This window comes from Oryctolagus cuniculus, chromosome 5, assembly GCF_051225735.1.
Source record: "Oryctolagus cuniculus isolate XC-2025 breed Fujian yellow rabbit chromosome 5, ASM5122573v1, whole genome shotgun sequence".
Lineage (NCBI taxonomy): Eukaryota > Metazoa > Chordata > Mammalia > Lagomorpha > Leporidae > Oryctolagus > Oryctolagus cuniculus.
Genome location: NC_142871.1, coordinates 156,212,584 through 156,500,941, shown reverse-complemented (window position 1 = coordinate 156,500,941; position 288,358 = coordinate 156,212,584). Strand labels below are relative to the sequence as shown.

The 288,358-nt window shown below is 47.7% G+C and overlaps 1 long non-coding RNA gene across 8 annotated transcripts; it reads right to left on the bottom strand.

Moving 5' to 3' along the window:
- Positions 1-155,211: 155,211 nt before the first annotated feature.
- Positions 155,212-285,169, bottom strand: LOC108177400 (uncharacterized). Of its 8 annotated transcripts, none has more exons than XR_016234805.1 (4): positions 241,470-241,826; positions 216,674-216,767; positions 201,660-201,741; positions 181,755-182,627 (listed from the first exon to the last, which is right to left on the bottom strand). It is a non-coding gene; the product is annotated as an uncharacterized LOC108177400 (long non-coding RNA). The 8 variants fall into 8 exon arrangements; XR_016234806.1 differs by having other exon boundaries at positions 216,674-216,764; XR_016234802.1 differs by lacking the exons at positions 181,755-182,627; positions 216,674-216,767 and adding an exon at positions 155,212-156,533 and having other exon boundaries at positions 241,470-241,762.
- Positions 285,170-288,358: the final 3,189 nt, after the last annotated feature.

Genomic DNA, 288,358 nt, shown 5'->3' with positions numbered 1-288,358 from the left:
GCTGTATCACAATGCTGGCACCATTGAAGTTTAATTTCCAAATTAGGCCCCGCAAGAGATTCAGATCATTAACCAATAGAACAGTTATAACGGTACGCCCCGATGATGCGAGGTGATACAGCGCCGAAGGAAACAAATGGCGTGGGCCTTATGACCTAGAGTTAGGCTACTGCGTGAGACACGCGTGAGCACAAGCAGTGCGATACCATGAGAGCAGTTTACAGGCTGGATGGCTGCCAAGCCACTGCCTGGCGGACAGCACACACTGTGTGGATCCTCCGCACAGGGGATGGTCGCTTCCTGGGCAGGCCAGCGCAGGACCACAGGAGATGACAGCAACGGAAAGCTCTTGAGTTGTTTATTTCTGGTATTTTCCTTGAATACTCGTGGCCTGTGGTTGGCTTTGGGTAACTGAGACTTCAGAATGTGAAACCACAGGTGATGAGTGGCTGCTGTGCTGTCATGGCCAAGTTCCAGTGCGTGAGACAGTGGCTCCACCCCCACTTCTCCTCTGTCTCCCTCTCCCTGCTTTCTCTCCTCTTTATTCACCCCTGTGCCCCTCACCGCGTGGATTCCCTTCATTCCACTCTATTCGTGATCCCAGTGAGCCATTTCAGCTGAGGCAGGGGCCTTCCTGCCGCATGGGCACCTCCAGGGCTGGGGGGTGCTCACCAGGACGGCAGCAGCGGCCTCCACAGCACCATCTGCCCTGGCTTAGGCTTAATTAGAAAACGGGCATTAAAAAAGGAGACATCAAACGGGAGGCGGAGGAGGGAGGAGCGGCTGGGAGAAGAGCTCCTTGGACGAGCACAAGAGCTGTGGGAGCCTCCCGTTAGGCCCTCCGGCAAAGCCCCGTGCCAGGGCAAAGCGGGAGGGATGGGACAGCACAGAAGTTCTGAGGACAGACATCGGTGCAGGGGTGGCGTGAGCTGTTCCCAGGAAGGTTCTGGAAAGAACAAGTTCAGTGGAAGTAAAGTAAGCAGAGGGTTGTGATTTTCAGCTGACTTCCAGCTAACTCACCAGGACACACAGCTGGGAAAAAAATGGACAGATCATGTGAGCCCGCCTTATTGGCCCATGGCCCTCACCTTCACACGCAGAAAAGCAAGCAAACTAGGTTTGCCAGCAAATGCAGTTAAATTAGCCAGATGCATTTCACTTTGGCAAAACTGAAGACAAAACAAAATTCACTTTATATCCACAGATCTTCCAAGTGGAGAGAAAGTGTGATCTGGTTACAGAAGCCTGGTTTTCCCATTCTTGGCATTTCTCCCATAAATTGGGTGTTGTGGAGATGCTGGTATACTTCTAAGCCATTGTTCCTTTCCTTGTTTTAAAAGTAAAAAAAAAATTAAGTAGTGAATTGCATTTATTTGAGAGACAGATGGATAATACACACAAACACACATCCGCTGGTTCACTACCCCAAATGCCCGCAAATGACCTGGGCTACACAAGGACCGAAGCCAGGAGCCAGGAACTCCATTCAGGTCTCCACATGGACAGCAGGGACCCAACTACTAGATTCAGGATGCACATTAGCAGGAAGCTGGAGTTAGGAGCCATAGCCGGGAATCAAACCTCGGTATCCAATGCGGGATGCAGGTGTCTTAACTGACGGGCCAAATGCTAGGAGACCGCAAGATGCCTCTTTGGCATGACTCTTATTCTGAGCTGCAGCCAATGGAGAAGAAGCAGATATAAGAAAAGCTCTTTGCTTTCCCCAGTTAGTCTAAAAGTGCCACATAGATGTGTAAAGACACAGCTGTGCCTCCTGCCCGCTCTGCCGGGAAGGACAAAGGCTGACCACTCGAGACAGCTCTGGATCCTTGGAGACCACCACCGAGGTACTGACACGACACACTGCACCAACCAGCCCTTGTCTGCTATAGGTCTTCCTTCCCACAAGTTGTGCCATCCTTAGTGTCTCGGTGCCCTTTTCCCTCATCTCGTCACTTCTCTAAAAGGTTCACTGTGCTTTGTTGGAGATGCTGTGTAAGCCTGAATTCGCAGCCAGCTCTTGGACAATGCGTGCCTCATCTCTAGAATATGCATTTTCATCCACATCTATTTCTTGCTCTCTTGTCCTTTGCTGGAGGGCTACATTCAGCTAAACACCAAGGACAGAGAGAAATTAACATTTCCCTTTCCTATACTTACTTTTTTTTTAAGATCCATTTTATTTATTTGAAAGGCAGAGTTACAGAGAGAGGTAGAGACAGAGAGAGAGGTGGCTGCAACGAGCAGAGATGTGCTGATCCGAAGCCAAGAGCCAGGAGCTTCTTCGGTGTCTCCCATGTTGGTGTATGGGCCCAAGGACTTGAGCCATCATCTACTGCTTTCCCAGGCCATGGCAGAAAGCTGGATCGGAAGTGGAGCAGCTGGGACTTGAACCGATGCCCACATGGGATGCTGGCACTGCAGGTGGTGGCTTTACCCTCTGCGCCAAGCGCTGGCCCCTCCTATACTTTCTTTCTGCAGGATAGTTTGTCTGCTGATCAGAATCCTCAACTCGTGCTCCAGGAAAAAGGGGGCAGCAGGAGAGAGGGGAATGTGTGTTGTGTGTGTGTGTGCATGTTTTATATGTGTCTCTGTGTATATATATACACACGCACACAGTATTTATGTGTGGGAGGTGTGTCATACTCTTCAGTGCCTTAATGACTATATAAATATTCATGTTTACCCTACTGTAGGCACTCAATGATCAGTAACTAAAAAGAGAAATAGTTTCAGGAGAATCTGTGGTTTCTGACACAAAAGAAATTTAAGTTTATTTTGTTGGGAAAAATGTTTAAAAATCCATGGATTTTTTTTCATAATATACCTTTTAAATGAACTTTTTTTTTGACAGGCAGAGTGGACAGTGAGAGAGAGAGACAGAGAGAAAGGTCTTCCTTTGCCGTTGGTTCACCCTCCAGTGGCTGCCACGGCCGGCGCGCTGTGGCCGGCACACCGCGCTGATCCGATGGCAGGAGCCAGGTACTTATCCTGGTCTCCCATGGGGTGCAGGGCCCAAGCACTTGGGCCATCCTCCACTGCACTCCCTGGCCACAGCAGAGAGCTGGCTTGGAAGAGGAGCAACCGGAACAGAACCCGGCGCCCCGACTGGGACTCGAACCCGGTGTGCCAGCGCCGCAAGGAGGAGGATTAGCCTAGTGAGCCGCGGCGCCGGCCTTAAATGAACTTTTTGAAGACAATATAGACACAAAACCTCTCCACTGCTTTGAGTGGCTTTGTAGATTTTTTTAAAGAGTTATTTTTATTCATTTGAAAGGTGGAGTCACAGAGAGAATGAGAGGGAAAGACAGACAGAGAAGTCTTTCCTCCACTGGTTCATTCCCCAAATCGCTGCAATGGTCAGGGCTGGCAGACCAAGTCCAGGAGCCAGGAACTGCAGCTGGGTCTCCCACGTGGGTGCAGGGGCCCACGCACTTGGGCCATCCTCTGGTGGTTTCTCAGGCACATTAGCAGAGAGCTGGATTGGAAGTGGAGCAGCCAGGACTTGAACTGGCACCCACATGGGATGCCAGCACTGCAGGCGGCAGCTTAATCCCCTGCACCAGAGCGCCAGCCCTGCTTTGTGGATTTTTTGACACTATTATTCTGAGGGTTCTTTCTTCCTTAAGTACAGAATTGCAGCAACTTCCCTTATTCTTTACTATATAGCAAAATGTCCTTAACTGGGTCTAGCATTTTAGAACCAATATTAACTATGTCACAGTGATCTAGGTAGGGAGTTTGAATGAAGGGTTGTAATTTAGAAATATGTGCTTTGGGGGCTGGCCCTGTGGTGCAGCAAGTTAAAGCCCTGGCCTGCGGCACCGGCATCCCATATGGGCACCGTCTGGAGTCCTGGCTGCTCCACTTCCCATCCAGCTCTTGGCTAATGCACTTGGGAAAGCAGCAGAGGATGGTCCAAATCCCTGGGCCCCTGCACCCACTGGGAGACCCGGAGGAAGCTCCTGGCACCTGGCTTTGGATCAGCTCAGCTCCAGCTGTTGCGGCCATTTGAGAAGTGAACTAGCTGATGGAAGACCTTTCTCTCTCTCTGTAACTCTGCCTTTCAAATAAATAAAATAAATCTTAAAAAAGGACAGGAAATGCATACTTTCATAAGCGCCACACAAATGACACAGCATTTACATAAATGATAAACTCAGATGCATTTGGTCAATTTCCCATATTAGTTTCCCATTCATTTTTTTTTTTTTTTGACAGGCAGAGTGGACAGTGAGAGAGAGAGAGAGAGAGAGAAAGGTCTTCTTTTGCCGTTGGTTCACCCTCCAATGGCCACCGCGGCCGGCGCACCGCGCTGATCCGATGGCAGGAGCCAGGAGCCAGGTGCTTTTCCTGGTCTCCCATGGGGTGCAAGCCCAAGCACTTGGGCCATCCTCCACTGCACTCCCTGGCCACAGCAGAGAGCTGGCCTGGAAGAGGGGCAACCGGGACAGAATCCGGTGCCCCGACCGGGACTAGAACCCGGTGTGCCGGCGCCGCTAGGCGGAGGATTAGCCTAGTGAGCCGCGGCGCCGGCCATAGTTTCCCATTCATTTCTGAGTTGATGGCTTCTGTAGTATGTAATGGAATTATCAGTATTTCTTGTAACCCACCCTAGAGTCAGAATGCTTTTAAGAGATTCAGATGAGACCCACAGTCTCCTGTTTTTCGCAAGGATGAGGTCTTACTGGGTTTATTCTGGGCCCGGCTCCTCACAGCCTCCTTCAGCTGTGTGCTACATAACCAGCTGAGGTGAACACAGGAAGGCGTGGCTGCAGAGCCATTGAGTCTGAGGGACGTGGTTCCAGACGACCAGCACAGATGCGCCCTTCCTTCTGACTCCACGATGGCCCATGGAGCTGTCGCTCTTTCTCCCTCCACGACCAACTTGGGAGCCCTCTCCGGTGGCTGGCTAGTTCCTGCCTTTGTGAGACAGAACAACCCCAAAACCACAACAGAGGAGTTGCTACAGAATCCCCTATGCACGGAGAATCAGTCGCTGACACCAGGGTGGTAGGAGACAGCAGGAGTTTACTGCAATGTGCAGAGTAAGAAGTGGGCAGCTGTGACTTAATTCCCAGGTTCTCTGCCGAGGTACAAGGAAAGGTTCTTGGGGCTGACACTGTGGCACAGGGGCTAAGCTGCCATGGGTGATGCTGGCATCTCAAATGGGCTGATTCTGATCCTGGCTGCTGGTCTGATCCATCTCCCTGCTAATGCTCCTGGGAAAGCAGGCTCAACTTCCTGGGCCCTTGTCATCCGGTAGAAGATGTGTTCCAGGCTTCTGGCTTTGGCCTGGTCCAGTGCTGGCTGTTGCAGTCACTTGGGGAGTGAATCAGCAGATGGAAGACCTTTCTCTCTCTCTCTCTTTTTCGCCCTCTCTCTGTGTAACTCTGCCTTTGAAATAAATACATCTTTTTCTAAAAGAAGTATTTTTTAAAAGATGTTTATTTGTTTATTTGAAAGGCAGAGTTACAGATGCAGAATCAGTGAAAGAGACAGAGAGAGAGGTCTTCCATTCACTAGTTCACTCCCCAAATGGCTGCAACAGCCGGAGCTGTGCTGATCCGAAGCCAGGAGCCAGGAGCCTCTTCCAGGTCTCCCACTCAGGTGCAGGGGCCCAAAGATGTGGGCCATCTTCTACTGCTTTCCCAGGCCACAGTAGAGAGTTGGATCAAAAGTGGAGCAGCCGGGACTCGAGCTGGTGCCCATATGGGAAACCAGCACTGCAGGCAGTGGCTTTACCCACCATGCCACAGGGCCGGCCACAAAGTCAAGATTTTTATAGATTGTAGTCAGGGTGTGAGGGCTGCGTGTTCAGCCTGTGTCCCACTTCCTGGTTGGTCTGTGGCATTCCTGGCCTTCACTGATTGATCAAAGATGCTGTGTTCTTCACGATGGAAAAGTGGGCTGCAGTCAGTCTGGGGTCCCTGTGGGTGGTGACACCCTGCCCTGGGCCTGCACTTCCGCGAGAAGAAACCCCACCAGGATAGCCAGTGTTGGAGAAACAAGTGGCCTCATGACTCTGAGGATTTCTGAGTGAATTTTGATAACAGGTTGATTTGCAATTAAAAACAAAACAAAATGAAAAAACAGGTCAAGGACACCTTAAGCTGAGGGAGGCTGGTGACTGCCAGCATTTGCATTCAAGGCACTGCACAGGGGCTCGGTTTCATTTGTGCCTTCCTGGCCTGGTTATTACTTTTTCTATAGCAACCGAAGAAAGCTGAGATGATGCCCTTCCTTTCCCCACAACTCAGGAGCCTGGGTACATTTTTATGAGGCTTTGTCTAAGGAGGCTGGGCGAAGCCACGCTTCCACGTCCCTGGAGTCACCCCTCGTCCTGCTCACCTCCTCCAAGAACTTTCTGGAAGTCTTCCCCGGGGCCCATGCTCTCTGTCAGTGCACTCGGGAAAAGCAACAGGCAGCAGACAGGAACTTCTTGTGGCCTGCAAGGCCTGGCGCTGATGGCAAGTTTCTAGGCACTTCTCAGTCTATTTCACCCCTCCCAAAATGGATCAACAAAACTCATGGCAGAGTACCTGGAAGATTAGGGGTCATGCACATTAATTCCTGCGAGGCCAGAAAAGCCAGCCCCGGGGGATGGCAGTGAGTTTCATTATTAGAGCGCTTTTCCGGTGTCTGCCCTTCGGGGCTGTGGGCCCTTGTAGAGAACTTGCCTCTATTCTTGGACTTCGGGACAGAATCCGGCACTGAGTGGGTGCTACATGAATGTTTTTGGAACAAATAACTCAGCGAGCATCCCTGGATCCCTGCTTGAACGGAATGGCTCGCCCTGCACGCTCTTTAGCAGGCCTGTTTCTCAGGACCTATGTGAGGTTAGAGACCTGATAAATAATTGCTGGCACCTCCTTGGGATGAAGGGAAAAACCCAAAGCTTTGATAGATTTTACACTGCAGCCCTCTTGGGACAGTCTGAATGACCCGTAAATACAGCTGGTGGGATATTGCCTATGCGCATTTCCCACTTACCCTCACCTTTGAGGCTCTGTCTGGGCCCTAGGGAATCAATATGCGCAATAACAGAACTTCCGATGCTTCATCTTTTTGCTGATCTAAGCATTTTTCCTGCCACCGTGGGAATAGGGCTGGAGAGGAAGTGAGATCTAGACCACTATGAGAAACGGGGAGAAAATTTCATTTCCAGAGATCAGGAAATATACGAACTATTTCTTTTTCTAATTTCACTAAGGCACTTTGATGAAGATCCCTGGCTGGCCCAGAGCAGCGGACCTCAATTCATCATACGCCTCCTCCCCAGTCCTGGCTTTGTGAGCGCTTTACAACAAAGCCAGCTCCCAAGGTCAAGTCTGGGCTAGAAGTTCCACCCATAAAGCTGGAGCTGTGGCGCAGAGGGTTACGCCATGGTCTGCAGTGCCAGCGTCCCATATGGGTGCTGGCTCGATTCCCAGCTGCTCCACTTATGATTCAGTTCCTGCTAATGAGCCTAGGAAAGTAGCAGAGGATAACCCAAATCCTTGGGCCCCTGTGCCCACATGAGAGACCCAGAAGAAGCTTCTGGCTCTTGGCTTCGGATTAGCCCAGCTCCGGCCACTGAGGTCATTTGAGAAGTGATCCAGTAGATGGAAGATCTCTCTGTCTCTCTCCCTCTCTCTAACTCTGCCTTCCAAATAAATAAATAACTCTAAAAAGAAAGAAACAACTGTGCACTGGTAATAGAATTATTTTTGAAAACGATTGTATTTATTTATTTGAAAAGCAGAATGACACACGGTCAGAGACAAAGGGAAAGAGAGGTCTTCCGTGTGCTTGTTCAGTCCCCAAACGGCAAGGTGCACCAGCAAGGAGCTGCACCAGAAGCGGAGTCCCGGGTCTTGAGCCAGCACTCCTATGAGATGCTAGTGTTGCAGGCAGAGGGTTAACCAGCTACACCACAATGCTAACCCCATCAGGTTATTTCTTAATTGTTTGCGTTTTTTTTAAAGGGACATATATCATTTGTAATAATCAAAAATAGCAAATACTTTACCAAATAATGCATACAAAAACCATCCTGCAGTGATCTTCCATCTACTGGTTCACTCCCCAAATGGCTCCAGTGGCTGGAGGTGGGCCAGCCCGAAGCCCAGAACCAGAAGTTTCTTCTGGGTCTTTCACGAGGGTGCAAGGGCTCAAGCACGTGGGCCGTCTTCCACTGCTTCCCCCGGTGCATTAGCAGGGATCTGGATCAGAAGCGGAGCAGCTGGCAGCTCAAGCCAGTGCCCATATTGATGTTGATGCCGCGGGCAGTGGCTCTACCTTCCACACCACCATGCTGGCCCGGATGCTACATTCTTGAATTTCTAAATTCTTGAATTACTAAATTATTGAAATTCTTCTGCAAATTATTGGGGGCTTTTGTGTGTGCTTCTTTATCAGATGAAGAGGGTGAGGGGAGCAGAAACTCCTGTTCCGTTTTGCCTGCCTCTGACTTGAAACAGGAATCGAAAGAGCAGGAGGAAAAATAATCAGACGCTGTCCACGTGACCCAAAGTGGGAGATCGCATCTTCTGGTGCGGGATTGGGTCAACTCGCCATGCGTTCAGGAAATTCCTGCGCCAGGCAGAGGTGCATACAATGGGCAGAATGGATCAGATCCTGAGGAAGCCATTATTACAGAGTGTCAGAGAGTAAAGTTAACATGTATTTTTAATAAGTCTGTAATGACTTATTCTACAATAGACCATATGGTCTATTCACTTTTTGTGGACTCAAACACTTAAGCCCTCAAATGTCATTTAGTTTAAACAACACACACACACACACACACACACACACCTTCCCCTCAAAGCAAACAAAGGGACTGCATTTTGAGCTCCAAAACGTTTTCCTTTAGGAGTAAATATTCTAATTACTATCAAAGCCAGGAATTGCACACTTGCATCTGGAAAGCCACAGTGACACGTGCTCCACCCTACCTCGGGCCTTCTTTCCTGTTAATTTGTTGGCTCAACAATCTGAGCGGAGGGCAGCCAGGCTGGGTTGAGTCTTCAGCTGTGAAGTGCTGATTTCCTTGTTTCTGTGAATTTTTGCAGGAGACCTGGCATTGTTATTTAAATGAAATCATTAGGGGCTTTTTTTTGTATTAGAATTCCATTAAATTGGGAAACAAAGGACCCTTGGCTGCTTTCAAGGAGAAAAAGCCTCTATTTTCCCATTTCTAAGTGGAAGGAGAGCATTTTCATAAGGGCTTTTGATGATTTTCTCATGAACATCCTTTTAGAGACATGCATACATTTTACGACTTCATTTGGGCCTTTAAAAACTGCCAATTAAGCATTACCCCTAAAACTGCTTTTTTTTCCCCCTTTCTAAAAGGCGGCAGGAGATCCCATTTTGCTACAGTTGCCTTCCAGGGATTCCATATAAAGTTGCTTAAGGGTTTCATATAAAATTGCCGGATTTCCACACATTCCGAGGAATGCACTCAGAAATGCCAGCTTTCGGGGGACCCAGCAGTCCGTTTCAGATGACTGCGTGTTTTTAAAATGTATTAACTGAATCTTTTAAAGCCACTCTTGTCACCATGGAAAATTTCACCTTTTGAATATGTGAGAGATGTAGCATCGATAAACTCAAAACAGACTCTAAACATCAGAATCAAAACATCCTTTTCTCAACCCTCAACCTGGAACCTTCCAGGAAGTATTGATAAAGAGCCACCCCTAACTCTGGTTGAAAGAATTGCTTCAGGACTCTGAACACTGAAACCAGTTCTACTTACCTGACCCAGAAAAGCAATTGTGGGTGCTGGGGCGGTAGAAGAAGGTGTTTATTGCAAAGCATGGAGCAAGGAGCCGGGCAGTTATCACTTGATTTCTGGGATCCCTGAGGGGTTAGAGTGAAGGTTCTTAGGGACAGAAGTTGGGTTTGACAGGAGCGTCTGGAGTGTGTCCAGATCGCTGGTTGGTGGGTTGTGGTGCTGTGGCCTTCCTTTGATTAGCTGGTGATACTGTGTCTTCAAGTTTTGTTTTTAAAATTTAATCTATTTATTTGAGAGGTAGAGTTACAGACAGTGAGAGGGAGAGACAGAGAGAAAGGTCTTCCGTCCGTTGGTTCACTCCCCAAATAGCCACAATGGCCGGAGCTGAGCCGATCCAAAGCCAGGAGCCAGGAGCTTCTTCCCAGTCTCCCATGTGGGTGCAAGGGCCCAGCACTTGGGCCATCTTCGACAGCTTTCCCAGGCCACAGCAGAGAGCTGGATCAGAAGTGGAGCAGCTGGGACTAGAACAGGCACCCATGTGAGATGCTGGCGCTGCAGGCGGAGGATTAACCCACTGTGCCACAGCACTGGTCCCTTCTGGAAAGTTTTATGATGGCAAAGTGGGGTACACATAGTGATAATTACTTTCCACTCTTCACTTAGAGTTCCTGGAAAAGAAGCCCCTCGAGACAGGACTGAACATCGAGATGTTATCTATTGGGGAAAAAAATGACCTCATGGGTCCATTGATTAGAACTCCACCCCTGCAGTCCAGTGAGTTAATGTCAACAACTGGATGATTTGCAGTCATGAAAGCAAGGTGGGGGAACATGGAACTAAGGAGCGAGGCCGGGAGACCGGGACTTGATGCCGTCCAGCATTGTTAGCAAAAGCTCTGTCCATCCCTGGTGCCAAATAAAGACAATGAGGACAAGTTTCGAGAGTAAAGAGGCGAAGTCTAACAGGTGGACAGATGACTGGCTTAGGAGACCTTCGCGTCTCAAGAGCGACTGCCCTGCTGAATGGGGGTGTTGTGGGTCTTTAAGGAGGCTGCAGGGAGCGGGGAGCTGGTCTGGTGGAGGGTCAGTGCTGAGGCTCACGTTCCCTCTCTGTTTTCCTCCAATTGTCTGCAAAAGAACTTGTGGTAAGGATCAAGGCAGTGTGCACCTCAGCCCAGAGGTTTCTGTGGAGTGGGGAAGAGAGCAGGTAGCCAGCCCACTGACCACACAGGGCTCCCAGAACCAGCCCGTCCTGTGTGACATCTTTGGCTGTCAACAGCCCTGGAGAGCCACCGCTCAACCAATCCCACGCTTCGCCCTCAGGGAGCTGATGGTCTAAGGGAAGCCAAGTAGACAGAAAATGCGGACGGCTTTTCAGAGTGGTGAGTGCTTTGCCAAGGGCAGCCGAAGCACCTAGCCTCATCACCGAGGATTCCCACCGGAAGCTAAGCCTGAGAAGGTCTGGAATTTTGGTAAAAATTTTGGTAAAAATTTTGGAATTTTTGGTAAAAAGAGGAAGAAGCAGCTTAAGGTAGAGGGAGGAGGAGTGTTTCCAGCAGGGATGACAGCAAAGGAAAAAGCCTGCAGAGACGAACAGGAGCGGGGTTAGAGTGTGGAACTGAAGGTGAAGATGGGCAAGAAATTAAGATGGAGACAGGAAGAGCCTCCTCCAAGGAGCCTTAGTAGCCACTTGGAGTTGGGATTTCTAATCCTGGGCAACGTTGACTTTTAGCAAGGTAAAGATCAGATGTGTGCTTCTGGAAAATTCTCTCCAAAGCAGGATAAGAAGAAGAAAGTATGAGATCCTTTAATCCACAGGCTTTAGAATGCATGCTTTCAAGTTTTCTAACAGACTTCTGCATATTTACTCAATAGAATAGCAAGTGTATGTCCACGCAATTGATAGTCCTATAAATACATGTCCATGTAATTGTAGTCATATTTGGGAGTGTGGGGTGATTGCTTTGAAAGAATGTCCCCTGGCTGCAGAGTAGAACAGCGGGGAAGGTGGACTGGAGGACTGCAAGGTGGAGGCCAGGAGGCTAGGAGGCTGCTGCCCTGACAGCTGTAGAAGTGAGAGAGGCTTGAATCAGGCAACCACGTTGTATCAGCTTTGCTTCCTACAATGGGATTGCTGGGGAAACTTTTCTTTACAAAACTAGAATGCTTATTTATCTCACAGTTTGTGAGGTTCAAGTTCTAGACGGGTGGCTTCATTGGTCTGGTGTCTGGGGAGACCAGCAGGAGACAAGGCACAGTGCACACCAAGGAAGGATCATACGGTAAGGCTGGAAGCAGAAAGAGGTTGGACCTAAATGAAGGCTTATTGCAACTGCCTCTTGGTGGAGCTCCCTTCCAAGGGCACATCAATGACGCAAGGACCTCCCACTAGGCCCTGCCACCTCCCAACAGTGCCACCCTCAAGACTCACCTTTTAGCATGTAGGCCTTTGGGAAGCATTCAACATCAAACTAATATCCCAACCATTGTAGGCACCTAGGGTAGAATGAGGTAGCTAAGTACGAAGCAAGCATCAGTGTTCTTCCACGTGCTTGCATGTAAGACTATCCCACTGACATCTCCAGCACCCATCAGCCAATGGGATAATAAAGAGCACTGGGTTTGAAAAGGATCCATGGTAAATCCCAATTTTCTCACTTAAGATACAATTTTAGCAGATGTCTTACTATCTGAAGACTCACTTCCTCAACCATAAAAACAAGGTGGTGAGACATGCCCCACCTACCTCCTGGGATGACTGTACTGAGTGTTGGAATAACGGCCACCTCTGCCCTCGCTGTCCCTATCTGGAGAGTCTAAGTGAGGTTGAGATGGCGGATTCCCAAGCACCTTCCAGCTACAAAACACCACTAGCCGTTACAGGTGAACCATGGGATGAATTAGGAAGCATGCTTTGTGATTGTATTTGTCTGGTTGGAAGGGAAAGGAAGGGAATAGGTTGTGGGGGAATAAAAAGTTTACCACTAGAATTATCTGCACATTAACCACGCCATGGAAAATGGAAGAAGCTGTGAAGATTTTCTCAATATGCAGAGCCACCAGGCAATCACGGACAATAAAATTGTGAATTCAGCAATTCCATGCTGTGTTTTAATTTTCTGGCACTGGCGTGCCCATTATTTAAGTGTGCATTTGGATTGGTGCCAGCCTGCCCCTCCTCACCACAGCCAAGAAGGGGTGCTGAGAAGCCTCCTCCCGCTCACACTAGCAGATCCGGGGCCCTTGCAGGCTCTGATAGAAGCGAGGTGGGACGACAGACTTTATAAAGAGCAAAGGGAAGCTGGAGAGAATTGGAGAAAAAAGGAGGAAGAGAGTGGGAGAATGGAGGGCTGCTGGAAGAAATCATTGGCTAGAATTAAGGCAAAGAAGGAGGGAGGGTTATGACTGCAGTGTTTCGTGGACAACACGAAAGGGAGAAGTTGGGACGCGGCATAGGTAGAAGCTGGGCGCACACACGACTCTCTGGTCCAGCGTCCAGCTCCCTGTCCCTGGTCAGGGCACAGTCAGTGGAAGCACCTTCTAGATCTGTTAGCATTGAGCTGAGGTCATGCACTGCCCAGGCCATCCCAGGCAGTGGCTGAGCATGGGGGTTGGGGGATGGGGTGGGGGATGGTTTGGCTGATTTTTTCTTTAATCCAGTGTGAGAGTCTACTCCAGAGCTCCCTGTTGGAGTAGCTGAGACTTCCGCAGAGTCGCCCTTGAAGTAAAGACCCTTCCTGCTCTGTCTCCCTTCCCCTGTGATGACAGTTTTGATGCATTAACCTGTCTGGGCCACCCTACCCAGTTATGCACTCAGGCATGAATCTGGGTGCCCCTGGCATGTGGATGTCTATGAGCACCTGACTAAGTGAAGGAGATGACCTCGTATACTGTGTGTGGGCAAGGGGCTCTTCCAACCAGTTAAAAGCCGTAAGAGCAGAAACTCAAATTTCCCAAAGACGAGCATCTGCCTCAAGGCTGTAGCATCAACTCTTTCTAGATTTCAGACTCACCGGTCCCCATGATTGTGTGAGCTAATGCCTCAAACAAACCTCTTACAACCACCTCTCCCCTTGGCGCTGTTTCTCCCTAACAGGTCTCTCTTGAACTTTTTTTTGACAGGCAGAGTGGATAGTGAGAGAGAGAGAGACAGAGACAAAGTTCTTCCTTTGCCGTTGGTTCACCCTCCAATGGCTGCCACGGCTGGCGCGCTGTGGCCGGCACACCACACTGATCCGATGGCAGGAGCCAGGTGCTTCTCCTGGTCTCCCCTGGGGTGCAGGGCCCAAGCACTTGGGCCACCCTCCACTGCACTCCTGGGCCACAGCAGAGAGCTGGCCTGGAAGAGGGGCAACCAGGACAGAATCCGGCTCCCCGGCCGGGACTAGAACCCGGTGTGCCGGCACCGCTAGGTGGAGGATTAGCCTAGTGAGCCGCGGCGCTGGCCCTCTCTCGAACTTTCGCAGGCACTAACTCTGCACCAGAGTCTGCGGGCTCCCTGCCTGGCCTGCCCTTTCTCGCCTGCATCTCCCACACTGCAATCTCTTTCCCTTTAACTCCATCTTGCCCTCTGCCCTCCTGCTCCAGGGCCTTATTCACACTTTTCAGATTTTGTCCTCGTTTTGATTTTCAAAAAATCTGAGTGTGATTGATAATAGCCGTCAGGTCTCTAACCCTTGAGTGCAAGGAAAGGAAATAGGGTGTAGAAACAGGAATGGATGGGAGGTTGAAGCCCAAGACAAATGTAGGGTCGCCACTAGGAGAGGCACAAAGGAAATTGCCTTCCTATAAACGGGTACCAATGTCAGATTTAAATGTTTTTTGGAAAGAAAAATCACCTCCCAAGGGTTTTTTCCAAACAGTGGCACAGAAAGATAGCAGGCAGGGATGCATGGGAAGAGACAAGCACACGCTGGTGTTTTTTGTCTTATGCTTGTTTTTGTTTATAGGAGAACCCATTAGCAGTGCGTATTTCCCCTTTTCCCATTGCTGTCTCTTCAATTACTGTATTTAAGAACACACACAGAGGGTGAGCTTTTAGCCTGGTGGTGAAGATGCCAGTTAAAATTCCTCTGGCAGGGCCAGCACTGTGATGTACCAAGTTAAGGTGGTGCCAGTATCCCATATGAGTGCCGGTTCAAGTCTCCATTGCTCCACTTCCAATACAGCTCCCTGTGCATGCACTTGGGAAAGCAGCGGAAGATGGCCCAGGTGCTTGGACCTCCCACAACTCCCTAGTTGGAGTTTCCAGCTCCTGGCTTCCATCTGGCCTACACTGGGCTCCAGCCTTGGAAGATCTCTCTCTCCTTTTCTGTCACTCTATCTTTCAAATAAATAAAATAAATCATACATTGGAGTGCCCTGGGTGTGCTTCCTGGCTTCAGCTTCTGATTCCAGCTTCCTGCAATGGGGATATCTGGATTGAGTTCCTGCTCTGGCCTCATTTTGGCCATTGCAGACACGGGGCCAGGAATCAATTGATTGCAGCACACTCCCTCCACCTATCTGCTTCTCCTCCATCCCCCTCCCTCTCAAATAAATAAATAAAGATTCTCAAAAAAATAAAAATAAAAAAGAAAATGCATAAAACAGTATGACTTGCACTTGCCTCAATTTTCTGCTTAATTTTTTTATAGATTCCTCCACTTGCTTTTTAATGAAATGAAGCTCCACTGTACAAACGTGCCAATTTCACCGCCAATTTTTCCCTCAGTTTCTTGACTTCTGGTTACATAGAGAGTGACCAGGAATCATCCAAGGGGATGCATGTGACTCAATAATGGTGCAAAACTAGCACTGTCCATGGCCTGTGGCTCCGAACGAAATGATAACTCCTACTGCGGCCGCACCTGGTTCTGCAGCTCCGAGGTTGCATTTTCACTTCTGAGCTGGTGCTGACTCCCCTGCAGTCTGGAGGTTCCCCATTCATCTTCCTTTCACCCACTTCTGCAGCAACAGTTACCCCAGGGCCTGGCAGGTGCTGGGCCCTGTGCTAGAAGCAGGGAAATGTGGAGTGTTCAACACCAGCCTTTCCCTCTGCCGGCTTCTGGTTCTATTGGTCAGCAAATGCTTTCCAGAATGACTGAGTTTCTCCATCACAGAACGTCAGTCTTGAACGAAAGAGCAGCCGCTGTTGGAAGAATAGGGTGATGGGTCAAGCCCAAGTCTCTCTGGGTGAGCTAGTGACCATTAGCCTCATTCCCTAGGACACGGAGAATGGGTTCGTGGCAACCGAATTCCTTCTGGGGGATCTGGTCTTTAGGCAGATAAGGACATTCCCCAAATGCCTTCAGTTTCAATTCTTCCACATATCAAAGTGCCACACTTGGGAGCATCATTTTCTGAGCCCAGCACGGGCGTCTGTGATCTCGGCCAGGTGCGGTTGTGTTGTAGTCACGTGAAGACAGCACCTCAGAGGTGCATATTGCTCCACAGGGCTGGGGAACACACAGGCTTTGCTGGCACCAAGATCTTTATCGTTGAAAATCAGTTACCACCAGCCAGGCAGGTTTAGCTCTTACTTAGCTTCATGAATTCAGTGCGAGACCACCGGGCACACCTGGGCAACTGCTTTCCCTCCACCTGGAGGTCCCTTATGATACAGCAAGAAGTATTGCTGCCCAATACCACCTGCCGCTTGTGACAACTCAGTTCTCAACGTACTGGCCTTATGGCATCAGAATTTCTTATGCAAGTGACTTTGCGTTGATCTGGTGTATGGGTCAGGGTCTTCAGGGAAGGAAAACTAATGGGATGTGTGTGTGTGTGTGTGTGTGTGAGAGAGAGAGAGGGAGAGAGAGAGAGAGAGAGAGAGAGCTCAAGGAACTGACTTGTGTAATGGTGGAGACTGGCAAGTCTGACACCTGTAGGAAAGTGTTACTGCCTGGAAATCCCCGCAAGAGTTGATACGCCAGCCTTAGATCCTTAGGTTGTCTGGAGGCAGCAGTTCTTCCTCTTTGGGTAGACTATAGTTTGAATACAGTTAGGCTCCCTAACTTATAGACCTCAAAGTCATTAGTCAACAGTACTAACAGCACAGAAACTTATTCCAATTATAGCATTTAGGAGGTGCGCCTAGTGGGAGGTACTTAGGTCATTGGGTGCATGCCCTGGGAACATCATTCTCACAAGTGTTGGTTATAAAAGCCTGAGTCAGGCCCAGCCACCCTCTCTGCTGGCTCATTCTGTGATTTCTCCACTGAATGGGCTCCACCATTGCTCTTTACCACACCTACAAGAAGCCACACCCATGGGGTCACTCCCTCCAGGACTTGCTTCTGGCAGGGATGGGGGTGGGAGGAACAAATTGTGTGAAGGTGAGCAGAAAAAGTATGATAAACAAAGGTCCTTTATTCAGGTTTTTTATGTGGATTTAATTTGGTGCCTTCTCCACTGATAAGAGCTGGTTCCATTGCATGAAAATACTATGATTTATTTAACAAATCCTTAGGGCTGGACATTTGAAGAGTTTCCGATTTGTTCCCATTAGAAACAAGTCTACACTGAAGATTTATGATCACACATATTTATTTATTTGCCCAATTATTCCCTTCTGACAAGTTCCTAGGAAGGGGGTTACTAAGTCAGCAGATGTATACACTTTTAAAGGGCTTTTGATGGGGGTGGGCATTTGGGGCAGTGACTAATGACACTGCTTGGGATACCCCTTCCCATATTAGAGTGCCTGGTTCAAATCCTAGCTCCTCCTGTTGTGAACCAGCTCCTTGCTAGTGCACCTGACAGGCACCAAGTGATAGCTGCAGCACTTTGGGTCCCTGCACCCACGTGGGAGACCCAGATGGAGTTCCTAGCTCCTGGCTTCAGCCTGGCCTAGCCCTGGCTGTTGTGGGCATTTGTGGAGTGACCCAGTATATCTAAGATCTGCCTCTCTCTCTCTCTCTCTCTCTCTCCCTGTGTGTGTGTGTGTCTATGTTTCAAATAAAATGAAAACAAATAAGAATTTCAAAAAGAGGAAAAGTTGAAAAATAGACTTTTGATACCTGTTGACAAACTGCTCTTCAAAAAAACACTAATTCATACAAATGCTATTATTTTAGTAACACATTTTTATCAGCATAGATGAGTTCCATTATTAATAAGCATCTTGGAATTCTCTATTTCCAGAATTAAGTTTAAAGAAAATTGTTGTTACTAGAGAGCACTAAGAAGAAAGGCAGAAAAAAAATTCAATCTCATCATTTGACTTTGAAGAAAATTTTCTTTGCAGATTAAAAAAATTAAGTATATCTCTTTTCTTTGATGAACCACTCCACTACAAAATGGATACTGCCTGTCCTTTATCAAAAGGAATTCACTGAATTGATGGGATGATATGGCTGGCCCTATCAGTTTCTAACCATCAAGGAGTCATTTGCTTCTCCAATGGATAAAACCTTGTTGACCAGTGTAGTCTGGAGGGATTTGTTTAAGGGAATTCCAGGTCCAGATGGTGAAATTCCAGGCGGGGCAGAATGTAACTGCCGCTTCCCATAAACCAGCCCTCCCCTTCCTTGATCAACAAGCCTACCTGGCCACTACAAATCCCCCAAAGAGGATGGCATTCCTGGCCAAAGTGTGAGGAGTCAGACTGGTTAACAGGCGATCAGGTTGGTCTTTGTGGAAATAGAAGCTGCAAGAAGTTGCTTCCCCCCAAAGCTGCTTTTAGCAAAACAAAATTGCCTGCCCCACTCCTCGGGAGCTTCCAATCTCATCATGAGAATAGCAAGGGAGTGGTGATTCCACACTTTTGAGCTTACAGTTTACTGTAAAACAAGTTACCTATCCCACCCTTCTGATGGCTCTAGCTTTATCATGAGCAAGACAGGGCAAATAAGATTACAAATCAGGTCTTTTGAGGGGCTTTGTCCCCACCTTGTTACTGATTGTCAAAGTTTTTTTTTTTTTCCTTCTCCAAAATTGTGCTTTAAAACCCTGCTACCAAAAGCCCCTTTAAGAGACAAGGAGAGGCCAGCGCTGCAGCTCACTAGGCTAATCCTCCGCCTTGCAGTGCCTGCACACCGGGTTCTAGTCCTGGTCGGGGCGCCGGATTCTGTCCCAGTTGCCCCTCTTCCAGGCCAGCTCTCTGCTGTGGCCCGGGAGTGCAGTGGAGGATGGCCCAGGTGCTTGGGCCCTGCACCCCATGGGAGACCAGGAGAAGCCCCTGGCTCCTGGCTTCGGATCAGTGTGGTGCGCCAGCCGCAGTGGCCATTGGAGGGTGAGCCAACGGCAAAGGAAGACCTTTCTCTCTGTCTCTCTCTCTCACTGTCCACTCTGCCTGTCAAAAAAAAAAAAAAAAAAAAAAAAAGCCCCTTTGCATTTGGGAGCCCCCTTCCTGGCAGGTCTCTGACTTAAGTAAACCTTGCCTTTCTCTCTGCCTTGTCCACTTCGAAATTCTTCTTCCATGCGAGACAAAGAACCTAGGTCATCTTTTCCTCACTGCATTTCCCCCATAACAAAAGGAAGGTCAGGAGCTCCACTGGCCAACAAGGAACTGGGACACAAGCTGAACAGGTACCTGTTAGCCCCAATTTCAGTCTCTAAGAATCTTCACCCCAAACCCTTGGGGAGCCCAGGAAATAAGCAATAACTTCCCAGCTCCATGCTTTGCACTTTGCTGTAAACATCTAATTTCTTCCACCACTCTAATGTCAGTGATCGGCTTTCTGCTTGCTGGGCAAGTGGACACAGATTTGGGGGTTCTATCACACCACACCAAAGTAGTTTTGGGGTTGTTCTGTGTCGGTGATTTAAGGAAGGGAAGATTTTCCGTAGAAAGCATGTGTGCATACAAAAGCACCTGGCTCCTGGCTTCAGATTGGCTCAGCTCCGGCCATTGCGGCCATTTGGGGAGTGAGCCAATGGATGGAAGACCTTTCTCTCAGTCTCTCCCTCTCACTGTCTCTAACTCTACCTCTCAAATAAATAAATAAAATCTTTTTTAAAAAAAGAGTTAATGGCACTTAGCGTTTGAACATTGGGCAGGCTGGGTGAAGACCAGAGATAGAATAGCTACAGATTCCTCGGATCTGGAACTCATGAATTCAATTTTGTGGTAGGGAGTTACTCTCCCGGTCATCCATATTACAGCCTTCCATCAAGTCAGATCAGAAAAATTCCAGACCAGTCTGCATGAAAGTGAAGACAGCAGCCTGGTGCTCCCCAAGGTAGACATGAGCTACCAGACTAGTGTAGAGGAGGAAAACTTATCTTTTTTTAAATCTACCTTTTAGATTTCTTAGAGATAGACCCCTACAATAAAGGCATATTCACAAGAGAAAAGCAAACAGAAATCTAACAACATGCATACTTCCTGTAAACATGGGGGTACCCAGGGAAAGTGAGTCCTACACACTTGCTCATGATAAAGGGGTGTCCTTCACACCATCTTCAACTCAAACGGAGTGAGAAGGACGTTGGGAAGCCCAGCCATGGGAAAGTATCTGGGAAAACTGGGGTGAGTAGGAGGGAAGCTTGCCCTGGATTTTTAGGTGGGTGTTCTCCATTGATGAAGAGTCTCTAGTCTCTAGCAATTGAGGGCCGCCCTTCCCTTCCTAGTGCAGAGAGAAACGAGATTATAGAGATGAGATTTCCTTCTGGATATGTTTCCTTGACAAAAGGTGTTTTTTTTTTTTTTTTTTCAGAGCCCCTTGTATCTCCACAGTTTCTCAAAACAATCCTTATGCCAATGAGGCACCCAGTTGTTCCTTCCTATCTGAGGGGGGATTGGTTCCAGGAACGCATCAGATACCAAAGCCTGCTGATGCTCACGTTCCTTCTATAAATGGCACAGTGCGTGCATAGAACCCCACACAGCCTCCTGCCTACTTTACATCATCTCTAGATGACTTACAACACTCAGTACTACGTAAATTCTGTGTCAGTAATTGTCATACTGCATTGTTAAGGGTATGAAGACCAGGAAAAAAAGAGTCAACGTTTGATAAAGGCAATTTTGTTTCTGTTTTCATATTTTTGATCCTTAGTTGATTGAATCTATGAATTGATAGCCACAGATCCTGAGCTGACTATGCCTTTGGAGACATACTCTGGGCTCCTACACTAAAACACTCATCAGCACCAATTTCCTGGGCACCACTGGCAGACTTAAGCACACCCCTAGGAGTCTAACTGTGGGAATCACCTTGACTTTGTCATGGAAGTCACAAAAGCAATTTTGTTAATAACTCGGGAACTTCGATCAGTTGCAGTCAAGGGTTCAATAAATGCTTGTTGCATTGAATTGCTCCATGTTAATTGTCTGTCCTGTCCTCGGGTGTTCACGTGAGGGGCTCTTTGTAAGCATAAATGGGATTGACAAACTGATGTTTTTATTCCTGTGCACCTAACAAGACAGAAACTGAAGGAAGCAGAATGAGAAGTGCGGTCAGGAACCAAGTTTGTTAATGTTCATCAGGGGCCAGAGGGCGCAGGGAGAGGATGAGATCAATGCATCTGAGCTCCCGATCCGTGCACCATATTCGCTGCAACCCTGCCATCCGAGAGCAGCCACAGTCGCCTCTTCTCCTACAGCAACCACACACAGCACACTGCATCATTCCAGGGCAGGATTAACCTGGAGGTGAGGTCACTTCTGCCCCCATGATGCCTTACTTCTAAGCTGTCATTGCATAGCTCTTTAAGTACTGATGCCAACAAGCCAATTAAAAGCCTGCCTTGCAGCGGGACAATAGAATAGAATGTGGGTTTCATTCTTTTCCGCTGAACAAAAGCAGTGGCTTTGCTCCTGGAGATCCAGCGATTGAGAGGCGGTGGAGCCCTTTTGAAGGGTCCCTGCCACCACACACTTCTGACCGCCGACACGGGCTGTACAGGTGATAAAAGGAGAGCGAACGAAAATGAATCGGAATTTGCAGAGTGTAGACGCTCGGGGCGAGGGAAGGCCCCGTCGAATGACAGGCTGACCCATCCCATTTGTATCACTTGTTAACCAACATTGTCAGGGACTTCTGGGACAATTAGTGCCTCCCGACACCAAACCCTGCACAGCACAGTAACTCTTGAGCCTTCCCGTCTGCATTATTAATCATGTTCCCGGTGCCTTACTTAGCAGGTTGCGCTGTTCGCTCACTCTCGGGCGCTCTGCAGCGAACAAATTAAAGAGGCTCGCAGCATTCCATGAACATCCTGCCGCTCAGCCTGTACATCTCCCCTAAACACTTCTCCACTCCAAATTGGCATGCCAGCCATGTCGCACGGATTTTTTTTTAAAGCCAACGCATAGGTCAAGAATGTTAAATCCTCCTCCATGCCAATCATTTACTCTTGTGGACTGTGTACACACACAGAGACCATATACACACAGAGTGTGTGTGTGTGTGTGTGTCTGCGTGCACACAGGATGCTGACCCCTTTGGGTCTCTCAGCATTGTGGATTCTCTCTTCCTACTGTGTTTCAGCCTTTTACTGGCAGACTCTTTCCCCTGCAAAGAGAGATTACAAATACAATCCCAGAATTGCAAATAGAACGGTGGATGCCTTTTGTTCAGCTTCCTGTCCAAGTTGTTAAACCTTTGTCATGGAAATGAGCCATCAGGATTTCCTAGCCCGAATATTCTCTCCACTCTGCGAGTGCATTGTGTGCCTGAACGTGCTTGAGCTTACCGGCTGTCCCTCGATAAAGACCGCTGGGCAAGTTGACCGCTGAGTTCTCAGTGCGAGTGAGCAGTTGGCTGGGGTGTGTGTGCAGAGCAACCCATCAAACTATGAGAAGACCGTCCGGGATTTCAAGAGTAAACCACACATCTGCCAAGTTTTCCACTGTGTCTTGCAAAAAGCTGACGGGTTTTCTATCCCAGATGAATTTACCCTAGTCATGACAGAAAGGCTTTCGGCACTCATTCAAGGGAGGTTGTGTTAAGAACCCACTGTGTTGGGATCGGGGCTATGGCACAGTGGGTGGTTAACACCCTGGCCCGAAGAAGCGCTGGCATCCCACATGGGCGCCGGTTCGAAACCTGGCTGCTCCACTTCCTGTCCAGCTCTCTGCTATGGCCCGGGAAAGCAGCAGAAGATGGCCCAGGCCCTTGGGCCCCTGCACTCACGTGGGAGACTGGGAAGAAGCTCCTGGCTCCTGGCTTCGGATCGGCACAGTTGCAGCCATCTTGCAGCCATCTGGGGAGTGAACCATCGGATGGAAGAGCTGTCCCTCTCTCTCTCTCTCTCTTTCTCTCTCTGCTTTTCCTCTCTCTGTGTAACTCTTTCAAATATAAAATAAATCTTAAAAAAAAAGAACCCACTGTGTGCTTGGCATTGAGCACCCAGAGGGAGAGCAAGCGGGGCAGGCCAGGGGCACAGAACACAGCAAAAGACTAGAATAATTGCCGAACTAAACTGTTCTATATTCAAAGGAATTTTTAATAGTTACATAATATTTGTGAAGCTTTATGGTATGTAGTATGATATTTCCACATGTTCATTCAAAGAGTAATAATTAAATCAGAGTAATAAATATTTGCATGTTTTCAAACATACATCATTTCTATGTCTTAGGAACCACGATCTCTTCTGGTTATTTTGATATGTATCATAAATTGCTGTAGACCACAGATACCTGACTGTTTTGTCAAACATTAGAACCAATTTCTCCCATCTTATTGTATTTCTGTACTTAACCTTTAAAGTCACTCCCAGATCAAATTTCACCAGTGAGATCCCATTTACCATAGCCGCTATGCTGATTAACAAGTTGGTAATTCCACCAACGAATACTCATTTCTGACCTCAGCCAATGAGAACAGCAGCTGGAGTTAAGTTTCTAAAAGGTGAATTCCTCTCGGAGCAGCTCCTCCACTCATCCTGTGGCTTTAGCTAGCCCACACATACATAACATGACATTATCTGTGCTAAAGTACCTTAACGCAAATTACGGACATCATAACAGCTTACACGATGACTTGATCTATATTTGATTTCTGACATGCATAATTCATTTCACCAATAGTTCATCAAAATTGTGCCCTGTTAATTAGATGGAGGGTTTTTGTGACCAAGCATAAACTCTTGGGGTGGGTGGTCTGTGAGGCCCTACAATATAAAAGGGCTTTTTACTCTCCCAGCAGATGGGGCCCCCCAAGGATAAAAGCGACTGGAGAGCCACTTGAATGGGCCTCATGGCCATTGGCAATTGAAGCTAAGTGCAAGCTGTGATTAGATTTATGTAAAACACTTTGCATAGTGCCCGGCACAGAGCTGGAAATGCGTCAAGACTCTCCGGAGCGGAGCGTTGGGTGCCTACGGACGGAACCCTAGTGCCTTTTCCAAGTAGGGGTGGCTTTTAGTTAAGTGATTTATCCTGCGTTTGAATCAAGAAATCATCGGTGATGCTCTGAATAGAAGCCGGAATAGAATCCCTGTGTCTGATTCCTAGTCCGTGCCGCCTCTCTCTGGGATGCCGCCGCCTCTGCAGGCACCTTTGCCAAGAGAGAATGCAGGTCCCGGGGCAACTCAAGCACTCTGGGAGCCTTCAATGGCTGGTTCCGGTCTCATCTCGGAATGTGCTTGCTACCGTGTTTGCCCTTTCAAAGTAGCAGAACGCAAAGACTGGTCTCCCTCTCTCCTCCCTTCCTCCCTCCCTCCCTCCCTCTCTTTCTATATTTTCTTTTCATCTCATCACCCCCAACAAGCATCAGACCTGGGGGGAAGAAAAGGGAAACAACCTGCCATCTTTATTGCACTGTGCTTGTGAGTGTGTGTGAGTGTGTGACAGTGTATGTGTGAGTGTGTTGGGGTGTGTGAGTGTATGAGAGTGAGTGTGTATAAGTGTGTGTGTATGTGTGAGTGTGTGAATGTGTGTGAGTGAGTATATGCGTGAGTGTGAGTGAGTGCGAATGTAACTGTGTGTGTGAGGGTGTGTGTGAATGTGTATGGGTGTGTAAGTGTGAGACTGTGTGAGTGTGTGTGTGTGAGTGTATGTGTCAGTGTGTGAGAATGTGTGACTGTGAGAGTGTGTGTGTGAATGTGAGTGTGTGAATGTGTGTGAGTGTAACTGTGTGTGTGTGACTGAGTGTATGAGCGTGTTGAGTGTGTGTGTGTGTGAATGTATATGGGTGTAAGTGTGTATGTGAGTGTATGTGTGAATGTATATGGGTGTGTGAGTGTGGGTGTGTGAGTGTGAGTATGTGTGTTAGTGTGAGTGTGTGAGAGTGTATATGTGTGTGAGTGTGTGTGTGAATGTGTATGGGTGAGTGTGTATGGGTGTGTGTGTGAGTGAATGTGTATGGGTGTGTGTGTGAGTGAATGTGTATGGGTGTGTGTGAGACAGTGTGAATGTGTAAGTGTGTGAGTGTATGTGTGAGAATGTGTGCAAGTGTGAGAGTGTGCGTGAGTGTGTCTGAGTGTGTGACTGTGAGTGTATGATAGTGTGTGTGTAACTGTGTGAATATGTGCAAGTGTAACTGTGTGTGTGTAAGCATGTGTGTGAGTGTGTGTGTGTGTGTTGGGGACTCAGAGGTGGCAGTAAGGAGGCTCTAGCAGAAGGACCCAGACTCCTCAGACGCTAAACATAAGGAATTCTAACTTTAGAACAGTTTGAGGCCTGGCTGGCACGGCCTTGTTCCGGTCTGACTGAGAAGACACCTGTCCTGGCTAGATGATGAAAAAAATCCCAGGAGCCCGAGCTCTCTGTGACCGGAGCTCCTGAATCACCATGACAAGAGCCGTGGTGGGGAGAGCAGGCCCCTTGCATGTACTCTACAAGGTCAAGGCCGGTCAGCCCTCTGCAGCTGCCCTGCCCCACGCTGAATGTCTCCTCTCACTTTGCCATGGCCCCTAATCTAAGAATGACTCCTTCTCCTCCCCTCAACCCCTCCTGCTAAGTCCAGCTCTTGTCTCTGCAAAAAGAGGAAACTCTAGATATGTCCAGAAGTTTCTCAAAAGCTGCAGCGCAAATCACCCTAATTGTTTGCTAGATGAACAATGATTGCTGTAACCTCCTAATTAACATTGTTACAATCTGCTAACAAAGGACATTTAACAATATCTTAATTAGGAAGGATTTCCAATTTGTGATATGGAGCATGTTAGACAAACAGGGCACAATTCCGCCTTTGTTCCGGGCTTGGTAGCCAGAGAGATTACAAGATATGACACAACATGCTCTGAGTTTGCCATTTATCATCCATATCCTTTACACACTTGCGCTACATAATTAGTGTCTTGGCTAATGTTACCTGTGTTATTGTTTGCACTGTAATTTGGAGAGAATAGGGTGGGTGATGAGGGTGATTTAGATTGGGGCAGGCACCTGCTCCTCTGGTTCTCTGACTGACAGCAGCTCCCAAATGCCTGCTGGGAAAGATCCCAGCTAGCAAAGAGCAAACTTACCGTGGCTTCTGGTTGGGGATGATGGCGGATGAGATGAACAGTCTTTTGGGTCTTTCCAAAGAAACACAGAGATGACGAAGGGTCTTATTCCCTATTCCTTTTCCACGCTCTTACAGCTTATTTTAAAAGCTCCCATTATCTATCACTTAATTATTAAAAAGTGTCTACTCTGTTTTCATAAATTATCTATGTGGCATAGCAGAGGGAGAGAGTGGGAGCTATGGGGGAGAAGCAGGTTCCAGAGCCAATGATTCCAGCTGGGAAGATTTTAAAGATTTATTTATTTATTTGAAAGGCAGAGTTACAGAGACAGAGAGACAGAGAGAAGGAGAGATCTCCCATCTGCTGGTTCACTCTCCTGATGGCTACAAAGCCGGGGCTGAGCCAGGGCAAAGCCATGAGCCACGAGCTTCATCCAGGTCTCCCACATGGGTGGCAGGGACCCAAATACTTGGACCATCTTCCACTGCTTTTCCCATTAGCAGGGAGCTGAATCAGAAGTGGAACAGCCGGGATACAAACAGGTGCCCTTATGGGATGCTGGCATCACAGGTGACAGCTTTAACTACTATGACACAACATCTCCCAGCTGGGAAGGTTTTAGAATATACTGGAATCTTTGAATTATTCTATATAGATCTTGAAACGTGTGTGTGTGTGTGTGTGTGCATGTGTGTTTGGTTAGGGTAGGTGAGGATGCGAGGTGAGCAGGAAGGTTAGAATTTGTAATAATCTCTGATATTCATTATTCTCACTATTTTCCAAGACATCCGCGTTGGGTCCCTCTCCATGTGTCTTCACCTCTTCATTCTGAAGATAGACAACACGCTTGGAAGAAATCAGTAATATAACATATTATTTAGAATTGCCATTTAATAAATGACATCATCCAAATGGGATGAGAAAACATAAGAAAATGATTTAGTAGCGTGCCTGGCAAATAGTTAATATTCAACAAATGGTAGCTGCAAGAAACTGTGGTATAATGAAGTTGCATATAATATGCGATGACATCGTAGATGTCTCGCACAGTCAGTGTGGCTGAACGTGACACGGAGAGAGCGCTTCTGTAGGGGTTGGGGCGCTCTCCCTCTGTGCTGTGACGTTTGACAGCTAGGTCTAGGAAACAGACTGAAAAGAGGCAGATTTGCAGGAGAAAATGCATACGAGCTTATCATCCGAAAAGTCAGTAAGATTTGGGCACTTACCTAGTACCTGTGTGGGGAAACTGGGGGCAGGGTGCAAGGGGGCACAGGTGCGAATGAGAGATTTTCTGGCCAGACTCCTCCAGGCCTTTGGAAGACCAGATGGGGCTATGATGGTTGTGTTTTTCTCGGGTGTGTCTTAGCCTGCTTGGAGCCACTGTAACAAAATACCACAGACTTGGTAACTGATAAAGAACAGGACTCCACTTCTCACAATGCTGGAAGGTCAGGACACCAGCATCTGGTGTTGGGGAAGGGTCTTCTTGCTGCACCCTCACATGGCTAAGGAGGAAGGGCAAGAGAGCCCAACTCCTGTCAAGCCCTTTTATAAGGGCTCCGACTCCACCTCCGCCACGTGGGAGGAGCCCTCCTGGTAGAATCACCTCTCAAAGGCTCCAACCTCTGATGTCATCGCACCAGCAGCTCCTCAGTTTTGGAGGAGATAGCTTCAAACCCTTCAAGAACAATCTAGCTTCTTCTGTTGGGAGAAGCACTGAGCTTCCCTGGTGGATGGGGCAGTTCTTTCTGGAAGAGCTCTGTAGACAGATGGGGGGCGGGGCTCAGAGGATGCCCCTTGCTATACTTGCTGTTTTTCCAGAACCTTCTGCTCAGAACAGTGACACCGAAGTGGCATGTCCTGGATATAGGGTGTGCAGTCAAATTCAATGTTCAGAGGTTCTTCCAGACTCTGCTTAAGTCGCTAAATGTGTTCATTGCTGGAGACATCAGGGAGTAGGGCAGAGACACAACTGTCACCAAGAAATCCCCAGCAAGACCGACACCGAAGCAAACACAGTGAGAAACACTTTCCAGTTGAGTGACTGTGATCCGAGCCCGATTGCCCTTAAACTGGCCTCTACGCCTTCTCACGCCCTCCCCTGCGAGTCCCCAGAGCACGCCATGCCCACACTGAGCCACGGGGAGGAGGGGCTGCGTGCACAGGGCTGAGGTCCCTGGTGGAGTTGCGGGGCACGGAGAGTGGACCATTTTCTCCCACAGTGCTCTCTCTCTTCAAGCTCCTGTGAAAAGAATACTGCTAGAGACAGAAGGGAAGGCTTTATTCAAGAGGAACCATCCGGGGTAGGTGTACAGCACAGTGGTTAAGACACTGCTTTGGGAAACCCACACCCCATACCAGAGCGCCTGTCTTCATGTCCAGGCTCCACTCTCCATTCCAGCTTCCTCAAGTTGTTGGGTCCCTGCCACCCAGTGGGAGATCTGCATTGACTTTTCATCTGATTTCTACTGGGAAACAGGAGCCCTGGCTGTTGTGGGTATTTAGGGAATGAACCAGTAGATGGAAGAACTCTCTCTGTCAATTTCTCTCTTTCTCTCTTTTAAATATTAAGCAGTTAATAATAATAAGAAAGAGGCTATTGTAAAGAAGTATTTCAGTAGGGGAGAGAGACTGTGTTCAATTCCAAATACAAGGAGCATGGTAGATAGGGGTGGAGGGAGTGGATAAAAATATGGTAAGAAGAGACATTGGAGAAGGGGATTTTTGTTAGACCGTCCTAATAGTATTCTTGCTGAGAACAGCCAGGATGGACAAGACATCATCCAGAGAATGATGGGGGATGAAGGATTGCAGCAGACATTGAGAGTGCTAGGATATTGAGAATGACGGTTATTTGTAAATGGACTCAACATTCTTGTTAGAACTGGGTGATGCGGGCCCGGCAAGGACAGACAGTGAAAGTCGTGATTTAGCAGCCTTAGGGGGAGCCACACTGAAGTCTGGTGAAGGGAGGGTCTTGGTCACATCGTCTTAGTCTCTTTTCTACGCTGTAACTGAATACTCCAGATTCTTGAGTTCAAGGTGCCAGAAGTTGGGCCATGCAAGAGCAGGGTGCTGGCATGACCTTAGCATCTGGTGAGGGTCTTGCAGCGTCCCAGTGTGACCAAGGCACCCCCTGGTGACACAGGGGCCACTGCTAGCTCAGGCCTCTCTTCCTCTTCCTTAGTGCCATTGACGCCTTCCTGGGGGCCAGTCCTCAAGGGACCTTGACTCTCAAAGGCCCCTCCTTCAAATCCTGTTAACATCGGAATTTGGGGTTTAGGTTTTCAACACAGGAGCTTTGATGGAAACCTCGCACCATAGCACACATCATTCCCCCATCCCTGCTTCCATCACTTCTAAACACACACACACACACACACACACGAAATACACCACACACGTTTCTCTATTCTACTACTAGGGCCATGCGTGGATAAGCTTAATCTTTTAGAGTTGGAAGAAGCCTTAGAAATCACCCACTGCCTTATGTGGGAAAAGTGGGAGAAGGAGCAGCTTCTAGGAGCAAGGTAACTGCCCAAGCTCTCAGTGGCCGGAGGGGACAGAACTTGGGCTCTCTCCTCCCTAGGGCAATGGCTAAACACAGTTTTTATTTCAAGAGAGACTAGGAGACAAACAAAAGACACAAGAAGAAGGAGCTTTAAGACCTCTCACTCCTCCAACTCATCCCACTTGGTCAATTCCTGCTCCTTTCAAAGAATGGAAAGATGGAGATGCTAGCTGTTTTCCTGTTGAGAAGGAAGGGAGAAATGGAGGTGAAAGGAAAGAATGATTTAAATCGACACGATCTCTCATCATCACTTGCAAACACAATCACTTTTTGATGATACAGCAGCCTTCTCGGGAGAAGTAATTTATAGATACCATTTCAAAGGGGAGGGGAACTATCCTACAAACCTAACTTCACAGAACTGCAGAAGGAAATATCGCTTAGGAAAAACAACAACCACCACGACCACTAAACAATAAACTTGTGCGCTTTGTATGTCAGAAAGGTTTGACTGTAAATCCTGACTCTGACATTCTTCCCAGATCCATTCTGCAGGCAGCCCACAGCCTCGCCAGGGCAAGAGAAAGCACTCAATCATAATCACCTCGTAAAAGCCAAGACAGTTTCTCCGAATGCTGACGAACTGGTAGAGCTTCTCAAAATATCATAAATCTATTGTGTTCTCGCCTGTTTTACTTAACAGCCAATTAATGTTACTGCTTAAAAGAATTAAAGCCAGGGCTTCGATGGGGGTGAGAGTAGGGGAAAATAAGTCTTTAAACTTTGGCTGGTGCACGGATCCTGAGTGCAGAGAGAGTCCTCATTAGAGAACAGCTCATTAAAAGATTCAGCTGCAGCAAAATCCTGCCACAATCCACACCCATTGATATAATCTTGTTCTTATTAGCATGCGGAAAAGGAAAACATTTTCCAATACCATTTCAAGTCAGTTTTAATATCCTACAGGATGACATCGGGCGCAATGGCAGAAGATCTTGCTTCTCTCTGGGAAGCCCTCCTGTGGGAGTAGGATGCTGACTGTTGATATGGTCAATGTCATTCTGTGGGAGTAGGATGCTGACTGTTGATATGGTCAATGTCATTGTCATAAGCAATAGGGTGAATCGAAAGAAGACAGAGATACAGTCCTGTCCCCCTGACAGCAGTCCTGATGGCCCCAGTGACTCTGGACTCTGACACGGCCCTGTGACTGGCCACATATTTCCAAATGAAGTCAAGTACATCTCCATCTGTTCTCTTAGGGTTCACCTACAATTTGTCATGCTCGTGATGTGCGTTCCATCAGTTGTCACCCTAAACTCTTGGCAAAGCCTGAGCAGCTGGGCATGGGGACTCCTGGGGAGCGCATGAACGTGAGCCTGAAATGGCAGAGAGACAGGTGCATTCCCTGTCATTGGACCTGGACAAGGCCTGCTCTTAGGACGTCAGTTCTTAGCTCTTGAAAACGAAGATGTCAGTGACCACTCATGGCCCATGTGGCAAAACCATTCTACCACTAGAGCACTACTTTTGTTGTGTATGATAGCATTGAATGGCCACGGTGCTGTTCAAAATATCTCTCAGCCGGAAAGCTCTGGGCCCTGGAACAGATGTCTACCAATTGGAAAGGTGGTCAGGGCATGAGGATGAACAACGGCCCAAACCAAGTGGTATGGCCATTAAATGGTATGAGCTGGCCGAACAGCCACCTGGAGTCTGATGCTTGTCAAATGCACCTGAACAAAGGCTTCAAAAGAGAAAGGAAGAGTGAGATGATGCAGATAGCCAGGAGATGGCCAAGAGGCCAGAAGCTGTTGGCAACTGGGGCTTGAGCTGGGAGCTGGACTGGCGGCCTTCAGGAGAGAACAGAGAACATGCGATTTGGAGCCAGACTGAGGTGCCCCAGATCACACCTGATCCTCAAATGTATGCGTTTTGTATTCAGCTGAGCCTCAGTTTTTCCACCTGTAAAATGGAGATAACATAGAGTGTCACATAAGAGACAAAACTAGACACAGGCAGAAATGCAGCACATAGGGCCGGCGCCGCGGCTCACTAGGCTAATCCTCCACCTTGCGGCGTCGGCACACTGGGTTCTAGTCCCGGTCGGGGCGCCGGATTCTGTCCCAGTGGCCCCTCTTCCAGTCTAGCTCTCTGCTGTGGCCAGGGAGTGCAGTGGAGGATGGCCCAAGTGCTTGGGCCCTGCACCCCATGGGAGACCAGAAGTAACTGGCTCCTGCCACCGGATCAGCGCGGTGCGCCGGCCGCAGCGCGCTGGCCTCGGCGGCCATTGGAGGGTCACTGTCGACTCTGCCTGTCAAAAAAATAAAAAGAAAAAAATAAATAAATAAAAAAGAAATGCAGCAGATAGAACATTTATTGCTAATTCTTCAAAACATTGGTAGTTTCTCTCCCAAATCATCTCTCAGTGGCTCTAATAGTAACAGAGAGAAAATTCTTCATCTCAGTTTATGGCCCATTTTAGATGAAAACGATTACATTATAAACTTAATCTTCAGATTAAATGTGAGATGCTGACTCCACAAGAGGCACCTATGGACCAGAAATAGTTTGAAGGACCTTGAGTCTCAGGCATTCTCTGGAGTTCAAGTTCACTGAGCAAAATCACTTGTGCAGTTCTTTTTAAAAAAATACTTATTTATTTGAGAGATAAAGTTACAGGCAGTGAAAGGATGAGACAGAAAGAGAGGTCTTCCATCCACTGGTTCACTCCCCAAATGGCCCCAACAGCCAGAGCCGGGTGGAGCAGAAGCCAGGAGCCAGGAACCTCTTCTGGATCTGCCCCACGGGGGCAGGGGTCCAAGCATTTGGGCCATCGTCCACTGATTTCCCAGGCCATAGCAGAGAGCTGGATCTGAAGAGGAGCAGCTGGGACTAGAATTGGCGTCTATCATATGGGATGCTGGTGCTGCAGGCAGAGGATTAACCTGTTGCACCACAGTGCCGGCCCCATGTGCCAGTTCTTGTAAATTCGTTCTCTCTCCCAACCTCCATTCCTCTCTCTCCCTTTTTTCCTTTTTTTTTTTTAAGATTTATTTTATTTATTTGAAAGGCAGAGTCACATAGAGATGGAGAGGGAGAGAAAGAGATCTTCCACCTGCTGGTTCACTCCCCAAATAGCCATAACAACTGGGGCTGGGCCAGACTGAAGCCAAGAGCCAGGAACTTCTTTCAGGTCTCCCATGTACATGCAGAAGCCCAAACACTTGTGCCATCTTCTGCTGCCTTCCCAAGCACGTTAGCGGGGAGCTGGCTTGGAAGTGGAGCAGCGGGGACTTGAACTGGTGGTCATATGGGATATAGGTGTTGCAGGAAATGGCTTTACCCTCCACACAACACCACCAGTCCCTACTCTTTTTCCCTCAAGTATACATAGTTGAATTTGTGTGGGTTAAGTAAATCAAAGTCATGCGACCCTACTGTAATTGTATGTATCCTACGTGCATCTTGTAAGCAGTAGGAGTGTGAGTGCATGCCATGAGCACAGTGCAAGGCCTGGCAAGTGCTCAGCCAGCTCACTCGGAGGGCCCTATTTATGATCATTCTCAAGGAGTATTAGCCAGATCACACCCTACGGCAGCTCCATGTCCACCCAACATCTTTGAAGTTGACAAGAAGCCAAAAGAAAAAAAAAGAGGAGAGAGGGCAGACAGAAGAAAGCGGGGGAAGCACTGAAGAATATCCATGCCAGTGGGGGGAGGTCCAATAATGATGATATTAATGGTTGGTACAATTGGGGCGATGTTACAGCTTTCATCTGTGTGTACCACTAGCTAATAGTCATGAATTATTTATTGGTCAATTTCCATATTAGGGACGAGACACTGTGCTAGAGCTTTTTTTTTAAAGTTTATTTATTTGAAAGGCAGAGCAATGGAGAAAGATAGAGAAAGAGAGAGAGAGAGAGAGAGCAAGAGAGAGAGGGAGAGAGAGAGAGAGGGATTTTACTTCTACTGGCTGAGCCCATATGCATGCAACAGCTAGAAGACTTTGGGAGACTGAAGCCAGGAACCATGAACACTGTTTCCCACATAAATGACAGGGCCCAAGTAGTTGGACCATCATTCACTGCCTCCCAGGCCCAATATTGGGAATCAGGACTGGAAGCAAAGTAGCTGGGACTTGAACAGGCACTCTGATATGGGTCATGGGTGTCCCAAGTGTCAGCTTAAGCCACTGTCACACTTACGTGTGACAGAAAAAAAAAAGGAAATTGGTGATCATCCATTACCTCCTGCCTTTTCTACCTGCTTGGAAAGGCTCCGAGCTGCTCTTCCAGCCCTACAGCTTTTGCAGAGTCAGGGCGTAGAGCAGAACTGGGGAGTGATGTCTCTTGGGAGGGATGTTTCCAGGGGGTGGGACAGGGAAAGGAGTGGGGTTGGGAGGGAGTGGGGGCCTGGGCTGAGCAGTGAGCTGGAGAGGAGACACGTGAGATGTCTAGAAACAGAAATCCAGTACGGGGTGGGGTGGGGACAGTCCCAGGGTGAGCGTGAGAGAGAAAGACTCTGAAGGAACTTCCAGCACACAAAGAACAAAATCCCTGTGCAGATCGCATTTATTTAGTTTGTCTTTGAATGAATCAGAGTGACCGTCGTCCCTCCTTATTTGAAGCTTACTGAAACAACTGTTTTTGTTTTTTTTTTTTTTTCCAGCTGTAATTTTTTGGTGAAGACTCAGGACTCCTGCTCCACGTTTAACTTGAGCTCTCGTGAGTCCATCCCTTCCTTTTTCGTTTCACATTAATCACCAGCGTTGTTGCTGCTCGGCTCCGTGTCTGAGATATCAAGGTCAACACATCCAGAGGAAGTTTCTGTGATTAGCCAGGACCACCCATTTGAGTGGCACACCACGTGTCTCTTGAGCCCTACGCACAGGCAGAGTGGGATGAGACGCACAGGTGTGATGACTTCCCCAAGGAAATCAGGAGAAGCTGTGGCTTTCTAACCCTGAGTTATTTTAGGTAAAGCTGCTGTTGGCCCTGGACTGAGGCCGAAAACCCAAAGAGATGGGCTGATTCAACAGCTGACACGCAGGCTGGCACTGCCTGCCGCTTGTCTCATCATATATAAGTGTGAAGACCCGGGACTGTCCACTCCTCCTGGGAATCGGCTGCCGCTCCAGCCGGGAAGACACCTATGGGGCCGGAACCTCAGCAACAGGGCTTGACGACAAATCGAACAACCCATCACCAGAGACCTGAGTCACCGCCCAGTGTTTCAAATTCTCAGTGACCTCTCCCAGCTCAAGTGCGGAACTTGCAGGAGTGCTCCTGGCCGTCTGAAGCTGACTTTCCCAGCTAAAGGCTGCATGGACGGTGCCAACAGCAGGAGAGCTGGTCAGGGTTTGTTGCAGGGAGCTGGGCTCAGCGACACATTTCCTGCTTTCTGAAAGGGAGCATGACAGCTGACCCAGGTCATCCAAGTAGGTAGGGCATCTGGCAAGCTAGTTAGTTGGAGTTCTGCTGTGGAGGGGGCTTGTTTGGTTGTCTTCACTATCCACAGCTTGCAAAATACCTTTCGGAAACATGATCCAATGATACCATGATATGAAGTTCACAGGGGGGAAATATTGTGCCAATCAAAGTCACTCTTTTATCCTAGAAGATTCTGATACTTCTACTGGACCTGTTAGAAGGGAAGTGAACAACCACTGTTTTTTTGAATCTTTATTTTTATGATCACGAATATCTAGAACCACTGGAATCTAGAGCCACAGTGTTAGACATGGATATGGCACATCAGCATTACATGTGAACTTGGAGAAATGCAAGGCTGTTAGGTGGACAAGCGGACAGCTGGCAATGTCCTGTCCTGATGCAGACGCAGCCGAGGCACCCAGGGTTAGGCCAGGGATTCCTGCGTGCTGTCTCTCCATCACCCTGCACGCAGGTAGGTGCCTTGTCACCACCTCTCCAGAAAGATGTGCCTCCCTCTACTTCCAGGCTTCTTATAGGAAGGGGCTCTGAAAAAACTCATAGAAAAGTGGGATTGAAGGATAATGTGGATTTTCTATGAACTTAAAAAGTATTTTTGAGAGGCAGAGAAACAGAGCAACAGTGAGTAAGAGAGATACCTGATGATAGATTAGATATAGATAGATCTAGATAGCTATTTGGACAGATAGATAGGCAAACAGACAGATTATAGATGGCTGTAGAGAGCGCCCATAGGCAGGTTCACTTCCCAAATGCTAGCAATGGCCAGGACTAGATGGGGCTGAAGCTGGGAGCCGGGAACTCAATCCAGGTCTCTCAGCTGGGTGGCAGGGACCCACACACGGGAGCCATTGCTACTTCCTCCAGGGTCTGCATTAGCAGGAAGCTGGGGTCAGGAGCTGGAGCCCGGGACCCAAGACAAGCACTCTGATGCGGGATGCCGGCATCCTAACTGCCAGGCCAAATGCCTGCCCTTCCCTGACCTTGTGGATCCTCCTCGTGTGTCCCACTGCCACGAGCCACAGATTCCTCCTCTGCTAAGAAAAAGCTGACACGAGGGGCGGGATTTGTGATCATCATTGGTGTCCAGAATTCTGCATGTTTGAGATGCTTATTGCAACATATTAAGAAATTGGGAAATTAGATGCACTTATGAAGGTAATTTTAAAAGTTCATGAAGAAAATGGAATCACAAGATGAGTTTATTTTGGTGCAAAAAATTTTTTGAAATCTGTGAATAGTTTTTTTTTTTTTGTGGGATGCATTCTCTGTCATTTGAAAGAGCCTTCACATGCATGGTTTTTAAAATATTCTGCACTAAAATCAACTTACCTTTTAATTCTATTTTCCATGAAGTTTCCGAAGCACACTGATAAAGATTTTTTTTTAGAAGTGTCTTGCCTGCTCCCACCAGCCATCCCTGGACTTGCACCGTGGGACCAGCTGCCAGCCGGACAAGTCTAATCCGATAGCAGAAGGAGCAGTACGGATGCGCACCGGCGCTCACGCCTGGACAGCAGCCCTGCAGAGCGGGCGAGCGGCCCCAGGGCCCACTGAGCGCACTCCTCAAGTGCGATGCCCCCAGCCCCTCCTCCCGCCCTGCTGCGACTCCTTGGTGAGCTACATCTAGCTTCTGCCATATGGCAATGCCTGATATTTTTGGACAATACAATAGAGACTGCGAGTCACCTGCGTCTATGAGAGTGTTACTTGTCCCTCCCCGGACTCGGCACTCCACATGCACTCTCTCTCGTCCTGACACCCTGCAGGAGCTGCGGAACCGTATTAGGCAGGTTTCCATTACAGTAATGAGGTAACTGGAAGGAGCTAATGGAGAAAGGGAAAAGGTTCCTTTAGCTCCTGGTTTTGGAGCTCCAAGGTCCAGATGGGATGGCGCAGGCTTTGGCTCTGGTGAGGGGGACCTGGCAGAAGGCAAAGCACTGGTGAAGGCAGTCTCCTGCTGAGCCAGGAGGCGGAGAGACTGAGTGTGGCCTCTGTTGAGCACACCCTCAGTGACCTAAGGGCCTCCACCAGGTCCACCTCTCACCGATTCCAGCATCCGGGGCACCAAGCCTTCAGCACGTGGGCCTCTGGGGCCACTCAACATCCAAACCATAGCAAGAAGCTCCCTGGTAGACACTGTTCTCTCGATTTCACTGACTCCACCACTCAGAGTCTCTCATTGTGTTTTGCAGAGGGCCTTTCTTGTTCTGTCTTTACGGACGAGAAAAGTAGCTCATCTCAGTCAACAAGCTCCTTAGGCTCCTGAAAATGATTTGCCTCTTTGCTTTCTCTTCTCCGGACTGACTGATTCTAGTTTCTCTCTCTTCTTCTCTCTTTTTAGAGAGACAGATACAGCTCCCATTGCTGTCCACACCTCATGCCCATAATGGTCAGGGGTAGGCCAGGGCCAAGGCTGGGAGACAGGAATTCAGTCCGGGTCTCCCACATGGGTGGCAGGAACCCAATCACTTTTGCCATCAGCACTGCCTCCTCGGGGCTGCATTGACAGAATGCAGGGGTCAGGAGACAGAGCCAGGAATTAACCCAGGAGCCTCAGTGTGGGACATGAGCATCTTAGCCTTTAGGCTAAATACCCACTCTAGTTCTACCTTTTACCATTTACTCATGAACTGTTGGAGCTCTCTTGTCAACATTTTGATTTCCTTCTGTGCTTAGAAAGAGAGATGAGTGTTTTTCAAGTCCCTTTTTAAAACACAATGCTCTCATTTTGTTATACACTTTTGGCTAGTTCAGCATATCTACTAGACTTTAAATTCAACTTTAAAATTTATTTTAAGAGGTTTATTTATTTAAAAGATAGAGTTACAGAGAGAGAAGGTCTTCATTTCACTGATTCACTCCCCAGATGGCCACAGCAGCTCAGGCTAGGCCAGGCCAAAGCCAAGTGTCAGGAGCTTCTTCTGGGTCTCCCATGTGGGTGCAGGGGCCCAAGCACTTGGGTCATCCTCCACTGCTTTCCCAGACCATAGCAGAGAGCTGGATTGGAAGTGGAGCAGCCAGGACAAGTATCCCATATGGAATGCTGGCACTGCAGGTGGGGGCTTAACCCACTACTCCATCATGCTAGCCCCTAAAGTTGATTTTAAAGTTGTAATAACTGTGGTCATTTGATATGCAACTGTATTAACTTAATCCACATTTCTTCCCCCTAGCTAATATTTTTCTTCCTATAAAATCATAGCTAGAAAATGAAAAGCTCTAGTAAGCCAAGTCTCAAACTCCCAACCATTAAAACTGAGGACAGACAGAGTTCTATACAATATTCAGACTCCATTGTTTTAGTGTGTATTCTTTCTTTTTTGAAAAGTTATTTATTTATTTTATTTGAGAGAGAGAGACAGGCAGCTCCCATCTGTTGGTTCACTCCTAAAATGCTCACAATGACTGGAAATGGGCCAAGACAAAGCCAGAAGCCGGAAGTTTAACCTGGCTCTCTATGTAGGCGACAGGGACTGGACTACTTGAGCCATCACCTGCTGCTTCCCAGTGCACAGTAGCAGGAAGCTGGAGTTGGGAGTGGTGTCGGAACTCAAACCCAGGCTCTCTTATATGGGATGCGGGGAACCCGGGCAGCATCCTAACCATTACACCTTCCACCTGCCCCTGTGTATCCTTTCACACTCTGCATGGTGTAATAGCAAAACAAAACAAAACAAAACACTGGACTTAAGCCTTTAATTCATTGCTTTTGTCTTTATGACTTCAGGCAATCCACTTAACCTCTCTGTGTGCTTTGACAAGCTATGAATTCAGATCCAAGCACAGTGGCTGCACATGGCCAGTGTCATGAGCACTCATGGGACCGGTATCTTAAAATAAGCGGTCAAACATACACTTTTCAGTTTGGAAACTCACTTGGGCCTCAACTTTTTTTTAAGGTTTATTTATTTATTTGAAAAGCAGAGAGAGAGAGAGAGGAGAGATCTTCTATCCACTGGTTCACTCCCCAAATTGTCATAACAGCCAGGGCTGGACCAGGCCAAAGCCAGAAGCCAGGAGCTTCTTCCAGGTTTCCCACACATGGGTGTAGGGGCCCAAGCACTTGGGCCATCTTCCACTGCTTTCCCAGGTCACAGCAGAGAGCTGGATTGGAAATGGAGCAGCCGGCTCTCAGAATGGCACCCATATAGGATGGTGGCACTGCAGGCAGAGGCTTAACCGTCTACGCCACAGAGTCTGCCTGGGGCCTCAAGACTTTAAGAGTTTAATTTTTACTTGCTACACTCTCCCTCCATGGCCACCTCCTCTTGGGCCTCAAACTGGTGGGCAGAGGGCACTGGACCAGGGGACACATCTAAGTGACACAGACCACACTATTCTCAGAGCCGCCCCTGCCTTAGAATAATGCAGATATTTTTACTGAGTCAGAAATGATTGTATCTGCTTTGTATCTCCCTTAATGCTCTTCCCTCCCAGGCTGCCTCTCAACTTCCATAAAAATTAACTTCAGATCTCTGGGTGTGTCTCGGCATGCAGGACCCAAGCTGATCCAGTGTGGGCTCATTATGAGACCCTGAATGGCCCACCTGTGGCTGAGCCAATGCTGGTGCCAGGATCAGGAAGAGCAGCCCACTGGTTTTTTTGTTTTTGTTTTTTAAATTTTGTTTATTTGAAAGACAGTGAGCGAGAGCGAGAGCGAGAGCGAGAGAGAGAGAGAGAGAGAGAGAGAGAGAAAGTCTTCTATCCACTGGTTCACTCCCCAAATAACCGCAATGGCCAGAGCTGAGCTGATCCGAAGCCAGGAGCCAGGAGCTTCTTCCCTGTCTCCCATGCGGGTGCAGGGGCCCAAATCTTCCACTGCTTTCCCAGGCCACAGCAGAGAGCTGGATTGCAAATGGAGCAGCTGATACTTGAACCGGCGCCCATATGGGATGTGGAAACTACAGGCCAGGGCTTTAACCCGCTGCCCCACAGCGCCGGGCCCCTGCAGCCCACTGTTAATAGAAACTTCACCTAGAAAATCTGGATCGTGGTCTTCAACTTTCCATTTTAGGATGCATATGGAATTGCTTTAAGTGTGCTAGGTGGGTATCAACACTTAATTCTTGAACTGAATTCAAATTAGGATACTTGTGATCAAACTATGAGAGCCAGGGGCTTCAGATCTGGGTAGAAAAACATCCTAACTGTTCCGTGACTTTGTTTGGGCTTTTGGCAACTGGTTCCAGAAATAAAATAAATAACGCGTGTGATCAAGAAGTCTATTTAAATCAGCATTTCCCGAAGAGTGGTGTGTGCATGCCTCATGTGCCATGTATGTATGAGATTCTCTTAAACAAATATACAGTGATCCTTGCGACGTGTCTTAACCATGGGGGGAGGGAGTGTTTCAAGATCCTCCAGTGGTTGTCTAAAACCAGGGGTATTATCAGACCCTGTGATTTGTACCTTTTCCATGTTGGCTAAGCCCGTATCACACACCGTGGCATAACTTTCGCTGTGTGAGGCACCGCAGCAAAGCTAGTGTGAATTTCTTTTTCTTTCCTCACAGTTCCATGAACAAAAAAATTTCCTTATATATGTTAGCAACTTCAGCCTATGACTCTTTTTCTTGCCTTAGTAAGCAGAGAACTATCGCCTTTTCCCTTTACAACCTCTCTTTGGCTTATCTTGTGGCCCCAATCATTACGCTTGCACTTTGGGGTCTTTAGGAAGTAAAGTAAGAGCTACCTGGATACAAGCGCAGAGCTATCAGACCGTCAATACAGGACCAAGGCAGCTACTAAGTAACCAGTAGGCGGTGTGAGACACTGGACAAGTGCATGGTTTCCATTCAAGGTGGCACTGAATACTGTGGACACCAAACAGTTCAGGAACGTTCAGCCTTCCGGCAATACCAGTGCAAACACAGTCCGTGGCCACCACGCTGCTGTTGCAGCCCGAGAGCCACACCCAGCACACATCAACGGGAGAGCGTGGCTGTGCTCCGGTACCGCTGGGGTTATGGGCATGGAAACTTAAGTTTTGTGTTATTCTCTTGTGTCACAAAATTGTATTTTTTTTTTCAACCATTTGAAAATGTAAAAAACAGGAGTGGGTGCTGTGGTACAGTGACTCTCACATCCCATTTGGAGCTCTGGTTCGAGTCCCGGTTCTGATCCAGCTCCCTGCTGATGCACCTGGGAAGGCAGCAGAAGACGGCCCAGGTGCTTGGGCCCCTGCACCCACTGGGGAGACTCGATCGGAGTCCTCAGCTCCTGGCTCAGCCCAGCTCCACTTCGGCTATTACGATCATTCGGGGAGTGAACCAGCAGACAAAAGATCTCTCTCTCTCTCTCTCTCTCTCTTTCTCTCTCTCTCTTTCCCTATCTCTCTCCCTGTCACTTTGCCTTTCAAATAAATTGGTAAGATAAATCTTCTGAACAGATTGATTGATTCATGCATTCAGCAAATTCTTCCTGAGGATCTGATGTGTGCCCCACACACTGGCACACAGCAGAAATATACAAATGATCAGCAAAACCAAACACGGCTGCCGTGCACAGTACCTGAGTACGAAGTGAGTCTCCTTCTAAGAGTCCACAGCTTAATGGAAGAGCCAGAGAGGTGGCTGGCCAATGAGAAGAACTCCAGCGCGGCTCAGAATACCCCTGCACTGGCTCTGAGTCCCACAGAGCCTGGTGTCTTTGGCTCTCCGCTCAGGCGCTGACGCTGATGGTCGCCCTCACTGGTTACAGACTGTGGAGGGCAGACACTGCGCCCTTTCTCTCTCCCACCTCCACAGGGCCTCACAGAGTGACTGGTTGTCAGGAGCTTCTCATCGAGTGTCTGGTGGTTGATTTCTGAGCCACAGACAGGAAGGCACTCACGAGCTACCTAGTAGACACTGCAGCGCGTTCTCTGCACTTCCTTTGTTTGCTCATCATGGCGATTCCCTAAGGCTTTTGAGCTTTTGGTGACTAGTGGCGTCAGTGTGAGTGTGTGCACCAGCAGGATCCATAGCCTGGCCTGGAGAGTGCAAGACAAGCGGCAGGGCAGTGGCAGACAGGACAGTGCAGCTTCCTTGCCGCTCATCCTCTCTCCTGGGCTGCAGGCCAGTGTATTCGGTGGGCTCACTGAGGGTTAGGTGGACCCCAAGGCACCCACTCTCTAGGTATGCTCCAACCCCAGCGACATGAAGATGAAAGAGGGAAGTGGTGACCCGTAACGTTTCCTGTAGACATTTCCAAAACAACACAGTAGCTTGAGCAACACGTCTGAGCCAAGCGGTGAAGCCCAGCCCAGCCCCAGCTGTCACTCCCTCCCATCTAAGCTCAGCCTGGCCACGTCCTCAACACAGGTGCAGCTCAGTTTTACCTGGAGAGACGGCAAAATCTAGCGGTGAAGCTTTGCGATTAAGAATCTATTGGTGGGGCCAGCGCTGTGGCGTAGCGGGTTGATGCCCTGGCCTGAAGCTCTGGCACTCCGCATGGGTGCCAGTTCAAGACCTGGCTGCTCCACTTCCAATCCCGCTCTCTGCTATGGCCTGGGAAAGCAGTAGAAGATGGCCCCTGCTTGAGCCCCTGCACCCATGTGGGAGACCCGGAAGAAGCTCCTTGCTCCTGGCTTCGGATTGGTGCAACTCCAGCCATTGAAGCCAATTGGGGAGTGAACCATCGGATGAAAGGCCTCTCTCTCTCTCTCTCTCTCTCTCTCACTCTGCCTCTCCTCTCTCTGTGTAACTCTTTCAAATAAATAAACAAGTCTTTTTTAAAAAAAGAATCCATTGGTGTACTATCTTTCTGTAATTTGAAACACATGACTTTATGCCTCAGTGTCTTAGCTTTTGCATCAAAAAAATGGAGGAAATAATGCCTTTGAGGACGGCACAAGAGAAGGGTTGTAAAGGGCCAGGCATCGGCAGGTGTGGCACAAATGGTACCTGACATTTTTTTTTTTTGACAGGCAGAGTGGACAGTGAGAGAGAGAGAGAGAGAAAGGTCTTCCTTTTTGCCGTTGGTTCACCCTCCAATGGCCGCCGCGGCTGGCACGCTGTGGCTGGTGCATTGTGCTGATTCGAAGCCAGGAGCCAGGGGCTTCTCCTGGTCTCCCATGGGGTGCAGGGCCTAAGCACCTGGGCCATCCTCCACTGCACTCCTGGGCCACAGCAGAGAGCTGGCCTGGAAGAGGGGCAAGCAGGACAGAATCCGGCGCCCCGACTGGGACTAGAACTGGGTGTGCCGGTGCCGCAAGGCAGAGGATTAGCCTATTGAGCCACAGCGCCGGCCTGGTACCTGACATTCTTACCTTAGCAGTAATAGTACAAGCCCTGTCTTCTGTTCCATGTTTACTCCTGCCCACTGCAGAACTCAAGTCTCCCATGATCTTCCTTGTCCATGCAGGGCAATCAGCTTCACCTGCCGCTGGGCCCTCTCTGACTTCCCACTCATCTACGAAGGGGCTTGCCATTCCTCCGTGTTTCTCATCTTCCTACATTGTGGTTCCAGAACACAGATGTCTCTACCTTTAGAGAATAGGGGGTTTGTGTATGGTTTTTTGTTCTCTTGATCGTTTTTGACTCTTTATCTTAAAGATTTATTTGTTTATGTGAAAGGCGGAGCAATAGAGTGAGAGAGAGAAAGGAGAGAGAGAGAGAGAGAGTTCTATCTGCTGCATCACTTCCCAAATGGCCACAATCCCAAGCTTGCCTGGGCCAAAGCCAGGAACTCCATCCAGGTCTCCTACATGGGTGGCAGGGGCATGAGTACTTGGGCCATCACCTGCTACTTTCCCAGGCACAGCAGCAGGGAATTGGACCAGAAACAGGGTTCCTGGGACTTGAGACAGCGCTATGATATGGGATGCCAGCATTGCAGTTGCACTTGGTGGCTTAACCCACTGAGACTTCACCTGCTTAACACGGGTCCACGGAGTGATTCCTGCAAAAAGAAGAAAGGTGGGAGCATCTTTGCTTTGTCATCTAAAAACCTGGTTATCTTCTCAGGTACAGTGATAAGCACAGCACATAATAGGACATCTTAGAATTCAAGTGAGACCAGATCTCTCCCTTCAATATCATCCAGAACACAATCGCCCGCTCATGCAGGCCGCGAGGCCTGTGTGCTGGCCGTCAGCACATTCCTCCCAGCGCCTCCCACGGGCCCTGCTACAGATGAAGCCGTCAAGGCCAGGTTTTGATTGACTGGGAGGAATGTAGGATGGAATCGGAGGGAGGAGAGCACCACAGGAACCAGCTGCTCTTTGGAGGTTGATTTTCATTTTGGAAAATAGCAGAAGCAATTACCGTGGCTCATTAGAAGGCCTAACACTCTGGCTGCAGAACTATATTTGGAAAACCGTATTCACTTAATTCTGAAGTGGTGAGAGGGTGAGAATGGGCAGAAGGGAACACAGGAAGGGATGCGGGCTGCCTATGTTTAGACTGCATTTACCGGTAGGTGATTTGAACTGAATTCTGAATGGCACAAGGAACGAAGAGGAACCAGCGCCGCCAGATCAGGCTTGGACCTAATCTTGCTGCACTGCACACTGGCAGCCCCCAGCTCTTAGGAACAAGGGCCAGCCCAGGGAGAGGCCCACCTGCCGCATGGGAAGTGGGTGAAAATGCACTCTGTCCGATGTGTCCGGGTGAGAATGTCAGCTTCCTAGGGAGCTGTGGTGTGGTTCTGAGGTCCCCTCGCCCCCCGATATTTACCACTGGAGGTCAGGACCCACTTGGCTGTGGAGGGAATTTCCACCTTCATCTGTCGTTTGTCTTCAGACTGGGATGCACTGATGCCACAGCCTATTGGCTCTTCTTGTATGCGCTCAGAACCCAAGGGAGGGTCCTAGGAGGGCCAAGACATGCATAGGGCTATAGAGGGCTGGTTCAGGAGGTTTGTGGAGTGTAACTACCCCAGGGGGAACCTGAAAATTCACCTCTGTTCTTTTCCATTGCATGAGAACATTGGAGCCCTTCACCCCAGTACTACTTGTTAGAAGTTGTACCATGGGGGCCAGCATTGTGGTACAGTGGGTTAAGCCTTCACTTGGAACATTGGCTTCTCATATCAGATGCCTGTTTGAGACCTGGCTCATCTGCTCCTGATCCAGCTTCCTGCTAATGCGCCTGGGAAAGCAGTGGATGATGTCTCAATATTTGGGCCCCTGCTGCCCATGTGGGAGACCAGATGCTCCTGGCTTCAGCCTGGCCCAGCCCTAGCTATTGTGATCATATGGGGAGTGAACCAACAGACAGAACATCTCTCTCTTCTCTGTCTCTCAGGTTGCATTGCCTTTCAAATAAGTAAATAAGCCTTTAAAAAAAAAACAAGTTGTACGATGGAGCTATTTATTTTATACGGAAATATTCTTCGATATTATAAATTTATAATATTTACTTGAAAGGCAGAGTTACAAAGAGGCAGAGAGAAAGAGAGGTCTTCCATCCACTGGTTCACTCCCCACATGGCAGCAATGGCTGGAGCTGGGCCAATCTGAAGCCAGGAGCCAGGCGCTTCTTCCGGGTCTCCTACTTGGGTGCAGGGACCCAACGACAAGGGCCATCTTCTACTGCTTTCCCAGGCACATTAGCAGGGAGCTGGATTGGAAGTGGAGCAGTCAGGACTCGAACTGGAGCCCATATGGGATGTCTGATCCACAGGCAGCAGCTTTACCAGCTACACCACAGCACTGGCACCTTGTCTTAATTGTTATACTGAAAGGGAAAGGGAGGGATACTAGAACAAAATCTGGTGTATATAAATATCATACCTGAGAAGAGAAGTACTTGGGTAGATGGTGGGAGGATTGACAGACACTGGGAAGTTGGGCAGGGCTTTCATAAGGAGCTCTGGAGTTCCGAGTGTGTGCTATGCTCACCCTCTGGGCTTTGTCCTAAAGGCTTCATATCTGTGGACAGAGCTGAAGGGACCAAGGAGAAACACGTGGCCCAAAGGTGGCCATCCATGGCACTGGCTGTAGTCTAGAAGTGCTAACTAGGATCATCCGGGAGCTTATCCAAACACCAGATGCTCCATTCAAGGTCAGCTGGAGGTTCTAATCCACTACATATCAATGGGTCTCTAGGAAGTGTATTTTAAAAAGCCTACCCAGTTGCTTCTGATGGGTTCCTCTATTTGGGAACCCCTAAGCGCCGGTTTCTAGGGCCATTTTGCCCCAGAGAGGTCTCCTGAACTGGGTAGGGATTAGGTAAACCAAGCAAATCACTTCTGGAGGCATTTGCCCTCAGGACTCACAGAGGAGCCACAGCATGGTGGTCTCATTAAAGGAGCCCTGGAGTGCAGAGTAATGGGTGCCTGATGTGCAGGGACACTGACCACAGCAGATGCTGTGTCATGGTGGGGCGGGTGGGTACCAGGTTACAACGCTTTTACTGCTTCCTGGTAAGTGCTGAGTCATGTTTCAGGTCTTGATAGGGCCTGGGTGTGTCTCCCTCATACATACCATTTACTAGAGCTGAGTGTGTCTCTTTTATTTGTGGATATAGCCATTGAAGACTCTGCAAGCATGGATTATTTAGCTCCTCTTTACCAAGGAAAAAGTGCTGAGCTAGAAGACTGGGTCCCTATTTGCAAGGAACTTGCATTCTAGCAGGTTAACCCAACAGCAATAAAAAAAAAAAAAAAACCTCCAGGAAGTGGTTTCGGATGGCAGCAAGCGCTCTATGCGTTGGGAGAGGAGTCTGGATTTGGATAAGCTGATCAGGGCCAACCTCTCAGAGGACGCCACCTTAGGGCTATCTACCTCTGTATCTATGCACCTACAATGAGAGGGGATTTGTAGCCCTAAAAGGTCTCTTAAGGGTCATCTTTTGAATTGTTTCAATGCTTACAGGCCAGGAAACAGGCTGAGAGAGGGGTTGTGACTTGTACATGGTCACACAGGGAGTCTATAGCAGGAGATGGGCTTCCTGTCTCCTCTCCATTCCTCCTTCCACCCAGCGGCCCAACCTCATTCTCAGTGGAGGAATTTAGAGTGTTTAAACTGCTCTTGCCCAGAGTTGTAGCTTCTTTTTAAAAGAAGACGGCTTGAGAGAGGGGAGTTAGCAGAGGGCACAATGCTATGGCCTTCCCGTTGACTGACAGCTGTCATTCTCATCATGTCAGGTCTGCCCCTTTCTTCCCTGAAATGCCCATGGGTTGCAGGGCTACAGCACAGTGTGCAGGGCTGGGCAGATTTTGCAAATTACAGGGATTCCTTGATGCCCAAGCATCCCCTTCCCAGGGTCCGATCTGTGTTGTGAATACCTCTCCCCACAGAATGTCGGGGGCAGGAGTGAGAGAGAGGGAGGGAGCAGAGAGGAGGGAAAGACAATCCTCCCAAATCAATTAGGAACAGACGGGAGACTGCCTCCCGAATTAGAGTAATCTGATGTTAAAGGCGGATTTCCTCGGGGTCCCCCCGAGATGCTCACGGTCTCCCAGTGTTTAATTTCCCCGTCCCCTTCTCCCTTTCTGTCCGCCTGGGTTTCTCGCTTCCTCCAGCTGAGCATTCCCCCCTCTGCTGCCAGTGCCTTCTCCTTTTTTCTCTCTTCCGCGCTCACGCCATGTTACCGGTATTGTCAGAGAACGAGCTGCATGCATGCCAAATCAGGTCATTCACAAATATAGAACAAGCGTCTGTCACCACAGATTTACCACTGTGCCTACAGCTTGGCCTTCTGTCTGGAAGGAGTGTGCCCATTAGCTCCGTGGGAGCCCGGCCCCATAGCCTTTTCACCCTCCACCTTAGGTTAACCTGGGTGCACTTCCGTCCCTCGGATAAACATCCGTCCAAACCCTTTAAGGGTTTATTGTAGTGGCCCCATCTGCGTTCCTAAGCCAAGAGACAGCCAGACTTTCCTTTTACCTCCACTTGGCCCCCACCATGTGTACAGAGCCATTTTCGAGAGTTTAGGGCTTCCCTGTAAATATTTGTTCTGGGCTGGAACATGCTAGAGGATATTTGCCCCAAACAACACTCCATTATAGAAAATAAACATGAATTGAGGCGTCTCTAGAAAAAGAATAACTAACCATTAAACTCTATTTACACTGTTTAAAATTCTGTTTTGGACATTGTCAATTCATCATAAACTTTTACATGGTTGTAATCAGATCCATCTTTCTTTCCAACAGATACCAAAATGAACTTGATGATGATCCAAGCGAAAAAGAATTGAAAAAAAAATAAAGAGAAGAAAAGAGAATAAAATAAAATTTAGATGTCAAGTTATCTTTATCTTGGTACTGTTTTCCAATGGTTTCGTCCATTTTTTTAAAGATTTATTTTATTTATTTGAAAGACAGAGTTACAGAGAGAGGTAGAGACAGAGAGAGAGGTCTTCCCTCCGCTGGTTCACTCCCCAGATGGCTGCAATGGCTGGAGCTGCATCAATCCGAAGCCAGGAGCCAGGAACTTCTTCTGGGTCTCTCCTTGGGTGCAGGGGCCCAAAGACTTGGGCCATCTTCTACTGCTTTCCCAGACCATAGCAGAGAGCTGGGTCAGAAGAGGAGCAGCTGGGACTAGAACTGTCGCCCACATGGGATGCCGGCGCTGCAGACAGAGGATTAACCTACTGCACCCCAGCATCGGCCCCAGCTTCGTGCATTTTAAAGGTACAAGTCCACTATGAATTTTGCAGGTGACTAAAGTAAAGACAAGGCTGTATCTGGATGAATAGGGAAATTGGTAATGGGATGATAATTCAACACTGAACACACAGTTCCAAAACACTGGACTCTTTCTCTACTTCAACAATTAGTGCAGAAAAGTCTAAAGAAATTTTAAAGGGTTTCTAAAACAAGACGAAAAACAAAACTAAAAGCATAGCTTATTAATCAAGCAACTTACTTGCATTGCAATTGTAAGGCTTGGTCTTCTTGCATGGTTGAGAATTTTCAGATTTTCTAAATAAAGGCAGCAGAAACCACATACAGTAAAATGAGCAAAGCAGACCTGTTATAATTGCCCCCAAATAACCGTATTACCCAATGACCCCAACTGTGAATCCCTGTGCCAGCTAATTATTACCTTATCATTACTGCTATCACCATTGTTGTTATTTTTTTGATCATTAGTTTGCTGGCTCAGCTATCATATTTGGGTTGTCACAGCAATTCATTATCATGTGATGCCACTGGGCAGCCTATGGGAATGGCTCGATAGTCTTGCAAACGCTGAATCATGCAGTACGTTAACACTCGTGTTCATGCACGTTTGCTTGCATGCTGATGACCTAGAAACGCAGGCTGACACTCCATATTTTCCCTCCTTGCTCCTGATCTGTTTCTCCTCTGATAGGAAGAGAACAATATGGGCTTCCTCCAGGGGACAAAACAACACCTAACGCTGCGACATGCAAGGGCGAGAGGAGCAGATGGATGTGAATTGTACTCAGAGACAGACACACACAGAGTAAATGCAGCTACCTGGTGTCACACCTGGGCACTGCCAACCATCTTGGCAGGCAGGATGCCCAGGGAAAGCAGGGGCCAGGGGGAGATGAAGAGCCACCAAGGCCTCATAGAACGGTCCTCTGAGAGAGAATATTCTACTTGTTACTGTGGCCACAGCGTGCAAGAACCCACACACCTAAAGGGGACTGCACAGGAGTCCACCCTAGGACTCCTGCCTCCTGAGTCTTTTCTCCTTTAGCTGGCAATCAGACACAGTAATGTTCTCCTTAATCCCCTAAGCACCAAATCTTTGCTGAGTGAGGGTAGCAACAGTTATCTTTTTTTTTTTTTCTTATTTATTTAGTTGGGAGGTAGAGTTACAGACAGAGAATCATCCGCTGGTTCACTCCCCAAATGGCTGCAACAGTCAAAGCTGAGCCGATCCGAAGCCAGGAGCCAGGAGCCAGGAGCCAGGAGCCAGGAGCCAGGAGCCAGGAGCCAGGAGCCAGGAGCCAGGAGCCAGGAGCAAAGCACTTGGGCCATCTTCTACTGCTTTCCTAGGTCATAGCAGAGAGCTGGATCAGAAGAGAAGCAGCTGAGACTCAAACCAGCGCCCATGTGGGATGCCGGCAGTGCAGGTGGTGACTTTACCTGCTACACCACAGTGCCGGCTCCTCAACAGTTTTTTCTGATGGTGGGTGGGTGGCATTTGACAAACTTTCAGCCCTCTCTCAGCAGTGCTGTCCAATAGAACCTTCATTGATGATGGGCGTGTTCTGAATCTTCAGGAGCCACCATCGCGTGTCTATTGAGCACTTGAAACGCTGCTGGTTAGTTTAAGTGAGGAGCCAAAGTTTTAATTTTATATGGTTTTAATTGATTTAAATGAATTCAATTTCACTCTGTTGAGATTTAAATTTTTCATAGTAAAAGTGTTTTTTAAATGACTCCAACTATTCGGAGAAGTGTATCCTAAAAGAACATCGACCGGTTATTTTTTTCATTCTAGCTGAACCACATGTGGCTGGTGGCCATGGACGCGACAGCACAGATGTAAGGTGCAGCTCTCAGAACTGCTACATATCGTTTCCGCCACTTTTGTGTACGGTGCTCTTTCATCACACAGCGAAGTGCCTCAACCTACTGACGGAATACATCGGTGCCTTATTCTACTTACAAATCAGATTTCAGATCTGTGGTGCCACACCCAGGCAAACAATCACTATCTATAATCTGAGGACACACACATCCATCTTCCACCCTGGGATGACCTTTCTGGTCCACGTAACACTTTCACACAACCTCACCCGAGACACAGTGACTCAGACTCTGCCAAGGAGCAGCTTAGTTTAGAAGCTGACGATTTTCTTTAGCATCTCGGGTGATTCTTAAACAAGCAGTTCAATAGTGTTTCTTACCACCACTTGGCAGTGCCTTTCAAACTGGCTGTGGCACCACCAACGCAGGAGGAGGGATAAGCCAAAGATCAAATGCTTCATTTTCCTTCTCTCTACTTCCTCCCTTCCTCCCAAATCTGGGAGGCAATGCTGTCACTTTCCTGACCTGGCTTGCTCGAAAGGTGCCAATCCTGGAGCAGCTGGGACACTGGAAATATTCAGTCTCTACTTTGTGCCTCCTTGTGTCTCCTCTCTGCTTCATGTAAAGCAAGGCCCTTTCCCCACATCCTGTCTCCAGCATTCATTTCATTTTCTTTCCTCAACCTCATAGTTTCATCATCCTCATCCTATAATTCCCATTTTACAAAGGGTTAAATTTTGAAACATTTCCCCAGTGTTATTATATCATCAAATAAGAGTGCATCAGTACTAAATTTCCTGAGTATGATAATTCTACTGTGGTTACATGGGAAAGTGCCCTCATTCTTGGGGAGCTGTATTTGGAAGTAAGTCAGAATGAAGTTAGCTGCAACTAACTCACCCTGCAATGGCCCAGTCACTGCCAGGCAAGCAGACCGGTCCCACAGAGAGATCCAGAGGTGGCCAAGGTTGGCAACCAGGGAATTTTGATCAAGAGCAGGCAGGCGTTCCTTGCATTGTCTTTGCAACTTTTCTATAGGCTGGAAATTTTTAAAATAAAAAGCTCATTAAAAAAAGAAAAGTAGAATTCCTATGAGTACATATTATATATTTACTGTGTGGTGTATACTCTCCTAAGCACTTCATAACAAATAACTCATTTCATCTTCACAACGCCTTACAGGGGATGTTATAATTACCCTCATCTTACACATCAAAGGCTGTGATTTGGCCAAGATCAAGGCGAGCAAGGGGTCAAATTGGGATTCCAGCCAGGGCTCATGCCTTTGACCCCTCTGCCAGACTGCTCTACAGGACCACTGGTGCTCCATCAACGTTGGAGGGGTTGACCAAGTTGCTCATCATTCTGCATCAGCTCTGGCATTCTAAACTCATCCTGCACTCACTGAAATTTATCTCCCTCTAACGTTTGTCCATGTGCTGTCTTTCTACAGTGGACCTGTCAAGAACAATCACTCTATCCTCCTGGAGGGGAACAACCTCAAAAATTGGGAATCTCGCCGGCACCGTGGCTCACTTGGTTAATCCTCCGCCTGCGGCACCAGCGTCTCATATGGGCACCGGGTTCTAGTCCCGGTTGCTCCTCTTCTGGTCCAGCTCTCTGCTGTGGCCCGGGAAGGCAGTGGAGGATGGCCCTGTACCCGCATGGGAGACCAGGAGGAAGCACCTGGCTCCTGGTTTTGGATCGGCACAGCGCACCGGCTGTTGCGGCCATTTTGGGGGGTGAACCAACGGAAGGAAGACTTTTCTCTCTGTCTCTCTCTCTCACTGTCTAACTCTGCCTGTCAAAAAATAAAAAATAAATTGGGAATCTCTCACCCTTACCCACGTGTCTCTGTGCTAGGAAATGCCACATGGCAGGAGCTCAGTAAATAGTTCTCAAATGAAAGAATGCACATCAGGTTTTCAAATATGTGAAGTTGACTTCTAGAATTCTCTGCCCTCTATTGGAAACATTCCAAGTTTCTTAAGCTATCCCATGAATAGTCTACTCACTGTCCTCTAAAATAATTCCAGTTTTCCTAGTTTTCAAGGTTGTGTCCCAAATTGAAAACAGAACTTCAGAGGTCAGTAACCACCATGGAGATGGAATTCCAGCCAGAGCACGGGCTCCTGGCCTCTTTGCTCTGTTTTTCTGCTGGTGGCTCCTAGTACTCAACGACTCTGCTGGAGCTCGACCAAGTTGCAGAACCAGCACTGTCCTTGCTTGAGACGGCTTCCTTCCTTTAACGGAGCCCAAGAGATCACAGCAACGTATTAAATGGAATTGTCGAAACTGCCCAAGAGACTGCTGGCAAAGGTGGGGACTGCACACCATTTCCTCTTCCTCTACCCTAAGTCCCACTGAAATAACCACCAAGGTGTTTTTTTTTTAACTTGCATAAGCCCGTGTGAACCACAGTAGTGAAAGAGAAGGAATCGGTACTTACATTTTGGAAGCTGGAAAACTGCTCATGTGCTGGCTGACCAGAGAAAGATGGATCATAAGCCAGCAGGAGGATCAGCAGGTAAACAAACGCGATGACTTTGAAAAATCCCCCAAAGACTCAGAAATCGGTCGTATTGGTTATATCTAGCAGTAGGGTTTAAAGTGTGGAGTCAAAACAGGGGGATTGGTGGACTTTGTTTAATTCTGAGCAGGCCTCCACCTGGAGATCTATTCTCTAGAGACGGGATAAATGAGAGGCTTACACAGACACAGTTTAGGGCAGGGGTACTAGGTGGCATTGAAGGAGGACTAAATAAATATTTGCATACTGACAGCTGAAACCCGTGCCCCCTCCCTCACTCTGCTTCCGAATGCTGGCCGCTGGTCTGCATCCTGCAGGCGCGAGATGGTAGAGAATCCAGCTGGGCCAAGAGGAAAGACTACGAAATCGCAAAGGAGGAGTCCCCAAAGAAATGGCTGTGAGTTCAGAGCTTATTAGCTTCAAAATATTTTTTAAATTATATTTTCATTGTGGTAAAATAGACATAATAAAAATCTAGCATTTCAACCACTTTTACCTACTCATTAATATATTCATCTTGTTGTGCACTCATCATCATCATTCATTTTTTACCATCTGAAACAGAAACTGTACACTCATTAAACAATAATCGCCTCCTACTCCCTCCCCCAGCCCGATAACCTCTTTTCTACATTCCTTCTCTCTGAATACCAAATATAAATGGAGTCATATGATTACAACTTACATCATGCCTTCAAACGTCATCCACGCTATGGCACGTAGCAGAATTCCCTTCTTTTTATTTATTTGAAAGTCAAAGTTACACAGAGAGAGAAGGAGAGGCAGAGAGAGAGAGAGAGAGAGAGAGAAAGCCTTCCATCCACTGGTTCACTCCCCAATTGACTGCAATGGCCAGAGCTGTGCTGATCCAAAGCCAGGAGCCAGGAGCTTCTTCCTGGTCTCCCATGTGGGTGCATGGGCCCAAGGACTTGGGCCATCCTCCACTGCTTTCCTAGGCCATACCAGGGAGCTGGATCAGAAGTGGAGCAGCCGGGACTCAAACCGGCACCCATATGGGGTGCCGGCGCTGTAGGCGACAGCTTTACCCACTACGTCACGGTGCTGGCCCCCTGAATTCCTTTCTTTTAAAGGATGAAAAATATTTCTTTGATAGAGTAAAGACAAGAAACTATGCAGTTAAGAGAAAGCATTTTTGTTATTCTTAGTTTGGAGAGTCTTTTATTCATTCCTCAAATCTGGATGATTTATAAAACCTCCACACACAGTAGCACAGAGAAGCCACTGAGAGCACCATTTGCTCTAACAGTAGATGGCTTTGCAGGCCTTAAAACAGAGAGTAACGTCTCAAATTGCATCCTATACAGTGCATAGACCTGTAGAAGCACATCGAAACAGAAGTAGCTATCTATAGCTGCACAAATATGGCCAAATGCAGATCTCCAGCCAAAAGTCTGAATCGTGTTGACCGTAAGCAGCAAGACAGAATTCTTTGCAGCTGGAGTCCATGCCACTCTTAGGTGGACCACCACAGAACACGGACTGGCAACTGATCAAAGAAATGACCACAGTCAGGTTGATGCTGTGCATGGACCCAGCCCAAAGCAAAGATGCTCACCTTGGCCCCACGTTATTGACGCTTTCGCCTGATTCCTGCAGAGAGCCTTGCGAGGGTCACTAAGAAACTCATGGTGGTTGCATATTCATATGAATGGGTGTTTGTTTTTTTCAGGATTTATTTATTTATTTGAAAGACAGAGTTACAGAGAGAGGCAGGGGAGACAGAGAGAGATCGTCTATCTGCTGGTTCACTACCCAGATGGCCACAATATCCAGGGCTAGGTCAGGCCAAAGCCAGGAGCCAGGAGCTTCTTTTGGGTCTCCTGCATGGGCCGTCTTCCGCTGCTTTCCCAGGCCATAGCAGAGAACTGGATTGGAAGTGGAGCAGCTGGGACACAAACTGGTGCCCATACGGGATACCAGTGTCACAAATGGCACCTTTACCCTCTGCGCCACAGCACTGGCCCTGAGGGTGCTCTTTATGTATTTTTTTTAAATAATTTTTACACCTACAGGATTACTTATTTATTCAAAGACATATTGATCATATTGGAAAATGCCATACTAAGCCCTTGGGATGTCACGATAAAACATTAAGATTGTGTCTTAGTATACGAGGGGACTTCAAAAAGTTCATAGAGAAATGGAGCTAGAAGATGTTTCTTTTGGTGCCAAGTTTTTTGAAGTCCATTTTCCATGGACGTTCTGAACGCCCCTCATGTAAGAGAGATGATGCCTTTTGCATTCACTTTACCAAATGTTTGTCAAACATCTTGGTATTTCAAGAACTGTGCTAAAAGCTAAAAATGAGCCAAGCAAATGTTTGTGCTTTGGTGAATATTAGACATACTTAGACTGCTTAAGTTAACTGGTTAATGAATGGTGTGTGGTTTTATGTCACGTAGTGCATATTAAATCATTATCCTTTAAATATTTTTCTTGTTGTTCTATGATATTATAATTGTGTTTCTTTTCTGCTTAAAATTGTTCAATCTTCAAGCACGAAATCCTTCCTCTTAGAAGCGAGGCCCTTCATGCTGGTTTCCGCTCCTGTTTATCCCACTTCTTATTCTAGCGCATCTCTAAAATCCACCTCGTGGATTTTCCTGGGTGGTACTACACCTGTCTGCGTTTGCACTAATGTTCCATTTATCGGGACTCTCCTTCCGACTCAAGCTCTCATCCTTCCCTTCAAAGATGAACTCAGACTTGAGCCGCTCTTAGAAGGCCACTGCTCAGCTGCGTGAGACAAATCACCACGTACATTGGAACCCAACACACTCTCTGCCCAACTAGCAACAATTCTAAGTTCAGTCCCCATTGGGACCCCGCCCCCGTGCCTGACTATGCCACGGGCCCACAGCCCTGCACAGTGCTGGGACTGTGGGGAGGACGCGAGCCCCTCTGTTTGGGACTGCCTGTGCGGCCCCTTTCAGCACACTGACATCCTGCTGCCTGTGGGCCATGCCTGGGACGCAAATGTCTTTGCAAACCTGCTGTTGATTTCATCTGCTGCCTGCAAGGTCATGTGTGCAGCAGCCCCGTGTCTTGGCTCAGCCACTTTCCCTCCTCTTCCCACTCCCCCTCCCTGCAATAGGAGGAGCAGTCTAGTGCAGTAGGAAGCGGGTAAGGGAAAAAAGCATTCTCCCTATAGCTCAATCCTCGAACCCTCCCTCTGGTTCCAAGGATGTACTTAGTGCTATAACATTCTCCCCACTTGGGGCATAGGCTTTGGAAAATAAAAGCCAGGAAGTGTGTCAGCCTGTTTCTGCTTCTAATCCAGTGTGCCTTATCATCTGGAGAGGTGAACTGAAAGCCTGCTCAGGCGGGATGGGCTCCTGCCACACAGGGAGGAGTCCTGCTATGTGAGCACGAGGAGGCAGGGTCATGGCTTTGTTATTTTTAGAGTCTCTAAGTCTTTTCTAGCATCTGGTGTGTGAGACACTCAAAAATCAGTTTATTGAGTAAATAAGGGAATGGAATGAGTGACAGCTTAAGCTCTTTAATGACTGTCACCTATAGGAGAAGACAGCTACTTCTTGAGGTTCCTGGTGTCTAGATGGCTCCCTGGGCTCCTCATGAATGTCTTTATTTGCAATTTGGAGGCAGATACAACGTCATTCCAATCCAAATGCACACATAGTACAATATGCTCAATGAATGCTGAATCAAGGCAGTGTTCAAGCAGAATTTAGGTGATCCAGTTAATACTTAGTCAAGATTCTAGTGCCTGGGGCAGGCGTACCTGATTATGTATGGGTTTTAATAGAATGGTGACTGCCTAAGGCCTAGGTCTTTATAATCTGTTGAATAATATGTATATGGTTTGCCTTTTAGAAAGCATGGACATGAAAGTGTTTGTGAAATAAGAGGAAGGAAGTCTCAGTGAGAATAAAGTTTGGTGAATATCCATCAAAGTGCAAGTCATTCCAAGGCATATTCCTGATTCTCCCAATAGGGTACTTAGCAACACAACAAGCACTTCGTGGTTTTTTGAATTGGGTTATGTGAGTCTGTCAACTTTATTCTTTTTCTGCTCTTATTTTTCAAAAATTGTTTTAACTATTCTAGTTCCTTTGGCTTTTAATAGAAACTTTAGAATTTTTTTTTTTTTGACTTACAAACAAAACCAAACTTGATGGAGATTACGTTAAAATCCAGATTAATAGGGGACTGACATCTCAGCTATATGGAATCTCCCAATCCATGAATACGGTATGTCTGTGCATTTATTTGGGTTTTCTTTGATTTCTTTCACTGGTATTTTATGTATTTTAGCATGGACACCCTACATGGGGTTTTGTTAATTTTTTTGCCTAAATATTTATTTTGGAGGAATAACTGTAAATGATAGTGTCTTCATTTCAAGTTCCAACTGTTGATTTCTAGTTTAGAAATATATTTGATTACTGTGTGTGGGCATTATATACTGCAAGATTGTAAAATTCACTTGCCAGTTTTAGGCACCTTCTGGGAGATGCCATTGAGTTTTCTACATCAATGATTAGATTATTTTCAAATAGCACTTTGTCTCATATGAATGCTTTTTGTTGCTTTATCTTGCCTTTTTACTCTGCTTAGGACTTCTATTATGATGTCAAGCAGGAGTGATGAAAGAAGCTATTCTTATTTTATTTCCAAGACTAGGAAAGATCAAGGTTAAGAAATTTCCCAGAGTGAACACTGGGCAGTGTGGGGTGCCTATTCCCGTGCGGTGTACATGGGCTCAATTCCTGCCTCCACTTCTGATGCAGATTTCTGGCAGTGCACATCCTGGGAGGCAAAATGTGGTGGGACGAGTACATGGGTCTCTGCTCCCCACGTGGGAGACCTGGAGGGAGTTCCTGGCTCCTGGCCTCAGCGTGGCCTAGCTCCAGTTATTGCAGGCATTTGAGCAGTGAACCAGAGGACGGAAGATCTTTCTTTGTCTGTCTCTTTCTCTCCTTCTCTTTGTCACTACCTTTCAAATAAATGAAAATAAATGAATAAACAAGTTTTTAGAAGATGCTGCTTAGGATGCATGCATCTCACATTAGAATGCCTGGGTGTGAGTCCCAGTTCTGGCCCCTGACTCCAGCTTCCTACTAATATGCACCCTAGGAGACAGGAAATGATGGCACAAGGAGTTGGGTCTCTGTCACCCATAGGGGAGAACTGTACTGAATTGTACGCAAGCCTTTGGCTTTGCCTGGCTCAATGTTGGTTGTTATAGGTATTTAGGGAAGTGTATCAGCAGCTGGGAACCCTCTCTATTTGTCTATCTGCCTTTCAAATAATAAAAAGAAATTCTGGGGCCAGTGCTGTGGTGTAGCAGGTAAAGCCGCCGCCTGCAGTGCCCGCATCTCATCTGGGTGCTGGTTCGAGTCCCTGCTGCTCCACTTCTGATCCATCTCTCTGCTGTGGCCTGGGAAAGCAGTAGAGGATGGCCCAAGCCTTAGGCCCCTTGCACCCACCTGGGAGACTCGGCAGAAGCTCCTGGCTCCTGGCTTTGGACCAGCACAGCTCTGGCCATTGCTGCCAATTGGGGAGTGAACCAGAAGATTGGCGACCTCCCTGTCCCCTCTCTTTCTTTCTCTCTCTCTCTGCCTCTCCTTCTCTCTGGGTAACTCTGACTTTCAAATAAATAAATAAATAAATAAATATTTTAGAAAAAAATAATAAAAAGAAAAATTTTTAACTTTTATTTAGTAAATATAAATTTCCAAAGTACAGTTTATCGATTACAATGGCTTCCCCCCACCCCACATAATTTCCCTCGCACTCACACCCCTCCTATCTCCCACTCCCTCTCCCATTCCATTCACATCAGAAGATCGATTTAGTATATATTAAGTAAAGATTTCATCAGTTTGCACCCACACAGAAACACAAAGTGTAAAATACTGTTTCAGTACTAGTTATAGCATTACTTCACATTGGAATTGGACAACACATTAAGGACAGATCCCACATGAGAAGTAAGTACACAGTGACTCCTGTTGTTGACTTAACAATTTGACACTCTTGTTTATGGCATCAGTAATCTCCCTAGGCTCTAGTCATGAGTTGCCAAGGCTATGGAAGCCTTTTGAGTTCGCCAACTTCGATCTTATTCCGACAAAGTCATAGTCAAAGTGGAAGTTCTCTCCTCCCTTCAGAGAAAGGTACCTCCTCCTTTGATGGCCCTGTTCTTTCCACTGGGATCTCACTCGCAGAGATCTTTCAAGAAATTTTAAAAAAGAAATTTTTCTTCTTTTCCCAGTTTGTTGAGGATTTCTTTAATCAGACATGGATGCCAAATTGAACTGACGTTTGGTCAAATTATTTCTCTGCATCAGTTGGTATGAGAATGTGGCAGTTGTTTTCTAGTAATACAGTAAATTATATTGATTGGCTTTTAAATATTGAACCAGTCTTATATTTCTAGTATAAATTCCATTTAATTATGTGTTGTTACTCCCACATATTGTTAGATTTGACTTTTTACTATATTTTTTGAGAATTTTTAAATCCATGTTTACAGATGTATTTTTTAAAGATGTATGTTTTAAAGATGTATGTTTAAAGATGTATTTATTTATCTGAAAGGCAGAGTTACAGAGAGGCAGAGAGAGAGTGAGAGAGGTCTTCCATCCACTGGTTCCACTCCCTGAATGGCCACAACAGCCGGAGCTGAGCTGAGCTGATCTGAAGCCAGGAGCCAGGAGCTTCCTCTGGGTCTTCCCCTGAGGGTGCAGAGGCCCAAGGACTTTGCCATCTTCTACTGCTTCCTCGGCCACAGCAGAGAGCTGGATAGGAAGTGGAGCAGCCAGGACTCAAACTGGTGCCCTATGGGATGCCGGCTCTGCAGGCGATGGCTTTACCCGCTATGCCACAGCGCCGGCCCCGAGATATTCTTAATCAATTGTCCCTTCATATACTGTCTTTGTTTGACTTTTACATCAAGATATCACTGACCTAAAAGAAGGACTTGTGAAATAGTCTTTTAAGTTTTCATAAAGAGATATTATAGAATTGGTATTGGGCCGGCGCCGTGGCTCACTAGGCTAATCCTCCGCCTTGCGGTGCCGGCACACTGGGTTCTAGTCCCGGTCGGGGCGCCGGATTCTGTCCCGGTTGCTCCTCTTCCAGGCCAGCTCTCTGCTGTGGCCCGGGAGTGCAGTGGAGGATGGCCCAAGTGCTTCGGCCCTGCACCCGCACGGGAGACCAGGAGAAGCACCTGGCTGCTGCCATCGGATCAGCGTGGTGCGCCGGCCGCGGTGGCCATTGGAGGGTGAACCAACGGCAAAGGAAGACCTTTGTCTCTGTCTCTCTCACTGTCCACTCTGCCTGTCAAAAAAAAAAAAAAAAAAGGAAATGCTTGAGTATTTTTAAAAGTTGTGGAAAATGGAATTAAAGGATCAGTCTGTTTTGGTGTGAGGGTTCCTTTGAACCCATGCACAGTGTTTTTATGATACACACTTCCTCAGTATTGCCCAGAAGTTCTCTTGGCCATGCCTTTATATTTTGCATATTTTATTATCCCCTTTCCTCTTCTACTTCTTTGAAATCTTGTCTTCTTCCTTTTTCTCTTCCTTTCCTCTAACTATGGACATTCTCTAAAATTATAACTTAGATTTTATCTCTTCACCTTTTCTTCCATCATAAATTCAACCACTCCTTCTTGGAGTCTACTCTTAGTGCCATGTGAGACAAAACCAATGGACGCCAGCCCTTGCTGCACTACTATCTTCTCTGTGAAGGCGGTCTCAAAACTTTCTCATGAATAGGACCGCCTCCTCCTTTGATTTCCCATGGTTCTTTATTTGCTTCATTCATCTGGCTTTTATTTCATTCTATTTTTGTTGGGAACTCCCTGAAACAATATCCCAAATCTTGACTGAAAATAGGATCTGGATTGGGCAGGATGATCTTAGTTTCCGATTTTGGTTTTGTCACTCATATGTTTTTATTCTTCCGTATTCAATAATTAGACCATCCTTGGAACTGATCAGAAAATTGTGTCAATCTTCAAACCCATACCACCTTATCCTGATTTAAGATACTATTGGAGTTTTAACTTCTTTTATTAATATTGCTTATTGATTGGTGTAGCTTCTTGTATTAGTACCAGAAGATTGAACATGCTGCAAGATGACTGGGGGAATAAAACAGAATTCCACTTCTAAACCTATTGGCACAAGACACGTGTAATGGTGTTGATTGACTTTTATCTCATTCAGTTCAATTACCAAGCAGTAGCAAACCACAGTATGAAAATGCCTTCCTATTTTATCTGCACGCATTTTTTCCCTTCAGCCTATTGTACCTTTCCAAATTGTGTGTGTGTGTGTGTGTGTGTGTGTGTAGGGAGGGAGGATGGAATTATAGATGGGCAGTGCTGCTCTGTTCTCGCTTATGGCCGCAATCAATGAAGATAGTACTCATTGCTAAGGATATCTCGGTCTTAAAAGGGGAGAGGTGGGGGGAGGGGAGGATGTTTTCACAGAAAGTTGGAGTAAACATCAATGAAAACTTCTCTGAGCTCTCTGTCACGCCCTGAGACTTACTTTTCTATGATATAAAATGGTCAAATAGAAAGGCACAGAGTCGCAATGGAAATCCAAGCCTGACTTTATGTACTAAATCCTCCAAGGTTGATTGTTCTGGGCGCATAAACAGAGTGGGAATGTATTTGGGCAAGGCAAAGGGGAGGAAGCTTTAGTAAGTAAAGCAGTAGATCTTTGGAATCAAACAAACTTGACGTTAAACAAATGACCCGCCTTTCCTATGGAGGGAAGTATGGTTCTGCCGGGCAGCTAACCCCGTAGCTGTACCGCATGTAGATTGTCACAGGTACTCTGCCCAGGGTCCTGAGAACAGGGACCAGAGAACTGCTCTCTCTACCTTTTGTCCTTACCGAGAAGACACATCACTGTCACACTGAATTTGCACACATCCAAGTACTGCACGAACCATAGTTTCCAGGCAGCACAGCCCCTAGCTCCAAGTCAGAGAATTAAAAGAACAGAGATGTGTTCCAGTAACGCAAACCACTGGCAGTATTGGTCCACTGGAACATGGCGGAGGGCACACAAAGCATGTCTGTTGTTCTCTGTGTGTGATTTAAGGGAGCTTCCTTGGCAGAATAAGGCTGGTTCTTTTGTACTCATGGTGCTTCCATGGAATTAGGCCTGGGCCTCCCAGAGCCTTCCGTTCTGGACCACCAGAAAATGAAAGCTAGGTCTCTATGGCAATCCTCTTCCCCTCCATTTCTGTTCCTCTGCCCACAGTTCCTTCTCTCCTTTCCAATTCTCTTTTCATAGAACCTTCTCATTTCAGAGGTACAGTAAAGACTTCGTGGAACCAAGAGTTTGGTGCCGTGGATGTTGGGTGGGAGCTCTTACCCCAGACAGGCCATGGGAACCTCTCTGGGCTCCCGGCCCCCAGAGCAGTACCTTCTCCCAGGTGAGTGTCACCACAGCTTAGTGCTTTCCCAAACAGGGGAGACCTGGGTTATCCTCGCTGTGAGATCAAGTTTGGAATATTTACAAGGCAGGATACCGTGTGAAGACTGTCTTCTTGTCCAGCAGCAGCTCTCCTCCTAGCCTATGGTTTCAAGAGGAAGGAAAGCACATTTATTTTTGCGACTGAGAAGAATTATGGGGGAATCTGAGGAAAAATCCAGATACCCTGAATGCGAATGAGCTACAAGGAGAAAAGTGGAACTCAGAGCACCAGGGCAAGTTCCTGAAACGTCACTGGGGCAGTGTGATGGCTCCAGAGGAGTGAGGCCACCGGGAAAACCTTTGCTTAGAAACTACACTAAGAAAAAGGTTCCCATTGTTTGTCTTCCAGTGGCCAGAGTTCATGAGTGTCTTGGCTTTGACCCCAGGGGCCCTGCTTCTCCGCTCTAGGCCAGCTCTGAGCAAGAGGAAGCCATACATCTTCCAAGAATATTTCTGTCTTGGGCTTAACTCAGGAACATTATCAGAGGGAAATGAGGTTATGTGAACTTCCCATGGATATTTTGATGGGAGCGGCTCAGGACACAAAGGATTCCCTGTGAAGCACAGCCACATCATAAAGAATCCGGCTTATTCTGGGGACTCCCCAGGCTCCGCCGACTCAGGCAAGAAGAGGAAATGCTCAGGAAGACAGCGGCTCCATCACGATGCGCACGTGGCCAAAACACAAGGTAGGAAATGTGCCCAGATGAAATCAAACAGTAAAACTCTTCCATAGCAAATGGGTTAAGTATTGTGTGTGTGTGTGTGTGTGTGTGTTTCCTAAATAAAAGATCATTGCTTGGCAGTCATTGGGCTAGGTTTAAAACCTACAGTATCTCACTATCTTCAAAATCTTCTGCAACAGAAAACCGATAATCACAGGAAAGAAAACTCCTGGGCAAGATAGTCTGGATTAATTTCAAATTTAGTAAATGTGAAAATTATTGAATAGAAAAAAATGTTTTAATTTAAACCTAGAAGCAAACTTAATTCAGTTTTATATATACACACACAAGAATGTCACATGCATACACGTCCCCATAGATTTCTCCTTTTCAAGAATGTTAATCATGGTCCCATAGAAAATATTTAAGCTTCACATGGGAAAAAGCAATTATTTTCCCTAAACAAGGCTACTCTTCAGATTAGCTTAGGGCACGTATTCCCATTTTTGTTCTTAGGAAAGGAACAGTGTTGGTCTCAGCCCTGAAGTGTATGTTAAGCATGAGTCCCCAAGGGACACGCTAGAGGTGCAGTGGTAACAGAATCACACAGACGATTTGTAGACGCCCTCTGCCTTTGGAACCACTTGAGACACAGAATCCTTGACTATCCTCTATTCAGTCCTTATGCCATGAATTGCCATAGTGTTTACATTCATCCACCAGGGTGGTGAAGCCATGACTGTAGAATAGTAGCCATCCAGTAGGTGCTCCATGAGTGAATGGGTTTCTCTTCCTGGTATCTAGGTTTGCAGTGCTTGTCTGGCATCCTCTCTCTCTCTCTCTCTCTCTCTCTCTCTCCCTCAACAGATACCAGTGTACATTGGTTCAGTAGCACCACGACAGTCTCTGGCCACGCCCCCCTGGACACGCCTGATTCCCTGTCATCATAGAAGCTAAGCAGGGTGGGGCCCGGCAGGTGCTTGGGTAGGAGAAACATCGTGACAACAAAGACCACAGGGACAACTTGCCCTGGTCCATTAACAGCCTGGGAATTCTATGCTCTAGTGGGTTCCTGAAGCCTGAAGCTGCTTACATAAAAAAGATGTGAACTGGGATCAAATAGGGGTGAGACGAAGGAAGACTTTAATTTCTGGGCTGCCTCAGTGTCCCAGAAGCACCTGAAATGTCTCTGCTTCTGTCCCTCTTTCTTTGGTAATTGGTGACTAGTGAGCACGAAAATAACTTCAGCAAGAAAGGAGGGCAAATGCTCTCAAGAAGACAACGAGAAGCTTTAGACAGAACAGCAAGACCATGATGCACCGCCTCTGAGAGCGCTGGCCCCCTTCTGTCAGGAGAGGCCCCTGGCTTTTGTCTTCACCTAGCTTTCAGCACCAGGTCCTTTATTAACATAAATGACAAAGGAAGAATTTGTAACTCCTCTGGATCTGGTAAAATAAAAGCAGAACTGCTACCCTTGATGGAAGTGTTCCCACTAATAACAGTAAAAGGAGGCAGGTGTTTGGTGTAGTAGTCAAGATATCACTTGGCTACCGGCATCCCCTATAGGAGGTCCTAGGTTCAAGTACCCACTCCACTGTCCATCCAGCTTCCTGCTAATGCGCACCCTGATAATGGCTCAAGTACTTGGGTCCCTGACACCAGGTGGGAGACCCAGATGGACTTCCTGGCCTGGCCCAATCCTGGCTGTAGGGCCATTTGGAGAAGCACTGGATGGAAGAACTCTGTCTGGCTCTCTGTCTCTTCCTGTGTTGCTATGCCTTTCAATTTAAAAAAATGAAAATAAGTAAATAAAAGCATCTTTAAAGTAAAAGAAGAAAGAAAAGCATTTTCCATGATATTTGTGGCTTTGTAATTGCCACTTTCTTACCTTGAAAACAATCTATTGAGAATATTTCCAGAAAGTAGGCTCTGCTCAGCCTGTGGTAGAGTGCGCCTCTGCGTCTTTATTCTGCAATGCTGGAGTTGACAATATCAGTTAAATAGAAAATGTCTCAAGTTAAATCCCAGCACCGTGTATCAAAGCTTCCCATTGTACTACACATACTTACCACTACACCATCCAATACGTTATGTCAGAGTGTCAGCCATGCTTAGAGGGAACATTATGGCTTCAAATGCATGTATTAGGCAAGAAGAAAGGCCGAAAAAAAATCAATAAACTTTGAATCTTAGCTTGAGTTCCCCAGAAGCAGAGCTTGAGCCACAGATTTAAGGGCAAGTCATTTATTGAAAGCGAATGAATTATCTCAAGCTGTCATAACAAAGCACTACGGACCAGGGCGCTCCAACAGCAGAAACAGATTTTCTCACAGTTCTGGAAGCTGAAAATCCTAGACCAAGGTGTCAGCAGGTTGGTTTCTGTGGAGGCCTCTCTCCCCAATGGCTGCCTTCTCACTGTGTCCTCACACCGTCGTCCCTCTAAGTCTTAATCTCCTTTTCTCAGGAGGACACCAGTGCTGTGTGCTAAGGCCCACTCCCATGCTCCAGTTTTAATTTAATTACTTCTTTAAAAACCCTGTCCCCAAATGCAACCATGTTGTAAGGTCCTGGAAGTCAGGACTTCAACATACAAATTTTGTTGGGTTCATATGTTGGAATTTGGGAGACAGTTGAGTCTGGGGGAGGGGGAGGACCAGAAAAAACAGCTAGAAACAGGAAGGAAGTGAGACAGGGAAGGGAAGCTAGCCAATAAAGAATGTGTTATGTAGACAGCCAGCACAGTAGTGACTTTAGCTTGAGTGCCATTGATTACCATGAAAACTCTAGAAAAGGACCCAAAACATGCTTCAGAATTATCTTGGCCACAGGGCAAAAGTCAAGGCATTTAAATCTTAAGAGCTTTGGCCTTTAGTTAAGGGTTCCTTCGGGGGGATCTCTGTTCCTAGGCACTTGCAGCCACCATGCCCATCAGGCTGAGTGAGTTCCATCAGCCAGGGGGCAGCCTCTGACAAAGAGGCAGGTGCTGGCTCTTGGAGTCTGGTTGGCATGCAGGGGAATGGGAAGGGGAACCCAGGGCACATGGATGAAGTCTTGACATTGACAGTTCTACAGCCTTCAAAAAGAGTGGCAAAACACACCCACAGAGACGGTGACAGTGTTCTGAAGATGTGTCATTAGGTGATTTTGTTTCGTTCTTATGCAAACTGAGATGGCTTCAATGTCACTTGATGGGGCTACCATGCCATGGGTGGCCCATCCACCACTGACTGTAACTAAAGCAATTCGAATGTACAAATAGATAAGGTGCACCAAATAATAGGTTGGTTCCTGAACATGCTGCTAAAATTGAAAAGATTATGTTCAACCTTGGTCAGTTAAACTAGAGATGAGGCACACACACAAAACGTCAAGAATTTAAAAACAAGATGTCATTATGGATCCTGCAGAGGTGAGATTATTAAGAGAAGAAATAGAGAGCAAAGGAACAGCGAGGACCTGTTCCATTCCTGAGAACAGTACTCAACAGAATTGAAAACAGATACTCGAACAATATGTGTTCCCATGTGCACAGCAGCAGTATTAAACGTCAAAAGGTGAAAACAACCTGAACATCCATCCATGGATGAAAACTCAGATGTGGTATGTCTATGCAGCATAATCTTCCCCTTCCACAGAAAGACATAAAGTACTGACACCTGCTGGCACATGGACGAGACCCGAAAACATGGTGTCCATGAAAGAAGCCACATAAAATAGGTCATGCCTATTGGGCGATTCCATTTTTGGAGCCAGAAAGCGAACTATTATTTGTGAAGTGCTGGTGGGAGACGGGAAGGGCGAGTGATTGCTCAATGGGTATGGGACTTCCCTTTGGAGTGATGAAAATATTTTGGAACTGGATTAAAATGTGATTACATAACATTGTGAAAGTACTAAACGCTATGGACTTGTTCACTTTAAAATGATTCAGTTTATATCATGTGAATTTCACCTCAGTAAAAGATTCAGAGATGAAAAGGAGTAGAGAAGTACGCAGCAGTTATGAGTACTGAATGTTGTCAAGCCTACAAGTGACATTAAACACTGATGCTTTTTAATATTACGATGATCTCATTAAATATGCACCGTTGTCCCATAAGGCAGGAATTACTAATATTTATTTTGACAGAAAAGAAAGGATTTTCTGGCAAAGAACCTGATTGTTTCCCTGTTTCTGGGCCACACACTGTGTTTTTCAGACTTGATCCCAAGATCCCAAGTTTGTTTGTTTGTTTGTTTGTTTTGGACAAGCAGAACCCAAGGAAACATGGGTGAGGTTACTTTAAGACTCAGATGTCTGAGCGAAGCAAATGGGCTGGGAAGGGTTAGGTGTTCTTGCATTCCAAATATAGCCTGTGCTTGGCCACTGAGGAAGAGAGATCCGTTGCTAGCAACAAGTATTCAGAACGCGTGTGATTTGGCAGGTCTTGAGCTGTGAAGTAGATGCAAGGCAGGCAAAAAAACTGATGATGTTACGGAGAGGGGCTGTGTAGGGTGTTAATTGCCATCTGCACTGCCTGGAGGTGGGGTAGGAGAGGAGTGAAGACTCACTTCCTTTTTTTTTTTTTTTTGCTTTTTTAATGGGTTTTCAGGGTGGGCGAATCATATCGCAAGCCCCAAGCATAAGACAGAAAGTACACCTTACATTAAGCTGGCAAAACTGGATGCTCCCTGCAAACTCACTTTGCAGATCCCTAGATGGCAGATGAAGACGGAGGATGGCAATAGGCAGTGGCCCCCTGCTGCTTCTTACCACCTGCACTGAGCAGCAGAGAGAAGAGAATGCAATGACGTAGATTAGAAGAGCAGGTTCCAAGGCTGTGGGACTGCAGGTCGCTACCTAAAATTCCTTCTGTGAGTTCCGCATGAGGCAGGCTCAGGAAGATGTCGGTAAGATGGGAGCGGAGGGGAGACTGAAGCTGAACCACGCCACTCCCGGCACTTCCTGAAGCTAGTCCTCTGGCACAGTCTAAAAATTTACATTCAAAGGCAACGCTGGTGACATCATTCAGACACATACATGTTATTCCCTTCAAGAATATCTGGAGGAGGAGATTAATGTTGAATCTTTATCTTAATTTGACCAGGGAGAAAATGACAGAACAAATGTTGAAGGTACAAATTTGCATAGAGTCTTAGGGCCTAAAGTGGCTTTTGCCTAAGTCTTAGAAGAAACTTAACGAATGAAAGAAGATGGAGAAAAGGCAGAAATGCTAATATATAATTAACGTTAAAAACTCTTAGATGTGCATTTTACTTCTTACAGCTCTAAGACTCTTGATTTTTTTTTTTAAGATTTATTTATTTATTTGAAAGGCAGAAGCAGAGAGAGATCTTCTATCTACTGGTTCACACGCCAGATGGCTACAACAGCTGGAGTGGGACCAGGCTGAAGCCAGGAGCCAAGAACTTCCTCCAGGTCTCCCACATGGCTGTAGGGGCCCAAGGACTTGGTCCATCTTCCACTACTCTCCCAGGTCATAGCAGAGAGTTGAATAGGAAGTGGAGCAGCCGGAACTCGAACTGGCGCCCATATGGAATGCTGGCACTGCAGGTGGTGGCTTAACCTTCTACGCCACAGCGCCACAGTGCTGGCCCTAAGACTCAAATTTTTATCCATATTCAGCCATCAGGTCAACCAGCACTTTCTACTGATCTAAACTCTGAATCGAGGGCTTTTCTCCTACTTGCCTGCCTTCATTCAGATCTGGGTTACTTCTCTTCCCTTTTTTGTAACTGCACTTTTTAAATTACAGTAAAATACATATGACACACAAGTGACATTGCAACCATTTTAAGTGCGTGATTTCGCGGCATAAGTACGTTCCCCCACATTGTGCAGCCATCGCCGTAACCAGGCAGTTCTAGCAGAACAGAGTGTTAAGGATGAATTTTCTGGGTTGATTCTGGGGTTTCTAGAATTGGCTTTCTAAGCGGATTAGCCTTCAAGATGCTAATGACTGTTATGAGTAGCAAAGAGAACATGGATAGCCTGTGGCATGATCTAGCAACAAGGAAACGTGACATATCATCATCAAATACGCCTAATCAACCACTTACAGAAAGCAAGGGGCTGGGTGGCTGTGTCCGTGACACTGTTAAATATTTTTGCAGATCACAAAATGTAATGAGATCGGCTGAAATGTCACTGGACAAAGTGAAGGAAAGAAAAGAGTAGTCCATGGATTCGAATGTCCAGTTCAAGCAGCTCGCCAGTGACCAAAAACCCTCCATGGTTGCCTCAAGGAGGTCCTTAGCTCCTGTAGCCACAGGGTGGAAATTGCTGCAAATCACACCCAGAAGTTCATCCTAGCACTGGCTGACCCTCAACACCATCTGAACTCCCAGCCTCAGAGAATGGCCACCGTTACAGTGTGGGCGTTGGTTGGTTGGTTGGGAACGAACGGGCCCTTGAAAGCTGGAATAAACTCATGTGGGAGGATCCTGGCGAAGCTGGGGACTTGAGGCCCTGACTGATAAGCCTCCTGGGCCAGTGGAAGAGCCAGCCCCACCCCGAGTGCAAGCCTCCTCCCCGCTCTCAGCATAGCAGCCTCTATCCCCCAACCCGCACCTGACGGGATCACCCGTTAAGACCTCTTCCCAGGAGATGCCCTGACAATGATGGCTCTCTCAAGACCCCCTCCTACCACCCTTCGTTGCTTCTAGACCTATAACTAGACTCACGTTCCTGCAGATCCTTAAAGGTCAAGGCCACAGTGTGGTGTGTGAGGATGTGCACTGTGCGTCTGATTGGGACAGACAGAAATGTGGGGAACAGGTGTGGGAGCAGAGAGAAAGGATGTCAGACAGTGGTGGAAGGAACATGAAGCTGAGTCAGGTGGAATTCGTTGATAAGCGCATTCAGCCTGGCTGTGTCCCATGCTGGAGTGCCTGGATTCAGTTGTGGCTCCAGCTTCCTGCCAGTGCACACGCTGGGAGCAGCAGTGATGGCTCCAGTCCTTACAGGCCTGCTGCTCACCTGGGAGACCTGGACGTGATTCCAGCTCCCAGCTTTTGCTAGAGTTGCAGGCATTTGGGGAGTGAACCAGCGGATGGGGGTTTTTCCCTCCCTCTGTCTATTTCTGTCTCTCTAATAAATAAGTTAAAGGTTTTTTTTTTTTTTTTTTTTTTTTAAAGATAAAGAGGCCAGTGCTGTGGCTCACTAGGCTAATCCTCTGCCTGTGGCGCTGGCACCCTGGGTTCTAGTCCCTGCAGGGGCGCCAGATTCTGTCTTGGTTGCTCCTCTTCCAGGCCAGCTCTCTGCTGTGGCCCAGGAAGGCAGTGGAGGATGGCCCAAGTGCTTGGGCCCTGCACCCGCATGGGAGACCAGGATAAGCACCTGGCTTCTGGCTTCAGATCAGTGTGGTGTGCTGGCCACAGCACGCTGGCCGCAGTGGCCATTGAACCAACGGAAAAGAAATACCTTTCTCTCTGTCTCTCTCTTGTTGTCCACTCTGCCTGTCAAAAAAATAATAAAAAAAAGAAAAAGAAAAAAGTTTTAGTTGTTTATTTGGTCGAGTGAAACATGGACCCTAGGCGGCTCACCAAGAGTGAGAAATTCCAGCCTTGCCTAGGTTTAACAGAGAGGAAGATCCAAAGACTTAGGGAAAGTGGAACGCATAGAGGATCTACTCACCTACAGAAGCACCAACTCATAAGAAACAAACTTGTGAGATGACCCCTAGGAATCCTTCAAGAGCTATCCCTGGGGCGACCCTTCTCAGTAGGTCAGTTCTTACACAGGCAATGGTGGGTGCTGAATGAGGAAACCAACACGCCCTGGGAGTGATTGGACCCTGCGGTGGCAGGGGTCCGGTGGTCATTCTCAGACATCAGAGGCAAGGCACTGTGGCCGCCATGGAGGGCAGCAGGGTCTGTCTTGCACAGATCCACGGCATCAGCTCATTGACCATGGTGCTCCCCAAAGTGAAATAGTTAAAAGTCTACTGAATTCTTCCTTGGCTGTGCATGCAGAAAAGTCCTAGGAAACAAAAGTCTAACTTGAATCCTTCAAAAGAGAGTCATAGCCCCTTCATCAGTTCCCAGAGTCAAACCAGTTTATAAACCCAGAGGCCCTGGAAGGAAGAGGAGGCCTGGCTCCCCCGGGGAAAAATGCTGGGACATAGCCAAACATTTATACAGTTAATCTCTCTCCCAGCCTCCCCCAGATGGACCTACGAGTTTTACGGGAGTAAATGTGCTTTGAGGAAGGGGAAGCCATCAGACCATATGGCAGCTCCTGGACATTGGTGCTGAACTGATTCTGAACCCGGGAGGCCCAGAATATCCCAAGCCCACTAATGAGAGCAGGAGCCTGTGATGGCAGGGCTGAGATCTGGCTGACAGAGGCCCAGAGAGTCTCTGGACCTTTCCTGTGATGATTTCCCTAGCTTTGGATTGCGTAAGCGGAAAAAACGGAGTCAGCACTGGCAGAATATCCCCACGTTGGTTCCCTAAGCTGTGGAATGAGGGCTATTATTATAGGAAAGGTCAAATAGAAGCCACTAGGACTTCCCCAACCTAGGTAAATAGTCATCCAAAAGCAATTCTTCATCCCCGAAAGGATTGCAGTAATGTGTGGCGCCATCAGGGACCCCACAATGTAGGAGTGATGAGTTCTCCCACAACCCTGATAAACTTGTGTATTTGGCCTGTGCAGAACACAGCTGGATCTCAGAGAATGACAACGAACTATTGTAAGTTGAACTAGGTGGTGACTCCAATCACAGCTGCTGTACCAGATGTGATTTCACTGCCTGAGCCAAATAAAACATCCACTGGCACCTGCTATGCAACTATTTATCTGGCCAGTTCTAGTTTGTCAGTAGGGACCACTAGAATCAGCTTGCTTTCTGCTGGAAAGGACAATAATATACCTTGACTGTCCTACCTCAGGGGCGGATCAACTGTCCAGCGCTGTATCATAATTTCATTTACAGGGGTCTCCGTCACCACCCCCTTTCACAGGGTATCATGTTAGCCATTACACTGATGAATTATGCTGGTGGACCTAGTGAGCCAGAAGCAGTAACTACTTAAAATGTATTGGTAACACATTTGTGTGTCAGAGGATGGGAAATAAATCCAACAAAAATTCAGGGACCTTCTACGTCAGTGATGTTGCTAGGAATCTAGTGCTGTGGGGCTCCTAAAGACATTCCTTCTAAGGTGAGGGAGAAATTGATACATCAGCCTCCCTACAACCAGGAAAGAGGCACCATCGCCAATGGGGTTCTTTGGGTTTAGGAAGCAACAAATTCCCTATTGACTGAGTGACCCCAAAGCTGCTGTAGAACAGAAGGGTCTACAATGCGTTCAAGGTGCTGTGTTGCTTGGACTGCGACAGAGGCCTTTGTCTTCTAATTCAACTTGTTTCAACTGGCACGACTGAAGCTGCGGTAGAGGCCTGCCCAAGGTCAGCAGAAGAAAAAGGGAGGCGTCTGTCCTGGGAATGAGATGTGGCTGTTATCCTCTTGCCTATGAGTGCTTCAGCTGCTGTCCCTATCTGCTTATATGGAACCATTTCAGGTTCTGCTTGTCAGTACAGAGCAATGATGTTAACCTTGGCCAGACAGCTATGGCTCAGAATGTGTGTAAAAAAAAAAAAATCTTCAGTAACTACCTTCCCATGAGCAGTACTGTATCAACCTGTGGCCGCCATGTAACATTAGAATATCCAATCAAATGTATGCAGGTAGCCATATAAGGGAGACAAAGAGCCTAAAACCGTACATAAGGGAAAACCCTTCTTTGTTCAGGGCTCAGGGTTTTGGATAAGAAATTCCACCTGGGCCTTATGCCGGCATAATAAAAGCCTACTTCCTGTTGGGAGGCCTTGGTGTCCTGTCTCAGTACACAGAGCCTTGAGGGATGAAGGCTTAGATCATTCAAGGAGGTAAAGAACTACAACTGGGCAAGGTGTTTCTTAAAGACAAAGGGAATACAGAATGGGTAGCCAAAGAAGGTAGTTATACTACTGTGATGGCCATGAGTATTTCATTCTTATTTTGTAATGAATACGTATGTGTACGTGCAATGTGTGGAATTCTGTTTCTGTCGCAATGGCTGGAGCTGTGCTGATCTGAAGCCAGGAGTCAGGAGCTTCTTCTGGGTCTCCCACATGGGTGCAGGGGCCCAAGTACTTGGGCCATCTTGTACTTCTTTCCCAGGCCATAGCAGAGAGCTGGATTGGAAGTGGAGCTGCCAGGACTCGAACCGGAATCTGTATAGATGGCGGCACTTCAGGCAGCAGCTTTACCCACTATGCCACAGCGGCAGGCCCCAGCTGGTCACTTTGCTGGTCTGGATGATGCTGGTGAATGTGCCTGGGTTCAGACATGATTGTGGAGTAAACTTCTTCTTGCCCTAAACCATCGTGGCCTCAGCAAGCTCTTGTCTGACACTGTGTCTGTGGGATTGTTCACACTGAACACACAGATGCCAGGAGAGAGCTGTGAGGGCGAGGCCAGCTCCTGGGTCAAGGGATGCTTTCTCGCTCTTGCCTTTCAACAGAGATACTGCATGAGCCAGCTAATAAATATAACAAAACAGCACAGATGCAGGAGGGAGGGGCTTAGACCACAGAAATTTATTTTCTTACACTCCAAGACCAAGACATTGGCAGGGGTGGTTTCTTCTGGGGCCGCTTGCCTTGGTTTGCAACTGGCCACCTTCTCAGTGTCTCTTCCTGTGGTCTTCTGTGTGCATGGGGGAAGAGAGATTTCCAGGGTCTCTTCTTTTTATAAAGATGCCAATCACATAGGGTCAGGGCTCACCCTTAGGACTTTGCTTAACCTTCTTTACCTTCCTAACATCCCTATTTCCAACTGTCCTCACTTGAGGGCTGAAGGCTACAACGCATGACTGGGGAGAGAGGTGGACGAATCACAACTCAGCCTATAACATTGTGCCTCAGAGTCCAAGATTTCTGGAGCTCTTTCACAGATCAAAATAACGTACGCTGATGGTCGCATTCCCTTTAAAAGTAAAGTATAACTTAGAATCCGGCAAAGTAGAGGAGAAAGTGTAGGTGATGGAGAAACAGGCCCAGAGCTGGCTCCAGTGGTGTTAGGGTGGTGGGTTAATGGTTAACTGTTTTTAATGATTAACTCTTTCATGTTGCTATACTATCGTTTTTGCAGCGAATGCAACACACAAACTTATAGGAAAGCTTATGAGTTGATTAAAACTTTTCCACCCCTTGGAGTAAGTGAAAGCTAGCAGGTGCTCCATCAGCGTATTTCATTGTGCTTACAGGGAAGGCAGAAGCGAGGACCAGTGGGGCACCGGAGGTGGGGAGAGAACCCCGGAGAGCAGCAGCCAGGAGAGCACACCTGGAAGGTGTCCCATCACCTGTCCTGCTGGGTAGCCTAGGGCGGCCCAATTCATTTCCAGACTTCTGCTTTCAGACCTGAGCCAAGCTCCTGCTGCGATGCCCCCAAGGCGTGGGCGGTGGGGAGAATGGGAGGAGTAACCGGCCCCCTTCGGCCCCTTCCCTGCCCCCTGAGGGAGCGCTCCCTTCCTTAAGCAATGCTGAATGAAAGACTCTTTTCAGTCTGTTTTGTTACCGTGTGTAGGACTGAGTTGTTTACCTGAAAACACTGCCCCCAGCAGGAGGAATAAGTGAGGCAGATGCTTCCTTTAGGTTGCAGATCTAGAAAGAGGGCTCCAGAGGCCTAAGCACGCGGCCTGTGCTCCACTTTTGGACAGATCATTACGGAGGGGAACATACGGCAAGCTTCATGCTCAAAACTGCATCCAATGCTACGATCCGGGCCAGATCCATTTATAGGCTCAGGGCTCCCATCTCTCCTCCCCACCCCTGTCCCCTCGTCTTTGTAGTACCCCCGAGTGCCAGCGCAGTCTCATACCACTGCCCGCTACCCTACCCGAGGCCCACGGGGCCTTCCAGAGGTCAAAGGAATTCATTTTGAAATGAGACAGCAACTGGAAAAAGGTTTTATTTTCCTGTGGGAAAAGTCTGATGTCTTCCTTTTGCTGAGTGTTTAGCACGGCAGCCCGGAACACTTTCTGGAGCCAATTTGTAGCTGATCTGATAAAACACATCTCTCTTCTTGCTCGGATTCTTCCCCCTGCACACGCGTTCTGCTTAAACCTTTCAGCACATTTGCTAACTAGAGCCAAGTTGAAAAAAATGTTGCCACCCCTTAAACAGGGAGTCATCCCGTCTATGGGATGTACATCATTCCTCTAATGGGGATGACACGGTCCCCTCCCAGATGTCCTCTTTCAGCAGATACCACTGCGTTGTAAAACTTGGGATAATTATAGCCCTGTGAATCCAGAGATTTCCTTGGCTCCAGCCAGCTCCCCCTCCTTATGTAATAGTTTCATTGTTTAGTAATCTTCCCTAAGCCAAGGGAACCGTGGCAGGAGGGACACTGGCCCAAGTACCTCCTCTGTGCTGGGTAAACAGTAGCAGAAGCAGTTTACCAAGAAACCAAAACACTCTAGGGGACTTGGCCGCAAGACTGACCAGGGCTGAAATCCGTGTGCAATCTAGACTTAGTTCCTGGCTCCTAGGTTCAGTCTGACCCAGTCCTGGGTGTTGTGGGCGTTAGTGGCGTGAGCCTGAAAATAAGACATCTCTGACTCTTTGTCTCTTCTGTCTCTGTCACTTTCAAGTAAATAAAATAAATAAGTACAAATTTATTTGGAAGGATGGGTCTCCTTCCATGGGGTCTGCTCTGTTGGGTGTGCTGCACCTGCCTGGCCAGGCACTCAACAGTCTCTCGGCAGCTGGGGCCAAGTGGCCCTCTAGAGGCCAGAGTCCTGAGCTTCCTACTGACGACAGGATGGGAGGGGTTGTTCTCTACTCTCTGTGTGATTATCTTGAAGATTTTTGTTCAAGCGTTCAGACTTGTGTTCTAGTGATTTCTAAGGCTTTAATGGAATACTACTATGTGTATGATGTTGTTTTGCTTCCCTACCCTTTAAAATCTCCTCTCTCTCCTTGGAGCTTCTACCCATGTCCTGTGTGGCCTGGCTGGGCAGCCACCAGCTCCTGCAGGGACCTGGTCTGTCGTCCTCGGGGCTGTGTTCCTGGTACTTAAAACACTTTCCACATCCATGGTCCCTTACTCATAGTTCTAAAATCAAAAAGGCTATGAAGACAAGATTTCTAGAACCACCTTGGTGGCAAAATACCAAGTGAAATAAGGCTCCATTTACCCCACTTGGTGTGAGTATTCATACATTTAGCTGGTACAGAACTGTGGAAATATTGTGATGTTTGGCTCACAAGGTGTTACCCGTGATCACTCTAGGGATGTTGGTTAGGCTCTGAAATATGAAAAATATGAAAAACTGTTGTTGGTGTTGTGGTGCAGCAGATTAACCTGCTACCCTCAATACCAGCATCCCATATGGGCACAGGTTCAAGTTCAGGCTGCTCTACTTTCAATCCAGCTCCTTGCTAATGCACCTGCGAAAGTAGTGAAAGATGGCCCACGTAATTGGGTCCCTGCCACCCACATGGGAGACCTAAATGGTGCTCCAGACTCCTAGCTTCAGCCTGGCCCAGTCCCAGCCATTTAGGGCTATTTGGAGAGTGAACCAGTAGATGGAAGATCTCTCTCTCTGTAACTCTGCCTTTCACATAAATAAATAAATCTTTCTAAGAACATAGAAATGAAAAATTCTGAATTCGGATACACATCTGACCTCAAGGGCTTCAGGTAGTGTGATCCTAGGCACCGGACAGTAGGTCCTTGTTGATTCCGTGTCTGGCTTGTTCCTGCCTTCCCACACTCAGAGATTTGTTACAAGGTCAAGCTCTCAGAGTGTGGCTCTGTCCTCATTAGTAGGAACTGCCCCCTCTCCAGGCTTCAGGCAAACAGGTGGAGGGTTACCTGAACCAGGTTCATGGCTGAGTCTCCTGCAACACAAGACAGGTTGACAAGAGAAAAGCATGCATGTTCATTTAATGTGGGTTTAAATGACATGGTGGCCTGTGTCAGTGAAGACTCAAAGACACCTGAAAACCTGTGTATTCGCATGTTAGACTTGATGAAGATGGGTAGTCGTGGAGAAACACAGTGAGACAAAAGGGCAGGATCTGACGGTAGTAAAGTGGGCGGAATCAGCAATGCTGTGCATTCAGATTCTCCTTGGTATCTCCTTTCTTCCAGGAACAGGGAGGGCACCTCTCATGTGAGGGTCTCATGCCCTGCTTTAGGGCACAAGGAAGGTGAGAGTAACCTTCTCAGTCTAATTTTCATTGCCAAAACAAAATACCTGTAGCTGGGTACTTTAGTAGAGAGACGAGGTTTATTTAGCCCACAGCTCTGAGGTCCGAGAGCATGGGTGGCTATTTGCTGAGCTTCTGATGAGCGGCCCTGTGGCAGATGAACTCACATGGCAAGATTGCTTGGGAAGGCAGCCAGCAGGGCACGAGGGAGAGACCCCAACATGTGACATGGCCTCAGTCTGTGATAACCGGCCTCATGGGAGCTAATGCAGTCTCACAGACCTAAGCTACCTAGAGACAGGCATTAGTCCTTATCACCTTTCCACGACTTCTTTCCCTCCCACTGTGCCCCACCTTTTAAAGGTTCTACCATCTCAATAGTATAACATTGGGGCTCACCCTTCCAGCACATTCCAGAACTTTCGGCAACAAGCCGTATCCAACTCGTAGGACTGGCCTTCCTGCCTCTGCTTTCTTCTCCAGGTGCCATGTTTTGAGGAACTGTGTCCTGAACTCCATCAGGGCTTTGGCTAGCCAGCCCAGAGTCAGGATCACCACCAAGGACGACCCACATGTGAACTGAAGCTGGGACTTGACTACCCACGGGAATTTCACAAAAGCCCTCTCTGAGCATCACATTACAAAAAAAGCAGGACAGGCAGATGGAATATTTCAGATCCCAGCAGGCATTCCAGTCCACTCATCAGCAGGAAAAACAATTTTTTTTTAAAGAAATGCAATCTGATAGTAGCCACAGATACCCTGGATGCAGATTTCTTTATTCTTTGCTTATACCAAATCGGCATCGGATGCTCTTCCAGAATTGTGCACTATCATTTTCTTCTTCCTCTCTTTTGCCTCCTCACTCTCCTGCCCAGTGTCCTAACTCCCGCCTCCTTGCAGCCCTCCTGGGCATGGCTGCTTTATCCTGGAGCTAAAGACGCTCATGCCTCAGGGCTTGTCACTAACAGAGGCCCCTTCCAAGCCCTGGGCCTCCTTTTACAGTCACATTGATGAGTTTTTCAAAAAGATCTCCACCCAGATGGATGCAGCTCTGGACGCCACAAAGCATGGGCCCTCCCCTGGGAAGCGACAGGCCCTGTTGGCCCCACAGAGAGACAATGGGTTCTCTCTGTAGTCTGTAGTTCACGTTCTTCAGGGTGCAGAATGAGCAAGCAGGCCTTCTTCATGCTAATAATAATGGTCTCTCCCCACATAACTTAACACTTCATGCCAAAATACTCCCTTCCTTAGCAACGTCAGAGGCCCGAGGAAGTGAGAGACTTAGAAAATCTAAAGTGTGTATTCCTGAGACAAGCATTTTTACTCCCACTTGTACAGAGTACTTCAAAAATTCATGCACAAATGCACTTAAAAGATGCTTATTTTGTTGCAAAACTTTGGAAATCATTGCTTAGTCTTTGCACACTCTACGTTTCCCAGGAACTTCTCGAAGATCCCTTGTAGATGAACAAAGGAGGCTCAAAAAGCTGGGTTGTCATTTACCTAAGATCACGCAACTGGCTAGCGAGAGCCAGATGATGAATGAAAGTCCCGAACCCCTTAACCGGTGCTTCTTTCTACAAAGTTGATTTGAGATGGAAAGACCCCAAAAGCAAGAAACAGAGACAGAGACAGAGACAGACAGAATTCCCATTTACTGTTTCACTCCACAAATGCCTGCAATGCATAGGGCAATGCATAGATGAAAATCAGGAACTTAATCCAGGTCTCCCACGTGGGTGGCTGGGGCCCAGTCACTGGAACCATTGTCTGCGCCTCCCATGGTTTGTACCAGCAGGAAGCTGGAATCAGGTGTTGGAGCTGGAAACCAAACACAGTGCTTTTATTTATTTATTTATTTTTGAGATTTATTTTACTTATTTGAAAGACAGATTCACAGAGAGAGGTAGAGTCAGAGAGAGAGATCTTCCATCCGCTGGTTCACTCCCCAGATGGCCACATCAGCCGGAGCTATGCCCATCTGAAGGCAGGAGCCAGGAGCTTCTTCTGGGTCTCCCACATGGGTGCAGGGGCCCAAGCACTTGGGCCATCTTCTACTGCTTTCCCAGGCCACAGCAGAGAGCTGGATCGGAAGAGGAGCAGCCAGGACTAGAACTGGTTCCCATATGGGATGCCAGTGCTTCAGGCCAGAGCTTTAACCGGCTGCACCACAGCGCTGGCCCCACACCCAGTGCTTTTAAAATGTGGACCCAGAGTAATCACAGTGTGGCTGCGACATACATGTGCTAATATTTGTGCCAGTGGCAGGGTGTAGAATCCAGCTGGACAAAGACTTGGGACAGAGAGGCAGGGCCTCTTGGTCACCTTTATGTGACCAATGGGTAGGCTTCCAGATATTGATACAGTGGTGAGTGCGGTGCACAGGGACAAGGAAGGGACACTGCATTCATTGGCCAGGGCTGTTGTAACAAAGTCCTACCAGTGAAGACATTGTCTTACAGTTCTGGAGGCTAAAATTCCAAGTCAAGGTGTCTGACAGGCCCTATCTCACACTGTCTCAACGCTCTGTCTTCTGAGGCCCCTACACAATAGAAAGGAAAACTGCTCACTCAACATCTACTAAGTTTAAATGCTAATTACGCCTAAAAAAACACCCTCATAGCAATATCCAGATGAGAGTTTGACCAAACAACTGGGCCAAATAACCTGGGCAAGTTGACACTCAGAATTACGTATCACAGATACTTTCCGAAAAATTGCTGAAATTTGTCCAAGACAGGAGGAAAGTTGGGAGAAGCCCAGAGAAGAGAAGATGGGAAACTTTTTGTGCTGAGCTGTGGACCAGAGGGTCAGGATGCAGAGGGGCTCTCAGCTACGACTGCGGAGTGGTTTTAGTTGGTCACGTTGGTTTGGGTCAAAGGCATGGACAGAAACGACCTGGAGTTGCTAGTCACAGCGGAGCCGGGGAATTTGCCCTGGTGGAGAGGATGGGAAGAGCACGGGGAGACGGGAAACTCAATTACGGAGAGTCTGAGGCGAAGCCCCAGAAGTACCAGAATACGTCACTCCAAGATGCGCCTCTTTGACAGGATTATTTTGGGTTAAAGACCTCAGAAACCAGCAGGTGCAGGAAAAGCTGTAAGAGCAGGGCACAAGTTTTCCCTTTTAAAGGGAATTCGCATGCTTTGTGGAGGCAGTTTCCGTTTGTAGGATGTCTCTCCTACACCAGGAAAAGGAGGAATTCTGACAACTCTTAGCACAGAAGGCATCCATCGCATCTGCAGAGCAAACCCCACTAAGTCACTAGTGTTCCACATCATTTGCCTGGTTCCCTTCCTACAAGCTGCCCATCTCCCACCTCCCACTGCCCCTAGTCCCAAATTCGTTTTCCTTTGCTTAGCCTAAGGTGGTCTATAAGCCCACAGCCCAGCCTCTCCTTTGGGTTAAGTGTGACGCATGCGTTGCTAAGCTTCTCTTTGCTTTTCTCTTGTCTTTAGCCAGAAGGACCGCATCTGGAGGACCTAAGAGGAGGAGTATGTCCTCTGCAAGCCCTAAAAGACAGCGGCTGACCTGGGGCCACTTACTCTGGAGGGAAGCCACTCGTGGCCTCCAGGACCTGCCTCGTCAGAGCAAGTCGGTTATATTCTGTCCGTCTGTCTCTCTGCAAGACTCCATGCTCCAGCCGGCACCGCGGCTCACTAGGCTAATCCTCCGCCTTGCGGCGCCGGCACACCGGGTTCTAGTCTCGGTCAGGGCGCCGGATTCTGTCCTGGTTGCCCGTCTTCCAGGCCAGCTCTCTGCTGTGGCCTGGGAAGGCAGTGGAGGATGGCCCAAGTGCTTGGGTCCTGCACCCATATGGGAGACCAGGAGAAGCACCTGGCTCCTGGCTTCAGATCAGCATGGTGCGCCGGCCGCAGAGCACCAGCCGCAGTGGCCATTGGAGGGTGAACCAAAGGATAAGGAAGACTTTCTCTTTCTCTCTCTCTCTTTCTCTCTCACTCTGCCTGAAAAAAACAAACAAACAAACAAAAAAAAAAAAACACTCCAAGCTCCACATTCTGGTTGTTTGCAAGGACATCTCCCCAGCAGGCAGCGTGGGACCTGGTGCCTAGCAGGTGCTGGAGCGAGAGTCATTGAATGAAAACATCAGTGGACTGCACCCAACTCCCTAAAGCTCAGACATGATAACAGAACTCTGCAGCTGGGGAGGCAGAGGGGCCTCAAGTGAGTTTTTGGAGTGTAGTGAGCCTCTCTTCCTCCATGGTTGTGTGTTTGCTTGAGTTGGCTTGGGGAAGGCTGGCAGTCAAGAGGGGGAGGTTTTAAAGTATCCCAGTCACTCCCTGGCTGCTATCACAGCCTGGAAGTTATGTGAGGCTGTGTTAAGATCAAGTGAGGGTGAGCATTTAGCCTGGTGGTGAAGATGCCCACGTCCCACATCGAGTGCCTGGGTTCGATACCCAGCTCCAGCTGCTGACTCCAGTTTCCTGTTAATGCAGGGACAGCTCAAGTAGTTGGGTCCCTGGCACCCATGGGGAAGACCCCGTTGGAGTTCCTAGCTCCTAGCTTTGTCCCTGGCCCAGCCCTAGCTATTGAGGGTTTTTAGGGAGGGAACATTGGATAGAAGCATTGTCTGTTTTTTTCTCTTTCTCTGTCTCTACATCTCAACTAATAAATAAAAATATTTTAAAAACAATGAGTAAAAGACCAGTCTGCAGGTGCCCTCGCCTTCTCAGCCTGTACCGGGAGAACCCAACCTCACCACAAAGCTGAAGTTCACTTCTAGACTGCCTTTCTACTGGTAAAGGCAACAGCAAATTATAACATGCCCCCGCCACTTCACCCCCTCGGAATTCTCCTAGGAGCCTGCTGCACAGAAGGGAGGAGATAGAGTGGGCAGCTGGGATTTATGACGTTATTTCCATGTCAGCCTGTTCGGCACCCACGCACTGCGCAAAACATATGACATGTGATATTCTATCCCTCTGCCTCGCTAACTGGCAGTCTCCGTGGCTCAGGGGTCTCCATCTTTCGAAAGAGACCCAGAGGCCCATGTCCGTGTCTGTCTCCAGCTTCCCTGGGACCATGAGGCAGCTCCAAACAGGGCTCACTGATTTCCATTTCAAAACGGTGTTCAACGTGGTGGATTGAAATGACTTGACTGTGGCATGCGAGCTCCGCCAGTCGCTCTGGCTCTAAGGCATCAACACGCTCCCCGCAGGGACCGATGGAGCTTGCCACCCATTGTTTATCTAAAAACAGCATTTTATTATTGTCGCTCAATTAGTCCAGACAGCGGACACAAATGACTTTCAACAGCCACATCCTGATATCGTGCAGCACGGAAAATGCCAAAGACTGCTCTAATAGCTGCCAATAAAATAAAAATGCACCTCTGTTGTCGCCACGATTACTCTCGTCGTCACCCTTTCTTCCAAGATCTCTTTTTAATCTAATTACATACAATATTTTCACTTTAGTAAAAGAACATTAACCTCGGTAATCAACAGTTCTGTTCTCCATTTGTTTATGAGCAACCAACCAAGGTTTTGCTGAACATAAACTTGGGAGCGGAGTTTATTTTCTATACACAAACTGGCATATTTTTTTTCTCTCTCAAGGTCAAAATATTATTGCCTGTAGGGTTTTTCCCTTCAATTTTTTTTTTCACTAAAATTGCACAATCTGTCATTTCGCAGACTCCCACGGAAAGCCCTCCCAGTCACTTGTGGAAGATAAGTTTCTCCCTGTTTATACTAACTGCTGTGAAAATGCTATTATACGCAAACGTTTCCTCTGTGTTGCAAAGATGCTTTCAGGCAAGCAAAGTCTCACTGCACACGGGGTTGCCAGAGACAGGAAAGGCCCTTCGCAAAAAACAGAAAGGAAGTGCAGGGAGCCACTCAGCGTGGGTCGCTTTAAGTCTTGGAAGCCGGTGTGACTTTCACGTTCAGCAATCCCACTTACCATTGACCGCAGGAGTGCCACACTCTGAAAGGTGCCTCGTGTCCGACTCACGGCTCTACTTTGTACCTGAACACCCCGAGGGTCAGAGAAGTACAGAGATTCTGCTCGGATTTAGGGAATGGCAGGCGAGCGATGGGGACCCAGGTGTCCCAGCTCCTGGTGGGGTGAGGTGGGGTGGGGGTGGGATTGATACAGAGCATCCCAGAACTCGGCAGGGAGGATTCTCTCCGTTCATGGTGCTCGTTAGGGCTGTGTCCTGGTATAAGTTAGGGTTTCGATGTTTAACATAGCTGCCCTTCCCTGGCTGGTAGCTGTCTCCCTCCTCTTCCCCCTCACCTCCCAACACACACACACACACACACACGCTTGGGTAAGATGACATTTCTAAAGTTTTCGTTTGAGTGTTAGGTTGGAATTCATCCAGGCCAAACATAAAGAAAATCTCGGTGCTGGCAGTCCCCTGCTCGTGGCCCCTGCCAAGTTCCCTCTGGTTTCAGTGGCAGCGGGGAAGCAACGTTAGCTCACGTCTCAAAACTGCGTTGCAGAGCGGGCTTGGTCTCACCTGCTCGCTGCCCTCTCCCGGGGTGAGAAGAAGGGGGTGGTGTTTGGCACCGTGCAGGGAATTCTCTTCTTAGCCCCAAGAAGAGAAGTTACACTGCCAGGGGCCAAAGGTCAAAGTGAAGGAGACGCCAAGGGCAGACGTAGGAGGCAGTGAATGGACTTGGCAGTTGGGACGGCAGAGCTTTGTCCTCTAGAGCTTGCTTCTTGCTTGTTTCGTCAGTCTGAGCTTCTACCGGTTTATCAGGAGACCTTGGGGGCACGAGGCACAGACAAAACAGTGCCTATGACTCAAGCGACCTTAACTTTAGACACCAGCAAAACGCCTCTTCTGATCACCTAGCGCGAAGCCAATGTGACTTGGGATGCCTACTTCGGCTCCTCTCTGTCTCCATTTCTTCATCCTATCCTGGCTTCCTGGGAGTATGGACGGCGCTTTGAAATGCTCCAAATGTCCTCAGCATTCAAATCCCTTTTGGCCCTCGTGTCTTCTTCCATGGAATAATGATAACTGCACACGAGAGATAATAGGTGTGAGATCAGTGAGTCAGAAAGAGAGAGCTCTGGCGAGAACACAGTTGTTTTATTAACTATAAGCTGTTAGGAATCGCCTGCTGTGTGTATGCCATCAAAAGAAAGACTTTTTTATAACGTTATTACCTCGGATTCTTTCAGGCTGATGGCGTAGGCCTGTTGCTCTTCCTTCTCCGCCCGTGTTCACCTGGCAAAACTGTATCCCCATTGAAGGCTGCAGGGCTGCCCACTGGGCTGCCAACTACCTTGTCAACCCTAACGTGTGCTGCTCTGGCTTACAAAATCTTGCTCAGGAAGCCACATGGATGGGCCTCGAGATGCGCCTTGAATTTTCCTTGTACATTTTATTGATTTATGTTTTTGTTGGATAGAGAGAGCTAAAGGGAGAGGGGCAGATGGATGGTTGACCACCCCCTCCCCCCCAGTGCCCGCAATGGCCAGGGCTAAGTCAGGGCCCACGCTGGAAGCTGGGAATGCAAATCCAGGTCTCCCACTTGGGTACAGGAATCCAAGTAGTTGAGCCACTACGGCTGCCTCCCAGGGTTTGCATTAGCAGGGAGCTGGAGACAGCGCTGGAGCCGGGAACTGACCCCACTCACTCTGATGCGAGACATGGGCGTCTCACTTGGCACCTTAACTTCTCGCCTGCTCCCATTATGAATTTTGAAGTTGCCTTCTCTCTCTTCAGCTCTGGTCTCTCTTGCCTTCTACAGCTGCCAAGCAGTTAGAGATTCTAATCTCACCATAAAGTCACTGTGGTACCCGCAGTCAGATGTCACCTGGGGTCACATTTGCCTGTCTGCCATGGAAAGTTCCAGGCAGTTGCAGTTGCTTTTGTGTTCCGCCAGTTGACTTGGAGAGGGAGAGAGAGGGGAGAGAGAGAGAGAGAGAGAGCCCTGAAACCCAGCGGGAAGGTGAGTTTTCTCAGGCATGTTAAAAATAAACCTACATCTGTTTTTACATGACTGATTCTTTTTAGAGTGAGGAAGCAGCTTTGGCAAGGGCTCCTGGCGTGGTGGCGTGGCAGGCTGCTGGGGTCTGAACCTGCACAGGCCAGATTTGGGCTTTTCTGCTTCTGGGTTGAGGTCCCCTTCTTGCCTCCCTCTCCTCCCCTAAGCCTAGAGGTGGCGGTGAAGCCGCCCCAGACCTGCTTCTGGTCTGGTTTCTTGTCCCTGACTGCTCACCCCCAGGGCACCACGCTCGCTGGGGCTGAGCTTGTCTTCCGTGGACTGTCGGCATGAAGTAGCAAAGGCTGGGAGGCTTCAACAGCAGACATTCCTTTCTCACGGTTCTGGAGATTGGGCAGTCTAAGGTCATGGTACCAGCCCTCTGGGCCCTGGCGTCCTGGCCAAGGCTCTCTTCCTGGCTTGCAGAAGGTCACCTCTGGCTACGTCCTCACAGGGCCTTCCCTTGGCCCCTGCTCAGGACAACTGTGAGAATTAAAGGGACGATCCGGAGAGAGCACAGTGACGTCTCAGGGTTTCCCTCCCTGGGCTTTGGTGACGTCACATCTGTCCTGGCATCCTTCCTATTTGTGACCCACTTTCCAAACTTCCCGGGTATAGCTGTGAAATGAAATGCCTGGTGTCTGCTTCCGGGGAACGCAAACTATGATACGAGACAAGGCACAATTGGCAAGCTTCGCTGGAGACTCAGAACCAACCCAGCTTCCCCCCAGCTCTGGTGGATTCCCATTGCTTTAAAGTGCAGCCTCTGGGCCGGCGCCGTGGCTCACTTGGTTAATCCTCCGCCTGTGGTGCCGGCATCCCATATGGGCACAGGGTTCTAGTCCCGGTTGCTCCTCTTCCAGTCCAGCTCTCTGCTGTGGCCTGGGAAGGCAGTGGAGAATGGCCCAAGTGCTTGGGCACCTGCACCCATGTGGGAGACTGGGAAGAAGCACCTGGCTCCTGGCTTTGGATCGGCACAACACCGGCTATGGTGGCCATTTCGGGAGTGAACCAATGGAAGGAAGACCTTTCTCTCTGTCTCTCTCTCTCTCTCTCTTTTGCTATCCAAAACTCTACCTGTCAAATAAAAAGTAAAAAAAGAAAAAAAAATAAGGTGCAGCCTCCATTGGTCCTTTTGTGACAATTCTTAGAGTAAAAGGGTCTAGCATCCTGTTAACTAAGCATAATGAGCAACTATTTTTCCACTCTAGAGTCTTCTGAAAGATCCCAACCCAAGGTCAGTATAGTCATGTGGAACTTAGCACTAGGATAATTTTTAACATCGTGCAGACATCATGGAGTGTACTTACCCAAACTAAGATGGCTATAACATTGCTAGCTGATATATGCTTATGGGACTATTATTGTCTACATGATCCGCCATGGGTCTAAATGTCATTGTGTGTCACGTGAATGATTGTGCCAGGCCCTGGGGGAAATCTTGCCTCCTCAATCTTCATTCAGAACAACTGAGACTTTGTCCAAAGCTCCTGGCCAAGACACACACACAATCTCACCACGTTTCTCCTTTCTTTGAGTTCAGCAAATTTCAAAAGACTTGTCTTCCATAACCTTCATCAATTTTGTAAAATTTTTAAATATGAGTTTTAGCTACTTCTTGTTTTCCCCACAGTCTAATAATTCCTGGAAGGAGGATTATTTTTTTAAAGATTCATCCATTTATTTGAAAGTCAGAGTTACACACAGAGAGAAGGAGAGGTAGAGAGAGAGAGAGACAGAGAGAGAGAGGTCTTCCATCTGCTGGTTCACTCCCCAGTTGGCCTGCAACGGGCAGGAACCTGGAGCTTCTTCCAGGTCTTCCATATGTGTGCAGGGGCCCAAGGACTTGGGCCGTCTTCTACTACTTTCCCAGGCCACAGCAGAGAGCTGGATCGGAAGAGGAGCAGCTGGGACCCGAACTGGCGTCCTTATGGGATGCCGGCACTGCAGGTGGCAGCTTTACCCTCTATGCAGCAGCGCCGGCCCCTGGAAGGAGGACTTTAGATCCATTGATATTTGGGGACTCCATTGGAACATCCATCCTGTAGCTCCAGAAAGCTGCAGAGAGATCCTGCTTTCTCTTCCACGGGGAGCCATGAACTGGCTCCTCCCTCTTGGCCCTTTGAGCCCTCGGATTAACTCCTACTGCTCCACAGAGCAGGCAGCAATGGCCACAGTACACACAGGGAGGCAAGTAATGCAAACCAGGAGAGCTGCGATTAACGAAGCTTCTTCTTCCATCCCTTGCATCAACTCCAAGAGCATCTCGCCTAAGAGATACATCAGCATTGCTGTGACATGATGTGGACCCCAGGCAGTATCTCATGGTGCCCAGATCACTGGTCTTGGGCTTTGTCATTGTCTCTGGGAAAAAAAAAATCTAAAGATACAAGCTTAGTCCAGAAGCCCAGAGTAAAATCCCAGATCAAGGCTCACAGGAGGCAGCAGCAACAGGAAAGCTGGCCTCTGAAAAGCTCTCCAGTCCCGGTTCTCATCCTTAGCACCTCCTGTCTCCTCACAGCGGTGGTCTAGGGCCTGTGCGGTCATGGGAAGTTCTGTTCCTGGAGCGGATGCTTGCCAAGCTTTGCCAAGGAAGGGAAGAAAGGAATGGGGGAGAGGGAGAGGAAAGGGGCTTCCACTGGGCGTCACCAGCAAACTCCTTGCGTGGGTGGTGACTTAGTCAAGGTCTCCCAGCAACGTGCTTTAGGGCCTTGCCTTCGCCCTCACCCGACACACACACGCTGATGAGGCTGAGGTTTGTCCACCTTCAGCAAGTGAGTTTGGTTTGGAGAGGGGCATCTTGGATTCCAGTCTCAGCAAAACTCTTTTTATTTATTTATTTATTTTATTTTATTTTTGACAGGCAGAGTGGACAGTGAGAGAAAGAGACAGAGAGAAAGGTCTTCCTTTTTGCCGTTGGTTCACCCTCCAATGGCCGCCTTGGCTGGCGTGCTACGGCTGGCGCATCACGCTGATCTGATGGCAGGAGCCAGGTGCTTCTCCTGGTCTCCCATGGGGTGCAGGGCCCAAGGACCTGGGCCATCCTCCACTGCACTCCCTGGCCACAGCAGAGAGCTGGCCTGGAAGAGGGGCAACCGGGACAGAATCTGGCGCCCCGACCAGGACTAGAACCCGGTGTGCCGGCGCCGCAGGTGGAGGATTAGCCTAGTGAGCCGCGGCGCCGGCCATCAGCAAAACTCTTGAGGACTCTGGCAACCCAAGGGTGGCAAATGCGGGGAATGGGCTTTTCTTTCCTTTCTTGCCAATAAGAGTGAGGAGATTCTGTGCTTGCAATGGTGCTTTAATTAACTTTTGTTGTGAAAAAAAAAAAAAAAAAAGGAGGGAGAGGAGTTAAAATTAAAGCCTGCTGTATAAAGGCAAAGCAATTTCTGGAAGGTCATGAGCTGCCTTCGGCAAGTTACAAACAATGCACTGAGTGTTTTGGGAGTAAACCAGCAAAGCAAATCCAGGCTGGAGAAGGCATGCCTCTCAGGGTAACTCGGGGCTGGGTTTGGTCCTGGCATCATGGGAAGTTCTCTGAAAGCTGATGGAAGAGAGAGGGCTGTGTATCCCAGAGCTGATTCCTCGGTCTACCTGCCGGTGTTAACACGCGGACTCAGGAATCCCGGCGTGGGGAGGGGTGAATGGGGACGACTCTGACTGAGTCCCTTCGCTTGCTTCCGCATTGCATTGCGCAGTGATCTGCATGCCACAGACGCCTCATCTGTGCTCCTTGATGACAGAGCTCGAGAGACCTATCCCAGTCTCTAACTCTTCAGGGCGGAAGTGAAAGAAGGTAGTAGGGAAGCTGCTAAGAGAAGAAACAGGCCGGTGCCGTGGCTCACTAGGCTAATCCTCCCCCTGCGGTGCCGGCACACCGGGTTCTAGTCCCGGTCGGGGCGCCGGATTCTGTCCTGGTTGCCCCTCTTCCAGGCCAGCTCTCTGCTGTGGCCAGGGGGTACAGTGGAGGATGGCCCAAGTGCTTGGGCCCTGCACCCCATGGGAGACCAGGATAAGTACCTGGCTCCTGCCTTCGGATCAACGCGGTGCGCTGGCCGCAGCGTGCCAGCCAAGGCGGCCATTGGAGGGTGAACCAGCGGCAAAGGAAGACCTTTCTCTCTGTCTCTCTCTCTCACTATCCACTCTGCCTGTCAAAAAGAAAAAAAGAAACATACAGGGATCCTCTTTATTTTTCACTTCTAAGTTTTTTGTTTGTATACATTTATTTTCACTTACTGGAAAGGTAGAGAGGGAGAGAGAGAGAGAGAAATAGAGAGAGAGATCTTCCATCTGCTGGTTCACTCCCCAGATGACTGCAACAGCTGGAGCTGTGCCTATCCAAAGCCAGGAGCCAGGAGCTTCTTCCAGGTCTCCCACACAGTTGCAGGGGCCCAAACACATGAGCCATCCTCTACTGTTTTTCCAGGCCACAGCAGAGAGCTGGATTGGAAGTGGATCAGCCGGGACTCGAACCGGCACGCATATGGGATGCAGGCACTGGAGGTGGTGGCTTTACCTGCTATGCCAAAGCGCTGGCCCCTGAACTTTTCTTTACTATAGCAAAATGTCCGAGGCAGCCTTTCTTTACAAAGAAAAGCAATTTCGGTTGGGACCTGGTGCCGGAGGCTCACAATCTAGGATCAGCTGGGACCCCACTGGTTTGGCCTCTGGTGATGGCACTCTTCCAGGGACATGAGGACATGTGCCTATGTGGGCTCCCATCAAGCCACCAGGGTTCCCTGCAGTGGGCCCCACCCTAACCACCTAATCTAGTGCAATCCTTTCTCCAAGGCCCACCTCTCAACACCATAATTGGAGTTAGCTTTTACCCTGTTACTCAGGTTTTGGGGACCAAACTTCTGTGATTGAGCGAAGAGATTTTCAAATGATACGAGGCTGTTATGAGGAGGGCTGCCATGTCTCTTGGCACACGTTCTGTGGGAGTGTATATCTAGGAGTGAAATTGCTGAGTCAGAGAGCCTGCATAGATTCAGCTTTAGAAAAAAAAAAAACTTGCCTAAGAGTTTTCCAAATTGGCCGTGCCAATATACACTTCTACCAGTAGCATGTGTGCTCAAAATCCTTGCTGACGCGTGGTGTGGTTAGCCTTTTACGTTACGGTCATTCTGGTGTGTGGTAGTATCTCATTGTGGTTTTAAAGTTCATTCTCTTAATGACTCATAAGGGTGAGTACCTTCAAGATGTTAATCGACCACTTAGTTCCCCTCTCTGGTGAAGTGTCTGATTGTATCATGGGGTTGCATTCTTTTCTCAGCAATTTGTAGTTTTCTACATTCTGGATATGAGTCATTGTATTGCAAATAATTTTTCCCACTCTGTTGATTGCCTTTTCACTATTTTAGTGTCTTTTTTTTTTTTTTTAGGAACAGAAGGTCTCAAATTTGAAGAAGTTCAATGCCATTTTTTCTTTATGATTAGAAATTTTTGTGCCTACGTAAGAATCTTCTTAAACCAGGTCATAAAGATTATTTTCTAGGATGAAGTGTTATGGCTTGGATGTATCTTGTGCCCCTGAAGATCATTTCTTGGATGCCTGGTTCTCAGAGCAATGATGTGCAAGATGGTGGGACTTTTAAGAGGTTGGGTCTAATGGGCAGTATTGAGGTCATTGTGGTTACTGCTCTGGGAAGGGGTTGTGGGACCCCAGTCTTGCTCTCTGCTTCCTGTCTAGGGTTGTAATATCTTCCCACCACACATGGACACCATCCACCATGAGGTTATCACCAGAGACAAGCCAACACTGGCATCTTGCCCTTAAACTTCCAGAACCATGAGGTGAATGAACCTCTTTTCTTCAAAAAGTTACCCAGCTTTGGGTATTTCATTATAGTAAAAACAGACTTATACACAGGGGCTGGCAAATGAATGGACTTATGGTCTAAATTCATTAGACCAATTAATTTTTTTAAATTAATTTTTTTAAGATTCATTTCATTTATTTGAAAGACAGAGTTACAGAGAGAAGAAGAGACAGAGAGAGAGGTCTTCTATCTGCTGGATCACCCCCCAAATGGCTGCAACAGCTAGAGCTGAGTCTATCCAAAGACAGGAGCCAGGAACTTCCTCTGGATCTGCCACGTGGATTCAGGGGCCCAAGGACCTGGACCATCCTCTGTTGCTTTCCCAGGCACATTAGCAGGGAACTGGATCAGAAGTGGAGCAGCCGGGTCTCGAACTGATGTCCCATTCACAAGGGAGGAGCCCTCATGCCCTAATCACATCCTAGGCCTCACCTGTTCATAGTACATGCTACGTGTACATGTACATGCTACACCCACCCCTCCACAGCACCAGTCCCTTCAATGAAGTTTTATTTGGACACAGTGATGCTCATTTATTTAAATAACATCTGTGACTACTTTTGTGTTATAGCAGTAGATTGCGTGGTCCATAAAGTCCAAAATATTTACTATCTGGATCTTTACAGAAAAGGTTGTGAAATCCTTTTCCAGAAGACTTGTTACTGGGCTTTCACATTTGGAATTGCTATACGTGTGTAGTGTGTCGATGGAATCGAGATTAATTTTTTCTGTATGGGTATCTAATCAAATCATTGCCATTTATTAAGCAAACTGTCCTTTTCTTATGGTTCTATAGTGTTATAAACCAAATCAAGTATGCAGACATGCACAGATCTGTTTCTGGATTTCTAATTCTTTTTTTTTTTTTTTTTTTTTTTTTGACAGGCAGAGTGGACAGTGAGAGAGAGAGACAGAGAGAAAGGTCTTCCTTTGCTGCTGGTTCACCCTCCAATGGCCGCAGCAGCCGGCGCACCGCGCTGATCCGAAGGCAGGAGCCAGGTGCTTCTCCTGGTCTCCCATGGGGTGCAGGGACCAAGCACTTGGGCCATCCTCCACTGCACTCCCTGGCCACAGCAGAGAGCTGGCCTGGAAGAGGGGCAACCGGGACAGAATCCGGCGCCCCGACTGGGACTAGAACCTGGTGTGCTGGCGCTGCAAGGCGGAGGATTAGCTTAGTGAACCGCGGTGCCGGCCTCTGGATTTCTAGTTCTTTCCAATTATCCATTTTTCTAGCCCATGGCCATCACCATTGAAACTCTGTTTTTAATTGGGGTATTTTTAATAATAAGTCACGTTTTTGCCTCCCATTTCTTTTTCCATCAAGATTGTCTCCAATATATTTTAACAATATTTAGATTTGCTGACTTTGTTATCTTCTACATATTTTGATGAGTTTGTCTCTAGGTATTTTTTATGCTGTTATAATGTGTGTCCACATGAGCTCATGTGTTGAAAAAAATAGGGACTCAAAAAAATTAACAATTAGTGACCAAATACTGTGCCCTAATGACAACATTATGGGAACTTAAAATGTTAGTTCATTTTTTCCATGAAATAAAGAAATTTGAGTGGGAAAGGAAATGACAAGCCTGGCCAAAAAAATAAAATTGTTACATACAACGCATATACAAGCATGCTCATTTACTTTACCTCTTCACGGGTTTTGAATGCTGGCTTGCACTGACTCCTGTATTGCTAAGCTTTCTCTTACTAAAACAAAATACCTGAGGCAATCAGCTTATAAAAGGAAAAGGTTCATCTTAGCTCATGGTTTTAGAGGCCCCACTGGCAAGGCTGTCCGGCTGGTAGGGTCCCTACTAGTGCAGAGCACCAGATGGGCAGAGTGTATGTCTGTCTATACCCATATGGTCTCATAGAAAGCCACCAGGATTTAATCATGGGGGCTTTACCCTCATGACCCCACCCAATCCAGTCAGTTCCCATAGCCCCATCTCAAACACCATAACTGGCTTAAGCTTCCACCCCCTAGTACCGTGAACTTTGGGGACCTTTATTTATGCATGGGTCTTTGGGGTCAGCATCTTAACTCTGGAGGGAAAGAATGCAGAAGGCAGAGGGGGAAAAGGGCCGAGCTCCCTCCCATCCTCTTGTGAAGGTATCCAATCCCATTCACCAGGGAGGAGCCCTAATGCCCTAATCACATTCTATAGGCCTCACCTGTTCATAGGATCATATTGGCAACAAGCAAACTTCAGAAGTGACAAAGCCAATGCCCCCGCCCAGCCTTGATTCTTGAGTTATCTCACTGATGAAAGGTGTGTGTCTACCAGGAATACCTGCATTGTTCTGGGAATAAGAAGTCAATTTCTCTTAAGTGAGGTTGCTGCATTTTGGGGATTAATTTGTATAGCACTTGGTGTTACCCTCATTAATACAGTTGGTTTCTTAAACAATTTGCAGCATTGACAGGAAAGGAATCAAAACACAAGGTTCATACATCACTGTCATTTTGTCTGAGAAAAGATAGGAAAATTAGAAAGGAAGATAACTCTGAAGAAGTTTCCCCAAACTTTCTTATGTCTTTGCAGAATATTCACAATCTGGATTAAAAATAGGGCAATGAGAACGTCAATATGGAATACCTGTGCCTAATGGATTTGCACTGCCCCCAGCTTGCATTTTAACTTCATTTCTCTGAATTGGCTCATGACATATTCGTATGTGGGCTTCAACATTTAGCAACAAATCAGTCTTCCTTTTCTCTTGGCACTTCTTCCTCCTCTCTTTCCCACGCATCCATGTCCCTGCTGCCTGCTTCCCACAGAGCTCATTTTGGCACAATGGTTTTTATAAACCATACATTTTGATGAATTAAGCACAGCCCACCCCAGTCACACTCTCACTCTCCCACAGTACCCTGATTTCCACTCTCTTCCAGCTATGGGAATTCTCCCACACAGCTCCAGAATGGAGAAAAAAAAAAGGCATAGAAAATTCTGTCTAAAGTTATGCACAGTGGCTCTCCCACTTTTCTTTTTCCTCCTCCTTTTTTTTGAAAATGAAAGAAGGAAGATGATTTTCAAACATTGCATGCCCTCAGAGAAACTAAAATATTCCATGCTGGCTTTCTTTTGGCAGTTGCTAAATTGGTTGTGATCACAAATCCACATAGTTCCCTCTTTATCCTTTTTAGTGGGAGCTTCGTGGATTGGATTCCATCCCGTCAAAGAAGAGAGTCAGGGTGTGTGACAGCAAGGGAGTTTAGTAGAATTTCAGGGCAGAAAAGAACCTTGGAAGTTATCTCTTCCGACCATCTCATTCCATTGTTAAGAATACTGAGGTTCGGGCCGGACCCTTGGCTCACTTGGTTAGTTCTCTGCCTGCGGCGCCGGCATCCCATATGGGCGCCAGGTTCTAACCCCGGTTGCTCCTCTTCCAGTCCAGCTCTCTGCTGTGGCCCCGGAAAGCAGTGGAGGATGGCCCAGGTCCTTGGGCTCCTGCACCCGCATGGGAGACCAGGAGGAAGCACCTGGCTCCTGGCTTCGGATCTGCATAGCTCCAGCCGTGGCGGCCATTTCGGGGGTGAGCCAGTGGAGGGAAGATCTTTCTCTCTGTCTCTCTCTCTCACACTGTCTAATTCTATCTGTCAAATAAATAAATAAATAAGAATACTGAGGTTCATATAGGTGGTTTAGCTTGTCCAAAGCTGTACGATTAGCAGTAGCTTCTAGAAAATTAAGCTATATTCAATGTTTACTGCTCATGTCACAAAAGTTTCAAGTCCATGATCTTCCTAGATGTTCACTCAACCACTTGATGGCAGATCCACCTTGTACTAGAAAACCAATGGGACATACAAGTGCTCAGATCATGAGGCCTTACCAGCTAGTCCCTCACCTGAACCCATGTTCTCAAGATCACCCAGCATGTTTTTCATTTTTTGAGGGACACCAACTAAGCGTTAGACACTTGACCAGGGTCTGGGGTTACCTCAATAGAAGACATAACCCATGCTTTCGAGAGTGCACAGTTCACGGTTGACTGACAGTACACAGTCCACTGGGCAGATCAACAGACCATGATGAGAAACGGTCCCATCTTTGCTCCTGGCATGCGATCACTTCAGAAGCCAGGGTTGCATTTGCCAAGAAGAAAGCAGCAATGACGGGAGCAGAATCCACAGTAGCCAGTGGCTGAATCATCCGCTACGGAGGAACCAGCAGCTCTGACTCCCGACTAGGGAACATCTTATCCAATCTCCCTCCCACTCACCATCACCACCTGTAGTTCTGGAACCAAGAAAGGCTTTAGAAACTAAAGATGATGTGATAATAGGATGTTAGAGCAAAAACAACCTCACCACCTACCCGCAGAGGTAGTTGGTTTGAAGGTGCTATTCCCAAGCTCCGTACTCCCTTTCAGGACTCCAGCTCTTGGCACTTTGCTGGGTTTCAAGTGTTGTTAGCCAGGGAACTCAGAGATTGCTTTTGATTGCTTTTGGCAAAGCACTCAAAGCAGGCAGATCCAACCCTTCTTGCTGTCGCTCTCTTATTGCCAAAACATAAGACTCTTGATTTTATAGAAAACTCATGAGCCCTTACCTTCCAAGGAATAACCTGAGATGGCACTGAAAATTAAGTAGTAGCTGGGGCCAGTGTAGTGGCATAGTGGGTTAAGACATCACGTGCGATGCTGGCATCCCCTATGACCACCAGTTTGAATTCTGGCTGCTCTACTTCTGATCCATCTCCCTTCTAATGCTCCTGGTAAAACAGCAGAAAATTGCAAAAGTACTTGGGTCCCTGCACCCAGTAGGAGACCCAGATGGAGTTCCAAGCTCTTGGCTCCACCTGGCCCAGCCCTAGCCATTGCAATTATTTGGAGAGTAAACCAGTGGGTGGAAGATCTCTATCTCCCTCTATCTCTGTAACTCTTTCAAATACATAAATAAATATTTTTAAAAATTAAGTAGTAGAGGAAGACTGGAAATCAGAAAAACTGGAATCTAGTCCTGGGTTTACTGTTCATTAACACTAACCCTTGGGCAAGGTGCTCTCCTTGTCACAGGAAAAGGAGAACGTGTTTATCCCTGGAAACAGGGAGTTGACCCCAAGATGTATCTGGTCAAGCAAATCTGCTAAAATAACACTTACCTTCACTGGTTTCACCTATATTCTTAGTCACTTTCCCCCACAATTTGCTACTCAAGCCCAGAGCCCTTCTGCTTTGTCTTGTCTCAGTTCCATAGTTGACCACCCTTTGTTCAAACAATGAATAAGCTTCCTGGCCTGGCGCTTTACTGGGTCTTCATTGCTTCTCTGTGAAGGCTCCTGTGCCAGGTACAAAAATTAAGATCAAACACAATTGGCATGTCTTTCTCCTGTTAATCTCTCTTTCGTCATTTTAATTCTCAGGGCCAGCCACAAAACATAAGAGGGGGGAGGAGAAAGTATTACTCTGCTGTTTCTAGGGAGGCCGATCTACATGGACCACATCAACAAGACTTCTGTGCCCCGTGGCTTCTTGCTGGCTGGTGAGCAGCACTTTGAGAGCTTCAGTGGGGATGGGAAAAGGAGTGTGAAGGTATCCATTTCCCTTCCTGGGGAGAAGACTCAGTGGATTATCATTGCATATCCCCAATGGACCTACTCTCTCCTTTACCTTCTCCCTCCGGCCTAAGGATGTGACAGCTTGGCTGCTGCTGCGGTCCACAATATATACCTGTTCCTGCGATTCCACTTAGCTCACCCAAACCTTCACCATTTGTCCCTCGTAAATAAAGTATCCTCAAACTTAGACTGTTCAGAGGGCGCCTGCTTCCTGGTGGGACTCTGATCAATGCAGGTAGGAAACTCATTTTTGACATGTGTGCTCACTGGAGGTGAGGGGAGAAGTAGTTAGATGAAAGGAGGGACAGGAGAAGAGGGCGGGTGTCCCAGAAAAAACACAGCTAAGTTGAGACAGCTGTCTTTTTTCTTTGAGATTTGCTCATCTATTTGAAAGAGTTACACAGAGCGAGAGGGAGAGACAGAGAGGGAGTGAGATTTTCTGTCCACTGTTCACTCCCCAAATGGCCACAAAGGCCAGACTTGGGCCAGGCTGAAGACAAGAGCCAGGAACTTTATCTGGGTCTCCTACATGGGTGGCAGGGGCTCAAGCACTTGGGCCGTCTTCTGCTGATTTTTCCAGGCCATTAGCATGGAGCTGGATCAGAAATAGAGCAGCTGGGACATGAACCAGCGCCTAGATGGGATGCTGGCATCGGATCCTGCTTAGAGAAAGAGGACTTGAAGGTAGCCAGCTAAAGAAACAAAGAGAAGGGACGGGAAAATACTTTCACAGAGTGAAGTGTGGTTGCTCAGCAATGTAGCAGCATCCTGGGACAGATGTAAAGTTCAAGATGATTGACAGGAGGGACTGGGGAAGCGACAGGGGAGGCAAGAGGAGAGCAGGAAGTACTCTGTATTCTGTTAATGAGTTTGGGCTTTGTCCTGAAGGCAATGGGGAATAGCTGAGAGACTGTCTAGAAGAGGAACATGAGCAGGCTTGCATTTCCAACATTATGCTGGTGTGTAGTGTGGAAGAAAGCAGGGGTGGACGCACGGAGATGGGTTGGCAGATTCTTTCAATGGCCAAGGCAAGATTCAATCGAATTTGGCAGTGGTCGTGGAGTGGGAGAGGGCGTATATGAGAATCACCGAGGACTGGATATAACTTGGTGGGGAACTGGGCATGGTGATGAGCCTAGCTGATGCCCAGATATTGAGGTTTGGCAGGTTGAGGGATGATGGAGTCATTTGTTATCAGAGGAAATCCTAAGCGGAGACCTAAGTTCACTCATTCTTTGTTAGCATTTTTTTTGGCATCCTAATGGATCATCTGATCACTGGCTTTCTCCCAACATTCAGCTTGCAGAATGGTGCTCATCGGTGGCCTTCAGTGTCATCGTCCAGCCAGAGGGGATAGTATCAGTTTCTTCCTCATAGTTAAGAATGAATGAGTGGGTACTTACACAGTTCCCAGGCACAAACACGGACTAACAGCTATTGTCAAAACCAATGTGTAGACGCAATCCAACAGATAGTCTTAAAACGTACTTATTCATGCAGCAAATGCCTTTGGAGTGTCTGCTTTGTACCTGCCACTGTGGATTCCTCACGTGAACAGCGATCAGAAAGCGGTAAGAAAAGGCTTGCACGATTAAAATCATTTCTTCGCTTGGTTTCTCCTCTCTGCTTCTCTTCCCTTTCTCTTCTGTCTTCTCTTCTCCTTTCTTCTTTAAACTCCTTTTCCTTAAGTGCATACAGCTTCCATGACCAGGAGGAAAAGAGTGCAGAAAACTTAAAAAAAACTTGCCTGAATTATTGATTCATAGCTTTATAACGCACCCAGGATAGTGAGGGCATTTATAGATTTCATGAGCTGTTTAATATCTATTTGTGGAGCGCTGCCACGTGCAATCATCTTGGACTCATTATGTTTCTTCGGCTGCCCAATGAGTCATAATAAGCCTCTGAAAATGTAAAATAATGGGCTAGAACTAGAGGGAATGAAATAAGAGCCGAAGTCAGATATAAAATCATTATTACATGCAGTCTGTAGGAGCAATCAAGGCCTGCGAGGGATTAGAGGGCCTATTATTGCCTGCACATGTGTGCACACACATGCGCAGACACACACTTTAAAGAGCTTTCAGTGAAAGGGGGATGGTAGGTGGGGAGTCCTGTGAACAAGATCCTTGAAAGTGATGGCTTACAGATCTATTTTCTATTAAGATTCAAGCAAGTAGGGGGTGGGGAGTTCAAATTATGGGGAAGAAATAGCAAAGCCAGCAGCGATCTATCTGAGAAGATGGAGCCCTGTACTGAGAAGATAAAAGAGACTTTGTACTCCAGCGGTTAAAATGAAGAGGAAGAGATCATTTCTAAACAGGGCACCAGAAATTGCTTCATCTTCATATTAACCTCTGCTCCCCAAAGAAAGCCCGTTGAAAGAAACGAGACAAAAGAGTTCTATGCAAACATAGCGAAGAATACTTTCTATGATAGGAATCATATTTCGAGAAAGAATTAATGTGATTTTCTCTTCGGGTTTTGCAGGCATAGGTCTTTGCTCCTAATTGGTCGCAGGGTCATCTTCCCAGAGGTCTGTGTGTGTGCCGTGTGGTAGGCGAAGACAAAGAAAGAGTTGACCTTCAGCCTGTGATATGCAAAATAGGGTTTGAAGCAAGATAATAGCCTTGCCAGAAAACTACTTTTTTCTGAGACGCATCTGAATGTCTTTATCTGTTCCTTTGGCCTTCCTAGTGAATTGTTATAATTTGCTGTTGCCTGGGCATTCGTTTTGAATCAAAGTTGGGTGTTCTCACGGCAGACACAGGGCTCAAGCACCATAGGACAGCTTCCAGTTCTCCGCTTCCTCCTGGTTCCCCAAGGGGTAACCCAGATACCTACCTTATCTGTACAACTGCCTCCTGTTAGGTAAAACCCATTGGACTCACTCTACTGCCCACCCCCTGCAGGACACACCCCTCGTGGGACACGCATTCCCACACAGCTGCCTTCTTTGCATACATCAGTTAGAACTCCCCAAGGGAAATCTATGTGGGCAATGCTCCGGACCCTAACAAAGGCTTTAGAACCACAGGTCCCCTGGCTCTCACTGCCACGCCTCCCGCCGGCTGGTTCAGTGTGCCTCTCTTTGACCCTGTGAGGTGGGCTACCCTATTTATCTGTAATGCTTGGCTTCTGGTGCTTTGTGTGTTTCACTTTGTCTACTGGGTGTCTCCTCTGACCCACATCTGTGACCCTAACTCCTCTTGGTTAGGAGTCTCCTAGAGAGTGGCTTTCTCAGTAAGAAAAAACTGTACATGGGTAACACAAGAGCCAAGAGGGTGTGCACCAGTTCCTTTTCAAAGGGATCCTTGGGGCCGGTGCTGTGGTGCAGAAGGTTAAAGCTACAGCCTGCAGCACCAGCATCCCATATGGGCACTGGTTCTAGTCCTGGATGCTGCTCTTCCGATCCAGCTCTCTGCTATGGCCTGGGAAAGAGCAGAAGATGGCCCAACTCCTTGGCCCCTGCACCCATGTGAGAGACCTGGAAGAAGTTCCTGGGTCCTGGCTTTGGATCAGCTCAGCTCTGGCCATTGTGGTCATTTGGGGAGTGAACCAACAGAATGGAAGACCTCTCTCTCTCTCTCTCTGGCTCTACTGCTCTCTGTAACTCTGTCTTACAAATCAATAAAAAATAAGCCTTTAAAAAAAAAAAGAAAGAAAGGGATCCTTGACCATGGGCTTGATACTTGGACATTAGCCTGCCTGCCAGGATGCAGTATTGTGTGAAAGTCACACCCACTGCAAGGCTAGCATTTATAGCCCAGGTCTCATGAGAAATCTGAAAACCCAATTAGGAAAAAGCAAAATACGTATGCTATTAAGCAGCAACCAGAAGCACCAGATCTTTGAGTTCTGCCAGGTGGAAAAGTGGTTCCTCTGGAAAAACATGTAGGCTATGAGGTTTGCTGTTCTATGGTAGAGGAGATGCCAGAGAGGAAGGCAGGCAAACCATGCTCTTCCTGTCGCATGGAAAAATGAAGAGAGTGAAGGCAAGGGCATTGTTGCAGTAATATCCTAAAGGAACTGATGCAGACACCAGGTGCCAGAGACATTGAGCGGAAATAGAGGAGCCCCATTAAGGGGATGGCGAAGGGGCGGCGAGCCTCGTTTGCACCGTAGGCTCCATCAGCTTCCATCTGGTGGTGAGACATGGAGCATACAAATGGACAATGGCCAGGCCACACTTAAAAATAGAAATTTGACCTGCAGCTTGTAGCATCCACCCCAGGAAACCAGCCCTCTTATCTGTAAAAACAACCCAGGAAGCCTGCCTGCTCTAAGTCAGACTGACAGGAAGCCACGCTGTGGTCTTTAGTGACAATCAAGAAACTCAAAAATACTCCTGAAACAATTCCACAAAGTTGCCAGGGCTTGATGAATAACAGATAGCTTCCCTAATCTGTGTGCCTACTTTCAACTTGGGATCAATCCAAGTCAAGTGTGCCCCCTGCTATGGCTTGGATGTATTCCCCAAAGTCCACGTGTTGGGTACGTAATTCCCCAATGCATCAGCGTTGAGGGGTGGAGTCATCAAGGGGTCATCAAGGTTAATATTATGGTGGGAGTGGGTCCATTATGAGAGTGTGTTTGACGTAGAAGTGAGTTCAGCCCTCGTTTGCTCTCTCGCCCTCTCTCACCCTCCTGCTTTCTGCCATAGGATGATGATGCAACAAGAAAGCCTTGGCTGATGCAGCTCCCTTGATATTGGACTTGCCAGCCTCAAGAACCATGAAAAAATAAATGCTTTTTCCTTATCAATTATCCTGCGGGCAGTGTTGTGTGATAGCAACACAAAATGGACAAAAACCACACCTGTAAGCAATCACATAGCAGGCCCTGCCTCTAGTCACTTACCTCCAACTTCCTCACTCTGATAGCCTCCCGTCAGCGTACCTGAGCCTTCCCGTTGTTCCACTTGAAGCCTGCCCACTCCTTAGCCTGCATAGCTAAGCAGTAGTCGACGGCCTTGCCAGAGTAAGCTTAGAATGAGCAGCTTTTGCTTTTCTTGCTGGGTTGGTCTTCATTTATTTCCACAGTAGGGAAACTTAGAATGGAGGCAGTTGGTCTAACATAGCAACTCTTCTGGCAGGAAATAGACCATCTGGGCTGGGGAAGAGATGAGCAATCCGAGTGTGTTATGGATGGCTATTGCTGAGTGGAGATCAAGCCACCCCAGACAGAACTGCCAGGCCTACTACAGAAGAGGAACCGACAATTATTATCGTAGCTGGGAACTTTAATGGGATAGGTAGCAAGCGGGTGGTCCGGAGTCATTTTTCAGAAGATCTCAGAAACCAGGACCCTAAAATGTCACTTTTTCCTCTACCCAAAAGATACATAAGCATTCCTTCCCTTTGTGCACTCAGATACCATCTTGAAAGTAGCTGCAGAAAAGAGCAGAAGTGTGAAAAATTGTAGTGACCAGCCACTTGGACTCAGAGAGGAAGAGTATTTGTGGAAGGGACGGCCGAATGAGTGTGAGATTAGCATTGTTCAGACGACCAGATCATTATGGGAAAAACAGTAAAACCATACTTTCTCTGCATGCTTAAGCTGCGTTGTAGCAAATTTTGCACCCCTAGAAGAACTGAAACGAATGTATGTTCCTGTTTTTTGTGTTAAACAACTATGGGATTAGAGCATTGTTTCCTGGGTTTCAGCCTACAGTGCTGGGACCAGGCAAAAGTAACTTAGCAACTTGCTCCAGTCAGTGCTTACTCCAGGAAAATGACACTGCGGAACTCCTCCAACCGCTGACTCAGCGCTCATCAGCTCACTCGTAGGCCCCATCTTGCTACGCTTTCCAATGCAAAGCTAGGACACAAATTCTGCTCAAACCCACCAGTCCCCTGTCTTGTAAGAGCCACCTAAAAATTACCCTTGCAGGCCCTAAAACCCCTATTAATACCCCCCTGCCTCTCTTCTTCTGAGATACTATTAGACTGTGTTAAGTTGATGCTCTCCTTTCTTGCAATAGGTCTTTGAAAAAAAAAAAAACAACAACTAGATTTGCTTAACCAACAATTTTTTTCTGGTGGTGTTTTGGGATACTCCTTAGCCAATACCCATTGCACTTGGAATTGCATGGTCCAGCTATGAAATGCCAGGGGGAAACAGACACACGTTAAGAACATGGCAAGAGCAAGTGAATAAGATCTTTCTGAGCAAAGGCAGCTACAACTCAGGAAACCAAAGGTTAGAAGAACACATACAGGAGAAGTTGCTGCCACACAGCCTAGTCACAAACACGCATATTTTCTGTAGATGGAGGAGACCATTCGTGCTATTTATATTTTGAATCATTCCCTGTACACATAAAGAGCAAAAAATGACATTTAAGAAGAAATAGTACAAAAACGACCGTACAGAATATTGACAGAGGCCGGTGCCGCAGCTCACTAGGCTAATCCTCTGTCTGTGGCACCAGCACCCCGGGTTCTAGTCCCGGTTGGGGCACTGGTTCTGTCCCGGTTGCTCCTCTTCCAGTCCAGCTCTCTGCTGTGGCCCGGGAAGGCAGTGGAGGATGGCCCAAGTGCTTGGGTCCTGCACCCGCATGGGGACCAGGAAGAAGCACCTGGCTCCTGGCTTCGGATTGGCACAGCGCCAGCCGTAGCGGCCATTTGGGGATTTGGGGGGTGAGCCAACGGAAGGAAGACCTTTCTCTCTGTCTCTCTCTCTCACTAACTCTTCCTGTCAAAAAAAAAAAAAGAATATTGACAAAAACATGCATGTGAATATAACAGGCAATTGGCAGCTCTTTCTTTATACCATGGACGAGAATTAAGTTGACTCCGTATTTAGAGAAGGAGGAGGAGGAAAGGGAAAAGAAAAAGCAGAGGAGAAAAGAAGGTGGAAGAAGAGGAGGAAGAAAAGGCGGAAGAAGGAGTGGAGGCCCTGATTTGCCTGGCTTCCCAAGGGCCGGATAGTTTCCTGCTGCACCTCCAGGTCCCCAGGCTCCGCGTGCTCTCTCTGCGTTCCTACGTGGCTCCTTCCTGAACTGCTCTCGCACTTCCACACTGAGCGTGAAGTCCTTCAGCGTCTCAGTCTGTGCGTCTCATCCCTGTGATTCCTAATGCCCGTGATTTGTTCTCTGTGTATCACGCAGCTCTTGGTCACTCTAACTAAACACCAGGAACAAGCTGCTTATGACGGAGAGAGGCTTCTTCCGGCTCAGTGCTGGGCTTTCACAAAGCCAGTGGAACAGGCCCCATGGGTTGGGCCTCTGCTGGGGCTGGAGGTTGATAATTGCAGAGTGTGTGCAGGGGAAGGATCACATGGCAAACCAGGAAGCAGAGAGCACAGCTGGGCTGGACACAGGCTTCCATGACCCACCGTCTTGGGTTATGTAACCAACCAAAGCCAAGGTCTAAGGGCTTCGCACTAGGCTCTCCTTCTGAACATAACTGGGCCACTGGCTGCCTAAATGAACACCCAACCCCAGCAGCTCCCTGCGCTGCACAGTGAGAACTTGGAGTGCACTTGCTTCCCTCGTTAGCTACCCAGCGAGCGCCTGCCTGCCGAGTCTTGGAAGTACTGGAAACCTTTCTCAGCTCCACCTCTGTTGACTGTCATCCCCCAGCTGTCAGCTGTGATTGGGCCTCCTGGTTTCTTCGGCTGCCAGTGCCTCACGTCAGGTCCCTGGAAGGAGTCGGCCTGTGCAGCAGCTGCTGTCCCCTGCTCGCTCTGCACCAGAGGCCACCTGTCTGGGAGGCCCAGAGCAGCCCAACCCTCCGGCACGACCCAGTGGAAAAGAACTGGATCACTGTTGTGCTAGACATCTTCATTTTTCTGTTTTTCTTCTTCTATTGCTGCTGACTAGACTGGAAAGTCACTTTCTGTCCCTGAGCATCTGTTCTCCAAACATCACTTTGTTTAATTCAGTCCTCCAACCCCGTGCATCTCCATGTATCGTTACAGAGCTACAAAGGCAGACAGAAGACTGTATAACTGGGAGGGGAAAATGGTTATAGGATGACAGATATTTAACTTCAAATGTAAAAAGTAAGAAAATATCTTTAAAGTAAAATCAGACAAACTGAAATAGGGACAGGTATTTTGACCTATTGGTTAAGATGGCATATGGGATTGATCACATCCCATATCACAGTGCTTGGGTCCGAGTTCTTTTTTTTTTTTTTTTTTTTGACAGGCAGAGTGGATGGTGAGAGAGAGAGACAGAGAGAAAGGTCTTCCTTTTGCCGTTGGTTCACCCTCCAGTGGCCGCCACGGCTGGCGCACTGCGGCCGGCGCACCACGCCTATCTGAAGGCAGGAGCCAGGTGCTTCTCCTGGTCTCCCATGGGGTGCAGGGCCCAAGCACTTGGGCCATCCTCCACTGCCTTCCCGGGCCACAGCAGAGAGCTGGCCTGGAAGAGGGGCAACTGGAAAAGAATCCGGCGCCTGGTGTGCCCACACCGTAGGTGGAGGATTAGCCTATTGAGCCATAGCGCCGGCCTGGGTTCGAATTCTGGCTCCTCTCCTGATGCCAGCCTCCTGCCAATGCCTACCTTGGGAGGCCACAGGTGATGGCTCAAATAGTTGGGCCTTTGCCGCTCATGTGGGAGACCCAGTCTGAGTTCCTAGATTCTGGCTTCACTTAGCTATTGTGGACATTTGGGGAGTGAACCCATAGATGAGAGATCTGTCTCTGTCACCATGTTTCTCTCTTTCTCTCTCTCCCATACACTCCCCCTCTCTACATCTCAATTAGATAAAATAAACATATTTTTAAAGCTAAAAATAAAGGGGCAGTATTGTGGTGAGTGGATTAAGCCACCACTTGAGACATATCAGAGTGACAGGTCAAGTTCTGACTGCTCTGCTTCCTAACCAGCACCGCTAACGTGCAAGGGAAAGAAGTGGATGATGGCTCAAGTGCTTGGGCCCTTGCCACTCTTGTGAGGAAGCTGGATGAAGTTCCTGGCTCCTGGCTCTGGCCTGGCCCTGCCCTGGCCATTACAGCCATTTGAGGAATAAACAAGTAGATAAAAGGTCTTCTCCACCCCCCCCCAACCCTGGCCTCTGTCATACTGTCATTCAAATAAATAAATGCATTTTAAGTAATAAATAAAGTATTACATATTTTTTCTGTAATTTCATAGAGCTGAAACAGTTGGTAGAAATTGTAGGAAGGGAGCTCCTAGTAATAATAAGAATTAAAATTTTCAAACTAAATCGGAACATTTCTAGACTTGGATGCAGATGATCTAGGTATGTTCTCTTTGTGAAAGTTTACTGAACTTACGACTTTATGCACTTTCTTGTATGTCTGTTATTTTCCACGAAAAAGTTCAAAAGGAACATTCCATCCCTTCCTGTTTGGTGCTGTTGAAGTCGAGGCCGAATGCCTTCTCATTTGGGAAATCACCGACACATACCTAGGACAGAGAGCAAGGTGGCACCTGGCCTCCTGTCACTCCGATTCTATCTTCTGGTTCTTCTTCAGATAAGGAATTAGCATGTGTGCAGGTTCCTGCTGTCAACATCAGCCCTGGAGAAACCACAGAAGCAGAAGCGAGAGCTAGAGCCTGGGAGCAGACAGCATTCATCATCCCAGCAATCTGGAGAAGTCACCGGGCGGCAGGTGTCTTTATTCAGAGTACAAGAGGGACATGGGTGACTGCAGTCTGGGCGGTGGAGAGATGGTCGGAAAGGATGCAGGGACAAGAGGCTGGGAGAAGCTCTGAAAATCCTGCTCTGGTTGCCCCGCACTCACAGCGCCTCTGAGCTGCCAGAGGACAGCCCTTGTCGGCCCCAAAGCGCAGGAATGGGCTGTGAGGGCTCAGTGCTGGTGCCCCACGGTCTCATCTGGGCAGAGGAAACCCTGATGGGAGGCGGAATTTGGATGGAAATAGATGTCTGAGCCGCTGCCCTCAGGCTCTGGCTCACACCCTCCTCGAATCCCCAAGCTGGTGGGCAATGCCTTGGAGGTTGCCACTCCCGATACAGATTCTCTTCAGGGCCTAAATTTAAACTTAGCCAGAGAGGTTGGTGGTGAGCGGATGGAGAGCGTCCAAAGTGACTGGGTTCCCTCCCTGGAGCTCATGTCCTCCCTGTTTCTTCAGCTCTCAAGGGGCAGGCGCGTGACCCCTCCAATGCACAGCACAGGAACGAACAACCTAAGCCGCGACTCCCAGGGGATGGTGAGCTCATCAGGACCCAACCAGACCCCTGACGGGCACCCTACTGGGAAGTGTGCAGCATGTTCCACCCAAGGAAGACGCAGAGTCACATGTCGCTTGACCAGGCGCCTAAGCTATGACAAGGTGTCCTTGAGTGACTGTCACCATGTGAACGTCACAAGGTATCCTTACCCAATCCTAGATGGCATGGGACAAGCACTTTCTGTGGCCTCTTGATGAAATCAAGAGACACAGGAACAAGAGATGAGACTGCTGCCAGCATCACTTAGCAGTTTTCCAGTCAACTTGTTTTTTGGTAAGTAGGAGTCCACTCTAAAATAACAATTGCAATATTACAAGCACAGTAAGTAATACCTGACCATTAACACAGTCATTCACTCTCATTGTCAAGTATTAGTATTTTCTGTAATAGCATGTGCTATGCCTTTACACAATTGCAGTGTAGTAGGTGTGCTGGCACCAGCATCACACACACACACAAGTAAAGCACTGTGCTGTGATACCATGACAGCTACCATGTCACTAGATGAGAGGAAACTGGCAGGCTCCGCTTATGGGACCACCATTATATATGTGGTCCCTGTGGACCAAAACATCATATGCGACACATGACAGTGTTAGAAGAGTTAGTATTTAAACAGATCCTTGTAAATGTAAGGGAAGGAATAAGGACAAGGTTTATTGACATCAAATGCCATAAAGAAAAATGGAGAAGCTGAAGCACTGTATTTGGAATCAGTATGGATTTCAGAAATGCCTCTGTCCTACGTGCACTACTCACATTGCACATTTATTTACTCATACAGGAGAGATAGGAGCTATTATTAAGACCATTTGAGATGATAGATGAGAAAATTGAGGCACAGAAAGGTCAACAATTTGGCTACAGTTGTAGACGGATCATGGATTTGAACCCAAGAAGTCTATTTCCAAATCCAACCCTTAAGTACTACACCAGCTCTCATGCTTGACTAAAAGTCTCAAAGAAAAGTGGAAGGTGCTAGAATGGGTGTAGCTAAAGAATGAATGTATGGGTTAGAATTTAACACTGAGCAGTCCTTCCTGAAAGCATGAGGAAAATAGAAAGGAAAAGTGAAAAAAGTGGAGGATCAGGCAAAGGATCAACATTCAGTTTATAAGAGTCATGGAAAGAGAGAAATGTAGAAAGGAGATTCCATGGTTCTAAATAAAGTTGCCTACGGAATGTTCTTTTTTTTTTTTTTTGACAGGCAGAGTTAGTGAGAGAGAGAGACAGAGAGAAAGGTCTTCCTTCCGTTGGTTCACACCCCAAATGGCTGCTACAGACGGCGCGCTGTGGCCGGTGCACTGCGCTGATCCGAAGCCAGGAGCCAGGTGCTTCTCCTGGTCTCCCATGGGGTGCAGGGCCCAAGCACTTGGGCCATCCTCCACTGCCTTCCCGGGCCACAGCAGAGAGCTGGACTGGAAGAGGAGCAACTGGGACAGAATCCGGTGCCCCGACCGGGACTAGAACCCGGGGTGCCGGCGCTGCAGGCAGAGGATTAGCCTAGTGAGCCGCGGCGCCAACCAGAATGTTCTTAGACTGCTCTCGAATTGACACAGGGGCTGGATTTCCACACCCACCACATCTCCTTTTCCTATTTCTGCCGGTGATAAGGAATTTGTCAATAAGCCACCAAATCCAAGTCACCCTCCCTGCTCGCCTTTACCTTCGGGGGGCGCTGTGTCCTGGTAATGCCAAAGCTGAAGCTGTCTATTGTTGGAACACAGACATGCCCTTTAGTTTCCCTGTTGTCTGTGGTTCCTTTAGCCCTACCAGGGCAGACATGAGTACAAATTCTTGACCCCTGACCTAGATTAACGCTCCTCAGTCAGTGCTCATCAGGGAATTTTAACCCTTGCTTGTGCCACCATTCCCCCCACACCCAGCATGACTCTCTGTCCTGTCACCTGTCTGCTGCCATCCACCACTGGGCCCAATAACTGGAGTTCATCATCCTGTATTTGCATCTGCGTAACTAGGAAGACTGTCTCATGTTTGTTGCTCTGTGTCTGCCTCTCTGTCAATCAGGCAGGGTTTAGCTGCAGTAAAAGCAGTCGTTACAAAGAGGAGTGGCAAGCCCTATGCCAGAGAGTAGATCTCTCAACCTCAAGCGGCACCCGTGGCTGACATAACCTGCCCAAAGAACAGACAGAGGACTCGAGCTGGGGTTGGGAGGGAAGGGAGGGGCCCTTCTTCTGCAGAGTTGCGTGTCTGTACCACTGCTGAGTCTGCCCTCCGCCTGAGACTACACTGTGCCATGAGGATTGCAGGCGTGGCTCTCCCCTGCAGAGGTTGGCGGCAGAGCTGGGGTGTTCTGGTTTGCTGCCACTCTTCTTCTCTTCTCAGGTTGGCTGTGCACACCAGTCACTCCGTGCTTGTTTGCCAAGCCTGTGTGTGTGAGATAAAAGGAGAGACAGTCTGGCCAAGGGCAGAGGAAGGAGGTGATGAGGAGAGAATGTGGGGACCGGAATGCCTGGCCCGACTCAGCCTCCCTCAAATTAGGTCCCTGTTTATATAAAAAGTTAAAATTAAACCAAAGCCTCTTTTCCAGGCTTTGTGACACTGGCCATGGCTCTGTGCGCCATCGCTGGAATGCAGTGCAATAAACATCACAGAGTACGTGACGTCACCTTCAGGGAAAAGCCAGTGAATATCACCGGCAATGGATTCCAGGCTTCCCACAATTACGGCGCAGACACATTGACACATTGCATACTTGTTCTCTTGGACTCTGTCCTCTTAAGTTTTCTTGCAGGCTTTTTTTGTTCTTTCTCATTCCCACATTTCTACCCACGAGGCAACCGGATCTCCTGAGAGCACCACGCACTGGGTGCAACGTCTCCATTTGGCCACCAGCAAGAAGCTCAAAGCTCATCACCTACACAGCTTTACCCTCCTCCTCCCTCCAGCAAACTGCTGCCACCTCACATTCCCACAGGGACCCCTCTGCAGAACACAACGCCGTAGCAGTGCTGTCACCAACCTGCGCACGGGAGAAGGAGGCTCAGAGAGATCCCCGGGCTTGCCTCAGGTCACAGAGCAGGGGAGCAGCCCAGGGTGCTCGAAGCTGAGTCCTGTGAGCTTCCGGTCAGACCCCAGCTCCCCTTCCGGAGTGCCCTGTCCCCGCACACTGTCAAGTTTAACTGGCAGTCAGAGAGGACGTTGTGCGAAGGAAAACACGGCATCACACTGCTCCGTGTGCCCTGGTACCCAGCACAATGCCTGCTACACGATGTGCATGTGGTAACTCATGTTTGCTGAAAGCCCTAATACAGGGAGATTTCACAAGCTTTGTGGAAAAAAACAAACAAACAACTGAATTAAAAGATAGGTGTATTTTGATAGAAAAAAGCTTTAAAACTCCATTCAGAATTTTTTCATAATAGACATTTTCCACAAACTTTTTGAAGAGCCTGTGTATCTGCCAATTAACTGTCTATTTGACTTTTTCCCTCGTAGCCTGCAAGGTCTTTGAAGGGCAGCATTGTGGTTTTCTTTAACAGGGGGGACCAATCCGATCGCCTCCACCTCTGCCTCCAAGGGATTTAAATGGAAATAAAATATCGAGTATGCACGGAACCCATCCGGTCTACCCAGCATCATTCTTTCGATGGCTTCCCTTCTGTCAAAATACAGCCTTTCAAGCTTGGGCGTTGTTGACTGCATTGTTGACATCCTGTCGCACTCAGCAGCTCCATCTGGGCGTCAGATTCCTCTTCCCTGTTTGAATCCTCTATCTATGTTTTTAAATAAGCCAGAAAATACTCACCCTGCCAGCTCCGAATTAGTTCTTCCTTTCATGCCTTGCCTGTCTGCTGGCTCCGTGCCAGCAGCTCCCCCATTAGGATTAGGGAACAGGGCTCAGAGTCGTATGTCTTCACCTAGTTAGCACCTCTCTTCTGGGGACGCTGTCTTTCCGGGAGGCTCCCACACACACCAGGCTTTTCTCCTAGCATTTCCTAGGATGCTGGTGTTGGGGGCAAAGAGGGGAACATGTGCGCATGCGTAGGTTGGGGCAGCTGGGGGAAGGGGGAAGGCAGGGAGGGGCAGGGAGGGTCCTAGGACGCACTCTGTCATGCTGATGGAAGGAAACTGTTTCTTGTCCATGTGTCCAGGATGCGCTTTACGGAAGCCGCGAAGGATTGCTCAGATCTTGGGAAGAGCCGCGTTTGAAGTATTGACGTCAGTAAGAGAAGCAGCTTGTCTCTGTGGGTTGCTTACGGCTCCAGGTGTCTTGTGTGCTGGTGTCGTTTTTAACACCCTGTGTATCCTAAAGATACCTGGAATTAAGTCACCCCAAGGCAAGGCTCCACAGAAGTCAGGAGTCAGTGACACCTTCCCCTCGGGGATCATCTGTTCTGGAAGGTTCTTTCAGCTCTGCCTTTCCTCCCCTGCACCCCACTCCAGTCACCAGTACTTTGCAGCACTTCTTGTACTGCACTTGGGTCGTTGGTTCCCTTGCCTCCATCCCTCCTCCTCTTCTCTGTTTACACACAGCCTGGTCATAACACAAAATCAACAAAAGATTTTTGAGGGAATAAATGAGTAAATAATAAAAATTTCTTGACGACTAGCTTTTCCTTTCCTCTCTCACATTTCAACAAAGATTTTCATACGAGTACCTGAGAACAGAAATGACCTGAGAGAAATCTTGTGTGTGATTACTGAGTTATTTTCTGGATATACCTCCTGTTCTTTGTAGCAGTCTCCTCCCCTTGTTTCTGAGTCTGTGGTTGATAGAGGTCATCTGGTGGTTCTCCACCATCAAGAGCAGTGGCTGAGGTCCCTGCATCAATCTGGGGGCTCAGCTGGGGCTGGAATATCTTGGATGAACTCTTTTCCTCTGCTCTGAAGTCTTTCTCAGTGTGACTGCTTGCCACTCACTGATCTAGCCGAAGCTTCTTCACAACGTGGCAGCTGGCATCTAAGAGGTAATAATTCAAGACGAGTCCATAGAGCAAGGGCTCATCGAGGCTCTTGTTCTATCACATTTGCTGCTCTCCAGCCCCTCACATTGGTCAAAGCAAGTCACATGCTGTAGTCCAGAGTCAACGTGAAAGGGATCACACAAGGGCATGTTACAGTCTACCACACTTCTCTCTCTTCCTAAGTACTTCATTGCCTCATATTCTGATGGTTCTCGTGTACTTTGTAGGCTGGTGTTCTTATCTCGAGTTGGTCAACAACATGTATTGAACCCTGACCAGATGCCAAGCGTCCTGTAGCGACAAGAACTAGGATCCTTGACTCAAGGACTATATATTTTATTTGGAGAACCGCATGCATATCTTTGGGTAGATTTTAAACCATCCATTGATGATGACCATGACTTTCTTATAATTGTGCATAATAGTTGCTAGGTTCATCAAAGTAAGCACAATGAAAAATTTAATTCTTAGAGTTGATAAATGGTCCAGATGGACACTTGTATTTTTTTACTTGCTATCTATGGATGCCAATTCTAAGATAACTCCAATAATTTTCTAGAAGTGTCCCATGATTGAAGCAGGTAAGTTCTTCATATCATAGGCTCTGTATTATGATTGACTGTTGATATAATCCATACAGATATTTTACTTGTCCTTTAGCTTCTTCACTTTTTTTTTTTTAGATTTTATTTATTTATTTGAGAGGTAGAATTACAGACAGAGGGAGGGAGAGACAGAGAGAAAGGTCTTCTATCCACTGGTTCACTCCCTAAATGGTCTCAACAGCTGGAGCTGGACCAATCAGAAACCAGGAGCCAGGAGCTTCTTCTGGCTCTCCCACATGGGTACAGGGGTGCAAGTACTTGGGCCATCTTCCTCTGCTTTCTCAGGCTATTACCAGGGAGCTGGATAGGAAGTGGAGCAGCTGGAATTCGAATTGGCACTCGTGTGTGATGCTGGCGCTGCAGGCGGTGGTTTAACCCACTGAGCCACAGCAATGGCCCCTAGGCATACTTCATATAGTGCGGCCCTTTAATCACAGTTTGTAAGTTAGAAATGCAGGCTCCCAGGCCCTATCCATACCTCATGAATTAGAAACTTGAGTCAGCCCACATATCTGTATTTTAACAGCTCCCAGTGAGGCAGATACATAGTTAAGATTGAGAATAACTCATTCAAAGGTCACAAAGTTATGCCATGGTTTTTACTGAGGTGTCTTAGCTACAGCAGGTGCAAACTGAGTATCTCTTATTTGAAATGCTGGGGCCAGGAGTATTTCAAAATTTTTTTTTTAGATTTTGGAATATTTGCATATACATAATGAGATATCTTGGGAATAGAACCCAAGCCTAAAAACAGAAATTCATTTATGTTGAATTTACACCTTATACATATAGTTAAAGGTAATTTTATACAATATTTTTCGTGCACCTGTAACCCATCATATGAGGTCAGGTGTGGAATTTTCCAACTGTGACAGTAACACAAGGTTTCAGATTTTGAAACATTTTGAATTTCAAATTTTCAGATTAGGGATACTCAGCCTATAATTCTAATTATCTAGGATGGCTGCACACATACCTGCCTTCTGATTAATGCTGGAATTCGTACCCTCACAAATAGTAAGGGAGAAAATGGAATGCTTTTGGTAAAACCGTGCGGTTTTTCAGAGGAAAGGAAATTCTCCTGAGAATGTGCATGGTGTGATTTGGCATGTGGTGTGCTCTACTTTAGACATGCCAATCAAAAGTTCTTTTTATTCCTGTTCTACAGAAATTGCATGCAGACTCTGGAACCTCAAGTTCAAGTAGCCACTAGAGGAGCTCTTCGTTGGAGTGTCCGCTCTTACTCTGTTTCTCTTTCCATTTTCCGACCAGATCCCAGGCAAGAATAGCAGATGAGAAACATGGAAATTGGGCCAGAAAGAAAATAATCATACTGCTTTGAAAAAAGTTTATCCCCACACCCAAGATGAATATTATGAAGAATTTCATCTTTCCAGAATTGTCAAGCCATCTGGCAAAAGAGCTGACAGATACAATTTCTATTCCATTGACCAATGCTCAGACCGATTTCTCTTGCTCACAAGCATAAAAATTTTCCAGTTAAATCGTTGGGGTTGGCAGTGGTGGAGTGGGTGGTTCTTTGCTGAAGGGTTCTTGATTTTTTTTTTCTTTTTAAAACTAAGTAGAAGCAATTTTAGATCTATGAATTCAAAGCTTCATATCTGCATCCCTTTGATTCAACAATAGCATATCTAGGAATTTATATCCATGAAATAATTAAGAATCATAATTTATAATAGGAAAAAAGTGGAAACAATCGAAGAATTCAACAATAGAGGGTGCTTTAAAGAGAATGTGTGTGCACACCTGCGACTGAATAATACACATCCTTTAAAGTAGTAATTCACGTAGACTGCAGAAAAGTATTCACTGACACGGAAAATATTTGGATATATCATTAACCGAAAAAAGCAGGTCTCAAATTGACTTGCACATCTCTTCAAATTCACTAGGATGTCTATTAAAAAGTGGAAAATAGGGGTCGGCATTGTGGTTTAGGGTATACATCTGCCTGTGGCACCGGCATCCCATATGGGTGATGGTTCAAGTCCGAGCTGCTCCACTTCTGATCCAGCTCTCTGCTATGACCTGGGATAACAGTGGAAGATGGCCCAAGTCCTTGGGCCCCTGCACCCATGTGGGAGATTCGGAAGAAGCTCTTGGCTTCTAGCTTTGGATCAGCCAACCTCTGGCCGTTGTGGCCATTTAGGGAGTGAACCGGCAGACGGAAGACCATTCTGTCTCTCCTTCTCTCTGTCTGTAACGCTGCTTCTCAGGTAAATAAATAAATCTTTAAAAAATTATGGAAACTAGTAAGTATTGATGAAATTGTAAAATGGTATAGCCACTGTGGGAAATAAACTTGGCAGTTCTTCCAACATTCAATGGAATGTTGACCCAGAATATGATCCGGAAATTCTACTCGCAGGTTATACCCAAAAGGAATGGAAGCAGGGACTCAGGTAGATGCTGTATAGCAGTGTTCTTAGCCACATTCTTCACAACAGCCAGGAGGGGAAAGCAACTCAGGTGCCCATCACAGTAGCAGTCACTAGAATATGATTAGAACATTATTCAGCTGTAGAGGGAGTGGGATTCTGATAATGCTACCACAGGGGTGAACTTTGAAAACATTATGCTAAGTGAAACAGCTAGACACACACCAACAAATATTGTGATTCTATTTGTATGAGGCACCTAGAATAGGCAAATGCATAAAGACAGGAAAGCAGAAAAGAAGCTACTAGGGTTGGGCTGCAGGGAGAGGAGAATGGGGAGATACTGTTTAACAGAGTTTCTGTCTGGGATAATGACAAAGCTCTAGAATAGATTGCGATCTTACAACATTGTGAATGTTCCTAAATTGTACTTTGAAAAATGGTTCCGATGGAAAACTTCACCTTTACTAGCATGTGTATGACCATTTGTGCAAACTTCATCACAATGAAAAAGAAACAAATAGTATGTACAACATAGTACTACTGTTCATGATAACCATATATTTCTTTAGTTTTAAGATGCCATTGTTGGTAGTCAACATCATTAGCTTAATAACAGTCTTTTCAGACAAAAAAAGAAGTGCTACTACATTATTTGTACCCATAGATTCTGTCTCAATCAGAAATATCAAACTCTGAATAATTCACGCCTTAGAAATTATACATGCATTCGAAAAAAGTCCGAAGAGCGCTCACCACTAGAATTCCAAATGATAGAATCACAGGTATTCTCTATTATACTATTTTCCTGTATGTATTTAATTTTTTCCTGAGTTGAGTGCTATTTTTGTAATAGCAATATTTTTATTGAATTAAAAAGAATATGCTGCTTCTAGAGTGGTTTTCTGGAATCCAAGGATATGCCAGTGAGCCCCCCACGTGTGTGCTGACCCTGAAAATAATGCAGGGAGTCCAAGTCGCTGTGAAAGGTCCTTTCTGCCTCCGCCCGGGGTGGGGACTGCCCAGCACCAAGCACCTTTTTGCTTCATCCAACTTGCCCGAGTCCGGCGGTCACATCAGTATTTACACACGCCATCGTTCCCCGGGTTATTTATTTTCCTTGGTCCATTTTGCACAGTGACTAAGTTTTGCAGCCTGGAAGTTGACAGAATTTGTCATTGATATCAATCTTTATTAAGTTTCCTGCTGAGAGCTCAGAAAATGATGGCTCTGGAGCATGCAAAAGGGTGGTGGCCGGAAGAAAAGCTGGGTTTTCCTTTTTTTTAAAAATATATATATATATGTTATTGATATTCAAAATCTTCATTTATGAATATTTACATTTCTCTGTCATCTTGTTTATTTTGTATAGAAACAAGCAAAATCTGTGAGTCTAGTAAGCAGTAACGATCCCCACGAAGAGGACTGAGAGAAGAAAGGGGCCGTGATGGCAGAGTCTGCGTGCTGCATCCCAGTGCGCACCCTGCAGCTCCCAGCAACCTCTGTGGAGAGAGGACTCCAGACAGGGAGGGCACCGCTGAGTCCTCCGCCCTGGAGGAACACACTGTGTTCTGATGCACACAATGCGCCGTTTGTGTGTTGTGTGGTGTGTGTGTGAAAGGTCCGGACCAGCTCCCTACCTGGCTGTGTGGTCTTTGAAAGCTTCCCGACTGCCCCCTGTCTCCATGGCCCCACCTATAACACGGGGCCAGTAATACCTGATACCTCACACAGTTGTGCAGTCATCAATCAGTTAATGCCAGTAAAGTACTTGGATTTGTGCCAGGAGCATTGGCCATACCCTACACAAATTTGATTTATTGTGATGCGATGGCACAGAGTCCCAGTGAAAGCCAGAAGCCTTGCTTGGTGACACCCTTTCTCTTTTAACAGAAAGATCTGCATTGAGGACGATAGTTCTGTCTGACCACAGGTCTGTCCAAGGAAGAAGCAGCATGTCTATGGTGGTCTTCCTGCTGCTCAGCCTGCGATCTGTGGGGTTTGTTCCAGGACCTCCCACAGATACCACAATCCACAGATGCTCAAGTATGTTACATAAAAGGGGGCAATATTTGTGTAGAACCTACACCCTTCCCCCTGTACACTTAAAGTATCATTGGATGACTCGTGATACCTATGACAAGGTCAGCAGTTGTTCTACTTTATCATTTAGGGAATCATGACTAGAAAAAAGTCTGGACATGTTCAGTACAGTTGCAATTACCGCAGTCTTAACCACATGGTATACGATCTCGCTCTCGGCTGAACCTGCAGACCCGGAACCCATTGGTACAGGTGTTGATGGACAGCCTCAAGCAGTGAAACTAGGTGAAAGAATTCCAGAGACCACAACTAAGGCAAGAACTTTGCGGCTGGAGGAGATGGGACAGGGCAGGTTAAAGGGAGCCACCAACAGCACTAGCTATTGTCTTAGATTAACATCATTTTACATGTAGAAGAACATGTAGTAAATAGTTGGGTCATGATAAACCTTTTTAGCCATTCTGCTGAGCATAAAAATTAATTCGATAAGCAAAATGCCCTAATTAACTTTTGAACTTGTTTTTGTTGAGTGAACACAAAAATTTCTTCAAAGTGAATGCATTCACAGACCCACCACCCAGATAATGATTCAGAGCATTAGCAGTCTGCCAGAGTATTCTAATCATTTCTGCACTGCCATGTCAGCTTTGCTGTAAATCAGATTATTTGAGTGTGCAAGTCTAGCTTTGGCCCTCTGTATTCTGTTCCAGTGGTCTATTTGCCACCAACAGCCCACTGTTTTAATTATTGTAACTTTTCTTTTTTTTATTTAATAAATGTGAATTTACAAAGTGCAACTTTTGTATTGTTGTGGCTCCCCCCCCCAACCTCCCTCCCTCCCGCGGCCCTCCCCTCTCCCACTCCCTCTCCCATCCCGCCCTTCGTCAAGTTTCATTTTCAATCACCTTCATACACAGAAGATCAACTTAGTATACACTAAGCAAGGATTTCAACAGGCTGCACTCACACAACCGCACAAGGTATAGGGTTTTGTTCGACTAGTAGTGTTGTCTTTAACTCTCATAGTAAAACACATTAAGGACAGAGATCCTACGTGGGGAGCATGTACCCAGTGACTCCCGTTGTTGATTTAACAATTGGCACTCTTATTTATGACATCAGCAATCACCAGAGACTCTTGCCATGAGCTGTCTAGGCTATGGAAGCCCCTTGAGTTCACCGACTCTGAACTTGTTTAGTCAAGGCCATATCACAGTGGAGGTTCCTTCCTCCCTTCAGAGAAAGGCGCCTCCCTCCTTGATGGCCTGTTCCTTCTGCTGGGGTCTTGTTCACCAGGATCTTTCATTTAGATTGTTTTTGCCACTGTGTCATGGCTTTCCATGCCTGTGAGACTCTCATGGGCCTTTTAGCCAGATCCAAATGTCCCAAGGGTTGACTCTGAGGCCGGAGTGCTGTTTGGGGCGTTTGCCATTCTATGAGTCTGCTGTGTGTCCTGCTTCCCTGACAGGATCATTCTCTCCCTTTTAATTCTGTCCTTCATTATTTGCTTATACTGGTCTTATTTGTGAAATCTCTTCAACACTTACCCAATCTTTTTTATCGGTTATGTACTTATAATTATTGTAGCTTTTCAATGCTTCCTGACATCTGGGACTTTTGGTAATCTTAGAGGTCAATACTGTCCTATTTTTTGTCCTTCATAGTTCCATATAATTTTATAATCATATTGAAAACTTCAACACACATTAAAAAACTGCTAGAATTTTGATTGGAATCATGACTCTACAGGCAAATTTAGGGGAGAAAATGGCATTTGCAACAACACTAAATCTTCCTATAAATGAACATAATATATTTTTTAAGTTTTTAAAAATTTCTTTTTGTGGCCGGCGCCGCGGCTCACTAGGCTAATCCTCCGCCTTGCGGTGCCGGCACACCAGTTTCTAGTTCCAGTCAGGGCACCGGATTCTGTCCCAGTTGCCCCTCTTCCAGGCCAGCTCTCTGCTGTGGCCAGGGAGTGCAGTGGAGGATGGCCCAAGTGCTTGGGCCCTGCACCCCATGGGAGACCAGGATAAGTACCTGGCTCCTGCCATCGGATCAGTGCAGTGCGCCGGCTGCAGTGCGCTGGCTGCGGCGGCCATTGGAGGGTGAACCATCAGCAAAAGGAAGACCTTTCTCTCTGTCTCTCTCTCACTGTTCACTCTGCCTGTCAAAAAAAAAATTTTTCTTTTTGTTTTTAAAGATTGTATTTATTTATTTGAGTGAGTGGTAGAGTTATAGACAGAGAGAGAGAAAGAAACAGAGAGAAAGGTCTTCCATCTGCTGGTTCACTCCCCAAATTGGCACAATGGCCAGAGCTGAGCCAATCCGAATCCAGGAGCCAGGAGCTTCCTCCGGGTCTCCCACGCAGGTGCAGGGGCCCAAGGATTTGGGCCATCTTCCACTGCTTTCCCAGGCCATAGCAGAGAGCTGGGTGAGAAAAGGAGCAGCCAGGACACAAACCGGTGCCCATATGGGATGCCAGTGCTGCAGAGAGAGGCTTAACCTACTACCTGTAGTAAACTCAATTGTTAAATATCATACTTTATCTGTAGGTTCTTCCTGAATTTCTATATACATAAACACATTTGTTATACACAATAATAATTTTTTGGATTTTTTAAAAGATTTATTTATTTATTTGAAAGTCAGAGCTACACAGAAAGAGGAGAGGCAGAGAGAGTCTTCCATCCACTGGTTCACTCCCCAAGTGGCCACACCAGCCAGAGCTGTGCACATCCAAAGCCAGGAGCCAGGAGCCATGAGCCATGAGCTTCTTCTGGGTCTCCCACATGGGTGCAGGGGCCCAAGGACTTGGGCCATCTTCCACTGCTTTCCCAGGCCATAGCAGAGAGCTGGATCAGAAATGGAGCAGCCAGGACTCGAATCGGCACCCATATGGGATGCCAGCACTGCAGGCAGCAGCTTTATCCATTACATGACAGTGCCAGCCTCTCACAATAATAATTTTAAAAATTATTATCCAATCCTTTTATTTCTAGTGGTTTTTTCATTGTTTTTGCAGTGTCCCTTCTGTACAATGTTGACTAGAAATGGTTATAGCTGAAATTCTTACCTTATTCCCCAAATCCGAGAAACTATTTCAACACTCTTCCACTAAGTATTATGTTTGCCATGGGACTTTTGTGTATACCCCTTGTTAGTTTCAAACATTTCTTTTGATTCCAAATTTACTGAGCTGTTTTTCTTTTTTATCATGAATGACTAGGAAATTTTGTCAAACCACCTTCATGCATCTGGGAGAAGAGACTACGACTTGAGAAGAAAAGGAAAGAGAGAAGAAGATTTGGAAAACCCGTGGTCTGATCAGGGAAGGAGCGAGGGAAAAGCATGGAACGGTGAGGCTGGTGAGGGCTTCCTCAAGGGACTAGTGTGGATCAGAAAGGGCCAGCTGCTTTGCATGGGGACAGTTAGAAGGAAGCCTGGATGGCAACCCCAGGAATCTCGAGGCCATCTCCACCATTGCAGGCCGGAGGCCTCCTAGGCTAACCCTCCATTGGCTCACTGCTCAGGGCCACCTTGGGACTCATCCTTGTTTTCTGCGGAAGTGCCCACCCATGGTGCAGGCAGGCCCAGGCAGCACACCCACCAGAGCCAGACCTCGGCCTCCATCGCAGTGCTGATCTTGCAGACCTGCAGAACCTGCGAGCTGTGGGATGACATTAGCTCCTGCTGAGCCTTCAGCTGAAAGCCGGGAAGCCAAGGAGAAGAGTGCTGCGGGACTGGAGCCCCTGGAGAGCGAGCCACAGTGGGGCAGTGCCTACTGGAGCCCCGGAGTGGAGCTGAGGCAGGCATCCTGGCAGGTAGAGCTGCCAGCAACCTGCAGCATCCATGGGAGACAGCTGCAGGTGGCATGCGGAGCCAGAGGGAAAGAGGAACCATATGGCTTGAGACCAGCAAAGCCAAACGGTGGGGCTGCCTGAGGCCTTGGGTGCCATGTAGTGTACCCAGGAAGCTGGACGAGGAACTTTAAGACCAAATGTCTGCCCTACTATGATTCAGATTTGCTTTGGGCCAGTTACTCCTGACTGCCTGCCTAGTCGTTCCTTTTGGAAATAGGAGTGTGTACGTTGCTCCTGTCCCACCACTGTTATGTTGGAAATAAAGAACTTGCTTTGATTTGGTAGAATCCCAGCTGGGAAGAGTTTGCCTTGAATCTCAGATGAAATTAATTCCAAATTGACTGACCTTCCAAATTAACGGTCAATACGGGGCTGTTCAGATGAAATAATTGTGTGTTTTATGTGAGAAGGACATGAGTTTGAGGGCTCCAGGGTAAAATGGCATGGTCTGAATATATTTTGTCCCATCCCAAACTCATGTTGGAGTTTAATCCCCATTGTAAGGTATGGAAAGGGTGGGATCTGACTCCGTGTTGTGTAGAGACGGGGACTGGGGGAGTTTATGCGGGTTAGGTAAGGTTATCAGTCCACAAATGAATACTGGTGGCTTTTCAGAAGGTGAGAGACTACAGGAGACTACAGGAGACACACATGCCCACTCCCACCTCTCCCCTGCAATGGCCGGGACTCCAGCAAAAACAAGGCCACCACCAGACATGGCCCCTCTATATCATTACTGTAGAAGAGCAGGTGTAATTTCTTTGTTAGAAGAATGACTTAAGGGCCGGTGCTATGGTGTAGTGGTGAAATGCCGGCATCCCATATGGGCGCTGGTTCAAGTCCCAGCTGCTCCACTTCCCATCCAGCTCCCTGCTATGGCCTGGGAAAGCAGCAGAAGATGGCTCAAGTCCTTGGGCCCCTGCACCTGCGTGGGAGACCCAAAGAAGCTCCTGGCTCCTGGCTTCGGATCAGCACAGCTTCGGCCGTTGCAGTCAACTGGGGAGTGAATCAGCGGATGGAAGACCTCTCTCTCTCTCTCTCTGCCTCTCCTTCTCTCTCTCTGTAACTCTGACTTTCAAAAAAATAAATAAATCTTTAAAAAAAAACAGATGACTTCATTCATGTTCAAGTTATCTAGATTTGGAATTATCTTTGAAGTGAGGTTTGTCACTTTGAATTTATTTCTTTGACATAGAATTATTTTTCTACTTTTCCCTATGAACACTTTGTGAGTTACATTTTTCAAGGAACTTTTTTTCTGCCTTAAATTTTCACATGTACTGGCATAATTTCTTCACAATCTTTCGTAAATATCTGTTGAAGCTGTGGTGACTTCCCATTTTTCATTCATTCTTCATATTAAGGATTTGTGTCTTTTTTTTTTCTTGATCTGGTTTATTCATGGTTGAATCTTTGTCAAACTTTAAAAGAACCAATTTTTGTTTTATTGATTTTCACCACTATTTTATCTGTTTTATATTTCATTCTTTCCTGTTTATACTTTCACCATTACATTTCTTCAATTTCCTTTGAATTGAATTTTTTCTAGCTCTTAAAATATATGCTTAAATGATTAATTTCAGCTTTTCTTTCTCAATACATTTAAAACTGTAAGTTTCCATCTTAGCACTCTTCCAGCCACATACAAGTTTGTATATGTAGTGTTTTCATTTCTGTTTAGTTCAAAATATTTCATAATTTCCAAGATGACTTCTTTTTCGAACCTTTGGCTAAGTAGAAGTCCACTGGTTGATTCTCAGATATTTCAGGTTTCTCTCGTTGATTTTGTTACTGGTTTCTGGCTTGATTCTGTGGTCGGAGAATATACTCTGGCTGATTTCCATCCTTGGAATGTGTTGAGATTTGCTTTCTGGCCCAGTATTGATTCAAGTTTGATAAAAATATCCCTTAGGTAGTGTCGCTCCCCCTCTTCGTGGAGGAACGACACAGGACCCTGCGCTGTTCTTTCGTCTGCTCGGCCTTCCCCGGGTTTGCTGCTGGTTCTTCCCGGGTTGGCTACTATCCCTTCCACCTCCGTGGAAGGGCAGTTCCCCCTGGCCGCATTCCCCACTTCCGCAGGGGAGTGGCACACCGCCGGCCGGCTTTCTCGGGGGCTGCACGGGTTCCCTTAGATGTTCCCCATAGATGTTCCTGGTGCATGCCGTTTCTCTCCTCCTTTATAGTCCTCCTCCGCCAATCCCAACTCGGCTGCCCACACGCCGAGTACGCTGCTCTCCTCCAATCAGGAGCAAGTCCTACAGTTTATTAGCTGAACTGGAGGCAGCTGTGCGGAAGCTGTTTACTTCTCTCCCAGCGCCATATTGTGGGAGAGCAGATGCATAGAATAAGTCTTAATTCGAGTAACTTAGTCTAGTCCGGATTGCTCCCCACAGATCCCCCTTTCTTTTTATTTTTGGCGTTGATACGCGCCTGTCTTCGATGTCCCGCGGCACACACTCTGCTCTACTTGCTAGAGTTGCCACAGGCTCTTACAAGTCCTATCAATCAGGAAAACCGAATCCGGGTCCTCTCTTCGCCATTGTGAGGAGGTTTTTAGGCGCTGATGCGTGCCTGTGTTCGGTGCCCTGCAGCGCATGCTCTGCTCTGCCCGCAGGGGCTTACAAAACCTATCAGGCAAACCGAATCCAAGCCTTCTCATTGCCTTTTTGTGGGGAGGCCTTACTGATGTTAATTCGTGCCTGTCTTCGGTGACCTGCGGCGCATAAGCTGCTAGCCGCCGCAGGTGCTCATCGTGCTCATCGCCTCACTTAATCAGGCAGACCGAATCCAAGCTCTCACATTGCAGTGTTGTAGGGAGGTCTTTCTATTTCTCTATTTCTCTATCTCCGGGCATTCCTATTTCTCCCATTTTACTTCTATCTTCCAGCATTCCTATTTCTCTCACTTTGCTTCTAAACTTCTATTTCTCTTATCCCCGCAGCTTCCCGCTGCCTGCCCTGAGGCTACTTCTCGGCGGCTTCCCGGCTCTGAGCCGCTTCAGCCCGCGCCTCTCTCATCTGCGAGGCTTCGCGGCTCTGCGCGGCTCGGCTTTGCGCGCACACTCCGCGGTCTCCACGCCCTTCGCGTCTGCACCACGGCCTCGCGCCAGCCCCGTTCCCTATCTATTCACGCCCCGTGCTCTCTCTGCACGCGGCGGCTTCCGCGAGTAACACAGCGTAGCTTACGTGTCCACCACTAGCATTCAATCTAAGTTCCCCGGGCTAGCCTGGCGAATTCAACCCAGCATACGTCTCCGCCCCACGATCTGGCTTCCTGTCCTTTGCTCCCCGGGCTAATCAGACGGATCCCAATCTGGCTCACGTTTCAGCTTCTGGTTTCAACTTTTCGCCCCCTATTCCCGGGCTAACTTGAGAATCCCAAAGTGGCTTTCGTGTCCGCCTTGGCCTGCCCCCCGCGGCTTCAATTTCCCTAACATTTTTCTCTACCCGGTATGTTTCCCCAAGCTTTCCTCCAACAATACTCCTCCCTCATTTCTCCTGGCCTCTCCCCACAGTCCGCATCCGAGTCTGTTTGTTCTAGCTTTCACTTTCTCTTTTGACCTTAAAGATTTCTCCCAGCTTCCCCCCGTAGTCTGTAGTCCGTATCTGAGTCTATGCCTAGGCTTTCAATAGCTTCTTCCGGCACCCTTTTCGTCCGGCTTTTCCCTAGGCTGTTTGCTAGTCTCTCTCTCCGGTAATTTCCCAGTTCTTCCCGTTTCTTCCCTCCTAAGTTTCCTATCCGTCCTAAGTTTCCTATCCGAGTCACGGCACCATTATGTCGCTCCCCCTCTTCGTGGAGGAACGACACAGGACCCTGCGCTGTTCTTTCGTCTGCTCGGCCTTCCCCGGGTTTGCTGCTGGTTCTTCCCGGGTTGGCTACTATCCCTTCCACCTCCGTGGAAGGGCAGTTCCCCCTGGCCGCATTCCCCACTTCCGCAGGGGAGCGTCACACCGCCGGCCGGCTTTCTCGGGGGCTGCACGGGTTCCCTTAGATGTTCCCCATAGATGTTCCTGGTGCATGCCGTTTCTCTCCTCCTTTATAGTCCTCCTCCGCCAATCCCAACTCGGCTGCCCACACGCCGAGTACGCTGCTCTCCTCCAATCAGGAGCAAGTCCTACAGTTTATTAGCTGAACTGGAGGCAGCTGTGCGGAAGCTGTTTACTTCTCTCCCAGCGCCATATTGTGGGAGAGCAGATGCATAGAATAAGTCTTAATTCGAGTAACTTAGTCTAGTCCGGATTGCTCCCCACAGGTAGTTAAAAGGACTGTCTATTGTATACTTGGAGGGTGCGCTTTTTCATACATGTCAATTAGATGAAGTGTGCTAAAAGTATTACTCAAATGTTCTATATATCTAATTGCTTTTTCAACTACTGTGAGAAAATGAATCAAGTCTTCCAGTATGTTTGTAAACATGTCTAATTCCCCTTTTAGCTCTGTCAACTTTTGATGTGGATATTTTAAAAGTGTATGTTAGATGCAAGCCAATTTAAGATCATCATATCGTCCTGTTGAATTAATCCTATTTTCATTGATTTGTTTGGGCCATCAACTAAAATTTCCTGTTTTACCTCCAACATCATTTCTTGCCATGAAGTCTACTTTTTTTCTACTAATAGTAGAGCTTTTTTGGGCTTTTAGTTGGTTAGTGGTTGCACAATACAGCACTTATTCAAACTTGTAGTTGTCTTACATTTATGCTGTGTCTGCCGAAGTAGCACATAGCAGTTTCTTTCCCGCACTTGTGCCTTCTGACAACTTTTTGTTGTAATTGGAATATGTGGTCTATGTATATTTACGATAATTATTGATACATGAAGGTTTACCTCTACCATGTAGCTGTGTTTTGTTTGCTCCAGGCCTTTTTTGCTCCCCTTTGCTGCTTTCTGATCTTCTGTAGGATTTATTGGGTATCTTTTGTCCTTCCATTGTCTATTAGTTTTTAACTTTCATCTTTTTGTAGCACTGCTTTAGTATTTGCCCTAGAGATTCTAACATGCACACTTGGCTTATTAGACTCACTCTCAGTTGGTAACTTTACCATTCTCTGGATTTAAAATACTCACTATTTTTTCTCCCCTTTTGTACTATCACTTTCATGTTTTTAAATTCCACTTATATTTCAAGCTCAAGGCATTATTGATTGTGTTTTAATCCAGCAGTTGATACACATTTACTCACACAATCATCTTTCTCAGCACTGCTCATCCCTTCCTTCTAGAATTATTCTCCTTCAATCTGAAGATGTCTCTTTCATGTTTTATTTGTATAGTCCTGCCAAGGACTGAGTTTTATTGGAGTTTTTGTATATCTGAAAATTCTTTTTATTATCTCTTCATTTTCTTGGGGTGTAGAATCCTGGGTGGGCAGTTATGTACTTATTTTATGTTTAACACTTTAGTGATGTCATTCTTCCGACTTCTATTTCTATCATCAGTGTTATTATTGGTCTCATAAATCCAATATTTCTTTCTTTTCTTCCACCTGCTTTTAAGGTTTTGTCTTTGTCTTTGATATCAGCAGTTTTACCATAACATAATTTTTGCTTTGTATATTTCCTGTTTTGAAAAATCATTTTGAAAAGTGATGTTAGAGTGCCTTTAAATATTTTCTGACTGCACACATATTAGATTACATGAGGTTGTTCCACAGTTCACTGATGCTTTTATCATTTGTTTGAAATTTTTTTTTCTGTGCTTCATTTTGGATATTTTCTATTCCTATGCCTTTGAGTTCACTGATCTTTTTCTGCCATGACTAATCTGCCACCAATCCCATTTACCATATAATTTCATCTCAGATATCAATCTCCAGAAATTTGATTTGGGTTTTTTCAGATATATTCCATGTTTCTATCTCACCATCTGAACACTGCTGTTTTAATGTCCTTCTCAACTACTTCTGACTTCTGTGTCAGTTCTGCATTTGTCTCAACTGGTTGAAACTATGATTTGCTCTTCTTTGAATGTCTGGTAATCTTTGTCTGGATAGCAGACATTGTGAATTTTACCTTGCTGGACACTGGATATTTTTATATTTATGTAAATATTCCTGAACTTTGTTTTGGGATGCAGTTATTTGGAACGAATTTGATCCTTTCAGAAATGACGTTATGACGTGTTAATCAGGTCCACAACCATGTTCTATCTAGAGCTAACGACTTCCCCCTGCTGAACCGTGATGTGCCTGAGCATCCTGCACCAAAGTCCCATGAACTGAGACTTCCAGGCTGGCTGCTGGGAATAGTCACTATTTCCAGCAGTGTGAGTGGCAGGCACGGCCCCCTTGTTTGTTCAGTTCATATTGTTCCCTACTCTTGGGCAGTTTCCTCACCGAGTGTGGTGATCTGCATTCTGTTACATCCCCATGGGTTCTTTGTTGGTCTCCAGGGCTTTCTCTCTGTTTGCCTTCCATGAACCTTGGCCACCCTCAGCTCCGGCTCCTGCACTCTGCCTGGGCTCCTCCTCCCTGCACTGTGGTGTGCAAGCTCTCTGCAGGTGCTCATCTGGGGCCCTCAGAGGACTCCCTTTCATGTCTTGTCTCTCAGCAATCATTGCTTTTGCTGCCTGCTGAGCCTTCTCGAAACAGTTGTTTTGTACACAGTCAGCTCTCCATATTCCACAGGTTCTGCATCTGCAGATTGCATCAACCACGGGTCACAAACATTTTTAAAGAAATCACGTCTGTATTGAACATGTGCAGACTCCTTCCCTTGCCTTTGTTCCCTAAACAACAGAGTATAACAGCTTTTTACACCACATTTATGTAGTATTAGGTGTTTTAAGAAATGTAGAGATGATTTCAGGCTTACAGGAGGACCCTATGTTCTGTGTACAAATATCACACCATTTTGGGGGCGGCAGGTAAAACCGCCGACTGCAGTGCTGGCATCCCATATGGGCGCCAGTTCAAGTCCAGGCTGCTCCACTTCTGATCCAGCTCTCTGCCATGGCCTGGGAAAGCAGTGGAGGATGTGCCGCTTGTGCTTGGGGCCCTGCACTTACTTGGGAGACCTGGACAAAGCTCTTGGCTCCTGGTTTCAGATCAGCGCAGCTCCGGCCATTGTGGCCATTTGGGGAGTGAACCAGTGGATGGAAGACCTCTCTGTCTCTTCTCTCTCTCTCTCTCTCCCTCTGCCTCTGCCTCTACCTCTCTGTAACTCTGCCTTTCAAATAAATAAATAAATCTTTAAAAAAGAAGAAAACCTACACCGTTTTATATAAGACACTTGACATCTGCAGATTTTGAAATCCGTGGGGGTCCTGAACCAACTCCCCACGGGTGATGAAGGACAGCTGCATTTTGTGTGCTTCGCTGTTGCTGTTTCAGGAGGAGGCTCACCCCAGGCCCCTTCACTCCACTGTGGGCAGAGGCAGAGGTTGACATGCTGTGCTTAAAACACCTACCCGAATGTGTCCTCCATTGTGTCCTCCGTTGTGCCCATTTTGGGAAATTCTAGGTTAAAACATTGAATCCACAGGAACTGACAGACACTAGAAATCTAATGTTTTTTTTTTTTAAATTAAGAAATGGAATTTATCTATTAAAATTCAAATCCCTTTGAGAGGCAAACCCTTAAATCATTAACATCTATTAGCACTGATTAGTGTATCTGAAGATTGCTTTGCCATTTATTTTTCTCTAGCACAGATCAAAAAAGGATAGAAGAAGAACTTCCCGAGTCTGAACGTCAGCTGTGAGCAGAGGATAAAGAAAAGGGTCAAAGCCAGCTAGTACCCCAGGAACTTGCTCTTCATCTGTCTGCCAGCAGCATCCTCCTTCTACGGGTGAGATGAATCTGGCAGAGGTTGCCTGACTTACCTGAGGTCATGGAGCGTGGGCTGAAGTGCTGGGATGACAGCCTGATTCTGGGTTAGGCCACACCTTTGATGTGTGCCTGTGTCATGCAGTTGATGGTTACTACACTTCTAAGTCTCATACTGCACGAGGAAGAGGGGTCCAGGGCTACTTCCAGAGGGCTCCCCAGGTAAATGGGATGACTACTGAGACGCTGGTAAAAGCCTTCCAGACTCGAAGGACCAAGGAAAAGGAAAGGCATGAGCCCCTGGACTAGGGACAATGATCCATGAACAGAGACGGGATGGGGACAGCTCACATATTTAAAAACTCCTGTTGGACCGGCGCCCTGGCTCACTAGGTTAATCCTCTGCCTGTGGTGCTGGCATCCCATATGGGCTCTGGGTTCTAGTCCTGGTTGCTCCTCTTCCAGTCTAGCTCCCTGCTGTTGCCCGGGAAGGCAGTGGAGGATGGCCCAAGTTCTTGGGTCCCTGCACCTGCATGGGAGACCAGGAGAAGCACCTGGCTCCCGGCTTCGGATCAGCGCAGCACCAGCCGTAGTGGCCATTTGGGGAGTGAACCAACGGAAGGAAGACCTTTCTCTCTGTCTCTCTCTCTCTCACTGTCTATAACTCTACCTGTCAAAAAAAAAAAAAAGTGGAGTATTGAAGTCCCCCAATACCATTGTATTGGAGTCTAAGTCTCCCTTTAACTAAAATAAAATAAAATAAAAATAAAAAGCCCCTGCTAACAAATGGAAATGCCCTCGGGTGTCCCTCCTTCCCTCCTTCCTCTTGGACATTCTCATGCATGGGCTGCTCAACACCCATGAATCCACTGGTTTCCTGTCTTGTTTCAGCTGCTTTGGATCCCATAGACTAGCTTTGACCCAGACATTCAGCTCTCACCATCCACTCCTTAAAGGACTCTGCTTCGGGCATCTGTCCAAAATACCCAGTGCCTCAACCTTGGCAAAAAGTTCCTTTCCTGCAGCTGGGCCCCTACAGCCCTGGAGCAGTGAAGAAAGCACGAGACCCACACTGTCTGAAACCTGCCGTCAGGGCAGCCTGAAGCCTGTGCAAGAGGCTGACTGTGTCCTGGTCTGTTGGAGGCTCAGCTCAGCGGAGCAGAGGCTGAGCGTCCCTTGCCTGCTCTCGCCCTCCTATCACATGACACCTTTAAGAGGACGGGCAGGGAAGGGAGTTTCCCATTCTGCAAGTGGGGCATGCTTTGGCTCCAGGTAAAATTCATAGACTTTTGTGGTCCTAAACAACAGAACCGCTTTGCCTAGGAGGCCATGGATCCCAAGAGAGAATGACAGAAAGAGTGTGAAGGCAGGGGGAGAGAGGAGAAGAGGGAAGACAAGAACAGAGACAGAGTGGAGAGAAAGGGAGTCCAAGACAGTGGGCAGTGGGATGAATAGAAAAGACATTGTTTTTGTACTGGGGCTGGAATGGCCTGTGATGTCTGAAGGCTACGTTCTTTTCCTTTTGTAAAGATTTATTTATTTATTTGAAAGGCAGAGCAACAGAGTGACAGAGAGAGGTCTTCCATCTGCTGGTTCATTCTCCAAATGGCCTCAACAACTAGGTCTGGGCCAGGCCTAAGCCAGGAGCCAAGAACTCCATCCAGGTCTCCCTAATGGGTGGCAGGGCCCAAGTACTCGGGCCACCGTCTGCTGCCTTCCCAGGTATGTTAGCAGGGAGCTGGATCAGAAGCAGAGCAACCAGGACTCAGACTGGTGCTCTGATACAGGACGCATCACAAGCAGCGGCTTAACCTGTCGTGCCACCACGCCAGCCCCTGAAGCTTGTCTTCTTGGACACAGGTGCGGGTAAGGGTCCACCCCGTCTGATTCCAAGGTAGATGACTACTCTGTAACACACAGGTGGACAACAGAGGGCAGAGGGCAGACACTGGATCAGGCATCAAATAACACCTAAGTCCTGGCCGTAGTTGTAGACTAAGGATCATGCCACGGCCACATTTTGCTGGTAGCACATGAGCCTCTCCCCATTCCTAATCGTCATCATCAAAGCTACCATCAGAGGGGTGCTTTCTTAACAACCAGTGTGAGACAGGCCTTGTTCTTAGCACCTGCGCCTGTGGCTTCATCTGCTCTCCCACAACACCCTTGCACCACAGACAGGAGCGGTCCTGTAACCCCATGTTCCTAATGAGGAAACTGAGGCACAGCGTGGGTACATAACTTGCAAAGGTCATGTGATCAGGATCGGTGGAGCCAGGCTCCTGCCCCACTTGACACCATAGCCCAGCAGGTTGATACTGGCCAAGACTGGGCCTGCCTCCAAGCAGGAGGCAGGTGTTCAGGGCCATATGCACTTCGACTCTTAAAAAAAAAAATACAAAACTGCTTTTTTCCCACTCCTGAACACCGAAGTGCAATTTGGACTTGCTCTGTGATTCCTGATCAGAGAGTGTAGGTTTTGTTTGTGAAATTGGAGTGACTTTGGTCCTGGCTACTATGAAAATAGGCCTGTCTTTCTTTCTCTCTTTCTTTCTCTTTCTTTCTTTCTTTCTTTCTTTCTTTCTTTCTTTCTTTCTTTCTTTCTTTCTTTCTTTCTTTCTTCTCTTTCTCTTTCTCTTTCTCTTTCTCTTTCTCTTTCTCTTTCTTTCTTTTTCTCTCTTTCTTTTTCTCTTTTTCTCTCTCTTTCTCTCTTTCTGTAAGATTTATTTATTTATTTGAAATGTAGAGTTACAAAGAGAGAGGGAGAGACACATAGAGAGAGACCTATCTCCTATCCACTGGTTCACTCCCCAAATGGCCACAGTGGCTGAAGCTGAGCTGATCAGAAGCCAGGAGCCAGGAGGTTCTTCTGGGTCCCCCACGCGAATGAAGGGGCCCAAGGACTTGGGTCATTCTACTGCTTTCCCAGGCCATTGGCAGGGAGCTGGATAGGAAGTAGAGCAGCTGGGACTTGATCCAGCACCCACATGGGAAGCTGGCACTGTAGGCAGAGGCTTTACCTGCTACACCACAGTGCTGGCCCTGACAATAGACATTTCTTAGAAAAAAAAAAAAAGTTTATTTATTTGAAAGGCAGAGTGGCAGAGAGAGGGAGAAGAGAGAGAAAGAGAGAGAGACAGATCCTTCATCCGCTGGCTCACTCCCCAAGTGGCCGCATGGCTGATGTTGGTCCAGGCTGAAGCCAAGCGCCTAGCACAGCACCCAGGGGGTCCCAGCACGGCGAGCAGAGGCCTGGCTCACTGTGTCACAATGCTGGTCCTGACAAAAGGCACTTGCAAGAGACAGACTCCAGCAAACAACAGCATAAACTAAATGCAACGGGAAATTACAAAATAAATGGAAAACTCGGGCTCTTCACTTCAAGAAGCTTAATCTAAGCAAAGATAGCAGAAAAGCACACATCAAAGAGCTTAATAAAATACCCTCAAACCAATATTTGCTGTGCAAAATAGGTACACTAACATGAGTGATAGTTATCGCTTTCATAATTTGTTGAGTATCTACTAGTTGCAGGCATGTAAGTACTGTCTAGGAAGGCACTTTAAAAATTAGTTGGTAGAAAATGGAATCAAAAGATAAGTTTATTTTGGTGCAAAAAATGCTGAAACCTGGGCCTGGTGTCGTGGCGTAGCAGGTAAAGCTACTGCCTGTGACAGCTGCATCCCACATGGGCACTGGTTTGAATCCGGGCTGCTCCACTTCTGATCCAGCTCCCGGCTCATGGCCTGGAAAAAGAAGCTGAAAGGCAGCCCACGTGTCTAAGCCCCTGCCACCCACGTCGGGGACCTGGAGAAACCTCCTGGCTCCTGGCTTCAGACCAGCTCTGCCTTGGCCATTGCAGCCGCTTGGGAGTGAACCAGCAGATGGAAGACCCCTCTCTCTGTAACTCTGATTTCACAATAAATAAGTAAATCTTTTTTTTAAATGCTGAAGTCCATGTGTACAAGGGGTTTTTAAAAAGTTCAAGGAAGATGTATATTGTGGAAAAAAAACTATTCACGGAATTTCAACACGTTTGCATCCAGATAAGGTGATCTTTTAATTCTGTTTTTTTTTTTTTCCCACAAACTTTTTAAAGTGCCCATCTACATGTCATGGCATTTAATTCTTACTTTCAGATGAGAAAATTAAGCTCAGAGAAGTTAAGTGACGTACTCATAGTCACACAGCGAAAGAGAGAACCAGGTCTTAAGGCCATGTAGATCGGACTCATCACCCTTGCTCTTACCACCATTCTGAAGAGACAGAGCTTGGATTCTCAGACAAGCAGAAGCGGTTGAGAAGCAAACCTGCAACAGAGATAAAGTAGGAATCGCCTCAGCTGGGAGGACCCAGCATGGCACATGGCACATGGCACATGGCATCAAATACTGGCGAGAGGCAGGAGAGTCCAAGAAAATAAAAAAGCATCAGATTTTTAAAAATAATAATAATGATGATAAAGAGAAACAAAGTAGGGAAGGGTGAGGGCGTGCTGACCCCTGCTTCAACTTCTCTGGTTCCTTCCCCACAAAATCATTTGGGGGATACAGAGACAACAACAGCGGAGCAGGGGCACTTAACCGGAGATTTTACAAACCACCGAATCAAAAGCGCCGGTGCGGGTCCCGCCCGGGGACCCTAACGGGGAGATTAGTGGATTAGTCTACTGTACAGGAATCCGGGGAATGCAGGCAGCATGTGCTTTTGTTGTGGGTCGCTCAGCAGCAACAGCGTGGTTGTAAGGCTCGCAGAAACATATGGGCGTGTGCCCTTGGACAAACCAGCCAGAAAGAGCAGCGCGCGGCGGCTGGGGCCCCGGCGCCACGCAGGCTCGCTTCAGGAGGTGGCAGGGAGTGACATTTTACGGAGAGCTTGCACAGGAAACAGGCTGGAGTCGGAAAGGCAACCTGGTTAATTCCACCCGTCATTTCCACGCTCGGAGTCCGGTTCAAGATCGCGGGGCAAGGAGAGTAGGGGAGAGCTGCGGTCAGTCGTGGTAAAGAATCGGATAGGAGCCGGTCTTCTCCCCGACCTCAGGGCGCGCACTGCCCGGGATGGCGGGGGAGAGTTGGGGCTGCGCTCCGATGCCTCGGGTGTTCCCAGCGCATCAGCAGCAGGTGGAATTAAAACACCCACACCGCGGAGACTGCTGGTTTCCAGAAACCCAGCAGATCAATGTGCGAACTACGACCTGCCAGAGTTAACAGTTTACATCGCTGGTCTCTAATAAATAATTAATATAGCCCTAGGAGATAGGCAGCCAGTGGCCCGCTCTCTCCCCCTCGGCTCTAAATGGGATGCCGGATAACCCACTTTGAACGGTAATGTGTTCACAGTATGTGGGAATTAACTGCTCAATATAATAAGTACTATTGAATTTCTCATCTCCACACAGAGGAAGGGCAACTCCACCAAAAACACAGTAATAACAGTTACTGAGTGATGAAGAGGAAAGAAAGAAAAAAAACCACCGCCCCATTTTTTATTGCAACCTTAAAATGCGATAGGTTAAAGTAATCTTACAGGGCTTGAAAAACAGCAATTAAATCTTTCCATTTGTGTTTTCCAAGACTGCAGCTGAGAAAACGCGGGCCTAAAAGCCATACGGCGCTAGCCTTGCTAATAACGCTCTGTGAAAAATCTCATTAATTCAGTCTGGCTCTTCAGATCAGCCGCTAAATCCTTGTATTGTCACTCATCCTCTGGCCTTTCCAGGATTTCCATAGCCTAACTAGCAGCATCTCCATGGAAACCAAGCAGTCCTGCTTTGCACATCCCGGAACTTTTTGTTCCTGACAAAGCTCGACAAATCACATGCAGCATTGGAGGGTTTAACACAACGAACTAAATCCTGACCCACACTTGGAAAGGATAAACCCAAGCACACCAGCTTTATTATAAATGATTTCCTTACAAGATACTTAAGCAAGCTAGCGAAATGCTGAACCAGACAAGTTTGCAGAACGAGGGCCCGGAGGGAGACACAGAGGAGGAGACTAAAAAACAAACAAACAAACAAACAGATAGATACATAAATAAATAGACGAAGAAGAACCCCGGGCATGGCCGGCAGCGGCGTTGTCTAATTGTCTTCAATTCTGAGCGACCAATTGGTCAAAAAGAGCAAGAGGGCTGCTTTTTCTGAAAAGGTCTCCAAGTCAGAGAGCGAAATCCTGGATCCAGCCCCTGGCTTCCCCACCACCTGCAGAGCGTGGGAAGCCACAGGTCTCCCTCCCTGCATTGTGAGCCGTGTCTTGACCGCAGCTGTGGAGGCACCGGTAGGCAGAGGCTGGCCGGTAGGAGGTCCCCTCCTCCCTCCTCACCTCCCTCCCAAGAGGACGTGGCGCCAGGTGGCAACCCCTCCCCAGGAGGAGGTCGGGGCTAAAGCAGGTGAGGAGCTCACAGGTGCAGAGGCTCCTGCCTTACGGCTTTACCTCTTCACAGAGCTGGAGTCGCGGGCAGATAAACCTGCCCCACAGCTGGAACCAGGCCCCTGGGAAAGACCAGGGCCCTTCCTGGCCTCCTCTGTCCTAAGGGCCGCTGCACCTGCTTTTGAATAGGCTTCCTGGTGATAGATGGAAGCCAAGGGCACCGAGCCGCTCTGAGTGAGGGGGACGCAGGGGGTCGAGGGCACCACCACCGGGAGCCCCCCGCCTCCTGTCTCCCCTTGCCATGTCTGCCTGCCCAGTGATGGTGAGGTGCTGTATTATTAATTTTTCCAACTCTGTATCTTCCTGATGTTCCAGCACCCCCGCAAATAGGCTGCAGGCTGTCCAGGAATCAGGTGTACCAGGGTGATGAGGCCGGGCCCTGCCACAGGTTACCCTTCTCACCCCCCCCGATGGGGACCTAGTGGCACGCTTTTTGCTTGTATGGTCCCCCTGGCCCCTTGCTCATGGTCCATGCATGTGCACGCTCTCTCTCAGCTCCCTTCCTACTTGGATTCCCCCAGTGTGTCCCCCAGGATGTGGGGTGCGAGTACATCAACCCTTTAATGTCATCTGCCTCTTCCAGGGCATGTAGCCGTTGACTTTGAGTCCCCACAAGGGGGCCTTGCTCCCCTATTTACATCAGGGCGTGGCGGGGGGAGCTGAGCAACATCTCAGTCTTCACTTGATTCTGTCCCCTTGGCCTGGGCCTTGGCTCCACTTGCAATGACACTGGGAACTTTTTTTTTTTTTTTTTGAAGATTTATTTTATTTGAAAAGGAGAGAGAGGAGAGAGACTCACCAAATGGCCACTACAGCCAGAGGTGGGCTAGGCCAGGTCTCCCACATGCATGGAAGGGGCCCAGGTACATGGACCATCCTCCGCTGCTTTCCCAGGCTCATTGGCAGGGAGCTGGATTGGAAGCAGAGCAACCAGAACAATCAGGACCACAACCAAGATCTCAACTTGTGCTCCGATAAGGGTGCCGACCTCACAGGTGGTCGCTTACCCCACTGTGCCACAATGCCAACGCCAGACACCAGCGATGATTTTAAAGGTTGGAGACGAGGTCTTCCTTCTTGGTTCTTGGTCTGGAGACTGGCAGTGTTTTGAGGACACCACAATACTTGCAGCATGGGTCACGCTTTGCGTGGCACAGCCGGGGCTGGACAGATGCAGGCAGCCACGTCGGAGGCCTCGTTCAGAACACAGCAGCGCATCACTACGGGAGTTCACAACAAGGACCAGTTCTGGACGCACTGTGCAGAGCCAACAGGTACTAGCTGATGAACTGAGTTGGCGTCTGGAAGACCTCACAGTTTCCTCGGATCCTTGAAAGCCAGAGCAAAGGAAGCGTAGTCTCATTTCAGCCCTCAGAGAATGCTGCCACATTTTCTGCCTTTGAGAATCCACACGGTAATAATAATAATAATAATAATAGCAATAACAGCAGTGAGCTCTTATCCACGGTCACACCAGGCATTCTTCTCAAGGTTTATTACAGATATATACTAACTCCTTTAATCCTTACGACTATCAACTTGGAGAAGATACTGTTATTATACCTACTTTCTTACTCATTTTTTTTTTGACAGGCAGAGTGGACAGTGAGAGAGAGAGACAGAGAGAAAGGTCTTCCTTTTTCCATTGGTTCACCCCCAAAGTGGCCACTACAGCCGGTGCACTGTGCCAATCCGAAGCCAGGAGCCAGGTGCTTCTCCTGGTCTCCCATGCAGATGTAGGGCCCAAGGACTTGGGCCATCCTCCATTGCCCTCCTGGGCCACAGCAGAGAGCTGGACTGGAAGAAGAGCAACCAGGACAGAACCGGTGCCCCGATCGGGACTAGAACCCGGGGTACCGGCGCTGCAGGTGGAGGATTAGCCTAGCGAGCCGCGGCTCCGGCCTTATTACTCATTTTCTCAGGGAAAATTCTGAGACACGGAGACCTTCATGAACGTGGTCAAGTTTTCTTTCTTTTCTTTTCTTTTCTTTTCTTTTCTTTTCTTTTCTTTTCTTTTCTTTTCTTTTCTTTTCTTTTCTTTTCTTTATTTTTTGACAGGCAGAGTGGACAGTGAGAGAGAGAGACAGAGAGAAAGGTCTTCCTTTTGCCGTTGGTTCACCCTCCAATGGCCGCCGCGGCTGGCGCGCTGCGGCCGGCGCACCGCGCTGATCCGATGGCAGGAGCCAGGAGCCAGGTGCTTTTCCTGGTTCCCATGCGGGTGCAGGGCCCAAGCACCTGGGCCATCCTCCACTGCACTCCCTGGCCACAGCAGAGAGCTGGCTTGGAAGAGGGGCAACCGGGACAGAATCCGGCGCCCCAACTGGGACTAGAACCCGGTGTGCCGGTGCCGCTAGACGGATCTTTCTTTTCTTTTTTTTTTGGACAGGCAGACAGTGCAAGAGAGAGAGAGAGAGAGAAAGGTCTTCCTTCTGTTGGTTCACCCCCCACATGGCCGCTACGATCAGCGCGGTGCGCACCGCGCTGATCTGAAGCCAGGAGCCAGGTGCTTCTCCTGGTCTCCCATGTGGGTACAGGGCCAAAGCACCTGGGCCATCCTCCACTGCACTCCTGGGCCACAGCAGAGAGCTGGACTGGAAGAGGAGCAACCAGGACAGAACCGGTGCCCCAACCGGGACTAGAACCCGGTGTGCTGGCGCTGCAGGTAGAGGATTAGCCTAGTGAGCTGCGGCGCCGGCCTTATTATTCATTTTCTCAGGGAAAATTCTGAGACACGGAGACCTTCATGAACTTGGTCAAGTTCTCTCTCTCTCTTCTTTCTTTTTGAGAGGCAGAGTTAGTGCAAGAGAGAGAGACAGAGAGAAAGATCTTCCTTCCGTTGGTTCACCCCCCCACATGGCCGCTTCGGCCGGCGCTGCTCTGATCCGAAGCCAGGAGCCAGGTGCTTCTCCTGGTCTCCCATGGGGTGCAGGGCCCAAGCACTTGGGCCATCCTCCACTGCACTCCTGGGCCACAGCAGAGAGCTGGCCTGGAAGAGGAGCAACCAGGACAGAACCAGCGCCCCAGCCGGGACTAGAACCCGGGGTGCCGGCACCGCAGGCAGAGGATTAGCCTAGTGAGCTGCGGCGCCAGTCAGTCAAGTCCTTGAGCCAGGTTTTACACCAAGGCCAACTGTGGAGCTTTCACAGGCACCCACCGGTCGCTGTCTCTGGTTATGCAGGTGCCTCCAACCAGAAAAGCCAGCTGACTGTATGCATTGGCAATGCCTCCGTGTTTGCTCTCCGCCAGGCACTGTTCTCGCTTTACATGGCTCACCTTATTCAGCCCTTGCTGAGGTATCACTAGGATTATCTTAACAGGTACAGAGTCATGTAACTAGTAAGTGAACGAACCAGATTCAGACCTCAGCAACTTGCTTCTAGAAGCTTCTATCAATCAGTGCCCGGCTTTTCTGATCACTCTAAGCAAGATGGAGACTAGCAGTCCACAGCACCATGATTGCAGGCAGACATTTTCCCTTGACTACCCCCACACAATGCACATGACCAGCCTCCTGGTATCTTTTGCCTTACACAATTCCTTTTTAAACTTCTTTTCGGGGTGCCCCAAGTAGTTGAGGTTCAGAACGAGCTTGTGCCCTGGTCCTAGGAGGTTACACCCATGCAGGGCACAGCCTCCTGTCCCCTCCTGGGGGACCCAGGCTCAAAATGGTGCCTCCTGCTGCTTACACCCAGAGCTGTCAGTGGGTTCAGCTGAGTCCCGCTCTGGGCGCAGACACCAGAGAATCAGACAGAGCTTATTGTATACAGGGGCAGTGCCAAAGCTTAGGGACCTAAAATTAGGCCTGCCAGCTGTGTTTTGGTTTTGCAAACACGTGCATGTCTGCTCCATTCTTGAGCAAGCACACTGGGTATTGAAATAGACATGGAACCTGCTCTGTGAAGTACAAGGAAACTATGGAAGTCTTGCACCTTTCTGCCATTCATTGCTTCTCTTCCAAGGCCCTAACTTCCACACTCATCCTTAAGAAACCCAGGCAAGGTCCTTGGAGATGGAGCTCTGAACATGTGAGTCTTCCCCCTCTGTCTAGGCGCTCTGCTTCCTGGGTTGCAGGTTCTTCTGGAATATTTAGCTTGCTAGACTTAGCAAATGGGGTTCAAGGCTGAGTCCAAAGTGGCCCAAGAACTGGCTCTTGGCCTGAGTCTCAAAATGTGCCTTGTAGCCCTTTCTCGGCCAAAGCTATACGTGAGCATGTACCAGTTGCAATAAACCATGAGCTGGGACCGGCATTGTGGCATACTGGGTAAAGCCAGTGCTTGCAACACCAGCATCCATATGGGCACCAATTTATGTCCCAGCTGCTCTGTTTCCATCCAGCTCCCTGGGAAAGCAGTGGAAGATGGCCTAAGTGCTAAGTTCCCTGCATTCATGTGGGAGTCCTAGAAGTTCCTGGATGGGCCCAATACAGACTGTTGTGGCTATCTGGGAAGTGAACCAGTGGACAAAAGACCTCTCCCTCTTTGTCTCTCCCTCTCTCTCTCTGTAACTCTGTCAAGTAAATAAATGTATTTTTAAAACATTTAGGCTGGTGCCGTGGCTCAATAGGCTAATCCTCCACCTTGCGGCACTGGCACACCGGGTTCTAGTCCCGGTCCGGGCGCTGGATTCTGTCCCGATTGCCCCTCTTCCAGGCCAGCTCTCTGCTATGGCCCGGGAGTGCAGTAGAGGATGGCCCAAGTGCTTGGGCCCTGCACCCGCATGGGAGACCAGGAGAAGCACCTGGCTCCTGGCTTCGGATCAGCGCGATGCGCTGGCTGTGGCGGCCATTGGAGGGTGAACCAACGGCAAAAGGAAGACCTTTCTCTCTGTCTCTCTCTCTCACTGTCCACTCTGCCTGTCAAAACAAAAATGTTTATTAAAAAAACATTTACAACTTTTTCCCTTAAACAGTCTTTTTAACTAAAATGATCAATATTAAGAGTACAATAAATCAGTGAGCTGTTGTTGGCATTTAGAAGTCCCTAAAAGAGATTCTGGCTCGGCAACTATTTTCATTTGTCATTCCTCATTCCCTCCAGCCCTTCAGGATTTTTGTGTTCCTTGATTTCAGTGATACTAAGACCATGAAGAGATTGGCTTGTTCTGTGTCTGTCGTTGTATCTTGAGGCTGTGAAAGTGGGCCAGCTGGTTCCTGCCCTGGGGAGCTCACCCTCACCACAAAGATGAAATCACCTTTCTGATCAATGTCGAAAACTCTTTGGGAAGACTGTAATTAAGAAAAATGCATGATGCTACAGGGGGTTTCCAAATCCTTCCTTGGGACATAGAGCTACGCGACTTTAATTCTGCCCTTGATAACCCAAGCACTTGGTCACAGTGGATGATGGCAGAACCCTCCAGCGATCTCTGCCAGCCATTCGACCCACGGGGGAATCCCGCAGTCCAGTAGACCTCAGCGTCTCACAGTAGCCCCACATCACGGCCCTCACCTTCCTCTGACTCTGCCAAGGTCAATGCTATGATACACTGAAGTCCCAGCTCCAGTACCTCAGAATGAGACTATTTGGAGACAAGATCTTTAAAGAGGGAATGAAGGTAAAATAAGGTCAATACAGGGGGGTCCTAGTCCAATGTGTGTGGTGTCCCTATAAGAAGGGGAGCTTAGGACACAAACAGGAAAAGAGGAAAGACCATGTGGAGACATGGGGAGGAGGCAAGCGTCTCCGGAGAAGCAGCTCTCGTGACACCTTGACCAGTCTTGCACTGTCCAGCCTGCAGCATGGGAGAAAATGTCTATGTCGTCTAGGCCCAGTCTGTGTCCTTTCTTGTGGCAGCTGGAGCACTGGTGACAGCCGGGATCTTCAGCCTGGCCCAGCCTGCCTATTGCTGCCATTTGGGTAGTGAATTAGCAGATAGGAGATCTCTCTCTCCTCTCTCTCTCTATCACACACACTCTGGCTTTCAAATAGATAATTTTTTAAAGAAAGAGACATTCTATTATCTTTTCATGAAATATCAGACTCTGCTGAGTACCCATACACACACACACACACACACAGAAAATTCTCCATTTCTTTACACTCTTTAAGATTGTACTTCTGGGATCTTGCTGTCTCTGAAATGCCCTTCCATCTCTTGGCTCCAGGCAAACCCTACAGCAGCTCTCCCGACGCGAGCCTCATCTCTCCATGAATTCTTTCAGGGTCCTCTCGAGTGTAAGTGTCCACCCACTCCCTCTGCACGGACTTTTCTGTAGTCCTCATCCCGCGTGGTGGGCTAAGTTCAGCAGCCGGTCAGGGGAAACCCCTGGAGCGTGCTGGTGCTGTGTGAACGTGCTCAAACACACAGAAGTCAAAAGGCGCATGCCCGGGTGAAACAAAACAAAATACATCTCAGGACTGGTTTCCTCCTAGGGGTAGGGATTTGCAGCCCTGGTCTGGAAGGGGACATGGGAGCAAGTTTGGAGAAACCTCAGCATGATTGAAAAGTGGACACTAAAAACTCAGAAAGATACTTCCAAACTGCTAGCTTTTTTTTTTCCCTGTGGTGCTAGATTAGTGATTCCCAAAGTATGCCAAGAAAAAACAGAACACCAGAAATATGCACTTGTATCACTTTTAAAAAAAAAAAAAAAACAGAAAGAAACAGCACTGGTGTTGTGGTGTAGCCCATTAAGCTGCCACCTGCGACACAGGCATCCCATCTGAGTGCTGGCTTGAGTCCCAGCTGCCCTGTTTCCTATCCAGCTCCCCATTAATATGCCCGGGAAAGCAGCAGAAGATGGCCCAAGTGTTTGGGCCCCTGCCATCCACGTGAGAGACCGGATGACGTTCCTGGGCCCTGGTCCAGGCCTAGAGGTGGTGGCCATTTGGGGAGTGAACCAGTGAATGGAAGATCTTTCTCTCTCATTCTCTCTCTCTTGTACCTTTCAAACAAATAAATAATTTTTAAGGGCATGAGTGGTCAAATATCTTGGAACACACTAGGCAAAGCAAAACAGCGGCCGTAGCCTTCCTGAAGGTGGCTCTTTGCAGGCAGCTGCCATGATGGCACAGGTAGTCAGGACGCTCCACCCATCCCCAATACCAGTCTGACTCTGAGTCCAAGGTTCAGACCTGAACGAGACAGGAAAGCCCTGGCATACTTTAGGTGATCCTGCTGGTCTGGATTTAGTTATTTTGTAAAATTTATTAAAGAAAAGATCTCCGTATAGTTTCAGTTTGGAGTTGTTGCCCTAGCTGCCTCTGTGTGTGTGTGTTGTGTGTTGTGTGGGTTGTTATTAAGCCAGGGCATGGCTTTCACCTTGCAGTTCAATCAAAATTAATGGATAACGAGGGTCCTAATTTGAACATATTAAACCCATATATTTTCATCTGCAACAGCCTGGTTCCTCACCTCATTGCCATTCCCATATCAGGAGCACAGTGTGGCATACTGACACCAGGTTCCTGCTGCCTGTGACGTCAGGTCAGGAGGTTTGCTGCCCTAGGGAGGAGGGTGGATGTGGTAGAAAAGGAATTCCAGAGAGGAGAAAGGGGACTGTGGATGGATCCTCCTTTGTCGAATGTAGGAAGAAGAGAGGCAAGAGGGACTGAGGCCCAGGCTCTGGGCTGTGTACCCCGAACTCCAGGAACCCAGAGCTGGTGGGGAAGACCAAAGCGGAGGGCACACGTTCCCCCTCACTCTGGATCTCCGGAAGGTCGCGGTCCCATGGGATGAGTCTGTGGCCTGTGGGTCAATGGAGCAGAGTTACGAGTGACGATGTGGTGTTGTGAAGTTTGAGATGGAAAGTCTGAATTGCCTTGGCGTTCATGCATCACGGAAGGTTCCAGAGGTTTCCTCCACCTGGCAGAGGGAACAAGAAATGTAGGAGACTGACACAGTGCCAGTACGGTTACGGCAGCCCTGGCAAAGCGACCGCATGTCTTAAATGCTTCAGGGCAGAACTGCCAGGCCAGGGATGGGCAGGAGCTACTGACCTTGCCCACGCCAAGAAAATAGGCCACAGAAATCACTTTCCAGGGCCTCATCAGCAGAAACAGATCCAACAAGGACCCACCCTTACCTGGACCACGGAAGAGACGGGAGAACACAGAGATACAGGACCCCACTGCTCATCACTGACGTCACAGCAGCTCCCAGCCCTGACCCGTCATGGGAGGAAGAGGGGTGAGACAGAGACCCCCAGAAGGCGTGACAGCTGCCGACTGCTGTGTAGATAGAGAGCGCCCAAAACCGAGTGGCTTGATCCGAATCTAGGTACTAACGACTTCACAGGGTCTCTGCCAGTCAGGAACTGAGAGAGGCGTAAGCCAGTGGCGTGGGCCTGGCGTCTGTCATGTGGCTGCAGCCGGATGTTGGCTGAGGCAGCAGCTCTATGGGGCCATGGCTGCCCTTGGAGCACCCACCTTGACTTGCTTTCCAAGGCAGTGCTGGTGGTTGACAGGGAGTCCTGATTCCTTCGGGACGTGGCAGCTGGCTTCCCCCCAGAGAGCAAGGCGGAGTGGCCATGGTGTAAGTGGCTTTGTCCCAGAAGGCCCATACCATGACACCCACCATGCAGAGAAAACCCTGGTGTGGCAGGGGCCGCGTGGGGCGTGAAGACTGGGAGGCAGGAGGCAGAGTCTCTGGGGGCCGTGTTAAAGAGAGGACTGCATTTTTGAAGTGACTGAGAAGTCTCTAGAAAAGTGATTGATTTGATGGGAAGAGCCTGGGACAGTCTTGCACGGGTGTGACGCTCATGCAATGAGCCTGTATCGGGAAAACATTCCGTTTTCCTGATCTAGTCTTAATGAAGGAGCTTGAGAAGCAAAGTCTATAACAGCTATTTGGGAAAAGAAAAATTTTAAATTAAAAGCCTATGTTTCCCGAGTGCTGAGTTATGACTGTTTCAATAACCTATTATAGGCGTCTCCCTGGGTTGAATTCCGTAGCTGACCAGTGAGTGTCATTCTTTGTAATGGGTTCCTTCTTTGAGTTCCTATTTTTCAGGCTTCCTTCTTGACTGTTCTTCTTAAGAGTGGATAAAGTGCCTCATCTTTCCCGTCTGGAATTTATACTATGGCGTAGAAGAGGGAACAGGAAAGAGGGACAGCGTGGCTTTGCGAAGATGCTTCTTCAGGAGCAACTCACATCTCGGGCAGAGGTGAGTGGCATCAGATGACAGCTGGACGAAGCTGACCCTGGATGGTCACCGCTTCCAGCACCACACGGGGAACATCACGTTTCTCTTTCTTCCCACTCCCACTGGCAGGGAGGCCCCCATCCTGCTAGCATCCTCCTCCTCCCGAGGGAAAGCCAAGGGGGAAGACAGCAAACCGCTTCCCGCAAAGCATCTTGGACACCAGCCCCCGCGCCAGTGGCTTCCAGAGAGTGGGGAAATCAACTCAGGACTTAGGGCTTGGGAATGCGTTTTCCTGAAACAGGACCCCAGTAACACACCAGAGCTCAGGTTTCCAGGGTGACTGGAGGCTTCGGGGCTAACTGGAGAAGGAGATGAGGTGGGCGAGCTGGGGAATGATGCTGAAACTCCTTCCTGCCCCTGCTGGACAGTGCCTGCTGTGGCTTTGTGGAAACAAATACCCTCCAGTGTTTCATTGCTTTGGGTGTGAAGAGGGGAGAGGGCGGGTGGGGAGAGGGAAGGCGGGGGGTGTTCTCTACATTTGCCTTTCAGGTTGGCAAGGAACAGATGGCTCAGCTTGGTGCTCTGGGACAGGAATTCCTAAATACTGATTATTTCAAAACTTGCAGCTTTGTGCCCAGGCACCCAGGGGCCCCAGCCGCAGGCATATGCTATGAATTCGTCAGTCAGCAGACATCATGATTTTCCAAGGCAACTGGCACATCCACGCAGACACTCAATAAATAGTGTTCAGCCACGATGAAAGATAATTATGCAGCTTTTAAAAAAATAGCATTATCATTGTTACGCCATAGGGAGAAGTCTGGGAGGCAGAAGTGAGAACTAAAAATAAAATGTTTTATTTAGTATTCATTTGCCTTGTACTTGTATCTGTTTAAAAGCATGGTGTCTCCAGGCTTTGGTGAAGTTAATCCTCTCTCCCTTCTTACTCTCCTAACTTACTTCCACATAACCCCCCCCCCACGGCCCTGTGGCTTCACCTGGGAGACACCAGGATTGCTAATTCAGAGAAGCTTCCAGAAAAACACCCAGGGGGAGTGTACAGGCTCCAGGGTGCCTTAGCATAAAGCTGACTCCCCGGAGGGATCATGGTATGACCTTGGTCTTTGAACCTGGAATTCAGGTGCCCTTCATCACAAGGCGTTCGCCAAGCTGACCAAGCTTGTCCTACGACTCCCAAACAGCACAGCCGCCTCAGCTTCCTTTAAAGTAAATACAATCTGACACATCCTGTAGAACTGTAACAATCTAATGAAAAGGCATCTAAAGGGACCAACACGGTGCAGTTTATAAAAATCATTAACTCCTCCCCCCACTTTAATCCGTAATGTGAAGAAACTATTTGCCTGAAGAGCTATGAGGATTCGACGAAGACATACAAAAGCACCAAATATCGCACCAGGTATATAGAGCACATTTGATACACACACTAGGATGAGTTGGGAAGTCATGAGTCTCTCCCTCCATCATTTCAGAAAGCAGTATACATGTTCCCACTCTTATCTCTGCACTCGCCCCTCCCACACCCTGCCTTCACTCACACACCTTTGTGAATCTGGGATCTTGACATCTGCACCTGCTAGCATCCGCAGGAATGTCTGCGGTGTTTCATGGGTTCCGGTGGCTGCATCTGGCCAACTGATCCCCACACTTTTGCTTGCCACGTCGGGGCTCTGCTAGGAGGGCTCATCTCTGTGGTGAATGGGCAGTGGGGACTGACCCTAACGAGGAGAGAGAAGCAGAAGGGAAGAGACTGGCGCCAGGCTCCAAGGCAACACCTGGGAGGTGGCAAGACTCTGCACAGCTCCATCTGGGGGCTCACCCAGGACAGTAAGCCTTTATGCTTCACACCCCAGGGTGCTCCCTGAAGGTCTCTGTGGCCTTCTGACATTGCCCATGATTGGAGACACGACAGCACGCAACAGACACCGTGATCCCTGTAGACAAAGAACCAAACCCTTCTGTTCCTTGCCTTCCCTTCCTTCCAGCTGCTTATCTGAAACCTTAAGACTATAAGAACAAATCACCCAGCAGTCTAAAAGCTCCAGTAGTCAAATAGGCCTACAATGGTAACAGAGCTTTGATATTTGCAGTGGGTGAAGGGTGCAGGGGTGGGTGCCATGATCTGTTACACTACTGAGATCTCATCAGAGACACATCCAGCTCCCCAGTGGTTCCTACTGCTGGTTCTGGACCCTGGGTATCTCAGGTAGATGAGAGAAACAGCATGGTTCCTAGGGTCTGACTTCACACTTTCCTCCCCAGTTCTCGAAAGCCAACTCCCTTTGCTATCAAACCTTTTGTTCCCATGGGCACCATGTACTTTTTTTTTTAAAAAAGATGTATTTATTTTTTTGAAAGTCAAAGTTACACAGAGAGAGAAGGAGAGGCAGAGAGAGAGAGAGAGAGAGAGAGAGAGAGGTCTTCCATTCGCTGGTTTACTCCCCATATGATCGCAACGGTCAGAGCTGTGTGGATCCAAAGCCAGGAGCCAGGAGCTTCCTCTGGGTCTTCCCATGTGGGTGCAGGGGCCCAAGGACTTGGGCCATCTTCTACTGCTTTCCCAGGCCACAGCAGAGAGCCAGATTTTGGAAGTACAGCAGCCGGGACTCAAACTGGTTCCCATATGGGATGCTGGTACTGCAAGCAGTGGCTTTACAAACTATGCCACAGCACTGGCCCCGGGCACCATGCATTTTTGATGATGGTAGGAAGCCTTTCAGCATGTGGCCTGAACTGTAGATCAACCGCTGGACACTACCGCTCTGATTCAGAATCCACAGGTGTGTGGGTTTTGGGTGTCAAGTGCTAAGCAAGAGCTAAACGAGAGCAAGAGGGGGAAGAAACTGGTTCGTGAGGCCTTGAACGATGCTGAACAGCGGATGAAGCGCCCATGTGGTCACGCTTTGTCCAGAATGCTTGCGGTCCTGGTTTGTTTTGGCCCTTGTAGAATGCTTCTCGTTCTATCTGTTATGTTCTCAGCAAAATCAAAGGGGAGATCCATTGTCAAGAATACAAAGAGGGCCACAGAGCCGGGCAGGCCATAAGTGAGCAAAATGAAGCTTCCATCGCGACACACAAAACAAAACGCTTGGAGCAGAAAGAGGTGCTGGCTTCCACGGGAAGGTGCACCTGCCTTTGAGCTCTCGGCGCTGGGCAGTGCTTGGAACTTCCTTTGAAGCCTCTGTGGCTGTGTTACTAGGTCTGTCTGGAGCTTGTTGAAAAGTATTTATTAGAGGCCTTCTTGATCCTTCTTCTGTCTGCTGTGTCGTAACTTTTATGACACAGAAATAACCAAAACGAAGAAGCAGAGTCAACTCCGAGATTATTTGCTGGTTCGCCAAAGACTGCTGGCCATTTACACGGGAAGCGGGCTGGATAATTTATGAAAACAGAAATAGTCTCTGGGAGTGAAATAAAGCCCTGTGCAGTGCGGCAGTCATAATGAACAAAATAAATTCCATCGTTATGCAGATGTTCCACGAGAGCTGTCAGCGTGTCGAGGAAAATTTACTCCCTGTCTCTGATGCTGGAGACAAACAATTGCACGAGATAAAAAATAAAAAATAAAAATAAATAAAAAAAAAACACGCGGGGAGATTGGGAGAACCTGGCTTGCTGTCTCCTGCACGAAGTTTTACTTTTTAAGAACCAGAGTGGCCTGTGGGCCACCGCTTTCCTGCAACAACAGACAGGGAAATGCACCCTGGAGACGCGTACTGAGCTCTGGCAAACAGGGAAAGTATACATTTAGGTCATTTCGAGTGGTAGGGTCCATGCAGCTCACAAGAGATATTACAATAAAATGTTGGATGTTTTGTAGAACCCGGATTGCTCCATTCTTCCAGCCTATGTGACTTTAAAGAAATCCAGCGATGATTCTCTGCAGTGTGTACAGCCAAACAGGGCCGTCAGCCCCCTTGCCAGCTCCCCACATGTTGCCAAGGCTCGGATTCCTGACATTCCCCCCAGGAGCAATCTCCCCTCACCTCTGTGTCTGGCTTTGCTAACATTTAAAAACTGTTGCGGTTCCTCGGATGGTGCCAAGGAGTTCCATGTTCAGGTCCCCAAGCTACCTACAATTATTTGTCTTGGCTACGATCTGTACTGTGCTCAATCCCAGTGGTGACTTTGCCATAAATCATCTCTCTCTCATTTTATTTTTTACTTTGTTTTGTGTTACTTTACTGGAGCGAGGGAGGTGTGATTTCCTCACCAGGAATTACTTTCCCATTACAGGGCTTCGAACGAGTGCCAAGTTGCTTTGCCATAGGAACCTTTTACAGCTCTGACGTGGTTGAACTACGGCCATTCAGCCCTGCGGATTCCCCCTTGCAAATCCATTAGCCAGGTCCTCCCAGCGTCTGAATGCACCTGATTCGTCCCCAAAGTAGTGTATGTTGGCACCTTTCCTGGCCTCTTTTTTTTTTTTAAATAAATAATCTCCATTGAAAAAGCAGAAGTGCATATTTGTCTCATTACGGAACATTCTGGAAGACCTGAAGGAGAGGGTAGCTTGCTTTTCCAATTCTGAATTTTCAGGAACTCATACCAAGAGGTAAGTAGATAGAGCTATTAGCAGTGCCCAGAAGTATGTAATTTCTATTGCAACTGGCACTAACAAACCACCCAGCTTAGAGTGGTAAGAAGGTAAGTAGAATATCTCCCTTCATTCTCCAGCCACACCAAGTAATGAGTATGCAGTGGACCCGGACTGCTGGACTGGTTACTTTTTTTTTTCCTTAGGAAGCCAAGAAACTCCAACCCCGCAGCTTCATTTAGGCAGCGAAGGCATAAATTTACCATAAAATCATACAGCAAAACACAAAAGGAGAATGGCAACAGTAGAGTAGCTATGCCAAAACTCAACGATTCTCCATTCCGTCTAGGGCGCACTTCACTCTCTAACTGCTAATTGCAATTGAAATGAAAACGTGTTTCTCGTTAAATCCATCAACTCCGTTTCTAAGTGCTACGGAGGAGAACCGTGATCAGGTTGAATGCGCACCTCAGGGTTTTGACATCCACCGGGCTCGGGCAGCTACGGGGACACCCGCGGAAAAGGTCTCCTCTCAGGTGTGTGGCTCCGACCCCACGGCTGGGCAGGAGCCAGAGGAGGCTGGGTCTCCAACCAGAGGCACTGTGGGCGTCTGAGGCGAAGCAACAGACAGGGTCTCTTTCTTCTCTCCCTCTCTCTCTGCCTCTTAATTAATTAAAAGAAGGAAATTGAAATAGTATACAGTTTTATTTCATCTATTTATTTCATCCATCATATACAGCTTTATTTTATCTATTTGTATTCCTATCAAGTATATTGTTTAGACCAGTTAGTCTACATTTTTGAGTTAGTTAACATAAACCCATTGGTAGGGTATGAACATGATTCTCTTTTAATGTTAAAGGATATTAAATGTCAACAGATATAACATATTCCACAAAAGATCTTTGGAATTCTCAACAATTTTTTAAAAAAAGATTTTATTTATTTGAGAAGCAGAGTCACAGAGAGAGGGAGACAGAGAGTAGTTGTGCATCCGCTGGTTCACTCCCCAAATGGCCACAACAGCCGGAGGTGAGCCAATCCTAAGCCAGAGACCAGGAGCTTCTTCCGGGTCTCCCACACTGGCACAGAGGTCCAAGCACTTGAGCCAGCTTCCTCTGCTTTCCCAGGCCATCAGCAGAGGGATGGATGGGAAGAGGAGCAGCTGAGACACAAACTGTCGCCCATATGGGATGCTGCCGCAGGCAGAGGCTTAGCCCACTATGCCACAGCGCTGGACCCCTCGATTTTTAGCAGTGGGTAAAGGGTTCTGAGATCAAAATGGTAGGCAGCTGCTCCAGAATGGAATCAAGTTCAAACTCCTCAGCCCTGCATAAAAGGCCCCTCAGCGCTAGGAACAAGCGAGTTTCCAGATGCCGCTTCTGTTATTCTTGCTCTTTTATTACAATTTGTTTGGGAGGCAGAGAGAAAGAGAAGAGCGAGAACGCTCATCTGTTGGTTCACTCCCCAGTGCCTGCAAAAGCTAGGGCTGTGGCTGAAGCCAGGAATTGGGAAGTCAATCCAGGTCTCCCATATGAGTAGCAGAGAGAGAGGGAGAGAGAGAGGGAAATCGATCTTCTGTCTGTTGGCTCATTCTCCAGATGACCACAACGCCAGGGTCGGGTCACACTGAAGACAGGAGCCAGGAGCTTCTTCCAGGTCTCCCACATGCGTGGCAGAGGCCCAAACACTTGGGCCATCTTCTGCTGCTTTTCCCAGGCACATTAGCAGGGTGTTAGATGGGAAGTGGAGCAGCTGGGGCCCGAACTGGCGCCCATATGGGATGTGGCGTCAAAGGCAGTGGCTTTACCTGATACGCCACACTGTGGACCACCACAATGTAGAGAGATAGCCACTGAGTTGGCAATGATAAATGTAGGAATGGGTAAATAATGGAAGGAAGCTCGCTGAAAAACAGATCCAGTCCACAGCCTCTCCCAAATGTCATTGAGGAGGTTTAGGGAAGACAATGCTGCTGGAAGCAAAACACTGCCTTTGGAAGAGAAAAGGGAAACCCACCCCTTAGCCGTTCCAGTGTAAGCATGGCTGCTGGCAAAATGGTTTTTTTGGCATCAGGTGGAAAGTAAAACGAACACAAAGAACTCCAACTTCATTAACTCAAGTCAATGGTGAATTTTTTTTTTCAAAAACGGCATTGGGCCAAACTGACTATGAACACAGCCCTGTTTCTTCTGGAGCAGGTGGAATTTCAGAGGGTGTGTTAGTTTCCAAGCGATGCTGTCATCAGGTTACCACAAACTGAGTGGCATAACAGAAATGTATTGTCTCACAGTTTGGGAGGCTGCAAGTCCAAAATCAAGGAGTGGGCAGGGCTGCTTCCTGCTGAGGGCTCTGGGGGGAGGACCTGCTCCAGGACCCCCTCCTTGGTGTGCAGATGGCTAGCTCCTCCCAGTGTTAATTCACACCATCTTCCCTCTGTGAGTTTTGCCACGTCTCTGGCCAACTGTTCCCTTTTTACAATAACACTAGTCACATCAGATTAGAACCTTCCCCACTGACCTCAGTTTTAGTTGATTACCTCTGTAAAGACAGTCTCTGGGGGCCAGGGTTGGGGTGCAGCATTAAGGGTTAAGCACCACGTGTGACGCCATCATCACAAATGGGAGCTCTGGTTCAAGTCCCTGCTGCTCCACTTCCAATCCAGCTCCCTGCTAATGTGCCTGGGAAAACAGCAGATGATGGACCAAGTGCCTGGGCCCCTGCCACCCACGTGGGAGATGAGAATGGAGTTCAAGGCTTCTGAATTCAGCCTGGACCAGCCTTGGCCATGGCAGTCATTGGGAGAGTGAACCAGTATATGGAAGATCTCTCTTTTCTGATCTCTCTCTCTCTCTCTATGTCACTCTGCCTTTCAAATAAAATAAGTCTTTTTTAAAAAAGGTTATTTATGAACAAAGCCATATTCTGAGGTACTGGGGGTAATGATTTTTTTTGACAGGCAGAGAGGACAGTGAGAGAGAGACAGAGAGAAAGGTCTTCCTTTTCCGTTGGTTCACCCCGCAATGGCCACTGAGGCCAGCGCACCGCGCTGATCTGAAGCCACAAGCCAGGTGCTTCTCCTGGTCTCCCATGCAGGTGCAGGGCCCAAGCACTTGGGCCATCCTCCACTGCACTCCCGGGCCACAGCAGAGAGCTGGCCTAGAAGAGGAGCAACCGGGACAGAATCTGGCACCCCGACCGGGACTAGAACCCGGTGTGCCAGCGCCGGAGGCAGAGGATTAGCCACGTGAGCTATGGCGGCACCGGCTAGGGGTAATGATTCTAATACATCTTGCGTGGGATACAGTTCAAGACCAGAGGAACAATTCTACACACATACATTTGAGAATTTGTATGAAACAGACCGCTTCCTCAAAAACTACAAACGACCACAATTCATCCAATGTGAAACATGAATAGTCCTAAATCCATTAGGGCAATAGTTTGTGATTTTAAAAAAAAATCTCACCAAAATAAGTCACATTAGCATGAAGCTGGAATCGAGTCCAGATCCAGGACATGTAAATGGCATCTCAATTACTGTGCCAAACACCCACCCTAATCACCTAACATTTTTTTTTTTTTTTGGACAGGCAGAGTGGATAGTGAGAGAGAGAGAGAGAGAGAGAGAGAGAGAGAGAGAGAGAGAAAGGTCTTCCTTTTGCAGTTGGTTCACCCTCCAATGGCCGCCGCGGCCAGTGCGCTGCGGCCGGTGCACCACGCTGATCCGAAGGCAGAAACCAGGTGCTTCCTCCTGGTCTCCCATGGGGTGCAGGGCCCAAGGACTTGGGCCATCCTCCACTGCACTCCCTGGCCACAGCAGAGAGCTGGCCCGGAAGAGGGGCAACTGGGACAGAATCCGGCGCCCCGACCAGGACTAGAACCCGGTGTGCTGGCGCCGCTAGGTGGAGGATTAGCCTAGTGAGCCGCGGCGCCGGCCTCACCTAACCCTTTTAATCTATTCTACCCCTGGCATCTTTGCTGCCTGTTTAGAAACTGAAGTTACTCTCTTTCCTCCGTGGTGATGTTCAGAACATTTAACAGCTTGCACTTGATGGGTGTTGAATCAGAATGGACAGGGCGATGATGGGGATGATTGTGGAGGTCACCTGTAGGGCAAAACATCCACACTTCAGTTGCTGATTGCTGAAATTTCAGAGAGATCTGAAGATTTGAGGAGGAGCCAAGGACACAGGTAAGGGATTGGGGGCTCTCAGGAGACTTGAGGTTCTTAAGAAGGAAGTATTAAGAAGGAAGTAGTTCAACAATTTATCAACCAGTATGACCACAATTGTTCAGACCAACATAAACTGAATCGATGCCATTTTCCTGTAGGTCTATGATCTCTCTTCCTGTTTGTATTAGAAATTCCTTGAGGTCTAAGATTGCATCTGAAGCTTCTTACTGTCCAGCAGGACCCAGCCCAGGGCATCCTCAGAATGAGCGTTGTGCCTTGTGCTGTGTGCATCAGCAGGCGTGAGGTTGGGAACTTGGTGCTCAGAGACAGACAGGACCCGGCCTTACAAACAGAACCGTAAGTTATGCCTTTCCATACTCAACCCTGGTAACAATCGCTTATTGTTCCCATTGGGATCTGAGTGCTTGTGGGACCAGCTACCTGACTGGCTCCTCATTTCAGAACACCTGGAGTATGGCAAACTTGGGCGGGATGATTCTTTAATGCAGATGAGCACTGGTGGGAAACTTTGTTCCTTTTGTTTCAGAATCAGGTGGAGAGGTCAATGACTTATGCCTAGAAGTAACTACCACATTCTACTTTCTTTCCCTAGTTTTGGGGAATAGAGGTGTGCAGGGAGGGGTAAGAGTAAAGATGCCCGTTTGCTTAGTACTTGACTGTTCTGCATTGTTTGAGATGTTTGTAAGGGGCTTATGAAAACTTACAATCCTAAAAGGAACTTTCCAGAAGAAAAGTAACTGAGACTGTTAAATCCTACCAAGCTCATAAAGGTCACACCCACTCCCTTTATTTAATAAAACCAACACCCCAACCCGGATCAAAAACATCAGTGCCCAATTTCTCCTCCTAGATTTTTTCCATTTACCTCATTCCCTTTAAACTTTTAAGAATTAGTTGTTTCTTTTAAGTCATTTATCAAGGCTGTTATCTTAATTGTAGTTCTGCATACTCAACAATCACTGTGGCTTCTAATGTATTTATCTAATGTATTTTATAGAATAAGCACACCCTATATGTGACAAATTAGGTGTTATGAAAAAACAGCCTTACATAATTTATTTCTCCAAGCAGAAAAATACTCACATATTTTTAATTGAGGTTTCCCTGTGGCAGATCCAACAATGCATGCATTTTGGTGATTAGTGCCAAGTGCTGACAGAGAGCAAGGGAGGGAGGGAGGGAGGAAGAAAACAGCAGCAGCTTGGGGGGACTCCAGGGACTGAGTTTTGTCCTGCACGCTGCAGGGAGACCCACGCCATTGTCAAACATTACATCCCAGCAAAGGTGAGTGGCATGGATCCCCGAGAGGAAAGGGAAATCATTCCTATAAACCCAAGGATGTTTAAGGGCAAACACATATGACCCTTTCTGGGGATATAAGAGAAAGGTGGACAAGATTCAATTTCAAGGCTGTGGGACCTATCTTCAGGGCAGGCTTCCAGGTGGAGAAGTTGGATGTAGACTTTGAAGGAATGGGACAGCTGAGGCATCTCATGATAGATGCTCTTTGTCTCCACTAAGAATAACAGAGAAACCTCGGGCAGGGTCCCAGATCAAAGTCCTTCTACCTCATCGTCATTTACCTAATGTCACTGATTCCAAGAGCTCCCTGAACCTGAGCAGCAACAAGCAAACACACAAAACCCAGCACAGCCGACCTACTTTGAGAATGTGAAGACTTACTAAATGATTCTTTTCCTAAGACATTGACCAACAGTTCTTTTTTTTTTTTTTTCCCAAGCTAAAATAGACCCCTTTTTTTTGCCTGGGGGGAAAAATGACTCAATATTTTAAATGAATGCAATTTCACATAATCACTTAGGATTTGACTAAGTGTCCAATATTTATTTGCTACCTTTGATCTGTCTCTAAAATAGCAACTCTATTTTCAAATATGAACCAGCTGGAAGAACTCAAACACGCGTCAAAGTTTGGGTAGCCCAGAGCCAGTTCCCATTTCTCATTGGGTTGGTGTCTGCTCTCTGCCCTGTATACGGTTTGGTATCAATGCAGTTGAAATGTAACCACACAAATGTGTATGTTTTTTAGAGTTAGGAACTTGCCAAAGACAGGGCCAGTCCAGTCCACAGTCTTCAGTGTGCAGAAGGGACATATCCTGTGTCTACAGAGGCTCTCGTTTTTTCTCCTCTCTCTCTCTCTCTCTCTTTTTTTTTTCTTACATCGTATGGAAAAGCCATGGAGACCCTTCCTGCAAAGGAGCACGTTCCCTGCGTCTTTGCCGGCTGTTTATTTGGAGATACGGAATCTTTGCTAACGGGTGCGCTTTGCCCTGATAAGTGCTCTTTGTAGTCACAGGAGAAGGGACGGCTGGGCTGATGTCACCAGCTCACAGGGCCAGGCAGCAGCCCAAACCTCCTGATCGATGGAGATGCAGACAGCTGCCGGGCAGGTGCCTGGTGGCTGCTCTGTGCTGCCACTGTGGTCATTTGGACCCAAGTGTAGGACACAACTAGGTTTCAGACGCATGGAGCTTTCATATCGAAGGGGTGACCATGATGTGAGCTTCTTTTTTTTTTTTTTAAAGATTTATTATTTATTTGAAAGAGTTACACAGAGAGAGGTGAGGCAGAGAGAGAGGGAGAGAGGTCTTTCATCCAAAGGTTCATTCCCCAAATGGCCGCAACAGTCAGAGCTGAGCTGATCTGAAGCCAGGAGCCAGGAACTTCTTCTGGGTCTCCCACGTGAGTACAGGGTCCCAACGACTTGGGCCATCTTCTACTGCTTTCCCAGGCCACAGCAGAGAGCTGAATTGGAAGTGGAGCTGCTGGGTCTCAAACCAGCGGCCATATGAGATGCCGGCGCTTCAGGCCAGGGCGTTAACCTGCTGTGCCACAGTGCTGGCCCCTGATGTGAACATCTAATGAAGAAACGGAGAACCTGGGCTCCCAGAGCCCAGTCCAGGGAGCATTTTCATTGGTCCACACCCTGCCCAGAGCCCAGTCCAGGGAGCATTTTCATTGGTCCACGCACCCGCAGGGCGGCTCTGTCATCTGCCCTCGCTACAGGACCCTCACTTGGTGTCATGCTGGGCTCCAGCCTTTTTGAAAGCCTCCCTCACTTTTTCATAAGGAGTCCTGCGTTGCCATCCTCCTGAGAAGTGGGTTGGTACATTGTGCAGCCAGTCCCGCCTGCCATCTTGAACTCTTCATCCCGGTGGGGAAGATGTATGTTTGGAGGGTTTTTATGTCCCATCAGAATTTGCCTACAGCACAGACGGAGGAAAGAAAAGGTCCTGCTTCTCCCAGCAATGACACATCTCTGTGTCAAAAAGCAAAATCTCTACACAATTTCTACTAGTGTAAAGAATTTAACAGGAGCCCCAGAGGGCAGACTTCAAGGCCTGTAGATACCTTGAGATCCGGCTTGCGGAGCCAGGGCCCTTGGCCTTCCTGGGTAGGTGTTAAGGCCCTGGATCGAGAAGACCCTTCCTCTGGGCTTGAAAGCACATCAACATGTTGAACTGGCTGGACATTTTATTACCAACTCGATGGTCTCTACCAGTCTGGGTGATGGGGACCATCTAATTGGATTTGCTGGAAAAGCTTCCATGTTTAGAAACCAAGATTAAAAGTAAACAAGCCCCAAATATCTCATCTTCTTCTACACGAAAATATCCTTAACTCTGCACAACTCACTCAGACAGATGAGAAACAGGAGGTTGAGAGAACTGTAAATTGTTCTCATTCATTGTTTCAAGGCAGCTCTCTTGGAAGCTTAATTAAAACCCTTTATCCACTTCTTCACAGGTTGAAGAAATGTCAGTCCACGTGTCTTTGTAGTTCTCAGCACCTCGAAATACTGGTTAGCAAAGCTGGCTGGAAGGCAGGGCTGAGATGAGAAAAACAAAGAATACTCAGAACTTATCTAAACAGATTTTATCTGACTTTCAATTTTTATCAAGATATTCTTTGATAGGAGTATAATTTACAATATTAAGTAGTACTAAAAGGCGTATTAAAAACATCCATTTCACCTGCCTGCCATAGCGATGCAGTCCATACTCCCAATACTACCAATTTTAGTTCTTTTAGTGTTATTTCTTGTATTTACCTCTACTTCTCTAAGTAACAAGCTTATTATTATTTCTTTGTTTTTCCAGCTTAGATGTCATCTATTCACTTCTTGAATAAATGATACATGAGAAATCCTCCATGGAAAACCTGATACCCATAGACATGCACGCCTGTACATGTTTCCTCCCCACACCCTCCCAACATGGTTCTGTGCAAATACATGGTCAAATTATGAGATGTTAACATTATTATAAACACAGACACTTTGTTCACAGTGGAGATACACAGCACATTGTGACTGCATTTTCTTTCTTATCCAATTTCTTGTCTTTTTCCTGGAGTTAATAATTATCGGACTTTTATTTTTGCTTCATTTCCTGTGCTCCTGTAACTGATACTCATCTTAGATTTCCTCCAAAAAGAGATCATTTGATTTTCCTGGGGACATCTTCCTTTTATTTCCCCTCCCATTCTCTGGATTTGTTAAACAGCTGTCATCCTGGTCTCATCATTTTTTTTTTTTTTTTAGATTTTAGTTGGCTTTATTAAAAGTACCATATTTTCTTCTTCTTTTTTAGTTTTATTTATTCTTTGTTTTAAGTTTTTATTTAATGAATGCATTTTTCATAGATACAACTTTAGAAATGCAGTGGTTCTTTCCCCCATACACTCCCCTCCCCCAACCAACTCCCATCCCACCTCCCTCTCCCTCTCCCATCTCCTTCTTCATTATGGTTCATTTTTGGTCTGACTTTATATACAGAGGACCAACTCCATGCTAAGCATAGACTTCAACAGTTTGCACCCATGCACACGCACAACATATAGAGTACAGTTTGGGAACACAATTTGCAGTCGATTCTCGTAGTACAACTTATTAGGGATGGAGGTCATATATGGGGAGTAAGTGCACAGTGAATTCTGTTGTTCCTTTAACAATTAACACTCTTATTTATGACATCAGTGATCACCCGAGGCTCTTGCCATGGGCTGCCAAGGCTATGGAAGCCTTCTGTGACCACAGACTCCATCAGTATTTGGACACGGTCATAAGCAAAGTGGAAGTTCTCTCCTCCCTTCAGAGAAGAGTACATCCTTCTAGGGAATCTACTTGTCCCCTTTTCCTTTCTTAGTTCATTCCGTTGCCTTGGTGCTATTCATCAAGGCAATGGGAACAAAGAGAGTTTCAGGCCTTAAATATGTGCAATGTTCTTGTTCAGCTCACACTGGATTGGTCATTCAGCTGCAACTGCACTTTGAGTCGGAAAGATTTCTCTTAGTTTTTTGCAGGTGTTGCTGCAGTCCTACAGCTTCCAGCGTTGCAGCCTGGCTTAGGCTTGCCCATTGTGGGCACTTGGGGGAATGACCCAGCAGATGGAAAACCTTACTTGTCTGTCTCTTTTTCCTTTGCCTTTCAAATAAATAGATAAAACAAATGGGTGAACATTTTAAAAGGGGTTTTGTGTAAGGTGCACCACTATAATCAGGTACTCAGAGAGGCACTTTGAGCCATCTGGAGAGTTGAGTGGGACACAAATAGTGAGGGAAGAGCAAGGTCTTTGAAAAACCAGCTCATGAAACACAGTTAGGGTAGTGTAAGTACCCTAACTATTGAACACTTACAGTACCAAAATAACAGAACTGAAGGTTATCACTCCACATCCATGCCATCTCTAGAAAAGAGGGGACAAAATATCTTTGAAAACAAAGCAAAATGGGCCCAGCATTTGGCGCAGTGGTGAGTCACCACGTGGGATGCCCACATCTTGGAGTGCCAGGTCGGAGTCCCATCTCTTCCACTTCCAATCCAGCTTCCTGCTATTGCACACCCTGTGAGGCAGCAGGTGACGGCACAAGCACTTGGGTCCCTGCCACCCACATGGGAGACACAGCTTTGGCCTGGTGCAGCTCAGGCTGCTGTGGGCATTCACAGTGTGAACTAACAGATGAAGATGTCTCTCTGCACTCAAACAAAATGAAAATAAATAAATTTTACGTGTTTTAATAAGATAAAATGAGAAAGCACAATGGGGTATAGAGGTAGGAGAAACAAAATTTATTTCTAGAAAATGATTTTATGAAGACTAGTGAGGTGATGTGCTTCAGAAGAATGAAATGAGCCCCAGAGAGAAAACACACGCAACTCCAGCAGCCATCAGCTGCCTGCCACCTCTTTACCTCCTGGTTCCCCTGCATCCCCCAGCCCCTCCCCTTCACTGGGCTCCCTCCAGACCTTAGTTGTCAGGGTGAGCGTGGAGGGAGAGGTATCAGAAAGCCAGGCTTGGTTTGTCTTGTTGTCCTGTTGGCTACAGCAGTCCTTTCTCCTTACTGAGCACTGGCTGTTGGCTCAGAGGGTAAGAAGTTCAGTATCCACCTCTGGAAAATGTAGGCCCAACCAGGAAGAATGCTCCTGGGGCAGGCGCTATGGGGCAGCAGGTTAAGCACCCACGTCCCATATCTGAGTGCCTGTTGCGTCCCAGCTACTCCATCCTTCTGACCCAGCTTCCGGCTAATGTACCTGGGAAGCCATAAAAGATGCTCAAGTGCTTGGATCCCTGTCACCCACGTGGGAGACCCAGATGAAGGTCTGGTTTCCCAGCCACAGCTGTTGTGGGCGTTTGAGAAGTGAACATGCAGATGGAAATTTCTCCCTCCCTCTCTCTTCCTCTTCATTTTCCTCTCTCACTCTTGCTCTCGCTTTGCTTTCAAACAAAGAAAAACAATTTTTTTGAATAAAAGGGACAAGCTTAATTGGACTTGTCCCAAACGGTAGAGTTAGAAACGTGCCAGGGGATTCCAATTCAATCCCATCAAGGTGGCATGTACCAATGCCATCTTGCTAGTCAAAGTGATCAGTTTCAGTTCACGGTTGATCATAATGATAGGATTAAGAGTCAAAGGGATCACATAAACAAGACTAGTGTCTGCTAATACTAACTGATAGAATAAAAAAGGGAGAGAATGATCCAACATGGGAAGTGGGATACACAGCAGACTCATAGAATGGCAGATGTCCTAAACAGCACTCTGGCCTCAGAATCAGCCCTTAAGGCATTTGGATCTGGCTGAAGAGCCCATGAGAGTATTTTAGGCATGGAAAGCCAAGGCACTCTGCAATAAAAAAGACCTAAATGAAGATCTCTGTGAGTGAGATACCAGTGGAAAGAAGGGGCCATCAAAGAAGGAGGTACCTTTCTCTGAAGGGAGGATAGAATTCCACTTTGACTATGACCTTGTCTAAATAAGATCGGAGTTGGTGAATTCAAAAGGCTTCCATAGCCTTGGCAACTCATGACAAGAGCCTAGGGTGATTACTGACGCCATAAACAATATTGTCAATTGTTACATCAACAACAAGAGTCACTGTGCACTTACTCCCCATGTAGGATCTCTGTCTTTAATGTGTTGTGCAATGTGAATTAATGCTATAACTAGTACTCAAACAGTACTTTACACTTTGTACTTCTGTGTGGGTGCAAACTGTTGAAATCTTTACTTAATATACACTAAATTGATCTTTTGTATATAAAGATAATTGAAAATGAATCTTGATATGAATGGAATGGGAGAGGAAGTGGGAGATGGGAGGGTTCTGGGTGGGAGGGAAGAGGGAAGATATGGGGGTGAAAGCCACTGTAATCCATAAGCTGTACTTTGGAAATTTACATTTATTAAATAAAAGTTAAATAAATACATAAATAAAAGGAAGAATGCTTTTAAAAAATGAAAGTAAGAAGCAGAAAGTTAGACAAAACAACCAGCCAATGAACAAAACCAGTTGAAGGATAATAGAACAAAGTTCTGAGCTGAAGACATAATACCAGTGTAAGTGACTCCCCCAAGCCTGTTCAGCTAACATACAGGGAGAACTGAGTCAGTCACATTGTCTTCTGCACTGCAGCTGCCTCTTGGGACAGGTAGAAAGGCAGGGTCATGGCCGACAACCTCTTATTCACTCTCAGATAATCTAGGAACTCCTCCAAACCTCAAAGCACACCTCAGCACAGGTGCCTGGCTTGGCACCCCTGCTAAGAACTCCGACGGGACCCCACAGATGCCATCCCATCCCCTGGCAGCACATGGCAGACCCATGGTACCCCAGAAACCCTCAGAAGCCTGCCTGTCCTCATCTTTTTCCTAATGAGAGGTGCCATTTAAGTGTCTGTTATGGCACCTGCAGGGTTAGGCACTTCACAGCCCTCATTTCAGTGAATTCTCACACTGACCCTTGAAAGAAAAATGTCACCCTTGTTTTACCCAGGAGAAATGAAGTTTCCCAGAAGGCACTGAGCTGCCGTTCAGAAGCCCAGGGCTGATGCCAGTGACTACCTTTCCCCTGGGCAGCGCTGCCTCAGAGTCCCCTCACCCCCACCAAAAGCTTAAGAGTTCAGACCCCATCAGCATTTTTTTCAGAGTCCATGCTACCTTTGGCTTGCTGCATACCTTGCCTCCTCCACTTGAAAAACACAAGCAAAACCCTTGCAATGCATGGATTCATTCATAAGGAGTTGTGCACCTTAATGAGAGACCCAGTGCAGGTGGGACAGCCAGCTGGCTGCATGCGGGTGTGGGCTGGTACTCACACACTTACACAGTCACAGGGAGGGGAAGGCAGCCAGGTGAACTTGCTTCTCCCATGGAGAACCCAGAGGTCACTGACCAAGGACCATGCAATGCCAGGAGACTAATGGCTGGGGATGAATAAGCTGGCTTGTTTGTCACTGCATACCAACCCCTGTGCCAAGAACTTCTCATGTATTATGGCATAATATTTCTCTTGAAAGAGTTATATTTATTTATTTGAAAAGCAAAGTGTGAAAGAGAAATGGAGAGACAGAGAAAGACAGAGAGAGATCGGCTGGTTTACCCCATAAATAGCTGAAAGGGCCAGGGTTGGTCCAAGTTGCAGCCAGGAGCTTAGAACTCTATCTGGCTCTCCCATGTAGGTGGCAGGGGGTCCAATTACTTGGGCAATCTTCCGCTGCTTTCCCAGGCACACTAGCAGGGATCCTGATTGGAAGTGGAACAGCTGGGACTCAAACCAGTGCCCATATGGGATGCTGGGATATTTCAAAGCAAGATCTCTCAGTCTTGGCATGATGAGCCATTTGTGCCAGGTCATTCTTTCTTGCTAGGTGCTTTCTTGTGCAATGTAAGATCTCCGGCTTCGATGCACGGGAAACTAGTAGCATCCTACTCCTTCCTAGGACGATCAGACACGTCTCCAGACATTGGTAAACGTCTCCTGGGTGACAACACTGTCTCCTTTTGAGGACCGTGGTTTTAGGCTATCAGTGGACGTGTCTCTTATTTGCTGTGTGAGCACCACCTGCCCCTAGTCCAGGCTGGCACAGCCTCTGAGCTCACCCCCGTCAGTCTGACTCAGTTCACTCCAGGTGCTGTTGCACCATCTGCCTGGAGTCTGGGGAAGCAGGGCCATCCCCATAACTCACCCCTCCACACAGCCAACACATAACAATGAATTAATTACCCAGGGGCCCCTGCGCCTGGGGTTTCCTGGGTTGACTTGCTTACACACAGCTGCTGGTGGACATCAAACCCTAGGAGAATGCTTTCAAGTCCTGCCCGGCCACTAATTGGGTGAGCGAATCTCGCACAGTGACTGGAGCCGTCTAAGGCTCAGCTCTGTGGCCCTGCAGAACCAGGATAATAGCACGTCCATAATATGGGGACTCGGGAGAATTACGCAGGGCGGTGAGTTTGAGGCCGCGCCTCCTCCAGACCCCTAGCAGGCTTCAGAAATCCACAGCGCCATTGGTCTCTCCCTCCCAAAACAAAGACGAGATTTTTTTTTTTTTCTGGAACAAGAGCAGTGAGAGAAGGACAGTGAAAGCCATCAAACAGAGGCGTGGAATGAATGGGTGGTGTGTTTCCTTCCAAGCGTGAAGTTTCGGCTTGGCATGATCCGAACCCTTTGTGAGTCTCGGAGGAATCTCTCTATGACTGTGTAAGCAGACCTGTCTGTGTGCAGGAGGAAAAGGTGCGGGGGGGGGGGGGGGCCCTCTGCAGGTGTCTGCTCCCCGCTGAGCTTGTCAGCAGAGGCCTTCCTGAGTCCCTGCTCATCTGTCAGCTGCACAGGTGTGCCCGGGCTCAGCTTACAGCCCCGAGCCAAGGCCAGGGTTGCTAGGTGGGAGGAGTTCTCCCCCAGGGCTGGGAGCTGTTATCAACCTGAGTAACAACTTCTACTGCAGCCTGGAGCCCACAGGGGGCAATGAATGGACTTCTCTTTGTTCTGCACCTGGAACCCCAGAGCCAGAGCTCCTGCAAGCAGGATCTTAGTGCCCTGTTCCCTGGGGAATCAGATAGGTGACAGGGTGAAAAGAACCGGGGAGGTAGATGGCCACTGCCCTTGTTCTGTACTTGTATAACTAATCAGTCGATGTCCCGGTGACTCCAGCACTGGGAAGCCAGTTTTAGGTTGCTTCTGCTTTTCTAGTCCCTCCTGTTTTTCTGTTTCTTTCTTTAAGATTTATTAATTTATTTAAAAATCAGTTGCAGAGAGAGAGAGAGAGAGATGGATCTGCCATCTGTTGGTCACTCCCCTTCCTAAGTGGCCAGAATGGCCAGGGCTGAGCCGGGCTGAAGCCAAGAGGCAGGAGCTTCATCACATGGGTGGCAGGGGCACAAGCCCTTGGGCCATTTTCCATTGCTTTTTCCAGATGCATTAGCAGGGAGCTGGATCAGAAGTGGAGCAGCCGGGACATGAACCGGCACCCATATGGGATGCCTGCCTCAAAGCTGGTAGCTTTACCTGCTACGCCACAGCACCTGCCCCTTTCTTCCCCCTCAAGATGATACTCGAATCTGAAAATCTTTCTAATGGTTGCAATAGGAAAAATCATTTTGATGGAACAGAGAGCTTTTGGGCAAAATGGAGTTTGGGAGCAATTCAGATTTCATTTATTTCCTTCCTTGTTCTGTCTTCAAGTCAGCAGGGCCCTCCGACAGGAACTGGAAATGTTCTGCATACAGAAGCTTGCTTCTGCCCTGCTTGGGAGGCAAGGCTGGAGGGGGGGCCTCTCCCTGCTGTCTCCTGATTAAGCCATTTGTGCCATCTCCCCAGCGGCCACCGAGGGAGGGCCCCAGCCCCAGCCTGCCATGATGCCACTGGGCTGGGAGACCTTACTGGGTGAAGTTCGTGAAAATTGCATGATTTAGACAGACTGAGCTGGGCTAACGAGGACAGACCTCGCACAGCTGTGCTCCAGAGTAACGCCTTTGGGGGATGGTGGATGGTGAAACACAAATTTTAAATTCAAAAATAAAAACATGTGTGCTCCCCCAGGAAAGGAACCTAACCTCGCAGGCAGGCCTGGTTTTGATCCTAGCAAGCCTAGCGAGCATATGAGAACCAGGACAGGTTCCCCACCTATACTGTGCCTCAGTCTCCACACCTGTAAAAGAGGCGCCGTGTGTTCATGTCCTAGGGCTGCCAGACCTGTTATTGCAGAACGGGCGGCGGATACAGGAGACACACGGTCTCACAGTTCTGGAAGCGAGGAGTGCAAAGTCGAGGTGTCGGCTTTCTTCCCCATCTCTTCCTGGCTCCCAGAGGTGGCTGTCAACCCACCGGACTCCCTGGCTTCCAGCTGCACCCATCTGGTCTCTGCCTCCATCATCGCTTGCCTCTCCCTCTGTCTGTGCCGTCTTCTCTTAGAAGGAAACCGGTCATATTGGATTTAGGGCCTGCCCTAATCCAGTTCGATCTCATCTGAACTGTATCTTTTCTCCAAATAAGATCACCTGAGAGTAGAAGGTCAACATCTTTTTGAGAGATGCAATTCAATCTAACCCACAGAGTTATCTTGAGAATTAAACGAGATATTATGAAAGGAGCTTAGATCAGTACCTGATACATACAGGCATGGACTATTATTATTTCCAAACTTCACAAGTGTATAACCGTGAATATATTTCTTAGAGGTTAGAAATTAGGCCGGCGCCGCGGCTCACTAGGCTAATTCTCCGCCTAGCGGCGCCGGCACACCGGGTTCTAGTCCCGGTCGGGGCGCCGGATTCTGTCCCGGTTGCCCCTCTTCCAGGCCAGCCCTCTGCTGTGGCCAGGGAGTGCAGTGGAGGATGGCCCAGGTACTTGGGCCCTGCACCCCATGGGAGACCAGGAGAAGCACCTGGCTCCTGGCTCCTGCCATCGGATCAGCGTGGTGCGCCGGCCGCAGCGCGCCGGCCGCGGTGGCCATTGGAGGGTGAACCAATGGCAAAGGAAGACCTTTCTCTCTGTCTCTCTCTCTCACTGTCCACTCTGCCTGTCCAAAAAAAAAAAAAAAAAGAAAAGAAAAAAGAAAAGAAATTAGCCTCGGGTCACCCAGCTAGTGGCAGAATTAGAGTTTATACTGTGTATAAACTGACTCCAGAACCCATGTTCACTACTGCACACTTGATCGGCAATGACTTGGTTTTTTTCTATCACAACCTAGTTCCTTTACCGTTTCCTTATAAGGCTCATGTTCTGACCCACTGGTTCCCCCACTTGACTTCCCCAAGACATTCATGTTCTAGTTCAATACCTTAGAACTCCAAATTAAAAAACACCCAGCTAGTTTGGTGTAAATTCTCCCATTCATTGCACATCTTAAATTCTTACTCGTGCCAAGTATTATGCTGGGTTTAATCAGGACACCAAAGTAGACTGCAACATTCCCTCACTTGCAAAGGTGGGCATTTGGCATGACAGCTAAATGCCATTTGGGACACTTGCATCCCATATCAGAGTGCCTGGGTTTCAGCCTTGGCTCTCTCCCAATTCTAGCTTCCTGCCCACATGCACCCTAGGAGACAGCAGCTGATAACTCAAGTACTTGGACCCCTGCCACATACATGAAGACCTGGGTTGAGTTCTGGACTCCTGGTGTAGCCTGCTCTAGCTCCAGCTGTTGCAGGTTTTTGAGGAGTAAACCAGCAGCCTGTCTCTGAATCTGCCTTTGAAATAAATCAAAAGAAATAGAAATGTTAAGACCACTTTTGTTGGTCCAGAATCATCCATTCATAAGCAAATTTATAATGTGCCCGCTACTATTTCAAGTGCTTCCACAAATACTTGTCTGAGCACATTTAATCTCCCTCTCTGTGAAAGTGGCTCAAGTTTATTCCCATTTTACAGGTTACATTATGTGCCCAGAGCTGGAATGTGCCAGAGCAGGGATTTCCCTGGGTAGTCTGCCTTTTGTGGTGCTGTGTTCCATGTGGGCTGAATTTATTTAAAACTTCCTTGGACACTCAGGTCTTTTTTTTTTTTTTTTTAACATTTCGACATTGAAGACCATGCTACAGTAAACATCTAGGCTAAATCTTTGTGCACATCCTGAATGATTTTCCCAGCAGGAAAACTGCTGCGTCAGAGGACAGGGTATTATGAAGGTTGCAGTGCTTAATGTCAAGTTGCAAGAACGAGGGACAGCATCCTCAGGAAGTGACAATGCGATGGGCACCGGCCTGCAATGGAGGCCTATCTGGGAAATGGCCAACTCGCCCATCCGAATGGGAGGTAGAGTGCCCAAAGACCGGGGAGGTTGGAGAACTGCCTCGGGCACCATCTGGGTGGGGCTGTGGGGCCTGGAATGTCAGGCTGTGCACGTAGACTCTGTCCAGCGGCAGTCACGTGCCAGAACACATTTCTGAGCTGGGGAAGTCAAGGCAGCTGAGTCTGTGTTTTTCCTGAAGAAAGACTTCCACGTCTCCCATGAGAACCAGACAATGGCATAAGTACCAATGGATTGGGGAGCATGTTATATTTTAATTACTTCTTTAATACAGTGTGTTCTTGAACTTCTCTACTTAAACAGAAGAATATGAGCTATGATATAAATATTAATATAATATATAATCATACATTATATTTTACTTTTTTAAAGATTTATTTGAAAGGCAGAGAGAGAGAGAGAGATCTTCCATCTACTGATTCACTCCCCAAATGGCTGCAATGGCCAGAGCTGGGCTGATCCAAAACCAGGAGCCAGGAGCTTCTTCCGGGTCTCCCATGTGGGTGCAGGGCCAAAGGACCTGGGCCATCCTTTATTACTTCCCTAGGCCATTGCAGAGAGCTGGATCGGAAGTGGAGCAGCTAGGACTTGAACCTGTGCCCATAAGGGATGCTGGCACTGTAGACAGTGACTTAACCCGCTGTGCCACAGAAGGCACTTCTTTTATACTTCCGCTGCATGTGTAAGTATAGATGAGCAATATATAATAGTGTGTTGCCTATTGTGAAATTTAGTGTAATTAGCATTATAATAAATACATCATATGTATTTCCTGTAATTTGATTTTTCATTCACTGTGGGTATTCTGTATTTAGTCTTATTGATGCATGGAGGACCTGTTTATTTTTTCACAACTCCTTAGCACTCTTCGGGGGTAATACACCACAGCTCACTCATTTTCTCTTCCTGATGGACATTTAGATCGTTTTGAAGTTTTTGCTACGACAAACGATTCTCCATGTCTCCTTGTGTGCATGCCAAGCACGAAGCATTTCGTAAGCACGGTTCCTCCTCGGAACCACAGAACGCAGATGGCTGAAGTGACTATTTTCCAAGCTGCCCATGGAGGCTATGTACTGAGTATCATTCTAGATGCATAAACGAGAAGCTAATTCATTTCACACAATGGATACCTCAGGACACCAGGGCTTCCTTCTTTGAATAAATAGTTAAGAAAGGCTGCTAGGATGGCCGGCACCGCGGCTCAATAGGCTAATCCTCCTCCTTGGGGCGCCGGCACACCGGGTTCTAGTCCCGGTCGGGGCGCTGGATTCTGTCCCGGTTGCCCCTCTTCCAGGCCAGCTCTCTGCTGTGGCCAGGGAGTGCAGTGGAGGATGGCCCAAGTGCTTGGGCGCTGCACCCCATGGGAGACCAGGATAGGTACCTGGCTCCTGCTATCGGATCAGCCGCGGCGGCCATTGGAGGGTGAACCAACGGCAAAAGGAAGACCTTTCTCTCTGTCTCTCTCTCTCACTGTCCACTCTGCCTGTCAAAAACAAACAAACAAACAAAAAAGAGAAAGGCTGCTAGGATGTGTCTTAGGAGTGGAATTCATGCTGGATGTGCAGAATTTCACTTTCACCTAATAGCACCAAAGGGTTGCAGCCATGTGCACTCACTGGTCAGAGAATTCGCTGCTCTACAGCCTTGCTGACGAATGGTGCAGTTAGGCTGTTAAAATGCCTGCTACTCTGAAGGGGTAGCGCAGGATTTCAGTGTTTTGAACTTGTATTTCCACACCTTCTGGTAAGGACATCTTCCTTTTTCCTTGTCGATCCATGGGCCATCCATGTCTCTGTTGGAGAACTAGTTTTTCCCTAGTGACTTGTAGGCGTTCCTTATGTATTGCACAAACAATTCTGTGTTGGGATATGCACTGAGGCAAGTATTAATTAAAGTAATCTTTCATGGCAAATTTTCAGAAATACTGAATCCTTCTTCAAGGCTAAAGTAGAGAAAGAGGAGAGAGGGAGAGGGAGGGAGGGATGAAGGGAGAGAGAGACAGAGAGGGAGAGATTTCCCAAAGGGACGGCCAATATGTGTGTTACAATTTGTTCACTCAGTAGAGGAATGAACAATAGATGCGGAAGAGACTGTGTGTGGGAGCTGGGGGAGGGCTGGGGATGGAGAAACGAAAACCACAGGCTTTTTCCCCTCCGCAGATCTTCGGTCCCAGCGAGGAAACCCACATTTCAATCCAGTCACAACCTCCAGAGCCCTCACAGTCAGCAACGCAGCATCCAGTCTCGGCCGCAGTGACGCCACTTTAGGGTGAGAAGGAGACAACATTACTGCAGCTCATGGTCACAGGATGAGTGAATGCAGACCAGCAACGCAGACAGCTTCTCTCCCGAGCTTGGGGCCCACTGGGCACAGCAGGATCAGGTCAGGTACGCGGCTGTACCTGCAGCCCTCCCGTGCTGACACACCTGGAGGAACCAAAGGCCTTATTAAAATACCACTTCCAGGCTCCGCGAGCTCTCTGTTCTCTCGCACCTCTGTAAACAAGGCTTTGTGCTCCTGTCCCTCTCAAGCTGCTCTCCGTGGCGGTGTGGAAAGACTGTCACACGGCCCTTTCCAGGGACCGCGGCGTAGCCAGCCGTGACAGCTGGTGGCACAAGGGGCCCATGCATCTGCTTTTCTTGCTCTGCCAGGCCTCCCTGAATAATGTGAGGTCTTGTGTACACAAGAATGATGCTATTGATCCTCCAAGAGTGAGCCCCCAGCCCTGCGTCGGTTTGTAAGCAGCTGGGGTTGCGTGTACACTGGCCGGCTCGCACGCTGCCGCCTCTTTCTCTCTGGGATCCAGGCAGCACAGTTGCACTTGGCTTTCCAGGCAGAGCCTTGGAGTCCTTATCAAGAGGACTGGGCGTTTGGTGGCAGCCCTACCACATGCTAGCTGGGTGGTTTGGGGGCAGGCATCAGGATTTTCTGAATCGCTTTCTTTATACATAAACGGCGTACAAAATTTTGAAAGTGACTTGAGAACCCTCTAGGGTGAAGCAAACAAAAGGGATTACAATGATTTGCAAAGACAGGGTCACATCACAATTGATTTGGGAGGCACAACTCTAAGAAGTCCATGGATTGCAGCTTGTGTTCCCTGAGCCCATGCAACTGAGGTCCAACATAAACGGGCGCAGGTCTCCGTCCTGGGACAACCAGAATGCTAACCAAGGGTGCTCTTCAAATTCATAGAACCATGAACTGTTAGGCCAAAAGGGGCCTCCTTGCTATCTGTGGAATGACCAGGGTCCTGCAATTTTCTGTCCAGCTGCTTCTAGCAGAATGCATGTGCAAGGGCACCGTGCCCGTATGTGCATATTTATTCTCTTACCAACAAGAGACATGTGCTGCTATGCTGCTGTGTGATGCACACTGTGCAAACGTGGACAGCATGAGACATTCCAAAAGCACAGAGAAGGTTCTAAGGTTTGCTTCCAGTACCACACAGGGCATCATCTCGCCCACTCCTGGGCATGAATGTCCATCATTCAGAGTCCACTGGACCAGTAAAGACATTGAGGCCCAGAGGGGAGAAGTAACTCCAAGCCACACAGTGAGCTGGTGACCGGGCTGACACAGGTCTGACAATGCTGCTGCCTGACCATGACTGTGATCCTTGAGTTTGGTCTCAGTGGAATTTTCATACTTGGTTCTAGTTTATTCCTGATGCATAGAAAGACTTTTCCCCCTTCTTAAGCCTTTTTTTTTCTTTTAATTTCTGAGAGCAGACCTGGGAGAATGGATATAGATTTCCTTCCCATAACAACATGAGAAATAATAGAGCGAGATTGTATGTCACAGATGAAAACGCTGTATTTATGCCTCATTGTAATCCATTCATTGCTTTATGGATCCAAAGTCCCCTTGGGAATGTCACAAATCCACATAATGTTCTTGAGTGCAGGATTTGGCATTTGGATCTCTGATTCAGCTGTCAGATATGTAAAATCACATGTAGCCAGACAACTCCCTCGGGACGCCACAGCTGCGCCTGCTGAACAGTGCAAGCGATTCCAGCAAGGTCGGCATCCATCTACACCCGGATACCATTCCCCTTGAGCTACCCTTATCCTGCCCTCTAATGCTAAGTGTGGCTCAGAGGGCCGTGGTGAAGTGACATAGTGACACTGCTAGCGTTGTCTTCTCAGGGACGTGGCCGAGCCCGTGAGAGCGACTTTCCAAGGGCTCAGCTGCCCCTAAGGGCGATGATGGTAATCCCGAGACCACTGGTCTTCTGACCGCTGCATAGCTCTGGGCACAGCTCCATGCTACTCTTCCTTCCCTGCAGCCTCTCGGACTCCTCCACCCTCGGCCTTGCTCTAAGGATCCCGCGTGTGGCTTACAAATGACTGATGGATGGTTCTCCCTCTTGTCCTTTTAACTGTGATCTCAGCAACCTCTCTCATGTCCAGATTACTTCTGGTCAGTGGTTGATGACAGATGTAAATGAACACGAAATGCATTTTAGAAGAAAACTGGTGGGCCAGCGTTGTGGCACAATGGTTAAGTCACCTCCTGCAATGCCAGCATCCTATATCAAAGCGCCGGTTCAAGTCCCAGCTACTCCACTTCTGATCCAGCTCCACACTAATGCATCTGGAGAAGCAACAGGAGACCAACAGCTTTGCTCCAAGCCACACTGCTAGTTGGTGACTACAATGACATTCCCATGGGAGACCCCGATGGAGGTCCAGGCTCCTGGCTTCGGATTGGCCCAGCCCTGGCCATTGTGGCCTTTTGTGGAGTAAAACAGAAGATGGAAGACTCTCTGACTCACTTCCTTTCTCTCTCTCTCTCTCTCTCTCTCTCACTCCCTCTCTGTCTTGCTTTGCCTTTCAAGTACATAAATGAATCCTTTTTTTTAGTGGAAAACTCTACAGCTGTGATTTACACAAGGCCTCTCAACTCGTCACCATTTCCAAGCCTGACAAGTTGGAAACCATGGCTGTCACGGGAGGTCTCCTCCTGAGGCTGCTGAGCTGACGCTGATGGACCTCAGGACACATGAAAGGCCCCTGCTGCAAACCCTGCTTGTCCACTGCTCTGAATCCCTTTGACCTCCCCTCTTCACTCCAGGCACTGCCTCCTACAGACACCTCATCACAGCTCCCGGTAGGCATGCACCTCAGGCAGCTCACATCATACCTGGCTTTTTTAGTTCTTGAACACCTGCAGAGCCTGCACGCACAGCTCAGAGGACAGAGTTGACAACACAAGGGGAAAACCTTGGCCAGGGGAGGATGGAAGCCATCCCATCAGACACCCTGTGACAGAGTTGCTCTGGGGAGCAAGCTTCCGGTTGGTCCAGTGCTGGCCGACTGAACGATGCCTCTGTCTGCCGAATCCCCCTCCTTCCCAGCCTAGTGCCTGGGATCCAATGCTGATGAATCACTCACCTGACTCACCTGTCTCAAGCTTCACTTTGTGGGGAGCTCAGACTGACAACACCACCCGGTTATCTCATTGCATTCTCTAGAAAGGTCAACAAACCGGCCCACAGCCCAAATCCTGCTGCCTGCTGCCTAAAGACAGTGTTATTGGAACACAGTCGGACTCATGGCTTTACGTCTTCTCTCTGGACCTTTGGAGCTGCAGAGGCAGTTCTGAGTCATTGTGACAAAGCCTCAAATATTGAGTCTCTGGCCTTTCCCAGAATGAGTTTGCCAAGTTGGAGTTTGCTACGTCAAAATGCAGATTTGCCTCTCCAGCTACATCCAAGCCAGGCCACAGAGGGAGCATCAGAAAGTGCAACAGAATCTTAGTCCTTGATGGGACACAAACTCAGAGGTCCAGTGAGTAAACAGGATGAGTCTGTTACTTTAGCCCAGACAAAATTTCATAATATTAAAAATGAGGGGGACCAGCGCTGTGGCATACAGTGCCAGCATCCCATATGGGTGCTGGATTAAGTCCGGGCTCCTCCACTTCTGATCCAGCTCTCTGCTATGGCCTAAGAAAGCTGTAGAAGATGCCCCAAGTCCTTGGGCCCCTGCACGTGCATGCATGGGAGACCTGGAAGAAGCTCCTAGCCCCTGGCTTAGGATTGGTGCAGCTCTGGCCGTTGTGGCCATTTGAGGAGCGAACCAACGAATGGACAACCTCTCTCTCTTTCTCTCCCTTTCTCCCTCCCTCTCTCTCTCTCTCTCTCTCTCTCTCTCTCTGCCTGGCTGTAATCCTTCCTTTCAAATAAATAAATAAATCTTAAAAAAAAAAGAGAGAGAGACCAGCACTGTAGCGTAGAAGGTAAAGCTGCCGCCTGCAGTGCTGGCATCCCATATGGGCACCAGTTCGAGCCCCAGCTGCTCCACTTCCTATCCAGCTCTCTGATATGGTCTGGGAAAGCATTTGAAGATGTTGGAAGATGTCCCAAGTCCTTGGGCCCCTGCACCCATGTGGGAGACCCAGAAGAAGCTCCTGGCTCCTAGTTTCAGATCAGCACAGCTCCAGCTGTTGCAGCCACCTGGGGAGTGAACCAGCAGATGGAAGACCTCTCTGTCTCTCCCTGCCTCTGCCCCTCTGTAACTCTGTCTTTCAAATAAATAAACAACTCTTTAAAAAGAGCTCTCGGTTCTATAAAGAAACATGCTCTCGCCCACATTTCCTGAACAGTCTGCTCTTGTCTCTTGCTTTCTACTTTGGCATGCATATAAGCACAAGGTTCAGACACAGACACAAGGAAATTGTTTGCTACAATGAGACAAGGGTACAGGCTGAATGGTCGCCCACACTTGACCTTGTGCTATACACAGGGTCCTGCGAGGTCTGTTTCACACTGGGTGGGGGCTACCCTGTATAAAGGAGCAGCCCGTGCTCACTGCCAGGCAGCTGTCCCACACAGAAATCCCGGGCCTTGGGGTGCCAGAACTCGTGATTTGCTTTTAAGAAGGAAACAGACTTTGGAATTCTGTCAGTCTATGATTCTTTTGTTTTTCTTTGCTTTATTTATTTGAGAGGAAGGGAGAGACACACAGAGAGAGACAGAGAGGGAGAGAGAGAGAGAGAGAGGGAGAGACAGAGAACACTTCCATCTGCTGATTCGCTCCCCCAAATGCCTGCAATGGCCAGGTGCTGAGCTGGGGCAAATGCCAGAATCCAAGAACTCAACCCAGGTCTCCCACGTGGGCAACAGGGACCCAACTACTAGAGCTGTCACTGCTACCTCCCAGGGTGTACATTAGCAGGAAGCTGGTGTTAGGAGCCAGAGCCAGGCATCAAACTCAGAGACTCTGATGTAGGACGTAGGCATTTTAATCACTCATTTCCTATATTTCTGTTTAATTACTCTATAGGTTAAAAAAGACTTCAGGCCACATTCCATCCAAGACACATTGATATATTTGGAGGATTTTTTGTATTTGTTTTTACTTCTGGCTAAACTCAAAATAGCAATAGCCAGAGCTATTGACAGGTGGGCTCCAGATACTGTTGTTAAATGTGGAAGTACATGCTATTGTAACATTTGGTAAAAAGACACTGCCCTGGGTGTGGGCACTGTGGCACAGCGGGTTAAGCAGCTGCCTGTGATGCCTGCCTGCATCCCACGTGGGGGTCAGTTCCAGTCTCGGCTGCTGCACTTCTGATCCAGCTCCCTGCTAATGCACCTGGGAAAGCAGTGGAAGATGGCCCCAGTGGTTGGGCTTCTGCCACCTACATATGGAGACCTAGATGAAGCTCCGGGCATAGGCCTGGCCCAGTCCTGGGCATTACAGCCATTTGCGGAGTGAACCAACAGATGGAAAATCTCTTTCTCTTTCTCTCTCTTTCGTAAATAAATAAGGAAATCTCTTAAAAAAAAAAAAAAAAGACACTGCCCCTTGCCTCCCAGCCCCAGTACTTCTAACCTTCCCAATCCCATAGGACCCCTTTGATTCAGAGACTGAAGGTTAGTGACTGGGGAGCACCTGCCATCACTTCTGATTGGAGGGTCCTTGTGCCACTCCAGTGGGTAACACATTTACTCCCTCCCCCTAATCATCACAGCAGTGTTCTACGCATGGCAAGAGCTTTAGGTTTTCCATTTACCCTCTGGCCGACGGTTGGATCAGGTGCTGCACCATCTGTAGTTCCCTTTGACTTGATCAGAATACCATCCTGCATCCTCCTCTGGTTCCTTCTTTGGGAACTCTGTCCTCTCCTGCCCTCGGCCTTCCAAGTCTTCTTGCTCCAAAAGAAAGATGGCCCCTAGGCCTCCATTTCTCTAAGGAGTAACTGAATCACCATTTGCTACAAGGTGGCTGGGCTCAAAGGTTAGCTGGGTTACTCATAAGACACGTGGACAGGCAGGCCACTTCTTCGAGAACTCGGGTTTGAAGAGACTCTAGCAGATGAGGTCTGTGAAGCCCCGGCAGAGTAAATTTTCCACAAATCACAGCCCTGCCCCCTCAGTTCTGAGCATCACCCAAGCCAGACCTTGGTGAGCTCACCTAGAATCAGTTCCTTGAGCTAAAGGGAGCAAGCACAGAGGGTGAGTCCTTCCTGGCCCCGTGTGGGAAGCCCAACACCCCTGCCTCGACGACTCCTGGCACTACAGCCTCCACTGTGCATTTGGTGCAGTTTTAAGACACATGTTTATGGCTGCAGACTTCTTTTTTCCTTAAAGATTTTATTTATTTATTTGAGAGATAGAGTGACAGACAGAAAAAGGGAGAGACAGAGAGAGAGGTCTTCCATCTGCTGGTTCACCCCCCAATTGGTCGCAATGGCTGGAGCTGCACCGATCTGAAGCCAGGAGCCAGGATCTTCTTTCGGGTCTCCCATGCGGTTGCAGGGGCCCAAGCACTTGGGCCACCTTCCGCAGCTTTCTCAGGCCATTAGCAGAGAGCTGGGACACAAACTGGTGCCCATATGGGATGCTGGTACTTCAGGCAGAGGCTTAGCCTACTACACCACAGAGCTGGCCCCTGGCTACAGTATTTTAATATCTGTTCACCTCTGGCCTGGGTAAGAAGGCACTTCAAAAAGGTCATGGACAAATGGAATTAAAGGTAAGTTTATTTTGGTGTAAAACTTTAGAAATCAATAGTTTTTCATATAATGTGTATTTCTCATGAACTTTTTCCATGAAGAACTTTGTATGAATTTCACAGTTTTTATACCCAAATTGATTTATCTTTTAATCATTTTTTCCATGAACTTTTTCAAGTATTTGCATATTTTGCATAAGGGCTGGGATTCAGGCCTGTTTTCTATTATACCAGGCCAGTTGATATCTGATGCCATGAACAAATGAATGAAGAGGGAAATGCCTTAAGCGTCTGTGGCAAGTGCCTCTCAGTGGAGTCCAGGGCACCTGCTGGCTACCCCAGGACATCTAGAACAGTTTATTTAGTTATAAATGTTTTATGGGAATATTTTTTTCTAAAGGGCAGGAGAATGAAAAGGTTATCCTGATAAATGATTTACCAGTGTTATAAAAGTGAAAAGCGATTGCTTGTATCTGCCAGCCTGGGTTTACAGAGGCCTGGGAGCCACGCGCGACATCCATTGCTCCCTGCAACTCAGCACATTTTTGATAGAATCGGAGTCACACCAGCTCCCGAGTCTCAACACAGAAACCAGCTTCCCGCAGACCTCATGGCTTGGGGACATCACGTTCACTCTGCTCTCATGCTCTGCTCTGGCCCAAGATTTTTGCTTTCCCTAAGGGAAAATGAGGCAGGTGAGCAGATCAACCTCAAGGCACGCAGGAAAAGGTTTTCATGTTGCCTCTCATGTGGGTTCATGTTGTAAAATAATCAAAACTATGCAGGAAAGCATAAAGAAAACAATCAAAATTTTCTACATCTCACCATCTTAAAATAGCTCTATTAACTGTGTATCCTTGAAGCTATTTTTACAAATAGTAATTCTTTTATAAAAATGTAAGTGCACTATTATGTGACCTAGTAACCTTTTAAAAACTACATGTTCTGTATCTCTCCAGATCAGTGTAGCTAGAACTACATCTCATTTTTTACAAAAAGATTTGTTTTTATTTGAAAGGTAGAGTTGCAGAGAGAGAAGAGAGACAGAGACATCTTCCATCTGCTGGTTCACTCCCCAAAGGGCTGGGCCAGGCAGAAGCCAGGAGCCAAGAACTTCTTCCAGGTCTCCCATGTGGGTGCCGGGGCCTAGGGAGCTGGGTCATTTGCTGCTTTCTCAGGTGCATTAGCAGGGAGCTGGATTGAAAGTGGAGTAGTGGGGCCGGCGCTGTGGTGCAGTGGGTTAGGGCCCTGGCCTGAAGCGCCGGCATCCCATATGGGCGCCAGTTCTAGTCCTGGCTGCCCTCTTCCAGCTCTCTGCAGTGGCCTGGGAGTGCAGTGGAGGGTGGCCCAAGTCCTTGGGCCCCTGCACTCATGTAGGAGACCCGGAGGAAGCTCCCGGCCCCTGGCTTCAGATTGGTGCAGCTCCGGCTGTTGTGGCCATCTGGGGAGTGAACCAGTGGATAGAAGACCTCTCTCTGTCTCTACCTCTCTACGTAACTCTGTCTTTCAAATAAATAAAATAAAAATCTAAAAAAAAAAAAAAAAAAAGAAAAAGAAAAAGAAAAAGAAAGCAGAGTAGCCCCATAGGAGATGCTGACTCAGAAGTTGGCAGCTTAACCTACTATGCCACAGAACCAGCCCCTACATATGATTTTGATTACTATGTAGCTTTCTACTTGAAGCATTTAGATTGTCCCCTTTTTTTGACAGGCAGAGTTAGATAATGAGAGAGAGAAACAGAGAGAAAGGTCTTCCTTCCAATGGTTCACCCCCCAAATGGCCGCTGCAGCCAGTGCACTGTGCCGATCCGAAGCCAGGAGCCAGGTACTTCCTCCTGGTCTCCCATGGGGGTGCAGGGCCAAGCACTTGGGCCATCCTCCACTGCCTTCCTGGGCACAGCAGAGCTGGACTGGAAGAGGAGCAATCGGGACAGAACCGGTGCCCCAACCGGGACTAGATCCTGGGGTACCGGCACCACAGGCAGAGGATTAGCCAAGTGAGCTGCGATGCTGGCCGATTGTTTCCATTTTAACTGTTAAAAATAAGACACTGGGGCAAGTTTTTAGCCTAGTGGTTAAGATGCCAATTAGGGGGCCGGCGCCGCGGCTCACTAGGCTAATCCTCTGCCTTACGGCGCCGGCACACCGGGTTCTAGTCCCGGTCGGGGCTCCGGATTCTGTCCCCATTGCCCCTATTCCAGGCCAGCTCTCTGCTGTGGCCAGGGAGTGCAGCACACTGGCCGCGGCGGCCATTGAAGGGTGAATCAATGGCAAAGGAAGACCTTTCTTTCTGTCTCTCTCTCACTGTCCACTCTGCCTGTCAAAAAAAAAAAAAAAAAGATGCCAATTAGGATGCCCACATTCTACATCAGAACGCCTAGATTAGATACCTAGCTCCTACTCCTGACTCCAGCTTCCTCCTAACACAGACCCTGGGAAACAGCAGATATTGGCTCAAGGAAGTGGGCTCCTGCCACCCATATGGGAGATATGACTTGGGTTCCCAGCTTCTAGCTTCAACCTAACCCAGTGGTCATTTGGAAAGTGAACTAGTAAATAGGAGTCTTACTCCATCTCAAAAAAAAAATTTTTTTTAAGAATTTAAAGGTATCAATAAATATAATTTGATATTTATCTGTATACTTGTCTACTTACTTCTTTAGGATTCATTTTTAGAAGAGGAATTGGTGGGGCCAAAAGATACGTGTAATTTTGGTACAAAATGCCAAACAGATCTCTAGCAATTATGCATCATTCTCCTATACTGACGGCTGAGTCTGAGGGTGACTATTCACACACAGACACATGCACACACGGCTTCACTCCGGGTGTTGCTACATGCTATGGTTTGCAAGTATCCTCACAAAAGCATGTGTCAGCAAGATAACCCTAGTGGGAAGTTGAGGTCTCATGATAAGTGTTTAGGTCACGAGGGCTCCACTCCTCAGGAATGAATTATGCCAGGTATAAAAAGGGTTTGAGGTAAGTTCAGTCGTTGGCTCACTCTTGCCTTCTCTTGTCCTTCCACCTTCCACCATGGGATCATACAGCACAAAGGATCTTGTCAGAGGCTACTGCCATGTTGTTGCACCTGCTGGCCTCCAGATCCCTGAGCCAAAACCAATTTCTGTTTAATTTACCCAGTCTGCAACACTGTGTATTCGCAGCATAAAATGGATTAAGACACCACTCTTCTTATCTTTGCCAATCAAATGTCTTGAGAAAGAAGAATCTTTGTTTTAGTAATTGAATCTTACACATCAAATGTCATCTATCGCCCAGCACAATGCCTAGCAAGCTCTTGATGTGCAGTAAGTGTTCATTGATTTTTATGGGCCTTGTTAATTACCAATCTGAGCATCCACTGGAAAGCTTAGAAACACACATGTGATACATTTACTAACAAAAGGGTAAGGTATTCTTCTGTGTCTGTTTTCCTAGCCTCTTACTTGTTTGGATTTTTCAAAAGAGATTTTATTGTATTTATTTGAAAAGCAGAGTGACACAGATAGAGGGAAAGACAGACAGAGAGAAAGGGATCTTCCATATTGCTGGTTCAATCCCCAAAAGGCTGCAACGGCCAGGTCTGGGTCAGGCTGAAGCCAGGAGCCCAGAATTCCAGCCAGGTCTCCCACAGGAGTGGAAGCGGCCCAGGTACTTGGACCATTATCTGCTTCTTTCCTAGGTGCATTGGCAGGGTGCTGGCACAGAGGCAGAGCAGTGTGGACTTGATGCCAGTGTCACAAGTGGCAGCTTAACCCACTGTGCCACACACAGTCTCACTTGTTGGGATTTTAGCCACATTTTTTTTTCTATTTCCATTTTTCCCCTTTGTATCTGCCGTTAACATTTTTTTAAATATTTATTTTATTTTATTTATTTATTTTGACAGGCAGAGTTAGACAATGAGAGAGAGACAGAGAGAAAGGTCTTCCTTTCCGTTGGTTCACCTCCCAAATGGACGCTGCGGCCGGCGCGCTGCACTGATCCAAAGCCAGGAGCCAGGTGCTTCCTCCTGGTCTCCCATGTGGGTGCAGGGCCCAAGCACTTGGGCCATCCTCCACTGCCTTCCCGGGCCACAGTAGAGAGCCGGACAGGAAGAGGAGCAACCAGGACAGAATCCGGCGTCCCAAATGGGACTAGAACCCGGTGTACCAGCACCGCAGGCGGAGGATTAGCCTAGTGAGCCATGGTGCTGGTGACATTTTTGTTTTTTAATAATCACTTTAATGTTTTCTTTTCTTCTTGTGTGTACCATGTATTGGTACATTATAAATTCTGACACAAAGAATGAATGAGTGGATAAATTCATTAGTATCACAAGTCTATTAAGGATGAGAAGTTTCTGCACTACAAATAAACACAGCAAAGTGAAGAGGCAGCTGACAGAATGGGAGAAATTATTTGCAAACTATATAAGTGATAAAGGATTAATAACCAGAATATATAGAGATCAAGACACTCAATGACAACAAAATAAACTACCCAGTTATTAAATAGGCAAAGGACTTAGACATTTTTCATAAGAGGAAATCCAAATGGCCAACAGACACATGAAAAAATGCTCCGGATCACTAGCCATCAGGAAAATGCAAATCAAAACCACAATGAGGTTTCCCCCACCCAGTGAGAATGGCTTTCATACAGAAATTAACAAACAACAAATGCTAGTGAGGATGTGGGGGAAAAGGTACCCTAATCCACTGTTGTTGGGAATGTAAACTGGTACAGCCACTATGGAAGACAGTATGGAGATACGTCAGGAATCTGAGTACAGACCTACCATCTGACCCAGCCATCCCACTTCTGGGAATCTACCCAAGGAAAATGAAATCAGCATCTGAAAGAGTTATCTGTACCCCCACGTTTACTGCAGCTCAATTAGCAATAGTTAAGACATGGAATCAACCCAAATGCCCATCAGCTGGAGACTGGATAAAGAAATGATGGGATATGTACACCATGGGATACTACTCAGTGGTTAAAAACAAAAAACAAAAATGAAATCTGGTCCTTTGCAACAAAATGGAGGAAACTGGAAAACATCATACTTAGCGAAATAAGCCAGTCCCAAAGGGACAAATACCACATGTTCTCCTGACCTGTGATAACTAACAGAGCACCTAGAAGGAAATCTGTAGAAGTAAAATTGACACTTTGAGAAGCAATGACTTTGAATGGCCTTGTCTTGACTGTTGAAGAACAGTTTTCATACTATTTGTTGAACTCTTTACTTAACATAGAGTTAATCATATGTGATTAAAGTTAACTGAAAACAGATCTAAGTAAAAAATAGAAGTAGGGATAAAAGAAGGAGGAAGAGGGGTGGGGGTGGGGTGGGAGGGCGGGTATGGTGGGAAGAATCACCATGTTTCTAAAGTTGTATTTATGAAATATATAAAGTTTGTAACTGTGAAGTGGTATAGTTCTGCATATATTCCTATGGACTTACTTCTAACGGTACAGTCTAAAAACTTGCCATGGGACCCAAAATCCCCTTAAGCTGGGTGGTAAAAATAGCATTTGAAGTGTTGAAATGGTCATATAAATAGGATTAAGTATTTGGTAATAATAACAGAATTAAAAAGGAAAAAATGCTCCAACATGGGAATCAGTCCACACAGCAGATTCATAGAATGACAAACACTTTAAGTAGCACTCTGACCTCACAATCAACCCTTAAGGCATTCTGGTCTGACTGAAAGCCCGTGAGAGTATTTCAGACATGGAAAGCCAAGACACTGTGGCAAAAAGTGTCCTACATGAAGGACCTTGGTGGGTGAGACCCCAGCAGAAAGAAATGGTCATCTATGAAGGATGTACTTTTCTCTAAAGGGAGGAGAGAGTTTCTAATTTGCTTATGGCTTCATCTAAATATTGAAGGAGTTTGTGGATTCAAAAGGCTTCCATAGCCTAGGAAGCTCATGGCAAAAGCCTCAAGTGATCACTGACATCATACATAAAAGTGTTAATTGTTAAACCAACAACAGGAGTCACTGTGCACTAACTTCCCCGCAGGACCTCTGTCCTCATAGAGTTGTATTATGAGAGTTAATAGTAAAACTTGTTCTCAAAGATTTACTTTATTTTAGTGTATTAAATGGAGGATATTCTTATGTTTCATAAGTTATAGTTATGTCTAAGTGCTCGCAAAAAAAAATGTATCATTCATGGTTTCTTCTTTAAAGCTAATTGTCTCAAAAAAAAAAAAGAACACTTAGAAAAAAGAAGTGAAATAAACTTCAAGATGCAATGACTTTGAAGAGCCCTTGTTGCTCTCGACTATTGAGTGAGGAATAGTTTTTTTTTTTTTCATAAAATTTGTTGAACTCTACTTAGTATAGAGTTAATCTTCTGTGTATAAAGTTAGTTGAAAATAGATCTTAGTAAAAAAATAAGACTGGGAATAGGAGAGGGAAGAAGAAGAGAGGTGAGAGTATGGGTGGGAGGGTGGGTATGGTAGAAATAATCACTATGTTCCTAAAGCTGTATTTATGAAATACATGAATTTTGTATTCCTTAAATAAAAGTTTTATTTGGGAAAATGAATAAATAAATAAATGCAAAAAATAGTCGATTAATAGTGTAATGACAGCCCCTTCCACATCACAAGATAGTTGCTCCTTGGGCCTCCCTTTCTCATAAGCATATTCCAAGAACAGAGTGGGCTTTTGGAGTGCATCCAATGAGCTCTTTTCCAGATAGGTGCCATAGAAGGGAGGGTTTCTTGCAGGCTTCCATGGAGTGGAGTCCTGAGGATGCTGGGGGATGCAGTGCAAGGGGCCTAGGGTTCCTGCAGAAGAGGCTAGGGAACAGGCTCGAGGCACTAGGAGGAGTTCTGTAGAGAAAAACTGTGGACGTGAAGGAAGTATCCCAGGTGGGCATGCAACATCTGGACTCTGTCCTGGGACACGAAGCTAAAGGCGTGTGTCACTAGTGTCACCAAACTCCAGGACCCCTGACCCAGACATAGCACTCACAAACAGCCTCAGTGAAGTAGAGCTCTCCCCATCGCTGGAAAGAGGCAAACATCCTGTAGACTCAGCAGAGAGAGAACCCCGGGATTCCACAGAGGAGCTTCCTGCACGATGCTGCTCGGTGCCAGTGGCAGTTTTCATTACCTTCCCGTCTGTCAGCATTTGATCAGTCAATTCAGCTCCTCAATTAAGTCGGAAGGAAGAGAGTCAAACTGATTGTTTTACTTTTTTGTACGAACTGATTGTTCAACTCAGACAAAAATGTTGATCCCATTTTGCATGCGGAGATAGTCGATTTAGAAGAATTGTTCTTGCTGGCCTAAGCCGGGGGAGACACAAATTGAATCTGACACTGCAGCAGAAGCTGGCATGTGAGAGAAGGTGAAAGCATCAGTGAAATCCTTAGAGGTTTCTCTCTGCTTCCTCGGGGTCTTGCAGTCTGGTGGCTAAGGCAGAAGGCTGCTAATTATTGACAATTTAATAAACATTAGGTAAACATTTATAATTGGTGCTAAATCAATAGCACAGAATCACTGGTGCTCTCTGGCCAGCAGAGTTGTGAGAGATACTGGATGACAGGTGAGAGTGTGAAAAGCAGCCTTGAGAGCAAAGTCAACCAAAGTCTGGAACTGTCTGCCTCATTATCTGGCCAAGGAGGTCAGGAAGAGGACTCCTGGAGGAGCAGTATTCTTCCCTTTGGGCTCTCGAGCCTAAGCAGGAGGAACAGATGCCAACAGGAATTAGCTCCTTGATCCACACTGTGTGTGCGGTGCGTGCAAGTGGAAATGTTGACCACAGATGCAAGCTACTGTTCCTAACTAAGGACTAGCTGGAACAATCTCTTTGTATGCTGAATGTTAGGGGTATTCTTGGAGCAAATGCAAATGGCAACATAAAAAGAAAGCCAGGAAGTTCAAAATACAGGAAAAATTTACAACTGGAGTCAAGATAAAAGGACTAGGGAAATGAAGTAATTCTAAACGCGTGGCAAGTGATATGAGACATGTCCAGTAAAGTGAGGCTCAAACTTCTAGGGAAAAAGTGGAATGGCCGGTCCTTGGTGAATGCAAGCCTAAGAAGAAAGAAGTGTGCAATGCTGTTGGGGCTCTAGAGAGAGATGGAGGGAAGTCCTGTAGAACAACCATTATGAAACTCTTGGATCAAGCGCATAGGATATGATAGAAAGCCCCCAAGTTTGTTTGTTTATTTATGTATCTTTTTTTTTTTTTTGACAGGCAAAGTTAGACAGTGAGAGAGAGGGAGACAGAGAGAAAGGTCTTCCTTCCGTTGGTTCACTCCCCAAATGGCCGCAATGGCCGGAGCTGCGCCAATCCGAAGCCAGGAGCCAGGTGCTTCTCCTGGTCTCCCATGTGGGTGCAGGGCTCAAGCACTTGGGCCATCCTCCACTGCCTTCCCAGGCCACAGCAGAGAGCTGGACTGGAAGAGGAGCAACTGGGACAGAACCAGTGCCCCAACCGGACTAGAACCCGGGGTACCGGTGCTGCAGGCGGAGGATTAGCCTAGTGAGCCACGGTGCCGGCAGCCCCCGAGGTTTATTAAACTCACCAATCACATTTATCTATTCTATACTATTCTAAGGGGGGAGGGGGTACAAATAGCATCATTTGAAGTGATGTTGAAGCAAGAAACAGAAAGCCAAGTGCTTCAGTGTCAACAGTTGGAATTTAGGAAGAGAGGGGAGTCACAGAGTTGAGCAGGTGGCTCTGCGGATGATTTTGTGGGCAGGAGCTAAACCACTGCTTTATTTATTTATTTATTTGTATTATAAATATTTATTTGAAAGACAGAGTTACAGAGAGAGAGACCAATGGCCAGGGCTAGGCCAGGTTGAAGCCAGAAGCTAGGAGCTTCATCCAGGTGTCCCACATATGTGCAGGGGCCCAAGCACTTGGGCGATCTTCCACTGCTTTCCCAGGCGCACGAGCAGTGATCTGTATTGCAAGTGGAACAGCGGGCACTCAAATCAGCACCCATATGGGATACTGGCTTCACAGGTGGTGGCTTTACCCACTACACAATGCCAGGCCCACTGGATGGTTTAAGACACCAGAGTGGTAAGCTTTTAGCTGAGGATAGCGTGCATTTCATGAAGACAAGAAGCCAAATATATGCCCAACAGCTCACTGATCTGATCAAGAATGCTCTCATAATTCAAGTCTGGCTAAAGGTGGATAACCAGATAGTTTTTTTAAAAGGGAAACCTCAGAGAAGGCTGATCTGTCTCTAAGGATTGTGCCTGGCTGCAAAGAGAGTGGAGGGAGACAGCCCCAAGGTGTTCATTCTTTGAGATCCACCTTTGTTTTTGAGCTAAGGCCATGTTCATCTCAGAGTGGTCCCAGCCAATGACTGAGCAAGACTGTGTTAGTCATCTGAACCCAGTGTAGGACTCCTGTACCAGGCAATCTTGGCTCCAGGCCTCGTGAGGGCCTGGTAGAGACTCTGACCAGTGTTAATGAAGTCGGATGGCTCCCTGCCCAGCCCTTCTCCCCTCATTTCCTGTCATAGGTGTTTCACACTGCTCAGCACTGTCATGGAGGTGGTACTAGGAGTAGCCCAAGAAAACTGGCACCAAGTCTCCATCATGGGGTGAAGGAATAGAGACAATGTGGAATATACATACTGTGGAGTGTTGGCCTTAGGCATGAATGAAATTCTGACACCTGCTACAACATGGACAAAGCTTGAGATTATTGTAATGAGAAGAGCCAGACATAGAGAGCTCTCACTTATATGTGGAATATAGAAAAGTCTAACATAGAAACAGAAAGCAGATTGGCAGTTACCAGGGTATTAGAAGGAAAGGGTAATAGAAAATTATTATTTAATAGGTATAGAATTTCAAGTTTGCAAGACTGAAAGAGTTCCAGAAATTGGCAACAATGTGACTGTTCTTTTCTTTAAAAAAGCATTCATTTATTTGAAAGGCAGAGAAAGAGAGAGAGAGAGAGAAAGAGAGAGAGAGATCTATCCACTGGTTCCTTCTCCAAGTGGCTACAAGGGCCAGGCTGAAGCCAGGAGCCAGGAATGCTTCTATTCAAGTCTCCCACAAGGGTGGCAGGGGCCCAAGTACTTGGACCAAAATCTGCTGCTTTCCCAGGTGCATTGACAAGGAACTGGATCAGAAGTAGAGCAGCCAGGATTCAAACTAGTGCTAGGATTTGGGATGCTGGCATTGCAAGTGATGTCTTAAGCAGCTTTGCCACAATGCCAGCCCCTGTGAATGTTTTTAATGCTACCGAACTATACATTTAAAACTAGTAAAGTGATTGCTTTTATGTTGTGGATGTTTTATCACAACTAACAATGATGAATTATTTTTAAAAAAGTTAAGGTTTGGGGACTGGTTCACTCACTACTGAGTGGTAATGGGGATTCCATCTCATGTGGTACGTGAGTGGTTGATAGTCTTTGACAAAAGGTAGTAGCCCAATTTCCAAAACTTTCCCAATATTAACCTGGGAGAATATTGAAGTGGATAAGAATGCTTGTCCACTGCTCTCATACAGATCCTTGAAGTGTGTGGGAGGGTGGGGCTGGGGCTGATGCCATCATTCAAGTTCATTGTGGGCTGGCTGTGATTAAGCTACATTGTCACCCCATAGAGGGATACCTAAAAGCCAAGGGCATTTAACAAACAGTGGAAACCCAAGTGTGAAGGCCAGAGGACCTCCTTGGCATCTTACAAGGGCCTTTACTGCTGCAGCAGGAGAGCAGGTGCTGATAAATGAAGACCCAACTCCAAAGACATTGCATGTTAAACCTCTGAAAGTCTCACAGGCCAAAGTCAAGGTCCTGGTTGGGAAAACCTGGGGCCCTGATGCAGGGCATAGGGATGCCTGGCAATACCTTGGCTCCCCTGACTCTTGGCTCACTCTTCCATATAACAGCTAGTGCTCCATCCCGTGAGAAGATACTGTGGATGACTCCCCTACTTAGGGAAGCAGCACTCCCTCTGCTTCCCTCATCTCCCAGGATTTTCCTTGCATCCACCCTTAGCTTCCAGGCCAATTCCTGGGGTTAAGTCTGAGCATATCTCAGCTGGGAACACACTAAGTCTGATATGGTAGAAAAAGATGCAAGGTCTCCAAAGAACAAAAAAACCCACAAGCATCAGCTGATATGTAGCAGCAGGAATACCTGATACTGGGTTCTTTTTTAAAAAATATTGGTTAATCTATTTATTTGCAAAGTAAAGTGACAGAGAAAGAGACAGACACACACACACACAGAGAAGAGAGAGAGAGAGAGAGAGAGAGAGAGAGAGAGAGAGAGAGAGAGAGAAATCTTCTATCTATTGGTTCACTAATCAAATGCCCATAACAGCCAGGGCTGGGTCAGGCCAAAGCCAGGAGCCCAGAACTCTATCCTGGTCCTCCATGTGATGGAGAGACCCAACTACTTGAGTCAACACCTGCTGTCTCCCAGGGTACGCATTAGCAGGAAGCTGGATCTGAAGCAGATTAGCCAGGATTAGAACCAGGCACCCCAATATGGGATGTGGACATCCCAAGTGGTGGCTGGATTCTAAGGGTGTTCAGTCAAGGGCCTGTAACATAAGACTGGAATATGGTGGAATACTTTGTGTTAGAGCACTCTCTCAGGGATATGGTATTTCATGCCCTGGTGAGGACCCAGGAGGTGGTACAAACCAGCTGTTAGGATAGCTCCTAGCAGACTAGAGAAATCTATGTCCCATGCTGAGCGAGGCTGCAATGTCTGAATTTTAGTAGATGGTGTAAGAAGAGAATGGCAGGCTTCCAATAGGTGGATATATCCAATGAGATGAGAAGACACACAGAGCTTCATGTCCACCAACATGGACCAGAGGCTGCACAGTTCAGGAAAACTATCAAGAAGGCATTGGCAAGAGGCAGTGGCATCATTAGGAGGTATAGCAGGTTTAGAACAGTAAAGAGGGATTATCATAGAACTTGACTCATTGATAGCAACAGGGACAATGATACCCTGAGGGAATAGATGCCACTCTTTAAGGTCAGAAGCCATTGGTTGCGGTGATTGAAATAACCAGCAATATAGGAGCAGTGGCCAAGAAGCCAGTGTTGTGAAGGTAATGAATTGAACATGGCTTCCGTAGAGGAAAAACAGATGGGTAGCTGACGAGGGTCCTGCAAAACATAAGCAAGGTGTACTCAGAGAAAGGGAGAAGTGATGAGCAGGAGCCCAAGGGAGTACACGCCAATCAGAGTCACTGCGTAACCCTTAGCCAGTTTTCAGACCCAGAATTTGTTGACTGTAGAGGCAGATGGGTTCCTCTGCTACACCGTGGCAAGCGTATAATGCAGTCAGCCCCCTGGCCCTTCCCCAAAGGGATGTATGACTATTTGCTTGAGTGACTGTACACTAAGGCAATGAAAACACCTGACATTTTTTAGGGTGATTAGACACAAAATTGATTTGATATGTCTATATACAGACCTGGCCCTGGATTAGTGTGAGATGATGTGGGGTTGAGTAATAAAAAGAGACCTGCCCAACATCTAACTTGCAGTGGAAGCCCAAAGACACGACACACCCCACAGCTATTTGCCCAGTTCTTTGATGTGTAGTTGAAATTGGAATACTCAGCAGTGGGGGTCATCCCCATGTTATGTTGTTGTGATGGACAAAGCTCTACTGGCCTAGTGGAGAATTGTGGAAGCCTCTGTACCTGCTTACCACCCTAGCCAAGACAGTGAGATGAAACTTATCATCACAATCAGATTTGGAAATGGAGGGTGCCCGGTAAGAACCTTCTTAAAGAGCTAAACATGCAGGGACTGGGGAGGTGGGGTGGTCTCTAACCCTGCCCACCTGTCTGGCTCCTGCAGAACTTGTTGGGGATGGCCCACTCAGAAGCAGCTGAGTGCCACAGGCAAGGATGGAATGCTGTCCTCCAGGATATAGTACACACACTGAGTCTGACACCTCCATGCAAGGCTGTCTGATGCTGTCTCCTTCAGTAGGATGAAGATGTGGATTTGGGAATCCAGAGATGTAGCTAGGAATGGTGCACTTGCCGTCATTCCCAGTGACCCACAGGGAGTCCTTCTGCCTATCCATGAATTCTGGTTTTTGCAAGGGTAGTCCCCCAAGTGCACAAATGAACCACAGAATAGGGCTGCAGCCTGGCACTTTGAACCCCTGTGTTGAGAGATAAGCAGACAAGAAAAGGAGTCACCCTCTTGGTTCTGGTATCACCCCTGATCAGAAGGGGGCAGAGCTGCCAGTACCCAGTGGCAGTGAGAGAGCACATGAAGAAGACAGCAATGCTCTTGGAAGTCTCTTGGTCTTTCCTTGATCAACTGCAGTGGTGAATGGAGAAGTGCAGCAACCCTGGCCCAAGAACAAGATGTTTGCCAGGGTGAAGAAGGGTGTTCATCTCCGTCTCTATTTGTTGACTCCTTCAGCTACACCAGCTTTGGACCTGAGGTCACAGCCTTCTCCAGGTGGTCTTAGACAGTGACTAAGACCCTGGTAAAAGCACCCAGCTGTTTATGCCAACACAATACTCTTTGGAAGACCGGCTTGGCCTAGACCTCTTTATTGGATGGGCAGAATCTTTGTCAACTCCTCCCACTCATCCCTTCTCCTTTCTACTTCCTTCAGTGGGCGTCACCCACAATAAGCTTTTTGCTAGTCTGAATACAGTTTAATATCTGCTTCCTGAAGGAACCCATCAACACACTGCTGAAGCCAGGTTCTGAACACAAAAGTTCATCATCGCAGTCTCTTTACTTTGGAGTGTTTTTAAGCATGTTTGCAATAGAAAGTTCTTTTTTAAGGAAAGAGAATTCAAAAGGGACAAGAGAATATCTTAAACATTGAGTATAGATGAGGAGAAATACAAATTCCTAGCTAAATCTATAAAACTAATTATTGTGAAAATCAGAAGATACAACTTGGAAAAAATAAATAAGAATGAATAAAGTTCCTGGCGACATTTGTCACCAGAAAGCAATTGAGCACTGGGACAGAAAAAAATGGTTATAATCTTAGATGTCTTATTTTATGCCAGTAAGCAAAGCATGAGTAACAATGAATTAGAGATAATTTGAAAGAAATTCTTACGAGATAGGGCAATAAATATGACCTTGTTTCACCAAGCTTGGGAAAGAAGAAACACAAAATTGAAATATGTTGAAGGAAGCATATACTGTATTGAAGACAAATAGGGCTGTTGTTAGGGGGAGAGACAGAACAGGAAGCTACATGAAAAAGACACACATCTCTGAAAATCCATGGACCTGCAAGGGGATGTATACCGGAGACAGGACAGATAAGGGGACAGGCACAGAAGAAGTTTGTGGTAGTACAGGAGGGTGTTTCACAAATCAAGTTCATTGTCAAAAATTGCTTAGGAGATCTTTAAAAGGCAGTTTCTTGAGCCCCTATTTTATCATAAGTTCTAGGGGTTGTGTCCTCATATTTATGGTTTTATAACTCCCCAAGTGAATTCCCAATATGAAGACGGAACCACTGGAGAGCTGAATACAGAGTGGAAGGTCCCTCACGCATTCTTCTTTCCTTTTAAAGATTTATTGATCATTTATTTGAATGGCTGCAACACCCACATGTAGACCAGGCCAAAGCCAAGAGCCAAGAACGAACTCCATCCTGGTCTCACAGGTGGGTGGCAAGGGCCATCTTCTGCTGTCTTCCCAGGCACATCAGTTGGAAGCTGGATGGGAAATACAGCAACTGGGACTCAAATCAACATTTCAATATTGGACACTGGTGTTGCAAGTGGCAGCTTAATCCACTGTGCCACAATGCCCACCCCACAAATTTTTCTCTCCCCTTCCCAACATTCTTCTTAAGGGCCAGATAGGCACAATTTGGTGATGGTTGGCAGGTCAACTCTCTAAACATATACTAGAAGCTTCCTTTGGCCAAAAAGCAGAGCAGCATACAACTTTCTGAGTTTCTAATAAGATTGAGGAGGCCAATGAAGAAACGACTGTCTAAGATTTAATTATGGCCAATTAAGTGAGGGTAATGTTTAACAAGCAAGATGAGAGGAGTCTCAGTGAAAATGTGACTGAGTCCATGTATTTTGGACCAACGCATGACTTAGATAAACTCCCAAGGTGAAGACATTTCAAGCAATGAAGCACAGGGGTTCAAGGTATTTCAGAAATTTCCCAAACACTTAAATCCTACCAGGAAGACATAGATGAGATCAATGATGAGGAGAAAGAAAATCTAAAACAAATAAGAAACCAGCAAACACAACTGATGTGAGCCTTCATGATAGTTTCAAGCTTGGCTGTCCATTGAGGGCCTTGGAAAAAAAAAATACGATGACTTCCATCTTCAGTGTGGATGGCTACTTGGAGGTCCTTGTCTTCCCACAAGAAAGAATCCAGCACGGGACAGAGCAGTGGTAAGTAAGGGAGCAAGGCTTAACGGGGTAGGGCATCCTTAGAATGGGTGACACCTCTCCAGACACATCTGAGTGAGATGCCCAGTCTACATTTAGACTGGGGTTTATGAGGGTGTGGGGTCCACTTCTTCCCGCTGTTTCTCTTTGCTTCCCACCTTCTTTTCCTGCACAAAGTATTTGCTGGGCATGACATAAATGAAATTTCTCCCAAGATTTTGTACCCAATGTCATCAGACTGAGTAGCCCTCTTGGCATGATGCAGAACGGATTCTCCCAGGGTGCCTTCTTTGGGGGATAAGGCTGGGACCACCAACAAAGTCCCTGGTGTATGGACAGGACTGTAGTGTAAAAACAGGGCTGCTTCCAAGGCCTGCTTCCAGGCTGCTACATTCCCTTCCACAGGTGTTTCTCTTCCCTAGGCCCCTTGCACACATGCAGCCTAACTTTTATCTTCCTACCAAAACCATCTCTCCCTGGGACTCTTATTCAAGTTTTATTATTGTCTTTCCCTCTCCCTCTGTAATGCTACCTTTCAAATACATAAAATAGATCTTTTTAAAAAAAGAACTATTTAAATGCTCCACACGCTGGACAGGCATTTGGTAGTGTAGATAAACCATCATTGGGGACACTTGCTTCCCATGTTATAGTGTCTGGGTTCGAGTTCTGGCTCTGCTCCCAATTCCAGGTTCCTGCTAAGGCACACCCTTGAAGATAGCAGTGATGAGTCAAGTAGTTGGGTTCCTGACACTCTTGTGGGTGAGCTGGTTTGAGTTCCTGGCTCCTGAACATTTGGGGAGTGAACCAGCAGTTAGGAGATCTCTCTCAGTGTGTATATCTAGCTATCTGTCTCTCAAATTAAAATAATAATAATAATAAATACCATAAATAAATAAATAAATAAAATCTCCCTAGGTGATTCCAATAGTCAACTATGCTTGCAAAGTACTGCTCTGGAAACTCAAATTTTAAAGGACAGGATGGGAGGAAGGATGCAAAGTAAAAAGTCTGTAAGTGACACCGACATCATTTTGTCAGAATGAACTAAGGTTAGCAAATGAACAAAAAGGCAAACCAAAGCACCTGTATACTGTGCTGGAGGCCAGCTGGCCATCAGATGCAGGAGAGGCCTGCTGTTTGGGAGGAAATCAAGAGAACATCGGAGGCTGGAAGTGCGTCACTAGCTTCCTGATTTTCTAAAATGGGTAGAAATGGATTCTGTAAACTACGGATGATTGAGTTTGAAATGGATCCAGGACAAGATTCTCGCATGTATCACTATAGCACTGTTATAACGGGCACCTGAATGAGAACCAAGTTATTACAGCCCCAGCATGGGTTCACAGGAACAGGTCCCATTAGTGTGGCCTGTTCCCAGACCTCAGTGGGGGTTGGCAGGCATCTGGACTTCAGCAAAACCATTGGCAGTGTCTCTAGTGACAAGCTTGTGGTTAACACGTAGAGCACTTTGGCGAGCCTTGTCATATCCAAACAATACCCAGTAATGGACTGATATCAAACCTGGTGAGGGACTCTTGGGGTCTTGGAGTTCTGCCAGAAAAACAGCACCCAATCCTGCGCATGCCTCAGTATTTTCACCAGTGACTTGCAGTGGAGCGTAGTTCAGGAAGTTCATGAAAAAATGGAATGAGGGGCATGTGAGCTAAGCTGCCTCTAGCAATGCCAGTGTTCCATATGAGAGTGCCAGTAGAAGTCCCAGCTGCTCCGCTTCCAATCCAGCTCCCTGCTAATGCACCTGGGAAAGCAGCAGCAGGTCACCCAAGTATGTGGGGTCTTGACACCCATGTGGGAGACACTGATGGAATTCCTGGATCCTGACTTCGGCCTGGGCCAGTCCGGCTATTGCAGCCAATCTGTACCATCTCTCTGCCCCTGTCTCTCAGACTTTGCCTTTCAAATAAATAATCTTAAAAAAAAAAAAAAAAGGAAGCATGTAACCAAAAGATACGCTTGTTTTGTTGTAAAGCAAGTGTTAAAATCCATTAATAGTTTTTTTTCATAATACCCATTTTCCATGAACTTTCTGTAAGCCCCAAGTATTCACGGATTTCAAAATTTTTCATCAAAATAAGCTTATCTTTTAGTTCTATTTTTCTGCAAACTTTTTGAAGTTCCCCTGTATAACGAGCAAGTTCATCACTTCTACTGGAGGAATAGCTGGGTTGGATAAGGAAATATCATATGGAACAGTCACAGTCTTAAAAGACTTTTCACTGTTCTAGAATTTGCCATTGTTTCTGGGTATAAAGAGTGAGGAATCCAGTGTGGACTCTGTCTCCGGGAGAACCACCAGCAGAGTGAAGCTAAATGAAAAGCAAATGAGAGGTGGGGTTGTAGCCCGAGAGTGAGACTCGAGCTAAGACGCCTGTATCTCCTATCAAGTGCCTAGGTCCCATCCTCAGCTCCACTCCTGACTCAGCTTCCTGCGGATGCAAGCCTTGGGAGGCTTTAGTGACAGCTCAAGTGATTGGGTCCCTGCACCCACATAAAAGTCCTGGATTCAGCTCCTGGATCCCAGCTTCCACCATGGCCCCAGCCATCTCAGACATCTGAGGAATGAACCAGTGGCTAGGCTCACTCTCTGTCTCTCTCCCTCCCTCCCTTCCTCTCAAACTAAAAAAGAAAGCAAGTGAAGGAACCATTTCTTTTTGTTAAGACAAAGGAAGACAAGATGCCTATCTTCAATAACTGAAAGTCTCTTTTCCAAAAAAAGAATTAAATTTAACTTGTGTGTTCTAAGGTGTTTAAACAAGTACCTGGGAGCTTCGGGGAGCCCAAGAGACTTTCTATATAGAACCAAATATTAACAATGAGTTGTCTGTAAACAAGACAGCTCCCTTGGGCAGTTGAGTTCTCCATCCTCGGGTGCATCTGGACAGAAGCTGGATGGTCTGTAAAAGGGCTGTTGTGTGGGAAAATCAAGCGTCAAATAAAAGGAGATGAGGGTGAGGGACATGTAGATCCTAACAAGCTATAAACAGACTAGACTTGCTTAACATGCTGGGCGTGTTTCTGACCATGGGGAGCGAGGGGTTTCTAGCTATAAGGAGGGCGGGAGGACAATGGATCTCCCATTGGCTGGAGCTCCTGTCTGTGCAGCAGTTCTAATTGGGCCAGCCCATGGCCCAGCTGGTCACTTTGGAGTAGAGGCTGCCCCATTCTCAATTCTACCTTGCCAGTGGGGCCCAGACTAAATACATCCTGAATTCTAACAGACCTGTAAGTGGGTTTTTTACTAAACGTTTGGAATTCATATCCCTGAGATGGGAGTTGCTCAGGAGGTGGGAACTGTTCTTTGGTTTAGCTACTGTCCCCCCGGACCTCACAGGGAAGCCTCGGCCTTCCCAGGGAGCCTGGGGGGACACAGCCTCTTCCCCAGTACATCGTTCTGTTTGATGAACACAGTCCAGGCTCTTCATGTGGGTTGAAGGCTCTGCCACCCCAGGCTCCAGCTGCACGCCAGCCCAATCTTCCATGGAGAGATCAGGTGTCTGCCGGCTCAGTGGCGGGAAGAGGGCAGGAAGGAAGTGGAAGCAGCGGGCGAATGGGTGGTTGACCTGCATTTTGACTTCTCTCCACCAACTGAGCCCTGGCCATTTCCCTGGAAAGTCTCAGAAGAAAGCATGTGTGGCTCTGTAGGAACCCAGTTATCTCCTGGGGAGCACGGATTCCAACCTAGGGGTGCATTCTCCTCCTACGAATATGGCTGACACAGTCCTTGAAAAATAATAGCCTGGCCTTATTTGTCTACTTTCCTATGTTCTTGTTCCTGGAACGGTCCTTAAGAATTGACATCTTCTGCTGTGTTCACTGTGTCTTTTGTTTTCTGTATTCTGATACTTTGACTTCTGGGGCCCTGCAGCCCTGAAAGGACTGCCCCTCCCAGCGCTGACCAACTCCCGGAGACAGTCAGGGACTCACCTGCCAGTGTGCGACCACCTCCACTGCCCACTTGCCCTAATCACCCCAGGACCAGGTACCAGTCAACCAGAGAAGGTCTCTGTGCCCCACGGTCCACTGAAGCTATTCCTACTGGACCACCCTCAGCCTGCTTCCCCCAGTTCTCCCATTTCCTCCTCTGAAAACTACAATAAAAGCCTACATTTTCCTCCCACTCTCTGTCCCCAGCGCTTTCTTATGTAGCTCTGTGTACTACAACCTCCATTTGCTAAGGAATTGTGAGTACAGCTTCTTCCTTCTTGACAGGCATTTCTGTGTCTGCATGGCTACCACACCTGATTAGAACAATGCCAGGGTACCCTTGAAACAACCAATGGACTTGCCTCTCTGATCCCACCTTACCCTCCGCTTGTCTTACTCCCTACAGAGCAGGCAGAGGAGATTCCCTAAAGCATGTGTCAGGGATCATCACTCTCCAAACCTTTCAGTCCTACTTAGAAGAAAATCCAAACTGACTCCCATACCCACGAATCCTACATGGTCTGGACCCTGCCCACCACTCCAGTGCCTCCAGCTAGACCCCGGTGGTCTCTGCCGGCTTACTCTACTCCACTCACACTGGTCCTCTTGCTATTCCCACAGTGCACCATGTTCCTCCATGCCTCAGGGCCTTTGTGCTAGTCCCTCCCACTCAAATCACCACATGACCTCTCTCACTCGCTACAAGTCTCTGTCCTGGATTCAGATCACCCCTGTTTCCACCACCACTACCATGTTGTCTAACTGGTCTCCCACAGACTTTTGCTCTGCTTGCCTTTTCTTCATTGATCCACCACCTTTCTGAAGTCACAGTGTGCATTCACCCAATGCTTGCTCATGGTCTCACCCCTAGAATATAACCCCTATGAGGGCAATCATGTCTTATTCATCTCTGTATCTCCAGTGCCTAAACCAGGCCTGACACATGCCCACGAAATGGTTTGGTGATCAAACAAGCCAAAGTTGGAGCCATCACTGCAGGGCCTTGGAGGTAGGGCATGGAGGTAAGTGCCTACCCATGCTCCTGCCCTACCCCATGCCCATCACCTTTTGAAAATGTAAGAAGTCCATCAGCTCTGTTTGGCTCCATCTAAGCCAGGAAGATGACACTTCCTTTCTCTGATACTCCTAGGACCTCCAGGTGTCTTGGACAGACCACCTTGCCTGGTTTGATAAAGATCCACTTATGTTTCCTTTAAACGAGTATTCTCCAGGGATCTTGGTAAGGCAATAGGGTTTTCTTCAAAGTCAAGTTAACCCTCAGTTGCCCACTTTAATTTGTCCTCATGTTACCATCTGCTTATTACAGCAATCTCCAAACACACGGTAGCAGGGTGAAGGGAGGACCCTACCAAAACAGCCATTAAACCATCTGTCTGCAGCTCTAGGTTAGAACACAACATGAAGTCTAGAAGGAGAATGACTGTGAAGTCACTGGCCAAATAAAGTCTGGGAATCACTGAAAGACTTAATTTGCCCAGATTATCCCCTAGACCCTGACTACCACAAGAAAGGGACGTAGTTGCACATCTATTAAATGATGCTCAACTTCGAGCTCTTGGTGAAAATGTTGATCATTTGTTCATTTGCTTGAATGTTTGAATCAAATGGTTACAACATTCAGACTGTGAGGCCTGACTGTGGGCTCCCAGCTAGGGAGCAGTTATCCTAGGGAATATTCAAATTGGGGAATGATGTACACCCAGGATATTGTTTAAGGCATGAAAATAAATTCCAACTTGTTCATACTAATTGCAGCTTCCATTTACATAGAAAGGAAATGAAAGGAAGGATGATAGATGGTGGTGCTGCTGCTGACTCTCATTTGATACCAACTATGCACCTGGCACTGTTCTACGTTCTTTACATAGAAGAATTTAATCCTCACAACAGCTTTGTGACGTATATACTGTAACTACCCCAATCTTACAGATAAAGACATCAGGGCAGAGTGTGGGTAAGTAACTTGTCTGGAGTCTCATAACTAGTAAGTGGTAGAGCACAGACTGAAACCCGGATGGTCTCCCTCCAGGACTGTTCTCTTGACCACTGCAGCATGTCAGCATCCCAGACACTGTAGGAAAGCAGAGGCCTTGGCACAACTACACCCGAAGGGAGAAGCTGAGCTCATTGTCCACTTCACTTCCCAAATCCATGGGGGGAGCATCCACCTCCTGAAGTGAGCAAATGCTACAAACCCAGGTGCGAGTGTGTGCATCCACATGGATGTGTGCATGTGTGTGTGCGTGTGTGCGTGTGCATGCCTGTGTGTGTGCAGGTGATCTCCTGGACAGCTGATTTAGCAGTCACTGCACATGCCACGGCTGCCTCCCCGGGAGACAGAATGACAAGCAGCAATGCATTCTGCTTTCTCCGGGAACTGCCTTTAGGATGATGTACAGTGCACACTTGTCCTCCCTCGCCGTTCCCTCCAGAGCCGTTATCCTCTGTCAAGCAGAACTTTCATTATGAGCGCTCTCCCTTCAAGGAGGCACGAAGCCACCAAAGTTGATTGACTCTGGACTTCCCCCCTCACTAGCACAGGCCCAGCGTTTCTCCCCATCTGCTGCCCCCTCCCCCAAAATCACCAGCTGGCACTTGGAGCTCTTTGATCCCTCTCAGCCTGGGTCCATCCTCGGCTCCTGGCAGCAGTCATGGTTGTAGTTAGAGGTGGGTTTGCATGCTGGCCTTACCTTTGTAGAATTCACTTTAAGCCTCAGTTTCACCATCAGCAAAGTGGGGATTATGGCAGTACCTACACTCATCGAATTTGTTTGAGGATTGAACTGTGTTTAAAAGATTTTATTGGGGCCACCACTGTGGCACAGCAGGTTAACGCCCTGGCCTGAGTGCCAGCATCCCACATGGGCACCGGTTCGAGTCCCAGCTGCTCCTCTTCCAATCCAGCTCTCTGCTATGGCCTGGGGTAGCAATAGAAGATGGCCCAAGTGCTTGGGGCCCTGCGTCCATGTGGGAGACCCAGAAGAAGCTCCTGGCTTCGGATAGGTGGTGCTCTGGCTATTGTGGCCATCTAGGGAGTGAACCAGCGGATGGAAGACCTCTCTCTCTATCTCTACCTCTCTCTGAAACTGTCTTTCAAATTTGAAAGGCAGAGTCACAGAGAGAGAGAGAAAGGGAGGGAGAGTCAGAGAGAGAAAGAGATAGTCCAACCCTGGTTCACTCCCCAAATATTCACAACAACCTGGACTAGGCCAGGCTGAAGCCAGGAACCAGAAGCTCCTTCCTGTTTCCCATGTGGGTGCAGGGGTCCAAGCACTTGAGCCCTCCTCCGCTGCTTTCCCAGGTGCATTAGCAGGGAGCTGGATCAGAAGTTAGAGCAGTTAAACTTGAACTGGCGCCCAACATGAACATAAAAACAACATAAGGCAAGAAATACCAACACTTTCCTTTGAATAGAATTTGTGATCACTGGAGTTGCCCCCCTCTCTCTCCCTTGCCCAGTTTCTTTTGAAGACCTCAGTCCTGGTAACTCAGAATGTCACATTATTTGGAAATAGATTCTTTACGAGAGCAATCGAGTTCAGATGAGGTCGTCACGGTAGCTCTAATCCAATAGGACTGACATCCTCGTAGCAGTCCTACTAGGTTAGAGGGGACTCGGACACGGACATGCGCACTAGGAGAACTCCTCCGCGTGAAGATGAAGGCAGAGAGCAGGGTGTGTCTCTGCAAGCCAAGAACACCAGCGGTTTATCAGAGGCCAGGAGACACACCTAGAACAGAGCCTCCCTCCAGCCCTCTGAAGGAACCAGCCCTGGCCACACCTCAATTTCAGACCTACAGCACTATGAAACAAGCAAGTCCTGCTGTTTAGGAAAACCAATCTGTGGTACTTACGTCTTCTGTGACAAACTGAAACAGCCATTGCCTCAAAGCCTACACGGCGGGAGAAATGTCTTTGCATTAGGAGAGCTAGCTGAGCTGGGGTTAAGTATAGGTGGTTCTGACTGCAGATTCATTCACCACTGGGAGTAACCTGGCCCGCGGGAGGGGTGGGGCCGGAGGAATTCCGTGACCCTGGGTTCATCTCTACCGCTGCCGTATTCTCAGAATGGGCTCGTGTGCTCCTTTATAGCTGCTGCGGTTCCACAGGGATCCTGGCACACAACCAACTGTTCGCCTGCGAAATGCTGCCTACCTGAACAAGCGCGATGTTCTCATTGCCATTGTGCTTGAACAGTGTTCCCTGGTTCCTTAGACCCGGAAACTGGTTAATGAATAAGGTTCTAGACACACAGAGATGCGGTCTGTTTTGGCAAGGTCACACAGCAGTGACTGAGACTGGAATAGAATATTGGGAGCAGGGTCAAGGGCCCACGAGACCTCCGACAACTGAGTGTGTCAGATTATGGTTAGTGGGGAGCCCTTGCAGTACCAGGAAGCTCTTATCTCCTCTTTCAGCCCCACAAAGCTTGGTTCCATCACTCACCAGTTGAGGAAATGGACTACCCAAAAATCCAGGCAGCAGAGGCCTGAAGGCAAGCAGCATGATAGAGCTGCTAGAACCTCAGGTCTTCCAGCAGAGCATACGGAACGAGGCCAGCACCAGAGTCCAGTCCTCTACAGAAGTTAAGATGGGCGTTCCTCTGTCGCCAGGGATGCACACCCTCCTAGTCTTACCACACCCCATTCTTCCTTCCCATCCACGCTATGATATCAGAAGCAAAAAGGAAGCGGGTGCTTCAGAGAAGTCTTAACCACGAAGTTTTAGATGGGGCAGACGGGTAGAATCAACCCATGCACGGCCGGAGCTGCGGCTCACTAGGCTAATCCTTCACTGCGGCACCGGCACACCGGGTTCTAGTCCTGGTCGGGGCACCAGATTCTGTCCCGGTTGCTCCTCTTCCAGGCCAGCTCTCTGCTGTGGCCCAGGAGTGCAGTGGAGGATGGCCCAAGTGCTTGGACCCTGCACCCGCATGGAAGACCAGGAGAAGCACCTGGCTCCTGCCTTCGGATCAGCGCAGTGCGCCAGCCGCAGCGCGCTGGCTGCGGTGGCCATTGGGGAGTAAACCAATGGCAAAGGAAGACCTTTCTCTCTGTCTCTCTCTCTCACTGTCCACTCTGCCTGTCAAAAAATAAAAAATAAAAATAAATTAAAAAAAAGAATCAACCCATGCACGTCACCGGGAATGAGTGTCGGTACTGTGTGTTGGAGCCCTGCTCTGGATTCCACTTTTTTTTTTTTTTTTTTTTTGACAGGCAGAGTTAGACAGAGAGACAGAGAGAAAGGTCTTCCTTTTCTGTTGGTTCACCCCACAATGGCTGACCACGCTGATCCAAAGCCAGGAGCCAGGTGCTTCCTCCTGGTCTCCCATGCCGGTACAGGGCCCAAGCACTTGGGCCATCCTCCACTGCACTCCCGGGCCACACCAGAGAGCTGGACTGGAAGAGGAGCAACCGGGACAGAATTCGGCGCCCCAACCGGGACTAGAACCCAGGGTGCCGGCGCCACAGTCGGAGAATTAGCCTATTGAGCTGCGGTGCCAGCCTGGATTCCACTTCTGACATCACTTCGTCAACTAAGCTTTCTCCAGGGGCCCTACTGGACCTTCTCAGCACAGAGTGCCTGCAGAAGGCCAGGGGCTCTGGTCTCAGCACCTTTTGGCCCTAGTCCTGCTTTCCCATCCACAATGCTGCTGCCAGAGCTCTCTTAGACTGTGGTTGCCACAGCCTACAAACCAGTACTGTCCAAGAGGGAGTCAATGGCAGCTGCAAAGGCAGACCACAGATAGAACTAAAACTTGAAACATATTAGCAGGCCCTTAAACATGAAAAGAAACCGATAAACAGGTAAAGACAGTTATAATTTTGAGTTTTGTATAACATTATCTAGTAAAAATATCATTTCAGGAGTGATCATTTGGGCTAGCCATTACGACACCCATGGCCCATACTGGATTGTCTGGTTTTAATTCCCAGTCCCAGCTCCTGATTCTAGCTTTCTGTCAATGCAGACCCTGGGAGGAAGAAGTGGGAGTTCAAATGGTTGGGTCTCTGCCACCCACATGGAAGACCTGGATTGAGGTTCTAGCTCCTAGCTCCAGCTCCAGACCAGACCTGGCCATTGTAGGCACTTGGGAAATGAAACAGGAGATGAGAGCTGTGTGTGTGTGTGTGTGTGTGTCTTTCTCTGTCTCTCTCTCAAATAAAATTTTAAAATTAAATCATTTCAACAAGTAATCAATATAAAAATTGCTAATTGGGGTTGTCATTTTGGCACAGCATGTTAAGCCACCAACTGCAGTGCCGGCTTTCCATATGGTCACTGGTTCAAGTCCCAGCTGCTCCACTCCCAATCCAGCTCTCTGCTAATGAAGCTAGGAAGGCAGAAGAAGATGGCCCAAGTATTTGGACTCCTGTCATCCACATATGAGACCCAGAGGAAGTTCCTGGCTTCTGGTTTCAGCCTGGCCCAGTCCCAGCTGTTGTGGCCATTTAGGGAGTGAACCAGTAGATGGAAGATCTCTTTCTTTCTCTCTCTGTAATACTGCCTTTCAAATAAATATTTAATAACAAACAAAAGTTGCTAATGATACAGTTTTGTTTTTTCAAGTCTTCACAGTTGAATATTTTATACTTGTGGCACCTTCCACTTGGACTAGCCACATTTCAAGAACGGGATTCCTACATGTGTCTGGTGGCTACCACATTGGGCTGCACTGGTTTAAAGCACTCTTGTACGACTTCACGTCTTGGGACAGTATAAGATTTTAGAGGACAGGCATTTTGTCTTACACATCTTTTTTATTTCCAGTGGGTTCCATGAAACAAGGTTCTAATACATTCTTTTTCCCCTCATTAAATTCTTGTTGAATTCAGTTCTCCGCCCTTACACACATACTTTTCTGTCTGAAAAGATTCCTCCTCCCTTTCCTTTATTTACCTCAAGGGCATATATATTTTTTTCCCTCCAGCTTAAAAGGCAGTTCTTAAGGGAACCAAAGATGAGCTGGCTGGAAGCCTCCTGAAACTGCACGGGAGATTTGCCTGGTCCACTGCTGCCATATCTAAGATAGGGAAGTGCATTTGCCTGGGAGCATTGCTGTCCCCGCCACAGAACTGAGTCGTTTTATAATGAGGGGCCGTGTCTTACCTTTGTACACCCAGTATGTAGCACAGGGCTTGGCACAAGATTTTTTACCACATAGCAGTTTGGTTCTCCTGGGCCAAATTGCCTTAAAAAAAAAAAAAAAAAGAATGAGAGAGGTCAGCCAGGACAAAAGTCACAGTGTCCATTATAATCTCTTCTTGGGAGTGACACGCCATCATTTTGCCATATTCTGTTGATCGTACAGACCTCCCTGGTCCAGAGTGGGAAGAGACTACACACCATGTGAATGAATGCCAGAAGGTGGGGCTCACCGGGGTCCTCTTGGAGCTGGCTACCGTGGTTAATATGGAGTAAGAGATGCAACACATAACTCACAGACAGCATAAATCCCACGTTCAGTCCTCCATGGCTCATGAGCCACGAACCTTAGGGTATTACACAAATAGCAAAATCAAGCCCGTCCCATCTCTGTGCACTCCTGGCAAAGATGCTGCAGCTGTTTCTGCATTCAGTGCTTTCTTGCCTGCTCCTGTGTGGCCTCACATGAGCCCCTCTGGACAAGCCAACGTCTGGTAACTCAACAATCTCCACAACAATGCGCAATGCACTCTTCTAAGGATACATGCAGTTTAGGTTGCTGAGATCAACGGCTTCATTCCTAAAAACCTGCAAACATGGAGGCTTTCTGCAGCTAGCAGCAATTAAACACATGGCCATTAGAGAAACCTAAAAGGGACATTTGGTTCACGAGTGGGAAAAATGCTGAAAATTTATCTAACATAGCCATCAAAGATCTAGGTAATAAAATACTAATACTGTAGGTTCAATGCTATTTATTTTTAAATTTAATGTCATTACATGGATCCAAAAGCCTTGGTAGGCAAACACTGCATGAATGTTCTTGTAATTGAAAGCAAGGATTTTGTCACCCTAATGGTTAAGCAGGAAGGGTACGCAGGCATGATATCCACAGAGAAACTATGGCGAGACCCTCCACATCGGGCTGTTAACTACACAAATATAATGGGTGTTTAGGGGCTCTGGGCCTCCCAGATCCTCTTATGAGCACTGTTTGTTTGTCTACAGTTAAGATTGTATTCCATTAGGAAAACGTATTTGACCATGGATTGTAACACTTAAATACGTATGTAAAACATACATGCAAACATTTCTGTACAGCGTGAGATCTAAAAATACATAGAAATTCTAGTTTTCTCTTCCATTCTTCTCCTGTTGCACCACTATGCCTGCCCCCCATCTTGAATCCTTTCAACATTGGGGAGGGAAAAAAAAGAGAGAGAACTCCAAGTCTTCCTGCAAGCAAACCAAATCATGAACAAAGGATAATACATCAGATTACAATATGGTTTGAGTATGTTTCATACCCCTCCCCCAATTTAACAGTACTGAAATGGTGGAAAATTAATCCCATTATAGTGCTTAGGAGGTGGGTCTAGTGTGCAGTCCCTGGGTCCTTAGGGGTGTGCCCTCAGAAAGTAGTACTAAAGAGAAGGCCAGGTATAAAAGTCTGAGTTGGGCCCAGCCCCCACTCCCAACCCTTCTGCTTCCTGGCTCACCAGGAAACCATTCCTCTGCACTTGCTCCACCATTGCCATTCCCCACCCTTACCACATGCCCAATCAATGGGGCTGCCTGACCTTGAACTTGACTCTTCAAGACTGAGTTAAATAAACTCCTACTATTTTGTCATAGCAACGAGAGGCTGACTAGTACAGATGGCCAGGGGTCCTGATGACTACTGTCATCAAAAGTCATGCTGAAAGCTGGAAGTAGTAGAACGATACCTTTAAAATGACAAGGAACAAATGATTTGCCCCTAAAACTCTATACCCAAACTAATAACTAAAGACGGGGGCAAAATACATACTTCCACATATGCAGTGCACTAGAATTTTACTTCTTATATCAATGTGGGCAGGAAAGAGGGGACGCATCTAAGTGGAAGAATTTAGCTGTTTACCCACCAGAAATGTGCAGGACAGTTTTCTGGGTGGCCTTGGACTGACCCGGGCAGTTCTTACTCTCTCCTTGTTGTAATTCTCAGGAACAATTATCCAATGTGCTAGGAACACACTATCCTGAGATCGGGAGGGACTGATCACAATGGCCTGGCATCAGTCCCAGTTCTCCCCTAGGAAAAGGCTGTCCTTCCGTACTGTAGCCTAGCAGCTCACGCGCCACTGATGTGTGAAACCCAGGGTGGGCCGCTTTTCTGGGGTCCTCCTGCTGCAGTGCAAGTGAGGGACACCTGGATGAGACTCCATCCACTCTGGATAGCTTTTCTGAGCCATATGGGCACCGGCCAGCAATGGTCTAAGGCATCAGTTGTCCTTTGCTGCCTATGCGTAAGAATGAACTTGCTCCATGGAACTTGTGTGTGAGTGTTCTCTCATCAGACTCAGACAAGTTGGTAACCAGTGCACAAGCAACCTGCCTCACACAACGGCGAAGTCCTTGAGGCTGGCAGGAGGCAGGCACAGGGAGCTGTTCAAGGCAGAAGGAGGAGGGGCCCTTCTTGAGCCTGGAGAGACAGCTGCAGCTTTAGGAAATAGTGCCTGGCAAAAGCTGTGGCCACCACCGACTCACAGCTCAACAAGAAGTGAGGTAGGGAACAAATACTCCTACTTCATGTTCCTCTACTCTCTCCTATCCATGTCCATTCTCCTCACTGACCAAAGTCAACTCCAAGTCAGAGGGCAAGGGAGCTCCTGACGCAGTCTCCATAAATGCCAGTCTCCCAGCAACTCTCTCCATAATCTTGCTAAGGAGGCCACTGATGTGTAAACCAAAGAGGACAAAGACAGGGGATTCCGCAGAGACTAAAACAGGAGAGAGAAAAAACAAAATCCCAGAATCTGGAGAGGTTACAATAATATATCCATGTTGTACCTCAAAAGAGCAAAATCCAAATCAGAGGGGAAAAAAAGAGTTCAAGAAAAGGAAGATATGCCAAAAGGATAATTGGTATGTTTAGGTATTAAGATTGTCACCATTATGGACAGTTCAGGGGTAGATACTTGCAAAAAAGTAATCAACTGGGAGAAGTAGTTAAGATAGTGCATCCTACATCAGAGCGCCTGGCTTCCACCTCCAGTTCTGGCTCCTGACTCCAGCTTCCTGCTCACGTACACCCTGGGATGCAGCAGTGACAGCCCAAGTAGTCAGGTCCCTGCCACCCTCATGGGAGATCCAGACTGAGTTCCCAGCGTACAGATTTGGCCCCACTGCATCCTGCATTTGAGGAGTGAACTAGTGGATGGAAATTTTCTCTTCTGCCTCTCTGTCGATTTCCCTGTTTTCTCAAATCGATCAATCAATAAGCGATTGAGAATAGAAAGTCAACAGGAGGCATAGGAAACCAGAAACTAAGACCATACATGCATTACTTGAGATACAGAAGGAAAAGTATCTGAAAGCATGGAAAGAATTCACCTTGAGGGACCAGGAACTAGGAGTGCAGGGTGAGGTTGGATGTTATTCATAACACCAAGAGCTGTTTGGAAGAATTTTAACTCCATATTTGTCATACTTTTATAAAATAATTTTTTAAGATTTATCTGTTTATTTATTTGAAAGGCAGAGTCACAGAAAGAGACAGAAGGAGAGATACACAGACAGAGTTCTTCCAGCACTGGTTCACTCCCAAAATGGCTTCAACAACTGGGTCTGTGCCAGTCCGAAGCCAGGAGCCAGGAGCTTCATTCAGGTCTCCCACATAGGTACAGGGGACCAGGGGCTTGGGCCATCCTCTGCTGCTTTCCCAGGCACATTAGCAGGGAGCTGGGTTGGAAGTGGAGCAGCCACGACTTGAACCAGCCCCTATGTGGGATGCTGATGCTGCAGGGTGTGGCTTTAACTCCCTGTGCCACAACGCCAGCTTCTAAAATAAATTCTTAAAAAACACAACACCCTACAGGGTTCAATATCAGAGACCATCTTCTGCAGAGACAAGCAAGCTCTGAGCTCACTGGTTAGCAAGAAGAGGGTGATGATGGCATGTTCTGAGACTAAGGACCAGGGATCCTGGTGGACACACTCTGGAAAGAGAGGCTGATAGACAGTCAGAGCTGGATAATCATGGAAAACAGGCATGAGGTCTGTGAGATGCACAGCAACAGGAAGGCTATCTAGAGCCCAGACTCCAGGGAAGATGCTGATACAAATCAGGCAGGACTGGGCTGTTTGAAGATGAACACCAGTGGAGATAATGGCTGTTCTTCCCCATGCTCATTGGACATCAAATGTAACTGATAACAGCTCTACAAAGTGGCTCCTTAGCATCGTATTGGTAGGTATCATCTGTACAACTTATGATGTCATGTACTTCCTAAAGACCCTGTGCCGGATTACTCCAAAAAAATTCACATTCAAATGACAATAGTCAATGTTGTTCTTGTTGTTATTATTCCATTCATTGTCGTCTTGATACACTGTGTACAGTGAGCGTGTATTTTAAGTGTTGAAATTACAGATGCAGGGTTGGCTGGATGTCTGGAGTCTCTGTCTGCTGAACTGATGCCAGATTCCCACAAAACAGATCTCCAGCACCGTAAGATTTTAGTGTCTCATGTGCGCAATCCTCCGTGGTCACCAAAATAATGAGGATCATCCTCATCTGCTCTGAATCTTGCCTCTTTCCACAAGTGCGTCTCCCAGGAGAAGCTCAGGGTGGTCTGATGGGAATATTTGCTACAACGCTCTGCCCCAGATCATAAAGGAATTGCTTAAGCTGGAAAAAGAGTGTAACAATACCGAGATTTTGTGGACTTATCACTTCTGTTGGGTGGCCTCATCATTCACGACTGCCTGAGGAGATGCAGACAAGAAAACAGGAAAAGGCCACCCATACTGAGGGGAGGGAAGGCTGGGGGCCCATCAGCCTACTGGCTTCACACAGCTGTTGGCTTTTGCTCGACATGCCTTCAGTCTTCCATCACACGCTAATCATCTGCCCCCTCCCTTGCCTCATTAAACGCTGCCTTTCCCAACCCCAGTGGTCCCGAGCCTTCTCTCAGGTCTGGTGCCTTCCCCAAGTCCTCTGACCCTACATTCTTCTTTCCTGCCTCTTCCTACCTAAGTCTGTCTCATTTTCCAGCACCAAATCATCAAAGCGCATACATCAAACTATGTAGTTACAGTAAGAACTAAGCAATGCCCTCTTCTTACACCTCCACATCTGTCTCCAGGTTTCTGCTTGGATTTCAGGTCTTCTTTATGTCATTGTCAAGGCAGAACATTCTAGCAAGACCTTTCCAACCAGACATTTACCCCAAGTAGACTGGCTCAATCCACTCACCTATTCCTTTATTTGCTATCATTTATTAGATGGTTCTAAATGAAAATTAGATCCTTCTAAAGGTGCTTGGATAAATGTGTAAATTTACCATCAAAAACTAACTAACTGGGTGAAGCCCCCAGACAAGACATCAACTATTTCTACACTGCTTGGGTAGACAATAACATAGGCTTTGGGGGAAAAAAATCGACAAGTTGGGGGACGGACAGCAGAGGAGAACAATGATTCTTGTTCTTGGAGACAGTGTGAGTACAGGAAAAACCCCAGGGACAACCATCAGTGGAGTCAGGGTAACTCACTCTAGAGGTCCTTGGAGAAGCCAGATGCCTGCTGGACACCAAGAAACTGGATGCACATTCAGCCTGGAAACTGGAGCCGTGTGCAGGAAACAGTCACCATGACCTCACCCCAGAGGACAGTGGGGAGAGTCGGTGAGCTCCAACTGGACAAAGATCCTTGTGGCTCCCATTCATGGTCTCAGAGGGAATTTAAAAATACATACAAGAGATTAAGATGCCAGGGATTGGTTGTTGACCAGTTCTTCATGTGGCTTATTTTTTCTGATACTCTGTTTTCCCTTTGTGATCCGCAGCAAAAGCCTTAAAGACAAAAGGGCTTTGTTTGTCTTTAGGGGGTATGAAGGAAACAAAAGGATGATAACTGCTTGTGGGGGAGAGGAAGGGGTGGGCTCCAGGAGGCTGCTGCACAGAAAATGCGAGCCCAGGGAGAGCAGCAGCATTTGAGGAGAAGCACAGAGCTGTGCAGAAGCTGCAGCTTGGAGCTCCTCCATGGCGGTGGCAGGACACACGGTTCTGCACCACGTCCTACAGCACTGCACAAAGAGCACTACTCTCCCTCTGCTTCTTGCTGCTCTGGGCTGGCAGCTCATCTGAAGCCCACAATCACCCACCTCTCCCAGTCTGTGCCTGTAGTACTCTGGGAATACTATAAAACCACCACACAGCTCCTTAAAGCCAAGGATGGCTGGACATCTGCCCAAGGCCAAAGAAAACCCTCCGTCTTCTTCATGACAAATTCACTGAGTGCCCAGGAGCACAATAGGCTCTAAGGTTAGAAGAGGACCAGGTCCGCTCCTTATCGGCTCTGTGACGTTGCATTAGTTACTTGCTGTCTCTGTGATTCAGTCTCCTCATCCATTCAATGGGGCTAGGACTTGGACCTGTCTCGTGGGGTTGATTTTCTTCTTCTTCTTCTTTTTTTTTTTTTTTTTTTTTGACAGGCAGAGTAGACAGTGAGAGAGAGACAGAGAGAAACAGAGAGAAAGGTCTTCCTTTGCCGTTGGTTCACCCTCCAATGGCCACCGCAGCCAGTGCGCTGCGGCCGGCGCACCGTGCTGATCCAAAGCCAGGAGCCAGGTGCTTCTCCTGGTCTCCCATGTGGGTGCAGGGCCCAAGGACCTGGGCCATCCTCCACTTCACTCCCTGGCCACAGCAGAGAGCTGGACTGAAAAAGGAACAACTGGGACAGAATCCAGCGCCCTGACCGGGACTAGAACCCGGTGTGCCGGTGCCGCAGGTGGAGGATTAGCCTAGTGAGCGCCAGCCGGGGTTGATTTTCCACAAAGAGGTACACGGCTATCTGAGCTTGAAGGAAGGGAAGAACATAGATCAGTGAAGAGAGAGGCAGGGTGCACTCCAGGCAAAGATTCAGCCCCAGGCACCATCATGGGTGAGGAAGGAGATGGGCAGACTCCCTCTGAGATCTTAAAGCTTTTCTGATCCTCAAGGCTGACCCTAGGAAGCACTGGCGGTAGAAACTGTGCCTGTAAAGCCAGGCTTGAAGATTTCTTCCCTGCAGGTCTCGGTGTGGCTCACGAACAAAAGGGAGAACCCTTCTGCAGAAGAATGATGTATGTCTTCGTCCTTCGGGTCCCTTCCTGCACCAAGTGCTCATACATAGAGTATCCCTGGTAGATGGGCAAAGGGCAAGACAGTTAAAAGGGGCAGTCCTGGAGCTGGCGCTGTGGCAGCCGCCTGCGGTGCTTGCATCCCATATGGGCACCAGTTCTAGTCCCAGCTGCTCTTCTTCCGATCCAGCTCTCTTCTATGGCCTAGGAAAGTAGAAGATGGCCCAAGTCCTTGGGACCCTGCACTCACATGGGAGACTCAGATCAGCACAGTCCTGGCCATTGCGGCCATCTGGGGAATGAACCAGAGGATGGAAGACTTTCTCTCTCTCTCTCTCCCTCTCTCTCCCTCTCTCTGCCTCTTCCTCTCTATAACTGTATTTTTCAAATAAGTAAATAATTAATAAATAAATAAATATACTGTTTACTTAAAAACAAACACACAAACAAAAAAGAGACAGTCCTGGTTCAATTCCTGCTGAGTCACAGACTGAACCTCACAATGGCCAGAATCAGCTTCCTTAGAGATCTACATGCTTCTGCAACGGCACTACACTACCTGACGCACAAATGTATCCAGCATCTGCAGCTCTTCTGACAGATGACCCTCTGCTGCCACTTTGCCTGAGTAACTTCTAGAGTGGAGCTGGGATTTGATTCTGTGTCTACGCGATGGCACAGTCTGGCTGTCACTCACCATGTTCCAGTGCCAGGCACGTCACAGACCATCAATGCTTACAGATGGACTCATCACAGATACTTCTAAAAAAATACTTCTCTAAATCCATGTCTTGCACACATCCAGAACTCAAATCTGCACCAGCACATTGCTGGCCAGTTTTCCAAGGAACCAGAAACCACTCCCAACACCTCAGGAAGAGGCTGGTATTTGGGTGCAGAAGCTCCTGCTACACATACAATGACTCGTTTTTCACATGCAAATATCCATCTGTGCATGGGGTTCTTCGGTAAATGCCAACTTCGTAGGTGCAATCCAGGTGCCCGAATTTGAGAGCTTGGCATAGAGAGGGGCACTTGTGCTCTGAGCCAGTCATGGACCAGGATCGTTATTATAATTAGTCTCCATGGATGTGCCCATCATTCAGTAACAATGGTAGATGATTTGGTCTCGCTCCCCCATCTCCCTACCCCCCTTCCCCACTCACCCCTTTTATAAGAAAAGTCAGCCACATCTTGTTGTAACCATCTCCCCACTCCCAGCCCCACTCTTAAGATGAAAAGCCCAGATGTGGGTGACCCATCTGTAGTGTGTGTCACATTTTTAACATCTTCTCTATTTCGAGCTGGGAGAAAGAGACTCATTAGAGAGAAGAAGTCCACATTGAAATTAGGAAACATTTGATCAGACCATTGTCCCAACACAATGCATGCAATGAGGGGAGTGCAGGAGTGGGCTGCAGATCCGACATGCGTGTTGCTGCCCCAGGGGCCTGCTCGTCGCTGACTTCCCCACGGCCGGCCACACAAGGGAGCCTGGCAGCTCCCTGGGTAGAGGCTGAGCCTCTGGAAGTTGGGGGCATCAATGAGGCAAGCAATTCCTCTTTCCCTTCAGCCTGTGCTCCCTGCCGCAGCCCCTCCTCGTTGCCTTGGTAGAAGCCACTGCAAGGACGTGAAGAACCTTAAAAATCAAACCAAGATGGAGTGACCTAAGCCAATACCATTAAAAACAAGAAGTTACATTTGCCCCAAATAAAGTTAAAGTTTAAAAATTATAGCCCTAAACTTTTTCCCCCAAAGCTAAAATTAGGTGCAGCTATAAAAATAAGGGACCCTATGCTTAGCTAGCTGCAACACTTGTGCCTGGCTGTGCTAAGACCTAACCCAGTTTGTATGCCTCCTAATACTCAAATAACGGTGTGGGAAGCGGGACGCCGCTCTCCCACCAGGGGAACAGAGGGAGCGAGACGTCGTCCCCCTCAGGGTGAACAAGATGGCGCTGGCAGGGAAAGGAACTACTAAAGAAGTAAACAACAAAATGGTGACTAGGTGCATGCCTCCCATGTGATCCCGTAGCTGATTGGATAGAAGACGCATGCCCTTCACATGATCAGCTCACGGATTGCACTGCTGTGTGCATGGACACTATAGTGCTTTTGATTGGTCGCTGCAGGTATATAAACCATGTGGCTTTGTGCTGGGGGCGCTCTCTGGACTCCCGAGTTCAGGAGGCCCGTCTGCACAGACGCCGAATAAATCCTCTTGCTTTTGCATCAGCTGGTCTGGACTCTGAGTCTTTGGGGTGTGCCTCTTGACGTGTTAGCATCCTCACTCCGAGGGTCTAACAGACGCAGGGTTGGCAAATAACACCACCCAAATACCTAGCCTCGGGCAGCAGACCCTTCCCTCAGCTCCTGGACACTTGAAGGCAGAGGTTTGCTGCCAGGGACCTATGCCAAGGGCTTAATGCACAAAAACCATTCTTGGACCTGGTTCTGTTTCTGGCATCTCAACTCTTTTATTCAGTAGAACAGAAGGTCAGAAACATCTAGGCTCCAATTTCCAGTCATCTCTAAATACTTCATCAGCATCCAGGCCAGCCCAATGCCACATAAGTAGAAATTAAGTACATCGTAGTGGAGTGTAGAGTTCAGATTTCAGAGACAAAAAACAAAACAAACAAACAGAAAACATCAAAAACTGGATTTCACAGAATTCTAGCCCTAAACTTGGTTACTGGCTCTGGGCCATGCGGATGCTAAACCTCACTTGTAATAGAATTCACAGTGGTTGTCTTACCCCTCAGAAGGTTGCTGTGAAAATACAACATGAAGATAGTTATTAAAGCAATCTGGAAAATTAAAGCATCATATAAATGTAAAGTGTTAGTTTTATTACTCTTGGGCCCCAGAGCAAATTCTCTGCCATTTGTGGGCTAGAATTGATTCCCCATCTGGTGCTAAATCCATAGTTTCTTCATCTGTGTAAGTAACATCAGAGATTTGCCCTTCTTAAGAGACATGGAAAATCCATTTCTTGGTCCAAGTTACAGCACACAACATTTAGGACTGAGCACAAGAACTTAAATAGAAGCAGTTGACTAAATAATTCAGTCCATGCCAGCAACGCCGGATGCAAGTTCAGCCTCTGTCAGGTAGTAGGCACTCAAAAGACAGTAGCTGAATGCATCCGGGAATGAAAAATGCATAAAGAAAAAGCCAATTCACTTCAAATTTGTTCAACAAACAGAATCAATGAATACCTAGTGTGTACATGCTTCTGGCTTTTCACCTAACATATACATTAAATGGGAACTCCTTTATCCATACATCAGTTATCCAGCAACTTTCTCTGTGTAGCATGTTGTTGAGCCAGCAACAATAAAAGTTATGATCTTCACAATTAACTCATAATTTGAAAAAGTTAATGTCCCAACCAATTATCAATAAAATAAGAGAGGATATAATACAAAGAAGCACAAAGACATGAGTGAAAGTGACAAGGGACAATATGGCAACCAAATGAGGTGGCAGAAAAATTGGAAACACATTTGTAAGAATAACACCGTAGGTCTCCACAGACCTTGGGGGCGCTCTTGTATGTGCTTCCTGCGCAAATGTTGTGGTACACAAACCCACATTTCTTTCATTATTGCATTAGTCATGATACGATTGAAAATAACGTGACCTTTCCTTAATAACTTAGCATACTTTGTTTAAAAGGCAGAAAGCGTCTGTGATATATTTCAGTGGAACCATGTGTTAAACACAGAGGATGGGCCAAAGATAATTATAACTGCTTCGTTATTTTTATTTTCTATTATCCCTTTAAACCTGCTCTGTGAGTGTAGGCTTTTCATGGCTCCTGTGTGAAACTTCAAGAACTCTCCCTGACTTTTCTGGTTCTCTTAGACACAGTCTTAGTGTCCTGAGCCAGGTACCAGTTCCTTGTGCATTCTGTCTGCAAGGGACACCAATCAGCCCTGAGTGGACCTGCTGAAGCTCCTCCCTCCTTGGAGACATTGCTTTTATATCACGGAAACGCATTACTCCAAAGTCCTCCTGAGGTAGTCCCCTGCCTTAGCCTCAGCTGGGTGAGGGGACCCCAAACATTGCCCAAAAGGCTTCCATACATTTCCCTTCTGAACTTGCAGATTGGTGCCCTACCGTGCACCTCACCTTGCTCTCTGACATCTATTATGTTTATTTGCTTCAGTGCAAACATTCAGTTAAACATTACATTATGTTAGAGAACTTCCACACGGAGTAATACAAACTGGCGCGAGAAGTCGGGTTTTAATGGGATAGCTATTCAGCACGCACAAATGCTCATGCAGAAAGGGGTTTGAGATAGCTTTTCTTAAACAAAACAAAAACTCCTGTATTTGGAAACATCTGGATTTTTTATGAGATGGTTCCAATTTAAGCCCAGATGTTTGAGATCCTTTATGTAGCCAAAAGTTGGAAAAATAAATTATCATATGGTAAAAGAGTCCTGCTTTGGCTATCACTGTACAGCTGTAATCAGACTGCACATGGAATTATATATCAGAATTCTGGATTGAAGTCTAGATTTAGACACAACCTTTCTGTAGCTGGATGAAGCCACTTATACCTCTGAACTCATTTTCTCCATAAACAAAAAGAGATTTATGTATTACAGTCTGAGAATTCAATAATTTTAAAGTTGCTACTCCTATAGTGGAAAAAACTCATATTTTGTTTGGATTACAAACTATAGAAAAATGCAATTTAAGCCAGAGAACTTGTGTTCATTTTACATGTCCAAAAATTCTTTAATACTCCTCTTTTCCAAAACTCGAGATTAATTCTCCTTATGCAAAGTGTATGCTGTATTTATTTAATAACTCTCTTCCAGCAAGTAGAATGCAGAGAGAGTGATGGTGTGCGGCCTCCAAGATTAGGGCAGGAAGGCCTTCGAGGCGTGTTCCTTGCTGTCTCAGGTCGCTGCCTTTGGGAGAAGCCAGCTGCCACACTGTGAGAACACTCGAGCAGTCCCAGGGGGAGATCTACTCTTGCCCATAGCCAGGAAAGAGCAGGGCTTCCCGCTGACCACCACAGGGGAGAAAGCCATCTTGGGGGCAGAACTTCGGCGCTAGGCAGGCCTTCAGCTGACTGGCACCTGCACTGACACGTAATTGCAGCCTCAGAAGAGACTCGGAGCCAGAACCACAGGCCTAACCTGGTCCCTTGCACCTGTCCCACAGGCACTGTAAGTGAACCAAGTCCCAGAGCAATTGGTTATGCAACGATAGACAACCGACACAGAGTGGATATGACTATTTATTCTTTTATGAGAACAGTCACCACTCAGGGAATCAGTGATTTTTAAAGCATACACAGAGATCTCACTCTCAATTGAAAGGATAGCAGGGGCCGGCGCTGTGGCGCAGCGGGTTAAAGCCCTGCCCTGAAGCGCCAGCATCCCACATGGGTGCTGGTTCTAGTCCCGGCTTCTCCTCTTCTGATTCGGCTCTCTGCTGTGGCCTGGGAAAGCAGTAGAAGATGGCCCAAGTCCTTGGGCCCCTGCACCCACATGGGAGGCCCGGAAGAAGCTCCTGGCTTCAGATTGGCGCAGCTCTAGCCGTTGTGGCCATCTGAGGAGTCAACCAGCAGATGGAAGACCTCTCTCTGTCTCTACCTCTCTCTGTAACTCTGTCTTTCAAATAAATAAAATAAATCTTTAAAAAGGAAAGACATAAAGGATAGCATTCCCAAATTTTCTCCTTGAAGTTCTACTTGGGGGCTGGCACTGTGGCATAGCGGGTAAAGCCACTGCCTGCAGTGCCTGCATCCCATATGGGCACCAGTTTGAGTCCCAGCTGCTCCACTTCTGATCCATCTCTCTGCTGTGGCCTGGAAAAGCAGTAGAAGATGGCCCAATTTTCTGGGCCCCTACACCCATGTGGGAGACCTGGAGAAAGCAGCTCTGGCCATTACAGCCAGTTGGGGAGTAAACCAGCGAATAGAAGGCCTCTCTCTCTCTCTCTCTCTCTGCCTCTGCCTCTCTGTAACTCTGCCTTTCAAATAAATAAATAAAAATTAAAAAAAAAAAACAATGCTTGAATTGAGCCCTTTTCAACCAGTAGCCTGTTGAAGACACTATGTATACACAACAAATTCATGCCTTAACTAAGCTTATTTTAAGTGAGTGGTATTAGCATAGATTTTCACTACTCTGCACTGTGCTGTGTATGACTGTCACTAATACACTTTATCCATGATTCTAAGGTTGCTTCTATATGCTTCTTCTTTTTTTTTTTTTTTTGACAGGCAGAGTGGACAGTGAGAGAGAGAGACAGAGAGAAAGGTCTTCCTTTGCCGTTGGTTCACCCTCTAATGGCCGCTGTGGCCGGCATGCTGCGGCCAGCGCACCGCGCTGATTCGATGGCAGAAGCCAGGTACTTATCCTGGTCTCCCACGGGGTGCAGGGCCCAAGCACTTGGGCCATCCTCCACTGCACTCCCTGGCCACAGCAGAGAGCTGGCCTGGAAGAGGGGCAACCGGGACAGAATCCCGTGCCCTGACCGGGACTAGAACCCGGTGTGCCGGCGCCACAAGGCGGAGGATTAGCCTAGTGAGCCGCGGCGCCACTTCTTCCTTTTTTATAAGGGCATCAATTTGCTTTTCATTTAGGAACTTATGTATAAAGACAGATACATATTTATTATGGAGATAAAACATCAAGGTAAGAAAATTGCACTTTGGACACTAAATATTGCTTGTGTAGTATGGATGACGATGCCACCCCACCTCTGATTACACATGCGTATCTCATTTAATCCTGCCCACAGGCCTGTACCACAGACATAATTTTTCCCATTTTGAACACGTGATGGTGCAAAGACAGTGAATGTGGTTATTGTCCAGGGCTTACCTCGTGTTTCAGAGCACCAAGAGCCTTCTAGGGACAAGCCCAAACTCACCTTCCCTCCCCTTCCTAGGGATGGGGAACCCTTCCTGGAGAGGGGCCTAGGCTGAAGCACTGAGGGGAGGTGAGTTGGGGTGACAGTCTCCCCAGCCCCAGTTGGAGAAACTGAAAGACAGAGGGACGGGGAGCAGCTGTGCGGTGTGAGGTATGGGATCTTAATGTGCTGTATGGGCGATGTGCTTGCATCTCCTTTCACTTGCAAGATGTGAGAGATGAACAGAGTCGGCCTGTTGGACTGTGCTTTTGTGCCCTGCTGCTTTACAGCCCTGGGGGTTGGAGATGGAACATTTGAGTACGTTCACCTGTCCATGAATCTGGATCTTCCAATTGAATCAAGCATTTCCTCACTTTAGTACTTGCCTCTCCCTTCATTCATTGGTGCAACAAATAGCAGCTAATCACACAATGGGCTCCAGGCACCTTGGGCCTCCAGGAATAACTTGACTGAAAGGTGCAAACACTCCCCCACCCCCACCCCCGCCCCTCCACAGCCCATCCCCCAACTCAGCAAAATGAGTTAGAGACCTGAATTCAGACACCTTCAGTTCAGATGGTTTCCATATTTGGAATAAACAAGCTGGGAGGATTCTTTAATTACTCAAATGCAAAGCAAATACCCAGCCTCTATTCAGGGCCAGAGCTGCGCAAGGACTGTTGGGATGAGAACAAAAGCCTCCCCAATTGTAAATTTTTACCTCTGTCTGAGCCAAAGCTTTTGTTGACTTTTTCCCTTTTGTGCTGTTCTTTCTGTTTTGTTAGAGACCCGCGGCAGGAATCAGCCTTTCCTCTCTCTGTGGCTCTAGGGTAGTCTGTGCCAGACAATGTTTGCTTCTCTGTAGCTCAGGCAGGATCCCAGCATCAGAGAGAAGAGGAAACACTCTGCAGAGCGTGCTTTGCAGTTTGGGCTGTCCTAAGACGTGGGTGTCCTGCACACTGTGGGGTCTAAGACCAAATAAGACGTACCTTGGGAAATCCATGAATGCCAGAACCCTGCGTTCAGGCTCTTCCCACAGTCTTAGAAGATGAAACCAGAGCTCGGGCCGCACCCCCAGGCCTGCTGAAGAAGAGACGGATGAGTACTCCCCGTATCTGAGCTGCCATGAAGGACAGCCCGGTCCCTCTGGGAAGTCTCTCCTCTCTGAGTTGCTCTTGGCTTGCCTCCTCCATCACTAAATGCTCTCGTTCAAATTTCTCTTCTGACTCTCATTTCCCACCCGGGGGTGGTCGTGGAGCTTCCTGTCTTCTACAGCTACACTCACTGCTCGGCAGTCCCACCTGGTGCTGGGGCTTTCCCTGCCAGCTGGGTGGATGACTCTGGATTCTGTCTCCAGCCCTCACCCTTTCCTTGAACCCAACACTCGCGTATCCAATTGTTTCTTGACAGAGCACGCGGCTACCAAGTTAAGTATCTCAAAATAAATGTCTAAAAGGAGCCATTGACTCGGGTCTTAAATATATTCCTCCTTTCCAGTATTCCCCTATTAAGGAAATGGTGACTTTATGCACTTGTTTGCTCAACTCAAAAAGGGGAGACAAACCGAACTCCTCCCTTTGTAGTCCCATTCATAAGAGATGGGAAAGTTGAACTGGCGGTAACTCCAAATACACATCCACTATTTCCTTCTGTACTTCTAAAACCAGGGGACAAGCCAGCTTTGTGAATGCTTCTCCGATTCCAATGGGGTTATCATAAGTGTGAAATCCATTGAACGCACCTGACCTCCCGCATACCTGTGGTTCAGCAGGACAGCACTGCACAGCTGGCTGCCTAGGGACTGCACTCACTGCCACTGCCCAGCATTGCCAGAGAGAATGGGACCACACAGTGCTAACCCGGACAAAGCCCGAGTTCAACATCCCAGTTATGGATTCTACTGGATGCACATTGCCTTCACAAAACAGTAAAGTTGAAAAATCCTAAGTCCAAACATTGTAAGTTGGGAGTTGTCTGTCTTATCTGGACCATTGCTCTAACCTTCTACTGATGTCTCCACTTATATTGCTGGATAACTCCACTATTTTTTCAACAGTCATGGTAATCTTTTAAGTACATTTTACCAAATCATGACCCTCTTTGAGTTAATATCTCCTGCTGCATTTGGAATAAAAACTAGATTCCTTGGGGCCAGCATTCTGGCCTAGTGGGTTAAACTGTCACCTGCAACACCAGTATTCCATGTGAGTACCAACTTGAGTCCCGGCTACACCAGCTCCCTAATAATGTGCCTGGGAAAGCAGAGGAAAATGGTCCAAAGTACTTGGGCCCCTGCCATCCCTGTGGGAGACCTGGATGGGAGTGAAACAGCAGATTGAAGATCTCTCTCTCTCTCTCTCTCTCTCTTTCTCCTTCTCTCTCTGTAACTCTTTCAAATAAGTAAATAAATACATCTTTAAAAATGAAAAGAAACTCCTTCCCATGTCCAAAGTCTCTTCCTAATCTAGCTCCCACCTGACCTCCAACCTCATTTCCATTTCATGCCATTCTATCTTTACTTCTGCCGTCTTTTTTTGGGGAAGGAAAGCCAGACCAACTCACCCTGCATGCTGCAATAGTAGTAGCAGCACTGCTCCAGGTGGAGTGGGTGGTCCTGTACCTGTATCTGTGGAGACAACAGCAGGGACCCCAGTGCAGCTAGGACAAAGGGGAGGGGGAGCCGCAGCACAGGTGTAACCTCCCCTGAGTGCCATGCACGTGAGATGTCATAAGATGCTCTGAGGGCCAGCGCCGCGGCTCACTAGGCTAATCCTCCGCCTTGCGGCGCCGGCACACCGGGTTCTAGTCCCGGTTGGGGCACCGGATTCTGTCCCGGTTGCCCCTCTTCCAGGCCAGCTCTCTGCTGTGGCCAGGGAGTGCAGTGGAGGATGGCCCAAGTCCTTGGGCCCCGCACCCCATGGGAGACCAGGAGAAGCACCTGGCTCCTGCCATCGGATCAGCGCGGTGCGCCTGCCACAGCGCGCCGGCCGTGGCAGCCATTGGAGGGTGAACCAACGGCAAAGGAAGACCTTTCTCTCTGTCTCTCTCTCTCACTGTCCACTCTGCCTGTAAAAAAAAAAAAATTCCCACTGAAAAGATTTGCAATTTTTATAGAAGAAACAGGACCCATGCTGGTTGAGGTATGTTTTCTTTGTGTACAATTTTAATGCCATGCTGATATTATTTTGGGGGAGGGATATGTTTTTTATATTACAATCCAAGAAAAATAGGGAGCTCTGGAGATGACTTAAAAAATAACAAAAAACTAAAGATTTGTTTGTTTGAAGCGCAGAGTTAGAGAGAGAGAAACGGAGAGACAAAGACAGCACGTGAGCTTCCATCCATTGGTTCATTCCCCACATGCCTGCAATGGCCAGAGCTGGGCCAGGCTGGAACTCCATCTGGGTCTCCCCTGTGAGTGGCAGGGGCCCAAGCACACTGGCCATCTTCTACTACTTTCCCAGGCACATTAGCAGGGAGCATCAGTAGTGGAGCAGCCGGGACGTCAGCCATTGCGCACATGGGATGCCAGTGTCGCAGGTGGCAGCTTCACCCGCTGTGTGACATGCCAGCTCCTGCAGACAGTGGCGTGGATGTCCCCGTTTGAGGGTGGCAGGAAGGGAAGCACAGAGCAGCAGAGAGTGTTCCCAGAAGGCAAGCGATGCAGGCAGCCTTTGCTCCCCTGCTTTCTCTCTGCCGTCCAGATGACGCATCTGATTCCTATAGCTGTTCTCCCCTTCTGGAAAAGTTATAAAGGAAACTTCTGCTAAATGGGGATCAAAACAGCCTCAAAGGGATCAAACATGATGCTTTTCCTAATACCATTGGAAGGCAATTTCTTGACTTGCCCCCCTACCCCCTCTACCTTACTCCAAATCCTCTTAATGGGGTAGCCTTTCCAGTCTACAGGCGGATGCACTGCTCCAGTGCAGCAGCCCCTTGCTAATGATAAGGAACACAATTAGATTAGTTTTCTGGAGGCAGGAATCAATATGCTATGCATGTGGAGCCGATTAGACATTGCTAATTAGAGCTCTCAGACAGTAATCACATACCACGTATGGGGCTAATCAGCCAATGTGGGAAGCAAAAAAAAAAAAAAAAAATCTATAGTGTCCCAAGTCTCCCCTTGAATTGCCCACCTGGTTCACCTTGAAACCTGACCGGAGGACCGCATCCCCGTTGCAGGTCTGCATTAGCCCGGCTTCCAGTCCTTCTCGGGGGTAAGGCCAGTGTGATGTCATCAGCTTCTTCTTAAGCCGGCACAGGCTCTGTCCTGCAGCCCTGGAGCCGTGACACACTGTGTCTGACTCTGTGCCAGCCGTGTGGGCAGACCAGAGCTCCCAGGTCTGAACGATAAATAAAACTAAATGCTCGCCAACTAATATATTATTCATGAAATAGCCCAATTGTACATCATGCTATGTACTTAGGCTGATACAATTACTCCTGTGTGTCTGAACAATGAATGTTAGGTTTGTGTTTACTAACACAGATCACGGATTAATCCGTATTCAAATCCAACAGTGCTTTCTAGGAGCTCTTGGAAACCCTATGCTAGCTCAACCTGCCTCCCTCAACTGAGCCTGTATAACGCTAATTGGAAACACATGATTGAGTCCTTGAATTTGACAAAATGTACTGGATAAACTGGGCTTGAATAAAAGATTTTGCTGATAATGCTAGGCAAATCTAGACAGGATTTAAGATTGATGAAATACATTTAAAATACTCCAAGGCACCTATGTCCTTAATTTCTGACTTTTCAATGTTTCTGAATATTACTTCAGAAAAAGCTACTTAATGCCCAACAAACTCTTTCAATCCCACTGTAATCCCATTTGAAAAGGTATTTTTGCTAAAAAGATACAACATGTATGCAGGCTATCATTATACATTTTTTTCTTCAGAAATAAAAAGTCAGTTTTAAATGAACTCAAATCCCAAAGGTTCGCATGAGACATGAGATTCACAGCCCCTGGGGACTGGCCGGTTTTTTGGCCTTAAGAAAACTCTTGCAAGCACTCTCACCATCATCAGCTGTAGACTCAAGCATTGAGAGAGAAATGGGATTCCTAGGATTTGATTATAGGGCTCCCTGAGCAGCACTGGAGAGAGGAGTAATACAAATAAGAAAAGTAGCATGGAACCCAGTCTTGATTTGCATCTGAATTCACAGCATATCACTTGTGTGGTCTGGACTAGAGTGAACGTTCTCTGAGCGTCTGAGGTGAGGACAGTCAAGTCCAAGGTCGTCGCGTAGTGTAGGTGATGCGAGGTTACACGTGTGAGTGCTTGGGATAACGTCTCTGAGCAGTTCCCTGGCCTCTCCTCCTACTTCTATGAATCGTAAGTATTCTAGAAATAAAAGTTTCCCCTTATGCATCTTTGTATCATTGGCACCTGGCATGGCACACAGTTGACTCAATAAATCATTATTGAGTTAAAATTAATTGACAGGAAAGCCACCAAAAAGACATTTTTGGACCACATCAATGTTTCTTTACTCTCCTTCCCAAAAGTCAACATTGGGTGGAATTGCCATGGCTGGATTTTCCAGAAATCAGAGGAAATCACCCAGAAGAGCCAAAGTAAATTCTTGCTGTAATTTCCAGCATTGCAAAGTGTAGTTGAAAAATTCTCTTTTCCACTTCTCTAGCTTCTTCCTCTTCCAATTTTGGGATAGTCATACTTGGAAAACGTAAGACAGGGCACAGAACACAAAATGACAAGTTCTCAAAATACTTCTTTTGTGAACTATCAAGTAAAATATGGAATATAGGATACTGAAGAAAATGAATACCTTAAAAATCTTCTAAACAAGGGACATTGCTGATATTTAATAGTAATCTCAGGGCCAGCATTGTGGAGTAGTAAGTTAAGCTGCCACCTGTGACACTGGCATCCCATATGGTGCCAAGTTCAAGTCCCAGCTGTTCCACTTCAAATCCAGGATGCCCACATTCAATATCCAAGTGTCCAGGATGGAGTCCCACTTCTGCTTCTGATCCACCTTCCTGCTAATGCACCTGGGAAACAGGAAACCATGCCCCATGTACTTGACTTCCTGTCACTCATTGGGAAGACCTGGATAGAGTTCTTGGCTCCTGTTACCAACTTGGCTCAGCCCTAGCTGTTGCAGTCATTTAAGGAGTGAGCCAGTTGATGACTGGTCCCCCTCTTCATCTTTCCCTCTGTCATTCTGCCTTTCAAATAAATAAATAAAACTTAAAAATCTGAGCCTCTGAATCCATGGTTTCATGTGACATGCTTTCTCCAGGGCCATCCCTGTCATAACTGTTCATTAGGCTCCATCATCCCAGGTCAATTCATAAATGCAACCCAAACTTCCCTTAATGAGGCGCGGCTGAGACACAAAGACTATTCAGCTATGTTAAGATTGAAATTATTAAGTTGGCATACCTTTAAATATTAAATAATCTTCCCAGCCCCTGGTTATTGTCACTCACTACAGAGACATATGTCATATTACCTGCCCAACATCATTTCTCCTATTTGCTTTGCAAATTACCCTGTTGACATCCCTGTGGTGCTGGGGTACCTGGGTAGTCAACAGCCTCCCAAAAATGGCCACCAGAGGTCTTCTCTTGAGAAGGAGACAGAAGCATTTCCGGTTTTCTGAATTCTGGCACTTTCTACAGACTTGCCCATCCACTACCCAGTCTTTGCCATTTGAAGATGAACCAAAAAGCCAAGAATGAGACCTGATGACATCGTCTTAATCCCTGGGACTGGTCATGCCTGAAGCCAGTTCAATCTCCGGACTTCTAAATGGCACTGGTCAATAATCCTGGGCCTTTAGTAATTTGAAGAGTCCTTTCTAAGGTGTGCACATGTTTTAGATTAGAGTCCATCTTTAGGCTCCTTTGATTTGTTACTCCACTCCCATAGCCTGTATTGCAAATTCTCTTTCTGCACACCTAAATCTATACAGAACAGAGGTTTTGTCATCCCTTAGTTCCAGATTCACCCAATTTTGTTTCCTGATAAAAGTAAGGGGCCAGCGCTGTGGCATAGTGGGTAAAGCAGCTGCCTGCACTGTTGGCATCCCATATGGGCACCAGTTCAAGTCCCGGCTGCTCCACTTCCAATCCATCTCTCTGCTATGGCCTGGGAAAGCAGTAGAAGATGGCCCAAGTCGCTGGGCTCCTGTATCCATCTGGGAGACCTGGAAGAGGCTCTTGGCTTCTAGTTTTAGATCAGCACAGTTCTAGCTGTTGCAGTCATCTGGGGAGTGAACCAGCAGATGGACAGACCTCTCTGCCTCTGCCTCTGCCTCTCTGTAACTCTGCCTTTCAAATAAATAAATTTAAAAAAAGACCATGACTTTAAAAAACAAACAATAAAACCAATTGAGCTTCTGTCCTACAGTATCTATCCCTTTACAAAGTTCTAGTGGAACTCTATCTTTATGGCACTGGGTCCTTGTTTTACTTGCCTGATCTAATGATCGCTAATTGTATCGTCTGCATTTTCCCTTCCATTCCTCATTCTGCTGTTCTTTTCTTTCTTCTTTGCTGTCTTAGAAAAGTGCTCCTAGAGGGGCCAGTGCTGTGGCACAGCGGGTTAACACCCTGGCCTGAAACACCGGCATCCCACATGAGCACCGGTTCTAGTCCTGGCTGCTCCTCTTCTGATCCATCTCTCTGCTATGGCCTGGGATAGCAGTAGAAGATGGCCCAAATCCTAGGGCTCCTGCACCTATGTGGGAGACCTGGAAGAGGCTCCTGGCTCCTGGCTTCAGATTGGTGCAGCTCCGGCTGTTGCGGCCATCTGGGGAGTGAACCAGCAGATGGAAGACCTCTCTCTCTGTCTCTACCCCCCTCTCTGTAACTCTTTCAAATAAATAAAATAAATCTTAAAAAAAAAGACGTGTTCCTAGAGCAGGTGTTATGGTGAGGTCCACAGACAACCCATTAATGGGCTTCAGGGATGTCTCAATGTCTCTTGAAATTATATGAATATGGGCCGGCGCCACAGCTCACTAGGCTAATCCTCCGCCTGCAGCGCCAGCACCCCGGGTTCTAGTCCCAGTTACTCCTCTTCCAGTCCAGCTCTCTACTGTGGCCCAGGAAGGCAGTGGAGGATGGCCCAAATGCTTGGGCCCTGCACCCGCATGGGAGACCAGGAGGAAGCACCTGGTTCCTGGCTTCAGATCAGCGCAGCACTCCGGCTGTAGCGGCCATTTGGGGGGTGAACCAACAGAAGGAAGACCTTTCTCTCTGTCTCTCTCTCTCATTGCTAACTCTGCCTGTCAAAAAAAAAAAAGAAATTATATGAATATGCATATGTGAGTTATCAATTGCTGTATAACAAATCACTCCCTAACTTAGCGGCTGAAAACGACATTCATTATTTCTGAATTTCTGTGGTCAGAACTCCAGACACAGCTCAGCAGGATGCCTCTTCTCACCATGCATCAATCCAGGTGTTCATTCAGCATTGTTGTCACATCTACAGGTTCTGGTAAAGGAAAATACACTTTAAACTCCTCCCAGGCCCCAGTTGCTGGCAGGATTCAGTTTCTTATAGGTTGTTCAGTGCAGGTACCAGTTCTAGGCCTCATGGGCCTATCTCAGGTCAGTGAGAGTAATGGAGGGCAAGCAAGACAGATGCTGCAGTCTGTTATTAACCTAAACATGGTAAGGACACCCATCTCTCTCCCTGCACTGTTAATTAGCAGCCAGTTACTGGACCCAGCCCAAGGTCAGGAGCAGGCACTTACAGAGAGGTATGAGTACCAGGATGTAGGCATCACTGGAGGCCACCTGGGAAAGGAAGTGGATCCACATCGTGGGTTTGGTTCATTTTCTAAATCAACATTTGCATTCTATCTTTAATTCTAAGAACCATCAGTTTCACCCCGTCCTCTGTATTTTCACAAAACAAGTCACTAGACATCTTCCCTCTGTGCCGATCTACAGTTAACCTCCCCTCAAGTCATTCTATCTCCTCTGTCAGGTTTTTTGCTGCAAAGACCCTATGTTGTCACCCACCCTCATCTCTCTCTCTCTCTCTCTCTCTCTCTCTCTCTCACACACACACACACACACACACACATACACGCACAGTCACAAATCTTAGTCCATGGTCATTTGATGGGGTGTGGAATGTTTTGATCACTCATAAGAATCTGTCTTACAGAACACTGGTTTTCATTCTTTCTGGTCTCAAGATCCCTTTATATTATTAAAAATTATTGAAGACATTAAAGAACTTTTGTTTATGTAGATTAGGTACTGGGTTACAAACAAAAGCTGAGAAATTTTAAAAATATGTATTATTTTAAAAATAAGTTAGTCATATGCTGACAAATATTTTTATGAAAAATAAAATTTTTTTTTCACAAAAATTAAGGAAAGTGGTGGTTTTTTTAGATTTTTAGAAATCTCTGAAATGTCTGGCTAGAAGATAACTGGATCCTGTGCACACAAATTTTGCAATGCATTGTTCTTTTTTTTTTATTTTTTGACAGGCAGAGTGGACAGTGAGAGAGAGAGAGAGACAGAGAGAAAGGTCTTCCTTTTGCCGTTGGTTCACCCTCCAATGGCTGCTGCGGCTGGCATGCTGCGGCCAGCACACCGCGTTGATCCGATGGCAGGAGCCAGGTACTTATCCTGGTCTCCCATGGGGTGCAGGGCCCAAGCACTTGGGCCATCCTCCACTGCACTCCCGGGCCACAGCAGAGAGCTGGCCTGGAAGAGGGGCAGCCAGGACAGAATCCGGCGCACCGACCGGGACTAGAACCCGGTGTGCCGGCGCCGCAAGGCGGAGGATTAGCTTAGTGAGCCGCAGCACCAGCTTCAATGCATTGTTCTGATTGAAGTATATCAAGGAAACCTGCTCTCTGGGCCGGCACTGTGATATAGTAGGTTAAGCCTCCACTTAGAGTGTTGGCAACCCATATGGGTACTGGTTCCTGTCCCGGCTGCTCCACTTCCAATCCAGTCCTTGATAATGGCCTGGGAGAACAGTGGAAAATGGCCTAAGTGCTTGGGCCCCTGTGCCCACATGGGAGACCTGAAATAACCTCGCAGCTCCTGGATTTGGATTGGCCCAGCTTCATTTGGGGAGTGAACCAGCAGATGGAAGACCTCTCTGACTTTCCCTTTCTCTGTCTATAACACTGCCTCTCAAATAAATAACAAATCTTAAAATTTTTTTAAAAAATCTGCTCTTACAAGTCATATAGATATCATTGTAAAAAGAAGGGTATTATTGATAGTCTTTTCATGAAATTGCACCATAATTTTTTTTTTATTCTACAGTAAACTTGGCAATGGTAGTCTCTGGAAGGTGGAATCTGAAACTCTAACACTGACTTTTTCTCACATGCTGCTACATTATAATGCCCTGGTCCATCTTATATTTTGAAAGGATCTTTTAACCATGGATTGGCCATTTGGGGAAAAAGAAGACCAGTTCACAGAAATGGGCAGATCTTCCAAATGTTGATAGACTGCCTTATATTAACAAAATCTACATTTATAAATAATACAACCAACATCAGTATGAGTCTTTAGATACCAGAAAACAATCAAGGTCATGGTAGAAAATACAAATTTTCCAAAAATTCTAATTTTCACTTGAGAGCCTACATTTTGTCATTGGCCATGAATACTGTCAGTTGCTTTCCTGGAAATAACAGGCCTACTATGCTCATTTTTGAGAAACTACCAACTACTCAAGCCTAAATAACCATAGTTTTCAAATAAAGGTAATGTGTTATGAAAGCAAGTGGCTAGTTCAAAACAAAATGAATGTTTTTCTGAAGGCAATGATTGTGTTTGGGTGCACAGCACAACATTTTAATCATACTTCCCTTGCATCCCACAACCTATTACAGAGATGTAAAATATTGAGATTTAATAAAGCTAATCATTATTAAAAAGTAAAGTAATTTTTACTGCTTTATCAAAGTCACTTTTGGGTGACACTGGCTTTTCAACATCTACCACTGCCTGGAATCAGGCTGAAGTGCTCACATGTTAGCCACAGTGCTAATGCCAACTATTGACAAAAGGAACATCATAGAATCGTCATGAAAATAGTTTCATGAAAAAAATGTCTTGGTGACCCCTACAATCATTGCTCTAGCATGTCGCATGTTTGTAAAAATTCTATTACTACTGATTTACAGGGAGGGAGCAGGATTTGATAAACAGAGGCACCTCACGTTCCAATGGGAATATATCCCAATGAGCGGACTGGAAGTTGAAAACATCGGAAGTGGAAGATGCATTGAATGCACCTGATCTGCCACGCATCCCAGCTTGGCAGCACGGTGCACTGCAGAGCACTGAGGGGCTCCCTTGGGGCTGGGCGGCTCACTGGGAGCTCTGTCTGCAGTAGCGAGAGGATCAGATGCACTGCCCGGGTCGGGAAAAGACCCAAGTTCAACGTTCTGAGCACAGTGTCTACTGAAGGCAGATCACCTTTGCATCATTATAAAGTTGAAAGATCCTCAGTCAAACCAATATCAGTTGGGGACCATCTGTACTTTGCTTACCTAGATTTGGTGGGAGAGAACAGAGTCCTCTAATAAAATATTTTGATTTGATGAGTATGAGCCATCCACTGTTTCCCAAACCTGAATAAATATTTAAAAGGACCTTTCAGTGCAGATATTTGGTGCTACCTGGGAAGCCTAGATCCCATATTGGAATGTCTGGGTTTGAGTCCCAGTTCTGTTCCTGATTCCAACTTTCTGTTAACATGCACCCTAGGAGTTAGCACATAATGGTTCATGTAGCTGGATTTCTGCGACCCACTTGGGAGACCCTGATTGGGTTTCAGGCTTCTGGCTTCCACCTGTCCCAGCCCCACGTGTCGCATGCATTTGGGAAAGTAACCAGAGTATGGAAGATCTGTGTGTGTGTGTGTGTGTGTGTGTATGTATGTTTCACATAAAAATAAATAAAATTCAACTTATTTTAAAAACCTTTCATCTATCTGAAAAGAAGTATATTTTACTGCAACTAGAAGAAAGATATGAATACTCTTAAGGGAAATATGTAACTGTTCAAGTTTTTTTTTTTTTTTTAATTGTTCAGCAAGCATCCTACCTAAAACAGCTTCAGGTCCTATTCCCGAAAGCTCACTTTTGCAAAGGCTAATAATCCTCCCCTACCATCATGCTCATTCTTTGGTCAACTTCTATTTTATGCAGATTTCCTTCCATATTTCTTTCTGGTTCTTATGTCTACAGACTGCAAGTCATTCCTGTTGGGGATAATTAGGGAAAAGGAGGCTGGGGACTGGGAAAAAGACAAAGGAGGTAAAGCAGATGGCAGCCAAGAAAGAGAGATCTGAGCGGGAAGCTCTGGGAGAAATAAAGAGGAAGGAGGAGAGGGAAGCCTGGGCACAGGATGGCCCTCCAGGGTCTGCTGAGGCGGGCAGATGAGATGGGTGTGAAAGGGGCTACTAAAACAGCCTGCCAAGTGATGACTGCTGGGCTCCAGCGTCACAAACAAAACCCGCCCACCCAGCTGTGTTAAATAAAGCACACCACAAGATGCTTCCCGTTGAAATACCCAGCTACTTTTGTGTCTTTAAGACAAAGGAAGGATTTGGGGATATGTCTAAGTTACGGAATCAGAAAAGCACTGAGCATTTGTATAAAGGGTACACGTGTGCACACACACACACACACACACACACCCCTACACTGCCTCTTGGTGTGCACATTTTCTGCCATGAATCAAAACAAATTTGAGAGCATCTAGTGAGGACGGGAAAGGAGATCATGAAAAATCTTCATTGAGCAAGAAAGCATAAACGGAAATTAATACTATAACTCCCATTATGACCCATTCAAGCTATTAAAAAATGCCATTCATGGTCTCCCGTCTGCTGCCATCTTTATTGTTTCATGCTAGCAAACATTTTAAAGTATTTGGGAGGGCTGTTATGGGTTTACTTGTAACGGTGCCACAAAGCAGTAGTTTCTAGTTTCTAGAACACAGTTGGGGTCAAGGGTAGGGAACAGACTGAACTCCTCATTCTTCCTTCTATGGGAGCTTCTCCACTTTGACCTGTTTTGCATATTAGTCTTCTTACAGTTTTATCTGAAGAAAGGGCTTTTGTGCTATCAAAGGAAAAAATTTTAAGTCACACTCATAAAGTTTAAAGGCCCTCCTACAGTTAAAGACCTTCCCAAAAAATTAACAAATACTACCTGCCAAGTAATTTGCAAAAAAAAACATCCGGAGGCATGAATAGACATATCACAAAAGAGGATACTTGGGGCCAGAGCCATGGCATGATGGGTAAAGCCACCTTTTACAATGCCCGCATCCCATATAGGCGCCTGTTTGTGCCCCAGCTGCTTCACTTCTGATCCAGCTCTCTGACAATGGCCCAGGAAAAGTGGCAGAAGATGGCCTTTGGGCCCCTGCACCCTTGTGGGAGACCTGGAAGAAGTTCCTGGCTCCTGGTTTCTCTTTGGCCTGCCCCAGCCTCAGCCGTTGTGGCCATCTGGGGAGTGAACAAGCGGAGTGGAAGATTTCCCTCTCTCTCTCTTTCTCTCTGTTTCTTCCTTTAACTGTAACTTTCAAATAAATAAAATCTTAAAAAAAAAAAAAAGAGGACACTCAATGGCCAACAAGCACATGAAATGCACTCATGCCTATTAGTCACTAGCAAGATGCAAATTGAAACCACAAAAAGCCTCCACTGCACGCCTACCAGGATGACTAAATCAAGATGACGACAATACCAAGTGGCTGGTCAGCAAAGGCAAAAACAGGGGCTTTCTTTGAATGCTAAGGGATGCCTAAACTGGGTTAACCACTCTTAAAACTGGCAGTATCTACTGATGTTGGAAATGTATACACCCCACAATCCAGTGTTTATATTCCTGGGTATAGACTCCAGGTACGGGCACCCAAAAACATTCAAGAGTGTTGATAGTAACACTACTTTTAATAGAAAAGCCGGAAACAGATGCCATCAGCAATAGAGTAGGCAAATAAATAGTGCCATATACAATGGAAAACTAAACAATTACGAAAAAAAATGGACCACTGCGAAACGTAATAGCGTGGATGAAGAGAAACTAAACACAAAACAGAATTTGTTGTGTGATTCCATTTATATGGTGTTCAAAAATAGGTGAAATTAATCTATTGTAGTAGCAGTTAGGAGAGGAGTCATATTTGTACAGGAAGTCAGTGCAGGGTGTCCAAAGGGTACTTGTGGCAGGGTTCTGTTTCTTGATTTGGCTTTTAAACTTTGTGGCTGTGTTCTTATTTTTTTTTCTTTTATAGCACAAAAACCTTTTCTTCAAAGGAAATCTTAAGTTTGTTCTCTTTCTGAAACTTTGTTAATATATATATACATGATCTGTGTACTTTTTCCTATTTGTTGTATTCCAGTAAGAAATTTACTTAAGGGGCTGGCTATGGCTCAGTGGATTAAGTCACCACCTGCAACACTGGCATCCCATACAGGCTCTAGTTCAAGTCCTGGCTGCTCCATTTCCCATCCAGCTCCCTGCTAATGTGCCTAGGAAATCAGCAGAAGATGGCCTGGGCTCCTGTACCCATGGGGAGACCGGAAGAAACTCCTGGCTTCTAGCTTCTGCCTGGCTCAGGCCTGGCTGTTGCAGCCATTTGGGGAGTGAACCAGCAGATGGAAGACCTCTGTCTCTCTGCCGCTGCCTCTCCCTCTCTGTAACACCACCTTTCAAATAAATAGTCTTTTAAAAGAGAAAAAAAGAAAAAAGAAATTTACTTAAGACAAAGACTATTACATAATTTTTCTTTAATTACACACAATTTTAGGATCCTTTAGTGTCATTATTTCTTGTTAAGCACTCCTCTTCCTTTTTGTTTTTGTTTAGTTTTATTTTCTAGGATCTCGACAGATTAAGAATGTATTGACTATTTTACAAAAAGTCCCATTTCAATGGATTGCGAGTATAAAGGCAGGAGAGGACCCTCTCCTGGTTCTTGCACTCCTGCCCTGAACAGACGAATTCATGCCCACATTGCATGCATGTGCTTAACGCCTTTGTGGGTCAGGCTCTGTGCGTGGCTGTGGGAATGTACAGTCAGAGGCAGTGCGGTTTTGGCTGGGGGTCAGGGAGTGGTCCTTCTCTAACAAAGGAAGCAATTGTCAGAGAGTGTTGAAGCAAAGGGCAGTAGCCTGAGGGTCGTGGGAGAGGGTCACCAAAGCCTGGGTCCCTATGCTCTGAAAATCTGCATCTGGAAGATTCTAGAATCACCTGCCTGGCTGAATTCAAGCAAGAGAAAGAAATCGCCCTGGCTTAGATTTTCTACAACAGAATCTGGGGTATGTCTGGAGCTAGAAGAGGATCACTCTAGAAATGCAACCACAGCTTTAGAGACTTCCTATCTGTTGTAGCTAACGGCCTGACATCCCTACCCCAGGGCTCACCTGATAAGACACAAATGTGCCTGGATCCCCTGTGGCAAGTTAAGCACTGAGGCTCCAGGGGAAAGAGAGCTGGCAGGGGGAGGAAGGGGAGGCAGGGAGAGCCAGAAGGCATGGAGATGCAGAGAAATAAAGGGAAGGGAAGAGTGGGGAGACCAAAAATGATGCTGCTTTCGCTTCTCCAATTACCAAACTCTGAGGCTAATTACAGTTCTCCATCTGGGAATACACCAGAATATTCTATCACCAGCAGGGCCCCCATCAAGCTGGGATTATTGTGGTGTTTGTAATTATTTTATTATATGTTACAGTTTGCTTTCCAAATATCTAAATCAAGCAACTCATTCCCTTCCCTGCCACATCTAAGTAAATGCTGTCCAGAGTACCATCATCTCTGGTTGTCATGGTTTATCAGCTAATTACATAACACACCAGGTCTAGCTACCCCTTTACGGTGATATTGAAAGCAACTAAATATAATGGTAGAATTCGGGCATCCAGTGTCTTTCTACCTACCCAACAGGTGTCAACGCTATGTCAGTTCCAACAAAGATTCACAGAGTCGTGGCCCCAGCCTTGCACGGATCCTCTGTCGGGAGCAGCATGGAGGCTGTTCCTCTGCTGGGCACTAACTGGAGCTCCACTTCCAGAGTCAGCAGCCTTGACACCCCTGCTCCTCTCCAACCATCCAGGCTTCCATTAGCTTCCTATGGCAGGATCTGTATTTATAATCCATGCTTCTCCTTTGATTTCCTTTCCAGGTCTCTCTGGACTGGTGCTTAAACAAAATCTCTACCTGCATCAAGCGTGTGTTAGTCCTTCCTCAAATAATAATTCATATCGATGATAATCGCCATGCACAAATCTTTAACAAGTCTTCACCTTTATTCTTTCGTCTAAGGGTCCCATCTTTCACTCCTGCAAGGGATACTAGTGAGGCACGAGTGGAACTCATCATCCCCAAACATCATGGGGTTTTAGCTTTCAGTTAACAGGAAAAGCCCATAGTACAGACGTGTTGTTTTGCCATCAGAATACAAACTGCCCTTCAGGTGGTAATATTTTTTTTTAATTTATTTATTTGAAAGAGAGTGAGATCTTCCATCTGCTGTTTTATTCCCCAAATGCTCACAACAGCCCAAGCCAGACCCAGCTGAAGCCAGGAGCCAGGAACTCCATTTAGGTCTCCCATGTGGGTGGCAGGAACCCAAGCACTTGAGCCATCACGGGCACATTAGCAGGAAGCTGGATTAGAAGTGCAGCATAGCTGGGACTCGAACCAGGTACTCCAAGATGGGATGTGGGCATCCCAAGGGGTAGCTGAACCTGCTGGGCCACAAAGCCCACCCCAGGGTAGTGATAATTTTGGAGGATGTACTCGCCAGCTGCCTACCTCAGTTCCTGGCTCCTATCCTCAGCTGAAGCTGCAGCTACCCCGAGGCCGCTGGGTTGGAGACGACCACCTAGAGGAAGGCAGCAAGCCTACCCCACGTCAGCAGCATCAGCCTCTCCTGGGAGCTTGTTAGAAACACAGAATCTCTGGTCCCACCTGAGACCTGAGTCAGTACCTGCCTTTTAACAAAATACCCAGAAGCTTCATGGACACGTTAGCATTCCAAGGACACGGGGCAATGCCCTTGCTGAGTCATTGTCCCAGGGATGACAAATTAGACCAATTAGGACCAAGAAGAAGCAATGCTAGTGGTCAGGCAGTAGATTTTCACAGTGACCGGATATGAACCGGGAAGTATGTATTTCCCAGGTGCTAGCAGCCCACTCACAAGCCGAAAGGGGGAGGCTGCCTGGAAACCAAATTCATGCAGGAAAGAGAGAGACTGGCCAGGTCCTCAACCACATCACAGAGCCTCTGGATTCACCTGCGCTGGAACCCAATTCTGCAGTGTGACTATTCGGGTACCTGAGATATATAGCGCCCCGTTTATAAGTAAGGAAACCTAAAACATACTTTCTGTCACTTGAAGACCAGAGAATGGCTAAATAGTTCAGGGTCCAATTCCCAAAGTCAGGAACCCCACCGGAGAAGGCAGTCTTCGATGTGCTAAATCTGGGTCTGAGCTAAGTTGTTCTACACCTGCTCTTCCAAAACACCTCCTGGGTCAGACTGCTTAACTATGCACAACCTCCTTGCTGGGTGGGTGGGGGCATCCACAGGCCAAAGGGAACCAAATTGCTTAGAGGTTTCCTTTCTGCTTTTAATATCGTAGATGTGACCCTTGTTCCCCCTCCTTCTCTCGGAGATGAAAGGCATTTTGGAGATGCCAGGCCTGTTGCTGTCATTTGGAAATGACGGCCAGCCCAGAGAAGGTACATGTTTCATCAAAATTGCCTGCCTTCTGAGTTTGTTAAGAGGGCCTTTCTGGTTTGCATGACTGCTGGTTCTTGTCCTGCAATTTAGCTGCCTCTGCCCAAGCTCAGAGGGTCTCAGGTTTAAGAAAACCCAATCACAGGCCAGCCAAGCACATGCCAAAGGAGGATCAGCCTGTAGCTGTCACAGTCCTCTGGGTGGTGTTCTATTTCCATGAGAACTAAAGCAGGGGCCGGCGCCGTGGCTCACTTGGCTAATCCTCCGCCTTCGGCGCTGGAATCCCATATGGGTGCCGGATTCTAGTCCCGGTTGCTCCTCTTCCAGTCCAGCTCTCTGCTGGTGGCCCGGGAAGGCAGTGGAGGATAGCCCAAGTGCTTGGGTGCCTGCACCCGCATGGGAGACCAGGAAGAAGCTCCTGGCTTCAACTGGCACAGCGCGCCGGCCATAGCGGCCATTTGGGGGGTGAACCGACGGAAGGAAGACCTTTCTCTCTGTCTCTCCCTCTCACTGTCTGTAACTCTGTCAAATAAATAAATAAATAAATCTTAAAAAAAAAAAAGAACTAAAGCAAAGGGACGCTCAGGTGGCTGTCATGGAGAACTTGTTCCAAAAAGAGGGCCCGACTGCTTGCTTCTACTCCACCAACTCCTCCACCTTGCCGACATTTCCCAGAGAGTCTCCCACACGCCACGTGTCTCAGAATTGCCTGCATGTGTTTTATCCCTGTGGGTCCCTGAGCCCTATTACTCATCTTCTGATGGCCTGAGCCCCAAGTTAATTATTGGAATTGATGTGCTTAATAAAGGCCCCTTTCTAACTCAGAAATTCAATGACTCTGTCAGGAAAGAAAGATAGCACCATCCCTGAGAGGCAAGTGTTGAAGGCGTGAGGTTAAGGCGGTGAGAAAGCAGCTTACCAGGATGGGAAAAAAAGAAAGCCATCTTGACTCCAGTATAAACGTTAGTGAGTCGGTAGCTAATGGTGCCGACCTCTCTGAGATTGAAACACAGAGCCAGATAATTTTATGGGGTACTGGGGAGGCCATTTTTCATCACAAGCACAAAATACCTGACACAAGCTATTGATGAAGGAAAGAGGTTTCTTCCAGCACACAGTTCTGGAAGATCAAATCCAACTCTGAGCAACTCTTTTGGTCTGGCCTCTGATGAGGGTGGCAGATGTTGGTGGTGAAGCCAGGAAGCTAAAAGAGTGGCTACTAAGGCTTTTATAACCAATCCTCTCATGAGAACCACCTTCCAAGGACCGCACCCCCGCCATGACCCAAGGACCTCTTACAGGGCCCACCTCCTAAACACCACGTTTCAGTTAAGTTTCTACCCTTCTGGTACAAACTTAAGACTTTGGGGGTTAAACAACTACATGAGTTCAGGAGTCATAGCGTATCCAAGCCATATGAGGTTGCAAGTGCAGAAGAAGGAAAGAATGACTACAAAAATGAAAAGGTAACGTCTCTGATCAGCACCTTCCCTTGCCGAAACATAGACATTTCTGGAACAATCTAAGTATCTCCCTGGACAAGTTAGCATGGTTATTGAAGCATCTTCAAATTTGCATCACTGTAAAAACAACTAACAGACTAGTCCAAAATGTTGTTTGTTTTTTTTTTTTTTTTTTTTTGCGGGGGTGGGGGCAGTATTTGTTTGTGTATTTTAATCAGGAGAATTCCCTGACATTGTTAGTTTTAAAATTAGATTTCTTTCTGAGATATGTTTAATAGATTAGTCTGTTTCCTACTACTATAACAAAATTCCTGGGGCCAGGTACTGAATAAAGAGAAGAGGCTTGCTTAGTTCATAGTTCTGGAGAAGTAAAACACTGCCAAGCATCCGTCACTCTAGCCGGAGCCGCTGGCTGTGTCATCTCACAGCCCCTTCATCACATGCCTGCAAGGTGGAGAGATCACATCACCAAAGAAGAAGCCAGAATGATTTTCGTCCAAATCAACGCACTTGACAATTTACCCTTTTACCTAAGCCAAGCAGAGGTTAGAGCACAAATACGGATTTATTCTACTGGAAGAGCCATCATCTACTCAGCTCTGCCATTGCTCTCAGAAGAGCTCCGCTCCGAGAAATGGCCTGAGTGTGCAGACTGAGGACACACCATTTATCTCCCTAAGAGCAAGCTCCTGACGGCTTCCACACAAGGCAGGCTAACAAGGTATTCAAATAGCCCGTTAGTGCGTGGATAGCAGCCCAGGAGAACCAGTGAGATGTCCACCCTCATTCTTTGGCAAAGCTGACAAGCACTGTGTATTAGTTTCCTGTTCTTTTCTATAATAAATCAGCTCAAAGTGACCTAAGAGTTTCTTAAATAGTTCTGTGGATTAAACATCTCTGTGAAATCTTAGGGCCTAAAATCAACACTTCGACAGAACTGGATTCTTCTGGAGACTCTAAGGATTCTTTGCCTCTCCCAGCTGCTGATGGCAGCCAGCACTCTTTGGCTTGTGGTCACATCATTCCAATCTCTGCTAAGGCCATTACATCAGCTCTTTCTCTTCTGTGGTCAAATGCCCCTGTGCCTCCCTTTTATAAGGACACATGTGGTTGATTTAAGCCTCCCTGATAACACAGGATAATCTTCCCATCTCAAGGTTCTTAGACACATCCTCAAAATTCCTTTTGCCATACAAGGTAATAATCATAGATACTGGGGATTAGGGTGCTGGCCATCTTGTTCAGTCTAATACAACCAAAACTTTTGGGAGGGGGGTATCTGAGGCATGGGTTTGTTGGGGGAAGGGCAAACGTAGGATCAGCAAGTATTGGGAAGCAGCCAGCAATCCAACAGCGTGTCCTCTGCCCCTGCAGAGCACATAACGGCAGTTAGACTGGCCCCCATCTCATCTCACAGATCTCAGACCATTACAGCCCTCAGAGTCAAGTGCATGGAAGTGACCATGTTTGCAGCTGAACTCCAAGAAGTGGAGCCAAGAAGGCACCCTCCACCTCCAGCCTCACCATCATCCATGTCCTCATTAGACTTTGTTCTGGACACACACGGCATGGGTGCACAAAGTCAAGTTTACAAATCAGAAAAGGACCCTGCCAAAGTAAAATATCACGACAATTGGACTTCAGAGTCAAACGTAACTTGACAGCTGTAGCAGAAAGGATAAAGGAAAACCCACACATTTTCAATAGATGCTGAGAGACAGCCCTTTCTATGTGCATGAAAGAGATAGTTTAAGACAGTCTGGCTTTGTGGTCAGAGCAGGCACTTAATTGTGGAGTTTTATGCCTTTTTATGTGTGCCTGTGAGAAGGATTCTTTGTAAATCAATGACATTATCCATATGAAAAAATTACCGATTCTTTGAACTGAATTCCCACAAAGTAAAACAGATTCTAGTCTGAAACACATTTTTCTGAAGTTCTGACATCATCTTACATCTCTATATCATGTTGAAAACTACAACGGCTCTGTTCTCCATCAGCCCCTGCCTGGCTGCCTCGCCGTCTCAAAACCACAGGCCGAAATGGAAGCTGGACTCTCTAACGAGTCTCCCAGGACGCAGTTCTCTAAGTCCCCGTATTGCCAGCTCAGACATCATCGTTCCCACTTTCTCTGGAATGCACTGGTTTCAAAGACTTCCCTAGAGGATCTTCCCACTGAATATCATCGACACTATGAGGGTGGCTAGCCCTGGCACCCCTTCTTTCCCGTGTCTAAGAATCTTCTGCGAGGTTTTGTTGTTATTGTTCTCTGTCTTCCACAAAGTCAGACGTTGCTTCAGCCTCTCCACCTTCTATTCTAGATCTTCTCTCTGCACACAAACATCTGGGCCTGAGTTATTTACTCGCACAATCATATAGCCTTATTTGGTGCCAGAATCCCATCTTGTGGTATTTCAGAATTGATTTTTTTTCTTTTAGATTCAGTTTTGAAGGCTACAACTATTTGGGTAAACATAGCACAACGGAAGCCCAGAGGCGGCATAATCCCCTTGGGGGGTTGACAACTAAAAAAATAGATATCTGGGGTTGAAGATGAACAATGGATTTTTTTTTAACAAGACCTAGTTCAGCAGATAAACAATCCTGCAATTTGTACAGCTAAGGACAGCACAAGGAAGGCGAACCAGAGAGACAAAATCCACTCCTCAAATCTCCTCGACTTTAGGCAAGAAATTTTGTCTGAATGAGCCCAGCAGTGCAGAAGGCAAACCATGTGAGTGTTTTGTAGGTCTATAAATGCTCTTTACCTGCCAGCAGCACTGTTAGGATTTAATAGGCCCATACTGATGCCCAAGTGTTTTGAAACACCCATTGCTTGCAGAACCGACTGTTGCCAACCAAGAGTGATGCAGCCCTGAGAGAAACAGGAAACGAACCGCCTGTGCTTGACTGCAGTGACGTCAGCCAGAAGGCTGAGCTGTTGCTGTCATCATTTACTAGAACTCAATCCCCACAGGTCTTCGGGCCCTGCACAAAGAAAAGCCTGTTCAGGCCTCCACAGGCACCATGAAGTCGAGACCTGGAACATGAGGGGCACCCATGGGGACTCACAGCCTGGTCGATTTATGGTCACACCTGGCACCTGGAGGCCGTGGGACCTCAGCCTCACTCAGAATGCAGTGCTGAGGCCAACTGCACAAGTTCACGGCAACCTTCTAGGCTGAGGTTGTCAGCATCATCTTTTACATATGAGGGATAAGGGAGCTGAGGCTTGGGGAGCCGCCACGAGCTGCCCAGTCTCTGTCAGTAAGTGTCAGAGCTGGGGCGTGAGCCTGGCGCTTTTGGCCTCTGTGCCCTGCAGATATCTAAGGACAGCTGGGTGGTGCCGGCAGCCCTGAGGCTCCCTTGGCTCTGACCCTCATCATTTGCGAAGCATTGCTGATAAATGTGGGCTTCGCTGCAGACTCCCCCTCCAGGACTTGCCTTTTCTATACCCTTTTGGCACTCCAAAGAGTAATCCCTCTGTCTCTCGAGCTCTTTCCCTCTCTCTCCCCACTGGAGGCTCTCCTCTGATGGTCAGGCGCAGCACTGGCAGAGAAATAAGCTCAGCGCTTACAGGATAGAACAGAACAAAGGCCCTGGTGTCTTTTGCTTCTGTCTTCCTGTCCCGTCTCTTCCCAGCCTCCTGGGAACTGCACGAGGCAGGAGTTTGGTGACCTATGTCTTCCAGCCGAAGCCACTGAAAGTCCCAAGCATTTGATCCCTTGTCCCAGGTTACATGACAGGTGAATGGCAGGGCAACCTCACTACCCACGTCCTTCACCGCCACACTTCTGCCTTTCTGCCTCCTAGAAGGGGAGTGAGCTAGGTCTGCACCTTCCTCCCTGACTCAGGGGCCCTGAGCCTGAGGGCTGTGTGCCCAGGCTCCTGCTGACCATCTGCTGGGTGTCACGGGGTATTAGCTCATCTGGCTGTCTCTGTGGAGAGGCTCCATGCACACTGGCAGCCTCTGTCCAGTGGCCCTGGCAGTTCAGGGACACAGCTCTCCCTGTCTGCGGTGATGCCACCCTCCAGTTAATTCACAAGAGACATCACGAGGCATGGAATGCACACCCTGGTCAGGGACCAGGGGATTGGCCAGACACACCCCCAGGAGCCCCGGCCACGCCTGCTACAGCCCATAACTGTAGCCCATGACTGCTCCCGTACTAAAAAGGCCTTGGCTTCCGTTGCTCACAAGCAGATCATCTTCCTAACGCAGCCAGGCCCTGCAGCTTTTCTCTCCAACTCAAAGGAAACCCAGAGCATCTTACCTTGGCCCAGGAGCTGTGACGGCTGCGTGGCCAAGCCTCAAGGTCACCAAGACCGGCAAGGTTTACTTCTGACTTCATGTCCGAGTGGAGATAGTGAGATTGGCTGACGCCATCAGAGTACGTAGCCACGGTCACACAACTTGCAGCTTATCAGCCCAAGGCCACACTAGCTTCACTACACAGGGAGTGAATGTTCTAATAAATCTGATGCTTACCTGTGAATCACGCCATTACCTACCACTGTCTTTTATGATTAAAGGCATTTTCTGACTATCGAGGGTCAGTAAGGGCCACATATGAGGGGCCTTCAAAAAGTTCATGGAAAATGGAATTAAAATATATGTTTATTTTAGTGCAAGCACTTTGCAATCCACACATAGTTTTTTCATACTATGCCTTTTTCCATGAACCTCTTGTAGGGTTTCTAACATATTCTCCTTTGCTTCTTGTTTTGTTTTGCTCTGCTTACAATTATTTCACTTCATTTTTTTGTTTTGTTTTTTTGACAGGCAGAGTTAGACAATGAGAGAGAGAGACAGAGAGAAAGGTCTTCCTTCCGTTGGTTCACCCACAAAATGGCCACTACGGACGGCGCACTGTGCCAATCTGAAGCCAGGAGCCAGGTACTTCCTCTTGGTCTCCCATGCAGGTGCAGGGCCCAAGCACTTGGGCCATCCTCCACTGCCTTCCCGGGCCACAGCAGAGATCTGGACTAGAAGAAGAGCAGCGGGGACAGAATCCAGCGCCCCAACTGGGACTAGAACCCAGGGCACCGGCACCGCAGAGGATTAGCCTAGTGAGCCACAGTGCCGGCCCTTTCACTTCATTTTTAAAGACTTATTTTATTTATTTGAAAGGCAGAGTGATAGAGAGATACACATACACACACAGAAAGAAATCTTTCAGCCCTGGGTTCATTCCCCAGATGACCACAATGACCAGTGCTGGGCCAAGCCAAAGGTAGGAACTAGGAACTCCATCCGTGTCTCCTACATGGGTGGCAGGGGTCCAAGTATTTGGGCCATCTTCCGTGGCTTTCCCAGGTGCATTAGCACAGAGCTACATCAGAAGAGGAGCATCTGGGTCTTGAACTGGCACGCTACTTCTTTATGAGTCGCCAGTATTGCACCTGCAGTGACTCCTGGACTGCTGGGCTCCTAAGTGCAGGGTCCCACCCTTGCTGGTGGCACGGCCCTTGGTGAAGAGCTCTGGTCCACCCAGCTCCCTGCCCATGTCAAGAACAGGACTGCAGGGGCTGGTGTTGGTTCCTTCTGTATCCCCGGTGCTCTGTACTCACAGGGACCAGAAAAACAGGGAAAATACCGCCCCAAGGAAGGAAGAAGAAATGCTCCCCTCTGGAAAGCCACACCCCCCCTGGGGGGCGGGAAGTAGACCCTTGCTAACAGGTGTGCTTTGTTCACCGAATGGGACGCCCACTGCCACTCTAGAACGCAGTGTGTCCTAGAAGGGGGCTTCAGTGGCCCTTTTATTTCCTGGCAAGTTTCCTCTTTCTCTTCCTTCCTTAAAAAGTAATAATAATAATAGTGGGGGTGGGGGGGCACTTAAGAAGTTGGGATATTAAGCCTCCCCAGAAATCAAATTGCACTTTCGCTACAAAGAGAGGGTGGGTAGGGGAGGGGCAGATGGTAAACTGGCTGCCAGGAGACCCTTCCCAGGATGTCTTTCTCCAAGCCCCCAGCTGGCAAAACTGCCGCAGCCCCTCTGGTGGGCAGATCCAATCGCAAATGGAGAAACAAGGCGTGTCAGCGGGAACCTCGCCTGCCCGGCCGGCCGGGAAAATGATTTCCTAATAAAACTACAAAGGGAAGGACGGTGGCTGGGCGCTGCTGACAAGTATTGTTGTCTTGTATCAAAATCGCTTTATAAACCTGTTTGAAGAACAGAGCTCGGCGTCTCTTTGAAGTCCCAGTTCAAAGCCGTTGACTTGCAGGGTTCCCAGCCACTGGTGGGGGGATGGCAGGCGGAGGAGAAACCAGAGGAATTTGGCAAACCCTCCACGCACATGAATACCGCGGCACTCTGAGGACAAGTTTGGGGTTCGATTTCCTGTTCAGCCCCTAATTATTAATAAGCGCTGAGCCCCCGCCTCTGCACCAGGCGCTACCTACATATGATCTCATTGGACACTGGCACTCCTGGAGGCTGGAGGCTCTGTCCTCCCAGGGACATCTCATAGAGGGTGGGAAACGTGGGCGAGGCCAGCCCCCACCCAGAAAGGGGAGGAGGGGTCCCTGCCAAGCAGAGCTCTCTCCAGATGCCACCCTCATCGCCGGCCTCCCTACTCTTACCTGTCTCCATGGCCAACAGCCCAGTTCCTCTCTCCACTGTCAGGATCATCTGAATTAGCGGTTCTTAGACTGTGGTTCCTGAACCAGCAGCACCTGGGACGTTGTTAGAAAGGCAAATCCTTGGCCCAGCCCGTCCCTGCTCAGAGCCTCCGGAAATGACGTCGCCCTCTGCGTTGTGAGAGTTGTCTCGGGTGATTCTGACATTTCAGAGTTGCTGCTCCAAATCACGCTTGGCAAAAGGTGGCCTGGAGCCAGGTGTGATTCTTCATAAGATCTCATGAAGGAAGGAGCCAGGTGCCGACAGTTACACGGCAATGGGTGTCTCATCACAGCGGCAAACTAATGCCTAATTCAGCTGAGCTTTGCCGAGATTAACGAGTGCCACTGGGGACGGAAGGGTACCAGGATGGGCTTTTCTGGGAGGACAGAGATGTGCCTGCCCACCCTCCCCGCCACAGGGTGACTCCTTGGGAGCACAGTGGGACCTGTCGCCTCATCTTTCGATTCTACAGTGTGAAGTTAGGACCTTCTGACCCTTGGAACTGTCAACATTTCCCTGGGGAGTTAGCACAAGATTGACATGCGGCAAACACAGGTCCATCTTCCTGTCTCTCAAAGAGATCAAAGAAGTTCCGATTGTTTTATTTTGGGGGTAGAGGTCGGCGTAATTGGGGTGAAATCCTGTCCTGACTTGGTAGAACCTTTTGTGTTTGCTCACAAGCACGTAGCTGATGGTGCTTACCCAGCAGCAAAGTTACCTTCTGGGGCCCTCTGTGCTGGGTTCAGTCCCAGCTGCTCCGCTTCCAATTCAGTTTCCTGCTAACGCGCCTTGGAAGGCAGTGGATGATGGCCCAAGTATTTGGGCCCCTGCCACTCGTTGTGGGTGATGAGGATGGACTCCTTGTTTCCTGCTTTGGGCCTGGACCTGGCTGTTGCAGTCATGTGGGAAGTGAACCAGCAAATAGAAGATCTCTCTCTCTCTCTTTCAAGATTTATTTATTCATTTTGAAAGAGTTACCAAGAGAGAGAGGCAGAGAGAGATACCTTCCAGCTGCTGGGTCACTCCCCCAGATGGCCACAAAGGCCAGAACTGGTCCAGGACAAAGACGGGAGCCAGGAGCATCACCTGGGTGGCAGGGGCCCAAGCACTTGGGCCATCTTCTGCTGCTTTTCCCAGGCCATTAGCAAGGAGTTGGGCTGGAAGTGCAGCAACTAGGACGCAAACCGGTGCCCAAATGGGATGCTAGTGTTGCAAGTGGCTGCTTTACCCACTAAGCCACACACCAGCCTCTCTCTCTCTCTGTCTCTCCCTCTCTTTGTTACTCTGCCTGAAAATACAGAAATAAAATCCACATTGGTACAAAAGGAAGCTTGCTGTCAGGACTGTTGTGTTCCCCTTCTCCAGGGTAAGGGTTGATAAACATTCTGTGCAGTTCTTGGCCTCATCTTCCAAACCTGGGAGAAAATGTGCCTGAAAGCCAGGAAGCTCAAATATCTTTCCTCCAGGAATTAAAATGTTGAGGCCCTCACACCACAGGGCGACGCAGCATCGTGCTGTTATTTAGCAAATGGCTTAGCTTTCCCCTTCACTCTCTGCTTCCCTTACCCTAAATTCCTTCTTAGCTCTTTTTTTTTTTTTTTTTGAAAGGCAGAGTTCACAGAGAGAGAGAGAGAGCGAGAGAGAGAGAGAGCTCTTCCATCTGCTGATTCACTCCCCAAATGGCTGCAATGGCCTGGGCTGGACCAGGCTGAAGCCAGGAGCCAGGAGCTTCTTCCGGGTCTCCCATGCGGGTCCAGGGGCCTAAACACTTGGGCCATCCTCTGCTGCTTCCTCAGGCCATAAGCAGAGAGCTGGATTCAGAGGAGCAGCGGAGACATGAGCTGGTGCCCATGTGGGACGCAGGCATTGCAGGCGGCGGCTTAACCTGCTATACCACAGTGCTGGTCCCACCCTTAGCTTTTGCTGCATAAAGCTCATGGAAAATGGAATTCAAAGACATTTATTTTGTTGTAAATTTTTTTTTAAATCCATGTACACGAGAGAGATCTGAACAGTTCGTGGAAAATGTATATCATGACAAAAAACTATGCACGAATTTCAAAAAATTTTGGAGCCAAACTAAACTGATTTCTTATTGCATTTTGCTGTGAGCTTTTTGAAGCGTCCACAAGCACTAGCGGGAAGGGATCTGCTGTGCACTGTCTCTCTCACACTGACAGTATCAGCTGCCTGAACCAGGGGCGCGGTCTGCTGGCTGCCATCTCTCCCAGAGTTGAAGCCACCTTGGTCGTGCCCACAGTTCTCTTCCTGGGTAGCCCCTAGTCTCCATTCCTTCACAGTCCATGCCCACCCCACGCTCACTGATCAGACCCAAGCCACCTCATTTTCAATCACTTCCGAAACAAAACCTCCCATGAAACAGAAAGCTTGCTCTATGCCAGGATACTCCCCGTCGTAAAGCAATCCAGTCACCAGCTTATTGTCTGGGCAACTTTCTGACTTGTGAGACAGCGTCTCCTACGCTGTTCACGGACCCACTAGCGAGGGAGCAGAGGCTGCAGCCTGGGGGCTGAGGCTGATGTGGCCAGGAGAAGGCAGGGCGTGGAGACGGGCATCTGTCGTCCCCAGCACAGCTCCTTGAACGCTGTGCTCCTTTGTGCCATGCAAATGAGGTGCTGATGAGGTCACTGCTTCCTGCTGGATTATTATCTCTGACATTTTACTCATAATAATTATAGAGTCTTTCCACCTTCAAAGTGCTTTGCAAACAATAATTAATTAATTAACACGCGCAACACCCCGGTGAGGTAGCTTAGGATTATTAATTTCTCTCTACAGTATATTATTACCTGCTGTTCCCCTACCCCACCCCACCCCCCCGCCGAAGCAGCCGCCTCACTTCTGTGCTGGGTTCCTGGGCCTCGGCCCTGGTGCGCCTGCTGCCCTCGCTCAGCCGCACTGTGCCCGCGGGGTCTGCAGCCCAGTGGACGCCTCCCTGGACTCTGGGTGGGGCTCACCAGCAGTGAGCGCCCACCTGTCTGGCAGGCAGGAAGCCTGCAGGATCCTTCTTCGCAGTTCCAGTTCTGCCCCTGGCGCACCCCCAACCCACCTTTTGCTGACTCAGATCTCAGCCTCTGCCTCCCAGCCCCTTATTTTTCTTCCTTTTTAAATCCCAGTGCAAGCATAGCTCTGATCCCTGTTCTTCACCTTGTCTTTGTCTTTCTGTTCCTTTCCCATCTCTCTAACTCCATCTCCTGCTCCGATCCAGTCATTCATTCTCCTGGTTATTTGGATTTTAATTATGTAAATTAGGCTTCTCTGAGGGGCGCTTAGAGGCAGGGCATCCTTTAACTCCTCTCTTCCTGCTCCCGGCTCTCAGTTTTATCTCCTCCCCCTGATACCGCCCTGCCAGCTCCCGCTCCAGTCCTGCCACTCAGAGCCGCCCCCACTTCATTCTCGTGCTCACACGGATCACCCAGTGCCAGGCCCTGGGCTCAGTGCGAGGGACGGTGGGTGACAAAGATAAATGATGACCCAGGCGCCACCCCAGGGCCAGAAGTACTGTGGCAGCAGCTTCCGGGAAGCTCCGTGGTTTATCCAGCGGCAGGGGTTAATTGTCCTTCAGCCTGGGAGTAGGAAGATGGGTGGGGTCCCCAAACCCCACAATGGGGGGGACTCTTGAATAATGAGGGGGAAGGGAAGGGCATCCCAGATACAGGGACCAGCACGAAGAAGAGTGTGCGGGACTGGGACTGGGATTACTCAAATAGCCTCTGAGTTCGCCTTGAGCCACGGGGAGGCAGCTGCTCCACCAACACCCTTCGGAGGCGAGGGGGAAATCAACGCCATTGCGTTGAGGGGGCAGATTTTACCCATCCTGATGTAGGCAGGACAAGCAGGGACAATCTGCTTCACACAGCAGGCAGCAGCAGCTGCCTCCAAAAATCTGTCCTCAGCATCTTTGTCCTCCTCCAGTGTCCCTCGGGAACCACCCCCAGATGATTCTCTCCCTGAATGCCACAGCCTCCAGGGTCCCTGTTCTCAGCACTGTGGGTTTTCAGGCCTGCCTGGCTCCTGCTGCTCTCTGGCTCACTCTCACCCCCTCACAGCACCTGTCTGCTGGGTGCAGAAGCCCTTCCATCAGCAGAGATTGGGGGGAGATGATCAAGAGGGGCAGGGGAGGGGCCGGCGCTGTGGTGCAGTGGGTAAAGCCCCTGCCTGCAGCACCAGCATCGCATATGGGCGCTGGTTCGAGTCCCGGCTGCTCTACTTCCAATCCAGCTCTCTGCTGTGGCCTGGAAAGCAGTAGAAGATGGCCCAAATCCTTGGGCACCTGCATCCATGTGGGAGACATGGAGGAAGCTCTGGACTTCTGGCTTTGGATCAGCTCTGCTCTAGCCATTGAGGCCATTGGGAAGTGAACCAGTGGATGGAAGACCTCTCTCTCTCTCTCTCTCTCTGGCTCTACCTCTCTCTGTAACTCTTTCAAATAAATAAAATAAATATTGAAAAAAAAGAAGGCTGGGTGACTTTGGTTTCCCCAAAATGCTTTGGGTGACTATGACCCCCACACATCTCCTTTCCTCCCATCATTCACAGGTCAGCTTCCAACACAATCCTCAAAGCCTTAGTGATAGCAATAGCAAACATTCATTGCACAATAGTAGACATTTACAGTGTTCCTACTGGAATTCAGATGCTAAACAATGTGCTTCCGGAATAATCCATTTAATCCCCATAATTACCTCCTGAAGCAGGTGTTACAGAGCACCAGCTCTGTCCAAGGCGGATTTGTAAGTGCTTTTCAAATAGTAGCTCATTTAATTCTTCTAACAACCCAAAGGCAATACTGTCAATGTCTCACTTTTATAGACGTGAGTGACTGGCTGGACTTCGAGCCCAGTCAGTGATGCTCTTGAACACACCCTTGCCTGAGGAAGCATTATTCTGCCTCAAAAAGCAGCAATAGGCAGAACTTGCTCATTGATAAGAATGTGAGTGATAGGCCAGTGCCGCGGCTCATCCTCCGCCTGCGGCGCCGGCACACGGGGTTCTAGTCCCAGTTGGGGTGCCAGATTCTGTCCCGGTTGCCCCTCTTCCAGTCCAGCTCTCTGCTGTGGCCAGGGAGTGCAGTGGAGGATGGCCCAAGTCCTTGGGCCCCTGCATGCATGGGAGACCAGGATAAGCATCTGGCTCCTGGCTTCGGATCAGCGCAGCGCGCCGGCCATAGCGGCCATTTGGGGGGTGAACCAATGGAAGGAAGACCTTTCTCTTTGTCTCTCTTTCTCACTGTCTAACTATGCCTGTGAAAGAAAAAAAAAGAATGTGAGTGATAGAGTAAGTACAAAGAGGCATCAGAAAACTCACAGTATGTCTTAATTCCATGATTCCATGAGCTTGTTGAGGACCCTCATTCAGTAGAGCATTTCGTAGTTATGGGAGCATCGGAGTGAGCCCCTGCCCACACCTCTGTGGAGGACGGCTGGGAAGAATGGCAAAGCTTGGGGATCAGGTCTGTCCACAGTGCTTACATTCCTCCACGAAGGCTATGAAGTAAGAGCAAAGTTGCTTTCGACAACAGAAATGGCCAACCACAGAGGACGATGTGTCCAGATGACGGTGTTGTCCATGGCGTGTGGGAAGCAGGCTTGTGATGTCACCACTGCATTTCCGGGGAGCTGGGAGAGCAAGGGCTTCTGAGGTAGGAGGAGCTGCCCCAAGTGTGCTCAGCCCCGTCTTCCACACAGCAGTCAGGGCGGCTGGAACACAGATCTGATTGTGTGCTACCCCCTCCCCCCCTGCCAAGTACACTCAATGGCTCCCTTCACCTGCCACATAAACTCGACACCACGCAATTCCTTCTCCTACCCCCACCTTGCCTTGCACTCTAAATTCCAGCCACCCAGTCCAGCTGACCCCCAGGGTGCTTTCCTTGTCCCTTTCAGGCCTCTGTGTGTGTGTGTGTGTGTGTGTGTTCATCTTTCCCTTGGTCCTACTCCACCTCCTCAATCCCACCCTGTCCACTTCCAGTATCCCTTCCATACCTCTCTTCTGTCCACTTCTTCAGGTCTCAGTCACTTGGCACCTGCCTTTGAAGCCCCCTGTTGACTTCCCAAACTGACTTAAGTCTACCTCCATTTTTGTGTTGGCATTCTTTGAGCCAAATCCTGTATTTTTCTAATTGGAGTAAAATACACAGAACACAAAACTGAAAACCTTGACCACTTCTGAATGTACAGACCAGTACTGGTAAATGCGTCCCCACTACGGTGCAACTTTCCCCCGAAACCCTTTTCACTTTGCAAAACAGAAACGCCACACTCATCAAGCACCAACTCCCCACAGCCCTACACACACCTGGACAGTCCCTGACAATCATCGTTCTACTGTTTTTGTTAATTTGGTTTTTCTGTATCTCTCTAACCCCCCTTCTCTTTTTGAAGATGTATAATAGTTCTGTCCTGGGTGTGTGATCTGTTACTGTTTGGCTATGGTTTGGGTGTCCTCTAAGGGTTCACGTATTGGAAGCTGGGTACTAGATGGTGAAGTTGGGAGGTGGTAGGACTTTAAGAGGTGGAGCTCAGTGCAAGGTGATTAGGTTGGGGTAGGGCATAGTCCTGCCCCTCGAAGGGATTAAAATAGTTCTGGGATTCCACAGTTCCCCTGAGATTGATTGCTATGAAAGATCAAGCTTAGTCTCTTCCTAAGTTCAGGGCTTCCTGTGCTCTCTTCCTCAATGACAAAGCCAAGGGAGCCCCGGACAGGCGCCTCCAAAACTGTGAACCAATGAACCCTCCTTTCTTTACAAAGCCTCAGGTACTTCATGACAGCGATGGAAAACTGAGCACGGCAGTATCAGAGCCCATCCCTCCGGGGTGCAGAATGTGTTCTTTTCACTTTTAAGCTATCTCGGGTGCCACTCTGGACTCCCATCCTCTAGGGACAGCAGGAATTCCAGTCCAGTCATGACCAGGCCCGACTGCCCCAGGCGTTCTGCAGTGACCAGGCCTCCTCTGTTCTTACAGCATGGGGGAGCCCACTCCACTCACTGGCCTTCACCAGCCCTTCCGGGTTCCCAGAGTCCCGCATCATCTCAGCCCACAGGCCCTCCAGGGCTAGCAGCCCCTCAGCCTCAAGTTCACATCTGGGAGATTTGGGGTGACATTGGGATCCTCTGGGCCTCATGGGTCTGTCCAGGTTGGCTACACCCACCGTCTGTGGTCCTCCCATGTCCCCTGGCCTCCCTGTCTTCCTGCCTCACCTCTTTCATCACCCTCAAAGTCCTGGCTCAGCCTTGTACCCCACAAGTCCTCTTTCCTCCTTCCTGCTGCCCTCAAAGGTTCCCTCTCCCTCTCCACCTCTGAGACTCCACCATGCTTTCTTCAAAGAGCTTGGGAGTTTTATAAAAGCTTTGACTTCAAGCAGCTTCTGTTTTCTATCCTGAAAATATCCCCAGGCAAGGACAGGCAAAGGGCCTATCCACCTGTTGATCTGCAGGAACATAAAAAGAGAGCAAAATACAAAACAATAACCAAAATACCACTCTGCTATATCGATAGGGATTCTTTTTTTGTGCGTGTGTTTTTAAAAGTTCTTCTACATTTGCTTATTAATTTTTAAAAATATTTTATTTATTTATTTGAAAGGCAGAATTACAGAGAGGCAGAGACAGAGGCAGAGAGAGAGAGAGAGGTCTTCCATCCACTGGTTCATTCTCCAGATGGACACAATGGCTGGAGCTGAGCTGATCTGAAGCCAGGAGCCAGGATCTTTCTCCAGGTCTCCCACATGGGTATAGGGGCACAAGGACTTGGGCCATCTTCTGCTTTCCCAGGCCACAGCAGAGAGCTGGCTTGGAAATGGAGCAGCCAGGACTCGAACTGGTGCCCATATGGGATGCTGGCACTGCAGGCGGCAGCTTTACCCACTACGCCACAGCACAGGCCCCCTCGATAGGTATTCTTACTTTTCTCCCTACTGGACAGGAAACAGTTCTAGAATGGGTGCTGTCTCCTCACTGTGTCTCTCTCATCTCCCTGGCAGAGTAGCTTCTCAATAAGCATGACAGCTATAAGCAAATACATGCACAAATGAAAGCAACTGGGATTTCTCAACCAGACTTCGCGCCCTTTAATATGTATGTGGGTGTACAGTAGACCTGTCTTGACTCAGGCAGGGGTAGAGAGGTACAGTCCTACTCCCTATCACCTTTATTTTCCCCTCAAGTTTTCCCAGATGAAAAGTATGTACAATTCAAGATGTCAAAATAATAGAAAATTATCATATTTCAAAATCTTAGTTTGGTGGGAGATGGGGAGGGGGGTTGAGTGCGGGGAGGAAATGGTATGATCCTCCCACCCTACAAGGCAAGAGTCTCTTAACTCACTGCTCCCATGTGTGGCCAAGTAGCCATTCTCTCCTGAATGAATGAGTGACTGAATGGTAGGGACTGAGTAGCCCTCATCGCAAATGCATGGGGGCAGAATTGTTTTGGATTTTGGAGTGTTTCGAATTGGGGAATATTTGCAGAGACTTTAATGGCTGAGCATTCCTAACCTGAAAATCTGAAATCTAAAATGCTCCCAAATTCAAAATTTTTTGAGCACTGTCATGACACTCTAGTTAGGGGTGCTCAACCTGTAGTACCCTAGGAACGAGAGCGGAACCATATTTCTGCCTGTACAGCCACACTCCGGGCGGCAGAAGGAACTGTGAGAGGAGAGAATCAATTAACAGGCAAAGGATTTCACATCCAAACCGGGAGCCAATCGCAGAAACACAGGGATGTCAGGCGACACCGCAGCGAATGAAGACCTGCTGTTGGTTGTGCTCAGCTGGGAGACTGGGCGGCCACTGCGCTGGGGAGGACATGGTCAGTGTGACATAAAGAAAGCCCTGTCATGCTGCTGGTCTCTGTGGAGAACCTAGTTCCTGCAGTGGGCGGCATCCAGACGGTTCTCTCTGGCCGCCATCTGTAATAGCCAGCCCCAGTCACTGACCTCTGACCCATCCTCTCCTGCACACTTCAAAGGACTCCCCATGAGGGAAAGTGACAAAAGGCCGGCAAGAGGGTTTGGGGGAAGGGAGGGCACCAGCTAAATAATTAGCCCTGCAACCTTCAAAGGACTCTATAATCATTCATTAATCCACCCAACTGGGACCTGTGGGCAGATGGACGCTCCGCTCCTCGCCTGCCTAGACACACCCATCGCTCACTGGAGCCTGGGAACAGAGCAAATGTCTCTGGGAGCAGTGGGGCCACCTGAGAGGAAAGGCACTGGAAAGAAACACAAGGCTTTGGCTTTGAGATTCACTATTGATAACAACATTTTGGATAACTGGGTGAGGTGGCCAATGTGGAGCAGGGGGCTTTGAGACTGACCCATCCTGTGGCTGGGACATGGGACCCTGGATGAGCTTAACTCCAAAAAGTCAGGTGTGAGGACCCTGGGTGGGCAAGGAGGCTGTGCCCATGTGAGTGGATGGTTCTGGACCTCACCGTGGGTAATGCCAAGGAAGGAGGCTGACATGGTGAGGACCACTGCCTCTGTTCCACCATCCACCATGACCACGTGGAACAGAAGCCCTGAAGACTCCCAGGGTTGGTGTCAGAAGGGGCACAGCAGGGATCCCCAGACCCCACTCCTCCTTTACTGTGAATCCTACCATGGGGGAGCTTGGCTGTCTGGGGAGACGTTTAGACTGTTCTATCATCTGCCAGTATGCAGCCCTTGCAAGATACCAACTAGAAGGAGGATGCAGGTGGAGACGCTTTCCCACCAATGGGCTCACACTTTCCAGTTCACTAATCCCATCAATGCTTAGAAAGGAAAATGATCGGTGGGACTGGGACATCACCAGCGACACAGATTACCAACTTCTCCAAGATGCACAAGGTATTGTGCGCTCCAGCAAAGTCACAGAAGTGCCTAGTCCTGGGGTATGCATACTATCAAGTGCCATGTCTTAAAGTCATTAGGACTTGAGAATAACGAGTCATCCTGGCACAGTGTACAAGAGGCTGATACATAACATCAACATGAATTATTACAGGTGCCCAGGACCAGAAGTGGTTCAGATTTTGGATTTTTTTTCCAGATTTTGGGATATTTGCATATATGTTGTGTGATATTTGGGGGATGGGACCCAAGTCCAAACAAAGTTCACTGATGTTTACTACGCACACTATACATATAGCCAGACAGTAAGTTTTACACTATCTTTAGTGTCACATGAAGTAGGATGTGGAATTTTCTGCCTGTGCCATGTTGGTACTCAGAAAGTGATGGAACAAAGACATAAGCCTCAGCCATTCTTGCTCACTGCCCAAAAGATCCATAAACATGGGAATTTATTCCTTGCCCTTGAATCTCAACTGGGTCTCACACTCTATTGCCTTCACACCCACCTTGCATTCTTTTCCAGGCTCCCAAAGCCCGCCCAGTTCCAGGAATTCCCCTCTGCCTGCTACCCCCTATAAGGACTGCTCAACCAGTACTGCAATCACTATCATTACTGAGTACCCACTACGGGCTGGCACCCAGCACAGCCCTTCCCCACATAGTGAGTTACTTCCTTATTTCCTCCTGCCCACCTGTACCTATGAGAAAAGTCCTCTTCTCACCCTCATCTTCTAGAAGTGGAAAGCAAGCATGCAGCCTGCTCCAGGGTTCACACATTGAAAGTGGAAGGTCCCATTGTCAAACTCACTAACAATTGTTTCAACCTCTCCTCCCTGTTGCCCAGAGGCATCGGCGCCAAGCCAGAGAACAGCAGGTCACCTTGCCCTGTGCTTTCCCTCTGGGGGCAGAGTCGCTGAGGGGTGCTCACAGGGGAGGGGACTGGGACAAGGGGAGTGCTGCCATTTGAGTCCCCTGCTGCCCAGCCCCAGCCACAGCTGGGTGCACCCGGCAGGCCAGTCGAGCACCCAAGCCCAGGCATCCTATCCGGGCTGCCTTGGGGTGCCCCACTGTGTTTTCCACGGCAGACCCACTGCCGACAGAGCCTGGAGCAGCCCTTTAATCCCACTACGTGCTGGGTTGGTGCTCTATCTCTCGGAGAAGCCTTCACCAGCTCATGTGGGATGCTACCTCCATGCGAGGCATAAATGGACAAGTTCATTCAGAAAGCGGGACAGAGAACTGGGAAGAGTCAATTGTTTCTAGTGGGGATTCTAGAAAACATGTAGGTACAGAGAGTGGTGGTGATCACACACCGTGAATGTGTTTAATGCCCCTGGATTGTACACTTACAAAGAGCTAAAATGATAAGCAGTATGATACACACACACACACACACACACACACATATATATATATATATTTCCACAATATGAAATAAATAAATGAAATTCTGACTCATGCTGCAACGTGGATAAACCTGCAGACATTACACGAAGTGGAAGACTAAAAGGACAAGTATGGTGGGAGCCTGTTTGCAGGAGGCACCTAGAGTAGTGAGTTCACAGGGACAGGGGCAGGGAGGAATGGGCAGCGGGTGTTTGATGGGTGTAGACTTTCAGCTCAGGAGGATGGACAAGCTCTAGAGCAGGATGCCGGTGATGGCTACACAATGGAAATGTGCCGGCCAGCACCGAAAGGGGCACTTAGGATGGTGAACACGGTAACTTGTATGCTATGTGTATTTCAGCACAATCAATACTGCTTTTCTTCGATGAAGGAGAGGCTGTGTAGCCCAGCACACCTTCCGAAGGCGTCTCCCCATAACAGAGACCTGGCAGTCCTGACAGAGGACTCGAGTCCCCTCCCCGGGCCCCTGGCTCCAGAAGGGTCTTTCACAGCAGGACCAGAGCTGAGGAGCGGGGTCCCCCGGAGGCCCTAGCAGCCGCACAGGCCTGGTTGGGTGTGATGGTGCCCCTTTTCCCAGCGACACCACATCATGTTTCCCTGGCTGCCCACGCACGAAAGACCGTGCAATTGGAGGCTGTCAGGGCGCTGCTCTTGGCTACTTCACAGCTCCAGCAATGTCTATTTATTTCCATTGCCAATATCCCTGCTTTCAGAAAAGTCAATATTCCTCACTCGATTCACAAAGAGCTATGTGGTCACTGCAATTCTTCAGAGTTCTTTCCCCCTAAAAAAGAACATTATCTAGCGAAGATCTAACAACACACTTTCAAATTTTTTCTTTAACTTATTTATCTTCATTTTATTTGAAAGGCACACACACACCACACACACACAATCTTCCACCCACTGGTCCACTCCCCAAGTGCATGCGACAGCCAGGGCTGAGCCAGGCCAAAGCCAGGAAACCGTAACTCAGTCTGGGTCTCCCACGTCGGGGGCCGGAACTCAAGTGCTGAAACCACTACCTGCTGCCTCCCTGGGTATGCAGTCTCAGGAAGCTGGACCAGAAGTGCAGGAGCCGGGTCTTGAACCAGGAACTTCAATATGGGATGCAGGTGTCCCATAGCTGTGACTTAAGAACCATACCACTTATAAAACAACCAACCAACCATAAAAGGCATACTTTCTGTTTTTCAAGAACATGAGCTTTTCATGCAGGTACACTGATCATTCTTCCGGGGCCCTAAGGATAATGGTCTCCCCATCACCTCCCAGCTTGGGAAAGACAGCGGCCACCTTCGGTTCCCTCCCACCACAGGGTAGCGACCCCGAAAAGAAGCCACATTGCCACCTGCAGCTCTGAGCTTTCTCAGCTTCCTCTCCGGGAACAACTCTCAAAGTAGGGACTCTGACCTTTTCCACAAACGGCCTTTCTCAAAAACCTGCTGAGAGAGGCGCTGGTCCCGGATCAGCCCCTTCCTCTTGGTGGTGGTAGGTGCAGGGGACCAGGGACCTCAGGAAGTGTCTGGGTGACTTGGCAGTTGACGCCAGCAGCCAGCCACATGGTGGGGCCCACTCAGAAAGTTAGCTGTTGACGGCAGGCTCTGTGGTGGTGGTGGTGCAGGGGTTGGTGTCTGTGGTGTCCCAGGAGTGTGCCCAGGCCAGGGGCGTGTTCAAACGTGTCTGGTCTCACTTCCTGATGCCGCAGCTCCCAGGTCTGCACACTCCCTGCACTCAGCTGCCCAGGGCACATCAGCTGCAGGGAGGGCTGACTTGATAACTGCGGCTGTCGCTGGAGAGACACGTTTTACAATTCATGACCTTTGCCATCAGGGTTCAGAAATGGAGCCGACTCCAAGATGAAAGCTTGGTTTATTCTTCTAGGGGTCCTGCCAGGCCCTCCCACCCCTCCTTTCCGTTTCTCCCTCCCCACCCCCATCCCCGCTCTCCCTCCCCATTGTCCTCCAAGATTTGCTCTCCCTCCCCATTGTCCTCCAAGATTTCCGCATTTATTCCCTACCCTCCCCCATTGCCAATAAACCACAGCCAAACAAGCTCCTGGGTCTCTAAACCGAGCACAGTGCGCGGCGTGTACACCTGTGTGTCAAAGGTGTCTCTCTCCCTTTGCCAGCTAGGGAAGGGCCGCCAGAGGTACAGTGGGGCCAACGAGACAGAGCAGAGTTCTGAAAGGAGAGGGTGGGGTGGCAAGGGCCGGCTTCTGCTGAGGGGCCGTGCACCTGAGGCTGGGGAGCTATAGGGGTGCAGTGGGTGGCAGACGCTGGCAAGCAGCCCCACACAGCCTGCCTGCCAAGGAACACTCAAAGAGCCAGGTTCGTTTCTTGCCAGAAATGCAAACAAGGCCACAGATCCTCCCGGTGGCATCTGTCCTCAGCTGCCCTTGGCTGGCAGCATTTTTCTTCTCAGGCCTTGGCCGGGATGCCCATGAGAGACGGAGCCAAGTATCCTAATTCACGTAGGGCACCATCTCCTCCCTGCCACCAGGTGGAGAGGCAAAGGCTGCGGACTGCAGGAGCCATGGCCCAGAGGCAGAAAGGACGCCTACAGGCCAGAGCACTGGAGAGCACACCCAGTCGTGGGAATGGATGGTGGGCGCCACTTAGAACTTACTCCGCGCCCAGCACAGCTCTGCTTCTTACCTGCTATCAGCTCACTTCAAACACAGAGCAGCCTCAGGAGGGAGATCTTGTTACATCCAAGGCAGGAGGGTTCATCTGATGCCTCGACTTGGCTAGGCCACAGGACCTGGATATGTGTCAAACCTACTCTAGATATTGTTGTGAAAGTAATTCTTAGACGCAATCACCCATTAGGTCAGGAGTCTTTGAGTACAGCAGAAGACCCTGTGTAAGGTGGATGGGGCTCATCCAAGCAGTCGAATGGCTTAAGAAAAACAGACTGAAGCCCTCCAGGGAAGAGGGAACTCTGCCCCAGGCAGCCTTCAAAACCCAGTGGCAACCCCAGCTCCTCCCTAGGTCTCCGGCTTGCAGGCCTGCCTTGCGGATTGCCAGTTTCGGTGACTACTTGAGCTGTTGCCTTGAAATAAGTCTCTTCTTCTCCCCACGCCCCCCTCCATGTCTCCCTCTCTGTGTGTCTATGTCTGTGTGTTCTGTTGGCATTGTTTCCCTGGAAAACCCTGACTCATGTACCCACTATGGCTTGGATGTGTCCCCCAAAGTTCATGTGTTGGAAACTTCATCCACAAGTTCATATGCTGATGGTGTTTAGAGGTGGGACATCGGGAGGTAATGAGGCTTAGATGAGGTCCTCTGGGTGGGGACCCCATGAAGACATTAGTGGTCTTATAAGAAAGGGAAGGAAGGGGCCGGTGCTGTAGTATAGCGGGTAAAGCCACCGCCTGCAGTGCCGACACCCATATGGGCACTGGTTCGAGTCCCAGCTGCTCCACTTCCCATCTAGCTGTCTGCCATGGCCTGGGAAAAAAGTAGAGGATGGCCCAAGTTCTTGGGCCCCTGCACCTACGTGGGAGACCCAGAAGAAGCTCCTGGCCCTTGGCTTCAGATCGGCGCAGCTTCGGCCATTGTGACCATCTGGGGAGTGAACCAGCAGATGGAAGACCTCTCTCTCTCTCTCTGCCTCTGCCTCTCTGTAACTCTGCCTTTCAAATAAAATAAATAAATCTTTTTTAAAGACATAAAAAAAGAAAGGGAGGGATGACCTGAGCTTGCACCCTTGTTCTCCTGTCCTGTGATGCAGCAGGAAGGCCCTCACCAGAGGTGGTCCCTTGACCTTGGACCTTCCAGCCACCAGAACTCTGAGAAATAAATTCCCTTCCCTTACATGTTTCATAGTCCTAGATATTCCACTGTAGAGATTCCAAAAGGACCTCAGACAACACCTTACTTTACAGGTAAGGACCCTGAGATAGCACAAAGCAGATGGCTGCCCTGCCCAAGGTCACAGGGCCCACAGGTGGCACCTGCAGAACTGGAAGGTGTGCAGCCTGCCTCCAGACTTGGCTGATTTGCCCAGACACACACTGTGTGTCTCAGCCACAGGAAGCCGCAGCCAAACCTCCAGCAGCAAACCAAAGTGGGGAGGGAGGTGGAGTGGAAAATGCATTCAAGCTAATTTAGCTGGGTCAGTGCACAAGGACAGGGCGTAGACTTTGCAACCAGTGATATTTGTTTGCCATCGAGGCTTCCTTTTGATAGCTGTGACTTTAACTGGGTGATTTAAATCTCTCTGAACCTCCATTTTCCTGATCTGCAAAATACCATAAAATTTTGCAAGACTGCTGAGAGATTAAATGGGATGATTTTATGTGCAAATGGTATTTCCTAGGATAGGAGTAAAATCACATGGATTGTGTGATTAGACAACTGCTCTAAGTTCTAATGGTCTAAGTCCGCACTTGCTTGGCTTAGCAAAGAAGCAGCTTCTAGAAATAACTCCCTCTTGGCTATATTTCAGTCTCTCAAAGCCGCACACCTGTGTCCCTGCAGCTCCTGTCCTTATCTCAGTGCTGTGGTCCTGACCAACTCAGACCACAGGGCCAGACAGCCTGGCAGTTCCTTTGACAGTGCTCACTCCTACCTGGCATTGCTACCGCTGACCAAAGCCATGTTCAGAGCAAAGCTACACGTATAGCCCGTGCAAGTGGGTCCAGCACCCCAACACTCACTCACTGGGCCAACTCACCCTCCAGTGCCTGCTCGTGGTGACTGCTCATCAGGGCTCTCCCCTCACTTCCACCCCCTCCCCTTTCCTCCCCACTTGTCTCTCAGATCTGTCTCTGCGTGCCTATACTGGTCTGTGTTTTATGGCTATAATGAAATAGCTAAGGCTGGATGACTTTATAAAGAAAACAGATTCATTGAGCTCATAGTTCTAGAGATCAAGGGAAGAGCACAGGCTCTGGCTCAGCTGTGATAAAGAACTCAGCTCAAGATAGGACATTAAAGAATGATTTCGGGGGCCAGTGCTGTGGCGTAGTGGATAAAGCAGCCACCTGCTGTGCTGGCATCCCATATGGGTGCTGGTTCGGGTCCCGGCTGCTCCACTTCTGATCCAGCTCTCTGCTGTGGTCTGGGAAAGCAGTGGAAGATGGCCCAAGTGCTTGGGCCTTTGCACCTGTGAGGGAGACCCAGAAGAAGCTCCTGGCTCCTGGCTTCGGATTAGTGCAGCTCCAGCTGTTGCAGCCTATTGGGGAGTAAACCAGCGTATGGAAAATCTCTCTCTTTCTCTCTCTCTCTCTCTCTCTCTGCCTCTCCTTCTTTCTCTGTGTAACTCTGACTTTCAAATAAAAAAAAAGAGAATGATTTGGGGCTTAGCATAACTTGCTTTTGCAAGAACTAACTCAGAGTCCCTCAGGAACCACCACAATCCCCCACCATGACCTAATGACCTCCGGCGAAGCCTCACCTCTTAAAGGCCCTACCATTCCCATCACCACACTGAAGGCCAAGTCTCCAACATACGAGGCCATAGGGGGATAAACCTTGTCCAGACCCTAGCAGTACCCATGGCCTGATGGTGGACAGCACTCACGGGTTTCCCTCTTGGTGCTTCCTCCAGCCCCCAGAACACTGAGCCTGAACAAGAGGGCTGTAGGGACAACCGCGGTGTCTCTGCAGCAGGCCCTGCCAGGACAGAAGAGCAAAAGCCTAGCTGATGGAGAGGGAGCTGTGGCGTTTTCTGTGTTTCGGTTTTTGCCTTTGTTTTCATGGTGATTTGTTAAATGCTGAAGAGGATCCATGAGCCCAGGGTCCATCGCGAAACACCGGCCTGTTACATCAGACCATTTCTATCACGTTAACTAAAATGCCCAAGAAGAGCTTCTGGGGATAGGAAAGTGTATTTCAGCTTAGAGGCTGGAAGTTAGTTTAGGGTCAGGTGGTCCTATAGTCTGAGGTCTTGTGGAAGCTCTCACAGCAGGCATGGAGGAAAGATCCTGTGGTGGGCAAGGAAGCAGAGAGAGAGATCAGCTACGCAGAACTTGAGCTCAGTCAACCTTTCCCTGAGAACCTCCCTCTGCTGGCACCTAAACACCTCCCACTTGGCTCACCTCTCAGACGCCAGAAATAAATACAGCGTCCACCCTTAATCCATCAACCGTTAAGGGTAAGACATCAGAGTTTGAACATTTGCATGAGGTTTGAGAAGAAACATCCTACTCACCCCGTAACACCTGTGTCATCTCATCCGCACACCCCCCACACACCCCCAACACCTCTCTTATGGTAAAAGTGTTGCTCCCACTTTATGGATGAGAAAACGGAAGCTTGAAGACGAGGAGCAACCTCCCACGGCCTCGCAGAAAATGACAGAGGCGGGATTCAGGCTCAGGCTCCTCGGACTCCGGAACCCTCATCTTTAACCACTCTGTTGCACCTGTACCGTGAGCGCGGCAACCCGTTTCCAGCAAGTATGAGTTATCTTTCCTGGAAGGCAGGAACCCTCAGCTCTGTCCCGGTCTGTGGCTCAGAAGTCAAATGGCTTTGGGCAAGTCCCTGAGGCCCCCAGGCCCAGTTTGCTCATCAGAAAAGGAAAGAAAGGGAGTAGAAAATTGTAATAGTTTCTTGAAGCTCTAAAAATCTATAATCCTACGAATTAGTGACAAGAGACCCTAAATTACTTAATGCATTTGTACCACATCCTCCTCAGCTGGTACTCAGAACTGGGGAAAATTCTTAAAAAGAGAAATAAACAAAAATATTACGTGTAAGTTATCTATAAGATTTGCATACTGTGTTGCAAAAGTTACTGAGCTTTTTCTTTGTCTTTCAATGGGAACGTTGAGGTCTAGGATACGTGGTCACCCACACCATTTGAGATGACAGCCACCACTGACTCCTCAAACGCACTTCCTAGACCAAGAACCCATGCAGACAGGGTCTCAGCCCCAGGCTCAGGTAAAGGACTTCCCACGATAAACAGGGAAGGATTGTTGGTGATGCCCCACAGGCCGTTCAAACTGACTGACTTCAACATTCACATTGCTCCATTTACCCACTGCACCCTGGCCTTGGACATCCCTGCTCTACTCAACAGAGACTAGACCATTCTGATCAGCAAACCCCACGCACCATTCGGAAGGGGCTCCCCATGCCACTCCAGTACACACAGTCCACGAAACTCTCCTCTCTCTGCTCCTTTTTAAACCATTTTCACTCATTTATGCGTTTATTTATGTATTGCAAATGCACAACATAAGTGTTCCCAGAGGGACTGTCAAATTACAAAAGCGAATAAACCTTCATTTACTCTCTCGACAAATATTTACCATGTGCCTGCTCTGCCAGCAGGAGTCTACGCAGCAACAGCGACATGACTGTAGCCCTAAGGAGCCACCTGCAGGTTCCTTAACTCAAGGGCCACTCTGTCCAGGGCGTCCTCCTTGGCACCCTTCTCAGGGTCCCATGGCCTCATGGAGTCGATGCTTTGTATCACCTGCAGAGCATTCGTGGCTTCCGTTCTAGTGGATGGTGTTCCGCTAGGACACATGTCATAGCACCCTTCGACAGAGAGCTACAGTGCTGACGATGGTGATGATAGTAAGTGCAACAACAAATGTCATTCCTTTCTAGAGAAGCATTTCTTGCTTGCCCCTGCATCCGAAGGCTTGGAGGCATCTACCCACAGGCTTGGAGCCAAGACAGCAGTGTGATGTCAGTTTCTTTCAGGGCCCTGTGCTCTCTGACTTGTGCCATCCTGCCTAATAGACTTCAGCTGTATTGAAATGAAAAATGAGCAGGAAGTAGATCTTGCTGCTAAGACATATGGGTCAGAAAATCATTATGAGTATTAAATTACAGCAATAAAATGAACCAGAACTAATCTTGTAAATTAAGATCCAATAAATTTTTTTTCATGGCCACACCTTTTTTTTAAAAAAATAAAATAAAAGCAATGTAAAATGTAGTCTAAGAGTATTAAAACTGAATGGAAGGTTGTTTTTGGGAGGGGGGGAAAGGGGAGGAATAGGTATAAAACCAGAAATTTCCATGTGACAAAGACATTAGCATTTTGGAGGGCAGGAGGTGGAGGTTGTTGGGTGGATGGTGAATATACTGCCCCTGTGCCAGATGGTGCAATGATCAATGTTGAGGCTGACACACCTATGTATTTTACATGTAAAATTTATGTATACATATTCCCCTTCCCTTCCGCCCCCTCCTACCTCCCTATTCCTTAGCCAAGCTTCCGCTGACACAAGAAACTAGTGAATTTCTAAATTTCTGACAATCTCTTATTTTTAGAGGAGTCTACACTGTCATTCAAATTAAATCTGAAGCCACAAACAAACCTTTGGAGCTTTGGCTGTTCCCTGGAATAACAGGATCTCTGCCTCCACGCGCGGCAGCAGGGGAGAGACTGTAATGAGCTCATTGTCCATGAGTAGGCACAAAGGAGGGGACACTCCAGGTTCTCCCTCCCTTTCAGCCCGGGATCCAGGGGGCAGATGTTAATTAAGTGAGTAACTTCCACCATCTCCTGGGAACGCCACAGGGCACAGCTCCCAGATCCAAAAGGGACATTGAGGAAGAGGAGACGGTGCCGCAGCCAAGAACCCGTGGGGAGGATCTGGGGTCACCGCCCAGCTCCTGCCCTCCTGCAGGTGCTGGCTTGGTAAAACACTTCGGAGCTGACACCCAGCGGAACCAGACTATTTATAGCCACGCAGTCCTTATAAATAGAGCTGTTTATCACTCAGCCCTGCATGAGTTAAAACTCTAGGCTGGCAGCTATAAATAACTCGGTTACACGCTCGAGTGTGACGACTGACTGATACTTCCTCAAATTGTGACAAATAATGACAAGTTTGTTTGACAAACATTCCACTGACATTCATCTGATTCTGAATAAGTGGTGCTGCTTTCTTAATTTGGTCCCTGAGGCCCGGGACCTCGGGAACTTTCTTTGTTCTCTGCCACTCTCACCTCATGCAGAGGAGACTGTCCCGTGTGTCGTGCGGTTTTCTGTGTGCGTGTGTGTGTGTTTACCTCTAATCAACTGGAAAGGATTTGAGGCCATTTAAGGGGAAGCCTATTAAATCCACTGTTTCTCTCTTGGGATGATTCTGCTTTAGGGGCTTTGCAAGGGTCTGGGGAGCTTTGCTAATGACATGAGAGCAAGAGGGAGGAGAAGGGAATGTGGACCGGACTGAGGTGTGACTCGTGCAGGGTGGCAGGGGCTCAGAAGGGAAAGGTGGCATTAAATGGCAGAGCGCTCACAGTCCCACTCTCCAGGGGCACCTGACAACCAGAAATGCGAGCAGTCAGTTAGAAGGGACCAAGGTTCGAGAGAGCTTGGATAAGCCTCTCTGGATTAGCATCCCGTGGCTTGAGTTCTCTTGCTAGGTCAGTTGATAATTAACACAAGCCCGGAGTTACATGGATCTTAGAGCTCTCCTGGGTCTCTGTCTAACATAACTGACACGTGACAGTTGGAAGAGCTAGGGCCAAAGGGTCTCTCACAGAGTGGACTAGAACTCGGCTCTCCAGGCTCCTGGCCAGGGGCTCCTCCATGGCCATGTAACACAGCCGGGCATGTGGAGCTTCTAGACTCTTCATGAGCTGGAGCAAGCGCTCTGAGAGACGGGGTGATTGTGGGGGTGGATGTCGCTGTCCTGTTCTCCTGGCTCGTTTCTCTCTGTTAGCAATCTCTTTCAGAGGACCTCTCACCCTGTCCTCCACTTCCAAGCCCTGTCTCCTCCGTTTCAGCCCCACTGGTGCTGTCGCATCGCCCCCTCCCCCACCACCTTGCACACACACACACACACACATTCTTCTTCCAATCTCGCCGCCACAGACCTTCCCCAGCAATCGTTGGAGAAGCTCACCTGCTTCCCGGCCCGAGCTGGGCGCGCAGCAAGGAGACACCCCTCTCCGAGCCTGCCCTGGCCCTCTTCCTGCCCAGAGTTCAAGATCAGGCAGCCCCACGAGTTGTGTCTCTGGTGCAGCCCTTCTGGCTATATTCCTACATGGTGGGAGTAGGGCAGAGCAGTCACAGGCCAATGCAGGAAGCGAGAGACAATCGGGAGCACTTTTTAGAACAACCCCATTTCATGGGAGCTAACTGGGATCCCAAGAGGGCTTCATTAGCTTTCCCGAGGGTGCCAACCCAGCGGCTGATTACCTTCTCGTAGGTCCTGCTCTGCCACCTCTCAGCCCTGACGCACTGGGGACTAGGCATCTAGCATGTGCCAGCCACGGCAGGGCAAGGTCAACAGCTGAGAGCAGCTCCTTAGATTTTGTGCCCTGGGCCCTCACTTACCTCACCCTTGGTTTTTGCTTCTCCTTCCCAGTAAATTAAAGACATTGGCTCCTGCATCTGCAGAATGACCAGAGGTGTCTCAACCTGGCTGACAAAGTCCTTAATTACCAGTCCCGCCTGCTTCTCCAGTCCAGTTCTGTGCTTTTTCTCCAACTGTAGTGCTCACTCTTCCTGGAGCACAACCCCTACCACATGAATGTACTCCCTTTACTGATTGATTTGTTAAGATTTATTTATTTTGAAAGGCAATGCAATAGAAAGGGAGAGACAAAGAGAGAGATCTTCCATCTGCAGGTTCATTCCCCAAATGGCTGCAACAGCCAGGGCTGAGTCAGGCTGAAGCCAGGAGCCTGGAACCCCATCCAGGTCTCCCTTTTAGGTGTTGGGGCCCAAGCACTTCAGCCATCTTCCACTGCTTTCCCAGGTATGTTGCAGGGAGCTGGATAAGAAGTGGGGCAGCCAGAACTCAGACCAGTGCTCACGTGGGGTACTGGTATCATAGGTGGTGGCTTAACCTGCTATGCCACCGTGTCGGCCCCAGGGCCCTCTCTTTACATAGCAAAGTCCTGACTGCTTTTCAGACGCACTGCAGCTCCCCCAGGAGCCCCAGCTGACGGCTCAGGCCACTCTGACGTCCTCTCCTTGGAGTCCCCACCCTGCGTGTGTGTTTCCGTCTGGCCATCACCATCCTGCAGTTCCTGGTGAATGTGCTTGTGTTTAGTCCTCTTTCTTAGTATTAAAGGAGGAGCTGGTTTATTTTAAATCATTTTCATATCATCTAGCATGGTGTCTAGCTAGAAAAAGGTAGACTATTTTAAAAGCCTACTTCCTTAATATGCAGGCAACAAAACAAAACAAAAAAAAGCCAGGCGGGGGTCGGGGGGGTGGGGAGACTTCAAAAGTAATAAATGGCAGTATCGGCTATGGAATACTGCATGACAAGCATAATGTAGCCAGTCCTAAAATGGGCAGCACGGAGGGCCCAGCCCAGTCTTCTGCATGGAAATTCAAGAAAGGCTACCAGGCGCAAATGTGCATCTCCTCAGTACCAGCAGCATACGCAGATACCATCAAAGTGTTGAGAGCACTGGCAACAAAACGGGCCGAACAGCTGGGCAGCTGAGCAAGGTGGGGGGTTGAAGGCACAGCTGTCCAACCCAGCAGGCAGCCGCCATCGAACACGTCCTTAGAACCCGGAGAAGCCAGGACACAGAACCCACGCGCGAAGGGGCAGCGGCTTCCCCTGCCTTCTGGAACTGGTCCTCAGCTCTACTTCCTGCATCTCTCCCCACCTCCCGCTTGGGTACCACTGAGGCCTGTGGGGCTCCACATCTATTGCTGCCCGCCCAACTCTTAGCTTTGCAATGAGAGAATTTGCTGGCGCTGGGGCTGGCCTGCCCCGTGGGGTCACATCACCTGGGTGCGGCTCAGCCCCGGCTGATCAGCCTCTTGCAGCTGTCAGGGTCCCGGGTTGTTCCAGGTGCCCACAGACTGGTGCCAGAATCCAGCACCTTGGAAGGAGAAGCAGATGGGAAAACTTCAGCCGACAAGCTGACAGCCAAAGAAGAAAACACGAAACACTTAAAGCCGAGTCCTCTCCATTCCTGCAAAACTACAGGAAAAGCAGGCGTGAGGTGGGAGAGGGGCTTTGCGTCCCTTTGTGCTTTTCCATATCGACACAGTCACACTTTGCTCTGGAGATAAACACCAATAAACACCAGCCTTCCCCGCGCCTGCCCTCTAATTGAAGGGATTGTTACTGTTGGAGAAAGGCTGGGGACTTGATGGATGCAAAGCCAACCAGTTCATAAATGCCTGCTTTGTGCGCGGGCCCGGCGTCCTGGGGACCGCTACTCTGTGGTCAGCACAGCCCCAGGACTCTGTGTCAGCAAATGATATTTACGATCGCCGCCAGCCCGAGGAAGGAGGCCTCACCTGGAGCCCAGCTCTCTGCGGCAGGCCGAGCAGGCAGTGCAGGAAAAGGCCCCCCAATCTTCTGGATCTTTCGCCCACAGCCTGACTTGGTTTGGGGAGAAAGGCTTCGTTTGCAAGTCATAGAGATGGAAACAGGAGCCAGAGAAAACGCTTCTGTCAACCTTCCCCACTCCCAGCTCAGTCACGCATGCTCTGTGCAGCTCCCAGAACACACACTCGCACTCACCCACGCATGTGAGTCTCTCCGACCTGCGGCACTCATGGTCTTCACTCACTTAAAAATCAGCTCTGATTCGAATGTGTCAGATGACCCCTCCAGGTCATCAGGAGACCATAGGATGGAAAAGAGAAGTGGGGGGGGGACTCAACAGGCCACGCCCCTCCCTGACACTCACCCCAGGACATTGGTCCAAGTCCTGCTGATGTGGCACTTCCCAGCCACTTCTGCCTCTGCCGCTGCGGCCTCGTAGCCCCGCAAGCTTAAACTGCCATGGATGCAATCCTGAGAACTCCCTGCAGGGCGCTTTGTCTTTATTTATTTATTTTTAATAAAAAAAAAAGTACACTGTGATAGTAAAGATGGTGGAGTTAAGGATGGGCTGTCTTCTTTGCAGCTTGAACACTGTTATCTGAATGTTCTACATGGACGGTGTGTTAGAAAAAAAAAGGCACGATGTAAAAAGAAAACCTTATGTTAGTTGCACGAAATCCCTCAAAAGTTTGAGGTTTACTTTGGCAGCTTTGTCTGACTTTTTTTTTTTTTTTGGCAGAAGTAGTTTTCTGGCCTTGAAAATTAGCCTGGTCATAAAGCAGGGAGACCATGACATTCCCTGAAATTGGATCCTATACCACTGGTTTGTGTCCGACCTTAGGGAAGAGGCGGGAAGGAAAGGAGAAGTGTATCCTTGGAAACTATGCTTTCTTCTTCTCACTTGGAAAATCCTATTTGTTAGACACATACATGGACTGATCAATAAAAATGCAGCATGCTAGTGCCAGATTTCAGGGAGATGAGGAAACCGAATCTCACAGAAGTTTAATCACTGACTTGCGTCCGGTCATTCATTAGGGTCGTTGAACTGGGGCTGGGACTTGGAAGGAGGGTTCTGAACCCTCACCTGGGCTCTTCGGCCTTCAACACAGTTGTCTCCTGCACCACCAAATGCAAGACCTGGGAGATTCATGACTTCTGCACCTGGGAAGCTTCACACTGACGCTCCTTAAGCTCTCACCCTGGCTTTGGGGGAATCCTTCACAAGCAGGCTGAGTGGGCAAACACCACGCTCCCCACCCTCCTGACCCCTGTCTGCCCTGAAGATAGAAGAACAACTGAAGACGGGAAAGCTGAGCACCAATCATTTGCCTTTGCTTCCTTTTCCATCATCTTCACCCAAGATGGCCAGTCCCTAGTCACCTCCACACTATCCAGGACCCCAAGTGGGAGGGGGGATGGTGGGGTCTCCAAGAAGCTTATGCTGGCTAAGCTTATCTAGGAACTCATCGCTTGGATAGAGTTCCCCAGTTGGAAGTCCACCTCCCAAACCAGAGGGCTGAAGTGAGAGGCAGCCTTCTATCACCGCAGGTGCAGGTGGAAAGGCAACAGTTGAACATGTGGTTAGAACTGGGGTCACCTTCCACCATGCGCAGCAGCGAGCCCCTCCCCCTCCTCCAGGCTTGGTTTTTTGTGCCCTGGTGTTTGCCCAGGGCTGCCCTGCCTGTCGTCATCTAAAACTGAGACCTTGACCATGACTCACCAACATGTGTCACAAACAGAATTTCAGTCCCTGCCATTTATAGATTTGTTTATTTATTCAGCTAAAATTAGTGGTTAAGTGGTTCCTGTGCTCTGGACACTGGCTCAGGCTCTCAGTCTAGAAGGAAACCAGGCACACAGCTCCTGCTCTTTTATAGCTGATGTGCCCACGAGAAAGAAAGGAAGACCCAAATGACAGAGGTCTGTGTTGACTTATCCCCAGAGCAGCAGTGCCGCTTTGCTGTTTAGGACTCACGTTGACAGTTACCTACTTCCAAAGGCTTCCTGGCCAACTGCAGGCAGTCAGTGCCACATCCTCTAGCCCTGAGCAGATGTGGTCTGTTCCTCACCTGCAGCATTTCTCGTATTCTTAAAATTACTTCTATGAACATCTGTTTCATTCTTTGTGTACAAAAGGGAGCGGGTGGAGGGAGGGAGAACAGACACTTATCTCCACTGTATCTAAGACTTTCAAATGAACGAATGAATGAATGAATGCATACATACTCAGGCTCTCTTGTTTTCTACATAGGCTTTCTTCCTTCATATGTATCCACCAGCCCAATCAAGAAGTAAATTTCTTTATGGCTCCTTAATACATCAAGTGTGATTACTTCCACTTTATTCCTCAAAGTTACAGGCTATGAAGGAATGACAGCCTCATCTCAGCCAAAAGCACTGCTTCTTGTCTTTATTTTTGTCTTTTCCAGGAGTGTAATTAAAGTGTGTGTGAGTAGGTATGAGTGTGAGTGTGCATCACTGTTGCACATACTTCGGCACTGTCCTCAGGAACAGGTGTCCCCTCAGTAGGTCTCAGCAGTGAGGGAGGGCAGGGAGAGGTGTGCTGGGGAGATGGGAATCAGTGGTCCTGCCAACACCAACCACATCTGAACGCTCACTCAGCACCAGCCACGGGGGAGACACTGGACCAACACGCCAACATCAAGGTGGCTACAGTGTCTTCACGGTCCGTTGATGTGATTGTTGAGAGTTTTATACAGAAATGGCCCTGGCTACCATCAAAGTAATGCAGGCCTGGATTCAAGCTGGCTTCTACCAAGCACTGTCTCACTTCTGGCCAAGAAAATGGAGCTCTTTGCTGCTACCAGGCCTGGCCTCTTACTGTTTTGGGCTTTCCCTTTCTGCCTGTTCCTTCTAAGGAAAGATATAGGTAACCTCCAAATACAAGGTACCTAGTGTTGGGGTTTTTGTCTGTTCTTTCGAGTAGAACGCATGTTTTTTATATCAGACACAAGGAAATATAAGAAACTGCCACTCCCATCTCTTTCAATGAAGTAAGGAAATAGACACCAACAGTAAGGACAGACGTGTACAGTAAGGTCTAAGGGGAAAAGGTGGGAAATAGTGATGGGAAAACAGAGTGACACAACAGCCCTACAAGCTATGAAGCAGAGCTTATCTTTGGTTTTCTGTGCAGCCCATTGCACAGATAGAAGGAATCCACAGAGAGTCACCAACACTCAGTAACCAGCAGTGTGGCTAAAGGAAGAGTGGACATGCCCTTACTCACCAGTAACTTCTTCCTTGTAGAGCATAAATACAGCCAAACAAAGTAACTTACATCTTTATAATGGTAACTCCCCGAAACGAAACTTACTGAGCAGAAATGCTTAAAATTCTTTCATAATCCTAACCCACTCATTTCTTCAACATTCACTCTTTGAATGCCTACTTTGTACCACACAAACATCATGTAGTGCCTCTCCTAGGACGATGCTTCCCATGTTTATATTATATCTTTATAACATAATATAAAACAATATCAACTCTCACCCATTCATTCAGTGCCAGCCTATTCACCATACAGTCCTTGCTAGTGAACATACCTAGAGTTTCCATGTAGATCACATCATATTTTTATGTTATTTTGTGTTTGGCGGGAGGGGAATATATCAGAAAATATTTCATATTGGGTTAAGTATGTCAGTAAGAAGATACTTCCAGGGCCGGCGCTGTGACACAGTGGGTTAACGCCCTGGTCTGAAGCACCAGCATCCCATATGGGCACCGGTTCTAGTCCCGGCTGATCATCCTCCAATCCAGCTCTCTGCTGTGGCCTGGGAAAGCAGTAGAAGATGGCCCAAGTCCTTGGGCCCCTGCAGCCATGTGGTAGACTGGAAGAAGCTTCTGGCTCCTGGCTTCAGATCGGCGCAGCTCCAGCGGTTGCAGCGATCTGAGGAGTGAACCAGTGGATGGAAGACCTCTCTCTCTGTCTTTACTTCTCCCTGTAACTCTGTCTTTCAAATAAATAAAATATATCTTTAAAAAAAAGGAAGAAGATACTTTCGCTTCTGTTTTAGTCAACAGTCAAGCAGCAATGGTACAAACTAAGGGTTACAAAGACCTTGAAAATGATTTAGCCAACCGCCTCATGGTAAAGACAAGGACGTTAAGTTACTCCCTGAAGGTAATAGCCAGGCTCTCCTGACAGTCAGCTTCAGGCTCCTCCCACTCACCTGCTGGCCTGAGATTCCAGGACCTTGCCTGCATTTGTCATTAGTCTGCTCTGTCTGGCTTGGCCCTGGTGACAAAGACACCTCTGCCATTCTCCTGCTCTGTGCCACTCTCACCCTTGAAGCAAGATGCTTGTCAGGGTCACGTTGTCCATGTGTGTGAGGGCTGAGTCCTCGCAAGGCAGGAAGCATGGACACTGCAAGGACGGGTGGGCTAAGCTGGTTTGCATCACCATTTACTGGGAGGAAACTCCTTCTCTGCCTCGCTCCATTTCTTTCAACCCCTGATGGTGGCAAAAGATGGTTTCTCCAAGGCTTACACTTAGAGAAGTAAAAGTCCTCCCCATACCCACTCTTCTCTGACATATATCTCTGTTCCACATGCAAAGCCTGAATGTAGTTTTGTGCTCAACTTGAGTGCATAGTGTGGTGATGCCCCAGACATAAATGATGCAATTGTGGTGAATTATAAACTCCTGCTACTCCAACTCATTAGCCTAGGATAACATTTCTTTCAGTTCCCCATAGCTCCTGCAAATTAAGAAACCCCCCTCCTAGTCAGTCCATGTGCCCTGGGCTCTGCCAACAGGAATCCTTCAACCAGCCTTTCTGTGTTCTCTTCTTTCCAGTGCCATGAGCCAAGCTGCATACTGGTGTTAATGGCTTGTCTTGAAGACAAGTTACTTCTCTATCAGGTTCCTGTGGCTGCTATAACAAATTACCATAAATACAGGGACCTGAAACAACAGAAATTTACTCTCTCACAACTCTGGAAGCCAGAAGTCTGAAATCAAGCTGTCGGCCAGGTCACAGCCCTTTGGAAGGATCCAGTTTCTGGTGGATTAAAGCATTCTTTTCCTTGTGGCTATGTAACAGGGGTCTTCAAAACTTGCATGGGGGGGCCGGTGCCGCGGCTCACTAGGCTAATCCTCTGCCTTGCAGCGTCGGCACACTGGGTTCTAGTCCTGGTCGGGGTGCCGGATTCTGTCCCGGTTGCCCCTCTTCCAGGCCAGCTCTCTGCTGTGGCCAGGGAGTGCAGCGGAGGATGGCCCGAGTACTTGGGCCCTGCACCCCATGGGAGACCAGGAGAAGCACCTGGCTCCTGCCATCGGATCAGCGTGGTGCGCTGGCTACAGTGCGCTGGCCGCGGCGGCCATTGGAGGGTGAACCAACGGCAAAGGAAGACCTTTCTCTCTGTCTCTCTCTCTCACTGTCCACTCTGCCTGTCAAAAAAAAAAAAAAAAAAAAAAAAACTTGCATGGGGGACCAACATTTCCCGCAACAGTTAAAATGTTGCTTGGAACACCCACATCCCATATTGGAGTGACTAGGCTCAAGTCCTGGCTTTCCTTCCATCTCCAGTTTCCTGCTAATGCACACATTGGAAGGCAGCCAAGGATGGCTGAAGCACTTGCGTCCCTGTCACCACTTGGGAGATGTGGATTGAGTTGAGGCTCCTGGCTGCAACCTGGTCCAATCCCAGCTATTGCAAGCATTTTGGGAATGAACCAGTGGATGAAAGATCTCTATCTGTCTTTCTGTCTCTCTGTCTTTTAAATAAACATGAAAATTAATAAAAATATTTTGAAATTTCACAGAAATATATATTATGAAAAATGACACATGGACTTAAAAATTGTTTACACCAAAATAAACTTACCCTTTAGTGCCATTTTCTTTTTCAAGATTTTACTTATTTATTTGAGAGATAAAAGTTACAGACAGTGAGAGGGCAGGACAGAGAAAGGTTTTCATCTGCTGGTTTACTCCTCCAATAGCCAGAGCTGAATCAATCCGAAGCCAGGAGTCTCTTCTGGGTCTCCCACGTGGGTGCAGGGGCCCAAGGACTTGGGCCATCTTCCACTGCTTTTCCAGGCCATAGCAGAGAGCTGGATCGCAAGTGGAGCAGCCGGGACTAGAATTGGTGCCCATATGGGATGCCAGCACTGCAGGCAGAAGATTTACCTACTGCACCACAGTGCTGGCTGCCAAATGCCATTTTCCATGAACGTTTTGAAGTCCTCTTGTAATTTCCTTCTTTGCCTCTCTCTTCACCTGGCCTTCTCCTCTTGGATTTGGGGCAAACCAAATCCAGGATAATCATCTTCAGGTCCTTAACTTGGATACATCCACCAAGACTCTTTTCCCAAACAAGGCCACATTCACAGATTCACAGATTTGGGGGTTAGGATGTGGAAATATCTGTAAGGGACCACCATTCAAGGCACCACACTTCCTTCTGGTGCTGCTGTTGTGGCACAGGTAACCCACTGTACTTCAGAGTCTGGGAGTGATTTGACCATTGTGCGTTGAGTGTTGCTTATGCACAACACGTTGGCTGTGAGTTTGAGATACAAGATGAACAAGGCATGATTTCTGCCCCTTGGAAGTTTTTAATCAGCTAAGTCAAATGGCTTATTATAATACAACACAATAGGTGACAAAGAAGAAAATAATTGGAAAAATTCCATCACTCAGATATTCAATGGTCCATTTCCCCAATAATTCCCATATTCCAAGCAGTGCTATCTGCTATTTGTTCCTATGTCACTAAGTCTTCTTAGCCAGAAAAACAAATACTGATGGGAGATGGGATGACAGGGAGGACACGGGCGTTGTCTTCCCTGGAGAAGTGTCTCTAGGCCATGGATGTGTCTGTCTGAATATCAAAAATAAAGGGAGACGCTGGCTGAAAACACTGCTCTGGGGTGGGGTGGGGTGGGACACTTCTGAGAAAAGAGCTCAAAGTCGGAACCAGCTCGCATGCACGCGGAAGTGACGTGCACCCACTGACAGCTCGGATGTATGCCAGGAAGCCAGTCCGCTCCTTCACTGTTGAGTTGTTTAAGCATTTTAATACATTCATGCAGGGCCATATCCGAACTCCTGTGTGGACAACTTGCATGTTTAGTACTGCAGGTAGAGGCTGGTGCCGCGGCTCACTTGGCTAATCCTCCGCTTGGGGCTGGTGCCCCGGGTTGTAGTCCCGGTCAGGGCGCCGGATTCTGTCCAAGTTGCTCCTGTTTCAGTCCAGCTCTCTGCTGTGGCATGGGAGTGCAGGATGGCCCAGGTCCTTGGGCCCTCCACCCGCATGAGAGACCAGGAGGAAGCACCTGGCTCCTGGCTTCGGATTGGCGCAGCACACCAGCCGCAAGGCACCAGCCATAGCCGCCACTTAGGGGGTGAACCAATGGAAAAAGGAAGACCTTTCTCTCTGTCTCTCTCTCTCATTGTCTAACTCTGCCTGTAAAAAAAAAAAAAAAGTACTGCAGGTAGCGATGGCCTGGCTCACAGGGAAGCAAGGCAAGGCAAGCTCTTCCCTTCATTGTGAAACCAGGAATCCTAAGACCCTATCCTAAATTTCCTAAGCAGGGAGGGGGATGGAGTTGCATAGGACATTATTCAGGACTGCTAAAGATGCGATTTGAGAAGAAATCAAATGACATGTTGCCAAGCCATCTAGCAGGTTCCTGTCTCACACCATGGATTACTTCCTGCAGTTCAAGTCTTCCATACTTTGAGAGACCAACTTCAGATGATCCTTGAAAGTGGGTCCAGGGCCAGTGTTGAGGCACAGTGGGTTAACGCCCTGGCCAACTTGGGTATGAACCATCGGATGGAAGACCTCTCTCTCTCTCTCTCTTTCTCTGCCTCTCCTCTCTCTGTGTAACTCTTACTTTCAAATAAATCCTTAAAAAAAAAAGAAAGAAAGTGGGTCCAAACAGGATCAAGGAGACAGGCAAGGGGGTAATGCACAAGTTGGTTGGAATACTGGGGTTCAAAAATAAAACTCAGTTTGCTTTACTTGAGTGGCTCCTCCACTCTCTATTTTCTAAAACATACATAGCATCTGCACTAAAGGGATGTGTGATTTTTTTCATAGAAGAGACTCAATGAATAAGACACAGATAAATCATTCTAAACCAGCCCCTTATCTCCCATGCCCTGCTATTATCTTCAAAAGAAGAATTACATCCTGGAAGAGAGTTTCTACAAAAATTGAAAAGGACCTCCTAGCCATCCAAGGAAAGTTCAAATCACATTATAACATTTTCCTAGAAAGCTCTACTTTGGTGACTGCCCAGTATAGAACTTTTGCTGCCTGAGATAAGGAAAATACCATGTTACAAATTCTAATCTTTATTCTACAAAATGACTCCTGTTGAATCCTGAGTGCAAAATTTCAACAATAAGAGCAAAAATCATCACAATTGTCTTACTATCTTCAGTATTACACAGGATAATAACTTCCAGACTCCTGATTTTATAGCTGAAAATCATTATAAAGGGAAGGGGGGAGTCGCCTGGGTCAGCTCCCAGGCTCTCTCAGTCTGTATTTAGCCACAAGAAGGAAATTGGCCCCTTTATTGAGCTCTTAAAGCTCAGGGCGACCCCAGTCAGATACTGGCTTACATTATGCAAGGAAGTCTGCCACAAAAATTGGTCTGAATCATTTCTGTTTCTGCATTCAGTCTATCAGAAAGAGCAACAAACTCCATCCTCAAAAGGCCAGACAGAAATGCAGGAGTGAATTTTGTCTAAAAATCTCATTTAGGAAGATGCGACATGCTAATCATTTATCACAGAACATTGCTCCCAGAACTGATCGATTCACACCATTCTCATCAAAAACATCTGCTGAGAGCCAGCTATGTCCAGGGCAATGTGCTAAGCTTTGGAGATGGGAAATACAGAAAAATAAAAAAATAAATAAAAAAAAAAAAACAAGAGACTTCCAAAAGTTCATGGAAAATTGAATGAAAAGGTTATTTTGGTGTGAACAATTCTGAAATCTATGTATAGTTTTATATACTTTGCATTTTCTATGAACATTCTGAAGACCCTTCATACGTGAGATAATTGTTATTAAATAAGAACATGCAAAGTATCACTAGAGAGCTATCCAGTAAGCCATTTCTTAAAAGTCTAGGACAGAGTGCTGGGCATTGTCATACAGTAGGTTGGGCCACCACTTGGGATACCCACATCCCATATCAGGCAGAGTGCCTGGGATCAAGTCCCACCTCTGCTGCTGATCCAGCTTCCTGCTTATGCACACCCTGGAGGCAGGAGATGTTGTTGCAGGTGCTTGGATTCCTACCGCCCATATGGAAAGCTAGAAGGAGTTCCTGGCTGTTGGCTCCAGCCTGACTCTGCCCTCATTTTTATGGATATTTGGGGAGTGAACCAGCAGATGGAAAATCAACTCTCTCTCTCTCTTCCTCTGTTGCTCTGCTTTCCAAAAAATGTAAATATACTTTTTAAAAGTATATGACAGAAAAAGAAAATATAAGTAAATATTAGAATATAATTGCTCTAATCCATTGACTGCAGGAGCAAAATCCCTTGGCCCAGACATTCTAAACATCTATGAAAAATTCCTTCCCCTTTATTCCTGATTAGAGCAAGCTAACTCTTTGTTTTCCATAACTTGACTTCACCTAGCTCTTCAATGGCTTATTATTTAAATGTAGCAGTCTGTATTTGCAAGAAAAGCCAATATAATCCAAACCTCCTTCTATTTAAAAGTCCTGGAAAGTATAAGCCAAACCTTTACCTCCCTCACAATCTGAGCCAATCACATTCTGTGTCCACAACCAACTCAGATGCCTGCACAGGAGAGTGTTGGTTGGAGGCCATGTGCCCCACTTTTCATGACAGTGAGCCAATGTTCTCCCCTCATACCCGATGGCTGGGCTGCCCACGTAGGCTTTCCCACATGCAGTGGAGTGCTCAGGACCACATGCCAGCCTGCTCCCGAGATTACAAACATCTTTTCACTATGGACTCAAAGCAAAACTTCCTTCATGGGAACCCCTACTCAACGGCACTATCATTCTCTACAGCAGGGTGAAAGAAGCCTCTGAATAAAAAAGAATTCTAAAGGAATTTATTCTGTCAACTGCAATCAAGTTCAAGTAGGAAGACATTTCAAGAACTAAATCAAAGAAAGGTCAAACCGACTATAAGGAAAAGAGGGAGAATGAAGTGAAGTGATTTCTTAACCAAAGCTTCGCAGTCTTTCTCAGCGCCTGGCAAACACAGCAAGCAAAATGTAGGAGGGCACACTGATGTGAACGTGGAGGACGCTCACAACGGGAGGGGACCATCCCTGAGCCTCTGGCCAGCCTATGGGCTCCTACCACCCTAGGCTGTGCCCACTGTGCCCCAGGAGAGGGGTACCAAACCTAAGGTACACCCTTGCACCTCCCATTGGACAGCACTGCCCCACGCAACATGTGGGCATAACAAGACCAAAACACAAGATGGCCTATTGGTCAGTCTCTTTTCACCTTTGTAGTAGGTTGAACAGATACCTCCCAGAGACATGTCCACATCCCAGAACCCATGAATTAACTTTGTGTGCAGAAGAGGGGGAGGGCCTTTGTAGATATAATTAAGAATCCAGACATGAGATGAGCCTGGATTATTCAGGTGTACCCCAAATCAAATGACAAATGTCCTTATAGGAGACACATGAAGGAGAAAAAGTCATGTGAAGATTGGAGTGATGCAGTTGCAAGCCCAGGAAGGCTGAGAACCATCAGAAACTGGAAGAGGCAAGGAAGGATCCTGCCCTAGAGCCCTGGCACACAACAGAACCCTATCCACACCTTATTTCAGACTTCTGGGCCCAGAGGCATGAGAGAAGGAGCTCCTGTTGCTTGAAGTCACCTAGTGCGTGGTGATTTGTTACAGAAGCCATTAGGAAACAAACAGCTAGGCTGGCGCCGCGGCTCACTAGGCTAATCCTCTGCCTTGCGGCGCCGGCACACCGGGTTCTAGTCCCAGTCGGGGCGCCGGATTCTTTCCCGGTTGCCCCTCTTCCAGGCCAGCTCTCTGCTGTGGCCAGGGAGTGCAGTGGAGGATGGCCCAAGTGCTTGGGCCCTGCACCCCGTGGGAGACCAGGAGAAGTACCTGGCTCCTGCCTTCGGATCAGCACAGTGCGCCGGCCGCAGCGGCCATTGGAGGGTGAACCAACGGCAAAGGAAGACCTTTCTCTCTGTCTCTCTCTCTCACTGTCCACTCTGCCTGTCAAAAAAAAAAAAAAAAAAAAAGGAAACAAACAGCTCTTACTTCGTCTTCTAGGACAAATTACACTCTTATGATCTAGAACGTCAGCTCATACTATTATCAACCTTCCTCATAGGTTTCTTTTTATTTTCTTATTGGCCATTCCTCTGATTAATTCATTGTTCAACAAACACACTTAAACCCTACTAGTTTGATGGAGTAAGGAAAAGACAACTGATCCGGAAAACATTGCTAAACCTGTGTGTAATATTTTCACTACAATTCATTATATACAAGCATCCCTTTGATTTGAATATGATTTGGTCCATGAACTCAAGCGTTGTTAAATCTCAAAGTTGGGCAGGTGTGTGGTCCAGTGTGTTGGGCTGCCGCTTGCAATACACACATCCCAAACTGGAGTTCCAGTTTGAATCTCAGCTGCTCTGCTTCTGCTCCAGGTCCCTGTTAATGTACCTGGATAACAGTGCAGGTGCTTGGGTCTCTGGCACCTATGTGGGAGACCCAGATGGAGTTCTGGGCTCCTGGCCTAGGCCTGGCCCAGCCCTGGTTATTGAAGTTATTTTGGAAGTGAACCAACAGAAGGAAGATCTCTCTGTCTCTCTCTCTCTCTCCCTTCTGCCCCCTCCCCCTTCCCTTTCTATTTTCCCTTTCCCTATCCCTCTCCTTGTCCCTTTCTTCCTCTTCCTTTCAAATCAATAAATCTTTAAAAAAATAAATCCCAAAGTAAAGAGTTTATAAAACTAGAGGACTAAGAGTTGAAATATAATCCAATTATAGTGTCTAGGAGGTGGGCCTACTGGAATATCCTTAGGTAACTGGGGGCATGCCATTGGAAGGTAATTCTTGCAAGAGAGTTGACCCTAAAAGCCTGATTTGGGTCCAGCTACTCTCTGATTCCTGGTTTGCCGTGTGATCCTCTCTCTACATACTCTGACATTGTCATCTATCATCCTCACAGAGGCCAAATCAACAAGGCCACGAAATTTAAATCTTGGATTTACTGCAAAGCTATGAGCCAAATAAACTTCTCTTTTTCAAATTAGTTGCCTTGTGTATTTCATTATAGTAGTGAACAGCTGTCTAACACACATACGATGTAGAGTCGTCTTTCCTCAGCAGTTTAATCTCCCTTTTCTGAAAATCACACCTGACACTCGCAGGATTCAGCCCTAAGACAACCTGGAATCACATGGCCCCTGCCCAAGCCCCACTAGATTGGTTATAATTGAATGCATCAGGGATGGACCCTGGCCTGAGCTGAACCAATCACTTTCTCTCTCCCGAGGACTTGAAATTGGAATGAAGTCAGCCTGATCAATTGGCTGTTGAGTGCCAGAGGCCAGGTAAACCTGACAGCTGCACAGAGGGCTCCCCAGCTGCTTTGCATTTGGGGAATCAGCCTCGAGAGAGAAGAGTGGAACACAGGCCAGAGGAAAAGAGAGATCAGAGGCAGAGTCCATGCTGGGTTCCACGGGGCTCCTCATGTCCTTATCATAGCCTTTCAAGGAGCCCAACAGCTTTTGGATTCTGTGAGCATCACTTTGTTGCTGAAGCCAGATCGAGTTGGTTTTTAAGAAACCTAAGACTTAAATGAGGGGCTGGCGTTGTGGCATAGAGGGTAAAGCTGCCACCTGCAATGCTTGCATCGGGCATTGGTTTGAGTCCCGGCTGCTCCACTTTTTTTTTAATTAATTAATTAATTTGAAAGGCAGAGTTACAGAGAGGCAGAGGTAGAGAGAAAGAGAGAGATCTTCCATCTGATGGTTCACTCCACAATGGCCTCAACGACCACATCTGCAATGATCCAAAGCCAGGAGCCAGGAGCTTCTTCCAGGTCTCCCACCTGGGTCCAGGGGCCCAAGGACTTGGGCCATCTTCTACTGCTTTCCCAGGCCACAGCAGAGAGCTAGACTGGAAGTGGAGCAGCCCGGACTCAAACTGGTGCCCATATGGAATGCCAGCACCTCAGGCAGCAGCTTCACCCGCTACGCCACAGTGCCAGCCGCTGATCCACTTCTGATCCAGCTCTGTGCTAATGTGCCTTACCAAGCAGCAGGAGATCACCCAAGTCCTTGGGCCTCTGCCACTCATGTGGGAGATCTGAAAGAAGTTCCTGGCTCCTGACTTCAGACCAGCCCATCTCCAGCCATTGTGGCCATTTGGGGAATCTCTCTCGCTTGCTCGCTCTCTCGCTCTCTTGCTCTCTCTCCACCACCCCCCCATAACTCTGCCTTTCAAATAAATATTTAAAAATAAATAAATTTTAAAAAGACTTAAATGGGGGTTGGCGCTGTGGCACAGTGGGTTAACACCCTGGCCTGAAGCGTCAGCATCCCATATGGGCACCAGTTCAAGACCTGGCAGCCTCAGTTCCGATCCAGCTCTCTGCTATGGCCTGGAAAGCAGTAGAAGATGGCCCAAGTCCTTGGGCCCCTGCACCCATGTGGGAGACCTGGAAGGAGGTCTTGGCTCCTGGCTTCAGATCTGCACACCTCCGGCCATTGTGGCCAATTGGGGAGTGAACCATCAGATGGAAGACCTCTCTCTCTCTCTGCCTCTCCTCTCTCTGCGTAACTCTTTCAAAAAATAAATAAATCTTTTAAAAAAGACTTAAATGTGTACCAACCAGTACAAGTAATGAATAGATTTCTATTTCCCAATGGATATAAAGATAGGTATCTCCATCCATCTATCACTGTATATCCACCTCCATATATCTATAGATATCTATGTATCTACATATCTGTATATCTATATCTATATACCTATAGGTGGCTATATATATCTATATATAAAACACATATGACACTCCTTAACCATGCACAAAGTACTTTTGACTTTAAAAAAATTGAAAGACTCCTTAAGCCTGGCATCCTTGCTTTAAGGAAAATATTAATTTCATTCCACCCATTACCCATTAAGTTAGAAATTAATAAGTGTTTATTGCATGCATACTAAAGAGGATTCTGAAGTATTTTCAAAAAGTCCTTTCTTCCCCTTGAAGTATTTATAATCTAATTAAGGAGATAAAATATACATCATGCACCAATGCCCTGGGTCTCACCTTGTCACAATTAATAGTGTTTTCAACTTTCATAACTAAAAATTTCTCTTTATTTAATCCATTCACACATTTCATGCTGACATCTCTCAACCAATTTTTGGATGCCAAATTCAAATCCTTACAAACCAGCTGAAAAATGAGCATTTTGAGCGACTGCATGGCGGTGCTGCCAGCCAACAGTTGAGTTTTGGCGGCGTTGCCATTTTTATCTGCACAGCAATGGTTCAGCAATTATTTGAACATTTTTATTGCATTTTGCCTCTGTGGTTTTATAAAAATAAGTGGAGAAATGGAAAAATGAGAGCGCTTAAATGTGATTCTCATGAAGTTAATACAATCAAGACAAAGCTGGAACTCAGGGAACCCAATGTGGTTAAACACTTACTGGGTTGAAACCTGTGATGAGAAATAACAAACCTAAGGAACTGTTATAAAATGCTGTAAATTTATCTCCAAGGATTGGCTCTAAAGGCAGAGGTACGACTAGAGAGTGGATCATTTTTTATAGGCTCGTGGGAATGGAATCCTTTCCCCTTCTACTGTTCAGCTTCCACACATCCCTGTGAGAAGTCCTGGCTTTGAGAAGCCATAAACTGCCAAAAGACCCAGGATGGACAGTGATAAGACCTTGAGCCAGGCCGCTATTGCTATCAGTTTGCAAAGCTCCATGGGAAGAGAAAGACAGCATTTGTTTTAGGCTACCTCTTTGCACCCTTGTTTCTGCTTACTTTTTACTTATTAATCCTTCCTGTGTTAGTCCACAATCTGAGGCTTGGCCTAGCCCAGTGGTTCTCAACCAGGGACACCTTTGCCCTCTAGGGCATTTGGAGACATTTTTGATTGTCAGACTTGGGGATGGGGTCATTAGTAGGAGCAAGTGGGAAGAGGCCGGGGACATTGCCAAACATTGCACACGAGATAGTCCCTGCCGCAATGTCTTCTGGCCCCAAATGTTTTAACAGTGCTGTCCAAGTTGAGAAAACCCCAGCTTCTAAACTCTGCCTTAATCTGGAATTATTTTTTTTCTGTTTTAAAACCCTCTGAATCCAGTCAACGAATCTCAGCCCAAATTATGGATTTTCCTTCCTCAATCATGTGGGTTAACAGACTGCACATGTAGATGAAGGAACTGAATTATGGTCTTCATTCACTGAGAACTTAGTATGAGCTACACACACACTGCCCTCATGTCCTTTGCCTACATTACCACATTTAATCTTCATAACAGCTCTATGAGGTTGGTCTACTCTGAGGAGCACCAGACCAGGGACAGCTAAGTCATGTGTTCAAAAATTGCAAAGGTCTTCAGTGAGGGAGCCAGAGTTGGAATCTGAGACATCGTATGATCCAAGAGCCAGAGAGGAAGAGGAAAGAAAAGCCAGAGAGGGGGAGGACTTCCCATCACAACACGTAAAGGAGAGAAGAGAAGGCGCCTAGGCAGAGGCACCCACAGGGCAGGTGCAGTGGGCCGGGTACCAGGCCGACCCCCACGGGGCAGGTGCAGTGGGCCGGGTACCAGGCCGACACCCACGGGGCAGGTGCAGTGGGCCGGGTACCAGGCCGACACCCACGGGGCGGGTGCAGTGGGCCGGGTACCAGGCCGACACCCACGGGGCGGGTGCAGTGGGCCGGGTACCAGGCCGACACCCACGGGGCGGGTGCAGTGGGCCGGGTACCAGGCCGACACCCACGGGGCCGGTGCAGTGGGCCGGGTACCAAGCTGACACCTGATTGCCCGGGAACCCTGGTGCAGAAATGGCAGCTCTGAGGGCTAGGACCAGACATTTGGTCCCCAGCACAGTGCCACTTGCTGTTTAAAGCCCTCACGCCATGGCTGTGTCATGGTGTGTAGGAGACATTTTCCCCGTTCAGATTCATTACGTTCTGTTAACCCAGAACTTGTTTTATGCAAAAGCTGCAGAACCGTGAAGAAGGGCAGAAAGCATCTGATCTGTTTAAATCTGCCTGTGCAATATGCTGACCAGCGAGGTTTGTTTATTAAAATCTTTATGTGGGGTGAAGCTCAATGGAGCTTATGTCAGCGGGTTTATGGAGAGGCCCTGTTTTTAAGATGAGCCACTGTTTGTCTTCTTTACTGAGCTGACAGAAGGCATTCTGCAGAGCCAATTGTGCCAAAAACATCTGTATGATAGAAATCAACAATGAAGATCAGCCGCTCCCAATGAAGCAACTGCTCTGAGCGGCTCTCATCTCAGTAGACGAATCTGCTGTTTTTATCTACGGAAGACACTAGAAGAAGCATAAATGAGTCTAAAAACAGCAGAAACGGCCGCCTCTTTTCTGCTAAGCTATTTCTGCACGCTCGGGGGACCCAGGGTGGGGTTCTGTCTTGTGTTAAATACACACATGCATGTATATTTAGAAAATATCTTACCTCAGATCAGAGTACACTGCTGAATTTTCTCCCTACACTGTTGAATAAGACATGATCAGTGCTAAGGAGTTTGCCTCTGATAAAGACCCGGGTCCTTCACACACCTTCCTATTTAAAAATACTGGAGTGTCACAGACGGAGCCGGGTGGTAACTAACCATTATCTACACCTGCACCAGCCTGCTGGGAACAAGAATGATACTTTGCTAATGGCCAGGGAGTGCTTGCTTACCACTACTTTACATTCACTGCCCCATGTAATCCTCACGTCTCTAGGAGTTAGATTTTGCCATGATTTGCTTTTGTGTTGTTTCAATTTCTCATTGAAGTTGACACATATCTAGAAAAATGTGCACGTTGTAGGTGTGGAATTCAGTGAATGGCACACGCCCAGCATGCCCAGGTAACCACCAGCAGAACAGGGAGCAGAAGCTCTCCAGCCTGCTCCTGGCTCCACGCAGTCCCCTCCCTCGGGTGTAACCACTTTTCCTCTCGGGATATATGATATATGCAAATGTATATATTAGTAGGCTTTGAAGTTCATATAATGTCAATTTTTCAATATGTACCTCTTTATACCTGGTTTCTTTCAGTTGATATTGTGTGTGTGAGATTCAACCACATTACTGTGTGTAGCTAGATCGCCCATTGTGTATGGTAGCTGCAGACTGACCTCATAGTGGCACAATGTTCCATGTTATCGATATGTAATTGATTTTTCCATAATATTGTTCATAAAGTCTGTGCCTATTTTGATGTTAAGGACTACGGTATAAACTTAAGGTTTAAGGTAAAGAATACTGAGGCTGAAAGTGTTCAAAATCACTTCCCCAAGTTTACAAAGCTAGCAAATGGCAGCTCTGGGATTGTACTTGGGTTGGCCTGACTCCAATCATGGAACCCTCGGGCTCCATGCTGCACTGCCTTTCAGAAAAGCTTGGCTTGCAGGGACTCATTGTGATGAGTCTTGTATAAAAATTAGGGAGGCTCGTGGGGAGAGGATATTTGAGTAACAATGTGATATGAGTCCAGACCCATCCACCTGTACGGAGCACGTGGCTTTTAGGCATGACTATTTGCCATCTAATGTTTTCTCCCCTTCTGATTACTTTGCCTGACTGTGCCAACAGTCCTCACTGGGATCTCAAGCATTGTGGGGCTTAACTGAGTAGTGGTAACATACCATTGCAACCTGAGACCGGGAAAGAATGCTGAGTATAAGGCATGTTCTTTGAGTAATGGCCACAGGAAAGGTGAGGATTTCCATGAATACAAGAGCAAGTGTGGGACCACACATGCATGTGTACATGCCATGTGCACACACTCTGTAACCCATGTGTTGGCTGCCCCCTTGCCCTCTTTAATATTTATCCTACATAGAGTTTATTATGCTGTTGCCAGATGAATCGGCAAACCACATCACTACTAAGGTAGCTGTATCCTAATCAGCATTCATTTGTTTAGGAGAAAAGGAGAGAGAAAGAAAGAACAAACAGTCACGTTCCATGTAACAATGTCTTGGTCAACAATGGACCACATGTGCCCTGGTGGTCCCCTCAGATCAGATCACCAAGTGACAACATGGTCGTCTCAGTCTCTGTAAGTGCACTCTGATGGTCAGATAAGAGGAGTCTGCTAGTGTTATATTTCTTACAACATATTTCTCTTCTTAAGTGATGGAGGACTACAAAGAATCACTGACACATACAGGAAATGGGAATGTTTGATCTCTTCCTATTAGTTTAGCTTTTCCAAATGTGGAAATCTGCAGAGCCTCCAGTCAGTCCAGTGAAAAGAGAGCAAGTCTGGCCAGCGCCACGGCTCACTAGGCTAATCCTCCACCTTGCGGCGCCGGCACCCTCGGTTCTAATCCCGGTTGGGGAGCCGGATTCTGTCCCAGTTGCTCCTCTTCCAGGCCAGCTCTCTGCTGTGGCCCAAGTGCTTGGGCCCTGCACCCGCGTGGGAGATCAGGAGGAAGCACCTGGCTCCTGGCTTTGGATCGGCGCGCGCCGGCCGCACGTGCACCTGCCGTAGTGGCCACTTGGGGCGTGAACCAACAGAAAAAGGAAGACCTTTCTCTCTGTCTCTCTCTCTCTCACTGTCTTACTCTGCCTGTAAAAAAAAAAGTAGAAAAGAGAGTATGTCTTGGTTCAAGCTTTGCACCTTTCCAACTGTCACAATCAGAAGTGACCATGGCTGAGCTGGGATGATGAGCCCAGAAGAACCTACAGAAACCTCAAGGCAGACCTTCCAGCCCAGCTGTCACTACTGCAGACAAGCACAGAATCAGCCATCACATGGGGTTACATGGTTATCTGGCCAGTTTACAGCTGATCATGAAGCAAATGCACATTTATCATGGGCCAATGAACGCTGCTTGTTAAGATGCCAAGAATCTCTGACCAGCTGAGGGCCTAAGCCAGTTGTTTAATTTATGTAAACACCACTGGGGTTTCCTCCGAGAGAAACCCACCTGTGCTCTGGAATCCTTGCCTCCTCTTTTCCCCCTCCCCGGAAGGAAGAGGCTGGCATGGGCTCACTAGGGCTGCTGTGAAGGGGTCCTGCGGATGGGGCAGCCAAAGCATCACTTATCATCTCTTCACATTCACACCGTGTTCTCCGCTGTGGAGACCTCTCTGTCCAAAATGCCCTTCTTAGAAGGACACAGCTTACTTCTTATTCTTATTATTTGCTTCTGTAAAGAACCTGTCTCTGAATAAGAGTACTTTCTGAGGTGCCGGGGATTAGGACCCTCAACATATGAATTGTAGGGAGACAGGACTCAACCCATAGCACCACTTATGCCCACAGAAATGCCATACACACAGAGTTTAAGCCTCCCCAGAATCTACGTATGTACCGGCCATTGCTCTGTGGTCTCCCAGTATCTCATCACCGTGGGGAATGACGGGATGGCCGTCAGGGTCTCCAGAGGTCAGAGGAGTCAGAGACGCCCACCCGACTTCCAGCACAGCCTGCGGCAGCCCCCTTCCCACGGCTGCCGACCTCCCCTCTCGGCCTCTCCCATCACATCCTGCAGGCTCCTCCCTCCCTCCTCTGCTGGAGAGATGTTGACTCCTCTCTCCTCTTCCTCTTCCCTGTTGGCCATCTTTTCAGATCTCACTCAGTTCCCGACTGGTGTGACAGACGCCTCTCACGCATGACATCTTGTTCCGGTGTGTTTTATGTGATTTGGTGATGGGAGTGGGAGGAGCATTTTCTCCTTCCCATTCACTCACCGAAGCTGGCACTGACGTCAGGTTCAACGTCTTGGTTTCCTGGGGTCACGGATTCCTCCCTCCAGGAATTCGACATTAGATGCGACTACCAAGCAAGCAGAGGTGGAAGAGTTTGACGGCACAGAGCCAACACGGTTCCTCTTTTCTGGTAATTGTGAGAATTCAGGTGATTTCACCTGTGGTTAAATAACAGCAGAAGGAGCCGCTACTTTCTCTTCCTGCAGGGAAACATCAGTTTTTTTTTTTTTTTTAATCCTGTTATGTTCGAAGTCCTACTTTCCATGGAGTTTATCTTTTAAACTGACTCTTAGTTTCAAGACCCTGCTTCACACACCTTGGAATTCCATAAAAATCCCACCAGCACAACGTGAAAGCAAAATCAAGTTGCTGGACGTCACCCACATGGGTAGAAAGGAAGCGAAAGCCTCTAGAGATTCACCAAAGTATTTAAAAATATAACATTTGACCTCATTTCTTTTAACCTGCAAAACTTGTGGGTTTCTTTGGAGAACTCTCAAGCTGTGAATGGATATGCGGAGAGATGCTTTGATTAAGTAACTTCAAACCCATTTACAAAACTTGACTTAGTCTGCTCAGGGGAAATAACAGCCCACCAACAACTCAGGTGCGTACCGTTTTTCAAGATGGAAATCTACTTTCAGTACTATTTGCTAACAGATTTAATCACTCTCTAATCAGCTGATGGAGCACAATGGGAAACAGAAAGAACAAACGTACAAGTAGCTAGCACCATGACTGAGCCATGGCTCACAGGACACCTCAGATGGGGCAATCACCATCTGTATTAAAAAGGCAAAGGCAAAGGTGAAATAGAAGAACAACCTCCTAACCTAATTAAACTCAGTTTGCTATGCAGTCTGATTTTTCATACCAAAATGCAAATCTGCCTTGTTCCAGTTAATGGATATGATACCAAAAAAAAAAATACCTTCTGATACAGACTTTTGTATTTATTATGCATAGTTAAGATGACACTTGGGACACCCCCATCCTGTATAGGAGGGCCTAGGTTCAAGTCCAAGCTCCACTTCCAGTTCCCGCTCCTTGTTAATGCATACTCTAGGAGGCAGCAATTGATGGCTCAAGTAGTTGAATCATCTTTGTCATTCATTTAGGAGGCTTGTATTAAGTTCTGGGATTCTGACTTCAGCCTGACCCAACCTCAGATATTGCAGGCATTTGGCGAGTAAAACAGCTGATGGAAAATCAGTCTTTCTCCCTCTCTTTCTCTCTCTTCTTCCAAATAAAATGGGGAAAAAAACCTCCAATTTTTAAAAGCATTTTTAAAAGCTCATGGAAAATCTCACATGGCTTTCAAAAACTTTTTACACCAAAATAAACTTACTTTAGATTCCATTTTCTACCATCTTTTAAAAGTATCCTTCTAAAGGAACATGCAGGCAAATCACCTAACCTAGTCTTCTAGGGTACAAAAGGTTTGTAAGGAAGCACCATTTAGGCTGAAGTCTCAGGTTAGCCAGAGAGGCTGCAATAATCTAGGAGAGATAAGGTAGCCTGAGCTAAGAGCATGGGTGGGAAAGATGGAGAAAAGCAAGTTGGCCAGCACCGTGGCTCAATAGGCTAATCCTCCACCTGCGGCGCTGGCACACCAGGTTCTAGTCCCGGTCAGGGCGCCGGATTCTGTCCCGGTTGCCCCTCTTCCAGGCCAGCTCAGGCCAGCTCTCTGCTGTGGCCCGGGAGTGCAGTGGAGGATGGCCCAAGTGCTTGAGCCCTGCACCCCATGGGAGACCAGGAGAAGCACCTGGCTCCTGGTTTCAGATCAGCATGGTGCGCCGGCTGCAGCACGCCAGCCGCGGCAGCCATTGGAGGGTGAACCAATGGAAAAAAGGAAGACCTTTCTCTCTGTCTCTCTCTCTCACTGTCCACTCTGCCTGTCCAAAAAAAAAAAAAGAGAGAGAGAGAAAAGCGAGTCAGATTTTATAAGGAAGGATCAATGGGACTGGGGAAGGGCTGGCTCCCTTGTCTCCTACATCCTGGCACTGAGTAGGTAGGCAGAGCAGCCGCAAAGGTGATTTCTTCCACAAAAGTGAAGGGCAATACTGTAAGACATTTGCTTTGTAAATCTATTTTCACACTGAGCAGGCTTGTTTACAGCAAAGTAAATATCTGTTGCACAGCAATTCTGACTCAACTGAATCTTCTTACACCAATAAATTCCTTCCACTGTCTCCTTCAGAGCCTTGCTGCTATTTTAAGTGGAATTCCTCCCCCTTTGGTTCTTAGAAGCAAGAATTAGGGCTCTTTAGGCTTCACAGAACATTACGGCAAGAAACATGCCGAAGGAGAGCAGGCATTACTTTGTTCACCTGTGGATAAGGCATCAGTTAATAAGTAACTTTTGTGGGTTGATGATGAGACATTTTCCAAAAGGCGTAATGTCCCTGTGGAGATAAATGACTGTGACATCACAAAGGCATGAACAAACCTCTGTGAGCACAAAGGGCAACGTGTGAGGCACAGAGCCTGGAGCTGCGAGAGGGCACTGAGCGAGTTTTCATGAGGAAGGAAGCAGTGACAAAGGACCTTGAAGAATTAGTGAGAGACACATCTTGAACAAAAATGTTGAAGTTTGAAAGTGAACAGAGGATTGAGGGACAATGAACAGACAATGTGAGAGAGCCAGATTCCTGTAGGGGACAGAATGAGAGGTAAGACCTAAAGGAAACACAACATGGAGAGCTGTGAATGCCAAAGCAAGAAATTTAAACTAGATGTGTGCAAAGGAGGCCAGGCGGGATTCCAGGCGAGAGAGTGACGTGGACATCTCTGCTCAGTAGTGGCAGGACAGAGGGAAGGTAAAGGACAGAGATGAGAGTCAGGAGGATCAGCTAAGAGCCTTTGAAAGGACCCAACTAAGACTGGAAGAAGAGCACAACCAAGCTTGACCAATAGCAATAAAGAAAAGGAACCATGTCCAGAGACACCTCTGTAACAGGATGTAGAAACGCTGATGACCCACAGGAAATCAACCATGAAAGAAGAGAATCTAGTTTCACCTTGGACGCTGTGTCATTAAGGGAGAGAGAACCCAAGGAGAGGGGAAGGATGGGAGTGGCGGGGGGACGGTGTGCCCTGGAAGGCAGAGCCTTGCCTGCTCGGCCCCCTCCCCTGCTCCTGTCTCCTCCACTTCTCTACTGCTTGAGTTACTGCTGCCTTTAGGAATCAGGAAATTTCTATCAGGAGTTTAGCCGTCAGGGAGGACGTGGGGTGGGGGTGATGGTGCAAGTCAGGAAGGAAAATGAATCCCAGGCGGGAATGACGGGGAGGGCTGAGAGAGCTTTCTAGGGCTTGGAGAATAAGAGCACCTGAATAATTTAGGGGAGGAGAAGGGCAGAGAATCAAGATGAACCAGTTGCTGCAAACCCTGTGCTTGGCTTCCCTTTTTA